Source organism: Cyprinus carpio, unplaced genomic scaffold (assembly GCF_018340385.1).
Source record: "Cyprinus carpio isolate SPL01 unplaced genomic scaffold, ASM1834038v1 S000006552, whole genome shotgun sequence".
Classification (NCBI taxonomy): domain Eukaryota; kingdom Metazoa; phylum Chordata; class Actinopteri; order Cypriniformes; family Cyprinidae; genus Cyprinus; species Cyprinus carpio.
In genome coordinates, this window is record NW_024879215.1 from 591,159 (window position 1) to 824,942 (window position 233,784).

Below are 233,784 nucleotides of genomic sequence, written 5' to 3' on the forward strand. Positions count from 1 at the left end.
TCAAAGCTTCTTTAAAGAAGCATCTCTTTCTTACCTTTCACCACAAAGAAGCTTTTGTCAAACAGAAAGGTTCTTCAGATGTTAAAGGTTCCTTATGGAACTTCTATGGCATCATGAAGCACCTTTATTTTTAAGAGTGTGTGTTTCAGAGTTAAGCACAGTACTGTGTTCTTTAACAAATGAACAGCTCACGATGATGTGATTATACTGACATACTGTATGATCTCAACAGCTTTGGCCAAATTGTGCAGAGAGAAAATAAATAAATAGAAAAAAACAATAAAATCACTGAAGCAAGCAGATTTCTTGACATAAATGGTGACTGGTGAGCCAACTGACATGTATTTGAGAGCATTGTGACACTTTCAGGACCAAAAAAGAAACTAAAAGTGACATGAAATGAGCTCACAAAGAGACAGTGCTGAAGAATATGTTCCCCAAACACAGGGCATAAAGCTGGCAAAAAAAAATAAAAAAGACTTGTGAGGGACTCAACAATTTAGAAGATCACAGATCAGACCAATCTTGAACTTCTGAGCACTGAAGCTCAGTGATATTTCTGGCAAACCGACCAAGCCATCACCCTGAGAACACTGTCACTACGTCTGAAGGGAATAAGCGTGTAAAGAGAGCGTAAAGATAAAAAAATAAATAAATAAAAAAAAAACAGACAGCACTAACAACAGAAAAACTCAGGAGTTAATTAAGCTGCAATCAGCAGGAGCACTGGGACAATTAATATTCCATCAAGACAAAGACACGAAACACACTGCACAGACAAACACTGGAGTGAGCATCCAGAGCACCGTGAGAACAAACATCTACATCATAAAGAGCTGAGAAACTCACGTCTTATACGTGTCCAGTCGCAGGCGAATACTTGTGGTTTGGGGTGAAAGCTTTAATGGTTAAATTAAAAATATTAATCAAAATGCATGCCTAATTAACTGAAATCAAGAAACGTACACAATTTACCAGCAATTTAATAAAATTTTAACAGAAATGACATTTTAAGGACATACTCTATATAATACTTATTTTTTTTTTACCAAACTCTGTGTTTTCCAATAATTTTCTGGATTCCATTTTAATGGATTCATTAAATTTTAATAATCAAAAGCATTTTTTTTTCTTTCTTTATTTTATTTTATTTTATTTTTTTATTTTTTTATAAAAAAGTACTGTGTTGTGTATTTACATTTTTCTAGTAAATATTACTGAAATAATTGTTTTAATAATAATGATATTATTAGTAGTAGTACTATCGCTACATTAAGTAATATACTTCTGCCACAGTTTCTTCAAGTTAAACCAAACTTTTATTTTGACGGGTTGCTGTGAAGTGCTGTTTGTATATGATATTACGATAGACTGAAACAGTCAAATGCTCATGAAGTGACTCTCCGAGCAGGACTCATATTGAAATAGTATTTTTGTGGCTTAATATTCACAGACACTAGTCCGTATTGCGCTTCGATTTAAATGTTCTGATCTACTTTTGATTTATTTATCCAAAAATCTTGTCAAATTCCATGTCATTCCAGCTGATACTGTAAATGCTGTTTTTATGACTGGTTTCCGTCTGTGTTTCAGGCATCGCGGGAATCTTAGGGCCCTATTTATGGTCACGTTGAAGTCATGCGACCGTGGCGTAGATAGTTTATAACCCGCGTTTGGCTTGATGAACCTAAATTTAGAGTTTAATTTCTGCAATAATCTAAAGTCAACAGAAAGTCCTACTGAGTGTTTGTTGAGGGAAACACCTCATCACTGCGTCACGCTCTCTTCTGTTCCTTGTGTTCTAGAATCTCGCGTGTTTAAACTTATGCGCGAATGATTCATGTGTTGGGGCCGTACCTTTTAAAAACATACATCTTTGTGCCTAAAGGGTCCAGAATGGTACTTTAACGGTGTATATTGTAATACTTATGGTATAATACTTCAAATTGTACCTTTTGAAAATTCTGCTCCAGTGACAGCTTTGCGCCTTTCTTCTTTTGTTTTCTGAGAGTGTACGGCATGTTCACCGGTGGATGTGTTTCACAGCCATGAAAGAGGCATCACAGCATTACCAATTCAACTCCTAGCAAACTAATATGACAAGTGAAAGCGAATCTCAGTGTCCAGCAAACACAAGAGCCGACGCTTTCTTTCGGCCCTGATGAAAACAGATGTTACATAACCCTTCCCTTTCTCTGCAGAGAGACAACTGTAAGAAAGCGTGTAAAGTTGAGCCGTGTTTCTGACACATTTGCGGCAGCGAGTTTGAAGGCTGTGATGACTGGTAATTACACAAGCAGGCCTTGGCACCTGTGTTTTCTCTGAGAGCAAGATAATGAAAAACAACAGCGCTGTCATCACCTTCGGGTTCCTGATTGCATTATCAAAACTACAGCCGGGCTTGGCGTCTGGGCGTGACCTTGTTAACTGCCAGGGTAATTAAGTTTAACCAATTGGGAGAGGGGATGATAAATTATTAGCAGGTAGATTTTGTTCACATTTTATTAAATTGGCCTGCCAAAAGGGTCGGCCAAATTATCTGGGGCCTCATTTGTTGGAGGCCGGCCACATTGGCGCATCTGTTACAATTAATTTATAATTTCAAGCAGTCGAAAACCAACAGAGTTCGGCATCAGCCGCATAAAGCAATTTACAAATGATCTGATGAGGGAGTGTTTGAGTGTTTTCCAGCAGGGAAGATGAGGGGTGAAGAAGGAGAATAAAAGGGTGCGAAAAAGAGCGAAAGAGTGTGAGAGAGAAAGAGAGAGAGAGGGGGAAACAGCGTGCTGTAATTACAGAACACGATTAGGATGTTCTGGGAGTTTGGCTGGCGCTGGTGTCTCCATGTAGAAGCAGAGGGAACATATGGAGCGGCTCGTGATCGCTCTCCCCGAGGCCCGTGACCCGTCTGCTGGCAGAGCTGTGTCTGAATTACACTGCTCTACACATGTACCCTTCCTGCCACAAAACAAATCTGATCACTGTTAATTACCAAACAGCTATAATCAGGCCCCTGACTGTATGAAGCTTCGCTCGGGGCCGGAGCTGCTGGAGTCTGAGTGTTGTTAGTGCGAACACAGATGCGAGCGGCTCTCGGGTCAGGGCCGTGTTTTTAGCTGCTGATCAGAGGCCCCGCAGATGGACGGGGACCGTAAGCAAGCGAGCAAGTGACCGGTCGGGCCTTTAACACATGGCTGGGGTTTATTAATGAGTCTCAGTACACACGCTGCTCATCTGATGAAAGCACTTGAGCACAAGAGGTCATATCATTACAGGAGAAAACACTCCAAACAAACTCTCCCGCATCCAGCCGAGTGATTCAGGACAGCCAGTGGCTGGATTCTTTCAGCGGCGTTCTGTTCAAACACATTACAGCGTTTCAGGAATGACCGTGATTCGCTTCTCTACACCGAGTCAAGCAGCTGAAAGGTCATCGTGTCTTTCTTATTCAAATCAGACATCTAAGACTGGCTTAGAGTTCCAGACGACTGACCGCCGCCGAACATAAGGGCAGGACTTTACAGAGCTCTGTTCCCTGACAGTGCTTTCTGTGGGCATCTGCAAGAAAATACTGGTCTTTTTTTTCGTGTTTGAGACTTGAGTTTCACCGGAAAAAATTATTTAGTCTACAAATTTGTTTTAGACAGCAGCTTTTCCAAAAAGTATGTTTCATATCTCACAATACAAACACTTCTGGCATACCTGCAAACTCAAGAAAAATATTTAAAATAATAATAATAATAATAACAATAATAATAATAATAATAATAATAATAAAACATTAGATTGTAATATTTTTGAAACAAATATTTTATGTTAATGAATATTTATAAATATTAATATTTATATTTAAACAGTTATGGAAGTGGAAGAGTAAGTAAGTAATTTTGAATTTGTAGCTTTATATTTCACAATGTAACTTAATGTTTACTTTGCCCTGCTTAATCTTTAACTTTACCTAAACTTTCCTTTATTTTTTTTAGCATAAAAACGCATCCTAACCAGTCACACTGTGATAAGTGACGGATGTAATACACCTGTTTGTTTACACAGTTGTTTGTGATCTGAGGTCTATTATATAGTAGAAGGCCTGTACGTAAACACGATCCATGAAACCTACTCCCGGATTTTCCTCTTTATTTCATATCATCCGACTGACATTTCTAGGTTTGATCCTAGTTCCATGATCTGTTTTTGTATCCCCACCCACAGATATTTGGCATCAAGCCCAGTGCATTATGGGAGTTGAAGTTTTCGACCCTTCCAGAAATAGAGAACACTGCAGGCCTTTTACCCTGTTATGTTCTCTAGTTATTTCAATCCAAAAATCTTTAATTTTACTGCACAGACAGTCATGTTTCATTACGAGGACATCTTGCCAGCGGTGAATTACCCTGCAAAATATATTCAAAATCAAAACAAAACATTTTAACATCATACAAAACACAATCAGTACCTGAACTATCACCTGTGAGCTGGACATGACAAAGAGTCGGATTAATGTGGAAAAAACACCATTTATCACATCGCAGAGTCACGTCAGGTAAAAGATGGAAAGAGACTCCAACACACAATACTCACAAAAACAGATCATTGTTTTAGATGATTTCAGAGTAATATTGTATATATATATATATATATATATATATATATATATATATATATATATATATATATATATATATACTGTATATAAGCTTTCAACCATCAAACTAAGCAGCACCAATAATGGGTTAGAATGCAACTTGTTTGGTGTGAACCGGTGTTAACCACACAAAGTTTAGTTTAGCCCTGCTGTGGAAGCACAATAGTCCTGATGAGACGAATGCTATCTAAACATGTTGAGTGAAACAAACGGGCGCTGCCTCCTGAAGACTCTCAGTATGCTGGAAGCTCAGGGTTTGAGCGTCAGATAGTGATCAAAAGAAACACATCTCCTCATCTAAACATGACCCCACATAACCAGCCGTGTGTGCAGGGAGCGGACACTTCAATTATACATCTGACAGCTCGGCTTGCACTAACACTAATAACACGCAGAGGCAGATGCTGAGAGGAGCGTCTGCACTCTGGAAAAGGGAGAAACGGGGAGAGAGACATTGAAATTTCATCACTTGGGAGGTTTCTCGCAATCTCAAATTTTAATTAAATTCATAACATTCCACCTATTAAATATATACTTCTATAGGTGATGGAGCTGATTAAGTGGCACCTAAATGTCCCGGGCTGTCTATAAAGATCTGGCTAAACACAGAAAAAAGAAAAAAGCATGAATTAACTCTGGGATTAATCAATAAATTCACTCGAAACAGGTTAATAAAAATCTGCATGTCCAATCAATCCACACCACAAGATCAGTTTGCCAGAGAGGAGCAACAAACACAAAAAATCCACAGTCTGTAAGATCACTGGGATTTATTTCCAATGAACAATGACTGAAACATCCAGAAAAGCCACTCAGTGACACACAGTCGAAGCTCAGATCATAAAATGACATGATTAAGTATGGCCCTTGTTCTATCTAGTTTTTTTTAAAAAACAATTTTGTCAAGGAAAAAAAAAGAAAGAAAGAAAAAAAATCTAAATTGATTATTAAAGTCAACAACAACCATGTCCTCTGTTGCTTTGGCGTGAATTCTACAGATGGTGCCTTACATCACTTCCTGGAAACTTGATTCTGATTGGTCCGCTGCATCATTCCAGTCATACATTTCTTTTGCTAAAATTGTAATGGACTGTTGTCCCAGTAAAAGTGCCTATATATGTGAGCAAGCTTCATGTCTCTCGTATCACTTAATGCTCTCTTCTCACAATAGTATATTATTTTAAACAGTCAGCCCATAATTATCTTAAAAAATGCCCTTTTTGGGCGATAAAACACCCTGATCCCTCTGTCAGAGTTTATTATGCCAACGAAAAAAATAAAATAAAAAAATAATAATATAATAATAATATTGGATAATTTACATATTTGGAAACACTTTATTTTGAACGTCCACTGTCTACTAACTAAAGTAACTTTGCGACTAGCAGTCATTACAGTATTCGTGACTGTCTTCTTAATATCTGCTCACACTTTATTTTGATGGACATTCTACTGATAATAAATCTTTGCAAGTGCATGTCAAAATATTCTACCAATCTGAATCTAACAGTACTACTGCTCTAATGAGAGTTGACATGTACAGTAGTTGCAAATTAATGAAAGGTTCGTTAACATGTAGTTGTAAAGTTAGTTAGTAGAATGTCTGGACTATCAAAAAAAAAAAAAAGTAACCAAAACAAAAATAAATCAAAAACTGTCTTTGAATTAAAAGTAAAAAAAATAAAATGTACAAAACCAAATTTATTTAGCTTGATCCCACTGAAGCAAGGTTCTTATTGGATCTTTGATATTTGGATTATTTACAGTGGGTATAGAAAAGAATCACATTAAGAATCACACACAGTTTTGCTGATTTGCAGCCTGAAATGAAGACGGACACAGTTTTTGTTTTATCCAGCTGTATTTACTCAGTGCCATCCAATCTTCATTTCAGACTGCAAAGCAACAAAATGTGATTATTTTAAAGGGGGCTGATTCTTTTCTAGACCCACTGTGTGTTGGACAGGCCACATCCATCTTTCTGACCACAGAAGAAGATGATTCCGGCTGCACTGGCCTTTCGGCTCTTCTTCAGTCCCAAACAGACACACAAGCTCTGTCTCTGCTCCTCTTGGACTTTCCTTGCTCCATCACTCCTCTCTTATTCAAATGAGAGTCTGGTCTCGCTCAGATCCCTCTGCTGATCAGCACTTTGATCATCCCTAACATTTAAAATTAAAATAAAGCTCTAACAACCAGTGCATTAGAATTTAACAGGTGTTCAGGAAGAAGCTGATACAGAATTTCAGATTTCACTAGAATACACATCCCAGTCAGTGCAATTACAGCGGAACGGAAAGCCCCCTTGACTGTGTTACACCTTGGGATAACTGATCAGATCACTTTGATGTCTGCAGGTAAAACTGTTAAGAAACAAAACAGCAAGGCAGCCGCTACATGTGTTCGGTAAACACAATTTCATATTCAAAGCAATATATTGGAAGTCTGCATAAAGCATGCATGGATGATTGGCGCATACCCAAAATCACGTGATTCACACGCACACACACACACACACACACACACACACACACACACACACACACACACACACACAGCACCACAGATCTGAGAACTACCTACTGCTGAGATGATGACCACCATTATTTTTATAACATTCAATTAATATTTTAATCATTCTGATCAATACTGATAAGAAGATGATTATTTTCATGTTATGGTTGATGATAGTCAAATGACTGCAAATAAAATGGTAATATTTTGTCTAAATAAATTACAAACATATTTAATATTACTTGTTGTAAAATTACTCATACAATATGCAGATGTATATATATATGGGCTGTCAGTTGATTAAAATTTTTTGACCCATTATGTTAATTAATCTAATTAACTACAGTAGCTGTGAGAAGTTTTAGGAACTTGTGTAAAAATGCCGTAAAGTGAGGATTATTTAAAAAATAAGGACAAATAGATTTTATTTATCAATTAACTTCTATTAACTAAATCAAATCAATATTTGGTGTGAGCACTCTTTGCGTTTAAAGCAGCTTGTGTCCTTGACACACACAGTTCTTCTGGACGGAGTCTGTCTCAGTTTCTTCTGTTTCTTCATGTCATTCCAGACGGATTCTCACTGGTTTATTACAATGAATGGCAAAATGAATGTTTGGAAATGTAAACTGATATTTCCTACTGACACACTACAGCAAAGATAGAAATAACTGATTTAAAACCATTTTTGTTGTTGGTGGTGAAAATACTAGTGGCCTAAGACTTCTGCACTGTAGTGAATAAATATATGTAATGAAATCAATTAATTAGATTAATGACCTGCCCAACTCAATCTGAGCATCTTCAAGAATCAGCTAAAAACACATCTCTTCCATCTTCATCTGACCCTCTAACGCTAACTCTAGCTCTCTCTATTCTAATTCTATTCTTACAACTTGTCTTCTTGCTACATGTGCTGCGTTAGACTAACCGAGACTCATCTCAGCACTTACATATCATTGCCCTGTTGTTGGTTTGATTGCTTCTATTGTCCTCATTTGTGAGTTGCTTTGGATAAAAGCGTCTGCTAAATGACTAAATGTAAAATGTATGAAGAGCACCATTCTTTTGAACTTTATATTGATCAAAGAATCCTAAAAAAAAGGCTCACAGTTTCCACAAATATATTGAGTAGCACAACTGTGTTCAACATTGATAATAATCAGAAATGTTTCTTGAGCAGCAAATCATCATATTAGAATGATTTCTGAAGATCATGTGACACTGAAGACTGGAGTAATGATGCTGAAAATACAGCATACAGAAAACATTTATTTAAACTGTAATGAAAATTTCACAATATTACTACTTTGACAGTATTTATGATAAAACTAATGCAGCTCCATATATATGCATTACTTCCCTATGCAGATCTGCTGAGAGGAGCTCTGGCAGTGTTAGGGTTAATGCCAACGCTTTGGAGTTGTAAGACAGCATGAAGTCTTGCAAAAAGGAATAAAAACTCCTGGTCATCTCTTACCGAAAGGCATTTCATTTATTATGGATGCGGTTATACTAAGAGGAGAAAAGCAAGGGAACGGTGTGTGGTTTTGCTGAAGTGCTCATTCAGCTTGCTCTGCATACAAAGGGCATTGAGCGTGATGTAAATCTGTCACGGTGCTCCCCACACGGACTCACCTCGCGTGCCCCACGGCTGCTGTGAAGCTCCGCAGCTGTGCCTGGAGCTCTCGGATCTGCTGATCTCTCTGGCAGAGCTCTTCCTGGGCCTGGTATGACACGCTCAGCTCGCTGTGGAGCTGTCACAGCAGAAACAGACAGTGAAGGACAAGCTCGGTTAATGCAGTTTAGTCCTTGCTAGAGCACGAGTTCACCCCCCCTAGGGGCGCCGTGTTCGCTTGTGAGGACAGCCGCTGAGTTCACACAACAGATGCGCTCCTGTACCTTCTGGAAGGAGACGGTGTGTGCCGTGTGGGCCTCCTCTCGGCTGTGCAGGACTCTCTGCGTGTCCAGGTTAAGGCCCTCCTGCTGCTGAAGGAGCCGGGCCTGTACAGACGCTGCAGGTCCTGGAGCTCACGCCTGGACACGGACACACTGCTCACGGTCAGCTCGTACGCTCGGGGTTAAACAAACACAGTCAGGTCTGTGCGAACACTGCTTACTTGATTTGACAGACTTCTTCCCATTCTTCGGTAGAAAGCTGAAGGGACAAAGCAGTCTCCAGCTCGTCCTGTCTGCTTCTGAACAGCTCCTTTTCCAAATCCTGTAAGAGACACTGAAGGTTAATTGGCAGCTGGGTCAGTAACATGACATTCATTTTCTGCTCGTTCCAGTCCATTAATTTATTCAGAAATCCATTAAAAATGCAATTCATTACCTACTGTAAGGTGAGGAACATTTTTACTTTCTGAATTAAAATTCAGTTTAAAGTTCTTGAGAAGAAAATCATTTATTGTGTCTTAAAAAATAAATAAATCAAAACCATGTGGCATGACCAACAGTGTAAGAAATATGCTGGAATCATGAGTGAGATATGCATTGTCTTTGATAATATTGTAGCTGTTATTTTAACAATGTGGAAGCTGAAAATTAGTAATTTTGTAAAAAAAAAAAAGCCTTGTGAATGCATGATGTAGCCTACTAGAATGCAGTTAGAATGTCCCCAAAATTCAATACACTGTGGCAATAACGGCCATGTACGAGTTTTTGTCTTGTATTTCTATAAGATATAGTTAAGCATAGTTCCTGAACTGTACGATTGCAAATGTGATTTGATTTTATACAACAGTTTTGAGTTACGTTTTAGACACAGTAATGTAAATTTGGTCTGTATTTACACTGTTTCAGCAAAGAAAACAGTTCCAAACCAAGCCACAATGGAACTACTGTGCGTCTCTGACCAACACACAATGGTGTTTCGCTCCCAAACGAATCTTCCACGATGCATTCATAAAACGAGTCAATGATTCATTCACTTGCTTTGATTCATGAGTGAATCAACCATTTGAACAAATTCGTTGAATAAATGACATGCCCATTAAGTTTTAGTTTCACATTTCAAGGTATAATTTCATTTTTAAAACAAAATAATTTCATATTTCAATATTTTTAAATATTAATAAAAATCTCATAGCATTATTCATGGCATTGTAATTGCAGTGTAAATACATCTAAATGCTGCTTTAGATGCAGCTTCTGCAGGCCAAATATTGATTTTCTTGATACTGATTTAATTAGACTGGTAACAGCCTATAGTGTCTTATTATTCTGATTCCATTTATTGATTAAGTGTAAGTTTGACAAAGATGATGCATACAACTAGTACGGTTTGGTGGGAAATGCTATTATAAAGGTAATAATGTGCTAGAAATCAATTAAAGGTGGCAAATATTGTTAATTTTGGTCACCGCTATGAACTGACCACCACACAGAATACGATGATTATGAAAAATGTTAGGGTTAGGGCTAACCCTAAATAATGCCTAATTATCATAATCAGCCAAATCCCAGAAAACAATTGAGATATCCTTTTTTTGTTTGTTTGTTTTTTTGTCAATACAACACCCCCTAGCAGAAACAAATAAATAAATAAATGAATAAATGTCAAGTGGTGTGACTCCCCAACAACTTTAGCATTGTTATCAATAAATAATTCAAGATTTATAAAAAAAAAAAAAAAATAGATAAAATGTGAAAATGTGATTTAATCTTTTCACTCAATGGTTACACCACATGACACTGCTGAATCATAAATATAAACTTTTTATTTTCAAAAATGGTATAAAAAGATTATGTTTTTTAAAATATAAATACAACATGAATCCAAAGACTACATTACTAAGACATCAGTTCTGAGCTACCATTTTTAAAAGACTTGTTTTTTCTTTATTGTGGACACAACCCTCCTCACAGGGAGCTGACCACACACAGCAAAAAGGAACAAAAGACAGACAGCAGAAGGAAAGGAAAGCACGAGCAGCTAAAGCGGGAAGCCTATCAGCAGAGTATCACAGTAGCTGATGGAGATAATGAGAAGCAAACAGATGCCGAGCATCAAACGCTCGGGCCAGTGAGAGCACAGGCCAGCCCTCATTAAAACTAGCCAGTGCTGAGAGAGACGGAGAGCGCAGGAGGACAGGGGACACCGTCCGAGCACCACTACAGTCTCCTTTAATTGGACTAGTTAGAGTTTTAGGTCCACACAGACCTGCCCCGGCCCTTCACCTCAGAGAGCAACGAACACAAATCTGTATGTAAAGCAGGTAATCACACAGGTGCTTGAGTGACACTCGGCCCAAGAGGACACAAGCCCTATTAAACACACACAAATGCTGAACGAGGCCCTATGGAACATGCGAACAACAGCTCGGGTCATTACAGCACCGTGACAGCAGGCCACATGTAAAACAGCTCTGGTCACGTTGCACGGGGTCCCCCCCCCCAAACATATCTATCAATATTTAACATTTGCACATTGTGAGACAAGCTCATTTACATGAAGAAAGAGGAACGGAGTGCAAAGTGGGGGACCTTACCTTGACTCTGGAACTGCTGAGGGCCTCTTGGTCCCACAATCTCTCCAGCTCCGCCTGAGAGGCCGAGTGCTGAGCATCTAATTGTTGTCTGGCTTCCTGTAGGGCACGCCTGGCCTCCTCCACACTTCCTGCCGGGGGAGAGAGAGCGAGAGACGGTCGCAGTGCTGGGATGCGCAGGCAGGGCCGGAGAGAGGCGTCTGGAGCTTACCTGCGCTGACAGGGCAAGCCAAACCCACGCAGGAAGGCCATCTTTAGCTCTAATGAGAAGAGCTCCTCCACAGGCCCATTAGTCCTGCCAGCCTGCCTTTGATGCTGAGCTCTCGCTCTCACTATCCTTCCCTCCCTCTGCTAAGAGAGACCCTGCATCCTCCCCAGATCTTCACTTTATCAATTAATCATGCCAGTCCCATCAGAAGGTAATTAAGGAGAAGTCACATCACATACGCACTTTTTCCCCTGCTTGGCCATCATTAAGTATTTATTCGAGAAAGTTAGCTGCTTTTCGGAGCTCTGCTGTCGCTGGCGCCCCGATCCGGGGTTCTGAGGCCGTAGGCGATTGCCTCCAGGGGCTTGTCAGTTTTTCCCCTCCCTCTCTTCCCGGAGTCACAGGCACAGAGGCAGAGCTTTAAAAGTGGTGCCAGTGGAAATTTGTCCAGACCTTAAGTTGTCTACTCTTATTCCCCAGTCTGTGCTGCAGAGCTGCCAGTTCTTTCTTCACCAGACCGCACTCCTCCTCACTGCCACGCCACCGCTGGACTCGGCTGTTTACCTCCTGCTCCTGTGCCGTCACTTTCTGTTTAAAGAGCCATACGGGTGATCGTGAGAGACAGCCGTTAGTCACAAGCAATCTGGGTATGAGCGTTTACAGGACTGAGAGCTAGGTTTCATTAATGGGGTCAGCTGCTGCGTGATATGGAGAAGGGAAAGTGTCCTGTACTGCTAAACGCTCGCCAGCGGGATGCAGGGACTATGGTGTTGTAACGTGACACTATAAAGCACGATAACAAGAATGATTCAGTTGTTCACTTGCTGCCACGTGTCGGAATTGCAACAGGTAATATTTGGCCAAAACTGTAATCGGTTTCCGAAGAAATCATTGTGGAAAATGTCCGGAACTGATGATAGAGTATGAATATGTCACATTCATTCGGCCAAAATACTGAGAGCTGGCTTGTTGCTTACTACGACTGAGAACACGAGACCCTGTTTAATTACCCGGAAAAGGTAACGCTTTCTATGAAGCCTGTATTTATAACACATTATAATGGTATTCCTAAGGCATTATAATGAATGCATAATGCATTATAAAAAAATATATATTATAGGTTGTTTCATCTCATGAACAATCATAACAACAGTTTTAATGCATTGTAATGTTTACTTAATTGTGAGCTTTTAGAGTGTGATGATTTATAACACAATCAACACAATGCATCCACTAGTTACCTTTATATATATATATATATATATATAAACATATTGAATTGTTTCTGCATTACATTGTTTCTGATCTTAAACTATAGCTCACGTCAAAATTAGTTTAAGCCTCACAGGAAACACACAGATAACACTCACAAGATACTGTGCAGATTGTAAATAAACAATGTCAAGATATGAGACTTACAGTCTAGGTATTATAATGCATTATTATATGTTTTTTTTGTTGTTGTTTTTTTTTACAATACATTATGCATTTATTATAATGCCTTAAGAATACCCTTATAACGTGTTATAAAATGGGAGCTTCTTTGAAAGTGTTACTCTCAAACTTTATTTTCAGTTACAGTGTTTTCAACTAAATTTAAATGTTCAATTTCATCGTTTTGGCAATAAATTCATTTTGGTGCTTCAGTAGTATCACAAAACAGTCGTAGTGCCCATGTGTTGAACACGTCCGTACGAGTTCATTAAAAATACCTGAAAGACTAAAAACCTCAATGCAACTGCAGATTGTAAAACGAAACATATTAAAGGGACAGTTCACTCAAAATTAAAATTCTGTCATTTGTCAATACGAACAAAGATATTTTGAGAGATGAAATGACATTTCACTAAATTTTTGAGGTTTTAAAAAGTTCACAAAGAAGCTAAAACTGTTTGTAAAGCAAGCATGGTTTAGCTTCCTTTTACCATCTTTGATGATCTCTGTGTATGTGCGTTGACCAGTGTTTATATCAGAATAAAAGCCTAAATTAAATCTGTTCATCATATGAAGTGAATGTGTCTAATAGATTAAATATGGAGTACTTCTTCAATGACTTCACAGGGAATGTTTTGAAGCATCGAGGTTTTGCTGGAATGCACTTTCAATGTAGGGATGGAAATCGCTCAGGTTTCATTGAAAATATCTTCATTTTTGTTCTGAAGATGAATCTTATGGGATGAGGGTATATAATTGATGACAGAACTTTCATTTTTGTGTGACCTACCCCTTTAAGAAGTGTTGAGTGCAAATACTCACTATGGGTCTACGATCTCCGATACTGCGATAACTTTAACCGGTTGTGTTGATATCTCAAAAATAACCCTGAGCTGCGGGAGGCAATTAACTGCCATGTTGGGGGAAATCGCTTGAATCTTTCTAGATAGAGAACGTATGTTCAGTCTGCACACCATGCAAATGCAGGTTTTAATAGAGATTTATAGCACAAGTGAAGCTCAATTCAAAATGTTGATAATGAGGTAGGCAAGCACTGTTTTAACCCCAGTCTTTCTCATTTGGTAGGAAAAGAGGTTTAAAGAAGTTAAGAGGTCTAGGACAGAGAGATTAGCATTAGAAATCCCCAGTGCAGTTCAAATGAAAGCTAATTATGTTACAGAAATGGAAGAAGAGGGGTAATGGAAGGGAGTGGGTGAGAGGAAAAGCTGGTCAAAGTTAGTGTGGAAACGCAGAGATGAGACGAGGATTCAGCAGACCATCACACGGCCAAGGAAGGAAAAAGCAATTAATCACATTTGGGTTCGTTTGGCGCAAAATTTGGACCGAGACGAATGCCAGTGGGTTTGAGTGGTACCCAGGATTCTGACTATTAATGAGTTTCTCAAACAGGACTAAATGGCCAGTGAGACTAAAAGCTGACAGAAGAAAAGATTTTGAATCTCTTCATAATACAGCATACTGAAATATCATCAACTTCAAAATTTGCACAGCTGGTTTCTGAATCTGAAATGAATGCCATACGTGTGCAGAAACCACTGAACTGAGGAATTAGACATCAACACATAGCTCTGGATGTGTTATCTTATATATAATGTTAACATACTGCAGGTCATTTAACCCAGTGTGTTTACAATCCACAGTCTATCATAAATAGCTCATGCTATTTTCATACAGATATAAATACTATCAGATCAATCATTTAGGTCTGTACGCATGATGAATGTGAGCCCTACCATGATTAAATGTGATCAACGCTTACTGTAGTTCTGTTCATCTAATCATGTTCAATATTTAGTGTATATCTGGAGCACAGCGGCACTGGAATGTTTCAATATTTGCATCACATTTTTGTAGCATTCCCGACGAGAGAATGTGAGCAGTGTAAGTAGAGTTATATCTTTAAGTTTTGTTGTTGTTTTTTGGCCTGAAGATCATTCAGAGCGGGGACTTTCTTTGTTACTCCTGTCCACACACACACACACACACACACACACACACACACACACACACACACACACACACACACACACACACTCTGCTGCAGTCCGTCTGCTGCCGGCCAGCATTTAAAGAATGATGCTATGGCAGAAACATGCGATAATATTAACAACCGTTTCTATAGACATCACAATTGCAATTAAGCTGTTGTGCTAAAGCATGCTGATCAACACTCTTGCTATTATATGAAGAGTAAATCACAATCCGTCATCTAAATAAAGCACCATAATGTGACAGGTTAAGTTAACACGACTGAATTTGTCATGTTACAAACAATCATTGTTCCTCAAGAAACCCTTCATCTGTGCAGCCATCCTGAACTAAATGTTTGTTTGTTTTTAATAATAACCTAAAAGGTTGTGTTTTGATCCATTGCTTTATTAAGATTTTTCTATTTAAATTGTTTGGTTTATCCCTAGAGGTCCAGCTGTTTACTGTATAAAATAGATAATGTTTGACTGTTTTTCAATCTTCAGGTTAATTTATGGTCTACAACCTTATTTTATTCAAATGTTCAAGAATCAGACGGTTGCTCCAGATCATTGATTTTACCGATACGCTTCCATTTTGCACAGAATATCGTCAACAATACACAGAACTATCTGACATTTATGACAAACCAAATCCTGTGAAAATCGGTAAGAAGGGACTGCTACAGCCTGCTGTCATCTGTCTGACATTCACTTCCTCGCAATTACAAGCAGATCTTGACCTTTCCAACATGGCAGACATGCAGACGCATCACTGTAATTAGCAATCGCTGCTAATGTGCCACCTAGGTGTTCATATCTACGGTGCTGCTGACGCTAAACGTAAAAAAACAAACACACCATCCCTCCATTAATAACACCACCTTGGTGTTTAGCAAGCTCCGGTTTGCTCCGCTATGGGTTATCAAGCCGTGGCTAATCTTATTTACTCAAATGAAGAGTGTGTGTGATCACGGACACGTCTGACGGACTCGCTGCTGCTGAAGAGACAGAGCTCCTAATGAAGCCGACTGACAGATGTTTCATTAAGAAGCATGATTAAAGGTGAATTAACAACACGGCTTCATCATTAGCTGTCATCCAAGCAGATCTATCAAGCAGTCAGAGGCGCTCATTAAAAAAGGAGAGCCGAAGGTTTCTCGGTTTGAGTCGAGTAAAGCTCTCACAGTACCTGCTCCAGCTCTCGGATTCTGTCGTCTTTTGCTTGAAGGATCTCCAGAACTTTCCTGTCCTTGTTCTCAGCTTTCTGCTTTTCTCTAGTACAACAAAAGAGCGAAATTAAAGGCGCAGGCCGTCATAGTAACAGAACACAGAAGCGATCGGCCGGCCTCAGCCGTTCACACTGGAAGATCTATTTGGGATGATGCAACGGCGATGCTCGGTTAGGAGATAAAACACTGCAGGATAGACTGGATGCTGTGGGAGAAGAAACAGGCAAAACTGCCTTTCAAGCACTCTCTGAGCTTACACCGCAGAGGGTCAACAGGGAATGCTGGGATATAACTCCAGTCTCCAGGTATCAGTAATTATCAGGATATCAAAACAGGAACACTGCTCACTGGGGAACACAAACACTCCTTTCCTTTCAGCATCTAACCCTCTTTAGTGGGCGTTTGGGGGGGAAAGACAAAAGAATCACAATTGGGGCAAGTTTGTTTGAGCAGCCGCCACTCACCTGGGATCCTCCTTTCCCTGGTTCACTTTTCAATCTCCTCCACCCTTCTCTCCCCGAGGACATCTGACATGATACGGCTGTCCTCAGAGAGCGCCGCTGCCTTGAAGCTCGCTGATGTTAACCGTATCCCAAGCCAAGCGTTCGCTCGCTACCAGGCCGGCCAGAATTCCCAGAAGCCTGTGTGCTTCTCAGAGCCAGCGCAATTATCATGTCAATCTCCCGGGTGGCGCGGAGCTGATATATGCACAGGCCCTCAGGTGCGCTCTGCCAGTTCTTTGAGGAGCGGCTCGGTGTGAGCTCTGCCTGAGGAAGAGGCTCGTGAGGGATACGGGAGAGAGCGTATCAGCATTTATCAGCGCTTCTAGAGTCGAGGAACACTTTTGCTCAAGCTTTCGGTCTCAAAAACTTTCTGACCTTTCATCAGGTGGTGGAAAGAACTATTTCATATTCGCCCCAAATAAATACACAACCGTTACACCAAGCCATGCCAGTGGCCTCAGTTTCCCCCATGTGCTGAATACTGCTTTATCTGCACCTCTTATCGTCATCATAATAACTTCTGAAAGACGATGATTTGAACTCTTTTCTCGCGTTCCCATGCCACTTTTGCAGCTCCCCACTCCCTCTTCGAGGGTCATAAGTCATGTTAAATCTAGTGTATATCCCTCAAAGAGGCGTTTTTTTCAGCGTTTAGATGAGAAGAGAGGGAGGATAAGAGGGTTTAGATCATCATCTGCTCTGGGGTTCTCTCATAACTGCGTTCGACACACACCTCTGCAGAACCGCTGCCAAATCAGGGATTTCACATGTCAGAAGCAGCATTTATTTCAAGTCTGACACGTAAAAGCATAATGATTCAATAGAAGAAAGGGACTGAGAAAACAGGTGACTCACTTTTGCGCTACGAGACTCAGTGTCTGTGTGAGATCACAAACTCCTCGTCGGCCTGTAGCATCCGAATGAGCAATTTCCAGTCATTAGTTTCCATTTATATTCTCATTTTCTCGCTACATACAGTATATGAGCAGCACATACGTATGGAAGCCTGTTTCCGACAATGAATTTAAAAAAAGTAATTGCAACATTTTAACTCACAAATCTGACATTTTTTCTCGCAATCATGAGATAAAATGTTGCAATTATATTTTAACTTTTTTTTCCAGCAGCTGAAATGGGCTTCCATACAGTATGTGTAATGAATTGTTGTTTTTTTGGGTTTTTTTTTTTCCAATCTATTAAGTCAGAAATTAAGAAAATCGGGGGCGGGGCTTGACCGATACAGAAATCAAACAAAACGCATGAAACATTTCTGCTCTAACAAATCAACCAAAAAGAATTGAAAGAGTAATCCTGTTCACAGAGGAACGACTATAGAAACTCACTAATGGCTGAAGAAGAAAGTGGCAGCAGAGAGACGCGAGACACACCTTACAATTCAGTGTCTCTGAAAAAAAAAAAAAAACAGCTTTCAAAGATTTTTAAGCTACATTACATTTAATGAGAGACATCTAAAACACTACATTTTCTGACATTAAAAAAAGAAAAGAAAAAAAAAACAGAATTATACCAGATCAACTTAATATAAAATTATCTGTTAAATTATGTCCACATCATTATAAGATTAAAGTCATAAATCCCTGCAGAATCTGCTGGTGTCCAATTAGTACATGAATTTTAAACCCTATTCAAAAGTGTCTAATTAATTATTTACTAAATGGTGCAGGCAGACCTTGATAGACCATAGGCTAAACATACAAAGTAGTGTGTGAAAGAGAGAGAGAGAGAGAGAGAGAGAGAGAGAGAGAGAGAGAGACTGTGCAAATGAAAAGAAATAGAGATCTCACAATTTCTAGTCTTCATTGTGTTTAATGACAAATTAAGAAGAGTCCTCCATCAAATAGGTGGTGCTTAAGCTCACGACATCAGAAGATTGAGCAACTCCCGCACATTACAGGGATTTTCTTGTGGAATGGAAGGTGTTTGATATGTTGAAAGGCAGTCGTATTGATGATTTATTTATCTCGTACAGCAGACCGTGAATGCCCACTAGATGAGCGCACTCACTGAATGTTGCTATCTATACAAATATTATTAAAGTAAAACTGCCCACCTCATGATTCTCAGGTCCACTAAACATTTAGCAGTTAATGCAGTCGATGGACGGGCACTGTGCCTTTTGCATTAATGATGCGTGGTGCTTCATAAACACATGCTTGTCATTAGAAGTGAAATGGAGAAAAATCAATTGTGAACCGCAGGCGAGTGGAAAACAGCTGGACAGAGTCAGTCGACGTCCACCGATGATGATGCAGGTCAGAAACTGAGGGCTCTTCTCAGTTATCACTGATCAGATGTCTGTAAGGAAGCTATGAGCTCAGAAATGATGATATATTACTAATATGAGTTGCTTTGTCTATAACGATTACAAGTTTGAGATCCTGTTGACAATGCAGATGTTTGTTTTTAGGCACCACCTGCTGGGGCTTTAACAATGTGCAGGAGCATTAAGACACGTGTTAACACTGCAACTGTGAATATATAAAGAGTATTTATATATATATATATATATATATATGAATTATAGAAAAAAAAAAAAAAAAAAAAAAAAACAATTATATATATATACATATATTCAAATATATGATATGATCTTAGAATATTAAAATATTTTAAACATAGTTTAAAAACCATCATCACTATAGCCAGACACAGAGAAAAACAGACAAAAGATGAATAAATATTGTACTATACTGTACCTGGCACTGAGCCAGCTCTTCAGACAAACTCCTCAGCTCCTCCTTGAGGAGTAAAGCAGCTTCACTGTCTTCCCAATCCACTGAGATCCTGACAGAAAAAGATTTCATTTATATCATTGTATAGATAGATAGATAGATAGATAGATAGATAGATAGATAGATAGATCAAATTTAAATCATAACAACTACAACAATAAAGATAAAAAAGTGCTTAATACACTAACAAAACAGCTCTGATAAGTGTTTATTAAACCGAAAACAGCTGATCTGTATCTGTCTATCTCTATCTATCTCTTTATCGTGTTGTTAGTTGAGTCTGTCTGAGCCGCAGCGCATCCTTAGAAACCACTCAACTTACAGTTTATTCGAAGTAAAGACCTGCGGTAGCATATATATATAATATTAATATTTTCCATGCTATCAGTATAACACACGGAACAAATTATTTAACTATTGTATTATTTGATGCTGCTCAAATTCACAGACAAGACCACTAGTTATGATAATAATATACGATTTACAAATGTGGCAAAAACCTAAAACCTTCCTTAAAAAGTATATGCCTTAGAAATAGTTCTACAATAGTTACTACAGCACGTGTTACTACTGTATATCACAATAAATTAATATGACTTATACAGCTGTTTTCTTTCTTTCTTTCATTCTTTCTTTCCTTCCTGTATTTATACAAGAATTATTATAATAGGCCTAACCATATTTTTTTTCAAAACCCATGATTCATATAGTAACTGTCTTTGAGGCAAGACACCCCCAGTGAATATATGGTAAACAAATAAGTAATACAGATCACCCTATTTGATTGATAATATTTCAAACATTTTTTGTAATTGCAAGTTTTCTGAAATGTTTACATATGGCAAATGGATGCTTTTCTATGTAAATGTGCACTAATTTGCATACACTTCCAGAACAGGAATATGAACATTGCATAAAGCCAGGTTCATGATTCTGGTTTCATTTTGTTGACATATTAGGGTCAAAGTTTATTTATTTATTTATAATACATCTTTTTTTCACTGCATGAATCAGAAAGCCAGATTTTCAGATTTCCACTGTTCCCACTGTTTTTAGGAATAAAATGTTGTATAAACATGGGACAAATGACATGAACAAACCTCTCTGTAAAAATCTTGAGAATATAGATATGTAGATATATAATAAAACTGTAAAGTGTGCTGTAAAGTGGAGATTTATGGCTCAGTGCAGGAGAAACAACTCATTTTGAGAAATTGTGTCTGTAATTGAACTCTACAGATGCAAACAGATAAAGTGCAATAAAAGCCTATTTTGGATGTTTTCTTTCCACTAGTTTGAAACAACATGTTATGAAAAGCCAAATAGCCCAATATTTCCACATTTAATAGTGCATGGAAAAAACGGTCTTGCCTTAAGGTGACATCCACACAAACAAAATGTTGAATTTGTTAAAATGATTATTTCACCTATAACTCTTGGATTTCACTCACAGTCCTCAGTCAGTGCAGGATGCTTTCAAGTCAAATGCTTACTTATTTAAATAAACGCTCCTAAAGAATCTACCAGGGTTTTTTTTTTTTTTTATCTTATTCAACACAATATCAATTATCATATAGATTGTACCCTCGTGACGTTCTGATTTTATTAAGGCATGTGACATTGTTTTTTTTGGTTGCATAATGCTTGTATAATGGAGCATAAACAACTGTGCCTGTCCTCGCCGGCTAAAGTCATATCACAGTCAAAAGGCTAGCTGATTAAAACCACAGAAACAAGATTAGACAGATATAAAGGAGGTTGCAGGAGCGCAGCAGACAGCAGGTCATCTGCTTTGGAGCTCGCATGCTCTCTTGCTCCAGAAGAAGTCAATTGACTTAGCGTGATTAGGCTTTTCTTTGACCCGCAAACAGTGCCTCTCATTAGGATGCTCATTTGAGCTGCGATTTCAGAGGCAGTGGACTGGCTGGTAATTTGCAACATCTGCCCCTCTTCGAAGCGCAGACACATGGCACTTTTGAATCAACTTTTTCTTTCTTGCTCAACAAAGCCCTTTGTTTACTCAGGATAGTTACCAGTCATCCGCTCCGAATGTGATTTTACATGCACTCTCTGGCACTAATATCAGTTTCCGTTCAACAGCGGCCAGACGTCACAAACGAAACATGCTCCATTTACAGTTCCGATCGACAGACAACCACGCAAATGCTGCTCGAGTGAGTAGAATTTTTTTTCCCCAGTTATCTATTTCATTTAAATCTGCAGCAAGGAAAACAGTATACTACAGTATAAATGATAAAAATGGAAGGTCCTTGAGTGATGCTAATTTAGACTGAACAACAAATTTAAATCATTTTGTATCTTAAAGTCACCAGCTTTGTCAGGCAGTTTGCATATCTTCAGCGGTTTGTGGCTTTTGTTCAGTTAATTTGTCTGATTTGATCAGACACTGCAAATAAAACATTTTTAAAATCCTGTTGTTAATATAACATTTTCATTTTCAATGGCATATTATAGACTTTTAACATTATTGTATAGGTAGCAATATATTATTAAATTGCTTATTATTTCAGGATAATTGGGACATTTTTTGCAGTCGTCTCAATGGCAAAAGTGTCCCCATCCCTGCAGGATTTGAGTATTTCAGTTCTAGACCTTCTTTCTTTTGTTGTTCACTGGGTGTTTTTAGTAAGAAGCTCAGAAGACTTTATAATGTTATGAAATCTCAGTATTTTTTATTTTTACTTGTTGTAATGCCCTAATAGCAGGAATTGTATTGTATGCTAGAACACTATCATCATAGTGCTGATATGGTCTGTTATCTTTGCTGTTAGCCCAGTATTTCTGATGTGATGTAACATAAAATGATTCCATTTAACTCATCTGTTCCTCCTTCTCCATGTCACTGAGAAACAGAGATGTGTTCACACCGTGCAGCACATGAAATCAGGAAGCATCAACAATCCCTCGGTGGGCTGAGTAGGCAGAGCACGGGAAGTATTTCGCCACAGAGGATTGGGAAAGCCCCGCTTCTCCGCCTGCAATCCGAGGTAGGAGGACTGTCATCTGCTGAGCGTTCACCTTTGATAAAGAGGGAAAGAAAAAGGCGTCGCACTTTATAACGTTCTAAAAACGTACAAGTCGCTCGCTTTGTAGACATGCTGGCTGCAAATCTGGCAGTGTCACTTTGGAATGGAAATGAGAGACACTTTAAAGAGGAGCACAACACATCATTTCCCAGCGGATGAAGATGTGGGTGTGCAAATCCAGTTGAGATAATGGAGATGCGTTAAACTTGATTCTGACAGTTTATGTGCCCCAGGATATTGGTTTTAAAAAGGGAAACAGAATTTTATCCTATCCTACTTCCCACGTCTATTGTTTTATCCTGAAATGTAACCGAGTTACAGTAAGTATGTTCTGTAAAAGTTTGGAGTAATTAGGTACGAGAATAATTTGGATGTGCATAAACCAAGTGTTAGCACCAAAACAGGCAATTATGATCAAGAACAGGAATAGGACAATAATAACAATAATAAAAAAAATTCCCACTTTATACAGTTATACAGTTGTGCTTTTGACTGAATTGCTTAGCAACTTTTATAATGGCTATTGTGGTTTATTATTACTATCCAAAAACAATATTTTATATTAATAATAGTAGTATTTAATTATAGTATTTAGGAAACAGTGTGTTCTTATATGTGTGTGCTCGTGATGGTCATTTTAGTTAGTTAAGACTTTAGTGATTTTAGTTAGTAAATACTTTTATATTGAAAGAGATTGAAAACAGGGTTGTAAACAAGCAAGTTCTTTTTACAGCTCGTAAGACACAGCCAACAAACACACTTAGCAGCGCTGTCATCAGAAATCACCCTGAACAGATGAAAGATGTTGCTTTCCTCACCGGACATTCAGACTGATGTTTTATTGTGAATATGAGATTGAGCTGAAGAATGAACGCTGTATCAGTAAGCAGTAAGGTACGAGAGGCCGTGCTTTATTGTGAAAAAGGCAGCAAAACACCAGCAGGGGGTCACTCATACTTCCTTACATAATAAACAGCTAATGAAACACATATTATATATTGATTGTTTATGTTGCTAAGGGTGTTGCGCTGTGATTCACAGAACCGTTGGGTGAAGGCATCGTAGCCGTGCTTTATCGTGAATAAAACACAGCTGTTGACCAATCAGAATTGGGGACTGGAACGAACCGTTTTATAATACAGTGATACAATAAGCTTTCACTGGAACTAAACATTCCTTCGTCACTCGTTCTAAAGTAACATTCTTGAATCCGTGGCGGAAGGAAGTAGTTCTGCATACAAAATGTTTTTAAAGACACTCTGTGGTTGTTTCTTATTATTTACACACTTGTGCCGTCGAACTGTTCTATAAACTAAATATCACGAGTAGGCCTACCCATGTGATATTACTCTGTATTGCATAGAGAGAGAGAGAGAGAGAGCATTGTATCTATTTATTAATTTAAATGTTAATATATACTAGTTGAAGGCACTGTAAAAAGTGACAACTGCAATTGTTAACTTAAAAAAATCTATTTTTATCTGATCAAACATAAAAATTAGTTGGTGCAAATTCACGCATATAGGTTCGTTCATTAATGTTAAACTTTTATAAAGCCAGATGAATTAGATGTTACTGTTTTTAGGTTAGCACTTTTTGCAGTGCACTCAATATAAAGTGAGCTCTAAGCTCTTTACAAACATATAATTCTCTGCGAGGCACAATGCAGCTCCTTCATAGCAGTGACAGTCAGTCATGTATTCTGTGCAATGGCTTGCAACCTACAGATCTGCATCTCTCCACTCGCCCATCGGCAAACCTGTCATCACGCGCCCATCCGCTTGCGTGCAAACACACCCGGAGCGCCGCATCCCAGGACGGGCTCCACTGTTGAGCATTTGTCCCCCGTGCATGAGTCTCTGGCTCCATCTGATGACCTTCTAACTGTCTTCAGCAGGCAGGGGTTTGGATAATGAGGGGGATTGATACGAGGGCTCTCTTCCTGTGGGCGATGTGAGGAGAAAGGGGAGCCAGCTGGGTGGAGGGAGCAATGCTTGCCCCATGTGCCTCTGTTGAATTGTGGGAAAAAAGCAGAGAAGTGATTCCCCTACAGGCTGTATCAGATTTCCCCTGAGAGGATCATGCAGCTCAAATAATGTAAGCCCCTGGCAAACACAGAGAACCTTTTCACTCCTTTGTTTTTGTTTATGCTTATGCATGTGTGCAAAGAGGTGTCCACGGCCATTATCATCTGAAAGTATAAGCATATAAGCATCAAGCGTATAGCTAACAAATACGTACTTTGTTTCCTTCCACCACGAATCGATGTTCCTTCTAGGGTGTGGAAAGTTTACACAAGAGAAGAGATCAATGGTAAAAAATGACTTCCGTATTGAGGGTGGATGGCGAAGGTAGAGCGAAGCACGCCTGGCCTCCTCTCTTAAGTCGAGCGACTCCATTAGCTTGACATTCTCCTCAGTGCCCATAAACAGGAAATACGTGTGGCATTTATCGAACAGACAGACAGTCTATGACAGCTGATGGCCGTCCCAACGGACCAAAACCGGTAGAAGGTTCAATAGCTCATCATCAACTGCCCTTTGAGTAATTAGACAACTGGAAGGGGTCTGACATCAACCAATACTTACACTGGGGTCCCACAAGTGGCTTTTTGCAGCTGATTTCAGAAAGGAAGCTGCTTTAATGTCATGTTTTTCTCGAGCAAATAAAAGAGTCAAGCTGCTGAGTTCATAACTCTTGTACGCAGTTGCTTAGAAGATGGCAACGATGTTTAATCGACTGCATTGAGCTTATTTCATGTAGTATAATCAAAAGAATTCAAAAATTGTGTCATAAGATTATGCAAGAAAATCGATTTCACAGCAATTTAACGCTACATCTACAAGCTAGAAGTTGCATCAAACATCAAACGCTGAATTACCGAACCCACGTGACCATGCTAACATATCCATTACTCATAATTCTTTAAAGGTCTATTTTCTCTCTTTCTGTTGTTTAATATCAGGGTGAGCGATGTACAGTAATATCTCATTTAATTAGGGATTTATGCTCTCTAACTACCGGGCATATGGTATTTACTCTGCCATGGCCTTGCACATCAGATGAATATGCATATCCTGGGAGTGGTGCAGCTTGTTACCCTGGAACAAAAATTCTACACAAGTTTAATCCCTGATCTATTATTTACCTCTTGACCAAACATGTGAGTGGGGCTTGTAGGCACTCGGCTTGATCAAAATGACTGCCTTGGGATTTTAGGGGCTTCTATTGGTCCAAAGGAGAAGAAGTCTGTCATTTGACTTTCCTCAGCCTTCACTCTTGAGAATCGAGCTCTGTGCGCACTGTGCGGAAAAAAGAAACAAGTCCATAATTAAACATTTTATGAGTGCTCTGTTCAGACAGTCTGGGGACACAAGTTTGGGAGATATATAGGAAATCAGTGTCCTCAAACATCTCTAAAGCAAAGTATTTTAGTGATCTTTGTGTGTGTGTGTGTGTGTGTGTGTGTGTTTGTGTGTGTGTGTGTGTGTGTGTGTGTGTGTGTGTGGTGTGTTTTGTGTGTGTTTTGTAGGGGGACTCTCCCTTCAAGTGAAATCTAAAAGAGGTCCTGATGAATGTTAGGCAAATATTAAAAACAAGGACAAATACTGATTCTAACACATTCAAAATCATTGATTTCACACAGCGTTACAAATTTTAGCTCTGTCCATTGGTCCCATAAAGTCATTGCTCAAGCCAGTTTAGGACATGATTATACTGTTCAAGAAAACTGCTATGAAGAGCCCCATTATTATTATTATTATTATTATTATTATATTATTTATTATTTATTAGTCAGGTTTTCAGTATTTTTTTTAATTCAGAGTCTGAAATGTAGAAAATGTCGCGGGTTGGAAAAAAAAAATGTTGTGAGTAAAAAAAAAAAAAAAAAAAAAAAAAAAAAAAAAAAAAACAAAAAAAAAAAAAAAAAAAAAAAAAAAAAAAAAAAAAAAAAAAAAAAAAAAAAAAAAAAAACAAAAAAAAAAAAAAAAAAAAAAAAAAAAAAAAAAAAAAAAAAAAAAAAAAAAAACAAAAAAAAAAAAAAAAAAAAAAAAAAAAAAAAAACAAAAAAAAAAAAAAAAAAAAAAAAAAAAAAAAAAAAAAAAAAAAAAAAAAAAAAAAAAAAAAAAAAAATGTAAAAATATGTTTTAAAAAAAAGGAAAGAAAGGGAAAAAAGTGGATTGTTTTTTGTGTCTGCAGGATTTTTAGACGTTTGTTTAACATAGTTCTGTTCATACCATTTATTGTTAAAGCTACAGTGTACACAGGGTTTACACCAACAATGCTAGAAAAAATTCCCCCTCCTTATTATAGAGCTAATATTCCAGTAACTATATTAGCTTATAATACTCTACTCTTAAAGACCAATTTAAACATACTATAAGAAGATAAAACACTACCAAATGTACTAGAAACTAGAAGACAATTACCCCAAATTACAAAATGATAATATACTAAAATCATCTCTGCTAGAAGATAATGCACTACCAAGTAGCCTACACTAGACTACAATATATTACCATGTTCCTTTGGACGTAATGCAGCAGTCAGAGAGAGCTGACTATGCAGAAGAAATAGCCGGGAGTGAGTAAGACAGTCAGTTTTCTCTTCCCGGACAGCCAGAGATTTACCCCGCTGCTTCAAACTACCCACCCACTTCTGTCCCGCTCCAGTCCCGGCGGAGAGTCCGACACGAGCGGATCTGGAGCAGCGGAACCCGCGCTGGGCTTCTGGATCCACCGAAACAGCTTCTGTTTCAGCAGCGGGCTTCTTTCGCTTTACACGCGAGTGACGAGAGCTAGAACTGCTGCTCTGCGCTTTCTTTTTGCTTTTCAAAATCAGTTGTGTGTCTCTTCTTAACGATAAATGACTGCCGTTGATCTTCTCCCTAATATCATTCTCGGTTCGAAAGTGAGGGGACAAAAATAAAGTTTTGAGTGAGTTTAGAGAGATTTGCGTAAAGAAGAGCAGAGGAAGAGGAGCGCGTCCCCCACATGAGGGCGAGATCCGACTGAACTTCATTCTGCCATTCACACAATATGAAGAAATGGTGAGTCTGAGCGATCGACACATGCACTCTTTACCATAAGCCTCATTAATGACATGAACAAACATTATCCGATGTATAGCGCGCGCTGCGATCAGAACGTCACGCGAACTTTAATAACCACAAGAAACCTATCAGTGAGCAATAGACGAACTTAAAACGCTGTTAAGCGCTATTCTCTCTCCTAATGACTCAGTTTACTGAAGTTTTATCCAAAGTGTTAGTCGGGCATTTTAATTAGAAAATCTACCGCCCTCAGCATATTCACAAACTAAAGTTAAAGAGAAACTGCTTTACCTGGGGATTGCGCTCATCTCGCTCGTGCTTTATTACTCTTAAATAAACACTCTGTAGGAGTGCACGTCACTTTTGTATAAAAGCAAATCAAATCATAAATATAGAAATAAATCAAAATGTTAAGGGTCACGTGAAAATCGTTGACACCATAGACACATTTAAAATCCATCCATATCATCTGTTCTTTTAGCTCGACTATAACAGAAATATATAACGTGCAATAATATAATTTATGAATATTCCTAATGTTGAAAGAATATCCTAAGTATCCTTTATTATAAGCAACTTATGAGTCAAATAAAATCAAATAACTTCACCCAAATGTTTATGAATTATAAGACAAAATGATTCAGCCCTCATTTTTTTCTTTTTTTTTTTTTAAAAAAAAAATACTTTTTTTTAATGATTTTTAAATGGCAGCAGTCATCATGATTTATTTTGAATGTATTTTTGTACATTATTCTGCTGAGTAGTACAGTAAATGCAACCATTTAAAAAGATAATTTACAGATTCCTCTGCAACCTGTTTGTGACAATTCCAATATTTTAAACTGCTTTTTTTCTTTTTTCTTTTTTTGTATGTGTGAGTTATTGTTTATTGCTTGTTATCATTTTGCTGAGTTTAGAGAGAAAGTGATTTATAAGGGCAGGTGAACACGGAGGCATTTCAGTTTCAGAGAACGCAGAGACAAGAGGAGATATCGCTGAATATATACAATCGGGGGAAAAAAATCTCCCTGTTCCTCTACTTCATGTTTTATGAGGTTTTTATAAGGTTTTTTTTTTTTTTGGTCCTAATCTCAGCAGCTGTCTGTGACGGGGCACAGTTGTTTAAAAGTGCTGCAGTCAAGAATGACAATTTGCATTCCAAGAGTGTCATTTGATGACTTTTATCTGCACGGCTCCCTTGACTTGTCTGGACACTTAACATTTCATCTGGTCCGTGTCAAGAGTCAAACGCAGTTATGTCCCCTTTCTCAGTCTCTATCCTCCTCTCTTTCTTTCTCTTTGTCTTTCTCCGTCTCATCTCCTCTTTTCTTAGAAAAAGAAAAGAAAAGAAAAGAGCGTAGGTTCAGGGCAGGAGTATGGGAGTAATGAGAGGGTGTGCGAGAGAGAAGGAAGGAGGAGGTGAAATGAAGAGTTGCTTTCATGTTGCGGCGCAGTGGAAGGCTGAACTTGTCAGCTGTGTTGTTGTGATTCTCCAGGGGCCCTGGCAGAGTAAGAGGGTAGATGATGGTTAGACGGTTCAATAAGCGCACGGACAGGTAGCCCTAGTGACGTCCCCCGGAGACATTGTCTTAATGAAGAGCAGGTCCACTTAGCCCTGTGTTCTCTGACCCTCCACCTACTCTCTCTCTCTCACACACACACACACACACACACACACACACACACACACACACACACACAGCTCTCTTGAACCTCTCAGTGAGTTGTGTTGGTGACGCATGTAAAATTGTCAGTTTCTGGGTAGAAATCTAGGACTTAATAATAATAATAATTAACATTAATAAACAGACAGACTGTTATGTAAAGGGTGGGTCACAACACCTGAGAAACAGTGAGAGCACCCAGCACAGAATGTTAATTAAATTGCTTGTGATGTTAAGTACATTTGTACTGTTAGAAAAGGCCAGCTTTTGAGGCATTTTCTTCTCCTTTGTCCAGCTGTGGACTCTTATAAAGTACCCTGTAAACAGTGGTAACTTGCAATTGCTACCTTAAAGAGCTATTACTGCCTGATTGAACTCTGTAAAATAATGTTAAAATACATTTTATACCTTAAACATATTTTGTTTGATAGAAAAACTATTAAAGAACAACTACAATTGCACATGCAGATGCAGAGATCATTTCAAAGCTGCTTTATATGGCATTTCATTTTATGTGGCTTCATGGTTTATTTTGAATTGTACTCTGTATTTTCTAATGCAATGTCACAATGCATAGTCATCAAGAAACAACATATTTAAAAAAAATAATAATAATAAAGTACGGGTTTTTCCTGAAACATCAATTGAATGCAACAAAAATGTATTAAGTACCAGAGACATCTCAGAAATTATGCTTTTTTTTAGGTTTTGTGTTTTTCTGCTGTATGCACACAATAAGCACAACAACATCGGCAAAGTGTCCAACAAACATACTTTTTAAATTAAAATAGCATATTAGAATTTTTCCACAACAAGAGTCATATTGCTGTGATTCACTGCCAAGGGTATTTTTGTTGCAGAATATCTGTAAATGTTGAGGTAAAACAGAAATGCTGCTAGAACTGGATTGATGACCTGAGGAAATGATAGTTTAAGGGTAACCTCTGCTCTCTTAAAGAACTAAGACAATAATTCACTTCTGTTCGTGGAGTGAAGCGCGCTGGGCCGGGGATGTTGTGGATCTACAAGCTCGCACAAACCAGAAGCCTTGCAGTAACTAAAGTACTCAGTGGGGAGGTGTATGATTATTGTGGGTGATTTATTTTTTATACGGAGGTACTACAGAATAAGATGTTTCACATTGTGTTGTACAGAGTGTGCTGGAAAAAGAGGAAACAATGGGATTTCCAGAAGTGCATTTGTCTCTTAATAAAAAAGAACAGGGATAAACCCGTTTAGCGACCTCGTGAGGTCCGAGGAAAGGTTTGATTAAAACGTGTCACTTCTGACTGAGCTCGGACCGGAGTGCTGAAAGAAATAAGATATGACTAGATAAGTGCTAGGTCTTAAATAAATCCACCAGAACTGCTCAGAGTCGATGTATGATATACAGTGTACATTATAAATGCATGTTTTCAGACTCAATATGGGACCTCTCTTCAACTAAGCTAAATAAACAATCATTTTATTATTACATTTTTATTGTTTATTTTTTCTTCATTTTTTGTACCTCACTATATAAGTGAAGCTCTTTGGAGTAAATCGAGCGAGTTAGTAAAGTTAAAGGTCTTAAAATTTTATATTTATAATTTTACATTATGAAAATACTTTTTCCTAGTGTTTTTTAATTATTTTCTGTTTACAGAAAGGGATAGGAAACATTTATTTTTTATGTTACAAACTAATTACTATAAAAGTACAGCTTTGAGTTTGTATATACTTTTAAGGTGTGTTGATAAGTAATGGTATTGAAGTGTGTGTGTGTGTGTGTTTAGGTGTGTGTGGAGCGAGGGACAGTGCAGCTTTTGAGCCGTGTCTCTGAGAGCTCTTTCATGTGACTGTAACATTCCACTAATGCAGTCACAGCAGCGATGCACAAGACGAGACATGCGTCCCCTCCGTCTCATCAGTCGCTCTCTGTCTCGCTCTCTTTCTTTCTGTGACCTTAACATTTATCAGAGAACCCTGTGCAAAATTCCTCTCAGCATCTGTGGAATGGGGGGAGCGAACATGTTCACACACACACACACACACACACACACACACACACACACACACACGAGCACGTTGTGTTTCCATGTTTGATGGGTTCATTCCAGAGGTGTAATGGTTTTTCTACTGTACAAACTGTATTTTTTATCTCCTAAACCTGCCCCTCACACAAAACTACAGGCACTTTTAAGATTCTCAAAAAAACTTAATTGCTTTGTACCTAAAATCCGATCCATATTATTTTATTATTATGTTTTTCTTCCATGTTGTTTCTTTCTGTCAGTTTTATTAACATCAGCTAGGCCTCTCTGTCTGAGATTGAGGGAACAATAACAAAACAGCCCCACTGTCACCGTTATTAGATTCCTGCTTCTTTACCAGGCAACCTCATATTAAAAGAGAGAGAGGGAGCGAGAGGGAAATGAGCCGTGGATAGAGTTTGCTGAGTGTGTCAAGGACATGTGCCACATGTTGATAGCACTGAAGAGCAGGGGTGAGGAGGACACAGCGAGGAGGACAGCGTCTGCTGGAGAAGTTTACTGCTAACACAAACAGTTAGCGCGGGAATCCAGTGTTTAACCGGTGTCATGTACACAAGTGTTTCTCTTTTTCTTTATGGTTTTAAAAAAAGTAGCAACAAACAGCAATGTACCTCAGCATTGCCAAAAGGTTACTGCTGACTAGAACTGCTTCAACATCACTCAGATCTGTGCTCACTGACTAATTGGGGCACGTATTAGTCTTCTCACCTCAAAGCTTTAACTGCATTTTTTTGCGAAGAGCTCAGACGTTTTTTTTTTTAACTATTTTCATCACTATAAGTCAAAGAAAGATTTTTTATTCTTTTTAATAGGACAGTGTAGATTGTACTGTAGCTCCTATCATAGAACACAAGACTTAATGACATTTAAAGGAAAATTCGGAAGGGCAAAACAACTGATGTATTTATGTAGTGGTCAACATTATGCCACAAACGCTGTGGACTGAGCTTACATTGGAATTTGCATTGGAATAGACCTTGGACTAAGTGAAATAAAAAACAACGTTTTAAGCTTTTAACATGACATTACTTTTGGGCCAATATAAAGTTCTTAAATCGGTCAGTCAGTCGACCAGTGTGAGGCTGTGTTTGGCATTAATGTTAAAAGACTACCGAAGCTACTCCAGTAGAATAATATGCTTTTCTTTAGCACAAGAAAGCCCTCTTGCAGATGTTTCGAGGTACGGTCAGTGCTCATGGACTCCCATGTGATTGCTATTATTTCTCAGAGCCATTCTGGAGGATGTGTAGATTTATGACATGGGTTGCATCATTATAACTTATGCCACTTACACAAGCTATTCATCCAGTGATTAAGAACAATCACGTATATCCATAAACATTAATGATTTGTTAAGCAACTGTTGGTTTCCAATAAATTTCTTGAATTTCCAAACTACAGTAAAGATTAATATCTTACCTGGAAAGCCTTGGGGAGAAATGCAATAAAGCCGTTTTTCTTTATTAGGACTTTTCTCCTGGCCCTCTCTTTCTTTCTCCTTTGCTAGATGCCAGTAACCCAACAGCACCCGAAAGAAAGCAACAGCTCTGGCTCTAGTGAGTATCCTCCCTCCCAATGTTTCCCGCTATGAGACACTTTTTTAATTTCTTTATAGATATATATCTGTGCGCTATAGTGAAGTGAAGGCTGCTAATCGATATTCTCTTATTGGGTTTGTGGTTTTGGTCAAATATCTCTCTTGGTTGTGCCTCAGGTTAGGGGCAGCAGACTAATAAAGCATGTTGTGTCTCAGGGGCAGAAGCAGGGATGAGTATGGATTAGTCAGTGTACCCTTCCTGTGAACATACAGTACAGCTCGAATCTGGAGCTCTGTCTCTGTATGGAAGGCTTTATTCATGTCCTAATGGAGCAGAGAGTCAGCACATGTCAAACAGAGATGAAGGAGGTCTGCAGAAATGCTCTCCTGCCTGTATGTTTGTCCTTGGTTAAGTCGGATTGCCTGTGGCCAGTCCTGTGTGGCTGGTGTCTGAGGAAACTTATGAAAGGAGCCATTCTATTCAGTAGCTCTGAGCTTAGAGATTAGGACACTGAACTATGCTGTAGAAACCTTTATGTGTGTTTAAAGAGCGCTCATTGTAAAGGGTCCACCGATGTGTATTATTAAACGTTTAGGTAATAAAACACCAAAATGATCTAAGGGGTGTCTTAATAATCTACTGTGATACCTGGATTTTCCTCTGTTCTTTTGAATTCACTCGAATAACAGCTCAGAGAGGGGAAGTGAGACGCAATGAGTGCCACTCGCAAGCCAAGCTGTTATTACAGACTGGAGCACCCTGTCATAAATACTCATAATTAGACGCTTCCAGAGACCTAATAATTTTACCATGTAACACAAAGTATCTTGAGTGGCAAGTCACTTTCCTCTCTCCTCGGGTTTATTTACTGCTGAAGTGAGCCTGTAGTCTCAGTTTCTGCTTATACCTGGCTAATGGAAGGGTTGGTTAGTACAGTAGCTTGGCTGGTGACACCCTGTATGATTTCCCCTTTCAGCGGTGTCGTCTGAGCAAGCCCTGCGTTCATGTTTTCACATGTAAACGCCACTCTGTTTCACTCCAGCGCTTCAGGCCTCTTTTATGAGCCTATGAAAATTTCAGCTGCTTTTTTGACTCGAAGAAAAAAAAAGTGTTGCAAAAATGCTTGCTTTTTTAGGCCAAAGGACCTTCATCAAATATCATTCAACTTATAGACGGGTCTTTCATACCAATTTATGCCTATTTGCAAGATCCTCATTTCTCAGATCTTGCTGGTCAGGAAGCCCACATTAAATGTTAAGAGCATGTTGGTATGTTAGCATAGTGCCTTTGTAGCTTTCATCCAGCATGTCTTTGTGAATCTTTAGCTAAGGCAGTCCAGGAGTTCCCCCGGCTCCCACATCAAAGCTTCTCGCATCTTCTTTCCGGCCACAGTCCAGCTAGCCTGTAGAGTGCATTAGCTCAGAGCAAATGTAGCATGTTTAGAGTGCCACCCAATAATGCTAGCAGAATATGTGGCAATGTTCACATTTTGTTACTACACAAAAAAAAAATGCAAAATTCCAATAAAAACAAAAGAAGATGAAGGAGGAAACAACAAAAAGCATATGGCAGATCAGAACTTTGTACTCATGTTTGTACAACTTAGCCCAAATTTTCTGCACTTGTGTGTATTTGTGTGCCTGAACTAAACATCGACATGTGCACGTACACCAGCAATTTTCTCCACTGTTTGGTGAGTCCACTGGATGGTCATACTCAAGATCTGTGCCGCTGCTTTTTTACTACGCAAAGAAAAATGGCGATAAAACAGCAGAAGGGTAAAGGTGGGAAATAACAAAAACAGATAAATGAATTCAGAAGTTTAAAGAAGAAGGAGGTTGTAGTGTGTATGTCTCACGGGTTCATTGTCAGCAGAGTATACTCAGAAAACTTTGAACCCAATGCGGGACGCAATGATGGGCAAAAAACAAAGCATGCCCCAAGAGATGTTTCCTTTGTCAAGGAATATCTAAATTCATATGTAACAGTTTAGCCTTTGAGTTGTTCAGATTGTCCATTTTCTTTCCTCCTGTGGTAACCTGACTAGGCCAGAGTTCTTCACAAAGTGCTAGAATCTTTTCTGGTCCTCTTTCATATCACTGTGGATGCAACACTGTAGCTCAGAGGCCACTGAGCTCTGAGAGAACTTTAAACCTGTGCTGGTCATCTTGCTCTTCAGCAAGCAGGTCTTTGTGCCCTTAAGCAGGGTTGCAACTGAACGACTTGCTACAAAAATACAAATTCTACAGCACACATAATGGGATACTAAAAACAAACAGCACTTGATGTCTACCTGAATCCTCAGAAACTGAAATGGCACAATAATCCAGTATTCACTGAGGCTCAGAACATTGATAGGTTTTTCAGGCAGGGCTTTTACAAAGAGATTCTGTACAAGTTGTTTTCTGACATTGCATGTGCATTCATTCATTCACACTGCCAGAGCAAGAGGTATCCTCTTGTAAACCATTGTATTGCATATGGCAGTGGTTCTCAAACTTTTAAGCCAGCGACCCTTAACGTAAGATTGACAAGACCACAGCATACACAAACAATAATCAAAACAACTTGATTTAAGCTGTTTGCAATATTTTAACTATATTTACTATAGATCAAATTCATTGTTGCTTACCTTTCAATGGGTTGGGTGTACTTTTTGGGAGCCCAAAAGCTTCATCCGTGGCCTGATGGTGGATACAGCTACTTCATTTTCAACATCAAGACGTGATCTGTATTTATTTTCTATGTATGTAACAGTGGAAAAATTCTGCTCGCACAGATATGTAGATCCAAAAGGAAGCAGTACATCAGTTGCCACACTGGATAACTCTCTGTATTCATTTGCTAGAATAAAGTTTTTTATGTTCGATCACTGGACAGCTCCAGCAAAGCACCTTCCAGATTTGTGGGGAGACGAGTCCTAGATTCAGAAAATGGTTACCGTATCCAGTCACACAATTCTGGTTGTGTCTCTTTTGGGAAATACTCATTGAATTGTTCCAAAAGTGATGTGTTCTTTCAGGCTGCTGAGACTCAGTCCACTCTCCTCCAGATTGTCCTCAAGCTCAGGAAACATCTCCACATTACCTTGTTCAACTCGCTCAGCTCATCTTTCCAGTTTTTTCATAAATGTTCAACTTTGTAATTCATTGTCAGGACATTTGTGTTTGGCCCTTGTAATGACAGATTAAGCATGTTAAGCCTTTCGAATACTCTTGCCAAATAAGCAAGTTTTGACAACCAATCTGGATCTGTCAGGTGGTGGGCGATTTCCAATTTTGAGTCTTTCAACAATGAGTGCACTTCTTCATAAAGTCGTCCCTTGTGATAACCATTGGACTTTGGTGTGAAACAGCAATGCTTCGTGCTGTGAGCCCATCTTGGCTAGTAGTCTGCTGTTTAATGGACTATGTGATTTACAATTTTGATTGCACATTTCAGGACACTATAGAGTTCAGAATCAAGTGTTCTGCTGTGTAGCAAGAGACTCGCGGTGAATGATGCAGTGTGGACTTTAGGTGAGGAGCCACTTCTAAAACCTTTGCCTTGAGTCCCTTGTTTTTACCTACGATTGCACCTGCACCGTCAGGACATACACCAACGCAATCATCCCATAAAAGTCCCATCTCTTTTATTTTGGTGTCCAGCTTGCTGAAAATGTCACTGCCTGTACAAGTCCCCTCCAGTGCTGAGCAGAAAAGCACATCCTCGTGCGGTTTTCTGTCAAATGTGTATTTGATGAACGCCAGCAACTGAGCAGAATTAGACACATCAGCAGATTCGTCGACCTGTAGTGCATATTTTTTTCCCATTTATCCTATAAATCAATTGACTCTTTATGTCTTTTGCAATATCATGTCCACGGCGAGCGAAAACAGGACAGTCATAAGCTCATTGGTCCCAGTAATATTACTAAGGTCTTGATATGGTCTTGGATTGAATTTTTCGATATTCCGCAAGCTCTCTGACAGTTTGATGGCAATTTTTTGGAATCCGGTACAAATCTAGTTTACCATATGTAAAGGGCTGAAGTCATAGTTGGAATTTATATACGAAAATGTTGTTATCTGGAACCCAACATTAGAAAATGTTTGCGTAACATTAGAAAAGCTTATTGATACATTGAACAACATTCGGCTACTTCCACAGAAGGTTGACTGGCTTCAGCCTTTTAAAGTGGTAAACAGAAGACAGCATTCAACAACAATTCAGACTCAGTGTTCCACAGAATTCAAGGCAGCATTTGTCTCTGTGTTCCAGCTAATGATCTCCTTCGTGAATTCATACATGACAAGAAGAGTGCAGACCCAACCAATAAAACATGATACAGTACACAAACGACTTCCTTACAGTCTAGAGGGACGTGATTGCAAACCAAGTGTACATCTGAGAGATAAAATTTCTTTGGAAACCTACAGTAAACGGTTCAGAAATGTTCAGCTTTAAATGAGGGTTTCATTTTATTTAGCTGTGCAAAGACCGTAATGGAAATGTATTTATGATTCCCTGTGACCGACTCTGAATCTGCCAGTATGTTGCATCGGATGAGTCTTTTTAATCTTGCTGTCACCTACGAGTTTCCTGTGCAGCCTCTGGCAGCTTTGCAGTCATGTGATTTAATGTGGACTCTGTCTCATGGGCAGGCCAGAGAATTGTACAGTTATGATTTCTGAACACACTCACATTATAATCAGTGTAAGGCTTACTTTAGCCCCTAATCCTTAAGTGGATAAGCTAAGCTTAATTAGGCTAATCAGCAGTATAATTAGCTCCAATTACATTTTATTGGCCAGATAACAACATATCTTTAAGTGGGCTTAAACAGCATTGCAAAAAAGAATGCGGTGGCATCTTCACAATCTTTTCACAACCTCTCTCTCTCTCTATATCTGCTAAAGTGCATTTTTTGTTGTTTAAAAGCTATGCCTTTTTGTCAGTTTGCTGTGATGCTGTCAAGCTTGCGGACCAGGTTTGTGCTTGAGTTTACTGTGGATCACCTTGACAATCAGGAGGTTCACTCATGTGCCATGGCTTGACAGCGTGTCAGCAGTTTGGTCACTTAGTTCATTAAACCTAGCGAGATGTGCATTGGTGCATTGAGGGTGAACCCAATCCTGGCCTGACAGCAAGATGGTAGCCCTCCAACTTTTAAGTGATTCTGGAGTATTCCGGAGACACAAACTGCTTTTGCTTTTGTTGCTTGCACATTGTGACTTCTGGGAATTATAGCGTCTCTGTCTCAAAACCCACTGATTGAATGTGTGTTTAACCTTTTGGGGCTTACTGTGGGAAGCATACGTCTATGCACAGCTTCACTGAGAACAATAATTAAATTCATAAAACACAGTCTATTCTGTCTCCGTGTTTGGTTACACATTTATCATATATAAAAATCAGCGTGTGCAGTGTTTGTCCTTGTAGAAAACTGGGATGAGCAGCAGGACAGGATCTTGTCAGTTCTTTATTGGTCACTGCCAAGACAATGAGAGCTGACACCACTGACTTCCTCTGATAATTTCAAACATGTCGTAAGTTGACTTTGGGTCGGTAGAGCTATTAGCTCGGCAAGGAGTTGAGTCGCTGCGGGTGTTAACACCCACCTGCTGAAAGACTTGGGCTCTGTTCCAATTAAATTTTTTTATGCCCTTCTCTGGCTAACTTCCCTCCGTTTTGCAGACTCAAATGTACGTCACCACTTACGTTGCTGCAATGCCCACTACTGGCGGAACATGTTCAGTGGGTTTACAGGGAACGCCCTAATGATGCCCTAATAAACGCTCGATCACTTTAAATATGCAGATTTATTATTTTCATTCTGTTGTCTTTGTTGTTGATTTTGTTTTATGGCCTGTATGCATGCTTGGCCCGTTGAATAAAAAATATTATTATAAAATATATTATATTATATCTCAAACTAATTAATATATCATACACTAGATTTGTGTAGTGTGGAGTCAATTTAACTGTGTTCTGATGTGGTGTCATGGTCGTGTTGCATTGTGGTATATGGAGCTGCCTGAAGTGTACATAGGAATAGACTCCGTCGATCAAAGTCGAGGGGTCAAGGTTCTGCCCATAAAAACAAAGTGGAACACACTTTAAAATGCCAGCGGGATCCCCTCGATGGGAAGTTCTTGGGGTAGTTCGCAAGTGTACTTCTGAAAATTGAAGTGGATTATAGTGTCTATATAAAGAAGCTGTCATACTAGATGATTTTTCTGTCGATTTCAAGGATTTTTTATATAGTCGCTGGAGAATCAGGGAGAGTCAATGCCACTGACTCTTGAAATCTACAGAAAAATTGTCTTGTGTGACACGTGCTTTATACAGACACTTTATGAAAGCTGGTCAATATTCTATAAAAGCAAGAAAAAAATAGCACACAGGAATACTGAGGAGTACACACACACACACACACACACACACACACACACACACACACACACACAATCTAAATTAACTGGTTTCATACAACAAGAACAAATAACTATTTACATTTATTTGTGCCAGCAAAACTAATTTGTATGGGTTATATATGGTAGAAATATCTCTTTAAGGTAACGATTGCAGGTTAACACTTTTTACAGTATACATATGCTTACACGTAAAGCTACTACATATAATCTGCACTTCATCAATTTAAATATTAGTTTCATACCAAAATCAGGGCTTTCCATTCCAGGTTTGCTTTACTCAAAGAGCATTATCATTGTAAAGATGCATCTGGAGTGTGTTGTCAAACATATACAACCAGTTTGGCATCTGGGGGTACAATGGTAACATCTGGAAACTATATCTGATATCTCGTCCCTTTCACCAGGGGCACAACAACCTGATGTACAGGGGGTGTGCAACACAAAATTTGTAAAACCAGCCAAATAAATCTGTGTTTACATACTGGGCAGGGATTAGGTTCTTCACATTTTAAGTAGCTGTCGTATGCTTTAACATAAGGCAGATCTACCGCAGAGCCTGAGCTCAAGTAGTCTGCTTGAGCTTAAAGTTCCCCCTCCCTTATTCTGTGTGTGTGTGGTTCCGTTTGAAACAACTTCAGCATGCTCCAACACTGGTTTTAATAACGTTACAGGGAAGTATCACATAGCAAGTAGCACGGACCAATCATTTGCCCTAGGCTTTTGCAGAAGTTCCAACACTTTTTCCACTAAACCAACAGACAAGGAGTTAGAACTCATCCCCAAGAGTCGAACAGATGTCCGCTAGTGTGCACGCATTCGAGTGCACACAATCATGCTATTTCGACTTGGCTGATGCTTTTTTACAGTTGCCACCACCATCTGGACGGCCCCGAACACATCCCAGACCCCTCTTTTCTCTCTTTCCCTCATCCTGCCTTCCTGCAGTTCATATTTCAGTTTGCTCCCAGGAGCTCGCAGGTCTGTGCCAGACGGAAATTCGCTGAGGCTGCAGGAGCCCCTCGGAGGCCACACAGAGGAGGGACAGGCCGGGAACAATCAAGCCCAGTGCTCCTGCCTCTTCGGCAGCCTGTAAGGCTGCTCGGGTCCTCAGGGTGCCTGGTGCCTTTCTCTCACCCTCGCTCCCCTCGTGCCCCATCTCACTCTCTCTCTTCCTCTTTCACGCTCGTGCTGTTTCTCCAGCATAACGGCCCTCCTCTGTCTACTCCCCAGGGTGGACCGAGAGGCCATTCAGTCATTCGTTGTCCATCAGATGTGTTTACTCTTTCCGTGACAGCCAACACATCTGGAGCGCATATTCAGGTTATTCCAGTGCCACTAGACACATTCCATGAGATCATTTCAGATGTTGTTATGGCGATCTTCTCCCCTCGGTGTACGGCAGGGTAGGGAGGTGAGGGTACGGGGTACGAATGCGAACACTGGAGCTACTATTGCTGGGGGGGTTGGGGTAAGTAATTACAGATCCCATCGCCCTCCCGGAACACCAGCCTTGAGCTATAACGGAGTGCTGCAAAGTGACATTCTTCCTCGTTCCTTCGCTCTCTTTATCTCTTTTTCTCGTTCTGTCTTTTTTTTTTCTTATCCATCGGCGCATTTCAGGTCCTGGCCTCTCCCCCTGAACATTCCTGTGCCTGTGTGTGACTGTGACGGCTGTCATCAGGCAGGAATGTCCAGCTCTCCCACCTCGTCCACCATGCTCTTGGGTGAAGCCCCCCTCCCGACCCTCCTCCTCCGAAACACTCGCCTTCTGAAAATGTGTTCCTGCAGATGTTGTCCATTCAGTGCATACCTTTGATTGGCTGGCTTCCACAACAAGCAGAGTAATTTGCAGATATTCAGTGGCTTGTTTTTGAGCTCGAGAGTGTGCGAGCTATTTTATCTTCTATTGCTTTTACCAGTAAAAGGGAACATTTACTTTGCCATTTGTCGGACACATAACTCCACACAAATGTGTTGACGAAAATGTTTTCTTCTGTTGTTCAGAGAAGAAAAAGACCTTTTTTGTCAAAAAATATCCTGCCCATTAATAACGTATTTGTTCTGCCCTGATAGAAATGGTATGTGCTTAGTTTGAAGTCTAATATTCTTGTGACTCCAAGGGCAAAATATGATTTCTTCATGCGAGTCACGACATCTGCAGTTTCTAATGGTCTTAATTACCATTGCCCAATCAAGCCATATTTGTCCAACATGAAATGATCCAGGTTTTTTTTTTTTCTTTTTCTTTCTTTCTTGACTACATTCAGCCAGACTTACTGGACTTTATGCATTCATATTTTGCAAACACCAAGGGTACCCATGCGATTTAACCACTCTCTTCCCAAGTCAGACCTCTTCCAGATCTCTCTAAGTCTTCTTTGGTACCACTGTCCCATGATACTCTTCTGCATAGCTGAGCTGCAAGCTACACAAAGCCTGTGACCCCCCACCTCCGCACTTTTCCAGCAATCCATCACTCCCCCTGTTTTCCTTCTGTACCAGTACAGTTTTCGTGGTTGGGGAGAGCTGTGTGTGATATATTCAGGGCAATGGTGTTCATTTCAACAACACCCATAAAGCCAAGACATAATATTGTACATGGCTTTGTTCCCCAGTCTCTCTTTTCAACCTTAATAAATTATGTAGATTAGAAAAGTAGAAACACATTGTGCTGATAAGAGGTCTGATGCATCTGGATGGGGGGAGTGGTGGTAGTGAGAGCCTGGCCGATTGGGGGGGGGGTCAAAGAGAGACATGAGCCTGTTTAGTCACACTTTCTCTTCAGTCCTGGCCCCATATGTTAAGAAGTGAGGAATAACAGCGGTGTCCCAGTTGGAAGAGACTTTGTAGGCCACTGCCAAAAGAAAGATGATTGTCTGTGGTGGGAGAGTAAAACAGGGTCCTCGAATGGTAAGGAAAAAGCCAAAAATGTTACACTGTGGACAGTTAGTGTTAAACTATTAGGGGCCGGAAAGCCTTTGTCTGCAGAAGCTGTTGTGTTGCAACACAAATGAGAGACTGTAGTGGAATGTGTGTGTTGGAGCATGTGTGATGTACAGTGTGTGATATTTATTCAAGAGGGACTCTTGGAGTTTCAAGTGCTGGACATGAGATACTGTTCCCTCTCGCCGAGAGCACTCTTTTCTTTCTTTGGAAGTGTTTCAAGACCACCTGAATCACCATTATACACGCAAAGGGGCCAAGCATCGAAACCGTTATGTTCTTTTCTCATAACGAATGACATCGAAAACCCTCGGCTCTCTTTTGGGGAATTTTTTATTTCTGCATTGTCAGTGCTGACTGTGAGAGCTCTCTTTAAACTGACACTCATAGTGAGAGAGAAAACACAGGGCTCTTACAATCAGGGTGTGACAAGGTTTTACTCAGAGTCTCACATGTGTTGTTCTCCCTCCCGACCTCCTCTGAGACACAACTCGGCAGGACGATGGGATAGTTTTCTGTCTTAAGAGACTTTCAAAGGCCAATGGTGAGAGGGAAGCATTTGGAAGAAAAGTGAAAGCACTTTTCTTCCTCAAGTAGGATGTTGTGTGATCTAAGAAATCGGTCAATGCCTGCAGTAAAACTCAACATACAGTACTGTCAATTAAAAGGCGCTAATGGTACAGCACTATTCCCAGCAGTTCCGGCACCGAGAGCTCTTCGTTTCCTCTGGGGAGTTAGTTAGGTGACAGAACTGCAACATGTTTACCAATCAGCAGCAGCACTCATGGTTCCTAATGAGAGCGAGAATGGAAGGAAAAAAGGAAGAGAATGAGAGCGAGTCACTGTGAGTCATCTCATTCGTGCATCATCTCATCCACATGTGTGTGGGGGCGACATACCTGTCTACACAGATGGATATCTCTGACTCGCTGTGGAGGCGCGACTTTGGAAACTCTTGGCAGGTCTAGCAGGGGAAGTCCCCTGGACGACGGATGAGGCAGCGTCTTTGGGGCCTTTTCAAAGGCCGGAGTTTAGAAAGGGAGAGGACATGATGAAGAGATCAGGAAATGCTCCATTTGCATTCCTTAGAAGTCTGATGTGATTTCTCATGTGGAAGTTTAACAAATTAACAGAGAGAATGAGAGATGGGCCTACTACAGGAGGTTTATATTTGTTCCTTAAAACTGGTGTTCGTAGAAAATTTTTAAAGTGCTAAAAAAAAAAAAAAAAAAAAAAAAAAACCTTCTGATGCCCTGAGCCAAGGTGATCATGTGTTTGAGCCAAAAACTCAGAGAATTTCCCTGCACGGCAAACAGTATTCTTTGGAGCTGATATGTGCCAAAGACAAAAGGAGTATTTTTGGGATTGTGTAGTGTTCCCTCGGTTGAAGGGCTCTCTGTGTGAGGTTTGTTTTGGATAGTGTCCTCACTGCCCTTCCACATACCAGCTGCTGCGATACACCTCTGAGCCCGGTGCAGGGAACACAGAGGGCTCCTACCACGGGTCACTTTATTAATGTGCTCTCTCTCTTGTCTGACATTATTAACCACATCTTGTCTGTACAGGAGACATTCCTGAGAAGAGCCCCCTAACCTGACATTGTCACCATTTGAATTATTGCCTCATCTTCCCGATCTGATGTCTTGAGCAGGAATGCGTGCTGGGGGGTTGGGGGTTAGTGTGCCAGCCGAGCAGTCCACTTCTGTCCACCGTCTTTTCTCTCTTGTTCTCTGAATGGGGGGGGGGGGGGGTCATTGTCGGACAAAGCTTGTAGTTGTAAATAAAATAATTACTCATTTACAACACTGTGTGATGTTGTACTTAAAATTAAATGTTTATTTAATGGTTTATTTTATAATGTTCTAATGGTAATAAATAAATAAATAAATAAATAAACCTTCAAAATCCCAAGAAAAAAAAAGGAAAACAGATGGAAACTTTGTACCACTATGAAATGGCCCAAATAAAATTTCTTAGAAATAACTGATGCATTTATACACTTGGGGGTTGATAATAGAGTAAATCATTATCAGTGGTTCTTCAATAGTATTCCTAAAATAAAAAAAATTAAACACTGAACTGAACTTTTCACTAATTTGTTCATTTGGAACAGCTTAACTGGGCACTTATTACCCTTCCTAGAAAACATTCCTGTGTCTGGAAAAGAAAAAGAAATACAATTCACACTTGTGCTATTTTTTTTTTTTTTTTCATAAATGCAATTATATCATGGTGAACACTTACAAATAAATATAAATAATATGACTGATGTCACTATCCTTATGTAAAAATACAAAAATAAAAAAAAGTTAATTGAAAAATCCCAATTAGAAATTTACAAGTACAACTACCATTGTAGTTCAACACTGCCACGTAGCAACATTCATATTTTTCTATAAAAAATATATTAAAAAAAATGTTGATCAGTTGTGAGCATCTAAATAATGTAATAACCCAGCTAAACTAGTTAAACACTAGACTAGTCAAGGCCATCAAACAAGCTTAAGCCGTTTTTTTTTTTTTCTTCTTTTTTTCCAGTAGGAAAGAGTGCATAGTCTGGTAATAGGAGAGATGAAACTCTTACAGCTCTTCAGTCTTTCATGGATAGAGTGGAAGGAGGGGGCATTAGAGGAAGCAGGGACTGGTTTACATGTATCACTAGTTTGTAGGGCAGTGAGAAATCTATTCCACAGGGCTGTGCTGCTTCAGAGACACACAGCTGCAGGGGATTAGTGACCCTGAGCGAGTCCAGAAAGCAGGAATGCACCAGCCCGCTCTTAAAGACGCCACCGGAGAAAGAGCTTTTGCACTCGTTTCAAACACACACACACACACTCGCGTATAATGAACACCCGAATACCATCACTGTCACATTATTTTGTTTTGCAGTTCTTCAGAATTAACCCAACAACCTGGGAGGAATGTCCATCCATTTCTCAGCAGTTGTAGAGTTAATGATCCATTCCTGGGTTACCACAACCGAATCTCACTCACCTCAGCTCATTTTGAATATATACTACCATTTAAGCTCATTAACTGTATATGGGGTCAAAGGCATGGCATACTTTTTTAGCTTGATATTATTATTTATTTATTTTAAAATAATGATTAAGATGAAATAAATTAAGATTACATATTATGGATATTTTTTTTTTCTAGATCTTGGACACATTTATATGTAATTTGGGCTCATACTGATTTTGTAAATGTGCAGCTTGAAAATCATCCGATCCTTCCTTTGATAGCTTGATATGTGGTCACCAGTAGCATCTCAGCCGTGTGTTTTGGTGAGGACTGTTTATCTGTTTAAGCAAAAGCCTGATTTATTCACACCAATTTGTCAAAGCATTGTTTGTTTCTCAGCCTCAATGCATTTTGGCTTAAATTTCAGGCAGCACAGCTAGGAACGGCTTCGATATGTTTGATCCGTCTCCCTGTCTCTGTCCATCTTCTCACGCGTCACTCGTCCTGATTGCTGGAAGTACAGAGCGTTCGACAACTGAAGGTGAACACGATGTTGTCACAAATCCGGGCCCTTATCCATATCTTCCACCAACTGTGTCTTCTACAACGTCCTATTGTGTTGTTCCCGTCTGACAGAGCGTGAGAGGAAGAGGGGGAGAGCAACTCATTTCGATCCTAACGTGTTTCAGTGGGGCCTTTCTGATGCTATGAAAAGGCCAGAGTTTTTGGCGTCACTGTAGCATTAGCGTGTCACTAGCTGTCACTCAAACGCGCGTGTAGGTTAGGATTGCAAAAATCAATACCTTTACGCTCACTGCTCCATGCTCTTAAAACTCACTTCCACCCACTTGAGATCCGCAATGCGCTAAAAAGGATGCGTTAACCATGCAAGCCCCTGAGCCGTCATTAGAGCCTCATGTGCCACACAGCCCTTCACTTAGCATCCACCGGACAGCTCTGATGCCCATCAATCTGGAAGCATTGAATGTCAGAGTAAAAATATGCTAATTTGCAGCCCATTTTCCCGCATAGCCATTTTGCTCGCTTTCGCGGGAAACACCTCCCTGTCTCTCTGTTGCTCTTTTGATTGCTGTTTGCGGGTAGGACACGATGCCTTTGATTGGTTTCGGGAGTGAGGGACTCACCCTCTTCAGTTTCCCTCCTAACTTTAGTCACAACGGTCTTACAAGCTCAGACACCTTGTTGAGGGAGGGATATAGAGGAGGGTGGAGCCAGGACAGACGAGGTTTTGACACCCCACCGCCTTTCATGTCCCCGTCCTGGGCCCCAGATACCGGCTGTCGTTTATTCCAGCCACAGGTGATATCAAAGGCCGTTTGGAATGGAGCTGATTGGCCGTTCTCCTGCAGATTTTATGAAAAAGAGCTTTAATTGCAGACCGGACATCTTGCTTTTAATTCAAGGTCAGCTTTATTGGCTTGAGTCAATTTACTCCAACTGCCGCACTTTGTTGCTCATTAAAAAAAGCGAAAAATAAAAAAAAAACAAGCACCCTCGAACCCATACTCGAGCCATACACATGTAAATAAATACGAGGGCTGTAACCGTGTGCATTCATGCGCACTTTACACAATGAAAGATCATTCAAAAAGTCCTGAACGCGGAATAATGCAGACGATAAACAACGAGCCATAAAAAGTGGGTGCGCAGTGATATTTATAGTGGTAATAACGATGGAGAAAATGTAATTTGAGGGTCTAGTGGGGGCTCCATTTGACCGTGGACAGGGTCTTCGTGGCCTCCTCGGCAGGAGCACACCGTGAGCATATTGTTCCAGTCCAACATCTGCATTGTTTAATTCGCTGTTTGAGCTACCAAATGATTTGGTGCGAAACCAGGGGAGATGCAAACGCAAGCAACCACCTCTAAAGGTGGTTGAACAGGAGATTAAACGTTGCAAATCTTTTTCTGAAACTGTAATTGGAAGCGCTGAGTTCACGGAGCGCTCCTGACCGAACACACTTAATTATCATCTCCCAGTGTAGCTTCATAATGGAGGTCGACGTCCCATCATCCTCTAGCGAGCCGCATACCGGTATTGAATAAATGTGACGTGTGACAAAATGCCAATTCTGTCGAATTCAAAGTCCACAACAAAATGTTTGCTTATGAAAAAGAACAAAAAGATATCGTAAAAGAAATCCGTACGAATCAGGCAGTATAGCCCCGGTCTTCTGAAGAGATACGATTGCTTTAAATGATGAACAGATTTGATTTAGGCTTTTATTCCTATATAAACACTGATCGACGCACACAGAGCTCATAAAGTACAGTAAACAGAAACCCTCAGCCATTTGTGCTTGATGCGCTAAACAAACCTCTATCTTCTGTGTGTTTCATACATGTTCAGTGTGAATAAATTAAACCTGTTCACCATATTTGGATTAAAAACTGCTTGATTCATTATGTTTACAATGAGGCACAACAACACTGGTTCCGTGGACTTTGATTGGAGGGACAGAAATTTCTCGAATGTCATTAAATGAAGAAACCAAAGTCTTATGGGCTGAATAACTGATGGAAGATTTTTTTAGGTGCACTAACCCTTTCAGAGGACCCCGATGCAGAGAGAAAAGGTGAGAGTGAAGTTGTGTGTCTAAACTAGGGGTGTGACTGCACTCGAGATCAGGAAGCTACGCCCATGTACTGAGATGACAGGACACAGATTTTTCCTAGTGTTTTTTCTGGGATTCTTTTTTATTTTGAACTTTTAGAAATTTAAGAAAGGTCATGTCAACAAAGATCAACGTGTGTGTTTCTCAAGTTACAAAATGTACTCGGGGCAGTTCTTGTACTAACGATTTGGGAAAAAGGGATGTTATACTACAGGAAGCACCTCTTTTACTGCTGTAGAAGATCTAGCAGAAGTCCTCAACTGCTGAGCCATGAGCCAAAATTTGCTTGTTTTTTCTTGCTTTTTCACATTCATACACATGCCTTCACAAAGTTCAGGGTGTCCACTGTGAGCCAGTTAAGTGTAGGCGCTCAGACAGAATACAAATCAGAGTGAAATTAAAATATTAGATAGAAGAATTAAGGAAATGAAGGAAACGCCTCGAGTGGCTAGAGATCGAAGGTTATAGAGAGAGTGGAAAAGGTAAAAAACATACCCGAAACAAAAATGTGACTTGAGAGAAAGAGAGAAAAAGTGAGATGTTAATGGTTTGGGCGGCACCCCTGGCGTGCACAGCGCTGGTGTGTTTCTGCCCAACACCTCCACACGTCTGATCCTCATTCCAGTCCTCCCAAAAACACAGCAGTTCAGCCACTCCTGCAAACCACGGGAAAATCTGTGCAGAGAGAGAAATCTGGGAGGAGTGACTGCGAATGTGTGTGTGCTTTTGTGAGTTTAAGGGCATGTTTTACTTGCCTCTCCCAGACAACTTGGGGCAAGAAGGAGGGGAGGGCAAAAGGGGCAAAACTTGGCCTTTCTCTCTCTCTGTGTCTCTGTCTATGTCCCTCTCCCCCTCTCTCTCTCTCCTTTACTGATTGTCACCAGGAGAACAGAAAACAATTCTCAGGGATTTCCTGCCATTCAAAACAAAAAGCAGGACCCCCCCTTTCCCTAGCGCTCCCCGGTCAGCATGTTTAACTCAGCTGAGCGCGAGTGCTGATGGGCTCTTTCCAGGTCAGGGGCGGAAAAAGGCTCCTGACACCCTCCTGATTGCTTGTGCTGCTGCGTGTTGTTCCATAGCATGCCGCTTACTCCACCTCCAGTCACACACAGAGAAAGAGTAACGAATAGCAAAACAATAACCTGCGTGAGGCTTTAGAGGGTCGCACTTCCCTTCGTGCTTGGAGACTGTGTCTTCAGTGGTTCTGCTGCCTGGATCTGTGTGTACTGACAGGTCTGAGAACGTGTACAGAAGTGCAAACACATTCTGTGCAGTTGAGTGTGCGAATGCGTGCCTTAACTCATTACACTGTATAGAGTGTACTGGTACTAATTTGACACATGCCTCTACAACACGAGCTAAGTACACTTACGCTATTGGCAGATCATTTAATTAAGAGCTAAAAGCTCACTTGAGTTTGGTTTCACATTTAGGTCAACACTCTTTGTCCTGTTAGCTTTGTATTTTATATTAATTTATAAAAAAAAAAAAAGTTTAAATACAGAGACTTAAATGCATCTCTTGGGGGACAAAATGAAAAATTGTTAGGCGATACAAATGTTTTCAAATGATTTTTTTTTTCTTTTTTTTTTTTAAATTAAAAGAACAAAACTCTTGAAAAAGAAGTCATTTAACCCAAATGTTTTATTATCATTTCCTGGAAAAACAAATGTAAAAACTTCAACGCTCATTAAAAAATAAATAAATAAATAAAATGTGGTGGGGGGGGGTGACTTTTGAATAGTCAGATAATTTGCTCTTTTATGCTAAGGCGAGGTAAGTTCAAACTGTAAAATGTCATGTGGTGTGACTCAAATCTTAACGATATTTCTGAATGAAGAGAAGTGTAAATATGTCACTACATCATACTTTTAAAATCCTAAAACTAATATATATATTTTTTTTTTCAAAAGCATGCACTGTAAAAAAGTTCTTCCCCAGTATTTTTGTCTTGTTTTCTAGTATAAAATATCTAAACATTCTGAATCAGGATTCATTTTACCTGAGAAGCAAACTGACTTAATATATTAAGTTTTAATTCTAAAAAAAATCGACATTTTGTTAGTTTTTGCTTACAACAAGGAAAAATATCTGCCAGTGGGGCATGACAAATAATCTTGTTTTCCTTTTGAATCATGGAAATTGAAACAAAAAAAAAAATACTCAATAAAAAAATATTTTAAAACAGTGCATGAAACCAACATTTATAAGAACTTGGCACATGTTTTCTGTCTTTTGTTTAAAGTGGAAACTGTAATTATACTATCATTAACCAGTTTGTCAAATCATTACCAGTAAGTTGTTTTAAGTCAACGATGCAATAATAACAATAATAAAACAGCTAAAGGTTGTTGTTTTTGACCCTGGAGATGCCCAGTTTTGACGACAGCAGGTGGCATTGGTCTGGTTTCTGGTCAGGCCTGGTCTTGTGACAGCGATCACAGACTGTGTAACTTCAAGTGAAGGCCGGCCCAATTATCCCCAATCAGACTCTTAACTGCTGCGGTCTGGGGGTGGGGTGCAAAGCTCCCTGAAGGGCTTAGCCTTCATTACAGGGCAGCACATCCTGCACATTAACTTTCTATCCCCCTCCTTCTGCTCATGCCCCTTGCCTTCCTTGCGTGGTGTGCAATGATACGGCCAACAATCAGACAGACAAACCTAAAGCACATGGCGAAGGCCACTGAGCTACGTCCTGGTAATAACACACACAGAAAACCGGGCGGATTCTTGACTGCAGAACGATGTCACATGGGCCAAAGGTAGGAGGACAAGAAGCGTGTGCGCCTGCACTTACAGAGATGATGGGATGTGTCCCTCTACCTCCCCTCTCGAGAGACAGCGGAGACAGATTGGAGCAGAAATTCAGCTCAGGTAATTTTCCAGTAGAGAGACAGTGATTACTGCGTTGCCTCTCCTGCGGCCACAGGAAGTTTCCTCTTCACTGGCTTAAATGTGTTTGTGTGTGTGTGTGTGTATGTGTGTATGTTTAGAGGAGGGCATGAAATGCTCGCCGCGGTCTTCAGTCACCAGCTGATTGGCTGTGGGCCTCTGTGGGCTAGTAGCAGATCTGAGCAGAAACCTTCCCTTGCACACAATGCACAAAACACACTTATCAGCAGTGGCATGGAGAGAACAGAGAGGATCTCGGTATGACTAAGGCTAGATTAGTGGAGCTGAGTGTGTCTCTGGAGTGGGGGATGATGGGAAGGTGTGGTGCTTGTAGGTGTGCTTGTTCTTGTCAGGACAGGAGCGGCATCAGGGGCCGTGTGGTGGCAAAGAACTGTGACAGGCTGCGCCTAATCTGCTCTGAGAACATTCTGTCTGAAACACGAGGACCAGCGGCGCTTCAGACTGCATTTGCAGTATTTATTATATCAGCAACAAATGTAAGCCAATTTTAGGAAACCTTTCTGCAAGTAGAACAGTTTTAATGCATTAAACTGTCTGGGCCTCTTTGGTCACGTTTGACAAAAACTGAGAAAAATTATCCCTTAATCAGAATGACATGACCATTAGCTATGTGAATGAACACACAGAATATCATGGGACTTGATTTGGATGTGTTAAAGGGTGGAAAAATAAAAAACTAATACTTGGGTATCCTTGCAGTCAAAAAAAAAAAAAAAAAACTAAAAAAAACTCTGTTCTGCATCCGTCCCAGTTGTGAAGGTCTATAAAAGGGATTTATGATATAAGTTGAATATCAGCAGACTTTAATGTTGAACGGCTCATCTCCACTAAAGCGCTCCGCTGATCTTCCCTCTACTCAACTCACTGCCGAAGGCACCCAAATAATGTCTCCACACGTTGCAAACCGAGTCAAAACACATCAATCAGGACACTCATTCCTGCTCCACCTCTTTTTTTTACTTACACCTTGTCTGCTCTTTTCTTCTGTGTGCATTTTTTCTTCATCGCAGTCACTGATTTTTCTTCTTGTCACTGGGAAAGAAGTCCTGTAGATGGCAAAGGCAACAAAACTCCACAACTGATTCATACACGTATATACAGTACACTGCCTGCTCGAAAGTTTGAAGATCAGTAAGATCTTTAATGTTTCTGAAAGAAGTCTCTTCTGCTCATCAAGGCTGCATTTATTTTATTCAAGAAACAGTGAAATAATATTATAACGTAAAACAGCTGTTTTCTGTGTGAATCTCTGTTAAACTGTAATGTATTCCTGTGATGCGCAGCTGTATTTTCAGCATCATTACTCCAGTCTTCAGTGTCACATGATCTTCAGAAATCATTCTAATATGATGATTTGCTGCTCAAGAAACATTTCTGATTATTATCAGTGTTGAAAACAGTTGTGATGCACAATATATTTGAGGAAACTGTGATACATTTTATTTCTCAGGATTCACAGATGAATAGAAAGTTCAAAACAGCAGCATTTATTTGAAACAGAAATCTTTTGTAACATAATGTCTTTACTGTCACTTTTTATCAGTTTAACACATTCACAAAATATTGAGCAGCACAACTGTTTTCAAACATTGATAATAATCAGAAATGTTTCTTGAGCAGCAAATCATCATATTAGAATGATTTCTGAAGATCATGGTGACACTGAAGACTGGAGGAATGATGCTGATTCAGCTGCGCATCACAGGAATACATTACAGTTTAACAGAGATTCACATAGAAAAACTGTAATAATATTTCACAGTTTTTACTGTTTTTTGGACCAAATAAATGCAGCCTTGATGAGCAGAAGAGACTTCTTTCGGAAACATTAAAAATCTTATTGAGCCCAAACTTTTAAACGGCTGTGTACTTGAGTGTTTTCTTGAGACACACTTAAATGGTTCGAAACTCATTCTCAGTAAGATGTGTCTTCGTGTCTCATCTCTTTAGCCACAAACCCCACCTCAGTCTCAGGTGCTTATCAGTCATGTATAGATCACAGAAGGGCACACCACACACATGCACACACTCCGTCCTATCGTAATGCATTATTATTATTATTATTATCTGCTGAGTCTCGGCTCTGTAAAATGAGTTTTCCTGAACTCCATTAAAAGCAGTGCTTGTCGTTCCCCCGGGTCAGATTTGCATGCGCCGCTGCAATGCACCTCAAATGGAAGATGTCCTTCCTCTGCAATCCTCCCCCAGCCTCATCTGGGACAATAAGTGGACATATGACATTTCACAGAGACCCTCGTCTTCTCTGCTGTCCCGCTGCCTCCTGCTCCTCCTCCCCAGCGCTCCTGGACCGGTCATCAGTGGAGGGGAAGAAGATTGCCAATGACACCAGCAAATCAGCAGTAAATAGCGGGTAATTTGATTGACATCTGGAAGGCTGTCACGGGCCCGAGTGGACTGGCAAGCAGTTAGTTGAGTACAGAAAATGTGGCTTTCCAAGTAAATCACTTTTTGTCCAGTGGGGCCTGTAGCAGATTATAATTGCTTGTCCTTCCCATCAGTGCAGTTTCTCCATTACTGTGTGCAGCGGCGTCTTCTCGAAAAGCAGCTTGTCCCTTAAAAATTCACATGCTGTCACAGGTCAGATGATAAATGCCTAAACATGAGACACATTTCAGAATTCATTATAGCGCACGTGCTGTTTTCCATTACAGTCCTTTCACAATTTGAAATGAACAGAAAAGGTTAAAGAGTAAATCCCCTGATTAAAATCTGAGTGGAGAAGAGTTTGAGCTGTTGAGACAGTCATAGCCAAAGTTTTGCTTGTTTGAAAACAGAAAGAAACTAGCACTTCCTGCACAACATCTTTTTATTTACTTGCCATTTCCTCAAGTAATGTTTAATACCATATGACACATTTGCCATTAAGAGACTGATATCAATGTCATACATAAACGAGTTTCTAATTCACATTCTTTAAAGAGCGCGTTATGCCAAAGTGGCACGGTGTTCCTCAGGGTGGATTCAGAAAAGACCTGTTTAAACGTGTTTCATTCATGGCTTAAAGTGAAAGTGAATTTTTTTCTGTGTTAAAATATTTTCTCCTGTCCAAGCTTAATGTCCAGAGTTAATTTCCTTGCGAAGTGTAAACACTGTGTCTCTGTTTGTTTAAGCATCGTGAGTGGAGACCCGAACGACAGAGTTTAGTTAGGCAGGATTCGATCTTGATTTTTTGATTTAGCTCAGAGCACAGGGACACGTATCTCTGGTGCAAAAAAATCAAAGCTCACATCACAGGAAAATAATTTAATGTCTTAACAAATTTGAATTTTTTTTTTTTTTTACAGTGCATATAATTTTGGAAGATACTTTTTTCTTTATTGTTGCTTTGCATTATTTTGCAAGTGGTGCATAGGCTGCCTTTATGTGGCTTTATTAAAAAACCCAACAACACTAATGTGGTTATCATAATTGTTTTTTGCTTAAAGACACTTTCATTGTGTTCCTTGGTAAATCAGTGACTACAAACTACAATAAATCTAATGTAAATACAATGATAATAATAAATACAAATGTGAAAATATGACAAGCTTAATTAGTCCACAATATACTGTAGCTTCTATCTGTCACAATGTGGCTGCAGCAGAGTCGATGAAGCAGGATCTATAAGCAGCAGGCCATTTTATTAACAATCAGCCAGAGTAACAAATAAGCAAGAGCACAAGAAAATCACAACCAACTAAACATAAATGAGACAGACCGAGAACAACCCCTAAAAATAAGGCCTACAGTATTCTTATCAACGGGCTGGCCAGTTCACATGTCGGTCAGAAGCTCGAGCCTCAGTGGCAGTTCTTTGTCAGAAGTGAACAACAACGTAAATTGCCACCGTTAGATGTGCAGAGAGCAAATCTGCCGTTCTAATGGAAATTATTTTAATGCACATGGAAACTCAGTGATGATGCAAACAGAGAATAGTAATTAAAACATTTGGGGCTTTACTGAAAACATTCAGGGCTTAGCACACCTCTAGCGCAGGTGAACATAATCAATTAAACCAATGAGTAACCTAGGAAACAAACTAGTGGCGGGAAAAAAAAAACCTGGAAACCCGGTCAAATCAAACACAGGAGCAATGAAACACATCATACATGTGACAGTGTCAGAAAGGGCCGAGTGAATGGCAGCAGAGCACCACAACACACCTCCAGTCCCCTCGTCTCACGAGCCTCCAGCTGGCAGAGATATCAGCAACAATTACAGACCATTCTGAATGACACGGTTATACTTCTTTACCAGCTGCCATTTAATAACATCTAATAATAATCTATGTCACTCTAGAAACTGTTATTATAGCAATCATCAATAGCAATTATATGTTAACGATTAGATTTAAGATGGATATTTACAATATAAATTTACAAATAATATAAAATGTCAATTTATAAATGTTAGAAAATCAAAATGAAAAAAATCTATATTCTGTATGGCATCAGTGGCAAATGTTTTGCCATATAAATGTGTTTTACTTTGTATTTATAATGGTTCAGTTTAAGAATGATCTTAGTGGAGGGTTAGAGGCCCAGAAACTGCACACAGCTTAAACTGTTTTTCTCCCCACACACCTTTATACTGTATGTTCCTGCATGGCTCTAAAATAATGCAAATATATATATATATATTTTTTCTAATATTTACCTATACTGTATGTTCATTTGCCTGTGGTGTTTATCAAACATCCCTCATGTAGAACGATTCATGTGAAAGTCACAGAGAGCTTTTAGTGTTTAATATTCACACTGTTGTTTCTTCTCTCTTCTCCTGCCATGTGCTCCTGATCCCGGCTCTTCCCTCTGCTGTCACACTCTTTAAGGTAAGTGTCTGTTCTTTCTCCCTGTAGGCAGGTAAGTGACAGAGTCTTCCAGAGCAGGTTAACACAGAAGTGTTGAGGAAGTGTGTGATGTGAGATTGTGCCAGCAGCAGTGCCCTAGGCAAGCAGGTGCAACACTCTGGGCAATTAAACGCTTGTGTAACATAAGTCAATTCAGCTGCACATGCAATGTCATGTCTAAGCGGTGTATGCGCTGTGTGTGTCTGTGGAAGAAAGAGACTGTATGGGCATGACGGAATATGATCGTTGTTTGTTGTAATTGACAGGTACTGAGCTGAGTGGCTGAGTTTAATAAGGGTCAAGTGTGAATGTCATGTTTAAATGAGTCCCAGAGGAGAAGTGTGCACTTTTGTCTCCCTTTTCTTGCCTCGTCTCCCTCGCAGTTTCATTCAGACTTTTGGAATGACCAATAAAGGCTAGATTTATGTTATTACTAATTGCTGACCCGAGAGCAAAAAAGTCAAAGTAAAGTGAACACATTTACATGCACTACAGTTTGCAAAAAGGTCCACATCCTAGTTAAGCCTCTAGAATCTGAGCAGAATTTTCCAATTTTTTTTTCTTCTGGAAATAATGGAGATGCGCCTTGTGATTTAGGATGGGCATGCAATTTTTCAAGCTACATTTTAGCAATTTTGTACAGTAACTTATTCTGCTTATTAATTTGCATTCATGTCCTTAACAATAACACAGAGGAGCGTGATGATTTATATCAAACTTTATACATTGAGTCATGGAATACAGCCTTGTTTTGAGATAATGTTGCATATATGACGCTCTTAAGGTCATCTCAATTGTGTGTTAGCTGTGTTAGTAAAAGTATTGACTCACCGTAAATATGACATGACAGGAGATGTGAGGTTCAGGGTTGTTTTTAGTGAGGCTGATGCTTAAAAATAGTGTGTCAGTAGAGTGACGATGATGCAAACGTGGAAGTGAAAATGTCATCGTTTCAAGGCACTGAAAATTAGTAAACATTTGAATTTAATACTAATATTTTTTTCACTAAAAATGGGATGTGATTTGGATCATTTTGCAATTATTGTAATTAATATTTAGCCTACAGCCTTCTTTTCTTTGATTGGAAATGTGCACTATGTAGTGAACTACACTGTTGAGGTCGAAACACTGTGCTCTCTTGTTGAGCGTGTGAAGTGCTCACTCATAACGCTTACACTATCTGTCACATAAATCTCAGCCACTCTGTTTTATTTTTCACAGATATAGTGTACAATGACTATTACTTTAACATCATTTATTAAACGTCTTGATAAATTGTCAAAGCAATGGGAAGAATCTGTTTAAGTTGCATTTAATGAATTTCTGAGCATTTTTACATGCTACTTAGATAAGGTTGCTTTTGGCTTTTGTTTCACTCTGTGTTTCAGGAAAACTAGTTTTTTGTCTTATTTGTTTTACTGCTTTATATTAGCTTGTATTATCCAGTCATGTGTTTTTTGGCCATTCTGAACAGCCATATGACATCGGAGACCTGTCTTTGAAAGATTTTAGTATGAGATTTCTTTTTGTCCTGGACGTGAGTATATATGTCTTCTGTTATTTACATGTGGCACTCTTCCTCATCCCTGGAAGGTTGTAAGTCTGCAAACCTGAATGCAGAACATGCATTTCTGTCAGCATAAATAACGGCAGAAGGTACAGACACACGGCATCTGTAAGCACTGAGGTGAGAAGAGACGGGAATAAGACAAAGTTCTGAGGACAGCAGATAGAAGAATGAGGAAAGAGAAGGAACAGAGAAGGGCAGCTAGAGACAATGGTCATTTACCACTGACCACCCCCCCCCCCCCACATCACCCCCACATGTACAACTAATGAGAGGAAGGACTATTAGTCATTGTAGTCCAGATAATCGTCCAGCACTGTGATTTTGTCAACAACTCTGAAAGGCTAGTCAGAGCTACAGATGCGCACTCACTCACACACACACACACACACACACACACACACACACACACACACACTCACTCACTCACTCACACACACACACACACACACACACACACCCAGGGACTGAGTGGGAAAGTATGAGACGGCGCAGCAGTGGCTGCTCTTGTTAGTCCATTAGTTAGTTATGGCAGCACAGCCAGCTAAAGAAGTGGCCCTAATGGCTCCTCAGCAATAATTACTATCTTTTTGTCCTCATTTGATTCAGAGGGAAACATATATTTGCACTCCAATAACCTGTAAACATCAGGCTTCCTTGGATGGTCTGAGTTCAGACACACAGCTAGATGCTGATCTGTTTGTTGTACTTTTTTTCAACTTATCTTTCTGTCTGTCTGTTTCTCTTATTCTGTTTTTCTTTCAATCTCTTGCTCTTCTTCCATTTACTCTGATCCATCTACCTTGGGATAATGGATGAAATTAAAGGTTACACGTTTGTGGCTCTGGCCTATAACGCGTGAGTCGTACAGGAGCACTGTACATGTTTGTGTGTGGCCTGCATATTAGTGGCCTCCATCAGAGGCACTGAAGCAGCAGGAAACATCCAACATGATTGTGTTTAAGTGTACTTACAATTCTCAGAGAGAGAGTGTGTGTGTGTGTACTGGTATTCCTTACATTATGAAGACCAAATGTCCCCCCAAGCATAGTAATAGCCATAAATTTTGAACTATAGTTGCCTGTAAATGCCTGTAGTTTTGTGTGAGGTGTAAGGGGATAGAAAATACAGTTTGTACAGTAGAAGAACAATTACACCTATGGAATGAACCCATCAAACATGGAAACGAGTGTGTGTGTGTGCTCTAGCATGTTTGAGTGAAGATCAGAGGACGATAAATAAAGATAGATAAATGCATAGACAGACAGACAGACAAATAGCTTTGTACAGAATATAAAAATAAAGAAAATAATGTAAAGGATTTCTGAACAATCTATGCCATGAATTAACAACAAGGACACATGAAAAATCAGCACAAATAGATAAACGTATGTCTTCGTATGCAAACACATCTGTGCTGGGTGTGTCTCTTTCGCGCTCCTCGCAGCGAGTGCTCTGCTCGGGTAATTGTTTTAGTGGAGCTGTCAGCCTAATTCACAGTATTATAGAGCACGAAGGGTCATTTTGGAACCATAAATCATTAGAGTTGGTCTGGCTCCATCTTTTACCAGTGCTATTACATCTACTTCTTGGAAGACTGGCTTAAAGAAGTCAGATAAATTGCCTCTGTGCAGGAGCTGTAGGGTTAAGTACAGCGACAGCTATTCTAATGGGGGTTTCCAACATCAAACATTTTAACAACACAGCTCAGGTTCAGTGCAATGCTTTGTTACAGATGCGTGCACTAAAAAGGGCGTCTCTGTGTTTTAAGTTGTTTTCTTTGTAATGTAGTGCTGAGGCGCAAACACTCTTATCATACAAACATACCTTCACCAAAATAAACCAAGATCAGTACATTAGTAAGCAATAAGATGAACGTTCAGCATCAGCCATGAGAACTGCTTGTGTTAATCATGTTGGGTTTCAAAAATGGAAATATTTCTTTTCTATTTTTGGCTCTTCATCATCTTGTGTGTTGATGAAAGGAGGCCAGTGTTGCCAACTTAGCGACTTTGTCCCTAGATTTAGTGATTTTTCAGACCACCTAGCGACTTTTTTCCAAAAAAGCGACTAGCGAGAAATCTAGCGACTTTCTTGGACGAACCTTATTTAGTCTCTGAGGCTCTCTGGTACTGCTTTCCCAGTGCACACACCTCTCTCTCTGCATCTGCTCTGTTTAGCGAGCGCAGAGAGGAGCAGCACTTTCAGTTAAAAAATTATATTTTGTAAAATTCTATTTTACATGCAAGTATAGCCAAAATCACAACACAGCCAGTGTCTTAATTATATGTGTATTTGATTTCATTAGACAATGTCGTGAATAGGATTTAAGTGCAGATTAATATCTTCCAGAGCTGGTTATGTATTCTTAATGGACCACGTTTCAGTCATTATAATATTAATTTCATGTCTGACAACAGAAACATTATTAAAATATATTAATAAAAACTGTTTTGTTGAGAATTTGGCTGCATTTAAATGCAGTACGTGAGCACAGGGAGGAAAGACAATACGACGCACTTACGTCATGAATATGCTAATTAGCGTATGACGTCATCCAGTGACTTTTCATGCGGGGTTTAGCTACTTTCCGTTGAAAGAAGTTGGCAACACTGAAGGAGGCACTGGTACAGAAAGTAATGGGTCGATGGTATGATGCAGTTTTTTTTTTTTTGTCCTATTATTATATTAGTTTATTCAAAAATACATTAAGAAAATTCAATTTATACATACAAAGACTTGAATAGACCACTTCTATATATTATGTCTGGAAATAACAGAAAATGTGAGCTATGATAAAGTAAAGTTAGTCACATGCTTATTTTGATATAGTTTTCACAATATATATATCGTTTTAATTCAGGTTTGCAGAAAATGCATTTTTTTTGCCTATTAAACTAAATCTTTAAAGATTTTTTTTTTTTTTTTCTTTATCATGATGACTTTTATATGTCATAGAGTATATTTGCAGGAATTCATTTTGGAGAGTTACAGGGTATGGCTTTAGTATTTACACTAGGTTTCCTGTGAGGAATCTCCTGTGCCGCGTATGATTATGTTTACACATTTATTTGTGTGTGTGTGTGTGTGTGTGTGTGTGTGTGTGTGTGTATCGTAGACTCCCTCACACTCTCACATGAGCCAGACAGAGAGAGAGAGAGACCCCTGGAAATCTGAAACTCCCATCTCTCTCCAAACCGCAGTTTGTTTGGTTTAGTCATCTCCTCTTTCTTTCTTTCTTTCTTTCTGTCTCTCTCCTTTTCTGCGATTGGTCTCCTTCATTTGATCACAGTATGGCAGTTCAGCTCAAGACCTTTCCCTGGACTTTGTTTAGAACAGCACATTCAGTAGTGTATATGTATTTTCACAAAAACAGTATCTTGAATAGAAAGTCATCTGGAATGGCTTTCCCGTGTCTTTAAGTTTTACCTCTTTCCGTTCTCCCTTCCCCACGGCCACAGTGAAATAAAGTTTTAATAACTGGATCCTGTGTGAGATTTTAACACTTTAAAATGCTGTTAGAAGTGTGACTTTGTCTAAGGCCCTCAGTCTAACTGAATAATTAGCGGGATTCCCCTCTGATTTCAGCATTTGATGAAGTACATATTTTTGAGGATTAAACCAGGAAGTACGGTTTGACAGAATAAGATGTGCTTAATTACTGGCTTTGATTTCTGGTTAGGAAAACATATGAAGACCAAACTGGAGCGATGGCAGCCGGTGGCTCATGCAGATGTGAGAGTCACTGCAAGAAGCCTGTAACTACAGCGCCCTTGATCAAGACCCAAGCTCTCAGTAGGGAGACTGCATTTAGTGGACTGTCAGTCGCTTTGGGTGAATTAAATGCGCTGGAACTCATTTACCTTTTCCGTGTCTGCCAAATAAAATAGTATAAAAAAGGCAAAAGCCAAATCTTTTTGAAACACATCAAAGGAAAGCTATTGTTCATAAAATCTGTGTGGTCTTGATGTTTCATCACAGTCGGGGGTTTCACCAGCTTGTTTTCTTCCATTATTAAAGAAAGAACAGCACAATGGTCAGACGCTGGGAGTCAATGCCCTCTTCAGCGGCCAGAGATGAGGCTCGTTCTGCTGCTGGACACCACACGTTACTGTTGATTATATAATCTCTTTGACATGGCGACTAGGAAGCGTTTAGTAAACTTTTGCCAACATACTCTCATGGCAGTTTTACATTTTTGCAAATTGGTTACTAATTTGTATGATCTGTATGATTTCTATTTTTTAGATTTTTTTTTTTTTACATTCCTGTACAAATCACATTGTGCAAATTCATACATTTGACCAGACCCAAATCAGACCAAAATCCCATTTCACGATACCTAATTGAATTTCACTGTAGCAGTATATCTAGCCATGTAGCTGTGATTTTTTTTTAATAAAATATAAGAACAAAGAATCAAATAAAAAAACAGTCAGATAAATACAGTATATGAACTGTGATTTTCTTCTTTTTTCTTTTGTTGTTTAATTAACATTAATGACTAGGGTAGGGAATCATTAGAAATTTTCCGGTTCCGATTCCATTAAAATCATTAAACAACTATTAAAAAAATAGTAGTAAGGAAAAATGCACAATACTCAATGCTCAATACTGTTTTTTACTTACTGTCAACTTAATTTAAAGGTTGGCAATGTAAAAATTCAACATATATTACAGTATACAAATTTTCCGGTTCTGATTCCGGGTTCCATTTAAATGAACTATTAATATGTTTTTACTATTTTACCTTCACTGAATGTAGTGTTGCTGGAAGGTAGTAAGTAATGTTGAGTAATGCTACTCCATCAATCAGCATGTGCTTCAAAGTTGATGTTTTTTACACTATCAATAACATTTAGCTTTTCAAGCAGGAAAAAGCTGGTTGTCCAAATAGTTCCTTGAGGGCTAAAGGCTGATTTATACTTCTGCGTCTGACCTACAGTACGCCGTAGCCCTACACATAGACGCACACTCTACGCCGTAGCCTGACCTGCACCTCCCCAAAAATATAACAGCGTGTCAATTCTACGCGGACCGCAAGCGCTGTGACTGGTCTGCTAGAACCCCTTCCTCATGTAAAACAATGTGCTCAGTAATTAAAGAGGCAGGGCAGCGTTTCTGTTATTTGGTTTGTGACATCCTTTACCGGAAAACGTTGAATCATCAGAACACTGGCACGAGGCTGCTCACAGCACTTGGTCATGTGTCGCACCAGAACCGTTTTCGGAACCGAAACTTAGAAATTGCTCACGGTTCCGGTTCTTTTCAAAAAACAGATCCGGATTTAAATAAGGATGACAGACAGCAGCAGGTATTTTAGGCTTAAGAATGCACAATTCTAATATACTGACATGTCCAATTTTCTGTTTATATTCACTTACCTGCATACTTGTCAAGATAGGCATTTTCACAATTTTATGTGTGTTAGACTGTTGAAGCAGCTGTCTGCATCGGTCAGTGTGCAATTTTATTTAAAAAAAAATTTTCTCGACTTTTTGCTCTTTACAATATGAAGCACTTCCGGCACTCTATTTTCTCATTCATGCACATATTTAATTCAAATAATTTAATCCAAATAATTCCAAAATAAAAAATAAAATAAATGAAAATAAGTACGACTTTTGATTTGTGACAAGGGTTGGCAGTGAAGCACACTCATTTGAGTGGAACTGATGAATGGTTTTTGAAGAGCTTTTGCACCTGTTCAGCTCACTCTGTCTGTCCTGCTGCTGGACAGAGCTGCATTATTAATCCGGCAGCCAGTCCAAGACTGCATTATAAAAACAGACATGCCTTATCCTGCTGCCAGTATGAATTCAATTGCTCATACTGTATATTCTGAGCATTTATACATGCATCATATGATTATTTCATCTCAAAATCTGAGGCCACCATGCCATCATCTTATTTCATCATTAAAAATATATATACAGTATTTGTTGCCCTTGTTACATTGTAATTTCATAAGCATGAGTAAAATAATTGAGTTAAAGAATTAACAACATGCTTGTAATTATGCATAATTTACTGTTATTACTATAGTACATACATGCAATGTGTAAAAATGACACATTAAAATAAATATATATATATTAATTTTTCAATGACATTCATTCATTAAGCTTTATTAGTGCTTTGTTCAACGCATATTGTTTCAAAGCATCTTCACATTAATAAAACAGGAAGATAATAGCATTAATGTTGTAAAATTCATCAGTTATTAAACAAATTGGATTTAAGCTGTAAAGCAGCTCATCAGTAGATAAGAGAGTCATTATTCAGCTCAGTTTAGTTCAGTGTGGTTTCATTTCATTTCAGTGACTTTGTCAATGTTGCGAAGTCCATCAATTATCAAACATGTTCAAGTAAACTGTAAGCAGAAGGCAAGTCTCATTGTTCAGCTCAAGTCAGTTCAGTTAAGTTCAATAACAGTGTCATTGCTGCAAAGACATTATTTCGCTCAGTTCACTTCTGAAAGTTTGTTCTCATCGTGTAGTAGTAGTAGTGCAGTTAAATCAATAATATTCCTGAATGAATTGTCTTTTAAACCGCTTTAATGGAGAAATACTGCAAGCCGGACTCAAACGTGCATCTTCCGCAGGAGAAGCAGAGCTTAATGCTGCAGTCCTGCTGTGCTTCACCATGTTCTTCTGTTATCAAAGGTGTGATGATGGCTCCCCCTCTTCTCAAATCATTTTTGCCCTCCTGTCACTGTCCCAGAGACTCACAGTGCTGGTGTTGAAGAGGAGGGGTGCGTTTGCTGAGTGCTGTTGACAGCGTGTGATGAGGTGCACATGAAGATAATCGCACCTTGTCACCTCGCAATAAAAGCAGCAGCATGCCTGTCTTCTAAACAGAGAGCGATGTGCGAGGTGTCCTCAAACGGTCACAGACGTCCAGATCCAAACCCTCTGCATGAGCCGAGCCTCACGTCCCCATCAGGAGCAGGTCACTGCTGTTTCACATTCCCCCCACGATATTCTGATACCCGTCTGAATTCAATAAAAGCCTCTCTGAAGCATCACTGCATGCTATACAAGGGTCTCTACACTTAAGCTGCTGACATCAGTGCTGTGTTTGAGGTACTGAAAATATATGGCAAGAGAAATGTATTTACCTTTCTAAATAATTCACCTTTTATAAATTACATTAGCTAATGTATCACTAGTATATTTATAAATTGATATTAAGCTGTTTCTAATAAATGCTGTTAAAGTTATTCTTTTATTAGTGAACCTTACTATAGTGTTATCAATCATCACAATTTTCCACGAAACTATTAAGTTGTTTTCACAGTGTATCATTTGGAGCAGGACTGTCTGTTTGTCCAGACAATGTACTGTAGTTTTGGGAAAACACTTTTTTTAACCCCCCCCCCCCCCCCCCACACACACACACCTTTCCACAGAATGATATACATTGCTTTTTGCACATTTCACGATAGATTCAAAGTAAGTGGTGATAAAAGTGTGTTTGGTTTTATCAGAAACAGATGAACATGAAACTGACAACATTTTTATTAGTTTTATTGTTGTCTGTTTCACAGCAGTTCAGAAATGAAATGCCCAGCGCAGCAAGTGGCACTAGAAAGTTCATGCTTTATCGCATTTACAAAATGACGAACAGCAAGGGTGGACCTTTTTATTATGAATTTATTCATTTATTTATGTATTTTTATATAGGCTACTGCATAAAGCAATAGAATGGTGATGGATTCTAGGTCTAATTCTAGTTTGGAAGTGATAATTTTGAACTATTTGCACATTTATTGTACAATTATTTGTATGTCTAAAATGTTGAGAACACAAAACGTTTCTCGTCTCGTCACAATCAGTTAGGAATTACATGAATCACATAAATGATCCCATATTTTTCCATTCAGATCAGCCATAAAAAAGTCAAGTAGTATGCATCACTGGATATAACTGTCAGTAGTTTAACATTTCTTATCAAATATTAAATATTTTGCTACTTCCAATCTGGCTTCCTGCTGGAAATGGAATTCGCACCCTGCTTCTGTGGACCGTAAACCCCGCCTACTTTGATTTGATTGGCCATAATTCCATTGTAGGCTTAATTTGTGTGTAAAATAATAAAAGCTGTTTGTTTTTTTGCTGCCACTAGGGTTTATTTCAGCTAGGTAGAGGCACGATTTTTCCATTGAGCATTGGTTATTTTTTGTGATTCCATGTTCACATTTCACATATAAAGGTCATTTGGGAACACACACATTGGCGTATAAACGCTGGCCTGCTGTGTGTGTGCTGTGATCAGTGCTGGCTCCCAGTGTCTTCACTAAAGGGACTGCGTGCTGTCCTGCATCTGCTCTTCCCATTCAGACTAGCAGTCAATGGTAGAGTGTACTCTCTCTCTCTCTCTCTTTCCTGTAATCTGTTCTTGTCTGCATAGCATCCCTCCATTGTTCTAGCTCCGGCAGGCCACACCTCTGCCACAAACACATGCAGCGTGTAACCAGTGTCTCTTTATTTCAGCCGACTGTGTGTGTAGTTCACTTTATGTGTGCTTGCGCTTTGTTACATGCCACCTATGTCAATCAGTTAGCGTGGCAAAAACCACGCCAAATCGCTGCAATAGTTCTCATGAAGTTTCTCAAAGATTCATATTCTTACATCAGCACCACTGAGCCGTGCTGATTTAACACACTTTACAAGAGCTGCTTTACTGCAACCGAGGCTCATAAAAAGGCATATTGTAAACATCATTTTAATAAAAGCTGTCTTTGAGGTAGCAGTTAGCTCTGACATTATAGCCCCAGACCACCTTCCAACCGTCGGGCGTTTCGGCTGCACATGCTCAGAGCTCTGGGCTTTGTGTTTTGCAATATGTCAGATCGAGAACAACTTCCTGCTTATATGACTTCAGGGCATGTTGAATAGTGTCTAGTGTCTTGTGGAGAGTGGCGATTGGGAAGCTTGTGCTGGAAGGATCAAAAGGGGTGTAAGTGTAGTGAAATTGAGTCGGAGAGCTGTAGTGGAAGGTGGAGTAGTGCTGTGTGTGTGTGTGTGTGTGTGTGTGTGTGTGTGTGTGTGTGTGTGTGTGTGTGTGTGTGTGCGTCGGTGGGAGTCTGAGGAGGGATGTGATGAAAGTATCCCACGTGTTGGAGCACAGGGTAGGGCCACAGCGCACAGCTCTCTCCGGAGGTATGGAAGCAATTACTGGCACTGAGGGCCCACAGACACCCACCGAGAGAAGTGGTCCCAGAAAAGAATGCACACAGTTCTCTGGAAGGCTAAATTACTTTCGTATGAGGACTAAGAGGGTAAGGTTAGTGTTTCTGTTCCTCTGTGTGTTTTTTCGTTTTTCTTTTTTATTAGGAACAAATACTGAGGCAAATTTAATTCAGATCACACATTTCAAATTTAAGAAAACAAGCCACAAAAATACCGCTGCTAATTAGACTAATGCTACTCCCCGTGTGCGTGCTGAGGCCAGGGAGAGAGCGATGGCCAGCCGCCCTCCAGGCAAAGCAGACTCCCAACTCTTCTTGCATGAGAAGCGAGGCAATTAAAATACTGATGCCTGGATCCCAAACCCCACACCACTGGGCCGAAGTGAGTAAGCGTGAGAGAAGGCACTGAACCCCCTGGATCGACCGTGCACACTGACGCACGTGAACGCCGCTTTGACTATTAAACAGAAAACGGTCGCAATGGTGCGGCCGACTCGGAAATCATTCGCTGCTTAGCATTTGTGCTGTAAACAACATAACCTCGGCCGCTGCGGCTTGTTTAGGCATCCAATATATGCTGGCAATGCAAAGACCATCTCTCAAAATTATGACAACTCAAAATTTCATTTTAAGCTATGTAGAGTATTACTGAACAAACACATGAATCAGAGACCAAATACTGAGATTTGTGAAAGAAATAAAAGTTGGCTGTTGATCTTTGTCCAGTAGGAAAAAAAAGGGAAAAGTAGTGTTACAATCCTCTCCTTTGAAAATGGAAATTAAAAAATCAATGTAAAATCTGCTGATTAAGATAATAATAGTAATAATAATAATAATAATAATAGAACCTGCCTGATGCGCAAACTGAATCTGACAGCATTACAGTTCTGTGTCAGAACCATTGCTCCAGCAGTTTTTTTTTTTTTTGTTACATTTTATTTATTTTTTGCTAAAGAAAAAAAAGGAAGCAAAAATAATAAACCATTACAATGTCATTGTCAGTTGTAAACATTTGTCTGTTATAACCAAGATCATTAAAATAAATAAGAAACTATTAACAGCATTACTCTGTTTGTGATTTTCTTTTATGTTTAAATTCACATGTGGAGAAAAACGTGAGCGGGACTGGCTTGAATTCTCTTGAGAAGAAATGAAATGCAAAACGGCATCACACTCTCATTCATGTCATATCTGAATCTCAGTTTAGTAGGTTTTTTGTTCTTCTGCCATTCACAGTAAGCATAATTTGTTATGTTACATAGAAATGCTTTTATTTTTGTGGAGAATATTTGAGTATAGCAACAACAAGCCGACTGAGTACCTTGTTGATGGAAGCAGCTTTAGTGCAGTGGATGCAGGAATATGAGCCGAAAACTTTCATGCATCTTTAATGCACACTTGTTATGTCTTTGTGGGAGAAAAGGGTCAGTCAATAAAATATTCGTAAATATTTGTAATATTTTTCTATCTATCTATTGTACATGTACCCACATTTACTGTACATTTGAACCAAAGAATTCATGACTAAATTTAAAACCATTGTGGTCTTACACATAATACATTAATGCTGCTGCAAACCGTTTCTGATTTATCAAGACAGGTGACGCTGTTGATCAAACCTATAGCCGGAGTGGAATGTGAACAAATCTAATGCAGCTGCAGACTTTTACAGCATAGTGACGCAGCAAGCTTCAGGACGAAACACGTCTAGACTAGAATGGAGTAAAACACGTCCTAAAGGCTGTGGGTGAGCTGTGAGCTGTCGAGGTCTGCAGTGTGTGTTAGGTCACTGTGTCTGTGTGCTGCGTACAGCATGGCTTCAATGCGGACTATCTGCCCTCAGTCGGGAAAACTTCCATGACTCCACACTAATAGAAATATAGTTAAGCAACAGGCATTGTGTGTTTTTTTAAAGCCCGTTAATATTCTGTGTTACAGGCTGTGTGCAAGAATATTTCATTTAATTTATATTTGCAAATGTAAAAGGACTATACCAACTGATTGCTTCTTTGAGCGACAAAATAATTATTTTTTGCTTTTTCTACCTATATTTCATACACGAGAACTCAGAAGTGCTTGTTTTACATTTTGCCTCATTTGAATATTTGTAGAACCATTGGTACAACCTCCAATCATGTAACTGATATCTTTCCAGTGTTTCAAAGCAGCGAGGTTCAAATATGCAATGATTTATTGATTGATTTTAAATAAATACATTTGTTTAATTTATCTGAGCGCTCTTGAATTTAATTGCAAGCTTTGTTTGTCATAAGCTGCAATTAGTTTTATACATTTAAATCGATTATTTTTTTGACAAGTTATTCTCTTGTAAACCAAGGATGTGGAATAAGTACAACCTTTGTTAATTCTGCAATAAAATTACTCTAATATGAGAGTTGACTTGAGGGCTGAAAGAACATAGACTGGGGGAAATTGTCACACTATACATTTCTATTCTATTCCAAATAAGCTAGAGTGATCACAACACTAACTCACATATGCACAATAGGGAAAACATTCAGTTTGTTAAATAATAATATAAAATACATTTTGCTTTACTTTCTGTTTTCATAAATTTTTCAAATGAATGTCTATTTAGTCTCTCATACATTACTTCTAACTAAAGTTCAAATTAAGCATTTAGCTGTCAGTTTTTTACATAAGACATAAAGTAAGCAATTATGTGTTTATTTATAGTGTGATCTACCGCAGAAGCCAGTGAAATTATATGCCGGCAATATGAAAAAATAAAGACAAGGATGTGTCAGAAGAGAGCAGAGTTTTGAAACTTTTATGATACGAGGCTCATGAGTCACTGTAATACTTATGAGTTCTGATATGTCACTGTACTTCCACTGACTACCTTTCACAATTGTCTTAATTAACTTTGGGTGCGTAAAATCTTTGAAATGACTCCCATGAGCACAGAATCATGACAAATGTTGATCTAGAGTGATGTAAAATTCCAAAATGACTGTTCAGACTGCGGTCGCATTGCAAAACATCTGACCTGTACGGGATTTAGTAACACATATGGAAGTGGCACAAATTGGAATTGAACTGATCAGATTCCATGTGGTTTGTGCTGTTCACACTGTCATAAGAAAAACAGATCTGAGTTACATGAGCAAAAAAATTCGGATTTGGGCCACATTTGCCTGCATTGTGAACGTGGCCTAGTTACCACCACCACACATGAAAACACGCAGCACACTGTAAGCACACGTGTGTGCAGAAGAGCGGCTCTCTCTCACACTGTAAGATGTGACGGACCACTAGTCATCCAGTCCTGTTCTGTTCACACAGCACGGGTTTTCTGAGAATGCGGTTGTGAGTCCTGAACATTTACAGGTGTGAGTTCGGTTACAGAATGCGGTTGTCACGCCCGTAAATAACCATACTGCATGTGGACGTAACCGTATTAAGGACGCAAATACAGGACTGACAACCGTATTCTGCTGCTGTGTGAACGTAAGATACGGTTTCCTGGGAGTAAAAAAAAAAAAAAAAAAAAAAAATGAAATGCATTGTGAAATGGAACTGAACTGAGAATGAAGATCTCATGATGTTGCCTGGATGGTACCAGTAAAGATGCTTCATTTTTGGGGAATACATTTTATGCATTTCGCAGATGCTTTTAACTAAAGTGACATTCAGTGCATTTCAAGTAACTATGAATATGATATACTATTATCAACAAACACCATAGACTTCCATTTAGAGAGATTAGAAGGGATGTCTTGGATAGAAGTGTCATAGAAGCTAGAGGGTGGGCTTGTATAACTCAGGGCAACAAACAACCAATCACTAATCACCTTCACCATTTCCTAGCCATGCTATAGCAACCACTGTCGAGCACCCTAGCAACCCAAAGCCGAAGAGTTATATCTTCAAATCCAAATGTCATAGAAACATGGGGGTTGGTTTATATCATTCAAACTGGCAAGCAGCCTTTGGACTATAATCATTGGCAGCTGCCAAAACACTCCATAGCAACCAAACAGAGTACCCTAGCAACCATTCAGCAAGACCTATATATCTGCATTAGAACACTGTAGAGACATGGGGGTTGGCTCTTTTGACTCATGCTAGCAATCATGACTTCTAATATGTTAGACATGCTAGCTGTAAATAGCTGCAAGCTAATAACATCAGCTAAGTGTTAAAACATGTAAAGGTTAAATAAAACACTAGCAACATTCTAATCATGCTATCACCATGCTAACATGTTAATTGTGTTAGCATCATACTAGCAACATGGTAATCATGTTAGCATCATGTTAACAACATGCTAATCATATTAGCATCTTTCTAAAAACGTGCTAGCAACATTCAAGTCATGTTAGCATCTTGTTAAAAACATGCTAGCAACATGTTTATCATGTTAACATCTTGTTAAAAACACGTTAGCAACATGCTAATTGTGTTAGCATCATGCTAACAATATGCTAATCATGTTAGAAAAATTTTAATCTTGTTAACAAATTTGAAAAAAAAAATATGTCAGTCATGTTAGCATTTTGCTAGGAAAATAGTAATTGTGATAGCATTTTCATAAAACCACACCCATGTCCCTCTCAGAGTATAGTAGAAAAATGGTGGTGAGCTTTGTTTTTGGACTGGATACAGTGTAGTTGTGCAAGGCAAGCACCACTCACATTTTCTTCAGGAAATGGTAAATATCTAGTTGTTATCATCATCATTATTATTATTACCTTGCATTCCCTGGGAATCGAACTTATAACCTTGGCATTATTAGCACCATCAAACACATAACTAATTCATTAAAAGTCTGAAAATGTATCATGAACTGTTGTAAATTTGATCATTTATCAGTAAATTGCATTTCTGTTTGTTTTTCTAATATTTATTACTAAAATAATAATTAATGGAATGAAACAGATGAGTGAATATCGAAAATACTAAGGGGGTAAAGCAGGATAAAGGGCATTTCTATATAGTTACTGGTGCAGTTAGGGTCTACAGACATGCTCCTCCCAGAATGTTAAAGATTACATGAGTTCCCAGAGCTGGACCAATGATACAGATGCATGAAAGGTGGCATATTCTGTGAAGCGGCTCAGCTGAGATTTTGTTTTGAGAGCTCGTAGATCTGCAGACATTCTCCCTCACCTTCTGAAGTGATTTAATGTGCTGCGCCCAGCTCCACCATCTTAAGAACGCTGTAGCGTGAGGAGTCTCTCTGCTCCCACTACTCTGACTTTAGGTGCACATCAGTCAGCTGCCAGCAGATAAGACAGCCATCCGCTCCTGGATCCTCCTTATTTCCACAGCAACCCACTCCAATGTGCTGCTCACTCGTCTAAAGATTTCTCTGCCTCTTCTTTCTTCAGCGTAGAGTACTTGACTCTTTTCTTCCCTCCATTCCTTTCTCTTTTACCATGCTGTCCAGACACAATGCTGCACACTTCCTTTGGAGTGTTTGACAGTGCAGTCAGGAGGCAAAAAGGCTTTGGCTGCATTGCCACACATTCTAGTGGGCAGAAAATGTGTTGGCTGAAGCACAAATAACAGCACTTGGGGTTAATGATGACTTGTGCAGGTTTGCTGTCCGAATGAGGTGGAAACCTGCAGAGAGAGAAGTTAATAGCTGGAAGAAGGCACTGTCCTCTCTCCTGCTCTTTTTACATGTCCAAATTCAGAGACAGAGAGAGAGAGAGAGAGAGAGAAAAAAAACACGAGTGAGAGAGGGAAAGCATGCAAAAAAGGGTTTAGAAACTTTTTTGAAAAATACATCTTGATACTATCCTCAAAGTTAATGGCAGTCTGGACTAAAAACAGTGGTGGCAACATTTTGGTTCTGGCAACGCACAACAGTAATTATTCATAGTGAGAGTGATGGCTTCCAGGGGTTGAAGATTGATTATGTTTGATATGCTATTTTGTGTAATCTATCTCTGGCTGGGGACCCATCCAAATTGGCCAGAACTGGAAAAAAGAGAAGTGTCTCCCCAAAGGGGAGAGAGAGAGAAAGAAGGAAGAGCGGAAGTGTAGCTGGTGTTTCTGGAGTACGTCTATCTTTAATCAATTGCAGTCAATGAGTTTTAGAATGGAGGACCTTGGACACAATCATTACACTTTTAATAAATTGAAACATGCAGCGAAGATATGAATAAGACATTTCTTAATAAGACTTGAATTTGCTTTCACACAGTACTTGCGCTGGTGTGGGCAGGAGGTCCTGAACTAGAGAAGCTGTGCTGATGCCATGGGGTACCACTGTAATACCACCAGTTCTTAATACTGGATCTGAGGTGAAGGCAGTTCTAGAAGTAATGTCACAATTTAAATTTTAATGTAAGAAAATAGAATAAAAAAAAAAATCAAATCAATTCATATGACTCTCATTAAAAAAAAAAAAAAAAAAAAGATTGTCAAGAGGAATTTTGATTGTTGGCTTCCCAGCTTTTTACCAGCTTTTTATTAAAATGTCCTTTCAGTACCTCTGGACAAGCAGATAGTGTATAGTGGTGATCATCTACACAAGAGATACCATTTTGCTCAATACTTTCCAAAGAGGTATCATATCTGCTGGAAACAGCCGTGACCCTAAGACAGAACCTTGATGGACACCATGAAGTATGATTATGATTGTGGGTAGGGCAGTTTGTGTAATTGGCAGATTTTGCGGTTTGAATTTGGATGTAAGGAAGTAGAATTAAAATAAATCGATATTCAATTCGTCATTTTAAAAATTTTTGTCAAGATGAATCTTGAATGTCGATTAACCTTGTTCTGAGTTTAAAGAATTTAAAAAGCCTTGAAATCTGAAGGGTTATATGCTTACAAACAGAAAGAACAACAAACAACTCCTATGGAAATTGGTGTTTTGTTTTTAAATGTCATCATATTTCAATATTGCTAAAACAGTGGGTACATCCATGGCAGTCTCATAGTAGCTACTTGCTTTTATGTTAAAGCACATGCTCTACACTTCACTGAAAACACCAACATGACAGAAATGCTTCTAACACACACCAAATAGATACCATAATAAAACATTAAATATGAACAAGTCTCCCCCTTTTCTCATTTTGCTAAAAAAAAAAATATAAAAAAAAAGTAACATTTGCTCTCATTGTCCAGTCACGTCCAAAACATGATGGGAAGCTGCAATGGTACTTTAACATCTCGAACAGATTAAAATTGTTTTAAAGTTGTGTTAAACAACACAAGAACTGCGTTAGATTAACTTTGGTTTTAAGTGCTACAAAAGAAGCAACATTTATTTTATTGAGTTTGTATATATATATATATATATATGTACGTAAAAATTATGATTTAAAGAAACAACAGGCATTACATTGTGTGAAAAGTGAAATTTTGTGTATGTGTGAATCTTTTACAGTGTTCATACTTGCATAAACAAAGAGGCGGATTTAATAAATGCAAAGTGACTAAAACATTAACTAAAGCAAAAAGAAAGATGACCTCGATCAATGGAGGAAAAACAGAAAACAAGAAAATAAAGAGCAAGAGTGCACAGGGTTTTCTCAAGAGGCAGAAACACTGTCAGAAAGTGCTGGTAAAATAGCTCATCACCCTTTCTGGGGCGCCCTCTGAATTAACACCAGAACGCCGTGGTGTTGACCAGCCCTGGACTGAGCCTAATCAAAATCTCCAGGTTCTGTAAGTGAGAGTGAGTCTGGTCACGGCACGCCTGAGAAAGAGAGCGAGAAAGAGAGGAGTGAAAGACATGGAGTGGACAGGACCCCAGAGATACACTTCTCTCTCGTCTTGTCATGATGCAGCATGGTGGCTCTCTCTCAGTTGTCAGCTCTGTGGCCGGCCCTATTTACACATTTATACACACCTGCTTATTTATTTATTTACTGCCATGACAGAGAGCCACTCAAGCGGCTACTTTACACACATACACACTCATCACGGTGTTTTAAAAAGCCAAAGCAAAGCGAGAAGGTCTTATGGCACTGCGGGATGAAAAAACAGGGTGGCGGGTGCATTCAAGAGGCTAACAGTTTTAATGGGTGGCAGGCAGGAGAAGAGTAAAGAGTGGCTGAATTATTCAGTCATGTCTCTGGGTGAAAGGGACTGTGGTATCTGCTGCGGCTCTACAGTCCCGTCTCTGGACGAAGAGGGAATAAGAACACAGAGAGGGAGGGAAGGTACAGACAAGCCAAAAAAGTGTGTGTGTGTGTGTGTGTGTGTGCACGCAAAAAAAATACAAGGTAGTAAACTACAAAAGCCATAAAGAGGTACTTTGGTACATCAGTAATTGTGTATTTTAAAGATTAAGTTTACCTTATTGGTATTATGGAAATATTAAATACTCAAATTGTGCTTTCTTTCTTTCTTTCTTTCTTTCTTTCTTTCTTTCTTTCTTTCTTTCTCAGGAAAGCATAGCACCTCTTGCTTTCAGATGTGATTCATTGCAGACTTGCGCTCATCAGTACTGTACTGCATGCAGACCCTTGTTTCCTGATTGTTAACATTCATGTTCTACGACAGCTTGCGCCATCAATAAATGTCCCCTGGCTAATAGGACACACATGTTTTTGCTTCCTCTCGGAGCTTGGGCAGTGGAATCAGATGGCAGACAGCTTTCTGGATCTTCCCTCATGAGGTCATTACATTGCAACATTATCAAAAACATGTAGGGAGAATGAGTTTGGATGTGCTATAGACAGGATGGCACGATAGTCACAGCATATCATTTAATTTGAGTTGGGCTGCGATTTTTTTTCTTTTTTTTTTCAATGTCTGTGAGGACTACACCATTCTCAGTGCAGGAACCCCCCTGTGTGCAGCGTGAAGTGGACTAGTCCATGTGTCAAAGAGGAGTAATTGATGACAGGCGTGTGAGTGAGTAAACCTCATCAGGAGCTCCGGGGACACGCACCGCTGATTCTTATATGCAGAATAGGAAAGCTTCACAATTTGTGTCACTATCTCTCTCTCTCTCTCACTCTCTCTCTCTCGTCAGCCCTCCGGCTGCCTCCTTTTCAAAGTTTTCTGCACTATGCTGTTAATATACAGTACAGGTAATGAATGGAAATTCTGGTGTATTTGTGAGCCGCTGTGGACGTTTCTTTACCAATGTATATTAAATAGTCATAGTAAATATCTATCCATCTATCTATCTATCTATATAAAGAACTATATTTCTCAACAAATCATTAATAAGTCATTAATATACTCTATACATATAGACATGATACAAGAATGCAGACACATGATGACACAGATATTTAAACCTGAGAATTCTGTTCATTTCAGCTTCAGGTTTGGTTGGACTGCAGGTATGTGGCTCACTGCGGTATGTTCCTCAAGAGGAAACGAGGAGAAGTCCTGGGGCAGAATAATTAGCAATTAATAAGAAAGCAAAATAGATAATGGATAATAAAGGCTCCAGTAGTGCAAGAGTGGAGGCTCCTAGTTGGATGTCTTGTCATGGTATTTTGGGTAAGAAATAAACAATTATATTTTTGATAGTGATACAAGGCCTGTCAATGTACTAGAACTAAGGCTTTATTTAGGATAATTAAAATTAACAAACATAAAATATAATAAACATGAAAAACGTTTCATGTAATCTTTTACGTTTCCCATAGTGGTAGCATGTCTGTGCATAACAGCAGTGGCCCCAAGACAGAACCTTGAGGGACACCCTGTCTGACATCTAATGCATGATTATGGTTGTGGGTGGGGCACTTTATGCAGTTTAAATTCAAATACATGGCATTTAGCACTTTTTTTATACACATGCTGTTTTGTATATTCGTTTGTGTCTGACGCTGTGTTAAATGTTTCACTCTGATTTCTCCTTTTTACACATATCAAAGCTAATTGTTCCCCAGTACTAACATTGTTTTGAGTTAGCCTGATTGTATTTATTTATTTATTTATTAGTTTATTAGTATTTATTATTTCTTGTTGTTGTTGTTTTGAGAACTGATTATTGTTTGTTAATAATCGTTTGTTGCAGTCATAGTAGGCTATCCCGGTTCTCCCGTATCTTTGTTCCTGGTCTTGATATTCTGCCTGTTTTCAGGATTACTCTGTTTGCCTCAGCCCCTTTCTCTGTCGTTGTTGTTGTGTATGACCTTAGCCTGCCTTTGAATTACGTTTGTGGATTACCCCTTCAGTAAACTACTGCACTTGGATCCTCTACCTTCGTGTCACCGTGCAGTTCATGGCAGAACTATTTCCAAATTCAGCCTGTATATTATTATTATTATTGCCTTTGAGGAAAAAAAAAAAGTTGGATCACACAGTTACCCAATAATAAGATACTGGACTTATAAAGTTGCAATTTACTGGCAGTGCAGTGAACTAAACAAATAACTGAAGCAGTTTATCAACACAATCAGCTGATTTGGAACATTTGTGCATGTTGTCAAGAAGACACACGTGGTGTTATGAAGACTACCAACAGAGCAATGCAAAAATCACACACCTCCTTGGTTTGTAACTCATCAAAAATTGAGGAAAAATTTATTATAAATTACAATATGCTTTTTAGCCCCTCTATACATACAAAATCCAAAGGAATGATAAATTAGATAAAAACTAATTACCATAATAATGAAAGTCAAAAGGCCACTTATTAATTAAGGCAGTTCTTTTTTTATGAAGGCTGGAATTTTTGTATAAAAACAAATTTATTCTGGTCTATGCTGTGACATTGAGGATCAGCAGTAATTTCTTGAACATATTCATAAATTCTGTCATGTAGAAAGCTATAGACAGGTTTCCAAACTAAATGATGGGCTTTATGTTGGTTGAGTCTGGAGAAGCTGTGCTAGAGGAGGTCATGGGGCAGAAAACTGAGAAAAAAATAAAGTGACAAAAAGAAAAAAAAAACATTGTTTTTCACCTCAGTCCCAGAGGAGATGTGAGACAAAGAGAGCACCAGTAATGCTGCTAATTGTGTGATGGGTGGGAATGAATCTGAATCCACAGGCTCCATCAACCAAGTGAGGCAGGTTAAAGGTTTTTTTTTTTTTTTTTTTATGTGTTTACTCATAGGACATATGGATATAACATTTAATGTTATATCCACATTTCCTATGAGTGAACCGAAACAGAAAAGGTGTGGTGCTAAATAGCACTTTTAAGTTGGCCAAGATGAGAATGTCTTTGTTCTCTTTTTTTTTTTTTTTTTCAGTCCTTTGCTCTGGCCGGTCACAATGGAATACTGAACGACTACACTATCAGTGGCATTTAGATCATGTGTGGCTCTTGAGTTCAGGGGACCACCACTTTCTCTCTCATTCTCTAGACAAGTGAAAGGTTGTTTATGCATGGTGTCATATGATGTCTTGTGGCCCTTTGCATCTTCCAGCAGAACAGAACAGTGACAGTTCTATCTGGCTGCCATCTGATCGACACGCTGTCTTCAAGTCACATGAAGAGCACACTAAAATCCCACTCATTAGTTCGCTTGTGTCGATAGTATGTTTGTGTAAGACAGGAAAGACACTACAGAAGCACTTTTCTCTCTGCAGACATTATTTAACAGGTTTAGCACAACACCTTAAATGAGTCGTAAGTTGTAATAGAGTTAACATTTGAAAATTAAAAACGAGAGGAGAATTTTTTTTTTATTTTTTTTTTAAGGAGAACCCTTATTTTAAGAGAAACTTAAGGATGCTAAGACTTTCCAGAGCAGAGAGAAAAGCTTATCTCAGCGTTAGGTGAGGGAGAGATTAGAACCATTCACTCGCTTCCTGTGAACACACTATTGTCATCTTCATCTACCTACCTTTCATTTATTTTTTTTATGCTTGTTTTTTTTTTTTTTTATCTTTACCAAAACAGGTCTCTAAACTGAAACACAATAGAGAGAGATATACTGTATTTTGTCAGAAAAATAAAAGAAAAAAACTGGAATCTGTCCTATACATCAAATAGATGTTTAATAGGGCCATATAAATTTGAATTAAATTATATTTTTTGACATTGCACACCTAAAAACAGAATTTCAGAAATAAAATCTGTTTCATTAAATCTTACATTTTAAATAATAAAAAAGACAGTAAATAAAATATAGTATAATAAAAATCAGTACATTTACGTTTACATTATTTGACAATGCTTGCATTCCCAGGGTATCAAACCCATGACCTTGATGTTGCCAGCACCATCCTCTACAGGAACAAAAATCATCATGTCACCTCATGAATAATTAATTAGCCTTCGCTTTGCCATTCACTTGTCACATAACGATTTTCTTCCCTCTCTCGGTTGTTTACCAGCTTTCCCTCAGCGCAGCCAAAGTTTATCATCAGTGTCAAGTCATTTGCAAACAGACATTACATCCGCTTTCCACCACTTCTTCGTTTTTAAAAGCCATACAGAGGTACCTTGAGAGAGAGAGAGAGAGAGAGAGAAAAGACAGCTTTTAAGACGTCTGCAAAAATGTCACTGACCCCAGCACTAAAACAGACACGGGTCACTAAGAGAAAGTCAATGGCCTGTGTGCTGCCGCAGTGCCACAGCCCCAGGACTCCCAGCATGCTCTCTTCTCTTTTACTCTAATGAGTTGCAACACAGATAATGTGGCTGATGATCTTTCATTGATTTGGCTATCACTTGCTTGTCTGGTAATTGATCCGTAGCTGAGCCTCTAGTTAATTATATCAGCTTCGACATGGCCCTAGTCTGGGGGGAATTTGAAGTCTTGCAGAATAATAGTTTTAATAAAGGAGTCCATTACTGTGGCTCTCTGCTTTCCCTGACTGCTGCTGCTGCCACTGACAGGATCTGAGCTCATGCTCAACACCCGAGAGAGAGAACGAAGAACGGACAAACCGAGAGAAAGGGATGGAGACGGCAAGCAAAAAGGCAAAGGGATAGTGGCAGAGTCCTCTCAGACCTCTCACAAATAACCACTATTAATGGGGAGGTCAGAAGCTGAGCTGCCAGCTTGATTTGAAACACTCAGTAACACTTGAAAAATCAAGAGACCGGCACGTTCCAGAGAGAAAGGGAACTGAAGAGGAGAAGAGAAATTGACATGGGAGATGAGACTAAATAAAGAACCAATTTCATTGGAACTGGAGTTATTGATGATCTAACTGGAAGAATTTAAGATATATACAAGATATATATAACAATAACAAAGTGTTTTATTTTTTTTTATGTGTTATTTTTTTAAAGTCACGATTACTACACAGTGTTGGTTTTGTTGTTTCCAGAAACAACGATTCATTGCAATTTAGAACTGAACAAGAAATATTCTGTGAGGACAGATGAAATGGAGGGGACAAATGTGTGACAATGGGCTCAAAGCGTCTCTCCCATTAGTGTCCATTTGCTTGTAAAGATGTGCGGTCTTCACATCTTTGGTTACTGCAGAGGGCACTCGAGAGAGAGAGAGAGAGAGAGAGAGAGAGGAGGTGAGGGAAAGAAACAAAACAGCATATTAAGTTCTCATCATGGCTGCCACGGCTTCTCCTGCCTTTTTTCATTCAATCTAAAAAGAAGACGACGACACTAGATTTGATCAGACAAAATGCTGTGCAGATTACTCAGGTAAAGGTTAGCCAGAGCTGTCATTAGTGCAGTACAGAGGCTTTTAACAGACAGTAACAGCTGTCTCCTTCAAATTGCCACAAAATTTCAAGTGGCTTTCTACATACGAGAATACGACATTTAATGTAGCGAAAGAGAGAAAAGTTAATTCCCTTTCTTTCTGTCTCATAGAAGGGAGATCACGGTGACATCTTCAGACACACTCGCATTGTCAAAGACTATAATTTTAACAGCTGACGTGAGGGGAAGTGCTGGAGGGAAAAAGTATGAGAGGAAAAACATGTTATAATAACAAAAAAAAAATAGCTTCATTACACAACATATTTCTCATGTAAAATGTTTTGGCATGTACAATGAGGCAGAGATGCTGCCACTTACTGTAAGTGCATATGTTAGGGCTTTCTTTCTCTTCCCCACCTTTGTGAGACTGTCTGCTGCGGGGACCAATTTGGCAAAAATGGAGCCTCTTCCTCATTTTTTTCTTAATTAAAATCTGAAAGCATCCACTCGAGGTTTCCCCGTGTGTGTGTGTGTGTGTGTGTGTGTGTGTGTGTGTGAGAGTGTTTGTGAGTGGGAGAGAGTCTGTATGATTATGTGCTCTGCTGCACTACTCCACAAGACGGTGTGTGTGTGTGTGTGTGTGTGTGTGTGTGTGTGTGTGTGTGTGTGCACATTCGCAGGGGGCGTTGGTGGTGGGGGGGGGGGCGTGGACTGATTACATAGAACCATTAGCTAGAGCTGTTTAATACAAGGGGAGAGAAAAGAAAACAGACAAAGGAATCAGAGTTTGTAATAAAATCAAATGGTTGTGTGCCCACCTTAAAATACCTGGCTTAATGACACATTCGGCTTTAATTCAACACGCTGTGAAAGTTGACACGCAATGCATAAACAATGCACTAGAATTATTTCATTTATTTATTGCAGGTTCTTCTTAAACATTGTATGTATGTTTACTGCCTGTCAATAGTAAAAACGAAATAAAGAAAAATAATACAAAGCGTAATTGGAACGCTCAGAAACATTTTTTCGTTTAGCATTGAGGTTATTATAGAAGTTGGAGCTTGTCCAATTGTATTGATGAATGCATTATTTGCTTGGAATAGTTGTGTGGATGGGCCGGTTCTCTCTCTCTCTCTGTGAGTGCATGTATTAGAGAGTGGCTCAATCCCACTGAGGTCTGGAGTGGAGAAGCATCAGGCATGGAGAGCTGGTAATAAGACAGGGACAACCCTTTCCCCTCCTGCTCTCTCTCTCTCCCTCTCTCTCCCTCTCAGTGGGAAAGCAGATCAGTGGAGGAGAGAGAGAGCCGTGTCATTGAGTGCCAGCAAGAAGAGAGGAGCAGTTAACTCAGACGCGCTGCGGCCCGACACACACGCACACACACACACGCACGCTCTACCTCACAACAACACACATGTACTCACGGCTACACACACACTGACACAGCGCTAGCTGGAGTTAGTCTGAAGACAGAGGACAGGCATCTCTAAAGGTTAGAAGGGGCCCGAAGAAAGAGAAAGAGAGGGAGAGAGAGAGAGAGAGAGAGGAGGGGCTGCTTTGGAACTGACACACTCCAACACCTGATCTCCACACAGCTGGGAGGAAAACCACGCTGGACACGCTGGTGAGAGAGGGCACCTTTTTGGGAGAAGGGATGGTCCATTTGTCAAAAATTGTTTAAAAGTCATTTTCTTTTTAATTAAACTTTTTGAAAGAATTGTTACAATGCTAGATAGTCGCTTTTGATTAGAAGATATGGCGCATAGTTATACGGGGATTGAAAGTGTGTTTTTCGTGTAAAATTTAAGTGCAGTGTTTTTTTTGTTTGTTTGTTTTTTTTGCATGTTGAGGTGTGCAAAGGGTTCAAAGGGCAGGTTGAGTTTGTCTGACGATTGATTTTTGTTTGGAATGTATGCTTGTGTATATGTCCGTGTGTGTTTGGAGGACAGCTCATACACAGCCTGACTGACATTTGAAAAAAAAAAAAGTGTGTGTTTTCGGGGGGTTTGGTGCGGACAAAAAAAAAGCTACTCTCTCCTTCACCATCTCCTCCTCCATTTTTCTGCCATCCCCTTTTTTCTCTCCCTCCTTCACTTCACTTCAGTTCACACCCCCATCCCTCTCTTCCTCCCTCCTTACCTCCGACACTCGGCTCATCCTGCCCTCTACCACCACATGCCCCAGAGGAAATATGCATTGTGCAGCCCTGCTCCTGAATTAACTCAACACACTCCTCCTGCTACTGGCAGGCAAGACCCTCCACTTTGCCCCCTCCCTCAAGAGAAGATAGGAAAGAGAGAGAGTGAGAGAGGGAGAGAAAGAAAACGAAAAGAAAGAAAGAAAAAAGAGAGCAAGAATAGGACAGAAGAGAAAAAAGAACAGAGTAGTCACCCTTTGCCTCTTTGAACCTCCACCTTCACGTACTTTTCTCTCCGGCTCCCCGTCCACCCCCTTCCCCCTGTTCTCTGCCGGCAGTCTGAGGAGACGGAGCTGGATGTGAGAGGCGGTGTGGTGTGGAGAGAGCGAGATCGAGAGAGGGCACGCGAGTCCACGGCCAGAGCCAGCAGCAGCAGGAGCAGCAGCAGCGGTGCAGGGGGAGGAGGAGGAGAAGGAGAAAGCTCCATGCAGTTCAGCACCAGACCGGCCAGCGCCGAGCCGGGCTTCATGGGGACATGGACACAGCAGAGCACTGACAGCAACCTCCTCTTCAGAATGTCCCAGCAGGTAAGCGGGATGCTCTCCGTCTCCCTCACTGTGTGTGTGTGCAGCTGTTATCGCTGTTAAACTGTGTGTTTGTGCTTATTATTTAGCGAATGTGTAAAACCATTGTTATGTTTTGTTTTTTTCTTGGTGTAATGTGTGCTACTTTTGCTGTGGCTGATGCCCTTTGTGACAAAATTCAGCCTTCTTTGTAAAGTTTCTGAGTGCTGAGGTAAAATGAGCTTTTATAAATTGCATTAGTGAATATGCATCGGGTCAGTGTGGGAGGTTTTCATTTTGTTTCGGTGACCCTTGGTAGTTCAGGCTGTGGCACACATCTAATTGACTTCATCTGCTTGTTGCTGGAGTCTTTACCTTCATCAGCCTCTAAAAGCACAGCAGATTCTGTAGCTGTGCAAAACAAATCAGCAGCTCTATAACACTGTGTGTCCTTATTGTAAAGTTCCTGCGCTGAATGCTTTTATCAGGACAGAATGTTTATGGGAGGGGGATCGGGGTCTGTGGAGGGAGAGATGGTGAGCAGAACATTAATCATCAGGGCTGGTTTCTCTGTGCCATGCACACACTGATACGAGCACAGGCCCCTGGACTCCCTTTGGCCAACAATGGGGGTCCAGCCACATATCTTTCCAGATTCCTCACAAACTTTTTTTTCTTCACTCGATCAGCTCTCTTCATTTTCAACACCAAGATGCGTATCGGTTTAAACTAAATAAACATACAACAAACATGAATAATCATTTAATATTTATTTTTTACACGAAAATGAAAAAGTCACAAAAATAACAACACTTTTTTTCTTTCGTTAAGTGTAAACTATATTTTTCACTAAATAACTATGTGTTGTTTATTACTGAAAAGTTTGACCCTGCGCGGTTCTAGTAGACTGCGGATGAAGACGGGATGGTCTCCGCGCATCGGGGCTCCGGCGCAGGTGGATTCGGTCCTTCAGCAAAACACTCCGAGCACGAAAGGCTTCTCACGCTTATGACACGTAACGGACATTCTGCAGAGACCCTAGCGTTCAGTTTAATGACCGAGTCTATTTCTCTAAATAAATTCTTCTGCATTCTTGCATCACAACGCGGCTTTGAACATTTGGTAAAGATGTTTAAATGTTTATACTGTTTATCCTTGACACAAAATATGAGTGGCATACGTCAAATCCAGTTTATTTGAATTCGACTGTAAATCACTCAATAATAATCGGATACAATCATTTTATTAAGAGAGTCTCGTGCGTATTGAACATCGTTGACAGTATAATCTGGCTGCTATCAGATATTTTGTCAGAACAACATGGTCTGAGCTTTTCAAATGCAGTTGTGCTGCTTAAACAAATATAATACTGTAAATGATGCGCATGCAAACCTTTTTGAGTTATGAATCTCAAAGAAGATTTATAGAGTAATGTAAAAAAAAATGTTCTTGCTCATAATCAATAATGAAATATGATTCGGCTCTCACATATGGCGAGAAATAATAGTTAGACACTAATTTTTGCTTCTTTTTTATGTTACTCCCTTACTTTAAAATGCAATGCAACGTTTGCAGTTTGTTTCCCCTAAACAAGTATTTTTTACAAATGTGTATTTTTCTGTGTTTTTAAAAGAGCGGCTGCAAGCCTTTTTGAGCGTGTACTCTTACCGAAATATGTGCGTCTTAAATTAATTTCAGCGTTATCTGTATGCTACTGTTAACAAGAAGATCAAGACACCTTCATCATCCATTCATTTCCGATCCGACTTTGTTTTTTCTTTTTCTTTTTTTTCTTTCTTTTTTTTTTTTTTTTTTTTTTTTTTTTGTTAAGGTACCTGTGCATTTCCACAAATGATACTGACACTACTGACCACGTGCAGCGGTCGAAATTAATATCAAACCCACATGAGCAAATATTCTGAATGCCTGTGCTGGGGTTTATTTTATGCAGTAGCCTAGTTTTGTTAATGTGGGTTTGGTTATTAATGGCTTCTAATTGCTCAATCTGGACTAATCGGCTGCAGTATGAACGAGCACTTAAAGGTTCTTCATCTGATGTGATTCATTTGACACGCGGTGCTGAAAGAAAGCTGTGATCAGTTCCGACTGTAAACGCTTTCTGGTGCTGAATCTGATCAGATCTGCCGTCAAAGCTCTGAGATGCTGCTGCAGTCGAGCTCCATCACTCTCAGCATCCTCTCCTGTTTGCAACACTTGTTATTTCCCCCTGTTGCCCATTTCATGAACGGCAAATTCTAATAAATAAAAACGGAAATTTATTTCATATTATAGATGTGTAGATTTTGGATTACAACTTTCGAGAATTTTCAAATAAAAAAAATGTATAATACAACGGCTGCGGCAAATACATTGTTGTTATTAATGCTATATTGTTTAATAATAATCAAAATACAAATACTACTGCTACTACTCCTAATAATAATGATGATAATAATTTTAAAACGAATGAAACTGAAAATTAAAGATTTCCTGCAAAATGATTTGCTGAAATCTTATTCTAGTCTTATTTAGGGGCGAATTAATTTAATCGCAACATCAACATGTAAAATAATGTAATTTGTATAATATCTTTACTCTTAAATAGTGTATTTTGAATTTTGATATTTTTAGATCTTGATTGATCAAATGAAAGACGCAAAACTAAAAATCCTCCGAGTGCAGGTGCGACGCGTAATAGAGACGAATAACGTTTATGGAAGAAACAGCCATAAAAATGAGTTCGATTCGTCTGAGTATACAGCTTCTTTAATTTAACTGACTGATTATTCTAAATGTATGAGAACATTTATTATGTGTGTTCATATATTTTAAGGAAAAAAATAATAATTTCACGCCTAAAATAACTATCAGTTCTATGCGGTTTATGAGTGCTGTTCTTTTTCAAATATCTTCCCTAATGTAACATATAAACAAACTAAAAAGGCCCATGTTAGACTTTGACAAAGGACCACACTTATTGCATTTTTTTCTGTTATTATTATTATTATTATTATTATTATTATTATTATTATTATTATTATTATTTTGTCTTCTTTTATTTTTAGACTTTTATTTATCTATTTACTGATCATGTAGGTTTGTGGCATATCTGTGCGTATATTTTTTCTTTTCTTTCTCCTTCTCTCTCTTTCAGGTGTATGTTGAGTGTGTGTACAGGAGTGTGTGTACATGTGATTATAGTGAAGTGTCTGTTTTTCTCCCCCCCCCCCATCTCTGTGCTGCATGTGTGTGTGGGTGCGAGATGAAACGACTCTTGGCTGGCCTTGGTTGAGAGAAAGAGAAGGGTGGAGTGGAGTGGAGGAGAGAAGAGTGAAAGAGGATATGTGGTTCGGGAGACACCCACCACCTTTTCTCGCAGTTAGAGCGGAGCCCAGGGCAGTGCCAACACCGGCCCCGCAGCTAGTGCTGACTAAGACGGAGCAGCCACAGGAAGCGTGACTCTCTCAGCCTTTGGTGACAGGAAGGTGCCTGTCACAGGGTCATTGTCAAAACGAAGCTGCAGCTAAAACCTGTTTAGTCACTGGTTTGAGAATGTGTTGGAAAAGAATTAAATAGATTGTAAAACAGCAACTTAAGGGCGAGTTAAATCTGAGTTTTCGTTTGTGGAGTCAGCTCTCCGAGTGCTAGTTTGGGATCCGGCTCCTGCCGTTAACTACTGACCCTGTTAAGTGATGGACTCAGTTGAGGGGATAATCTCACCTGGCTCAGGGATGCTTTCTTTCCTAATTCCTCTCACTTTCCCCGACAGGACAGCCTCTTAATGTTTTCAAGGAGAAACTGGACTGGAATGTGGAGGAAGCAGAGAGGGCGGGGAGAGGATCAGAGAGAGAGTGCGAAACTTTTTCACTGTTTTTGTTGTAAAGCGAGAGTGTTTGCTGGCGTGTTTTATTGTGGAAGTCAAGAGTTACAAAAAGGTGCATGTAGAAGGTGATGAGAAGATGAGAGAGGAACGGCCGAGAGATGTTTGGTGACTTTCTGTGCTTTTCGAGTGTGTGAGCGTGTGTATGTTATGCCCGTACATCATGCCAACTATTGTGCTGCCTACACCTCTGCCTACATCCCTACAGTCGAGGCGATCTGCTGCAGCTATTATTGTTCCTGCACAGCAAACAAACTATTCAGTATTTCTCATTCCTTTTAAGTGATTACATAATTACTGTATTAATCAATATGCTACATTTATGGCTTTTAATAAACACGTTGTTTATAGCAGTTTCTGTGTTAAATTAGTTTTAATATTCATGATTTAATTCCTTCAATTTCACTGTTTACAAAGCAATGTTAGAATATTAAGCTAAAATGCTCTTGAGAAATATCAGTGTACTCTGTTATTGTGTTTTGAACATTCTTCACATTTTTTTCTTTCTTAAAATTAGATGTCTGATATTTTATAATCTCAAAACCCAATTTTTTAGTTCTCTTTTAATTTGTCCTCAATTTGCTTGCTTTATATATATTTATATATATATATATTTACATTTTGTTAATCTTTAATATTTCAAAGTGAAGAGAGAGGGAGCGAGTGAACGTGAGGGACATGAGCGGGCTGTTTTTGGGGAAGAGGAAGTGGTCTCTGGTGGGTAGAGAAAGAAAAATCCACTCTTCTGTGAGACTGGCTTGCAGCCAGTTTGGAGGCAGATTCATCAGCACTTCACAACGGGGACAACCTTCCCCCCTCAACCCCCCAGTCCCACACTGAAAAGCACACAAATCGATCCAGTTAAGATTTTCATTCAGCTTCACCAAAGATTTGGTTGCTATCTTTCCTTTATTCTCTGGAGCGGTGAGTGGATATGAGTAGGTGTTTGAGATCTGTGTGTTCCTTGGGCTATGATCAATAGCTGACACTGGGCACATCACTCACATGCTTCTCTGCTCTCTGTCTGTCCTCGGGGGCGACACGGCCACTCACATGTTCATTCTGGAATATATTTCTGGAGTGTCAGAAAAACAGAGCAAGTCTGTCTCTGGCGTTGCACGGGAGAGAAGAGGTGATGTTGCGCTCTCCGTGGGTCACTGCCACAGACATAGACACGATAAAAACGAAACGTGCTCTTATCAGGACCGTGAGTGGTGAAAGGTAGCCGTGTTTCCTGTGGGTGAATGCAGATTAAACTTGACACAATACAAGCATTCATAATTATTTTAAATAGTTTGCACTGATATCCTCCATTAAAATGAGCCGAATATTTGTGAAATAATGAATTTAAAACAATACCTTGCCCTCTCAGTTGAGGGATTGCAGTGAAGCAGATGTCTGTATTTGCTTCATTTATAAAGAAGTAGTTTCAGCTGCTTTTTAATGCACTAGTGCACTGTACTCTTAACATGTGATTGCAACCTTAAAGCGCTATTTATTCCTGATTTAACCCATTAAAACTAGTTTTGTTGTTGTAAATTAATGTAGGTTGATACCTTCATTTAGGTTGATTCAGTGATATTAAATAATATTTTGACTTTAATAAAACCAGTTAGTTTAGATGCTACCATTTAAGGTTGCCATTTCGTGTGTGTGTGTGTATGTGTGTGTGTATTTTTGGTCCTGGTCAAGCTAGCCAAAGCTTTGAAAAGTTTTTCATTCTTTTTTAGACCTGGAATTTTTCTTTTTTTTTCCCCCCATTTTTTTTTTTTTTTTTTCTGAACAGAAGGGAAGTGCTGGTTAAAAGGGAAACTGCTGTTTCAATAGTCTTCGAGTCAGGATGTCACCACCCCCGGCGTGGCGGTAATGAGGGGACATTACCATCATTCTGCGTCTTGTTAGTTCCCCGAGCGCCTGACACAATCAGAATGCAGCAGCTGCCCTTCAGACCTCAGAGATCTGAGAGAGAGAGAGCGAGAGCGAGCTAGAGACAGAGATCTGATAGGCCAGACCTGAGGGAGCGTGTTTCCCAGAGATGAGGACACCCCATGTACTACATCCATGTAAATATAAAACTGAGCCACACAAAAAATTTGCATAAACATTTTATTTATTATGTTTTTTAAATACCCCCCAAAAAAAGAGAAAAAATGCATATCTTACACAAAACTTGCAGTAACATTTGTTGTGAATATATTTAAACATATATTTAATGCACTGAATGCATATTTAAATCTATTCAACCTGCGGTGGTATTTACAGAGCTGCTTAAAATCAAATTTTAGTGGCAAAATTCTAAGAAAGATGCTATTTGGATTTTCTTGCTACACTGAAGGATATGCATAAATGTTCATGAATGTTAAGGTCTCAGTTCCTAAATTAATTAAGAGAGAGGAGAGGTTTCATAACCTAGTTAGGAGTTGAAAGATGGCTGCGTTGTGAACAAAGAGGCGGAGAGCAAACACTTTCAAATAAAGAAAGAATGTGCTGGAATTATATGATGACAGTCAAGCTGTTTTATTTTCTTCTTTTACTTTCTTTCTTTCTCCCTTTTTTTTTAATGATTTTATTTATGTTGTATTGGAATAATTGTTCTTCCATCAATAAAATACACAACAGCATTTTTATTTTTGTTTTTTTTATTGAATACATTGAAAAAAAAATTCAGATTTTTAGTCGCATCACATTAAATGATATAAAGACCTGTGTATGCTATTCATCCTGATCCGGAGATTGAACTTGATCTTGATTTTGCTGTGCATACTCTATTTCTCAGTACTGAATACGAAGCATCAGATAAACAGGTGATTTTCAGGTTTGCCGCTGCTGTCTGCGCCTGAGAGCTTTAGTCGTGGAATGCCGGTAAGAGGTTCATCACGATTTACAGTTGCTCTAACAAGAGTCAGTCAGAGTCACTGGAGTCAGTTATCAAGTCCTCCGAGACCTTGGCTGATATGGAGCAATGCCACGTCCAATCCAGAAAACACCTGTCTTTCTGTAAAGGTCATTCAAATCAGACAGTCAGACCCCAAAGCCTGCTGAGTGTTTTCACTTCACCGCTGGGTTTCATCTTTAACTCCGGGACGCCGCAGTCATTCTCACATTTCAACTTTACACCACCTGAGATCCTGAAGAATTATGCTCTTCAAGCTCTCACATGATTTTATTATCACTTTTAACATATTTAACAGGTGTGAGAGCCTTGTGGTGGTGGAAAGCCAATCAAATGTCAGCACCCCGGTGATTGATGATGTCGCAGACGTTCACTTCCTGTCTGTACAAAATTAACACAGTGTGTTCAAGGATGTGAAAATCATTTTGGCAAATTTATGCAGATATTCAGGTAAATCCAAAGGGTTCTAATAATTTTTTTTGCAACTAAATCTCAGATATCGTTCAGGCAAAATGTTAGGAAACTTCACTGAATTTATCTGGTATGTGTAAGATTAGAAAGGCCATTGGAAATCAAAAACAGAGGTTTTAGTAATTACATTTAAATTACGAATAACAATACAAATTTCACCTTCTTTTCAGCTGCTATAGTTATAAATCACAAAAATCAAAAGCAGTATGCAGTATGCCGTCATTCAGTAATTCCACACATAAAAAAAATAATGATTAAATCACAACTAAATGAAAACTACCTGTTGGTTTTAGGACAATGAACAAGAAGTAAGACTATAATATTTGGGGAAACTGTATCTCGATGACAATGTAATGGGAACATGGGCCGTGAAATGAGGGCATGACATCTCTTTCTTTGCTTCCTGTTTTCTTTTTTCTTTTTTTCTTGTTCTTTGCTGGATTGTTGCCAACGCCACTGGCACATTCAGAGGCCGCTATTTTTAAGCTGTTAGTCTACCTCATCTTAAACAGCTAAGAGGGCAATTTCTCCCATCAACAAAACACAGACAAGAAAATCACATTCCCTTCTTGCAGGAAAGAGTCTCTCATTTTCCATTTTGCTGTGTGGTTTGACTGTGTCACCATAATTTCATCTAATGTTGTGGCTAATTTACTGTTATTATTATTATTATTATTACTACTACCTTCCACCATTATTACTGTTGTAGTTACATATGTCTGCAGATAATGACAGTAATTTCAGCTGCTCGCAGTGCTTTTCCTCATTAGTGACACTACACTGGTGTTGTTGAACATGGGAAGTAAAGCACTCAGTCCAAGTCATAAAAACAGCAATAGTGATGCAAAGAAAAAGACGCTTTATCGGCTGTTGGACGGACAGTTGTGCATTCTCTGATTTGAGTTCCTAAAGACTAATGTCTTTCCGATTGTCACTCCTCTGGAATGTATTTCAGTGATCGCATGTTTTTGAAAAAATAAAACTTAGAAATATTTGCAGTTAGTCCATTTATGCAAGAAATTATTTTCATGTAATAATTATTTTTCATTTTACCTTCAAGAAAAGTTTGGTCTTGTGCATCTATTTGTAGTATAAAAATCCATACGAATTTCAAGACGTACAATATTTTTATTTGCAACGCAAAATTGTCTGAGGTCTATGATTTAAAGAAAAGAGACAAAAAACACTATCCCACGACCATCACCAAGTTCTGTATCAAAAGAGATTTACGGAGCATGCAAGCATTCGTTTGATCTTTTGCTGCATGCATAAAACATTTGAAAAGCTCTGAAATAGCTCTGTTTTATGTGTTTTTCTGTTTCTCCCGATGAATTATGACCAGCATTTGACCAGAAAATGTTGATATGTGAGTGTGTGTGAGTGTGTGTGTGTGTGTGTGTGTGTGTGTGTGTGTGTGTGTGTGTGTGTGTGTGTGTGTGTGTGTGTGTGTGTGTGTGTGTGTGTGTGTGTGTGTGTGTGTGTGTGTGTGTGTGTGTGTGTGTGTGTGTGTGTGTGTGTGTGTGTGTGAGTGTGTGTGTGTGTGTGTGTGTTCGTGCGTGTGCGTGTGAGTTGTGTGTGTGTGTGTGTGTGTGTGTTTTTATGTGATGTGTGTGCGTGTGTGTGTGTGTGAGGTGTGTATATGTGTGCGTGAGTGTGTGTGTGAGGGAGTGTGTGGTGAGTGTGTGTGTGTGTGTGTGTGTGTGTGTGTGTGTGTGTGTGTGTGTGTGTGTGTGTGTGTGTGTGTGTGTGTGTGTGTGTGTGAGGGTGTGTGTGTGTGTGTGTGTGTGTGTGTGTGTGTGCGTGTGTGTGTGTATGTTTTTGTGTCATATCGCTTGTGCTGTCGTCTACCACATCGGCAATCAACCGGAGGTGTATTTTATATCCAGATCTTTTGTGCTGGTGCTTGAGGGAAACAGCTTTTCTTGCTTTGCTTGGACCTGATTCAGTTCAGATTGTGGAAACACACAGGATGGACATTCATGAGGCGTACAGTATCTCAGGATCACTCCACTCCGCATGTACCACAACCCTAATTGTTATCTTACTTTGAAGAGGTATTTCTACCTGCTGTTTCTAAAATATAAGAGTTTTGTTGGTGTAGATTGATGTGTAGGTTGGTTCAGTGATGTTAAATACTGTTCTGACTTGAAGAACACTAGTTTATTTAAATGTTACCATTATTAGGTTACCATTTTTTTTTTTGCAATCTTCAAATGGATGAAATCCATTACTTCACTCATGTCTGCCAAATTAGTTTGCTCTGTTTATTTTGTGATTTTGTAGGAGAACACATGTGCAGTGATTGCATGATTTTTATGAGCATTTTTAAAATCATCAAAGCCAGGAATGAAAAACATGATAGAAATAGTCAATTTTATAATGAATTTACTGGCAGCAAAAATGATTCCCTCCTAGAGCATATAAAAGTGTGCATGTTAAATAATCAAATACCATAAAATGCATGAAATGTCACAGCACAGGTTCCCAGATGCAAGGCAGACGTGATTTAGGGAGGCTTTATTGTCATATATTGAGCGGCACTGCTCTTCCTTCTCTCCAATCCATGGTGTCAATTAAAGCTCAAACAAACTCATTTGCTCTTGTGATAGACTCCAAATGAAGTGGCCAGTGTATCTAGGCAACCGAAGGGGTCAGAGTTCGCTGTCTTTCTCAGGAGCTGCTGACTGTAGCAGAGTGGAGACGCGCTCTAATAAAGCCTTACATAATTTTTTAGCCTTCACCTTATCATCGCCTACCCATTTTTTATCTCGAACAAGATGCAGTTGAGTACGTTTACATAATTGTTTCTTGGAACACTTTTTATTATTATTATTTATTTCAAGAGTGACCAGTGAAATCCATAAGAATATTTAAAAAACATTTGAGACATATTAAGACTAGTCTAACATGTGAATCCCAATTTTCTTAGGGGAGTGGGTTGCGCATTGCATCGACCCGTGCGGATAAATCCGTCTCACGTTGCGTGAGATGTACATGAGCAGTTAACAGTAGGCAAGCCTTCTGTTATTTCAGCGCTATTGATTTGCACCCATTCGACAACTATTACACGATTCAAGGAGGGAGGATTATAATCATGTGAAGTGAAACTCTATTTCCAGGAGCATATATGTGGGAGAAGTACATTATCTGGTCTTAAAGTCAATTGATAATACCCACGGCATAGAGAGAGATTACAGATAGAGGATGCGTTTTCAAAAGTTTAAAATGCTGTCTGATCAGCTAAAGAAGTGTAATTCCTTTCAGGTTGAAAGCGTTAATAGCATCACAGGTAACGGTATCCTCTGTGAAGTGAGGGCTGAGAAGCCGCGATGCGCATCTGTCTGTGTCCGTGCGGGTGTGTGCGTGTGTGTGTTGTTTAGAGAAGAGTGAGCACATGAAATAAAGCGCCCAGAGGTTGCTTCTGGCATTTTGTGGTCACCAGACACTTGTCGTGTCTCACAAAGAATAAAAAAGCAAGGAGAGGAACTGTGTTTGTGTGTGTGTGTGTGTGCTCGCTCCCGTCCCGGTTCAACTCATATCGTGTACCAATATTTGATCTTCTCTCATTAGAGTGAGCAAGGCGCCATCAGGCCACATGCACGCGCACACAGACGCGTATACACTCCCTCCAGCTCATTTCATGCACGACACTCCTGAGGTAGTTTGGGGAATAGAAAATTGCTTTCTAAGGAAGGCTCTGGCCAATTAAGACCCTGACCGTATTGAATGTCAAGTGTTAATTTGGGTTGTCTCTCCTGTGACCCCCCCCCACCCTTTACTAGCAGTTGAGCTGGCAGGGGTCTTCAGATGAGCAAATACATGTGAGGTAAAAGTTGATTGCCTGAAGGACCTCGGGTATTATGTGTCATAGACAAGTGGCAAATGTGTTCTTCTTCCAGCGTTTCCCCTCCCCACCTCTCTGACACCCCTGAGGGACGCAGAGGCAGGATTAACTGTACTGCAGCGATAAGAATGGGCGGTTTTCTTTGGGGAAAAGACGAGTGTAATCACCTCACGGCCAGTAGGGAGGGTGAGGATTGACTCTCTCTCTCTCTGTCTGGGATACGACTTTGCTGACTTGTCCCTCCGTCTAGACAAATGACTTGAGGAGTAAAGGAATTCTGTGACACAAAGACTGCGTGTTTTCATTTGTTTCATTTCATTTGATTTATCAAAAAACGTGCACATACACATGTGTGCATACATACATTATTTAGTCTTCGTACTGTAGCTAAGGAGACATAATTGAAAATACTAAAAACAGATGCAAACTGCACAACTTTTGGTATATAGTAGGAGTATAAGGCTATGAAATAATATTAAGATTAAACTCTAGAGGAGACACATGTGAGAACCTATTTCTTATTAAGCTATTGTTCCATTATCTCGACTTACTCCTCTAGGCCAGTGTACATGTAGAGACGGTGAATGGATGCGTTTTTGCATATTCTTCCATGACAGACACTTGGTCTTAATGGCTTTATTATCATCAGAGGCCTGCTTTCTTTAAAGCTGCAGTCTACGGTCTTCTCTGAATAAATGTTAATGCATTTTTGAGATTCAGCGCACAGCTAATTCACACAGCCTTAGACCTGAAAAGGGCCTCTGGTACATTTGTTACTAGAAGGAACCAGCGTGAGCTACGTTCTCTGATCCACATCACACAGACAAGAGGGAAACATGTTCTTGTTTTGAAACTGAACACATAAGAGTATTGATAAAGGTCTTGTGTGTGTTATAGTGCCTACAGCTGCTGACGGCAGTGAAGGTGCACACACACAACAAACAAAAACAAACCAAAAAAAAACATTAGATTATACTTTTAAATAGTAAAGTAACATAGAACACACACTTGAGAGTGTACAATTAGATGGGCCACACAAATGATGCAAACACAATCAAACTCAATAAATTACAACAAACTAAAAAGGGAATACAAAGAACAGCTATGTAGTCCATAGAAAATATAGCTGCCTCAAAAGGAGTCAGTTCAGCTGAAGTCTGAATGAGGGAATAAGGGACAAAGCCGTGTGTGTGACAGACGGATGATCACGACCTCATGTCCCCTTCATTGTGACCCCACCGCGCTTCTTTTGTCCCCGATTTCAGTCAAAGGAGCTGTAGTCTAGATAGAATAAGGCTAACTTCTCCATCTTCTTGTCTCTCTGTCAGGATTTCCTAAAGCAGTCTGACATAAATGGACATTCTGGGGCCGCGGACAAAATCATTATGTCATTATTTACTCACTCTCACGTTGTGGAAAAAACAGAAGGGGAAATTTTGAAAAATGTCATGCAGCTCTTTTCCATACTGGAACTGGAACAAACAACCACAGCTGTCAAGCTCCAGAAAGGAACACAAGAAAAACACTTGTAGTCCGAACAGCTCATGCATTGTATTTACTAAGCCATGCACATGTAGTAAAAACAAATATCTCAAAACACTCTCATTTGCATACATGTTCAGATTTTTTAAATGTTGCATTGATGTGGAGCACCAAATTTTTATTTTCATTGATTATAAAGTAATTATAAAGAAATGAGAGAAAAACACTTCTCTCAAACCTCTTGCCACAGTTTTCCAGTTCTTCAGAAATGGATAAATGGATTAAATGCAGGTGAAACCCTCAGAAACCAACCACTTCTTTGATCAGCATCACCAAAACCTATCCATGTACATAGATTACGTTTTTTTTTTTTTTTTTTTTTTGGTCCATAATGTCAACTGTGTATTGCATATTATACCATTTATTAGCACATGATTTAATGCTATTTATGTATGTGTTATTTTAATATTTATTTTTTGCTTATTACATCTTTTTTATTATTATATGGCTTTGGCAATATTGTATGTAAACACAATCAAGGCAGTAAAGTACTGTACATTAAGAATAATTGTTCCTGAATGGAAGACTTAAAATATAGCTCCCAGCTCATATAGGACTACATTTATGATACTTTCATGATTTTTTTTTTTTTCTCATGCCATAGTAAAGAAAACATTCTTTAAAATTTATCCTCGTACATTTCACAGAAAAATTACAGCACACAGGTTTGGAAAGACATGAGGGTGAGTAAATAATGACAGAATTATCACCCACTAAAACTCTATAACTCTTATAAGCTAGGAAGATTTGTGAGTGTACATCCAAACATGCACACAGAGAGGCTTTCTGAATGTGATGTGTTGGGAAAGTACTTGTCAAGTGGCATTGATTTGTTAAAAGTGCTGAATTAGCACAGAATGCCAGCTGCCACCGCCGCTCACTGCTGTGCTGCCGTGGGCTCATTTTCTCCTTAACAACTCTTTCCCATTTCCCCTTAGCCCCTCTTCTGCTCTCTCTCTCTCTCTGGCCACACACGCTCTCTCTTTAACTCTCATTAATTCTCTCTTACACATACACATATTGCAGACACACCTCAGCTGTGACCCATAGCAAACCCAGCTTCTCCCTGTCTTCAGGACACACAGCTACACCCACACAAACCCTTACGCAATCTCTTGGGGAGAAAAAAAAAATCACTTCTGTGCTGTAGTACATCACCATGTTGAGTCCATCAAATTTAGATGGAGTTCTTCCATTTAACCCCCCCACAGTTGTAGGATGAAACTGTGGGAATAATTAAGGCTAACTCAGCGTTACCCCGGCCAGTATCTCTTATGCCAGGATCTAGTGGAATCTGTGTCTCCCAGCTGTGTGTCTGACATTGACTGGGAGCCGTAGTCGGTCAGAATAGGAGTTTGGCTGCTCTGAGAGTCCACATTTTTATTAGGTAGCCAAAGTGTTCCACAAGCAGTTCCCAAGGTTCCTTGGAGCGAGTGGCTGAGTCATATCCAGACTGTGTCAGGCCACACACAGTGCACAGTGGCAATAGATTTACCATGAGCTCAGTTCAGCTTGGTTCACAACTGCATTCAAATATTATTAGTGTATACATAGGCCACAGCATAGATATTTTCTGATGAGATACTGGCAGGGCATGCAAGCAGTCTTAAAGTTTGGGATGGGATTGGGGGGGGGGGGTTACTTCCTGTCAGTGCCTTAGCTCAGAAACAGTGCCAACAGTACATCATCATTTTCCTAAAAGCTGCTATATTCAGAGTATAGAGTCATTTAAAAGGCATTTTAGTGGAGCAGACTGCACTTAAAACTGTAATTTAACTTAATTAACCAGTTTTATTCAAGTCAAAAATGTTATTTAATATCGCTGAATTCATCGAAACATGGGTTAAATCAGGATTTGCAGGTTGCCATTTTTTACAGTATACAGCAGATGTCTGCGCTCTAATAACGTGTAATTTGAAGTATCAAATGTAGTTCTGTTTCTGTCACTGTCTTGTCTGATCTGAGCCATATTCAAACCTTTTCCAAGAGGTGCAGATGTTCTGGTGACCCAGCACTTGCTGTAGATGTTGGAATGAGTAGGAGACTGTTTGTTTTTGGGTGTGAACTTAGCCTAAATACCCTCCATCTGCTGACCAGTGTGTGACCTCTGGACACATACACATACATACTGTACAGTACATGCGTCCGCAGTAAACGGCTGACATTAGTAGTCCTGTCTGCTTCCTCTTTATTTTCCTCTTTCTTCACTGGGGAGAGTGAGCATCATTTCCCCGGTGTGTCGTGTGATTAGTCGCTGAAAGGTTGATGCCCGCTCGCTCCGTCCACAGCTCCCATAAAACACTCAATAAAGCACCAATCTAGAGCCTGATAGCACTAATAGAGAAACTCCATTCAGCTCCTCTCCAGAAGCAGTCAGAAAAATGTGTAACTTCCTTTTTTGGAAGTAACAATAATTATTATTATTCTTAAAAAGTATCCTTGAGAGAGACCACAGGCAATAGAATGGGAAAAACGTATGTTTTATATGAAAATGTTTGTATTTGAGTGTGTTTGCAGTGTCTGTGCTAAATAGATGTGGTGGTGACGACTGAAAAGATCCATGCATCACAGGATTGTGAGGTGTTGAGGTCAGCCAAAGAGTCACTTGGACTAAGCGATCCCTAGATCAGTGTACGTGAGCATCTCTCTGTACACTAAATGTAGTGCGTGTGTGTGTGTGTGTGTGTGAATGTGTTACGTGTGTGACAGTAGGTGGAGACAGTCACCGGAGGAAGTCAGAAATGGCCCCTGTGCAAACTCAGCATGTATGGGGCTTTGTGTCTCTCTTTCTCTGCTTCAGGTTTTTTTTTTTTTTCTTTTTTTTTTCCTCTCTCTGTGCTTTTCCCGTCAAAGGCAGCCAAGCAGAGCCAGAAAAGCAGTTCCTTGGCAGGGCCTAATGGCAGTATGATGTAGTCTGTTGTGACTAGTGCATTCCTTTCAGGTTAAACCAGGGAAATTGCATTGTGTTCAGATTCCAAGTCGCATGAATGTTTTATCGCCACAAGAGTGTCAAAGGTCCTTGTCTGGGCCTCAGGAGAGTGGCCGAGGAAGCCTTTGACTGAGCGCTTCAAATGGGAGAGAGAGAGACATGAAAACACTTGGTTGAACAAATGGTGGTTGAACAAAAAGTAGGAGGTGAGTCTAATAGACTGTGGCAGTCACTAAGAGGGATTTTACTCTCTTTAAACTGTGACTTTTAAGAAAAAACACTGTGACAATACGAGCTGAAGAAAATTTGACAAGACACATGTGAGAGGAGGAGAGAAGCAGAGGAACAGAGGATTTTGTTCTGCCTCTTCTGTGTGTGTGTGTGTGTGTGTGCTTTGCGTGAGAGTTCTCGAGTGTGTTTGAGGCAGTGAAGTAGGTGTTTGCTTTTGGCAGGCTCTCGAGGAGGGCTGGAGCGTTCTGAAAGCGGGTGTGTGGTGGGGGTACGGACCTGTTATCTGCACCGCTCTGACAGGAGGGCCATCGCTCATAATGGTACCTTGTGTTACCGCTCGTACTCCCTCATTCCTGCTGTTGTAACCTAACCTGAGAGGACCGAGGGAGGGTGAGGACGGAGAGAAAACCAGGCCCAGATTACAGAGTTCAGATGGGGAGGCATTAGTGTTTTAAGAGATTTCCCTGTCCAATGTGTCACCAGTTTGAAGAACTTTCAGTTTTACTTTTTCTCATGGTACAGAGTAACTATGAAACCAATACAGTGTTTTCCTAAAGGATTTTTTTTTTGTTAATTTTATATATATATATAATTATGATTTGATTATTTCATGGCAAGCAGATCTTTGTGGTCAGAATGAATTTTTGAAATCTGCTTTTATTCCAAGATAAACAGACATTAATGTGTGTGTTGACAAGACAACGCCAGCTATTAGTGTGTTGGCCTGTTTGTTGGACTATGTGTGGTGAGGAGAAAATTGCATGTAAAATGGCCAAGAGACTCAGTGAAATTCACTAGATTAAGCAGACATGAAGTATTAGCAGACAAACGGGTCGCTACTATCACCTCCTGCTGAAAACAACACTGCTTTCACAATCTTTTCCTGATGAAAACCACTGCATTGGCGCGTTGACATTTTTATATTAAGGCATTTCATGGTTTTTCAGTCGAACAGGATCAGAATTCTTTTTGTTGTCCCTGATAAAGAAAAAAAATCTATTTTAAAACAACCACCATTTTTTTTTTGAACATTCTCTTGATTAAGTTTTTTACATTGGCACAAAAACAACAGAACATTCCAATACAAATTTTGAGAAAAAAAAAAAAAAACATGTAAATGTCATCATTCTAAGTATATCATATCAGCACAGATGTCACCTCATCATTTTTAACTTTGTCTCAAAACAAAACAAAATATAAATAAAATAACATTACTTTAACATAACATAACATAACATACATTACTTTAATACAGAAATGAAAAACATACACATCATAGAAGAGGTGAATTCAGATTTTGTATGTGAACTGCATTTTTAACATACTTTAGGATTCAAATAATAGATGAGATGAAACCAAATTAACCCATATGATAACTTTACTCAATGAAAAAGATTTTGTTCAGACGTCATACTGCACTCCCAAAAAATCTCACTGTATCTTTCTTTTTCTCTGTCTTTCGATTGCTTTTCATCTTCTTTTCTTCTTCTGTCCAGTAGAATAATAAGCAGGTATTTTAAGCTTGATCGACAGTGTTTGGTCTTGTTTGACTGAATAACCTCTTCATGAGTGATGAAGGTTTTATTTGAGTCTGTATGACGAGGAGGAAGGAGTTTTCCGCTCATGTTTGTTCCCTGGTGCTGCAGAGAGTCTGTGTGGACAGCAGAAGAAACAGACTCTAAAGACTGCATATCACCATCCACTTCTTTACTGAAGCCGTAAATATGGCAGAGGTTAAAAAGAGTCATGAGCTGAGCACTTGATTTCACATAAACTCAGTCTGCTCACAAACGCTGTCATAGTCATGAAAAATGACCAGGGAGGGGGCAGTCGGTGTCGACACATTATCTGATGACATTTCAAAGAATAAAGATGTTTGAAAGGCTTTTACTTAGTTTAGTTTGAGTGACTAAACTGGTGTGTTTTGAATTATTTCTTCATGCTGTTCATCTCTTCTGCTCTGACCATGCTGTTGGTTTGCTTTGATGAAATAAATCTTGTTTGCGTCTGCTAAGAAGATGAGTTGGATTATCCCACCTAAACCATCGCTCGCTGTACACACACACACACACACACACACACACACACCAAAGCTTTCCCGTGCCCAAATGCCCATATGGTTAATCCGGCCCTGCCTACACACTGACCCGTCTCAACATCATTCTCTCTGTTTGCAGTATGCATTTCCTCATGCTGCTGCACGTAGCAGTGCATGGCTAATTAAATTACTTCACATGCCTTTAATGACTTATTGCCATCTATTTTTAATGGGTGGAACATATCAAAGAGCATTAAGTATATCGCATCTCAGAGAGCTTTTGGGCTCATGCAATCTCATCGCAGAGCTGAGTGTTAACACATGTCCACAGCAATATCATTATTATAATTATGTTACACTATTGTACTGACAGACTCTGCGTTGGTAATTGTGCTTATTGAGCTATTTATATTAAATGGGATTTTGTGTCTAGCCTAGAAAATGATGGAAAACGAGACAAAGAAAGTGGCAAAAATTGATTGGCTGTAATTGTTGTTTTTTTTGGTGATGATTACGGTGAAGTGTGAGGCTAATGGGTTCGTGGGAAGAGGCGCATCAGTTGATGATGAAACGTCTCGTCTCCTCGGGCCTGCTTGGTTTAGCATTTTCCTTCTCACTGGGTCCACCAAACCCGGGCATTTGAAACCATTTTATGCATCTGAAACATCCCTCATATTTAATACATATTTAAGAGTCTGTCTTAACCCTTTCCTTCTGAACATGGACAGCACAGCGGTTAATTAGAAAAGAGAAATTGTGCCCTCTTTCTGGTAATTGTCTTCTGGGCCTCTGTCATGGATCGAGGACTTTAGAAATGTTCATGACAAGATTTCAACACTTTTTGTTTATGTGCACAGATCCACAGCGGGTCTCGGTGCAACAAAGTAAAGCTGAATCACACAAACCTGATGGATGTGATCATCATAAAAAAAAAACTTTCCCTGCACAGGATGGAGCTTGTCTCCTCTTCTCAATGTCAGACTCGTTGGGGTTCCGTGCTCAAGTCCATTTCTATAAAATATTAAAGACCGGGTTTCTTGTAATTAAAGGAGTGGGTGCATCTGTTCAGACGCGGCGGTGCTGTAATTAGCCCTGATCAGAGTTGTTTTGTGATGACAGCGCAGTGCAAACACACTGGCACCACGCAGCAAGGGGCAACAGGCCATGGAGCTACACACACACACACACACACACACACACACACGTACGTGCATGCATACACACAGCCACACGCTCTTAAGAGAAGAACGGGGGGCTTCTCTTTGTCTTTCCCGGTTGTAGAATTATCTTCATTGCTATCCATTTATTGATCCGTCTCTTACTCATATGTAATTCTCTCCATCTGTCTTCTCCTCTCATCCCAGCTCTTAATCTGCGCAGCTCTTAATGGCTGCTATTCCCCCCGCCATGAACAAGATAGTAATGTGCCCCGGTAGCTGTTATGATGTGAAATGACCCTATTGATTGCTTACCCTGCTGACAATGAAGGTGGCAGATACCACTTATTACTGTTAATGAGGTGCAGAAAGCCTTAAGTGAGTCCTCAGTCTGAAGACTGACAATAGCACTGCAGCAGCTCGTTAGTGATGGCGACAGTAATCAGCTCTGCGTGGAAAAGAGAAGGCGTTGTAGATGGTACACATGACTCAGAGGTGCGTTGCTTTGTTTCTGCTCTCCAGGTTGATGTGCCCGCTCCAAACGTCGCACCAAAATTAACGGAATAGTCTCAGTTTCTGCTGATACACTAAATCGAGCTTGTCTCAAAGTGACGAGGCTTGATCTCTTTGTACCTCACAAGGGACATCTTTGTACCTTACCTATCTCTAAAAGTTATTATTATTATTATTATTATTATGAAGTAATCCATTTGAACTATTTGCAAATAATATTATAATTATAATTATAATTTTTAAAAATGCACCCATACCCTTTTAATCGAATGCCTTACATGCAGAAAATTACTCTAATTAAATCATGTCTAATTACGATTTACATGAATCCTATATTTTCTTTTTAAAACGATAAAAATTTTTACACAATTTTGAGTATTCCCTCCAAATGTCTATGGTGTTAATGGCCCTGCTCAAAGGTTCACCATAAGGTGAAATAAATCTACAGAAAGCTTCAGTGATGATTTTTTTTTTTTTGGTTTGTTTGTTTTTTCTGACAGTGCACTTACTTTTTTCTTTCTCCTTTTTTTTTTTTTTTTTAGTAAGCTTTTGGACAAAACAGAACAGATCTGAGTTGTGTAGAGCTGCTCATTCTCTCTCTCTCCCGTCTTTTGCCTGTGACTTCTTTTTTCTGGTGCTGTTGATGAACCCAAATGGAGAATCCTGTTACACAGAATAGTCCCTGACCGCACCGCAATGACAGCACTTCTCTGCCAAATGACTTGCTCAACCATTAATGGAATGCAGAATGTCATTGTTCATATTTCATAATTAATCATATCCAGCCCTGCAGCTTATTTTTTTTCTTCTGTGCAAGGGGCCTTTCTTGTCGTGGAAGTGTTTCTATCCGGAGGAGCAGCTGCGCACACGTGTCGTTTATCTCAGACTTTTAATACAAGCCAGCTCAAAGCACTTGTAAATACTAGATCATGTCCCTGTCACTCTCACCACAAACATGCTGATCAATATCATCCGCTTGCAATAACATAATGGTTTAATATATTGCTTGTTTATCTGTTTTGCAAATGAATAAATCCAATGCTGCGAGGCTCCTGATATATTTCAGCCGGGCCGGGTTAGAGAGGCTGTGGGAAGAGTCGATACTTTCATATGTTAGGTGGTGAAATGAATGACCCAATCATCTCCATAAGAAAGCTCGTTTTAAAGAGTTCCCTATCCACTGATCAATGCCTTTCTCATAATCTTTATCCCTGTCTTTTAAAACGACGACCTAAACAACCCCTTTCTTGTTAACATGGAAATGTACCCCTGTACTTCACAAATGCATATACTGATGATTACTGCATAAAGACAAGTTTGTACTGTATTGTATATATATATAAAAAAAATGTATTCTCCTTCTGTTGGACGTGATCCAGCCCAGTGTACACAATGCAATGGTAAGACAGAAAGTTGGATTCAATTTAAGTGATTCCTTCTGCATCGATGCAAATTAAAATGTCCTTATTAACCTGGCGCTGCACTTCTCTGAAGTGTTTCATTAGGAAAATGAAAGGAAGTAGAAAAAATCAATAGCATTTGAAAATTAAATTAGCCATTTTGGGCGCATCAGATACACACAGGTTTGCACATTCAGTGGTTTATATTCTGCTTGGAGAGATGTTTAAGAGTTTACAAGCCCTGGCATCATACTAGCGATTACTGCATTTTTGCCTTAACAAGCTCAGGTCAAATATATGTTACAAACAGGTAGAGGAAAATAAACCACAAACCTAACTTAATTTATACCATGTGTGGTTCACTTAAACTGATATTTGATACTCTTCAATGCTTAGCACTTTGAGAAGAGACTATCAATGGCTCATAACATTCTGTACATTATAGTCAGATTTATTTATAATATTTCCCTTATAATGTCAACGAGTTTCACTGTGCAAAAAAAATAAAATAATATATATATATATATATATATATATATATATATATATATATATATATATATATATATATATATATTTACTATAGAATAGGGCAATAAGTTATTTGTTGAAATTTGATTCCTCATTTAATATGTGACATGTGCACACTATGAGCAGATGCCACCATAATAGACCAATTTTCATGTCTAATTCTACATTCAAGTGTTATTAATTTAAAGTCTGACAACACAAATTAGCCCTTTGTCACAAGAGTAAGTGACTCTTCATCTGAAGTGAGAGATTAGAGTGTCTGTGTGTGTGTGTGTGTGTGTGAGAGAGAGAGAGAGAGAGAGAGAGCAGTCCCTGAACATCTGGCAGCATGTCATAGGGATGTTCAGTGGCTGTCATTGTTTGTGATGAAATAATTTCAAAGCATGGTTAAATAGGCCTGTTAAGAGACAATCACACCTTACATTTGTTGGGTGACAAGAGGATTGGTTTCAATAATGTGTGTATATATATATATATGAGCATGACACATTATTCAAATGTGAGGAATCAAATATTCTGCAGCGTGGATAATACACTAGTGTGTTTCTTAAAAAAATAAATAAATACAGCCCAACATATCTGGTGTTCAGTTTTTATTGTAAAATGATCTAAGTATTCAGCTGAGAACTGTCAGAAAATAGGGTCAAGAAAGCGGAAATGTAAATTGAATTGGCAAATTGTAAAGGTTTAGCTCGGCAATAGTTTTTCTCTTTCCTCTCAGTCCTGTCAGATGACGCATGAGGCATTAGGAAATGTCATATTAAACATTGATTCTGTCTGTTTCCTCCATCACTGTCTTTTTAATCATATCACTGCTTGTATGAAGCTTGAGAAACGACATTGGAAGTAAAGAGAATTACAGGTAAAAACTATTTATAAATTAAAACAAAAATAAATAAATAAATAAATAAATAAAATCAATTTAGAAACCAGGTGTCAAAAAGTGTCAAATTAAATATACAATGTGGGATCCTTAGTAAAAGCTCTCATTCTTGTTTTCTGTTTATTTCCTAGGGTGACTTATGATTCCCTTCTTGCTAAAACAGACTTCATTAAATTACATCTCACAAAAATAAACAAGTCTTTTAAACTATTGTTAAATGAAATGTAAAAGTCAAGCAGGTTTCAGCTTGTTCTGTCACTGACTAAACTCATCTTTCTCACTTGATATTAACAGCACTTCTAGTGACCCGAACTGTGTGGCCCGTACAGTGCAGGAAATAAGGAGGTGTTTCTCTGAAAAGGGCAAAAATGCAAGCAAGGCCACCTCAGAGTGCTGAGTGTATGTTTAGTTGTGTGTGTGTGTGTGTGTGTGTGTGTGTGTGTGTTGGGAGGGAGGGGGTAAAAGTCCCTTTGAGCTGAAGATTATTGGTACGCCACAATTTACAAGAGATATGCCGTCATTAGAGCTATAGTTGGTGAAGGACCAAACCACTGGGTAAATCTGCCATGAAATACTAAACTGAGGCAATAAAACCTGAGCATTTGCAAGAAAATGGAAACAGATGAGGGGCCATAAAGGATACTTGATGAACATATATGTGTGTGTATGAGAAAAAGAGAATGGAATGTGAACCGTTAGAAAGAGAATATGAATTTGAATATATTTGTGTGTGTGTGTGTGTGTGTGTGTGTGTGTGTGTGTGTGTGTGTGTGTGTAAACACTACGGTACAACAGTCTTTGCGAGTTCCACAAAGCCACATGGGAACGCTTGCCAAAAACAGCACAATCTTTGGCAGAGACACTAGTACAGGCTGGGCATGGCATTGTGGAGGACAGCCGCTAGACCACCAGCACATCGTATATGGCAGATAAACACAAAACTAAACCCTTATTCACCTATGCATTAAGATTAATTAATACTTTTACTCTAATATTACTTTTACACTAATAGAGTAAACGAGAGAGAGAGAGAGAGAGAGAGCAAAAACAGTCTGAAATGAGAACATTATGTTGTCAGTTCTCAGCCGTACACAAGTGTGCTGTAGCGTATTTATTGCAGCGTTTTCTTGAGGTTCTGGTGTCTTGTTTCCACTCCTATGAAATGGACAAGTGTTTTTTCTTTCTTTCTCAGTGAGACCACTTATTTCCAGTTGGTGGTTCTTGTGTAACATGTCATTTAATCATTTCTGAGTGGGTTTAGTTCCTGTATAGTGTCCTTGCTTCGAGCACACTCACACTGCTTCAAGCTTCTGCAGAAGAATGTAAATGTAAATCTAACATACTGTATGCAATTTAATATTTACACCTGTATTAAATTGGCATTAATAGATGCAAAAAAAAAAAAAAGGCACATACTCATCATCTTTTGTTTTCAGGTCCCTTTAAGTACATGAATTACAGTACTTAAAAAATAAATAAACAACGTGACACCAAATAAATTTCAAAACCATCTTTCATTGTCAGCACATTGTTAAAATAAATAGCCACTGCAAGGCTTTTACAGTATGAACAGTCCATTAAGAACAGGTATTGGCCTGTGTGTGTGTGTTTATATATATTTATTTCTCCACCTCTTGGATGTGTTTCAGAGACACAATCTCTTTAATAAACAGATCTCTGTCATTAAGCATGGTTGATCTGTTTAAACCCTTACTCTGTTTATGTTCGTTTGAGAGGCTGATAGTGAGGGGAAGGTGGATTATAAAGTACGAGTCCAATTAGAGCTGGTCTCCACCAGTGTCAGAGTCCTTGACAAACTTCTGTTTCCGAAGTGAACACTTCTGTCTTCATTATTGAAACTGTACAGGAGGAAATGTTTTGCTGCTTAGTATAGTAAAGACTAACCGTGGTTAATATACAGGCAGTTTAAGGGTTAACCTCACAGAGTGATTTTTAATGTCCCTGTTGGATTTAAGATCCTAGGTTACAAAAGCCCAGGTTACGGTCTCATTGTGTCCTGTGCTGACCTAAGTGAATTTGAATTTTTTAATGAATGGTTCAATATCCAATTCATTAAAGTGGCTGTTTTATTTGATGCATTTTCTGTAGGCAACTGGAGAGAAATGAATTGCAAGCTTAATGTTTATTGGAAGGGATGAGAGTCTGACCCTTTCTTGATAGGATCGTAGTCACAGAAGCGCTACTCAGCGTGTCCCTAAGCAATAGACGTTTGGTCGATTCTTGGCTTACCCCTTTGCAGGGGAAAGAAAACGCTAGAAAAAGACAGCGCCATTGCAGTATTTCATCTTTAGAGGAAGGTGACAAGTTGGCTTGACTCTTGCTTTGGGACAGGAGTCCTCGTCTTTTTCTTCCTGTGTTTTCTCAGGTCTCCGTCTTGTTCTCTTGCAGGCCGAAATGTGACTGTACCGTGGCTTTGTCTGCTTGTACTTCTTTTATTTTTTTTTGTTTGCATGACATATAAATAAGATTTACTCTTTCCCCTCCAACATTTTTTAAGTCACCAGCCACCACCCACATTTTTTATCTTTTTTTTTTAAGGCCCCCAATTATTTTTTTGAATGAATATCTGAACATGCAATATGTCAAAATAAAGAACAAAACCTTCGCTTTTAAAGAAAAACACCCGTTTTATTCTAACTTCATGCATTCTTTTTTTATTATTATTATTTTATCAACACTCGAATGTGGGCAAGTTTCATAAAGAAAGCACCATTTTGAACAAAAAGCTGAAAAATTACAAATTTTCATCTAAATGAATCCAATCTGATTTCTAATTCTGACAGTTCTTTTATATGAACCCTACATTTTGCAATCTGATTCACATTTGTTTACATGTGCATTACATGTATTTTGAACAAAACTTCAGAGAAACTAGAGAAAGCCAATGCAATAATGTCACAGAAGCTGCCGTGGATATAATCTTTGATTTCTTTAATAACATGACTAAAAAGACTGCTGGCATATATGCCAGAAGAGATTTTTTTAAAGCAGATATTTAGTAAATATTCAGTTTCAAAAATTGAGGTGTGAAGGCTTTTCAAGCTGACTGAGCCATCAGTCCGATTACTAATGGATTATTTGGTTGCATGTAAACATAGTGTAACACATATCCCAACATGTGAAACACAAATGTAACAAAAACTGAGGGATATGAGTCACAGAGATAATAATTGAAAGAGGAAGGCAGAGAGAGAGAGTTGCTCCTGAATGTGTGTCAGATAGAGTTTTGAGGGCCTGACATTGGCTGGAGACACGCCAGATGTCAAGGAATGGTGTTGTTGTACACTGAGGGCACAGCCACAGTCCGAAAGTATTGATTTCCCTGCTTGTAGGAGGCCAGTAACTGTCATGTGGAGAGGCCTGACCTTGGAACAGCCAAGACAACTATTCCCCAATTCCCAGCAGCCTGACTGAAGCTCAGAGCAATGTAGTCAAGACAACAACACAGCTCTGCTTTATGGCAAAGAGTGTGGGCTCATCTCACAGCAGAGAGAGAAGGAAGAAAAGGAGAAAGAGAGAGAGAGGAAGAAACAGTCCACGCTACCCAGCTCCCCTGAGCTCTCCATGGGCAGCCTTGAGTCTAGTTATCACAGTGTTTGAAATGACAATAGCTTGACTTAGATTTCCCTCTAGAGACTTGAATCTGGTCTATAACTCTGAGATAGACAAGACGAGAGAGTGCGATGGAGGAGGGAGGTGTGTGTGTGCGTGTGTGTATGTGAGAGCTAGGCTAGGAGGTAGAGGATGTACTACAGAAATGATTCATGTGGGAGTGTGACGCTGAATAAGACACAGCCCTGTCACCTGCAAACTCTTCCTTCAGAACGATGGACAGCAGCTGGTAAGTGTACTCCTCCTTGCATTTTCCCAGAAGTGAATGAATTAGACCTTGTTCCGCAGTGATGGCTCCATCTTTTCAACATTACATAGCCTGATTCTTCATCTTCTCCTCCTCCTCCTTGTCTTTCCTTGGCCACCAAAAGGAATCGTTTTTCCTTGCACTTTGAAGGAGTTTCTGAGGGCTCCCCATGCCCATCTTGCTAATGAATAGTAATTAAACCTCACTGTTAATTGATTACAAAAGCCAAAGCATATTTTAAATTAGATTTGTAAAAGTGTAAAGGTACTTTATTGCAGATTAGAAGATATCAGAAATAGGTTTCCTTACATAACTGGTTCTGTTTGGAATTTGTTGAAGCATCAGAATATTTCAGGAGCTCCACAGATTAAAGATGAGACATTAAAAATTGATTCCAAACACAGTGAATGTGTGAAAGCGCTGCTGTCATCCCTTCCTTGTCATTGACCTTGTTTACCAACACTGACATAGATCTGCTATCTCAATTTGCTCTCAGCGCTAGAGCGCGGTCCCGGTCTGAATTATGCATGATGTGCTACAGCAAATTCGTGTCACCAGCTGCCTAAACTATTTCACACGTTGATAAATTTGTTAAGCAGCACAAGTAGTGCTGTCTGTGACACTGCTGCTTCCCCTGGGGACTGGAAGGAAGGCAAGCCGTCGCATGTTGGCAAAGTACACTCCGGCGGGCTGGCAGACACGGGTTAGCTGCCAAACAGAAATCGGTCATTTGCATGGTTCCTGCCCCACCATTTGTCTTTAAATGAGTGCACTTCACACACTAATGATTCCACAACAGAGCTACCCATGTCTCTGTAGACCAGAACCCTTAAGTTCCACTTAGAACAGATTATTATGCTGTGGCACAGGCTTAAAAGGCTTGCGGGGGGGGGGGGGGGGGGGGGGGGGGGGGGGGGTAACCTGAAGGAAAACTGTAGTCAGTGGAGCAAAGCTCTGCACACAAACACTTTTCATCTCGGCTGAATCTCCCCTTTCCCTGACTCCAGCAGTGTCTTGGGTTTTTTTTTTTTCTAGGCAGATAAAAGTGTGACTCTGGACTGTACTATATTGATTTAGTTTCTCTAGTGCTACACAAGATTATTTTTGTCTTCTGTCAAAAAAGAGAAAAGAAAAGAAAAGAAAAGAAAAGAAAAGAAAAGAAAAGAAAAGAAAAAAAAAAAAAAAAAAGAAAAAGAAAAGAAAAGAAAAGAAAAGAAAAGAAAAGAAAAGAAAAGAAAAGAAAAAAGAAAAACACGTAGCAATAAATAGGGGAAGCTGGATGACTTTATGAGAAACAGGCTGTAGAAGTCACTGTATCTCGCATGGAATAACATGCTTCTGTGACAGCTGGTGATTTCACTATCAGGAAATTGCTTTGTTAGTCTCTTCAAAGTGCTGGAGATGTATTGTCTGCACATATACATTCATTTCAAGAAGTTTGCAGCTTAAATCTATGTCTGAGTGCCTTGCTTTCATCCCCTAACCTCCCGAACACAATAGGTTATTTAAGAGGAGGTCTGATGTATTTCAGCCCAGTATTACAATCAGAATCAAATATTTTCACTCTTAAGATGCCTTATAATTTTTGCCACTTGATTTTAAATGTTATGGCTTTCCTTCAATTTTGCATGGTCAATGAAGTGTTCATTAATCAAAAAATAAAGAAAGAAATAAAGAAAAGAAAATAAAGAAAGAAATAACTGGTCATGTCTTGCTTGCTCATGCTGGATGTAGCCACTGAGCAGTATTAGACTCAGTGATGGAGGTAAATGATAAAAGGGTTTCAGTTTTATTTTATTATTATTTTATCTTTTTTTTTTTTAGTGCATATTTGTAATCATGATTATAATACAGAATATCTAGAATCACCAATACAACATATATTACAAAACCAAAATAAAACACCATTCATAAAGATTATTGTAAAATAGATACACACTGTCAGTTACTTTACAGGCAAATCAGTAAGGTATAGAAATGCTGAAACAACCTCATCTGAATTTCACATCTGCTAGCTGGTTGTGAAGATTTCTGCAGGAAGTTAAAGCGTATGTACTCGCTTACATAATTACACAATAGTGGTAAAATTGTGCAACCATGAAAACTCATCTTTTCAATTATGCAATGTTTTCTGAGTCACCACAAGACAAAATATGTCTAAACATTATAATTTGTGTAACCAGTGGCTTCCTACAAACACTTCTTTGGGAATCAAAATAAAGTGCATCACCAATATCAATGCCAGGCGCTCTGAGGGTTAAATTGAACACTAATCAGGTAAACTAATCAGCCTCTCTTACCACCTTACGTCTTATATATAATTGATTTCTATACAGAGTGATTCTCCACATAATTCTGATTTCGGGGAGAGATTATAATTTTAATTTATTGTTTAATTAAAAACCCTATGGTTTCGAGCACTGGGTGGACAAAAACATCCTAAATACAGTGTGTAGAAGCATGACATCTCTTCGTATTTCAGCCGACAAACATTCCTCTGCCAGCTGGCTTAATCTAAAAATGTAGAAATGCAGAAATGCATGCACAAAATGTTTGCCAGTTTATACTAGTAATAGTTTGCACCTAAATCCGTAATAATGTTAACACAAGGTTTGACGTACAATAAACTTTTTTTCCGCCTTATAATAGTCATATTAAATGTTATTATGCTGACTTGTAATAATTTGCAGTTCCTCTCAAACTGGAGTTTGGGTTTAGAATAAAAATGCCTCAGAGCCTAAAGAGAAAGGGTGTTCAGTTGGGACATAATTTAATATCTGAAATGCAGGCTGTTTTCAGTGGAAATCAAAATGCACAGGATTTCTGTCAGGTTTATTACAAGCAATTATTATCATTTTTTCTCTCTTTTTTTAAATACAGTTTCTTGATTAAAAATTTCAGCTTCACCGCCTGTCTAATTAATTAGTGGGGCCATTCTGAGCAGAGCTGCTGGTCTAATTAGTCTGAATGGGCGCTGATGCTGATCATTCTGCGTGTTACAGCTGTCACGGTGCGTCTCCCTCAGGTGCCCCGCACACGCACATACAGCTCCGGCCCGGCCCGGCGCGAGACCGGGAGGCACACATGACCCAGATGTATAGTGACCTCTTGCTGAATTGCTAATCAGGCGCGTAGCACCAATGTGTGACATGAAACAATTTTGTTACCAAATAGAAGCAATCAAAAAAAAAAAAAATCCTAAACAAAAGCAGTGGTCATTCAGACACAGGATAACACTCTCTGTTAGCCTTCCATGCACCTCATCTACAGATCCGACGCTTGTGAAAAAGAAGTTCAAAAAGTAAAAGGTTTAATTTGAAATTTTTTACAAAGTGCATTTTTAAATTTGTACTAAAGTGTGTTAAGAAACATCGTATTCCATGAATATTGTTATCTGTTCTTTTTACATTTATGCATTTAGCAGATGCTTTTATCCAAAGCAAAAAGCAATTTGCAAAGGATATTCATAATATATGTCAGGTTCATTTGACAACTAGATTAGGAAGCAAGCTAGAGAAGAGACGAAATACTTTTGAAGTCATTAATTAATTCAATAGGTAATTTAACATAGTTTTTTTTTTTCCTTTTTTTTTTTTTTTTTTTCATAAGGCGGCTTTTACGTCCCAACAAAATACTTCACTGACATTGAAATTTTCAGGTATTTTATTTAACTATTAGACAACAGCTTTAAACTGCCTTTTTTTTTTTTTATACTGATGTCTACTCACAAGCTGTTTTCAATGGCTTCCTCACCAGCACTCTCTGTAAGGCTAATAATTATCTCTTATAATAAATAAATAAAAATAACCCTGAAACATTGAGATAGATGGGTGAACACAGTCTTGGTGCTTGGAAGGGCCATCCACCTGAGTCAGTTTAACATCACAGTCTGTCTGTATAGCTGCACTGACGGCGATTGTGTTCGTTTCTGTCTGTGTGTGGGCATGAAGCTTTGCTGACTTGGTAAGAAAAGGCTCGTTACGAGGCAAAACCTCATTTCCACTTCAAGGGAATATCTGAAACCTGATATCAGCAGTCCCTTCCCGTCTCTCTCTGTCATGTCAACGCTACAAAGAAAAGGTCCGTGTCTACATATAGCTGGGGGAAATGGCAAAGTGTACAGCCCTTTTCTCACTGATGCTGAAAAATGCCCAGCAGTACCAGGAGTTAAAAGTAATAACAAATGAGAAACCCCATAAGAGAGCCGGTAATATTTACCTGAAAGATCTAAGACAAAGCTTGTTAAAAGTGCATATAGGCTCTGTTTCAACATCTAGAACTTTGTACTACAGTGACAGCACTGTCCCGGAGACACTGTTAACAGCATTCAGCCTGTCCTCTGAATACCACAAGAGACTTGACTGAGGTCACAGGTCACAGCTACATATATAATAACTAAATGGAATTTTTTACGCTCCAATCAGTGTGTGTGTGTACATGATGTGTGCTACACACTAATGGGTTTAAATATCATCTACGAAATGTATAACAGTAATGAATTTCTTTCATTTGTTGATTTCAAGCATCTCAAAGTGCTTTGTTCAATCAACGTTGTTAAAGTCCACTCACATGTAAGGCTTTCAAAATTAGAAACGTTAAAAATGCAAACGAGACCTTGGGTTATTATTTTCCACTCTGTGTTTCTGACATTTTGTCGACATGAGTAATTAATTTAGGCCCTTTTTTGGGTAAGTCCAAAGAGCCCAATTAACATGCCTAATGTTGCTGCATCGTGTAAAAAACATTGGTTTTTAATATCTGGAGAATAGTTAAATGACTTCCCTTCATTATTCAAATGTCTATGCAAAGTCGCCACATGGGGACGGCACAAACACGATAATCATGCAAAAAACATGAATGAAGAAAACTGAGAGAGAGAGAGAGAGAGAGAGAGAGAGAGAGAGGAAAAAAATTATACACCAAAAATCTAGACACCACAGATATTTACACTTCCAAGTCATTTCTTTTCTCTCGTCCCCTATACACTGAAAACCCTGTGATCCTATAATCATTAGCCAACAGGCCACACATTTTTTCTCTCTTCCTTTGCAATTGTATCTGTCAGTTTGACTGGATGTTTTAAATCGTGTTATAGTACACCTAGACCTGACACAGTCATGTTGCAGATAAATGTATTTGCAAGTTTGAATATTTGCTTGCAGCTTATAAACTACACATGTGCTTAGAGTAAGATTATGATAAAATCGATAATTAAATAAAGCAATTAGCAGGAAAGTGTGCGGGTGCGTTAGAAGCGAATGTTACAAGCAAGCGATCTAGAGAAGGAACTCAGTGCCGGAAGCCAAGAGATGGTGTGGAGGGACAATTTACAGTTTATTTGAATGTGATTTGATGAAACGGTTGTGTGTGCTGTTTTTAAGTTTCACAGTTAATACTTGTTTTTAACAAGGGCAAGAGGCCCCCATTAAAAGCAGTGAAAGCAGCATTTGGCTGTGCTATCCACTTCATACCCCACAAAAAAAAAAATACAAAAAAGAGGTAACACATGTTGAGGTATGCTCAAAATTCAGCACATGCTGAGGTCTTGGATTTGAGGCAGACCCACAGCGTCAAAAGAATGTGTCCTTCCTCAAATCACTGCGGCTAAGTCAAACCTTTTCACCAAGGGAAATTTCCTCTTCCAAGATTTTTAAGAGCTATAAGTAAACACATAAATAAGGAGAGAGTGGAGTCTAATGACCGCTTGTGTTAATTCTCTCGCGTGCGTGCGTACGCGAGAACGAGGGACTGTGAGCGCGCGCACAAGAAAAAAAAAACACGTTTGTTTTGTTTTTCCCTTACCTCAGCACATCTGAGAGAGATTTTTGGAACTGCAGAGCCCTGTCAAAACAAAGATGGCCAAGAGAGGCTGGAGAGGGACAGGGGCCCGAGAAAGAAGGAGCCACTGAGAAGGCAGCTGGAAACATCGAGCGTGTGGTTTCCCCCCGAGTACAGCTGCATTCACATGTGTCTGACTTTCTCTCTCGCTCTCACTCTTTCTTGCTCTCTTTTTTTGCTGTTCTCTCCTTCGCTCTCGGTGGAGACTGTCACAGCTGGTTGTACTTACAGCCTTCTGTGGTAACGCGTGTGTTTCATTATCCTTGGACGTGTGTTTTGCACCAGTTCTAGTCGTGTTATTGTTAGGATGTGGTAAAATCATAAATATGGGATGCAGATTGGGTGGGGGGGGGTGTATGTGACTCGTTAACTCCGGGCCACTGCTTGTTCGCATGACTGTGTGGCAATAAAAGGTCTGCCGCAATTTGTAGTGCTAATGACTTAATACTGCACAGACTAGAAGACGTACAAACATCCGTCAATAGCTGTATAATTGCATTGGGCCATCTTAGTCAAATGAAGTGGACCATTGTAGGATCCAGGGAGTAGGGTGGTAATTTTGCTGGGTCGATTGCAGGATGGCAATCAAATCCTTGGCAAACATTCCCTGTTGCATATGTGCAAAAAAAAAAAAAAAAAAAAAAACTCTGTATAGCTTTAACTCCTGAGGAACAGTTCCACTTGGTTGTGTTTTAAGTTTAATCCTTTAAAAAGAAAAAAAAAAACTTAAAGTAGGCAAAATGCATTTGTCTACTGCAATTTTACGTCCTGGTTGAAAAAGCACAGTCCCCTCAGAGAGTGACCTGTGACGCGCTGATGCCCTCATCTCCTCTTCATCCCCTCTCTATCTCTGAACTTTGTTTGGCCTGATAAAGACAGTGTGATGGACTTTCTTTGAGTCTCAGCACACATTCCAGCATATATCCAGAGCGCCGGAGCGCGGTGGAGAGGGAGGGACGCTCTGCAGTTGTCACTGTGGTCATGTAGGAGTGCAAGTGAGACCACGATGAGTCTCTATCCATATTTTCTTGCTCTCTCTACTCTACTCTTCTCATGCCTATTCCTGTTCCTAATGCACTTTAAGCTAATGAAGAAACACAGTCTTAAAGGAGCAATACCTTTTTCAGAGGGGCAGCTGTCTGAAGTCGGCATTACATCATGCAGACCCAGGTAATGCTCATATACACACATGCAGAATAAGGCAAATATTACAGCTTGCTTTTTGAAATGAAAGACAGGCAGACAAATAAATAATAATAATAATAATAATAATAATATCATATGCCAATGCAGTAAGAAAAATAAACTTGTTTTTACTTTGTATTAAATACATTTTTCACTTCTTTTTTCTTTTCTTTTTTCCTTCAATTGAGTAATATTAACATTGTTGGGCAGATAAATTACTATTTACTAATAATAATAACAACCCTAATTCATTAAGAGATGATTTTAAAGAGATTAAATAATAGTATTTTTTTTTTAGATGTTTATAGAGAGTGTATAGAAGAAAGGTCAGAATATTTCCCAAAAGCCCCAGAGGTCTTGTCTGTATGTCTACACATCCTTGCTGGTCCTGTGTAGTCAGTATGTAACTGTCCCCTCCTTCTGGGGTCAACCTGGGAGCAAAATGTTTGTGCTCTGACTAATGCTGCTACTGTGGCAGTGTGAGGAGATCCACATTTACACAGAAAAACATTACAATGCTGCACTGCTCTTTGTCAGTTGAGTGGGGAGTTTGTTTCATATAGAATTATTGAGTGTCTGTGTTTGCAATACTGACTGTGTGTGTGTGTGTGTGTGTGTGTGTGTGTGTGTGTGTGTGTGTGTGTGTGTGTGTGTGTGTGTGGTGTGTGTGTGTGTGTGTGTGTGTGTGTGTGTGTGTGTGTGTGTGTGTGTGTTTTATTAGTCTTCTGTTCTTTGTCCAGTTTACTCTACCCTTGGTTGCTAACCCACACAATCTTTGTGGGGTAATCAGAGCAGGTGGCAAAGCCTGCTGGGAATAAGACTTTATCAGCAGAAGACTGATAAGAAAAAACTTGAAACATGCAGAGTGTGCTGCATACAATACCTCTTTTAGCCTGTTTATTAAGTTATATGGGGGAAAAAGATACAGTGAAATTACAAAGAGAAAAAATTATAATAAAAATACATCATATTCATATAACTTAAAAAAAAAAAAAAAAAATCATTTTCAAATCCAAGCTGATAGATAGATTATTAAGAGCTATTTCAACCTGATTTAACACACAAAAAATGTTTGTGGGGATAAATTAATGCATATAGTTTGGTTCAGTGATGTTAAATATTTTTTTCTTAAAACCTCTTAATTTTTTTTTTTACCATTTTCACAATGTACTGTATGTCTACTGAAGAGTCATAACAGCAACAGACTATGATTTCACACTAAATGGTCCTGTACATGATTTTGATGACGGAGTTTTAAGTATAAACAAAATAAAAACAACTAAAAAAATAAAAAATAAAATAAAAAAAAATAAATGTAAGTGCACAAAATAAAAAACACACAAGATACATTATCTGCAAAAAAGTTGTAATATTTTATTCAGTCAATGTTTATCTGCAATATTTAACTAAATATTTAAACTGGATATTAGTATTTTGTGTATTGTACAGAACAGTCAATTATAGTGTTACACAGTAACTATTTTGCTCCCTACTTTGCTCTGTTCTTTTACATAAATTCATCTGTGGGTCGAAGTTCATCCAGGGGTCAATAGAGAATAGAGTGCTATGTGGCAAAAAGACTCAACGCTCAAAAAGACTGTGTGTGTGTGTGTGTGTGTGTGTGTGTGTGTGTGTGTGTGTTAACTGTGAGGGCCACTATGTGAGGTATATGTTTTAACGTGTGAGGACCAAATGTCCTCACTTCTATTGTGAAATGCTTTGACCACCCACTAGTGATTCATCTGACGGGTCCGTCACTAGTTACAAAGGCTTATAAATCAGCTGAAAGACGTTGTTGATGTAAATCTAGTGTTTTGCACATGTTTCTGTGATTGGTAAGTTTAGGGTTAGGGGCTGGTTACCTGATAGAAAATCAATGGAAGTCTATGCACTGTCCTCCCTAAGATACAAACAAACGTCTATGTGTGTGTGTGTGTGACTGATGAAGAGTATTATTTAGTATTTATAGTTGATATCATTGTTATACGATTATTGTTATTGTTAATATTACAGTTCTCAAACTGCTTTCACATGTTTACTGGGGTTTTCAAAACTTTTTCCCCCTTTTATTTCAAAGTTTTTAAAGAGCATAACAGGGCACTTTTTATCTATAGCATTTTGAATGCGTGTTAACATTGACCGTCTGAGCCGAGAGGAAGCACACACACGCGCAGCAGCTCTCCTGAGTGCTGGGGAGAGTATGTGGATTGGCGTTGTCCAAAGAAGGCCTGTCCACCATCTGGCTCAGGAATGTGCAGCCCCAATCAAAAGGATTGACAAAAGACTCCTCTCTTTCTCAAAACTCTTCTCCTCCACAAAACAACAAAAAAACACCTGGATCAATCAGCGGGTGACAGCACAGAGACAACGAGAGAGAGAAAGAAGATCAGTCGCTGGCAGAAGCGGCTCACCTCCCTCCCCTGTCCTCCCGAGGCGTCCACGTGCCCCCCTCCCTGAGCCCCTCTCTCCAGCACTTTGAACACAGTTATGTCTCTGGATACTGCAGCAGGCTGTCACTGGTTTGATCTCTGTCAGCTGAGTCTTTGAGAGGAGTTCACAGGGTCCTCAGTGGTCCAAGCAACAATCTGCCTGGACTTCTCTTTGTCTCTCTCTTCCGTTCAGTGTCCACTCTGACTGATGCTCAGTGTGCTCCGTGTTTAGCTGGACCTGTCTGCACTGATGTGAATAGCAAAGCAGAGTGATAAGAGTTGATAGAACAAACTCGCTGACTAGAACAGGCTGGGTCAAACCTAGAGCCAAAAAGGATGCACACCACACCCAACATCTCAATAAGTATTATACAAAATACTTGTGGTTACAAAAAAATTGTGGCCCAGAATAAACATTATATATAGGGTTATTATAGAAAACAAAGAAGCAAGAAGACCCAGTTAATAAAGTTAAGTTCTAGACAATTTCAGATCAGTTTTATATTTAAAGTTATTTATATATTACTAGTCCTCGAACCTGTTGGCTAAGAGGTCTTTTCGGCTATGTGCTAGTATCGCTACGGGAACGCAGACATCCAAATCCAATATAATTTTACAAATGCTAGTTTTTGTGTCACGGAATGTAGTTTTAAGAGTAGTTTAGTCAAGAATGTAGTTGTTTGTTTGTTAATAAAGATAACATCTATTTGAAAATTCGCTTTGATGTTTTGGAAGAAATCGGCCGTTTAACATGTCGAGTTATATTTTATACAACTTTAATGCTGGTGAGACCGGGGGCAATTGAAAAACTCAATTCACCCAATCAGAAACAAGCATACAGTGATGACATGACGATCATTTCACCTCAGCAGAAGTTTTCAACAAAATACTGATTTTGAGGGATACAAGTTACTTTTTGGATCTACAGTATTTTTCGTCTGCTGTTTACATTTTAGATGACTGTGAATTTAATCTTACATACGTTTATCTCTAGGTTACTGATTAAAAGTTTTTATAATAGCTGCAAAATCGGGGACAATTGTAACAATGTGTTACAATTGCTGCTGAGCCACATGGCTCAGTGTAAACACCTTTTGTCTGTATTGACATTTTTTTCTGTTGGATTTAGATAAAACGACATTTAAAAAAATATTAGTGTTACACATTAAACTATGTGTTGCTTTAAAAAAAATACAATGAATATTATCCCCACATGATCTTATTTTGTTAATGTCTATCATGTAGCATTTCATTAAAGTTTGGTTAAAGACTGTTCTTGACTCATCAGGTGATTAATGTATATGAGTAAAATATATATTTAAAGAATTAAAATCTAGTTACCACTAGAATAGTTGCCTGGTCTAAAAAGAATTTCAACCAAGGATTAAAAAAAATTAAATAAATAAAATACTACAGCAGTAAAGTGATTACATTGAGGAAGGCTTTTATTCGAGATACAGTGGGTTAATATGACTTATTTTTCAGTGTTACAAATGCCCCCAAACACTGTTACAATCACCTCGACCAAGGGGGCAATTGTAACATTCTGACTTCTTGCATTTAACTTAACTTAACCTTAATTCTTGCTCTTATTAGTGAAAATATATCAATTGTATTATTAATTAGTGCTCCTATATTTGTTTCTAGTATAAAAAGATGACTGAAGTATTTCAAGTAATCTGTGAGATATGAAGGAAAATGTAAAAAAATTTACAATTGCCCCTGGTCTCCCCTATATCAGAGCTTTCAACTTTTAAAATTTCTTAAACATTATTGTTCAATAAGTAATATTTAATATAAATAATAGTAGTATTTAGGAAACGGTGTGTGTGTCCGTGATGATTTTAGTTACATTATTCCGACAAGAGACTGTTTTTCTGAGTGAGTCCGCAGTAAGACTTTTATATTGAAAGAGACTGAAACAGAGTTGTAAACAAGCAAGTTATTTTCACTTTCAACAACAACAAACACACTGAGCAGCGCTGTCATGTGAAATCACTCTTAACAGATGAAAGATAGTACGACAAAGATATTGCTTTCCTCTGCAGACATTCAGACTGATGTATTATTGTGAAGATGAGATTGAGCTGAAGAATGAATTCTGTATCAGATGCAGGTAATGATTACCTACGGCACTCGGCCAGCTTTTTTCCTATTTTTTATAAATTAACATTAACAAAAATTAATAAATACATTAATAAATATGTACATTAATTAACAGAGCCCATATTTTAAAGTGTTACCAAAAATTAAATAAATGTATCAGATCAGTAGGATATTAATGAGAAATCTCTCAGCGATTCAGCTGAAATATTACAGTAACTATTACAGCTGTAACTAAGGCTTGTTCAACATAGCCTGTGTGATATTAGTATTCAGGCCTCAGGTCAGTAGCACACTGTTTCCCTGTAATATCACAGATGCAGTCCCATTGAGTAAAGCATAGAAGGGCCAAAGCCTGGAGAAAATTCAGACATTTTTATTATTTATTTAACCCTCTTTATGTTGTGTAAAATGACTCAACAATGATGATCATCAACTCAATGATCTGTTTTCATTTTTTAAGCAAAACATAATTAGGCATTGTTAAAAATATAAAACAGTTAATGGGAAAGAGAGCAAGTCAAAGAGTTGCATGAAAACAAATCAGTAAAGGGAATGAGGGAGAAAGAGTGTCAGTCCTGCCCAACGTGATCTCGGTAGTTTCTTGATTCATACAGTATCATACTGTAAACACTTGTACACATGTAAACCATTCAAAATGTTTACAAATCCTTTTATGCTAATAGAATATTTAATAAATAAAGTGTTATTTTTAGTAAATTACATCAACTAAATATGTTTTATAATGCCATCACATTGATTAAACACATTTGATATTAAACAATGTCATTCTGCAGCTCAGGGTATTAAAATATTTGTACATCTCTAAATGCATAAAAGCGTTTACATTTTGCATGCTGTCAGTATGTTGATATTGTATGTTACAATGTCAATCCAAATGCACAAAATTCACGTTTACACTTTACAAATGAATATGCACTTTATGCATGGATGCGCATACAAAACAGAAAAATCACAGTAAAATCAGAGAAAGTTTATATAAAATCAGAGAAAGTTTATATATATATATTGCAGTCTAATAATGCCTATCATAGTGCACTGCCTGTCTTTCTTTGTCACATGTTTTCCAGTATACCCTGCCTGTACATTTATGGCAGGATATTGACAGCATTTTGAAAGCTAAGCCTTAAATAAGATCAAATCTTGTGGGTGGTAAAGAGGACAAGATGCTTTTAGTGTTTACCGGTGACCTGATGTCAGCAAAGTTGGTCTGTGAGCAGTGTGTGTGTGTGTGTGTGTGTGTGTGTGTGTGTGTGTGTGTGTGTGTGTGTGTGTGTGTGTGTGTAAATGTAACAAACACAGGAATCAATAGAGATGGCTGAAATGATGCTTTAGGATCTCAGCTACAGGTTCAGTCTGTAATCATTCGGTAGTTTGGCATCTTCTCCTCGTGGAGTGATGAAGTGAGGAAACCTTTAGCTGCCGTTTCATACTGTTGTGCATTAGTACCCTTAAAGGACATGCCATGTGGTCTGTAGCTGTGCTCTTACTGTTTTAAGTGTATGTCATTAATGTAAATATACAGTATAAAAAGTGCAGCATTGACACTGCTGATCTGTTAATTGAGCTCCTAATTGAGCTCTTAATTATTTAATTAAACAACATTAAGTATTACATAAGTTGTCAGACCACATGTTTGATGTTTCCATTTTCCTTAGTGTTCCTGCATTGTTGCGCTCTCTCTCTCTCTCTCTCTCTCTCTCTCTCTCTCTCTCTCTCTCTCTCTCTCTCTCTCTCTCTCTCTCTCTCATTTATCATGGCTTATGTGATAAATGACTGCGATACAAAAGGCCTCATTCTTCAATGAATCATACATGTTTAGACCAAACGCCCATAAGTCAGCCTGGCTTGTAAACTGATGTCATAGCAGCAACGATTTTGTTTAAATGATTGATTCAGAGTAATTTTTCAGCTTTATCAGGTTTTTTATTCAATAATAATAATAATAATAAAATAATTGTTAATAAACCATTTTAAAAGCCCAGCTGAATAATACTTGACAGTAAATAAACAAACCAGGCAGCTACTGACCTGAATTGAGTCTCTGTGCTGGGCTGTCAAGCAGTTATGATGTGGCTATTAATTAATCTACTAAATCACAAATTAATCGTGCATCAAATTTGTCATAGAAATTACCCCCAAAAAGATCATTTAAATGTTATTATAAAAAATAAATTAAAAAAATTGTTAAAAAATCAAATAGACATTACAAAAAGTAGGTTTAGAAAAATATTCTGTATAGAATTTATTGCACATAAACTTTAAGGCTACAACGCATCTAAACTGCTATTTAGATATATTTACAGACCATTCATTGAGGAGGCACGAATGCATTTACACTAAATTACAGTTGAATAAATAATGCCATGAGATTAATGGGTATTAAAAGGAGTCTGTTTGCCCATTTATGTATTTATTTATTATTGTTATCATTATATTGGCTGCCAGCATCCTTCAAAATATCTCTTTTTTTATGTTCTGGAAAAGAAAGAAAGTCATACAGGTTTAAAACGTCATGAGCATGAATAAATGATGACAGCTTTTTATTTTTTTTATTATCACTTGTTCCAATTATTTTTATTTATTTTTCATTCATTTTTTTCATTCATTCGATTCACTGAAACTGCTGATTCAGGAATTACATAAATGTCTCTCTTTATAAATGGCATCATTAAATCATGGTTAAATGATCGTGATTAATGCAAATCACAATATAATTAAAGCAAATTCAACATTTAAAAAATAGATAAATAAAGAATATTTTGAATATTTTCATTTTTGCCAAAAGAATATTTTTTGTCATTGTCAAAAATCATTTTGCTTCAGAAAACTAATCAAAATGTTATTTTTAAGGATTTTTATTCCATTTGTTTTCCTCATACATGACAAGTCTTGCCTGTGTGTGTGTGTGTGTGGAAGTTTCATATTTGTCATCTCTGATCATAGATCAGATAGCATACCCTGTTAAAGAAGTCACTGCTCGCCACTGAAAATACATATTATTATTATAATTTTTTATTTCCTGTATCACAGATAACACAGCAGAAAAGCCTTAATAGAATCAGTAGGATTTGTCACTATAAATAGTCAGTACACTAACCTGTAACATGAGCTACACTTACTCAGGGCATGAAAAAACACATAAAATGTAGTTATGCAATGTTGGAAAAGATAACAATCAGAAAGACAATTTTATTTTTATTTTTTCACTTTTAAATTAATCTTCCGTGGGACCTTGACAGCCGAGGTGTGAGGGAACACGAGCACCGCTCTTCCTGCTGGAGTCTTTCAGTGGCGCAGTGATTAAGGAGACGTCTTATCACAAAATGCCATTGTATTGTCCTGCCAGGCTGACTGTCTCGTTGGGACACTTAACCCCTCATCGCTAAAAGCTTTTGGGGTCAGCTCCGGTTCAGTCTCCACGTCAAGTAATGGCGGCTTTTGTCAAAACAAAGGAAATTCAAATGGGGCAAAAGCAGGCCAGGTTTCAGGTGAGAGGAAGGAAGAGCTCATCTAAATGCCCCTACATGAATATGGCACAAGACAGAGAGCGGATGCCTCATTATCACCACGTCAGTCAGCTTGACAGTCAGACACGAGCATGACTGCATTCGTTTGAGACAACTCACATTAATAAATGACCACATCTTTGAGTGAAAACCTTTTGCGGGGATATTTATTGCAAAGAATGTTGTCTTAAGCTAAAAGATTGCATGATTTAACAAATGAAATGGTTCATTTTTTTATACATATTTAATAAATCAGAAAGGGCAAAGACTACATAGGCTAATAATCACAGCTCTTGTTATAATTGTTCAGTGATGATTATTTGCTTGTGCTTTTTCAGGCCATCCGCTGTACTCTGGTAAACTGCACATGTGAGTGTTTCCAGCCTGGAAAAATCCACCTGCGGACATGTGACCAGTGCAAGCATGGATGGGTCGCTCATGGTGAGTATCAGTCAGTGTGTGTGTGTGTGTGTGTGTGTGTGTGTGTGTGTGTAAGCAGCCTGGTCTCATTGCTCCTTCGCTCAATACATAGGTATTTAAATAAATATTGCATGATAACAGTGAAGTTATTGCATAATGTTTTATGTGTTTTAAGATTTTAAATTGTAGCTTTGATTTAATACTCTGAAATGTATCTGCACTAGAAGTGACACAAAATAGAATTAAATGTTGTCATTTCAAATGAAGTAAATAAGTCAACTGCATTCAAAGTGATTGGAAACTTATTGATCATAAATACAATAGAACCTGACGATTAATTGTATTAATTTAGTATTCATAGATTAAATTAGATTCATAGAGATTTTTTTTTTTTTAAAGTGGATACTAATTGTAATTCATAAATTTCTTAAATTTTTTTCAATACACACACATTTCTTATTTCAATACACACATCTATGATATTCATTCAAAGCTTTAGGCTAATTAAGTAAAATAATTCCAGTTGAATTCACAGTGTTGGTAATATGGCATATAAATATATACTTATTTAATGATATTTTATATTAAGATATACTGTAAGTCAGCCTTTCAGATTATTCTAAATGTGCGAAACACAAGTTTAAAAGTAAAAGTTGATTTAGTAGTGGATTTAGTATTTTACATTATAAACGCTTAAATAGCAAATGTTTCTATTTTAATTGTTAACTGCTGTACCCAAAGAGCGCAAAAATCACAAAGTGACAATAGAGAGTATGGTCAGGCTTTCCATCATTTAGTTACAAAAAAATACCATTTAAACAAAAGCAAGAAAAGGGTTTTTCTTTGGCATGAATTGGGAACTTACTGTGTTTACAGCACGATACTGTGGTTACAGTGCAGCAGTTAAAGTCACGTATGTATGGTAGAACTTCATCTGTCTGATCGGTTGAATGAATGAAGTGACAGCTATGTGAGCAAGTAAACTCTTGATTCAGTATTTGAAGTGCAGGAGGGATGGGTTTCACCCGATCCGTCTTTATCTGTCCTTTTATCTGGTCCCCTTACTCTCCTCTGAGCCCAGTGAAGTTATGGCTCCTCATAAAACTGCCTCTTTAGCCAGTCGATGTGCTCTGACTCGCAGATCCATCCCCATGCCCTCACTCCTCCCTGCGCGCCTCTGTGTCTACATCCACACAGCTTTTAATTCTCTGATAACCGTCTTTTCACTTATTTCAGTATACTGAAAAATAAAAAGTATAGAAAGGTCAAAAAGTAGCTGAGGTGCTGGTGAAAACATCAAATGAAAGAGATGACAGTCAGACAGGACAGAGTTAAGTAAGGAAAGACAGAGGGAGAAACGGACAGTTGGTTTCATAGAGAGACAAAAGAAAACACCTGTTGGGTTGGGATGAAAGGAAAAGAGACAGGCCTAAAGGGACCATCACAGGGGCCCTTCGCCTAGTTTTAATTTCACTGTGAACTGTCAGCCGCTATCCATCCTCTCCTCCTCTTCTTCTCACTCCTCTCTGCCATAGAGTTCTCATTTTGTCTGTAGTGTTGGCAGCCATTCTGACAAGTAGTTCTTCATTTTTTATTATGTTCGTATCAAGCACTGTCTTCAGGCAAAGACCTAGACACAGCACAAAAATCTGTCCTGGACTGAGGGGAAAAAACAGGTGTCACACAGACAGAGTCAGAGAGAGAGAGAGTTAGGAGAAGAAAGTGACAAGTGACAAGTGACAAGTGACGTGACATTCAGCCAAGTATGGTGACCCATACTCAGAATTCGTGCTCTGCATTTAACCCATCCGTAGTGCACACACACAGAGCAGTGAACACACACACACACTGTGAACACACAACACCCGGAGCAGTGGGCAGCCATTTTATGCTGCGGCGCCCGGGGAGCAGTTGGGGGTTCGATGCCTTGCTCAAGGGCACCTAAGTCATGGTATTGAAGGTGGAGAGAGAACTGTACATGCACTCCCCCCACCCACAATTCCTGCCGGCCCGAGACTCGAACTCACAACCCTTCGATTGGGAGTCCGACTCTCTAACCATTAGGCCACGACTTCCTTTCTCACGAGAAAGAGAAAGGGATTACATTGATGTCACTGTCATTTCTTCACATAAGCATCATTAACTAAGTGCATTACGTTCACGTGGAAAATCAGCAAAATAAAGAATGTGTGTGTGGACACAGTTCAATAATATGCTTCATATTGAAGACAATACAGCACATTTATCTTATATTATGGGTGCCTTGCTACGACCAGCTTTGTGTTGGAGATTTAAAGCCTGAGTTATTTCACTGCCCTTTGATCATGATCTCATGCACTTAAGATTTCTCTCAGATGTCTTAGCATTTTCACAGAAGATAGTTAACATTTTATATGTGCGTATCAATATGTGTCCATGCTACACTTTACATGTTAATATAATACAAACAAATAATTGAAGTGGAGAGCCGTTAAAGCACACTTCCTATGTAATGCATAGTGTGATCACGTATTTAAATATAAGCCTTCTGATGAAAGGTTACTGAAGAGCTTGTTTAGAAAATCTGATATAGTATGAGTTTAGCATTTTATCAATGATAATAATGGTGTGTGTTTTTCTGATTGTAGCTCTAGACAAGCTGAGCACACAGCATCTCTACCACCCGACGCAGGTGGAGATCGTACAGTCCAACGTGGTGTTTGACATCAGCAGTCTGATGCTGTACGGGACGCAGGCGGTTCCTGTGAGGCTGAAGATCCTGCTGGACCGTCTGTTCAGTGTTCTCAAACAGGAGGAGGTTCTGCACATCCTCCACGGCCTGGGGTGGACCCTGAGAGACTATGTCAGAGGCTATATACTACAGGTAAATTACAAACGAAAAGTTCAACGTAAAAAACAAACATATGTAGCACTGGCTAGATGGCATAGCTGACACCGTTTCAAAAATGAACTTCCATATATTCGTATATGATCTTTAATACATAATAAGATTTGCATATCTAGACAAGAATGTGAAAACCCATGCATAAAATAAACCCGTGAACCATGGATTTTCAGTTCTGTGCATTTGTCTCTGTTTATCTGCTCGCAATAACGTTCCCTCCTTTTCTGCCAGAGAAAAGAGATAATAAATAAATAGAGGGAAGAAAAAGAGTGCGATAAGAAAACTGTCATGATTGCAGCCAATAGCAGACTATAGAACCACCATGATGCCTTCCCTCCCTCTCACTCCTTTAATTGGAATCAGACACATTTCTTAATCAAAGGTACAGGGCTTTTGGGTTCGCAACAAAACCAAAGTGTTCCTGTATGAATTAGTTAAGAGCAACTGAACATGTGCTTGTGGTTAGCCTTGTGTGTCCAACGCCAATAGCAGAGCGAGGTGGATGGCTTTGGTTTGGAGACCATGCCTAAGTGGAACAGCATGCTGAGCTTGAAGGCGGTTTTGAGGCCTTGTACGAGGAAATGGCTTCTGTGAGTAAATCTCTCCCTCTCGCACAATTTTTCTCTCATCGTTGGACTGGAAGGAATTGTGGAAGGCTGCAGTTTTTTACAGTTCTACAGTCATTTGTTGTGTGCGCAAAGTCTGTTTGTGTTTCTCCTCGCTCTGCCCCTGATGGCTTATCGGAAAATCCCCCAGACATTAAATATGACATGGCAAAATACTGATGTAGTCTGAAATTTGAGAATTAAATCACGTCTCTCAGCAGAGTCCAGAATTTTTGTGGGTTTGCAGTCAAGTAAGGACACTGGGTTGTCGTCTTTAGTTCGTAATATTGTTCCAGATGTCGGGGAGTACAGTAGGAGTAAAACTTCAGGCATTCAGGCTCGTAGCATTGATACTAGTATACCTTTTGAAAATAATTCCTTTTGTACGCGATACTACTAATATAATTGTAGTTCAGCCTTTAGACTGAAAAAGAACACTGAATTGATAGCTTTCGAATCTTGGCGTCCACCCCATATACCTTAATGAATTGCTGAATATGCTAACTAAAGTAAATAATGCAAAATATTCAACTTCTGCCATTGGCCAGATAAAGTTTGCACTTTTCCTTATTCGGTTCTTTACAAAATGCAGGTAAGAGGTCTGATTCAGGACTGACAAAGAACCCCAGCACTTCAACACTTGCAGCTGCACTAATGAATGTTCTCTCTCTCTCTCTCTCTCTCTCTCTCTCTCTCTCTCTCTGCATTGCTCATTCCCATACTGTCTGTTTTATGCCTGTTCTTTTTGGAGTTGTTTTCTTGTTATTTACCTGCTCGCTCTCCTCTCGACCTCATCTGTCTGTCAGTCTGGAGGCAGAGTGTTGAGCACTGTTAATCAGAGCCTTGACACATGATGTCACAACCCACGGAAGGTGCCAGCAGGAGCATGTGCGCAAGAATCTTAATTCTACACTCATAAATATTTCATGCAAAAAAGACAAGAAAGAGGTGTGGAAGAGAGAAAGAATGAGAACGAGGAAAGACACAAAGTGATTGTTTATGTATGCATGTGCACACTAGTGCATTTGTGTTTGTGTGTGTGTGTTTGTGTATATATATATATATATATATATATATATATATATATATATATATACACATATATATATACATCCCCACCAGGGATTTGTTAAAAGCAGAAATTGAAATATAATAATACATTTCTAATTTCAGTGACTTCTCTGGCACATTCCAATCATATGGAGCAGCAAATCTGAAAGCAAAACAACCATAAACAGTTTTCTTTTTATGGATAATTAAAAGAATATGATTAGATAATCTGGTTGTCTACGTTCTAACATGATGCTGCAACAAATCTTGGAGGTATTTAAGTAAGAAGCCTAACAGTACCTCTATAGATACAAATAAACTAACACAGTTCATGTCTAATTTAAGAGAGAACATAATTCATGAGGATGTGTTCTGTAAGGAGCATTAGTAATCAGTCTAATAGCTCCGTGATATAACATATCTAATTGCTCTGGAACACCTTGGCATGCATTTCTGTTCACCATATCACCATAGTCAAATAACAGTTATATAATGGTTTCAACAAGGTATTTCTTGGCTGACGTGGTAAACATAGATCTATTTTGATACAAGAAACTAGATTTAACTTTCTTTTGAAGATTAATCATATTATCAGTGAAAGTTAAAAAGCTGTCAAGTCAAATTCCACAATATTTAGTTTTGACCCATTCAAAGATTGGATGGTTCTTTCCAAACCACATTACCTTTGTTTTCATGCTATTCAAGACAAGGTTTAAATTATTAAAACTGTAAATATATTAAAACCTTATCATATGATGGTCCTATACAGTAAAGAATGGTTTCATCCTTGTTTAGGTGAATATAGGTTTTCTTACTACAGATAGCCTGGGGAATACTATTAATAAAAACTGAAAACAGAGCTTTGAGGAACACCATTGTTAAGTTAGTGACTCAGACAGTTGTTGTTCAAGACAAAGTTAAATTGGATGCACCAATACTATGTAATCTGAATAACAGAATAATGATCAACTGTATCAAAAGCTTAAGCAAGATCAATAAATATTGCTGCACGAAATTGTTGTGTATCTAAGGCATTATGAATATAGTTCATAACCTTTACAGCTGCTTTGATGCAACTAAATGATGAACTGTAGATATAACTTCTGTAGCTATAGATAGATTAAAAATATATGTTAGAGGCTCAAGCTATAACAGATGCACCAACTTTAAAAAAAGAAAGGATCTAAGGCATCTAGACCCGCATGTTTTTTGGGTTCAATTTATGTAATTCAAACCAAACCTGTGACTTAGTAACTGGTCGTAGGGAAAAACCACAGGGTAATGTAGTCTGAATTATTTTTGTATGTCTTCATTTTTTCATCCACAGCCTAGAAACATGATTCTCAAATAAATTGCTTGCTCTAATAAAATGCTTGTTTAAAAATCTGCTAATTTAGCTTTAACTGTAAAAACAATATCATTGTTTTTAAGTGAAGCAGGCCCTTCTGTTAGTAAAAAATATTCTCTAGTTCTTTTACAGTATTTCAAAATGTTCTTGAGCTAGAAGAACAATTAGAGAGTTGCTTTTTGTAATATTCTGATTTTGCTTTTCTTATAGTACTCTTATTCTGATGTTGTCCAATCTAATTTTCCCATGTGTGGGTGACAGATTAGCAGTCAGTTTGGAGTGTTTTGTGTCTGGCAGTCACATGGTGCCACAGTGTTAAAGCAGTGTGATGTGTTCTGTTCTTTATTGAGTCAGAGTGTTCACAGGTCATTGTTAAACTCTGAGCTTTATGAATAATCCCCTTCTGCTCTCTCTTGACTCGCTCTGTTTCCTTCCGTCTGCTGTCGAGCTGTCTCCCAGATAGCATACCTGTCACCACTAATAAGTCAACAACGCTTTCTCTCAGAAGTCAAACCCGTTGCTTGTCATAGTTACACACAGTGCAGTTATCATCTGCTAGATCACACACACACACACACACACACACACACACACACACACACACACACACACACACACACAGAATGGTGATTTCCTCTTGGTGAGATTTCGCTGTGGAATCTTGACGCGCTACACATCAGATATGCCTGCATCTTTCTCTCTCTCCTTCTTATTCTCTCAGACCAAAATGTTTCCACTCTTAACATTTTTTTGAACATATTTAGATATCTGTTAGTGGGAAAAGCACTCCAAAATGCACAAGTACATAATCTGTCTTATAAATATATGGCATTCGTCTGTTCCCATTCCCATTAATACAGTGTCAGTCAATTATTTATTGCTATATCAATCAAATAATGCTATATCAATAATATATATATATATATACAAATTGTATTATATAAAATTAACACTGTTTAATGTGAGCATAATTTCATAGTAATTATTTTTAATCATGACATATGCTTTGCGTACCCTACAACTTTAAACATACTACAAACAAACAAATACATGCATAGTAATTATATTTAAGTCAATAAGTTTTTATTGTGTAATATTGTGTTGATAAGTGCTAATTGTAAGTCAAATTGATAACTACAATAAACACACATACAGTATTTTAAATGTATTGAAATAGGTTGTAGCAAAAGCACTCTTTGTATTTTTTCACTTTAATTTGTAACATATAATTATGTAAATATGATGTCAAAGCTTGAGACATAGATGCTGAATGGAGTGCATGTTAGAAAATTCCAACATTTCTAATAATTTCTAATGATAATAAAAATAATAAATAAATATACCTTTTTAGAATCAGTTTTTGTGAAGTTGAATGAGCCAGGAGTTGCAATAGATTGCAACATTGTCACATTTTTTCAGTTTTGCAAAAAGGAAAAAAATAATAATAATAATCACGTGTGTGTGTGTGTGTGTGTGTGTGTACTGTACATATTATTGCAATAATTGACATTACTTATATAATATTTTAAATACATGCATAAATAATAAAAACCATGCACTGCAGAGTAACTTAATGCAAGATTAATGCAAGAATTGCGGTCTGAATGATCCATCGAGTGAATATAATGATCAGCAGAGAATACTTCGGAGTATACTCTCAAATGGGAGTAGAAGAGCATGCACATGTGCATGTTTGAGCGTGCGCTGGCTGCCAAAGTCTTGCCTGCTGGCTTCACGTGCTCCTTTGTTCTTTTGCTTTTGTTCTGATCTGTTGTCCGAATCTTGACTGCTGATAACTGTGTGCTCTTCTTGGGCCCTTCAGAAGAGAGAGAGAGAGAGAGAGAGAGAGAGAGAGAGCATCTTTCTAGACATCTCCTGTAAGGATGTGGGGTGATGTGTGAAAAATGGAGGAGAAGCCTGAGAGTGCCAGCACACTCCCTCTTTCTAGTCCCTTGCCAGCACCCTCTCCTCTCCCTCATCCTCTCCCAGCTGTAAGATGTAAGCTGGAACACCAGCCTGACAGAAATGGAGACCAGATGCCTGTATTTCTCCTCTGTCACTTGGCCGCTTCCCAACAGATGGAATTCCGATCAGTCTGGGCTGTCTCTTGTTCTTTTGGAAAGAGTGAGTGAGGAGGAGGAGTACGGGAAAGTGGAGGAAGGGGCCATGGCAGCCAACTTGTGGATTCGCCCCAGGCTAAGCGACATTCCCAGTAATGTTCTTGTCCTTGTAGAACATTCAGCTTCCGCTGGCTTCCTTTAGCTCTTTTATGAGAAGCAGTTTCTCTGACTCTGACATAGATTCTAGGAGAGCCAGATGGAACTGCTAAGCGAAGCGAACTCCTTCCTCGCCCTGTCCTTTTCTCTCCACTTTCCTTCAGCTCCGAAACCCCCCACAGCATTCATTTACCCAGCAACCCCCCCCCCCCTTCTCCCTCAGGGACGGAGCAGGGTGTCCACACAATGAGCCTATTTTATTCAAATAAACCTGACATCTGGGTGCAGTATGCTTGGCCCATCTTGCATAGCGCAAAGGAATTTGTAGGGGCACAACCCATCGTGCTTCGGTGAGGCACAATATGCTCCCTTCCTGATACATTTAATGAAGGATGTCCTCTAGCCAAAAGACATGATTTGATTAAGAGAGGAGGTAACAGACCCCAGAAAACAGCAACCACAAGCTGCCTGACAGTCATTACACAGACAAAAACACATCGCACAGTAGCCCTTCAGTGCCATGAGCACGTTTCACTCGAGCATATGTGCTCAAAAGAGCACGCTAAAAATACCTAGACTTTATTCATTTTTTAAAAGCATTCAATTCTTAGACGTATTACTGAATAAACATGCAATTATGTTCACATTAAATGCTTGAAATTTTCCCCTGAAAGCATACAGTTTTGAAATGTTTTAATGACGGTAAAAATTTAATCAGAGCACATTGTTTTAAATTGTTTTTTAAATATAGTGGCATAGCATCGTTTAAACAAACAGTCAGACATACATATTATCAGTAATTTAACTTAGAAGAAGAAAAAAGAATTAATAAAAGAGGGTTACTTTACAGAGTCATTTCTTTATATAATCCAGTATGTTGGAAGAGATATATTGTCAGGCATCAGTGGTTCCAGGTTTTGACTTATTAATTTGTGCTGTTGTTCACTCACAAGTCACTATTTTAAGGAGGCTATGAATCCAATATATTGTATTTTTTTTTGCACACACGTGCAGAAGCCCGTATTTTCAAATCTCCCCACATACAGAAACCTCACTAATCTACCATTGTGATCTGTTCGAGTCGGCACTAAAATGTAGTTAAATTTAGTTTAGAAAGAGCATTTAGTGAACTGTTCTAGTGGTGCATAGAATTTGCATTGCATTAGACGAACGTGAGATGAACCCCAATGGTCTGTGTGCTCCAAAACATAGAGTCAGTGCAAGTATTTTCAGTCAGTTTAATTCAAACCTCTCAGTCTCACTCATTTTTTTCTTGCTCTACATTTCGCCTCGCTCTACTTCTAATCACTCCTGAGAAACTTCCATTTTAGGTAGTCTAGCACTGTTCAAAAATTTTGGAATTGATCCTTAACCGAACCTTTTATGCACCACATGCCTCCTGACGCCCCCTCCCCGTTTCGTGCTCCGTCCCATCCCTTTACCTCCATCTCCTCCTCAGACTCCCACCGTCATCTAACCTGCTCTTTGTTATCGCTGGCTAACGCTTCGTCCATGGGCTCTGTGGAGCCACAGTGTTTCTGAAGGTGGAATTCTTGCATATGGTTATGATTTCAGTACGTCAAGCTGGATTTGAGTTTTTAAGGCATATGCTTTGCTCAGGGCTAGCCAAGTCAGCTTCAGGCACATCAAAGGTTCACTGCACTGAATCAAGGTGATTTCACCAAAGCCGATCTCCCCTTCAGCCCCCTGCCTGAAGCATCTTCCCACCCACCCGAACATGTGGCCAGCTGCGGCAGAACTCGCACATCACTTATCACGACCGTCTTCACTTTTCTTTTGTCTACTCACACCTTTTATAAACACGAGGCTTTTCTTTCTTTCATTTTTGCGGCCATTATACATCCGTATGTCTTTTGAGAACTTACTTCATATGCTAGTGTTTAGAAAGCTAATTTAAAACTAGCTTTCAGGCTAAAAGTAGTTAAGTTATAGTTAAGCTACACTTTCAAGTTTCACAAGAAAATTCTACAAAAAAAAAAAAAAAAAAATATATATATATATATAAATATATATATATATATATTAAAGGCATTGAAGGTAAAAAAGGTGCAGTATCTTTTTAAAATATATTAATCAATTATTTATTTATTTTGCACAGTATTTTTTTGTGACAGTATTTATCAGCCACAGAGCAATAAGACAACAAAAATATTAATAAAACCCTAATGATGACCCTGGTGAAGATACTAATATGCTGTGCTAAAAAAAAAAAATGAGTCTGTAAATCTGCATGCAAATCACTCTCCTGAAAAGAGGAAAGATGCATGGCCAAACTTTGCGTTTCATCGTCCTCTGAAGCTATTTGATGAAAAAAAAAAAAATGTTTGTTGTAAGAAAAGCTACGCTGTTCTGAAAGCAGCTGATCTACTGTAAGCTACTAAGAAAAGTTAGTAGCATTGCCGCTTTTAGTTAGCCACTCCACAACATTGTGGACTAAAAGAATACATTCTCATCACAGTTAAAAATGATTTCAGCTTTTTGCCATTTCAGCCGCCTTTAATTGCTATGCACTATGTGTTCCAGGTTGTTTATGTAATTGTGAACACATTTCTCTTAGTGCCAAAAACAGATGAGCGGATGTTTTTGAAGTTGGAGGGTTACATGCAGGTTACAACGTACAAGGGAATTTAGAAGTAATGCTTCTTATATTGGAAATGCACACAGCTCTAGTCTGCCTTATCCATGATAGTTTGCATAAGTCCATGGTGATTCGGGGAGACTATTGGAAACAGGAAGCAGAAAGAAGCATTAGAAGATCAGAGGAGAATCGGGCCTTACGTTTGCTCCATTGTGGGAAAAAGAGAACTTTAGGGATCAGAGTTCTAAATGTGTTCGCAGTGTGATCATTCAGTCCAATTGAATTGGAGCAAAATCTCATAGATATGTTCTTATTAATTTTATCATTTCATCTCAGAGGTTGTAGAATTTAATCAGTTGAAACAGTTAATTGATCTTGTAAAACATATATTCTGTAAAAGTTCTTACCCGGTACTTGTGTGCAAATACATCTACAAAAAGCTAGTGTTTGTTTGTAGTTTGTATCTTTAAGGAGGTTGATGTGCAGGTCTGTGTGTGGTGAAGTGCAGGCTTATCGCTGCAGAGAGTGTGTGCACTGGTCCCTGGCAGCGTCACACAGTCGAGCTGTGGATCTGGCCTTCATTAGCAAGCCCTGAGTCTGAGCAGTGCCTGCCGGACTGCTGTCATCGATCCTCAATGGCAGCAAGAGCAGTGAGCTCATTCAGGTCACGTCAGCGTCCTCTCTGCTCTGAGCATCACGCCACTGACAGCTGCATCTCTCTCCCTTCACCTGAGCTTCACAGGGCTTTTCAAACTATTTCATCAGCTGACAATTATTTACTAGAAGTACCTCCTGAGACTTTAAGGAAATATTTCTATAATTTAACGGCAGTTTTGCATGTTTACTTAAAAACTTTAAATTTAAAGTTTGTGTCAGAATTATGTTATTTTAGAGTCACAATTATCGATATTATCACGCCATTGTTAAACTGTGCTGGAAATATTTAAACACATACTCAAACACACTGAAATAATTTCACCAAATATTATATTGAAAACTAACGGCTTTTAAACTAATTAAAAATATTGGTTGGGTGACTTGCAACATAACATAATAAAGTTTATGATTTCATTATAGTTTAATTCATTAATAGATTTTCTGCGACTGGCGAACCCTGTTTGGGAAAGCCTGAGCTACACGTCTCTTTTTTACTTCAGAGCATGTTTTCCTCTCTTTTTGTTTTTATACGTCACCGCTCTGTTTGTTCACTAGTTATTTGTTAGCCTCGCAGGATCAGACATGAAAGCACGCCTGTCGTATGTGAGGGCAATGGCTGTCCGTCTCTGTATCTCCATTTGCTCTAATGAAGTTCTTCGGCGTTTTGTTGTGTTCTAGGTCTCCACGATGCACAGAGTGCCCTTTTATGTATCATGATAACACAATATTTACAAGTCAAAGTGCATAGGGTCTTTGGTCATCAATTCTGACTGATAAAGAGAAATGATTTTCAGAGTCTGTTGACAGTAAATCCACTCAGTGAAAGTAATGGCACAACTCCATAGTTTCTGCATCTTCAACCTTGGGGGACCCTCTCTGCAACCATCAATACAGAGCTCAAGCTATCACAATAGAGTGTTTTTCTCTATAGCTCGACCACTCTCACTGAAAGGCTTTGTATTTGAAATGAGACACTCTGAACTAGGCTGAACAAGTGCATTAATGTGTTTGTGGCCTACTTCTGGTTACAGTAAAGTACGGTTGACTTCCCTGCAGGGAAGCATTTTATGATGCCACTTGCTGTTATATGCTACAATCTGAAGTCAATATGAATGCCAGAGAATGAACTCATAGGTTTGGTGGCAGCAGTCTGGGTAAAATGGCTGTGGTTATAATCTATTTAGGGTCCAAGGAAACCAGCAATAGGACCTTTCAATGTCTTTTCGCTTAACAGCTAAAAAGAAAAAAAGCTTTGAAGCTAATATAACGGGTTTATCACAATGACTGGTTTGTTACACAAGCTGCACAGAGTGGCCTCTTTCTTCAATTCTTTCTCTTTACCTCTTCAAAGTTAAATGGAAATTGTGCCACCTACCTGTAATATATGAACATTTGTTCTGTTCAGTAATTCTGCCGTCATGTACTCACCCTCATGTTGTTCCAAAGCTAAATGGCATTCTTTCTTCCGTGGATTGCAAAAGAAGATATTTAGAAGAATGTTGGGAACTGAACAGTTTTGGTTAATGTTGACTTTCGTTTTATGAAACAACAACAATATGCTCCACAGGTGAAAAATGAGGGTGGGTAAATGGTGATAGAATTATCTTTTTTGGGTGAACTTTCCCTTTGGCGCGTTCACAGAATTTAACCATTTTATTTAAACCAATAAAAGACTGGTCACAACTTGCAAAAACCATAAAGCAGCTGCTGGTGTGCTTCCTTTTATCTGTAAATGACAAAAAACTACTGGGGATAAATTATTTAGTACATGAAACCAGGTTGGGACTTTTAACAAAAGGAAAGTCTTCATCATCATCTCCTCCAGGTCTTTCAGGGCTCCTGTCTCTGGTGATGCTGCTCAGGCTGAGACATGTTTCAATTAGCATTTTGTATTTTCTTTAATCCTCATATATCCATTTGCTGGTTTTTTTCCTCCGTTTGTGGATGCACTTTTGTGCTTGTATTCAGCAAGGAAGGAAATGGCTGGCGGAGCAGAAATGACTGTCACTGTTGATGGGAAGGAAAATTGAATTTTCTTCAGGATCAGCAACATTAAGGATAGTGGGAATTCAGAGATCTTTCCTTAAAGTTGCTGGGTAGGACTAGTTATTGATTGGTCAGCAGCATGGCGGGGGTCTGTCACAGACTCATCAGCCCAAGGGAGACAAAGGACCTCTTAAATGTGTTGTATGTAATGTAGCCCTGTGTAGTAAATGTAAATAGGTAACATTATTATCACTATATAATATTATAGTTATTTCATTGTGTAACTATAGTTTATAAATTATAATGTTGAGGTTATTTCAAATAAATAACCAATAAATAAATAATAAAAAAACATTAATAAATATCATGATAAGTATCTGTTTTATTGGTTGACCATCTGATGTATCATGACTGTAAAAACATGGAAAACTCTCCTTCAAGAAGGTAAAATGATTGGAGAATAAGGACATTGCTATTGCTGTCGTTTGTTTTTGTTTTTTTTTTCTTTTCCAAAGTAATAGCATAAAATGTTTACTAATGCACAATCGTATTAATTTTTGTGAACAATATTCACAGCATAAATGATCAGCAGCACTCCTCTCACACCCACATATTATTTTATTTGAAAGCTGTAAACATCCGGTCCCTGAGCTGATTGGGTAGGAAATAATATTCTGTTTTCTGCAGAATGAGATACATGGTGTTTATTGCCTCAAAAGTTTTCAAATCACATACTTTGAGCATGAATAGGAATGCGCAGAGCTTTCTCCAGGTATTATAGACATCTCTGGTGTTCACAAATCAGTGGTGTGTGCACTTAGATATTTTTTAACTTTTGTAAATAGTATAGGGATCCTCTCTCTTTCAACTATAATACTGTTATACTGGATCTTCATGTGCGGAAATTCAAAGTAAGTTCTGTCCTAATAAAGGTTTCCTGTTGTTGTATAGTATAGTGTGAAAATATTAGGAACACGGTCATTTTACTGACCTCTGTGAAGACGAGACATGGTCTGTGTAGCCGCACTTTCAGAGGCATGACTTTAACGTGCCTTGTATGTTAATTAACTATGTATTTCTGCTTATTTCACTGGCCATTTAAACAATACAATCTCTATAAAGAAATCTCTGGGGTGTGAAAGCTGACCGTTAAGGTTCATTTATATAATATTACAGATGTAGAAAATCTATTGAGCTCAGTCCCTGGTGATAAAAGAGTAAGAGTTAACTTAAGCAGCTTAGTAACGCCAACAGTTAATCAGTTACTATTAAGTGAGGAGGCAAATTGGAATCAATTCATTCAGATTTGCAGAATGAATGTGCAAAATGAGCCATGAAGCACAATACTCAACGATTATCTCTCTCTCTCTCTCTCTCTCTCTCTCTCTCTCTCTCTCTCTCTCTCTCCCCCCAGTTGTTTTTCTTCTGTTTCTCTGCCTCTCTGTTTGGAGTAGGTAATTGAGGCTCTATTATGGGCACCTCAGCGTGGTGCTTTCCTGATTGTTAGAGTATCGTTTAGAAGCTACAGGCGGCGTAATGCTCTGCTAGGCCTGTGCAAACAGCGGACCAATGTGAAAAACAGCACAGTGCCTCACTGCTCATGAATGAAGGGTCACTGTGGTATTAAGCACTGACCACACTGACCAAGAAAGGGGATCCGTGTGATACTTGTAGTTTTACACAAAGGTTTTGGGAGGGGATTTTTAAAAAATCACAAATAGTGGTTGAGTATTGAAAATGTCCTAAACTTTCTAACCATACACAGTTTCTCAAGATTAAATAAAGTCTCATGGTAATAACATTCGTTTTTATTTTGCTGTTCTATTCAACAAAGAATCCTAAAAAAAAAAAAAAAGTATCAGTTTCCACACAAAAATGAAGTATTTTTCCACTGCCGAGCTGTTCTCAATGCTGATAATAAAATGAAATACGTAGAAATAATTCATATAAAATATACTCTGCAGGGATATGAGAAGCAGCCTTCTAAGTTATTTAAAATGTAAAATAGCTGACTGAACACAGTAACTATTGCATTCAGTGTTAATGCAAACACACACACACTCACAGACACACACTCACTCACATACACACACACACACACACACACACACACAATCCAGTACAATAATTAGCTGAACAATCGGATATCGTTGCTCAAATTAAATGTGCAGATTGCAGTGCAAGAGCAGAATGAAAAGAAAAAGTCACTAAAAATGTTAGCACATTTGATTAGTTCTTTCAGAACTTGCATGCTGCTCTTATCAAACACATCTTCAAGACATTATGCCAGGCTGCGCTCCATCTCCTCTGAGGAACGCACTTCCCCTCACGTGATTTACAGATTAAAGCAGAAATGTCCACTGCCTGGCCCCTAGTGGCACTCCACTCATTAGCGGTAAACCATGGTCGCGTGTCAGGACAGGGCCGCGGGTCAGGCAACGCACGCAGGGACACGACGTGCGCCTGTCATTAACAGTGTTAATGTGTGACCGTGCTAATGAGAGCATCAACAAGAGGACCTAAATGTCAAAATGATATCAATGATTTTAACTTACTGCCAGCATTTCAAGAAAACCCAGTCAGGTCAAGTCACCTTTATTTCTACAGTGCTTTATACAGAACAGATTGTGTCAAAACAGCTTTACAGTGTCAAAAAGGAAAATAGGTTGTCAGTAATGCAAGAGGACAATAACATTTTCAAGCTAAAGTCAGTTCATTGATGCTTCAGTGATGTCTCATCTCCGCTGACGCAGGCTTAGTGTAAATAGACAGAGACTAAATAAATACACAACTACAGTAAGGAGGAGAAAAAATATATAGTAGCCATAATAACAATAAGAGTGTAATCCCGTTCACACCAAAGATGAGAACTATAAAGATAACTATAATGATAACAATAGTAGCGTCTACAGTAAAATGCACTATAACTTCCGTTTATTCTAATTACTGCAGTTTTGTCTTCTGCTGCTTTAAACACTGGAGCTCTTTAAAGCAGGATGGATTCTGACTGGTTGTCAATGTTTTATCAACTGGAAAAAAACAATATTCTTCCTCTGTGCTGTTATCATTATAGCTGTGGTGCAGACTTTACGATTCTTTTAAGTTTAGAATGATTGTTAATAGTGTGAACGGGCCATTTTGTGCAATTTTTGTGAAATCAGTAGAGTGAGATTGACCCCCCCGGTCAAGCGTGATATTTTAGGGGAACTTTTTGAGAAGAAATTACAAAGCAAATTAAACAAGGTAATCCACTGATTCAGATGATACACAAACTGCATTTCCCCTGTAAACCCCGACTATTTCCCATCAGAGATTTAGGACTTTTATTTACACCTCAAGCGGCTCATGTGTGACAGTGATTTACCCCTGTAGCTAATTAATAATTGTTTAAACCAACCAAACCAACAAACAAATAAAAATGTAAAGCCCTTTTACAAAGCCACTAATTGTGGCTGTAAATGTATCACATAGGCTAAGTCGAGAAAAACACAGCCTGTTAAAATAAAACAAGTTTAATTTTTAATATAAATGTAAATAAGGGACTTATTTATAATTATTGTGCCTTTGCATTGTTAATACATTATTAAGAATATAAAAAACAATACATGATTCAGGGTTTTTATTGTAAACTAAAACTAAAAACATTTAAAAAGATACTTGAAATAAAATACATTTTGAAATAAAAAAATTAAAACACAAGAACTTACTATAATATTAAGAATAATATTAAAAATACTAAAACTTCAACTTAAATTAACATGAAAACAGAAAATGTAAAAATAGTGATACTAAAATAACACTGTTCTGATTTTTAACAAAATCATGTTTTTATTTCTATATATTTTTGGTATAATTTGGTGATCTTCTGTCACCTTCAGAGAGAACAAAAACATATACTATAAACAATATAGGATTTATTTATATATTTATTTTTTCTTCCTTATTTCTCTTAGTGAAAGAGGACAAATTACAGTGGTATTTAAGCACAGACACAAACAACAACAACAAAAGCAATCACATAAAACCCTTGAGCTGTTTTCTGCGTTTCTGCAGGGGAGAACATGCTATCACATTCACATATTGCACACATGTGACAGGATGAGAGCAGTCTCCTATCTTTCACTGCAGTGACTGTTTCTCTCTGATCTTTTATTATGAGAGATAAGGGAAGGGCTTCGGTGCGTGTGCAGTGCTCAGGGGAGATCCCTTTGGGTGACAATCTATGATGAGAGACAGCTCTACGCCGCTTCTCGCCAGGGTGTTTCCGGCTGGCTCCAATTAACCTTGCACTGATTGCCCCAAGGAGCTTTGCACACTAATTAGAGGCTAGAAATATGTCTCTGATTCAAAATGCCACAGAGACATAGAGGCGCTGTTATCCTGACAGACAGGCCAAGGTGTGAGAGAGACCTCCTCTATTCAGTCTTCAGCCCAGCTGGTGACAGTTAGCAGCCCTGACATCCTGATGATCACACTGTCTTTCTCACTTGCAGCCATATGGATGACATCCTTATCAAATGGAGTGCGAGGCTAACTGTACTTTACATTTTGTCAAGTTCAGAGATACGGCAAGGTTTTTATTTTTATTTTTTTGTTGTTTTGTTTTTTCACTTTATTCCTCTCTGAAATGTCATGTGAATACATTCTTAAAAAAAAATAAAAAAAGATGAGCCTGTGTGTGTATGAAAGAAAAAGACATGAAGAATGTGTGTGTTTAGGTGGTTTCAGAGAGTATACAATTAGAACAAAATACTCTTTCCTGAATTGACACAGCAGAAACTAAAGATCTTTTACAAAACAAGAATAACTCAAAATACCTTTTTTCAATATACTGTCTATATGTCTTTATTTATTAAAATATGAACACATGAGGGACCATCCTTTAGTTTATATCACTCCATCTCTGTCCATCTCAAACAATCTTTATATATCCAGACATTCGGGAGGAATACATCATTATCGTTCCATACACTTTCCACCTTCATGAGGAAAATAATTTCTCTTTAGCTTTATTCACTTTTCTAGTTTTCAGGAATGACTGTACTACTGAAGCACATTAGATCTAATTTAGTTTACTGTGATGCTTTTGGACATAAATGTAATTCTTGAAAATAGAATGCAAAAGATGCAAAAGTACACCAAGTTTTGTTAATGGTTAAATTAGAATTTTGCAGAATATGATGATTTAATGCATTATCGAGCACAGCAATGGAAATAATTTACTCCACAGACTCTGTTGTGTCTGAAAAGTTTTGAAAAATGTATAGGCCTGCAAGGTACTGAGAAAAGCACATGACTAATTGTGAAAGTGTAAAAGTGTGAGGGTGGCATATGTAGTGGGTTCTAATGGCACTCCCATGTCTTTACTTTGTAAACTTCCATCTCCGCTGGAACCATTTATGATCTCTTTTTGTTCTACATGCTGTTAGTGAGGCAGCAGCTGATACAAACACGTTGAGGGAGTTGTACAGCAAACAGCCATTTGTACCTGCCTTCGGCCGGAGGGACTCTTGAAAGGGAAACGAGGGAGGGCCGGAGAGAGAAGGACTCGGGCTTAATGGCTCTTGAGTACAGTGGCTGCAGCTCAGTGATGTAGTGTGTCGACTCCCTCCGGATACGGGCACTCCCCTTTCTGCACCTTGGCATGACTTTTCACTTTGATTGTCAGGCAAGTCTGCGTGCTTCAGTGACTCCATCTCCCAGAAACCCCTGGGACAGCAGAAACTGGATATGTGCTGGCTGAGTGCTGTGCAAATGATTATAGAGGGTGATCCAGTAGCTTAGGCCAATAAATAACATCGTGACTGTGTCAAAAAAAGGTAAAATTGGTCACATGCTATATTTTTATATTCACCTATATTTATTGCATCAGTCTTCAATTACTTTTTTTCTCACTTGAAGTTGTTTTTTTAATAGTTAAGGAACTGTCTTTTGATCAAATAATCAAATAAAATGTCATTTTTCTTCTTTTTCTACTTTTGTCCCAGAAAGTATGAAAACCATACACTTGTAATCAGAAAATAGGCATGAGAAGAAGTCCATGTTGTTACATATATTTATAAGAGTAAAATGCTTGAATAGGGTTTTTTTTTCTTTTACTTTTAAACAAAGTTGAAGTCATCCGTAACATAGATTGAAACAGGTGTTTATTAGTCAGTTATGCTAAAATGCATAGTTCAGAGTTATCTGAAAATGTTTTCTAATCTTTGAAGAAGTGAAGTTAAACAAATTTGGCCCACTGTCCGTAATGGACAGCTCCACAGACTTATTTAAATTGAGTAAGCAGCGTTTAAGCATTGGTTGACACAAAATGTCCACCTCACTCTTATAATTTATATATTTATTCATTTATTTTGATGATGAAGCATAGTGGTCCATACCTGTTAACAGTGTCAAGTCTGGTCTGTGTCTGGTTTGCTGGTTCTCGTAGTGGATAGGGGTTTCTGTGCTGTCAGACAGATGCAGCAATACATGATGGTAATTACGTTCATTTTCACAGGCAGTAATTACAGCATATTCATGTCTGGAAGCAGAAGTAGATTGGCCTGTTTCTAGACCTACGTCTTCCCAAAACCCTAATACAGCTTCTTGTTATTCTTTTGATCCCTACCCACACAGCACTGGTGGTAATATCCGTCCTTCCAGAGATCTGCTTTGGTAAATTACTGACATCTACCAAGACCCCTGTTTAATGGGTCTGTTTAGCTGCACCTCCGGCCCCTCCACGTTATTTCCGTTCACTTTCAGAAGCGTTTGTATGTGTGCGTCAGCAGTAAATAGTGCTGCTGGTGACTGTCACAATAGCTGTGCTTGCTATGGGTCTGTGAGCTCTATCTCTAGAGGCCTGCGGACAGGAATAACTCAAGAGATGCTGCTGAAGCAGACAGGGGAAGGGAAAAGCCACCTCTGAGCTAATGGTCTTGCATCTTCCTGGCAGCATGTCAATAATGGCTCTTATCACATTAGGCAAAGAGTCCATTAGCTTATTCTCTTCGCCTGCATGCGCCGTGGCAGCGCCAGTTTGTGCATAACCTCTCTAATGGTTTGTGTGTTTGAAAGAGAGAGAGAGTGCTATAGATTCTTAAGCCACCAAATGTAAAACACTTGGCTTACCTCACAGTCAAATTAGGATCAGAGAGGGGATATAAAATTGTTTTGTTTGACTTGCAACCAAAGAGGCATAGATTTTGTCTAAAGCAAGAAGTAAGAAGAACACATACATATCTTCTCCATGTTTTCGTCTGTTCTCCTTCCAGCTGAGCTAAGCTTTTGAAGGTTGCTCTTTGACTTATTTTTAATAGCAATGATATAATAGCTTTGCCTACTAATAAGAGTAATAATCACTCCAAAAAATAACAACAATAAAAAAAAATACCCTACTATCACAACAATAATACAAAACACAACAAACAAGAAAAAAATAATAAAAAGAAGCAAATTGTAAGCATATGTTACACCTTTTTCAGGCATTAGCAGGGAGTCACTGGAGTGGAAGGAAGAAAGAAAGAAAGAAAGAAAGAAAGAAAGAAAGAAAGAAAGAAAGAAAGAAAGAAAGAAAGAAAGAAAGAAAGAAAGATGTGATGTGATGTGAAAAAGAATATAAAAAAGACACCAAAGACCCTCAGATGGGACATTTCTCATGCACTCCCACTGTTCTCCCTAAAGAACTCCATGTCCACCTAACATCTGCTTCCCAGATCAGCAAATCCATTCCATTCCCTCACAGAGGGAGATCACAGAAATCCTCTTTAATTAAATGTAACCAATTCTTTTCTCTCTGTCCCTCTGCACCTGAATGTAGCCCCACATCAGCAATGACAATCATGCAGACTAAACCACAATTACCATTTTGTACTTTCTTTTTCTCTAACAGTAATAATAACGTTGACAAGAGTTTAAGCTCACATTCCACAGTTAGATGTTACACGGGGAATCTCATAGCAACGAAAATAATAATCCACAGTTTGTGTCGCACTTGGATGCCTTTGTACATAAGGTGGACGTCTGACTTCTTATGCACTCATCTCATTTTATTACTGTTGCTGGTCTACTGATTAGGGTTTATACTGTTTATACAATAAAGACAATAAAGATTTATTCATTCATTCATTCATTTATCTTTTCTCTCTCTCTTTTTTTCTTTTCAAATAAATTTAGCAGATATGTCTGAAAATTCAAAATCATCAGCATTATGGTGTATGTGGGATATTTTTAGCCTGTGTTCTGCATAGAGAAAATGCAAAGTAATGCAATTATACTAGACCTGTTCCAAATTATAGAAAATATGAATATGCACAGTGGGCCATGTGTGCGCGAGTATAATATGCCATGCTTTATTTGGACACTGAGGTTTTCTTCAGCTTGGTCAGTGTATACTAATTTTCCCAGAGATCATGAGCAGTCATTCATGATTATGGTTTAGCCAGGAGGTCTGGATGTTTTCTTCTTTCACAATTACTTCATATGTGCCAGATAAATGATATGTATCACTGGGTGGCTGAGCCACACACCTCACTAATGCCATGTACATTTGCACATTTTAGTACAATTGAACACTATGATTGCATGTCCACATTTGCCCATCCAAGAACAGAGGGCTGTATGATAATCATTAGGCACTATTTGACCAATGAGAGTTACACAGGACTCTGGTGAGCTCTCCCTCTGATGTCATGGCTCCAGGCACTGGGCTTTGACTGAGCCTTTCCCCCTTTTTTGCCACTTCCCTACTCAATTATTCAGTGCTTAAAATAAAAAAGGTCAGAAAGTAGAATACTGAGCAATTCATGGGTTCAAGACCTTCTAAGATCACAGGGAAACCTCTGCTTAACCTCCCTTGAAGTAGTGAACACAGGGGATGGAAGGGATTTTTGGTTCTGGGTTATGATAGCTAGCCCTTGATCAATAGTGAATTTCTGTTGTGTCCACTGGGAGTCACTGGATCAATGTGGTTCCCAGACCAATTGTCCATGGCGAATTAGATGCGTTTCGAAATGTTAGTTCTGTATGAGTTATAGGCAGAAGCAAATGTATTTTGATATAACAAATAATAATAAAAAAAAATATATATATATACATATTTTTTTAGAGAAATACAAAAGAAAATATGAATATTACACTAGTATCAGAGAAAAGGTGGTATGGCGTGATCTGTTCGTTTGCCTGTTCTTACTCTGTACCCACTGTAGTATATTTCTTCAAGCCTAACGATCCCACGGCTATGATGAGTGATTATTGTCATAAGGACTTAATCTTCAGCCTTTAACGCAAGACTAAGGGATGTTACTATAATAACTGTGTAACTGACTGCTTTTTTATGCCGATGGCATTGGCATGGTGAATATTTGGCCATCTTTTGCTTGTCCTCAGAGACAGTTTACAAAGCTCAAGCCTCTAGCATCATTACTGGGTTGCAGTAAGTGACACCAGCAGTAGTGAGATAAATACAGCCATCACCGCTGACACATTTGCAGCATTTGCTGACTGCCCCATGGATAGATGAGACCTGTGACTTAATGCTATAATTATTAACTAATTGTCTTTAACCTCACAAACAGTGTTCAGCCACATTATGTAAAGGAGTCAGGGATGTGTAATGACAGCGTAATCCATCACAGCGCCGGGGGGGCGTGGGGGACGCTTCTAATGAGATTTCATTTGAGTATGGCAAATCTGCAGAATGCATAGATAGAAGCAACATTAAGCTAATTGGGAGATGAGTGCCTTGGTGTAAAAGTGCTTCTAATGGCAGGTTTGTTGCCTGACTAATGCAAGGGAGTTGGCTAAAGACCTGAGGCTGATTTGTGGGCAGACATACTAATATTTTATCGTACCAGTCAATCTAAATGCAGCACCCCTTTAGTTTTGGTTTCCATCCAGTATAATATTTCTTGAATCGAGAACTGAATGCTTGATAAAATATAGCTATGGGAAAGAGCTATCGCAACAATGAAAGGTTCTTAAATGTAACCAAAAGCACATGATGTTGGTCTCCAAACAGAACCTTTTCACACAGTCTGGAGTTTTTCTGTAGCTTTGGCTTTCTCAGGTCCAGACGTCTCTGGAACCGTGGATGGGTGTGTTTGCATAGCCTCTCTTACAAAGAGCGCAGTCTGTGACCTGTGTCATGACAGCTGGCTGGCCCAAGCATTTCTAAACCAGCTCCATTTGCTAAACATTACAGAGTAATGTCTTCTCTTGCTTTATACTCTGATTGAAAATTGTGAAAAAAATGAGATAAACTCATAAGTGATACTTGGCCGTGTCACATTTGTTTAAAAAGCACAGTGCTGAATAGTGGAAGCGGTCCAAACGGTCGAAGGTCTTTCTTGCTGAACTCACGAATGCAAATGACACTGTTTGAAAATAACTGTACTCTGGCTGCTCTCAGGCTGCTCCAAGCATTTACATTAACACATTAACAAACAATAAAAAAACAACACCACAACAACTACTTTAGTAATATATCATACAACCTTAACCAACTCAACAAAACTAAACAATTCAATAAATTAACAAAATATCATTATGAACTGGGACAGTATTTCAAAGATGTAACAATATTGTGGGGCATTCAGTCTCCTCGCTGCAAGCCTAATAGCACACACTGCACTAAAAATGGGCTCCCTGTGTGAGAAGAGATAGAGAATGGTGTTAGAAACGAGGCTGTGATTAGTGATTAAGATCAGGCTGTTTTGAGCTACACTCCAGCCAGGGAGCACACATATACACAAACATCTCGATTTTATGCAATAATACACACACACACACACACACAATGTGTGTCAATTTAACAGATTAATTAGTTATGGTGAAAATATTGTGTTAAAATGATTGATATGTTTCACGCACCTGCCCCAAACCAAACTCTCCATCTTACATTTCATACAGTTGATGGGTGACAAACATGCAGGGAAACAACTCAGAATGCAGTCATGTGCCCCTTTATAAGTTTTTGTCTCATATTTATATCATATGATATAGTTATGCAATATCACACAAACAACGAGTGCAGTATCACACAAGTGATGTTTTTGTCCCAAATAGCATGAGTGCAAATGTGATTTTGATTATATACAACAGTTCAATAAATAACAATTTATTATTGTCTTATATGTTAGACACAATATTGTCTGTTTTTGCTCGGTTTTGCCAATAAACGTATTAGCTGTAAAGCCACAGAAGAACTGTTGTGTCTCAAAGCAACACACAGCAGTGATTCAGAGTGATTTACTTCATTCCTGAAAAAATCGTTGTTTGAATGAATCGAATAAATGAATGACTTACTCATTAAGAGTCATTACTCATTTACTAGCAGGTTTTCTTGTTGTTGTTGTTGTTGTTTGTTGGTTTTTATGAGTATCATTAATTTTTTAAATCACATTCCATATTAATAATAAAAAAGGAAATATTAAAGGAATAATTCTCAAAAAAAAAAAAATTAAATTAAATCCTGTCTTCATTTCATCACCCTCTTGTCATTACAAACCTGTATTTCTTTTGCAGAACATAAAACAAGATATTTTGAAGAATGCTGGTAACAAAACTGTTTATTTTACTACTGACTTCCATTTTATGAAAAAAAATAAAAAAAAAAATAAAAAAAATAGAAAAAGACATATCCCAAGTTACAGTAGAAAGAAAGTCAATCCGGTTTGAAACTACATACATGAAGGTGCATAAATGATGACAGAAATTTTTAAAAATTAAGAAAAATGGATGGTATACATTCTGCTTATGGGTAATATTTCATACTTGTATCAGTAATTTCATGCATAATTATTTTTATGATTTTTATGATTTAGAGAGTAAGTCTATGTAAATGTAAATCTATGTAAAGAAAAAAAAAATTTTTATGATTTAGAGAGTAAGTCTATGTAAATGTAAATCTATGTAAAGAAAAAAAAAACACTTCATCAGATGTACACAAAAGGTACTTTCCTGATGTTTTTTAGCACACTTTTAGCAGACCATTTGTGTGAATATGCATGACGTGCATTTAAGAAATGTAAAGACTGAAGGAAGGTAATGAACAGAAGTAAGAAAATAGACAGAAATAACAGAACTAAGAAGAGAATTGCTTAAATATTCCACACAGTATTTATTTTTTAAAAGCATTTTCTAGTACCATTTAAAAATTCACTTTGTAATTTGCTTTTTTTTCCCTTTTACTTACATCAAATTGAAATACAGGAGTTCAAACCACAGTGCCATAAAAAATAATATTGTTGAGGCTGAAATTTAAAGTCTTACCTCCAGGCTAAACTCATACTCAAACAAGGAATGAAAGTGTAAAATGTTTTTAATGTATATTTAACAACAAATACCCCAGTGACTATTGATGTGCTGTCTCTGAAGAATTTATCTTGCTTAAATTTCTGAGGCCATGCTGTTTTGAAACCATTCTGTATTCCCACCTCTCGTTCTCTCTTACTATCTGCTCTTTTCTTTACTTTCTCTCATTCTCTCTATCCACTCTCTTTAAACATTTATTCTCTGTCTGCGCCTTAAAGGCCCTTTGTGCTTTGTGCTGTTGATTTTTACAGCTCTTAAAATCCAGAGTAACCATTTATCATTCATAGAGCCTAGCAGGCTAGGGCAGACAAAGCCTTGCCTTGTGTCATCTCTAATTGTCATCAGAACAACCATTGCTCCCTTGATGTTGCCTTGTTCTGTGTCAAGGGTAAACTGGATCACGTATGAGAAAAGCAAACTAATCTTCTATCCCTTTAAACTGGAAGTGCCATTCATAAACTCTCATGGTAGGATGAGCAGAGCGGCACACTTTTGGCATCACATCCAAATAACAATGAACATTTACAGACGGTTTATAAAGAGTACAGGAAATGCCTGTTACTCTGCATGGCTTTAAAAGCCTACTTGGTCACTTGAAGATGATTTTGGTGGTAAGGCAATATATTACAGTTGATTCTTTTCAAATGTATTATTCTCATTTTCACATTTCAGTAGCGTTTAGGAAGCACAGTAACGCAATTTCAGGAAACATACTTCAGAGTCAATTAACACAGGTACCAGAGAGGGGACAGAAGACAAATTTTATGTATCAAAGTTACAAGCCTGACCACAACACTGAAAAAATGCTGCCAAGATTCCATTCCCAGAATCCCTTGCCATGTCTCAGCGTCTGGCAGTGGGCAAGTGTGTAAAGCTCAATCTGTTTTATTTTTCAGTGGTTAATAATACTTTTAGTTAGAATGCTGGCCGAAGAACAAGCTCCTTGGAAGGGCTGCTTATTTTTCCTCCTGGAGCAATGCTGCTCTCTCAAGATGGAAACTTCCCACATCCCATGGATTTGTTTCTGCAAAATGAATGAATGAATGCATGAATGCATGAATGCATGAATATCTAATAAATAAACAAACCAACCAACCAAGGCCAGTTAATGATAGGTTGAGATGTACATCATTTCAGACTTCTGTGCCTGAAGGCAAACAGTATATAAGTTGACACCATCTTCTTGATAAAGAATGCCTTCATTAATATTTCATCTAGTTTGAGACATGCGTCCTCTAAACTCCAATTAACATAAAGCTCAGGTAATACTGATCTACATCCTGCCTAATAAATGCAATGCAAGATTGCTGTCACCTCCAAGGCTTCTTTTAAAGACATAGTTAAATAAACATGAGCGGCTTATTTTTTTATGTCCAACACTGCCGCCACCAAAATGAAAATTGTTTTAAAATTGACTTAATTGAAGTTGTGAAACTACCCTTTGATAAACAAATATATTTCAAAACTATATTTGACACAAAATTCAAGGCCAATATTATTACTCCCTTTACAGTCTGTCAGAAATCAGTGGATAATTGTGAAAGAGGCAGCTGTCCTTTCATCTTCCATCTTCTGAGAAGTTTTGTTCGTTGCCATACACCAAATAGATTGATATCTTGTCTGCAGCTAATAAATGAACACTTTTAGCTTCTATTAGTTGCTAAAGTCATTTGCATGGTTAAAAAAAAGACAAGGTTGAGGAAGCCTAGATATTGTCTGTTGAAAACGCTGTTATCAGTCTTTATATAAATATTGCTTTACGTGTGCTCTTGTTGATGATATTCCCTTAATCTTATTCTACCCACCACCTATATCTTCTCAGATATTATGCAGAAAAAAAAGTATTTATTCTTTTGTTTTTATCTTTTCTCTGATATGGCCTCTAGGATGCTGCAGGCAAGGTTCTGGACAGATGGACTATAATGTCCCGGGAAGAGGAGATCATCACTCTTCAACAGTTTCTGCGCTTTGGTGAAACCAAGTCTATTGTGGAACTGATGGCCATCCAGGAAAAGGAGGGTCAGGCCGTCACAGTGCCCTCATCAAAGACTGACTCTGGAATCAGAACTTTCATTGAAAGCAACAATCGCACACGTAGTCCTGGCCTTCTGTCGCACCTAGAGAACAACAGCCCCTCTAGCATTCACCATTTTGAGAACATCCCAAACAGTCTGGCCTTCTTGCTGCCCTTCCAGTACATCAACCCAGTGTCAGCCCCCATGTTAGGACTGCCACCAAACGGTCTGACCATGGACCAGTCAGGTCTCAGAATGCGAGAGCCAAATCTGCCCAATCAGAGTGAGCCAGTGGAGACCAGTGAATCTGAAGTGTCCCTTTCACCATTTCGTAGTGGTCAGAGTCCCAGTCGAGGAGCAATGGGGACCTTACCCAACGCCATTGAACCTAAGACAGAACCCAACAGAGCTTCCCCCATCTCTCCAACACCATCTACACAGCAGTCCCAGCAACCGCAGACACCAACGCAGCAAGCGCAGGGGCAGCAACAGCAGCAGTCGAGCACTCTGAACCACCACCAGATCCATCACCATTTCGAAAAGAACGAACAATCGAAAACCATTACACACTCTTCTTTCTCTTCCAAAATGCATCGCATGCGTCGTATGGGTGCAACCTCACGTAAGGGTCGTGTCTGCTGCAACTCCTGTGGCAAGACTTTCTATGATAAGGGTACTCTAAAGATCCACTACAATGCTGTGCATCTGAAGATTAAGCACCGTTGTACTATTGAAGGCTGCAATATGGTCTTCAGCTCATTGCGAAGTCGCAATCGCCATAGTGCTAATCCCAATCCTCGGCTACATATGCCCATGCTGAGGAACAACCGGGACAAGGACCTCATTCGCTCCAGTTCTGGGACAGCGACACCTGTCATATCAAGCTGCAAAAGTGGCTTCAATCTGACCAGCCCTGGGCGGCCACCGCTAAGCTTTGCCACACCTCCTCTTGACCCCATGATACAGTCCCCTCTGCAGAGCCCTCTTGTTTTCCCATCCCTGAAGTCTGTGCAGCCAGTGCAACCTGTGCCACCCTTCTATCGCACACTGCTCTCTCCCGCTGACCTTGTTAGTCCCCCAGTCTCTCTGCCCACCAGTCCAATTTTGCCTACCACAACCAACAGCACATCTCTGACAGACCAGCAACAGATGTTAACTGCTAGCTCCCACAATATGCATGCATATGAAACGTCAATGTTTTCTCATCGCCTGCCCACAACTCCCAGTACCCAAGATTCAGTGACTCTCGACCCTATGCCTAAAAAGAAGCCTCGCAAGTCCAGCATGCCAGTAAAGATAGAGAAAGAAGTGATAGATGTGGCAGATGATTATGAGGACAAAGATGATGATGATGATGACGATAGCTGTCACCATCACCACCATCAGCCATCCAACATCCATAACAATGTCAATGGCAACTGCAACAACAACAATAACAGCAGCAGCAGCAGCAGCAGTCATCACTGTGGGGGTAGTGGACATCAGTCTCCATTGCACGATGAAATGAGTCCCAGTCTAGCCCTTAGAGGCATGCTCCATCCCGACCAAGAAGAGTGCAGTGGGAGTCACGGTAGTAGAGGCCATGGCGACATGCGCTGTATTGACAGCTTTACCTCGGAGGACCAAGATCATGAGCGTGACTTTGAAAATGAGTCGGAGACATCTGAATCCAAGATGCTCTACCGCGATGAGCTGATGGACCCGGACGTACATCAGCCTCCCCTAGACAGAAAAATGAGAAAGGAACACCAGGGGGCAGAAGATGAGGGACACCTACAGAAAGATTTGGAGGATCAAAGCCATTCCCCACCCTCCCAACACCAGCCTGTTATCAAAATCAAGGAAGAGATCAATGATCCTACTTATGACATGTTCTGCATGGGTCAATATAGCCTTTACAATGGGGAAATGGCAGCTGCCGCCGCCGCCGCTGCCAGCATGGCCGCCTTACATGAAAGTTTCATCTCCTCTATGAGCTATGGATCAAGCCCACCAAAATTCCCTTCTCAGTCCCCTGATGGCGATCTCTGCCCCAGTCCTGATCCCAAGATCTGCTACGTCTGCAAAAAGAGCTTTAAAAGTTCATATAGTGTCAAACTGCATTACAAGAATGTGCACCTAAAAGAGATGCATGTGTGTACTGTGGCTGGATGCAATGCTGCTTTCCCCTCCCGACGAAGCAGAGATAGGTGAGACAAATAACTCTCATTTTCCATCGAAATCTGATGTACACTGATATGATGATAACTGGTAAACTTATAAACCTGCAGATTAAATGTGAATATATTGTTTTAAACAATAATGAAACAAAATATGCATAATTCACTACACTATACTATACTATGCTATATTATTTTTAAGTGCATTATTTCAAATGATGTCAATTTAAAGGTAGTTCCATCATGACCTTTATTTTTTATGTTACATAAAATAGAGATATAACCTGTTTGGAGAACCAGTTTAATCTTAATTCTTTATTGCATGTTGGGTGGGGGGGCTAATTATGCTTTAACAGGAAGAACGTGTTGATTGTACATTTCTGCAGACGCTTATTTAATGCATTAATGTGCTGTTTACCTGTACTTGCTCACCTGTCACACACAGGTAGACATGCATACATTAGCAGAGGTTGAAGCTTGTCAAACCACTGCATTCATTATCGCATCAGGAGGTGCAGCTTTCACTCACTGCTAGTTAACACATTTACCATAAACAGTCCCAGAATACATTTATGCTAGAGGGCAAGCCACAAACCTGTCTTCACTCAAATGTAGACTCTCCAAAGGTTATTGTTTTGGCTCTGCAATTAAAATGGGTAACACTTTATTTTGATAGTCCACTTTCTGCTAACTACATGAAACTTTGCAACTCCATGTCAGCTTGCAGTTATTACAGTATTAGTCGATTTACTTAATATCTGTTCACACTTTATTTTGATGGCCATTCTACTGATAATAAGTAACTTTGCAAGTGGATGTCAAAATATTCTACCAACCCTAACCATAACAGTTTACTGATACTAGCTGACTTGTTGTCACAAAGTTACTTACAGTTAGTAGTAATATCATTTAGCTGAAAGTTACACTAATTAGTTTCACTTAGTGGCCCTCTTACACACTTACATTCTGTAGATCAATGCATGCAGTCTTTAAAAATTACTCCACCTCAAGGAAGTCCATGAATAGTAGGAATCAAGTGGCAAAATACAGAAATATAAAAAGGCTTGATAGACGTGCACATTCAAACATTAATCCATCTCAAGTCAACATTCACTGATGTGGAGTGAGACAAAAGCAGTGTCAGAGCATTCCCTGTCAGAGAGAGCCTTCTAGATATAGTTAAGTACTATATCTCTATAGTACTTGAGAGGGAGAAAGAAACCCAAGAGGAATGAGCGATAGAATAGAAAAAAAAAAAAAAACACGGGACGTGATGTTAAACTGTCCATTGTGCCAATGGATGGTATGCACATGAGGTTTGCCTTGATGTTAAGAGTGGCGTGGGAGCTGTACCTCAGATATGGGAAAGATGTAAATTTGGGACACATCATCAGTAGTATGCCTTTGAATCATGGGGTGTTTCGGCCTTTCAATACTAAACACCCTCATCAAAGGTGGCCAGCAACAGGGTGATCAAACCTGAGCTTGTGTCCCATGCCCAATCATGAAAATTGCCTAGTTGTTTAACTGGCGCAGCCCACGGGACTATGCAAGGCAGGAGGCGTCCTCTTCCCCTGAGTCAAGCCTAGAGCTGACCGCATACCTTGTTCACCCTCTTCATGGAGGGTTGTGACCTGGGTTCTAAAGTGGGCTATAGAGTGGGGGGGATTAGTGAGTGGGTCATGTTGATGCTCTTTGAGCCCAACAAGGGTCCTTCCTTTTAATCCATATCCACTGGCTGCTTCTTTCGGCCGCTTCAGAGACTGATTTAATTGTCTGTCGCAGAGCCTGTCCATGGATGCCAAGGTCTTTCAGCAGTCTGATGGTAGAAGAAGCCACAAAACCTCTGCATCCCACTTCAACCGGATAGACTTTCGCTTTCCACCCTCGTTGTTGAGCGTCTGCTGCCAGTTCTATATAGCGCAGTTTCTTGCGCTCATAGGCCTCATTCGTTGAATTCTCCCATGGGACTGTAAGCTCTATGATATAAACAGTCTTCAATGAAGGGGACCAGAGAACCAAGTCTGGTCTGAGGGTGGTGACTGCAATCTCAGGTGAAAAGATTAGTTGCTGGCCAATATCAACTAGCATCTTCCAGTCCCGGGCCATGGCTAGCTGTCCAGCTTCTGTTTTGGTAGGGGGATGTTTGGGCTTTTTTCTGCCCCTCTCGGATGAAGGTTGGGGCCGTGATGGAATCGATCGCTCTCAGGGGCAGGGAGTTAGTGGTATTCCTCTGGCTCTCAAGAGCTGCTGCCAGACTCTTGAGGACCTGGTTGTGTCTCCAGGTGTAACGACCTTGTGTGAGGCAGGTCTCAAGAGGAATGAGCGATAAGAGCCTGTCACTTCTCACCCTCCCTGGTCACAAGTGATAGTTTTATTTAGAAAACAAATGATAGAAGGCATGTTCATTTACATTTGTGTGTGCGTACGTGTGTGTGCACGCACATTTATTCCAATTTACTTGAAATTACAACTGAAAAGCTAAGGTGTAGCCACCCCTGATATCTTCCCTGCTTTTGTTGAGTTCCTGTGAGGAGTGGCACCTGTTCCCAGCCCTGTTTGTTTATTAGTGTTACAGTGTGAACATCATTGGTGAGTAGAGTAGAGAATTGAGTAGCGAGATGTTTGTGAGCCACTGTTGTGCTTTCGTACTGAAGTGCTGCAGTAACTTCCTTCCGCCTGTGGTGGAAGAATGATTTGTTTTTAATGTGAGGCATCCCTGCCGGCAAAAGTGGAGAACAAAGGTTTGGAGATGTTCCTCTAGAAAGCTTGAGAAACAGAGTGCCCAAAGCAGAGCAGCCTGCAGATGGGGTACATGGAATATCAACTCAAAGAACTGAAATTAATAAAGGGTTTAGGTAACACTTTTATTTACCATGTCATTGTTACAGTGTAATTATACGTTTAAGTACTGAATTAACTACATGTACTTACTATATGGTCAGGGTTAGGATCAGGGTTTGGTTTAGAGTTAGTTGCATTTAATTATGCATACTTTTTGTTATTACTTTTGTAAATATATCATGTAAGATTATGCAGTAGGGTTAAAAAGAACATCACTTGCGCGTTATGAAAATGAATTTAATAATACACAGTTATTATCATTTAATGTATATTTTCAAACAAAATACTGTCACTGTAAACTCTCTAATATGTAAACCATATGCATTCCTATGTAAATATATAAATCATCAGTATCATTGTTTTCCATTACCAAAATGTGCTCGTTAAAATTCATTCAATAATTTAAAGTTTTACAATAATTTAAGTTCATAAAATAATTTAATTATTTGAATACTACTTCAGGAATACATAATATTTATTTCTATAGCACCTTTCAAGAGCAAGTGTCACAAAGTGCTTTACAACAAAATTGCAAAATTAAGAATAAAAATAGACATGACAATTAAAAAAACAAATTAGACAAAAGCAAGTTTAAACAAGTAAGTTTTCAACTGCATTTTAAAAATTCCACATTCAAGCATACCACAACTTGGGAGCAACTACTTCAAAGGCACAGTCTCCTTTTGTCCTCAATCTAGAACGTGGAACAACTAGCAGAATGTGATTTGAGGATCTCAGATTCCTACTGGAGTTACAGGGTTGCAGCATCTCTTTTATATACACAGGGGCTTGACCATGCAATGCTCGAAACACCATCACAAGAATTTTAAAATTAATTCTAAATTTGACAGAGAGATCTTTTTGATGACTTAGTTAAAAGGCTTAGCAGCTGCATTTTGAACCTCTTGTAAATGTTTCAGGCATGACTTACTAAGTAAAAAGAGAGTTACAATAATCGAGGCGGGATGAGATAACACATTACACATTTTACAATTTTACACATTAACCAATTTGATTGTATACCAAAATTTGAAATGGATCCATCACAAACAGATAGATAGATAGATAGATAGATAGATAGATAGATAGATAGATAGATAGATAGATAGATAGATAGATAGATAGATAGATAGAATATCAGTCTGAACATAGACGGTTTTAAAATCCAAATAACATGCTGATGTGGCATCTAAATTCAGTGTTAACAGCCTTCGCCACACTGACTTTTAAATGAGCTCTTGACATTCCAGAATAAGTCGATTTCATAAATTGCATCCTGTTCAGGTTTCTCAAAAAACATTCATTTCCTCTTTAAAATGAATAAACATTGGCTAGAGGATATAATTATTATTATAAAAAAAAAAAAAAAGAATAAAAAAAAAAGTGTAATGAAATATCAGGGATGAGAAATGGGAATTTTTATTTTCATGTTACCCTCACTGTTGCAAATGACCCTGAGTGCAAATGAGTGTGTGCCTGGCTCCAGATTCCCATGGTGTGCTAATATTCAGTCTACGGTCCCACACAAGCCAACTTGTGGTTAGGGAGAGTGAAGGTTAATTATATCTTCCCATTCCTCTCCTCTTTTCCTGTGGTGTTTGAAACATGTGATGTCAAGCGTAGAGAATTCAGCATTCCAGACTATGACTAAACTTTGTCATTTGTGTTTGTTGAATATTCTCAGCTATTGATGGCCTTGGACATAGAGAAAAGTGATCTGATCTTCAGCTACCCACTACACATTAGAGGAAAAGATAAAGACAAAACAAAGCACCTCATCATCTAATGTGGCTCTCTTTCCCTTTGCAATTGAGTATTACAACTCATTCGCAAATGTGCACACTTGGCAGGAACCGAAAGGGCCATCAAATCCTAAAGATGATTAACATTCTCGAGACAAGACACATTAAGAGCCATACCTCTCGCCGCCTCTGCAGAGTAAAAAAAATGGATTCTCAGGAGAAGCTGCCTCAAGCTTTGGGCAAATTAGTTTGGCTGCCACATTAGAGGTCGAAAGGGAGGGAGGCAGAGCAAGAGGAGGGGGTGTTGGGGGATGGAGCAGGGGACTGAGGGGCAGAACCTAGCTGTGGCCTGAAATGGGGTTGCAGGGGAGAAGGAAATGAGGCAGAAAGGCTTAACCTGATAAATGAAAGGGTAGACTCTCCACCATGCAGTATTAGGGCTTGGCTTTTGGATTTTTCCCTTTTTAGTCAAAATAAAATGAAATGGATTAATGGTTCCATTTTAAAGCTTTGTGTCTCTCTGTGTGTGTTTATTAACATTAATTTGACCTTTTTTTAGACCCTTTAAAGACCTAATGAAGACCTTTAATATCTTATGCATTGGCTTCGAGATAACATATAAACTACTGTATTTCTAAACATTGTAAAGAAAAAACAAATTCCTTAGACATCATAATATTTGATTTAAAATTTACATTCTCTCTCTTCTGAGGAAAGGGACCCCAAGAATGTGTCCAACTGAAAGCTTTCTAGAACAAGAAGCCCGTTATAAGTACCGATTATTTCAGACTAATAGCAGTTAGCAAGTAGTGAATCATGAGTTGTCTGTGTGTTTCTGGCTGCTCAGATGTGCATCCCTTATTTAGTTTTCCAGCTGAAAGTTGTTTGTGAAGGAAGTGGCTGGAGGTTATTTCATTTTAAAAAGCAAGCAAAAGGCATTGCAACTGTAACAGTGCTGGTGTGCTCGCTATAACAATTATTTTTATGTAAAATCGAAAGGTTGCCTATAGATAAACATACAGTAGTTTACAGATGCAGATAATTTTAAAGCATACCACTGAGACATATCAGCACTGTTCTTCATTAGATCTGTCACCTTCAGATCTCAGCTCAAATTGAGTTGTAGGTAAAAGTGGTGGCAAGAAGTCCTCCAGAATTAAATTAAGTGTATTCTGTCATGTGCATCTTTTGCCAGACCGTGATGTAAACTAGACACTATTGGCTATTTATGATTATATTTTTTGGCAAAATTCTATGTAGCACTCCCAAATCCTTTTAATAGGAAACATGTCAACACATCACTGTGCTCATCAAGCCACTTCACTGGGACTTAGTGTAGCATAAATGTATCTTATAGTTAAGACAACATACTGTAATAACTTATACTGCAGCATGCCAGTGTGTTTAGATTTGATGCCAATTAGTTAGGCCAGCCTAGAGCTTATGAGCAGTGTGAGGGTGCAATTTCCAGGGATGGTCACATGCTGCAAAAGGAGCCACCGACTTTAAGCATCATCAACTGCATAAAAAAAAAAAAAAAAAAAAAAAAAAAAAAACTGTCACAATGAACTATTTAAAAACTAAAAGTTACCCCAAATACAGCTACCCACTTAGACATTTTAAAGATATCATTGATAATAGTTAATTGTTTCCCTGTCAGAACTTTCTTAAAAAACATTGAACTGGTCTGATATTGTGTAAATAAGCAAAATACGATAACAGTCAGCTATGTGTACACATGCGTATTCTTCCATGCCTATCAGATGATCACCACATGCTGCGCTCTCTTGAATGTTGATGATGCTTTGGTGGTCCACTCCTCTATACCTTTATCACCAGAAAGGGTCCCTCTATTGAATTTTTTTTTAACTTCTTGCAGGAGAATGTCGGATAGGGGAACTAAATAATTAAAGAAAAGGGACCCTTTTTGACTGCATCAAACATGGCACTGCTGGTAAGCTCTACAATACATTGTACAATCTATTTCTCAGTCACATTTAGGTGATTATTTTTAGTTACTTTTAGCCCTTTTGCATGGCATGGGATCCCTGAGGTCTTTTTCTTTTGTTTTCTGTGTGTCTACCTTACGTTTAATTTTTAGATTGGAAATGTGGTAGGCAGCGGTTGTATGGCACTCACAGAGGATCAGTCACACAGATATCTTGGTTGCTTTATTTTGGTTTTGTTACTCCCATTTTTTAGCCAATTCTACATCCATATTTATGCCATTGTTAGCTGAACATCACGAGGACTGACTATTTGCATGGTCTCATATTTGAGGAAGTTTATTTGAGGCAGTTGTCTAGAGGCAGAGCAGTTGTAAGAAAATAAGTCAAGCTTTTAGATGAACTGAGGGTAAAGTCACTTCCCTCTTGCTATGTGTTATGTGATCCTGGACTGGGGTGAGAGAAAAGCCAATCTTTATTAAAGTGAAGCCTAAATGAAACAATATGCTTACGGGTCTCGATTAAGCTATCTTCAGGAGTGAGTCAATGTGCTAATGCTGTCCAAGTCTGAGTTAATATGCTATTGAGTTTCCCTCGATTATTGCATTACCACGGCTCAAATCAATTGATAAACTCCCATTCAATGTGGTGGAGTATTTAATTGAGTCAGAGTCAATTGCAGTTTGTGCATGCCTGCAGACATGCTGACAGGAGTAAGTAAACACTTTAGCAGGATACTGTTTAAGCTGTGTTAGACTTATTGAACTCTCTGCTGCGTCAGACAGTAGTGTGCTCTAACACGCATTCATGCAGTCCCACTCAAATAAAAGCATGAAAATATAGAAAGTGTGATTTTATTTGATTTTTTTTCTGTATGTATGTATGTTTTGCAGATCTTTATATGTTTTCAGTTCAAATAAAATTGCTACAGGAACCCTATCCTCTCTTCCCTTCACTGCAGACATAGCTCCAACATCAACCTGCACCGCAAACTACTGACCAAAGAGCTGGATGAAATTGTCCTGGACCCCCAGCTTACGACTTTGCATAAAGAGCTGCGTGCTGAGTTCCTGTCAACGATCTATGCTGACCACCATCTGGGACTGGAGGGGGTAGGGAATGCTGAACCACCACGAGGCAGAGGACACGAGGGAATGAGATCCCCCAGTCGCTAGAGAATATTCACAGCAGCAACGGCTACTGCCATGGCCCCAGTGAGGGTACCTACATGGTGCTGGACCTGAGCACCACCTCTAGCGTGCAGTCAAGCGGCAGCGTGCAATCCTCACAGGAGTCTGATGAGGGCAGCGATGAGGGCATCCTGCTGGATGACCTGGAGGGTGCTAGTGACAATGAGGACTGCACGCCTAGTACTGTGGCTAAGACACTACACGTGGAGGGAAAAGATAGTGAGGATGCCAGGAAGGACGGAAGAGAAGGAGCCACAGAGGAGGGATTTCTGCGCTGTGATCCTTCGTTCTCACCATCCTTCTTGGCATCCAGTAGAGGTAATGGAACAGGAGGCATCCTTTGCACATCTGCCACAAACTGTACAGTAACAAGGGACCCCTTCGGGTGCACTACAAGACTGTCCATCTCCGTGAAATGCACAAATGCAAAATTCCTGGCTGTAACATGATGTTTTCCTCTGTGAGAAGCAGAAACAGACATAGCCAGAACCCAAACCTACACAAAAATGCCCTTTATACCACAATGATTGACTAGTCCAGACATCCCTGCCCACCACATTGCCTCAAGTTCCATATGCTCCATGCAACAACCCCCCTCTCCGTTTCCCCGGCAAACAATCCCATAATGCTATAAAAACAGCATTGTTTCTTTCCAAAACATCTTTTTCGAGTATGAAAAGTTAGAGCAGAATTGTGCCCTTTTGACATTTCCGTTTTTTTGGAAGCAGAAGACTGAACACCATGGATCTGTCCATCCCTGATACAAACTTCTTTTCAGTCTTTAATTTGTGACTTTTGCCTGCAGAAATGATAATGAGGAAAAAAAAAAAAAAGGAAAAAAAAAAAAAAACTTGTATTTGTGTAATGATAAGCTTTTTAAAGAAATCCATACAAGAGCATGACTGGCTTAAACATGTAAATAATAAGGTTGTGAGGGGCTTTGGTGTGTGAAACCGTTGTATTGATGGTTGATATTTTCTCTTTTTTTGTTCATTTGTTTTTATTTTTTTTTATTTTAAGTTCTTATACTTTCATTTTAAAATTTAAAGCAAGACAAAGTAGCATATGCCTAGCTTGATTCATTATATATTGGCTTTAAAAAATGTTTTTACCTTAGAAAAGAAAAAGTAAAAAACATGTGACTTGTGACTTGTTTTTATCTACCTGTTAGATATACAGTACAGACGGAGCTGGCATGCTTTTAGCTCTGACAAAGTACCTTTTTTTTTGCTTTTATTTTCTCATGTTTATAGCTTTAGTACAAAAATGGAGGGTAAAAAAAATGAAAAGGAGAAAAAAAAATTAAATATTGCACTTTGCAACTACACTAGTGGGACTTGTAATATTTATTACAAGGATAACACTTTACAATGATGGTTGTTCAACGTGAAAGTGACATTTTTAAGGATACAGTGCCAAGTGATAGTTACTGTACCTTTAACAGAAAATGTGCCAGATCTTTATATGAGAGTAATCTCATTTGACATGATTAAACCCAATATTCATCCCATTTAGTAAGTGTTTCAGGTATATTCATTTGAATGCAGTAAATAAGTATTACTGACCCTGATCATATCATTTGAAGAGTATAAGTGTATGGTTAAAGGCTGAATTAGCCCAGAGGCTAGGTAGAGAATCTTTTCTACTGCATGTAGTATTACTTTAAAAGAGTTAGTTAAGTGTTCTGTAATTTATTTTGTCTCTATAAATTTGATCAGTTGTATCGTATTAAAAATGCCAATGACATTTCAGAGTGCCACACAAGAGAGGCTCTAAACTGTGACCAAAATCAAAGGACAGTGTTACAAAACCCCATGAACAGAAGCGACACACTGAGAAGAAGTTTAGGCAGTTTACTATCTCCTCCGATGCTTCAGTTCAGACATTTCATTTATAGCAGAACCTCTGAAAAAAAAGCGTGGAAATTTTTCATCTTTATCTTGTTCCTGGCAGGTTTTTTTCCATTGGCCACACAATATCAAGACAAAGAAAGAAAGCACTATTCAATTTGATCCAGTTAGTGGGTATGTAGATATGAGTATTTATTTCTAGTTATCCGTTTTATAATAATTAGCTGAATGCAAATTAGCCCTTTGATGTCTGTTTCTGTTCAATTGGAATAAATGAAAATGAAAGATAATTATGAATGAATGAAATGTAATTTACATTACTGAAACTCCATGCCGTTCAAAGGTTATTAATGTTGGACAAAGACTAGATGAGTTTGCTCCCCTCCTTTATGTGCAGTGACAGTAGCAGGCCTTACGGTATTATGGAGGGTATGAAGATTAAGAGATATAATTCTGCAGCAGTGTCACTAAAAAACGTGCTACTGCACAGAACCTGGAGATATTCCACCACTGATCTGTCTAGTAATTTCAATTTGTCAATTCATTAAATTCAGTGATTCAGTAAATGTTGCTGACAATACTGCATCGTGGAGAGAGCCAAGCTCTCCTTCTGGTTTTCTCTTTTCTTTTCTTCCCTCTGTTTTCTCTTGCTCTTCCACCCATCAATCCCGGCTGCCTCTTACCCCCATCACAACTGCTGCCAGTGTGGGGGTCCTATAGGGGACGCTGGCTAATAGTGTAACGCTTAACTTCACGTGGATGGCACACAACACACAGTAAAGGGCGTTGTAATTGTCTGTTTATTCCATATACAGGGAAAAACCACTGACCACAAACAGCCAAGTTTCCCCCTAGAGTCACAGCAGTGTTTTACTTTCCTGCTCTCGCTCCCTAAAAGACCTATGAAAGAGTACCACTTCAGAGCCATTTTATTGTTGGAAAAACACTGGCCAAACTAGTTCATGCACCAATAACTAATCAAATAGATGACAGCAACATAAGGTTAACCTGTTAACCTCAAAACAGAATGCACTTTTTAGACTGACAAAGGCTGGTGCCTTATTAAATCCCTAATAATAATAATAATAATAATAATAATAATTAGACAGATGTATATAGATGATATCACAAAGTGAAGGTTATCAACCTCATGGCCTCCATATTTTCCGTGACTGTCAAACTAAAGACTTGTAGACTGAGACACACAGCATGGAACACAAAGAAAAGCCTTGTATTTCAATCTATTGAGGCTTTCCAAATCTTAATCCAGCTGATTACATGCACATTGTGGTCTCTATTAGCCATTAAATTTGTCTGAAAAAACAGTACAGTACATTGAATAGCCCGATAATATATGAGGGGAAAAAATTAGGTAGTCTTAGTGTCAGTAGTTTAACAATAGAGACGTACGTATGACAGGAGGAGGAAGGAGGAAGAAGCAAATGAAAAAAAACTAAAGACAGAATTTCTTCAGGACATTCTGCTGTAATGTGCTGATCTTCTTTTGGAGAGTAAAGTCCCCCAGGATCTCTTGTGGCCAGAGTTGGGCAGTCATTAACTGTCCTGCATTGTCCCCATAGAGTTAGGCTTTTTGCCATGGAGCCACTGGCTAAAAGAGTCTGTCAGCCTTAAATATTTCATCATTGCAGCTCCGAGGACAGGACCATCGCAGACTGTAGTATCACAGGATGTAGTATCTTGTGAAGGTGATCTGTAAGTTTGCTGTGTTAACGCTGCTCCTTCGAGGGCATGGAGTGATACAGGGACAAAAATAAGATCAAATGGAATTGAAACAGAACAGAAGTCTTGTGTCAAAAAAATAAATATATAAATAATAGACATTGTACAATCAAACACAGAGGAACATTCTGATCAGTTATATGAAGATCAGTGATACAAAGGAAAGAAAAGGAAAGAAAAAACCATATTCCATTATTCAGTACAAGTATAATATACTCTGTGTTGTTCAACACAAACAATAATAAGCCTGAATATTTGTTAACCTTTTCTTTTGTTCTAGTGTGATGTTTGATGTAGTTGTCTTGTTTGATCGTCCTTAATTGCCCACTGAAGAAAAGTACAGAGAAAGTTCACATTTTTTTGTGTATGTGAAAAAATACTTACTAAGGGTGATATTGATAGCCTAACAATGCTACTTAGGGTCTAAATTGTTTTACTTTTTGTCCCATGAGACAGTATGATGTCATCCTTTAAATTGATTTTACTTTTTCTTGGAATATTTTTGTATCATAACCTCTTTTTTTTTTCTTCCTTTTTTTGGCATAAAATGCATATGGTTTTGGGCGTGTAAATGGAATTTTTTGTACAAATCAGAATTCTTGTACAATTTTATATTAAAGATTTATGAGTCACTGGCACGTTGAAGTACTTTATTCTTTTGGATCAGACAATTACATTTATTTAGTTTTATTTGCATACTTCATGACACTTCATGAAAATCAACACAGAAATGTCCTATTTATGTCATAGAGAATTATTGAAATAATATAGCAGACATCATATTTATGCACAATAATTATTATTATTATTATTATTATTATTATTATTTTTGAGCATTTTAGAAAACAACAGAATTTTATGCACAATACGACAATAATTTCTGCGGTGTTTTTTGATGTTGTGGTACTGCACATGATGTGCATTCAACATCTGCTTTGATGCATTTGTGTCACTGTGCAGGTGGACAGAGACAGCTAGTCAGCAAAAACTAACTTGAAAACTTTAAATGAGTGACAGATGTAAGCTCAGGTACTGTCAGCATTGTGTTTGGTTAGGTTGAGTTAAGTTTTGTTTGGTGTCAGTATAATAAGCTTCTACTAAAAAATTATTATTAGATTTTAATAATAGTGTAACCCAATATTATATTTTCTTGTAATTTCAGTTACTTTGGTTAAATATATTACTAAAATAATATTGTCTGTGAAATTCTTTTGAAACATGAATTATAAATAATAAATCTAATTATTCAGTTATATTTAATAATTCAAGGATATTTATTAATTAATAATGTACATCTGCTTGCTTTAGTGCAACATCAGAATGAGTCATTATAATTAAGGAGCATCTTGTAGTACTGAATGTGTAGCTTATGACAATGGTCTAGAACAGAGTTATCTAGTTAGCCAGGGAAGAACACTACTTTAACACGTTAAAAATAAGTTGAACATATATTGCAAAATAAACACAAAATTGCATTATTTAGTCACACTATTCGACTGATAGTCATGATAACACCAATCAAAAATCAAAAAATCAAAACTCTTTTTTTTTTAATGCATATGATTTGAGGCTAAGCTCTAATTAGCTTGTTTCAGACTGCACTGCGCCACAGACCCTCTCACATTTGATTTTAGTGAATCAGTATTGGGGTTTTTTTTATCTATTTTAGCCTCATGTGATTGAATATCTCTACCGAGAATAGAAAAATAGAATTTTAAAACATTACAAAAAAAAATCCTTTCACAAGACAATAAATAAATAATTAAATACATACGTACAGATCATGGAGCTTGGATGGAGTTGGCTAGCTGGATGTGATGTAAGTCATGCCTTTTATTGTTTTCCCTGTTTGTTATTTCAAAGTCCTGTCCACGAAGCATTGTGGACAACACAATGCAGTTTAACTCGAGGCGATCATCGTGGTCCAAGCACAATGGCTTGTGTAGATGATATAGTTTTTCAATGGACATGTCTCTTTTCAAGTAAATGAGTTTTTATGGAAGTATTATTATATGTACAATATTAAAATATCTTCAATTGGATGAACATTTAATCATGTCTGACAATTTGATAAATATGTTTTCAATACCATTAAAATTTTAGATTTAAAAAAAAATAATGGTCTGTAAGTATTTAGGTGATTACAATTTTTGCATACTTATATTGGGCTTTATTAAACTTTACGAAAATATAATGAATTTATATGCATTTTTATTTTTTGGACTATAAGTCAATTTATTGAACAATTTTCTTTAAACTGAGATCTTAAAGGATTTTATATCCTGTGGCTCCCTCATCTGGACAACATCAGTATTATGGCTTTCATCTCACATTAATATAAAATGGCTAATTATATATGGCCATGGTGCCTTTCATTCCCCCAAAGTGTTTCTCTCCTTTTCACAGTCTGGAAGAAATGATGGGTGGTTACAAAATACATGGTCAAATAAAAGTTAAATGTACAGCTGCCAAGATGCGAGGAGTGGGTAAACTTACCCACTGGCTCAACTTACCCCCCCCCCACCCCACTTCCATTGAATATGAGACAGAGGCAGGCTCAGAGAGTGAGGGAGAGACCACTCTTATCAAAACGTCCACAATAAAGTCAATTATTACAGAGTGTTCTATCTTCTCTTTTAATTGTATATTTGTAACAACTGGATCACTTGTATTAACAAACACCAACCCTCCTTGTGCCCCCCTTTTTTTGGTTTGGGCCATTGCCACTTAAAATGTCTGTGCATGGCCTGCATATACACCTAGGATGGCTTGAGTAAATCACGGGGTAATTTTCATTTTTGGGTGAACTATTCCTTTCATATTATTTAACATATCCTATTTTTCAAAGAAAATATTCATATGTAACCCCACTTTGTAATCATTAACATTTTCATTAGTAACCGTAATTTAATTTAAAAAAAATTTCTCAGTAAAACAGATTACGGTTACATTTATTTTGTAATTAAATTATGTAATAGCATTACCTGTAACTTGTCACTCTCCAGCACTGAGTATAATGCATAATGTTGTGATGGACATGAAGAGAGTGCGCTGACCTTGAGTCCCAGCCAATTTGCTCTTTGTCCACTCGTTGCATTCTCATTCAGACTCTGTCAATACATGGTTGAATAATAGACCCTAGGCTATTGATTATCCAAGGGTTGTTAAAGATTTTTTCTCCACTGTTTCCACCCACTGCCACAAGGATGACAGGTCCACACAAGGGACACAGAGCTGCTGGCATCCAGCAAACCGGGCAACATAACTTACCGTGTTCCCAATGAGGGCAGAATCGATTGAGCACAAGCAATACATCAAGCCCAAGCCCGACTCTTTCACTATAGAACAGAGTGTGTTGTGAACAGTCAGCAAGGAGGTCAAGGTTTGTCTAACAAGTGATTCGATGGCACCTCAGTAATTATGTCTGTATGTCAGACTGCTGTGCAGCATTACAATTTAGTAGTGAAAATCAGCTGTGTATGAATAGAGGTTCTGATTAATAGATGGCTTTTGTTTTATTAGACAGATATATTGAAATGTTTACATGAAATTATTGGAGAGAGAGAAAGGTGAAATAAAAACACAGTATAGGCCAGACTTGAAACTCCATCATCTGCAAGAGCACTTCTGTTTAACTTTTGTTTACAGTTTGCTACGGTATTGTTTATTGCTAAAATGTCTTTTAAAAAGGACTGATGAAATGTTATAGTGTTATAATTTTTCACAGTGAATAGGCCAAGATAGGGAAGCTGAGAACTGAGCAATAAATGCAATAGAGAGAGAGAGAGAGGGTGATAGAGAGAGATACTCTGAAAGCTTGATAGAAGCTGTCTATTCAGCAAGACATAATTAGCAACCCTCTCCAAAGAATTACTCTATAAAGCACTTCATCAAGACTGACAGCCACTGGAGGACCCATCTGCCATATTATGCCACCGCCATTGCCTAGTGATAAAGTCAGGCACTGTGAACATCCATACTGAACTATTATCTGTAACTGGTTTCTAGAATAGAAATTAAATAATTGATATAGCATTTAATAGATAATTAGCTAGAATATTGTGAGTTCATCTTTGTTGCAAAGGAAGGTAGTTCTTTCTCCTTGAGATATTTGTTATGGTTTTTTTTTTTCATGTTGAATTTCAACAAATTAGATATTACTGGAAATGTGGGTATAAAAAATAAAATGTACTTAAAAAAAAAAAAAAAAAAAAAACAAAGATCATTATTTTAATGGTTAAAGTTTGGCTCCCCTCCTCCCCTGTTGTGACCAGGGTTTATCAGTAAGTTTATTAGCCAAAGTTTTAATTATGTTATTATTATTATTAATTATTTATAGGCCCTAAAAATTTGTGTATCAAATATGATACAGTAGGTTAATATATTTGTAAATAGATATTCTATTTATTCTTTAACAGAATGTTACAATAAATTGTTTACTGTGAGTTATGAGTGAATAAAATGCTTTAAAAATATGGCTAAAAAATGTAAAAAGCATCACCAAACAAGCATTCAGTTAATTTATACCCCAAAGGAGCAAACATTAAAATCAAAAATAAAAACCATGTTAAAAAAAATAAAAATGAAAAATAAATGAATTGTATTATTTGTGCCCGAATAAAATGGAAAAAGCAATAACTTAATGTTCTGATGTCTCTTTATAGATGATGTCGTTTAATGAAATATGTCGTTTTTAAATGCAAATTGAGTTTCTGTATCAAATTAAATCTGTAAAACCTAAAATGTTTCTACTGTATTTTTATATATATATATTTTTTTTTTACTGTGTAAAAAATCAAATTGAGAAAGGTTCATAACAGATCTAGACCAAGACTTAAACTCTTCAGAAGCATACTAAGGGAGCCTCATTCTTTGTACAAACTAATTTTTGGTAACACAAGCTTAGCCAACGATGGGCATGTCAACATATTAGACTTTTAAGTGAATGGTATTGATTCTGTTCATCACACCAGTGAGGCCGGGAATGCTGGATAATGCTATTGACGAGCCATCAGTCTTGTATAAAACTGTGGAGGCTGCAGCTTCTTCTAGCAAACACAGAGAAGAGACAAGAGGGAAGAGAGTAGGAAAAAAACGCATCAATGGACAGTGATGGAGAGCAGAGACCAGGGCCAAGATGCAAGCACAGCAGACACACTAAGGACTGTGTCTATGGTTTGGGAACCCTAAATTAGAGGGAAGACAAAAGCAAGGAGAGAGACAGACTGTAAACAGCTGTATTGATCCTACTTCAGCCAATCAAACCATTGTGCATGACCACAGGGTAGCAGGTTTGAGGTGCTTGCTTGACGTGCAGGTGCACATATTTTACTTAATCTAAAGCATTAACCAGGAATTCAGTTGAAAATGGCTATTTTTTTTCTTCCCTAATACAATAACATGTACCTTTAGCAGAGAGAATCATAGGTGGTGAAAAGGATAGTGTAGCAGAGGTGAGAATGAAAGGAGAGAGCCGGGTGGGGGGTCGCCACCTAGAGACAGAAAAAAAAGCAGAAATCATAACAAACCCTTCTCCCAGATCCACTGCCTGCACTGTAATGACCTCGACCAGACGGGAATTCCTTTTAATTAAAGTGGAGGGAGATCAGTTAAGCAGATGGTTGTCGACAAATATTAGGCGAAATAGACGGTTTAATGGTTTTAAATGGTCTATGCACTTATCACTCCTATTTTCTGTACTAACCTGATAAACAGGAAAGGGTGTTGTTAATCAACCTTGGAACCTTTAAAGCCAGAGATAAGGAGAAATTTGGTATCTTTGTAAATTAACTTGAGATTTGACCAAGACTCTGGTCTGCTTATGTTCACTTATAGATATTTTCATTTTGATGGCCTCTGAGTGCTGGTGTGGAAGTTTGAAGCTGTTAGTTTCCTTTCATGTTCTCCCTTCATCTGCGTGGGTTTCCTCCAGGTCGCTGCAGTTTCCCCCCCCCCATCCACAAAAGACATGCAGCATAGGTGCCCTGTGATAGACTGCAGGGTGTGCATCTGCTGCCTGTGGTCTGGGATGCTGCTATAGGCTCCAGCCCTCCTGCAACCCTACAGAGGATAAGAGCTTTGAAGAATGGATGGATGGATGGATGTTAATTTCCCACTGATCTGGGCTCCCTCACAGTGGCACCAATTACATTGTTATCAGCAATACCAAAGTATTATACCAAAAATATGAATAGCATGTGAAAGACATTCAGATGAGCAATAGCACATACCAGTGGTGGACTTTTTTAAAAAAAAAAAATCTTTCTTGACAAAATGTGCATATCATTATCAATATTTACTAGTTCAATTAAAAAGTAGAAATTATTTTTCCAGACAACAACATTTTTCCATGTTTTTTTTTTTTTTTTCCTGCAACAAGCCGCTAATACAGAACATTGCCGGATTCACTAGATACTGGTATGTTGAGGCAAATACAGTCTAGCCAAATATTCCAATAATGGCGACGTCAACTGCCCTCCATATGTGTATGTATAAAGATGAATTATTAGAGGAAAAAAAGCTGTTAGCCACTATAATAGGTCACACCTGATAATGCCTATTCACCACCTTCTTTTTTTTCTCTATTTTTCTTTTCCCCTTCTTTTCCCTTTCTACCCCTCATCCCCACGCAGAGAGCATCTGGAATCAATTGCCTCAGAAAGTCACCCAAAGTCATAAAGCTTTCAAAAGCACCGCAAAACACAGGGGGTGTAGCATCAAAAAGAGAGAGAGAGAGAGAGATGAGAGAGAGAGAGAGAGAAAAAGAAAAAGACAAAATGCTTGCAAAAGTCAGCTGCCCAAAGATACATACATATTCTTGACCAATATGTGAAAATATTTTTCTTCTTTTTTACTGTGGTGCCACCTGGAACCTGCATACAGGGACAGGACCGTGTCCACAAATTATGCTGATGTTTTCATATTAAAACGTTTAAAAAAATACTACAGTTAAATGTGTTACATTTGTAACTCATTTCTACAATAATTGACAATGACAATTTCTGGTCATCAGTCAATTTTTTCTAGTCATTTAAATAAATTAAAATGCAATCACTGTCTTTATTATATCATAGATTTCTGTCTCTGTATCATAACGACCTGTATTTTTTTTTTTTTTTAGTTATTTTTTTAGCAAAGTCCATCTTGAATCCACACTGATAGTTATGACAGTTAATCGACGAAACGACTACAGCATGCATAATATAATACGTGACTAACCTTTTAAACATTGTATTTGTGTAAAGTGATGTTTATGTGCAATGTTTGATAGAACTGAAACTAAAACCAAGAAAACATTTTAATAAATCATGTGATATTGTTTGCTTATAAATGTTCAGAAATTTGTCAACTTTTTTTGTCAGGTGTGTTTTTTTTAATTATATGTCATTACGTTGCTGTCTTGCCCGCCAGCCAATCGCTGCATTGCTGATTGTGGTTTCGAATACCGATACATCTTCACTTAACAGGGAACAAGAGATCGCTCGCGCAGTAATCTTAGACAACTTAATCCAGATATTGTAAACAAATCTGCAAATTCGTTTGAAGAACCTCATTATCCAGAGATCAAGATTAGAAGATTTGGCATCTTTAAAATCATCTCAGATATATTAATCGAGGTACGAAGGAACGGACCCCCGCTGTCAACCTTATGTCAGTAGCACTGCCCCTTTTCGGCGCTGCGACTTCTGTCTTTCCGGATTGTATTTCCACAGCGAGAAGGTAAGGTCGGATTTTTTGAATGAAAACCGCTCATTTTAAAGTAAACATCTGCTTCAAACATTACAGTGCACATGACAACTTCCGTTAAAATTACAAAATGTAAATCCACTTCACCAGTTAACTCCTCTTCAACAGTGCTGTTGAAATAAAGAGCTACTGCAAAAACGGAAGCGCAAACACAACATTCTTAAGATGGCTGCGCATTTGTTTCTCTGAAGCAGAAGGTCTACAGCAGAATGTGGTGTCTGGATTATTACTTACATGCTTGCTGTTTAAAACACAAGTGTTTGTTTTACTATTCCATACCACAAGTATAAATAGGTGGTTTATAGAGATGATATACTGTTATCTTGAAAGAGACAAATAAAGTTGTCTTCATTTTAAATGGACAGCAATCAATTTTAATCATGTCTGAAAACTTGACAAATGTTTTATTGGGGTATATAAAAGTTAAATGAACATTTAATCATGTATAAGCATTTCACAGATACACAAATAATATGAAAAGGTAATGTCAGTATACAGTAGTTATACAAACGAACAAGATATATGCATTTATTTCCATTCAAAGTGATGGAAACTAAGGTTTCTTATCCTATGACTCCATCTAGAGGACAACATTGATAATAGCCTCAAAATAGACAACAAATTAATACAATAGTTAGTAAAAGGTTTTTATCATCTTTGTCGGTAAGCCAAAGTCAAACCTTTCCTAACCAGGAAAGGTTTTGAAATCGCTATTCACGCTTTTATTTCTACACAACTATTGTAACTCTTTGTATGTTGGGTAACCTCTCTCTTCCATCTCTCGTCTTCAAATGGTCCAAAATGCTGCTGCCCGCCTACTCACGGGTAGTCACAAACGAGACCATATTACACCAATTTTATGTCTATTGCACTGGCTTCCAGTTCGATATTGAATTGATTTCAAAATTCTGCTATTTGTCAACAAATCTCTTAACAACTTAGCCTTCTCCAATTACTATCGCTCCGATTTACTCACCATTTACAATCCAGCTGGGTCACTCAGATCCCAAGATCGCCATCTTCTGTGAATACCACGGTCCCTCCTGCGACACAGAGGAGACAGACCCTTCGCAGTAGCTGGTCCTAAGCTATGGAATAGCCGGCCACTACTTGTCAGAACTGCCTCCACATTAGCCGAATTCAAATCCAGGTTAAAAACGCATCTTTTTTTTCTAATGCTTTTAATTCTCCATAATGTGTATGTGTTTACTTACTTTTACCCTATTGTATTTATTTATTTATTTTTTACAACAGAGTTTGAATTTAAATGTGCTTTAGAAATAAAATTGAATAGAATTTAATTGAACATTAGTATCACAGCCTTCATCTTTCATTTGAAATGGCTGATAGTTTATAACTTGCAAAAATTAATTGACTTGGACTTGTTCTCCATATGTATAATGTTTTCAGAAGTTTTAACTTTTCTGTACACATCATCCAATCGTAAGTTATAATAAATAGTTATAATATAGTTATCTTTTTGCCAAAAGAGAAGGAGAAGTTAGGAAAAGGTAAAATTTAGAGTGGTAGTTAAGCCAAGCTTTATCATTTGTTTATCTGTATTATATCTGATTTTTACTTCCTGAACATCAATTAAATTGTTACCTTTAAATTGGTTTGAACATTTTTTGTATTTGTTCTTTTTGGGAACAGCCATCATCTCTATAGTATGATATCTAGGTGAAAGAGTCTCTATGTGTTTAGAATTAAGACTTATTTTAGTTATTTTAATTTAGACTTCTGTGACGGAAGTTTTCAGTCCACTGAACTAGTAAGTGAATGCATTCAAATAATCAGTCCCCAACAGCGATAATGTAATGAAGACCAGGCTGATTACATCAGAGATGGCAGGGAGAATAGAGACTCATGTTGCGTTTTCAGTGTATTATCCATTCCAGTGTGGTTTCGCTTTAAAACAAGAGCTGTCATCTTCTGTGTTTTCCTCATATGTCCCCGCTGTGGGGAAATACAGACTGAAAACATCCCACTGCTGTATGACCTGATGATACACAAACCCACATTTTCTCGGCTGGATAAACAAACCAGCATCTCGCTAGTAAAGTTTTGATGGATGAGGATTGCAAGCAATGTAAAGATGATTTTGGTGATGTACAGGAGTCGTACAGTAAGCACGCATGATGCGCAATCAAATCGTGTATGAGCACGGTCGATGCACTGAACGTACATTGTATTTATGCAAACACATATCCATACATTTGCGTTGTCTGTTCGGTATTACAACTTGACTTGTCTAAATGTAAACAAGCTCTTTGCCACTGCACTGTACAGACTGTGAATATACACTGTGAAGTTTTTATTCCTCAGTTTTTTTTTTTTTGTTTTTTTTTTGTTTGTTTGTTTGTTTTTTTGGTGGATTTAAATGAATTAATTATATGGAGTCTCCAAGTGTCCTTTTTGGAAAGACACATAAATGACCTTGAAAAAAGCTTACAGAAAATACAGTTTTGTGAGAATCACCCTTTAATCTGAATGGTTTACTTTGCTAGATGTAGCTAGCAAATGATGGAAAAATGAACATGCTAAACAAGATAAATCGTGTATGCTTCATTTCACAATAAGTGTCCGAATAATCACACAAATAATTGTCATTAATCACAATTAAAATTTCTTGTCTTTTGACAGCCCTATCATGAAGTTGGATTTGGTGTTAAAAGAAGAAACCTTTTTTATTTATTTATTAATTATAAATACTAATGTTCAACAGACTTATCAAAACATACTATAAATAAAAAAAAAAAAAGAAAAAAAAAAATACCAGTCATTGAAATTGCAGTTATATATACACCAAACATGCTACTGATGTTGATCTTTGTTAACTGTAGTATACAATTCAAAAAGATTTTAAATAAATATATAGGCAAAAAAGTATGAAAAGACACTCATGAGATGGGAAAAATTGGATACATGTTTACACATTTCTCGAGTAGTTACATATATAATATATAGGATTAAAAGTGTTTGTTTCAAAGCCAATTAAGTAAGATTCAAAACTGTCTCTAAATTCCTTTGGTTTGTAAAAACAGTCTTATCTTGCTAAAGTGTTTTTGCTGCCATGGTAACCAGAGGCCTGGTTCTGCCTGGTGTTATGGCACTTTTCCACTGCATGGTACGACATGGTATGGTTCACTAACCCTAACCGTACCGTTACCAAACAAGACATGTAAACTCTGCTGATCACGGATTGGACGGAGAGAATCATCACTACCTGCATCACTGAACTTACACAAACACAAAAGAACCGCTAGATTTAAATCAGCACAGCCAGCGAAGGATGACATGTAAATAATCCTGCCCACTCTAAAGCGATACTAAACTGCAGTGGAAAAGCAAACCGTGCCGAGCCGAGCCGAGCCGAGTCATACCACGGAGTGGAAAAGCACCATTAGTTGCAGTTCAGGGTCGTTCATAGAACTCTAACTCTAGTTTGCTTGTGGGGTGAGGGCTATTGTGGATTATTTTTTAAATATAACAAATGATTACATGTCTGATCCATCTCACTTCTTTCAAAGATTCACAATCTGACACTATTTGTTGGCTTCTTGGGTTAGTTCAGTTCAAACTAAATATATGTGTTCACCTTGATAAGATGCATCAATTAAACACATGCATACACATGAAACCAAAGCTGTTTTATGTTTTGTGGAAAAAAAGGCCTTCTCTGTCACAAGTGTATTCCTTCGCATGTTACCAAAAGATTTCTATAATATTTCCCATGTTGCCACATATGTTTAAAACACAGAGTGCAGCCAGTTACCGCAGAGTGGGGAGAGATCAGAGAAGGTGTGCTGAAAAAGAGGGAAGGAATCACAGTAATCCCTGAGGGCTGGCTCTGGCGGAGGAACTGAGAGGTGTTTGGCTTGTGTTGCATTCTGGGGGAGTGCAGTGTCTCCCAGAACGAGGCTATAAAAAAGACAAAAGAGGCAGCAGGCCATGTGGAGTGACTTTTGAAAGTGAGTGAACACCCACTCCAAATCCCCTGCTACCAGAGACACACACTCATATACAACACACACAATATACAGCGGACACACACAGAGAGCTGGAACAGTAGAGTCATTAGCGCCCTCTTACTTACATAAGGGATGTAAATAGAGATCAGTGCTCAGCTTTCAGAACATCAGTGGGGAATATGAGACTCAATCATAAGGTCTCGCTGCACTTAGCACTCTCTCTCTCTCTCTCTCTCTCTCTCTCAAACACACACACACACACACACACACCAACTCTCTTTTGTACATTCAAGTACAAATTTACAGTTAAAGCACATGTTGCTTCAATAGAGGTGTTAAATCCTGGAGATTTTCCATGCTTAAAGCTTTGAAAATGAGCAAAGGTTTTTGGTTTGACATAGTCAACAGCGATAAAAAGAGTGCCAGTGCCAAAAAGAAAAAAACCTTCATCTCACAACCCTGGTTTATTTAAATGGTCAGAGTCATATATGTATGACATAAAAATAATTATATTTCCTGCATTCTCATTTTCTGCAGTGTTTTAGCGAAAGTATCAATCTGTTTAGCTGCTCTGTGTCTCTACTACTGTTGTTAAATTGTGTCATCTTGAGCTCTTGTAGTACTTTGTTTTTAGCAGGGGAGAGAAGCGATGCACACGGAAAGGAAAGGGCTTGAACGAAGCACATTTGGCTCTAGATATAAATATTAGAGCATATAGCGCCAAACAGTGGTATAAAGTATTCAAGTAAATGCTATTTAGTTACTGTACTTAAGTATCTTTTTTGGCTACTTTGAAGTTTTATTGAGTATCAAAGATATTAGCGAATTTTGCTTTCTACCCAACTAAATGTTAGATATAGTATATGTACTCTTCACTCCAATACATGTGTGTTTGAATAATGCAAGTACTCATTACATTTTTGCACGTCACCTAACTTATCATTTTTTTTCAGCTATAAGAGAAGTGATATCACCATCTACAGGTTATTGAAGGTACCATATCTTGTGCGTTTTGCCCTTACTCACCCAAACTTGTCAACAAGCCTATTTTTATGAATGGGAGTGCATTATCAGTGAGTTGCTGAATCGCAGGTGTTTCATATACAAGTCAAAATCTGCTAAGTGGTAAATAAATGTAACAAATGTAAAAATGTAGATCTTTTATCATAAATTATTATTTAACATTTTATCAAACTTTTGTAATTGCCTTATTTTTTTACACATCTGAGATTACATAGTGATCTAGATTTTATAAAAAACTAACAAATTTTTATCACAAATTTACACTCATGTGCATTAGGTGTTAGGTATGTTACAGTCTCTGAAAGCATCCTGAAGCCACTGAGCTCGCCATTTTCTCCTGCTCAGAGAGTGTGGGTTTTCCAGGAAATGTGTGCACTCCCTGGACTTCTGTAGGCTTCTCATAAATATTACCATCTATTGTACACATTTTTTGACAAACAAAATGTTACATTTAGCTGTCGCAAATTTTTTTTTTTTTTTTTTTTTTTTTTAGGAAAGGAGTGGTTTTGATGCACAAAGTTGTTTTTTATTGTCTCTTTTAACAAAAATCTTTTATTTAAGCCCATGAAAATGCAGATCATGTTGTAAATAAAGTAAAAAAAATTGTCGATCACTTGCTTGTTGTTGTTGTTCGATTATTATTATTTTAATTTTAGAAAATAAACGTAATTGCTCACCTCACAAATCACCTGTTTCTTGTTTTTCACTAGTGCATCTGACAGCTAACATTTAGTATGATTAGTATGATTATTTTAGTAAAATAAAAAGTATTGTTAACATCAAATACATTTTACTCAAGTCATTTTGGAATAGGTGACTTGTAAATTGTAATGAAATCATTTTCATTATAAGTTATCTGTCTTTTACTCAAGTATGGATTTTAGGTACTCTTTACACCTCTGGGCCCAAAACATGATTACCATAAACAACCTGAGTGTTTTGATGCACTTCTAACTTTGAACTGTAGAAACAGTAAAATGGTGCTACCATTGTCATTGTCTTACTGTCCGCTTGGAGCCAAGCTGGGGTCCAGAATAAACAGGACTTTATTCTAGCCACAGAAACACAGATGTTTTGCTAAACAATGCACAGTACACAATCTTCCAGTCTAGGGTGAAGTCCTTATGTACATGAACAATTATTTGGGACAAATATGACTTAAAAGTGACCCGTATGACCCGTAGCTGGATGCTGCGGACAGTCGCCAATTGGTGCCACTGGTATGCGTACACTCATAGAAAACAATGTGTTTGAATTCGAAAGATGTGCACTTCTTGTCCAGTGTGCGGCCCCCTTATGGGTGATTGATCGATATATACTCACTTGATAATAAAATATTTATTTTGAAATCATTTAGAATGCAAAACAAAGTTAAATCAAAGTTTCCATCATTCTTTTTTAACAAATAAGTTTTTGATTATTTATAATGTTTTTTTTTTTAAAGAATATTTTCATAGAAAGATTTGGCAAAATTTTAGTTTATAATAATCCAAGTGCTAATTGCAATAACTACAACTGAAAGAGTGTCCTATTTCTTTATGACCAATTTCAGCAGGAAAAAGCTATCTCTAAGCTAATCATATAAAAAATAAAAAAATGATAAAAAAGATTCAGCAGGACATTGGTTAAATAAATAAATAACATTTAAATGAAAACTAGCCCCATTCCAACAACATCAGCATTTTCTAGCAATTAGTCTTAAGGGCCAGTGTAAATTAGGTCTCCTGACAAATGAGGCGCAGAGAGATAGGACACAGGGTTTCAATAAAATCTGAGGCAGTGCTATGCTCAGGGCTTCTCTCAAGTCTCTGGGGTTGACCTATCTCTCACTAAGGCTATGCAAATGCTCAGGGACAAGCAGCAACTGCGTAAACAAGATTTCAACACAGAAATCGCAAAGCAGTTCCACAGACCCCTGGTAGAGGCTTCTAAATATTGGTAAAAAGAACAGCAAAGACTAATGTATCCAATCCAGAGAGCTTGTACTTGTTTAAGAGTGTCATGTTGCCATGCATCAGCATTAGTTGTGTTAGGGTGTGATTGAACTGTAGCTGATTTGATCTGCTTGCAATGAAGCCACTGCAATTGGTCTGACCCTCCTTTTCAGACAACAAGGGTTCTTTAGTGCTGATATTGACAACGCATCATCTTACTAATTTAGCCTGACAAGTAGGCCGATGTACACTGGTATGACAGGTAATGGAGTCTCCTGGAAATGCTTCACTAAAGATCAGGTTCAAATGGATTTCTGGTTAGTGTCCATTTAATGCGATTTCAAAAAGGAACACGCCACAATAAAGTGCTGCTTAAGGTAGGAAAATGTGTTTAAAGAACAGCAAACTGAGAACAACCTTGAAGCAATGGAATGTAGAATGGGACTCTGAAACACATTAATGGCCCATTTGTCTGTATTACCTCGAACTAAGCGGAAACTTCCAAATGCAAGATGATGAGAGGCAAAAATAATGTGGTGGCAGCTTACTTCATAAGATACATCAAGGTATCATTGAATTATATAAAATAGCTTATCAAGAACATTACTTCATCTCTTTAAGACCATTCCATTACTCCTTTATTACGTTTAATACATTAATGATATAAGAATATTTTTATATGAATATCCCACATTTCTGCCACAATACCACGGTTACTGTTAGTGCTACTACAGTAAATCCATGGTAAACTTTGGTGATTTGTTGATTAAAAAGCCTTCTAACTGGATCATTGTGGCAGAATAATTCTGCTGCATTCTGCATTAGTGTTGTTAAGACTGGCTTTAAATAAGTTTAAATCACCAAGGCATGTATGGTTTGTATCGGAGAACTCTGCGCCAAAATCTTAACGCTCCACTGTTTAGTGATCACATGATCAAGGTCGGTGAGCGAGTAAATGCATTCGCCCTGAGCTCACTCTTTTGAGCTGAGCTAATAAATGTGATATCTGAATGGCCATTTCGGATATCATTAGTGCCGAATTGAATAACAATCTTACCGAATTTACATTTAGATTTAGCCAGCACTTTTAAATTTGCCAAGATGTCAGGCACTCTAGATCCAGGTAAAAATTGGACTATGGTGTCTGGTCTGGTGTCTCTATATATGTTCTGTACAATAGAATTGCCAGTAACTAGGACACTTTTATCAGGTTTCTCAGTGGGTGCGTCACTGAGCGGGGAGAACCTGTTTAATGTTTTGATCGGAACGGAAGTAGACATGTAAATATCTCACTGCTGACAGAGAAGCCTACACTAAATATGTGGCAAGCAGTGCAAGTGACAATAACAGTAGAAGCCAGGACTCACTGTGTTTGTTGAATGATTCCAACTTACCACAGTTGTTTGATGAACTCATAAAAGAGAGAAAAAACTGCACTAGCAGTTTAAAATAAAGAAGTGAACAATATCAAATCAGTTTGATTGATAATATCAGAGGTTTCCAACAGAAAAACAAAGCTGCATAGAGCTACAAACCTCACAAACCACTCAGCAGCACGACAGACAGGAACAGAAATATATATAATGTATATTCCTGATCGTGTCTGTCGTTCAAGACGCTCAAGACCTTTCTGGGCCTTGACTGTGGTAGTCCTGTTGCTGTCTATTCAGGGTCAGAAAGTTCTTGGATTTCATCAAAAACATCTTAATTTGTGTTCCGAAGATGAACGAAGGTCTTACAGGTTTGGAACGACATGAGTGTGAGTTATTAATGACAGAATTTTCTTTTTTGAGTGAACTGTCCCTTTAACAGGAGCAAGGGAGATGTGTGGAAGTTGAAATGTGTTGTCTTTGTTTGATATTTGTTGTGAGAATCAGATGGTTTTCCTCACCCAAATTCCTCCACAGCTTATAATGTTCTAAATCAAATCCAAACACAATATATTCTACATCAAGATAACAAATTGTAAGATAGCATTTTATTTGTGTGTATTTACAACCTGCATCAACATTTGAGTGCTATCCTCAGGCTGAATTACACAATATCACTTTACACAAATCCTGGAAAACAAGAAAGATGTGCAAGAAAGCTACTTAGCCTAGCATCTCAAGGTTTTAAACTTCAAATAGGACAATTTCTTTCCTCCCTGAGAGGAAAAGTTAGGCTGGCAAAATTCAGAAGGATTTAGAAGTAATAAATCTTTGAGATGCCATTTTCCTCTTCCTCTTGCTGAGCATCGTGCCTGCAAATGCCACTTCTGATTAGCCCTGCCATCCCCTCACCCAGAAACTGAAGACAGGAACAAACTGATTACTGCAGATCTTTAGGGGATTTAAAAGACTTTTTTAATGTATTAACATCGAACCTCTCACTAGCTTTCTTCTCACCATTTTTTGCATGCATTTATGTATTTTTCTTTTTACACGGGGAAGAGTGCTGTGTTTTTTATTTTCAAATGGAGAGCAAATGAATAAATAAACTCAGCTATTCCCTCACTTCCCAAGGTGCAGTAACTGTCATTGATTATAGGTGAAGACGAGACAGGATCTTTGAAGTTTTTTGACATAAAAGTGCAAATAACAGAAATAGATCCTTTCGGCTTCTCATGAAATTAGGACCAACCCTTTAAGGAAGAGACGGAGTTGGCCTCCACAGCCACATCTAATCAGTCTGACTGCGGTGTGTGCTCCACTGGGAATGTCAGAATTAACAGGAAAGACTTTAATCTGCCTAAACTAGTTTACTAATTTCAAGCAATATTTACAACTGAGAAGAAAAAAAAGATACAGTTTGCTATATTGAAATTGGTGCAAAAATAATAAAAAAATGTGTTTGGGATTGAATGGTTTTGTGAACCACACACACACACACACACACACACACACACACACTAAATAAATCACAAAAGGAGTTAGTTGCAGTGCAAGTTTATTATAAATAATGTATCACTAAAATAATAAAAACTAATAATATTATAAATTAATTTCACTTACCATGAATCAGATATGGTGACAAATGAAGATTAAAAAAGGTCTGTTTTAGTTAATGTTTAAATTCTGCTTCTCAAAACAAAACTGTACAAATTCTCAAAACAAAAAAATAATAATATCATAATGAAGATAACTAAATTATTATATTATATAGCAATAATATGTAGTAAAAATAGTGTAATATACATAGTAAAAATGTTTACATGAATATTAATTACCGACACAAGCTGTCAGATTGCTCAAAATATTAACACTAAAAGAGCACTTTTAATTTAGTAAAACAAAAGCTAGAAAAGAAAACAATGTATATGCTGAACAAGTAGCCTCTTCTCAAAATGGATCAATACTGTAAAGTGAGGGCTTGATGTTTCAGAGGGCTCTGCTGTCTCACTGGTTTAGGCACAGCCAGGCTTTTGTTAAGGTTAGGGATTGTAACTGTCAGTTTATGTCAATCACTTCACTCAAAGGTCACAATGAGTCTGTGTTTTATAATAATTAGCCACCCAAATGTCTGTTGTATTTTCTCATTGTACCTCTCTCCATCTCAGGGATGATCTCAGCTGAAGAGCAGAGAGGTAATAAAATGGCCTCTTTATCACAGTTCAGACAAATGTGCTGAGAAAGAGGTTATATATTTGTTTGATCACCTGCACACTATGATAAGCCTTTGTTTGGAATTGTAGAAATATAAACTTACTTTTGCCAGTACAGTTGGAAATGTCATACAGTTTACTAATTCCTAAATAAACATTTTGAGTACAGAAGACGAATCAGTCCAATCTAGTGTTTGAGTGCCCTCCAATACCCCTTTTCCACCAAGGCAGTTTGAGTGCTGGTTCGGAGCCAGAGCCCTAGTTTCAAATCGGTTCTTTGTCTTTATACACCCAAAGCACCAGCTCCAAAACAGGAAAAGTGGTTCGTAAGTAGCACCAAAACATTGCTGGTCTAGAAGTAAGAACTGCTTGCGTCAGGGGCTGGGGGCGGGATTACCGTGACCAACAAGATGAACAAAAACGTTTGACCGCCATTTTTGAAATAGCAGCTAAACACGAACACATTGAATTCGCCGTGTTTGGATGCCAATGTTGATTCGCAAGGCCCTGAACATCAAAAGTAAAGCAACGTCCACCATTGCTGATAGTGTGTTTAGGCTTGTTCGGGCTGCATCGGCGCTGCGCACGATGACTCTCTTCATGCTTTTTGATCGCTTTCGTGGTGCTTTTTCTGCACCGAACGGTCTGCATGGCCCCGGTGCATCTCGAACAAGCCTGTTGTGTTTGGCGCTGCCGCGCTAGCATTACTGGAGAAGATGAAATGTATTCAGTGACGTAAGACGGGGTTCTGTGGTGGCTCTTTAGCCCGTGCGAAGGCAAACCGATTCTTAGAAGGCTTGCCACTTGAACCAACTCCAAACTGGCAATAGCACTGGCACTGAACTAGCACCTAGTTCATGCTGGTAGAAAAGGGGTACAAGTAATACTCATCAAGCATTTTTAGCTCAGCTGTCCCCCAACTGTTTTACAGCGCAGCTCTGCTACTGACCCAGTGCTTCACTCACGCATACTCATCTGTTTTTTGTGTTGTTTTGTGTTACTTATTTTATTTTATACATCTTGTTAAGTTGCTACATTCATTACAAAAATGAGATGCTTGAATTATTGGGTGATTGATTATTAACTCATTAATTATACATAATTATTAATATATATATATATATATATATATATATATATATATATATATATATATATATTAATAATTATGTATAATTAATGAGTTTAAAATTAAAAATAAGGTTCTTAGTCTTTTTAAATTTGCCGATGATATGGCTCTCATGGGTCTTCTGAGAGCTGGAGACATTGGCAGGACTTCGACATATTATGAGCATATAAAAACCCTTTTTGAGTGGTGTCATTTGAGTGCACTTGTGATAAATACAGACAAAACGATGGAGTTGGTAATTACTGGAGACAAATGGAACACCTTGGAGTTGGAACCTATAGTGCTCGATGGGAATCCAATAGAATTTGTCTGTAATTTTAAGTATTTGGGGATATTCATTGATGCCCAACTTATTTTTTAAGAGAATACTGACAGCATTTGTAAGGAAGGTTGTATTTAATTAGGAGGCTGAATCACTTTATTGTGAGCAAGAACAAACTTGAAATGGTCTGTAAAAATTTTGTGGAAAGTATTTTGATTTTTAACATAACGTAAACTGAGTCTTGTAAATAGAGTCAATCTGTCCAAGATTGTGAATGAGGCCAGCAAGATAATTGGTAAGATGCAAATACATTTGAATGATCTCTATCTAAGATGGCTGAGGATGTGTCTCACCCCCATTATAGCTAGTTTGAACTCTTATGGTCAGGGAGACTCTATAGGCAACCACATGCGACACAGAAAGTTTACCAAATATATTTTGTGCCCAGTGCTGTCAAAATGTTTTCATAATGATTGTATATTGCATGTATTTCTTATGTGTATTTATATGTTGGTGTACTGTGAAGCCAGAGACGATTTTCCACAATGTGGATAATAAAGTTAAGTAAAGAAAGGATGCCCTTCTTATGTGGGACTGTCAAAACTCATGGTGCATCATTTGACACAGTCTCTGGTGTTTTCATGTTTTAGAATGAAAAGCATTGTTCTTGTTTTGTTTAGTTTTCACAATATTCTGTACCTAAAATTAGTTTTCAAATGTTCCTGTTGAAAACTGCCTTGTTGTTTATCTTCAACATGCTCTTCTGTGTGCCTGTAGAAAGCTCTGTAGCTCAGGTAATCTTCCCTACTCTAAATACTTTAACCATGTTTTATCTCAATGTAGTGTAATTGGTCCACTTTGACTGAGAGTCCCTTACCAAAAAGTAGTATACTTCAAGTTTATTTTATTAAGTATACTTAAGTATAGTTCAAGTATATTTAGACTTTTTGTAAGTATAAGTCAAGTATACTTAAAATGTCATTTTAAGTATATTTCTGAGAAGTACATAAAGCCCATTTCTGAGAAGTACATAAAAAGTAAACTAAAAGCATACTTTCCTATTTTTAGTTTAAAAAAAAGTATACTAATAGCACACTTGAATAAACTTCTTTTTTGTAAGGGGTGGTGGGCAATGGTTTCTGTCACTCAGATGTCACAGTTTTTACATGGGCACCTTGGTCATAAAAAGACACATTCCAGGACCACAGAGCATTTGCCATACATGGCTAGAGAGCTCCCTTACAGACAATCATCCTTTATATTACTGAGCTTTTTGTGAAAACCTAGTGTCAGAGTCTGTCACTTTGGTCAGGTTTATTCTTGGTTTTGAAACACTTATATGTTGTGTAGTCCATACACTTATGCATCATATCATCTTTGTGTGAGTGTGCTCGGGCTCTCTCTTGTCTGCGTGCTTTGTTTTTATGTGTGGAGCGTGGTGTTTGGATCCGGTCACTCCTGTCTAGATGTCTCAGTTCAGTGTTGGAGTGCGGGCATGCATGCTCCATGTTTTGTCTTTCATTGTGAGGGCATGAGTTGAGTGTTCATTCCCTCAGAGTGCACTCATGCAGCTGGTGAGGCTTTTCATTGGCCACTGACTAATCATAGTTTAACGATCAAAGCCTGAGTTGACAGAGAAAGTTGATGAGCAGAGTCATGGTACCAATAAAGAAAATAGTGGTGCGGGAGGAGTGCAAGGATATAGGGGGCTTTTACATTGGGCTCGTTTGCTGCGGTCCGAGCCCCAGCGATTGTTCCCGGCGCCGCCCGCAGCGTTGGTCTGCTTTCACACTCAATAGTTGTCATTGCAAACGCACACGGAAAACGCATGGGGAACACAACGCGACTGAGCATAGTTGTGATTTTTTTTTTTTGATGCTATTATGCACAGCATAGTGAACGACCACTGCGTTTATGTTCATTGCATGGTGTAATTCAGCACATATCCAGGGGATATATCTTTTCACTTGGCACTCAGCAATGCAAAAACATCTGCATTCTTGTGAGTTTTATCTAACTGCTCCTGTGTGTTCTCTTCTCTCCAAATTTGAATGAGGCACCTCACCTCTTCAGTGTCCCACAACGTTCCCCTGCCACTCATGGTTCTCATGTGTTGAGGAAACAATGATATTGACAGTGTTACACATGCGCAGGATACTTTACTTCCTGAACAAGTGGGCACCTGAGTCCGTGTTGCTTGCACATTCACGCGAACCGCGCCACAGTTCGGGAGCAACTGAACTCAGACCACCTTCTCCAGGAAGTCTCGGGTTCAGTACCCCAGTGCGCACCAGGGTCCGATGACATCATTCACATTAGCGATTTTTCATGTGAACCGTGCCCCGTTCCACACTAAACTGCCAGTGTGAAAGCCCCCATATTGCTCTTGATGAGAGGTGACAGGTAGCGGTGATTAGAAATCCGGGGATTGGGATCAGGCGTCGTTAACGGTGACTGTGACTCCCTGAAACATACTGCATACATTTTTTTTTTTTTTAAATTGAATAAAATTCATTTTACATTCATTCAGCCCCATAACCAAACATAAAATTCCAATTTGATCTGAATCAAATTATCCATTCAGAACAGATTTTATTTTAGAACTGATAGGGATTATTTGCATGTCATTGTGAATGATAATGATGATATGCAGAACTGTTATTTATTTATTGTTTTACTTCTGATTTTTATATAATGTTAACAACAGTACTGAACTGAATTATAACACTTTCAGTACTGTAATTTCACTCCCTCCTTGCAAATGAAACAAAACAACTTTATTTCTGATTCAGTAAATAGAGGGGTTTAAAACTGAAAGAAAAACAAAATAAAGAGCACTATATTTGCAGTGTCTTTGTTAAATAAAACAAGATCAGTTAATCAGTCAGGTAACAAATAAAGAACATAAATAAAGAAAACAAAACATTCTAAACCATCTAAATAAATAAGGTGTTGCAGTTGAGCAGACCTGGGTTCTAGTATGTAGTCTTTCAGCATTCTACCAACACTAACATTAACAATACACAAAATAGATTTACAAAGTCAAATGTTTTAAAAAGAGAACATAAACATTGTTAAGAAATTAACAAACAAAACAGTGAATACATCATTGCAAATACAGAAACGAGTGGTGTGTTATTAGAATTATCAGCTTTACAGGAGTATAATTAGATTGCTTAAACCAAGCTTAAAGTACATATCAACCAGTGATTGATTACATATCAATCATTTATGTGCATCTCATTTGTGCATTATTGGCTGATATGTTAAATAAAGCAACAACAATTGCATCAACTGTCCTGAGCATATTTCACCAAGCCCTGGACTCACTTGCACTTGGGAACCTTTTTCGAGTCCCAAAGGCTTTAAATTTTGCAAAAAACAGATTAGTTCTGTTGTAAAAGCCAGTTTCTTCCAGCTGAGACTGTTGGATGAAATCACGCCCTACCTGCCGTGTAAGGAGTTTGAAAGAGTAATTCATACTTTTATAACATCTAGACTACTGTAACTCTTTAAATGTTGGATTGGATCAGTCTTCTCTTCAATGCTTACAGTTAGTTCAGAATGCAGTAGCTCGGTTCTTAACTGGGACTAAAAAGTGTGAGCACATTACCCCAGTTTTAGCTTCACTCCACTGACTTCCTGTCCACTTCAGGATTGATTTCAAGATATATTGTTTGTTTTTAAGATTTTAAATGGGTTGGCACCTTTTTATGTATTAGAGCTTTTGCATGTCCACACTCCTGTCAAAGCACTGAGGTCGTCCAATCAGATGCTCCGCGATGTTTCGAGATCCAGGTTATAAAATAAATGTAATCAAGCTTTTTCAGTGTTTTCTCCTTATCTATGGAATAGTTTACCTGTTCACATAAGAACTGCTCGGACTTTTGTAACTTTAAAGGGGTCATTTAATGTTTTTTTTTTTTAAAGATCATTATTTTGTGTAATTGGTGTAACAGAATATGTTGACATGCTGTAATGTTCAAAAAAACAATGTGTCGTTTTCTACAAAGTCCCACCTTCCGACAAGCGCAGTCTGCTCTGATTGGCCAACTGACCCAGTGCATTGTGATTGGCAGAACACCACAAGTACTTGACGGAAATGTAACACCCCTTTCCATAATTGCGAGCTTCATCTTTCAAAATAAATGTGAAGACAGTTAATAATGTCCTTAATTTTACATCAGTTCAAGCTCGAAAGGAGAACAGAGTTGTGTGACAGACACAGTGATGAAGCTCGTATGTGTTTGTAGTACACAAGCCACGGACGTTTAAGACAGCTGACTCCACTGTTATGTGACCCTGTGTGTCTCTCTCTCTCTCTCTCTCTCTCTCTCTCTCTCTCTCTCTCACACACACACACACAACATGCAAAACTCCGCATTTGAACAGTCAATAGCAAATACTTTAACTAAAAACAAAACATACTTACAGTATACTGATTCAGAAACACCAGACTGTCGTAGCAAGTCAGAATTACCACCTCTCCTAGGTTCAGGAAACGCTTGTCCATAAAATGCATTGCTGTTCTGGTTTAAAAAATCTTAAAGATTCCTAAATGCATCTACTTTCGGAAGGCCAAATAAAGTGCTTCTGCTTTTGCCTAGATACCCACAGCATCTCCCTGACATGGCTGCTTCAACACTAACTGCGGTTACTGAAATCACGCGGCATTACGCAAATATTTCCACATCGTCACATAGAGATGTGGGGGTATGTCTGAATGAGCCGTTTTAGGGGGGCATGGCAGAGTCCTAACTTTGATAAAGAATATCTCTTTGGTTTTGAGACTTTAGTCTTTGCAACTTCAGGGATCTTATCTATGCACAATCAACTTGTAACACTTCAAAGAGAAAGGAAAACTTGAAATCGCATCATACGACCCCTTTAAGTTGTTGCTAAAGACACACCTGTATTCCTTAGCTTTCATTTCGAGATGAGTTTGGACAGTATGACCCTTTCTACTGTGTTTGTTTTTGTTTGTATGTGTATCCTGATATTGTTAAGCACTTTGGTCAACCATGGTTGTTTCTAAATGTGCTATATAATTATTTATTTATTTAATTTTTTAATTAAAGTCCAAGAAAGCCTGAGAAAAAATGCATCCAAGTCCATGACAAGTCCAGGTTCGCTAAAGTCAAGAGGGTGTGGCAGCAGACGTACACTTGCATTCTCAGACTTGCACTCTCCGGCTGTGTTCCACTTCACTTTTAGACACACTTGCAAACTTCCCTAAGCACTTCGGGGGAATCCCCACTGCCATTTTGAAGTGCATTCCACTGCATAAAGTGGAAAAAGATTACAGGTCCCCAACCCCTCGATTCTGACACAGGGAACGATTCTACTTCATATGTACACTTCAGGCAGCTCCATATACCACAATGCAAAACGATAGTGACATCACCAGAGATTGTGTTTAATTTACCCCATCCCCAAACAACTCGATGATATATTAATTATTTTTAAAATATTTAAAACAGCCCAAATACATAGAATGCTAGTGTAACGGAGACCAGCGAGTGGCTGCAGTCATTTAGCCTTCTCGTTAGCGCGTCCGCCTCCCATGCCGGAGACCCGGGTTCGAGGCCCACTCGGAGCAAGGATGAGGTGGCGGTGAGGACCCGGGAGAGAGGGGTTACACTGCATCAAAAAAATGTAAGTACTAAATCAACTTCATAGTGTATTCCAAGTGATCAAGGGCTTACACTGTAGGGCTTTTCAGTTCAACCCATTGCAATTGTTTCGCCAGTAGTGAGCACTAGTGCAACATAATTGATGTGCATATGAGCCAACAAGATGGGGGAAGTGGAACGCAGCCTCAGCTACTTGAGCTTCCTCTGCCAGTGATGCCACTTGCAATCACCAACGGATTTACTTCCAATGGAGTTCAAGAATCATTTCCATATGAATAATATTTTTTGTCTGTATATAATTATACACTGTTTCTAGACTTTTAATCGCTCATATGCAATAATTAAATTGTTAGATTGATTTCTAAACTGTATGGTTGTAACTAGCCAAATATGACACCACGCCATTACTATCTTGAAAACATAATCTATTGGACAGAAGTTTTTTTTTTTTTTTTTTAAGGTTTATTAGCTTATTAGGGTATAGTTTATCTGTTAAAAATTTACATTAACAGTACATGAGTAATTGTACTAATTCCTAAATATTAATTTAATATGAGCTAATGATGAATTAAGGCATGTCCTAATCAAGAACTTACCGTAACTATGGCATGATTCATGAATTCATGTGTGAAACAAACATGTAGTCAAGGTGGTCATTTTTCAAACATGAAATCATATGACTCATGTTGTAGTTAGGGTTAGTTCTTGATTAGTTCATCATTAGTTTATATTAAAGTAATATTTAATGTGGGTATTAGTGCATGATTATTCATGGGCTGTTATTGTGAAGTGTTACTGCTTATGGTCCCTGTTTTGCTTTACTTTGTGGCAGCAGAGGTGATACATGTGTTGTTGATTTAACTTGTTACATCCATAGTAGGGATTTATTTTATTTATTTTGAATGAATTGTATATGACATGGGGCTTGTTTCTCTGTATGCTCTGTGTTTCTTTTGTGATGCTCTTGCTCCTCCTACTGTCTGCTTGACAGGCTGATGGGTGCCACCTGATTCCTGTCCCGGCTCACTAGGTGGAGTACAAAGGAACCAAAAGAATTCCAGACCAGAGACAGAGACTGAAGCTTTCTTCTTTGAGAGACGCTACCATCTTCTGGTCCCAGAAAGTAAGACTCCAGTAAGAATGTTATTTTGTTTATTGTGTTTATATAAACAGACACTTGACCCCTCGATTTTGACAGAGGGAGCAAGTCTGCTTCATATATACTCTTCAGGCAGCTCCATATACCACAATGCAAAATGACTATGATGTCATCACAAATCACAATTAATTTATCCCCACCTCAAACAACTATTATATATAAATGTTTATTATATAACAAACAACCCAAGCATACATTTTATACATGAATGCTGCATCAAACATATTCTTAAGAAAAAAATGTAAATAATAAATGAACTCCATCATGATCACTTGAACTCACTTTTGAAGGCCTTGGGGCAATCCAATTCAGCCCATTGCAATGGTTCCTCCAGTAGTGGGCACTCAAGCAACGTAATCAATGACTTACATCTGAATCAACAAGATGGAGGGAAGTTAGTGAGGGAAGGGCATATAAACGAACTGGAACGCAGTCTAGAAACATCCTGGCAGGTGTGTTAAAGTGAGTTGGAGTTCAAAACTCCTGTTTTTTGTATGTTAAGTATACAAAAATGACATAAATAGACAAAACATGAATAATTAATTGTAGTCTTACATCGTTAATTGTAAATAGTTTGTCAAGATTAAATACGAATTTTCAAGGTAATGTGCACAACTGCTATCATGGGGCTGTCTGCGATCCATTCAATTAAACAGTGTTATTCTTCAGATTTCATTCAAGCTAACTTGACAAAAGACTGCATGAAAAGGTTGAAATCTGGTAATATCTGGACATGGTAAACTAACATGTATTTTCAGGTTTGCTGGATGTATGTGGAAAATAACTGAGCCAAGTTACACAGAACAGTTCATTTCTAGAAATACCCAGATACTTGGCATACTTAAACTTACAGGAATCCATGAAGTTTCATGGACATGCACAGCTGAAACACTGCTGGTTGTGAGGACATTATCAAAAGAGAAAAGATGCTTTATATGGTGATTTTTGTGATGCCACAGTGCTATAGCTAACTGCATACCTGCCCTAAAGGGTCATTTTAATGAAAGCATACAAAAAATGGGTTTCACTATTCAGAAACAAGGTGTGGGGGAAAGGTAAACATTAAGTGCAGGAAAACAAAAAAAAAGACATCCCCAAAAAAGCACTGCCCACTCAGCATCTCTCTGATGTACTGCTATAGGCATCGGTCCATCTAGGGCAAAATAGGCATACTTATAATTTGTAGAGTTGGGTTCAGATGAGTGACAAATAAGCAGCTTTCACATATTAATAATTAATTGGCACTTTACCACTTCTCAGAAATACAAGACACATATGGGCGGATTCCCAGAAAGGGTTTATATGAAGCCAGGAGTAGGCCTTATGCCGGGTTCACTCTGCATGATTTTAGACGGTTTTCACTCACTGACAGCTGACAAATGTCCAAAATTGAGGCAAATCAGTGCTCGTTTATGTGAGTGACAATTGCGTAGTGTGTGTTATCAAAGACGGTCCCTCCTAAAATATGCTTGGCCCCCCTTTTGCTGTTTGAAGTAGTAGAACACACCTACTCGTTGTCTTGCTCACTGCCAATTATTTCCCATATATTTATGACACCATTGGATTAGAGTGCTGTCAATTACACAGCTCAAACAGGAGAAGCGTTTGATACTGTTGATCACTGTATATTAGTTGAGAGGCTTATTGTCTTTGAGTCTTATTTGTCAAATAGGACATTTGTTGTGTCAGATGCAGATTAAGTATCCCAACACTCTGAAGTTGTATGTGGAGTTCTGCAGGGATCCCTGTTAGGACCATTTTTTTTTTCTTTTTTCAACTTACATGCTTCCATTAGGTGCTGTAATCCAAAATATACATTTTCACTGTTATGCAGATGACTTACAGTTAGAGGTCCAAGAATCTGAATGGTCTTGATGTCCTTCAAGCATATTTAAAAGAGTATAATAATAATAATAATAATTGGGTGGCTTTAAACTTTCTGCATTTAAATACTGAAAAAAATGAAGTTGTGATAATTGGTCAGAGCTCAAGTTAAAATCAGATCAAGCTTGCTCTAAATAGGTTTTTTTTTTCTGAATATTAAGCAGGTAGTAAGAAATTTGGTTGTTTATTTTGATACTAATTTAAACTTTGAATTTCATGTCAAGAAGTTGGTTCAGTCTTGTTTTTATCAGTTAAGAAATATTTCTACGGTGAGATGGTTTTTGAATTCTTATGTTACAGAGAAGCTTATTCATGCTTTTATTTCTTCCCGTCTTAACTATTGTAATGCCTTTCTTCTTTGAATCATCGTAATTTATCATGCTTACAATTAGTGCAGTATGCTGCAGCCAGATTATTGACACAAACAAAATTATTTCATCATATTACACCGGTTTTAGATTCTTTACATTGGCTACCTGTTTATATTAGGATCGATTTTAAGATTTTTTATTGACATAAAGTTTTAAATAGATTGGCACCTTTGTATTTAGCTGAGCTTCTGAGACCATACGAAACAGGGAGTTGTCTTAGATCTTTGTTTAATGACTTGCTGGTAGTTCCAAGAACTAGATACACAACAAAAGGAGATAGGACATTTGCAGTGAGGGCTCCAAAACTATGGAATAGTTTGCCAGTGGATATTGGTCATCTGAATGTGTGTCTGTTTCGAAATGTCACTTGAAAAATACCTGTATAGATGTGCTTATAATATTTTGTGATGTTTTTATATTATTTTAAAACTACATCATAAATAACATTATCATATATTACTCTTTTTGTATTTTGATTTTAACTTTTATAATCGCTTTTTTATATTGTGTAAAGCACTTTGTGCGTTGTAGCTTTAAAAGTGCTATATAAATAAAAGTTTACTTACTTTCTCATTTAGATAGTGTGTTGATGAAAAACATATCTGTCCTGTGGTGTTCCCCAGGGTTCAGTTTTGTCTCCATTGCTTTTTGCCTCATTTAAGCCTCATGAAATCACTAAACTGTCTATTCTTCTAAACTGCATAAACTCTATAAAAGATTGGATGGCAGATTATTACTTGCTGTTAAATGCTTAAATAAATTAAAATGAATAAATTGTAATTTAGGTGTTTATATAAAAAACAGAACTTTATTCTATATCAGCATGTTAATTCTCTGTTCGTACTTTTTTTTTTTTTTATCAGTTGAGAAGTATTGCTAAATTGAATCCGATTGCATCCAAAGTAGAGATGGAGATGATTTTACATGGTTTTTATTTCCCTCACACCTTGATTATTGCAATTCAATTTTTTCTTGTCTTAATAATTGGTCCTTGAAATGAATACAAGTAGTTCAAAATGCTTTTAAGCTTTTAACTAAGTCCTTCTTCAATGACTACTGTCCAGTTGCACTTACTCCTATTCTCATGAAGTGCTTTGAACGGCCATTCATGCAGCATATCAAGTCTGCCGTCCCCCTCTCCGTGGACCCCTTCCAGTTTGCATATTGGTCCAACCGCTCGACCGATGACGCCATCACAACTGCCCTCCACTCAGCACTCACACATATAGACAAAAAGGACTCATACGTCAGAATGCTGTTCATAGACTTCAGTTCAGCATTCAACACAATCTTATCTCAACAGCTCATTTGCAAACTGGTCCAGCTGGGACTCAACACTTCACTGTGCAACTGGCTGTTGGACTTTCTGACTGGAAGACCTTCGGCAGTACGGGTGGCCAGTAACACACCCAGCACCATTACACTGAACACTGGGGCCCCCCAAGGATGTGTGCTGAGCCCCCCTCTTCACTCTGCTGACCCATGACTGCACACCGTCACACAGCTCTTTATTAAGTTTGCGGATGACACGACTGTGGTGGGTCTCATTAGCAACAGAGACGAGACAAACTACAGGAGCGAGGTGAGCCACCTGGGCCGGGTGGTGCAGTGACAACAATCTCTCTCTGAACGTGGAGAAGATGAAGGAGATTATTGTTGACTTCAGGAGAGTGCACACTCAGCATGACCATCAACGGTGCGACTGTGGAGAGAGTGAACAGCACCAAGTTCCTGGGTGTGCACATCACAGAGGAACTCTCCTGGACTGAAAACACAGCAGCACTGGCCAAGAAAGCACAGCAACTTCCTCCACAAACTGAGAAGAGCTAGAACCCCAGCCCCCATCATGTGCACCTTCTACAGAGGCACCATTCTAACGAGCTGCATCACTGTCAAGTCAAGTCACCTTTATTTATATAGCGCTTTAAATGAAAAAGATTGCGTCAAAGCAACTGAACAACATTAATTAGAAAAACAGTGTGTTAATAATGCAAAATGACAGTTAAAGGCAGTTCATCATTGAATTCAGTGATGTCATCATGCAGCTCAGTTCAGTTTAAATAGTATCTGTGCAATTATTTGCAATCAAGTCAACGATATCGCTGTAAATGAAGTGTCCCCCATTGGTGTCTCTCTCCCCTCCCTCCAGGACATTTATGGAACCCGTCTCACCTGTAAAGCCCTCTGCATCGCAGGTGACCCCACCTACCCGTCACACAGCTTCTTCAGTCTGCTGCCATCAGGGAGGAGACTGTGGAGTCTCCAGGCCAGGACCAGCAGACTGAAGGACAGCTTCATTCATCAAGCTGTCAGGAAGCTGAACTCGCTCCCGAACTTAGAGCATTGCATGGTCAAGTTTCTGCTTATATAAAACAGTTGTTGCAACCTTACAATTCCAGCAGGAGTCTAAGATCCTCTGAACAGGTCCTATTAGCCATCCCTTTCTCTAGACTAAGGGTGTGTTCACACTTGTCATGTTTGTCATCACTATGCCTGATGCGATTGCTCTGTTAGTGCGGTTCATTTGAGCATGTGTGAATGGTGCCATTCAAACCCTAGTGCACACTAAACAAGCAGAGCGAGACCGCTGAAAAGATGGGTCTCTGTCCACTTCCAAATGAACTCTGCTGTGGTTCAAAAGATATATGAATGCAACATTAGCCAAATACTTCTAAACTAACCAAAAACAGGAAGTAATGAAAAGATGCAACGCTGTGCTACATGATTTGACGGTGCGGTGTAACCAAAACAAAATAAGCAGAGGGCAAACGGGGTGCAACGATTAGGTAAAATGGCTTTTATGAGCTCCTTGTGAGTTTGCAGGTGTTGAAAATAAAATGATATGTACACTACACGCAAGAATCAGTGCACTTAGTCCAGCAGACAGCATTAGGGGTGTTCGATTTAAAGCGGCGCTGTGCTTTAAGTCTGACCTGACGCTGTTTGGGGTATTCGATGAGTCCTGTCACGATATATAAGTCATTCAAGCCGACTAATTAGGTTGTAAATGTATCACTATGCCTTTAGGTTTGGTGTCAAAAATGGCAATGTGAACGCTAAGTGGACCAGGACCAAATGTATAATTTTCCTTTTTGGTCCGGACCAAATGAACCATACGAACTGAACTACAAGTGTGAACACACCCTAAAGACTAAAGGTCACTGCGCCTTTCAGGTTGTTGCTCCTAAATTGTGGAATGTTCTCACTTTGTAATTAAGATCTGTAGACACTTTTAAAAAGCAGCTAAAAACCCACTTGTTTAAACTAGCAATTTCTTCTGTATTAGTCTGTTTTTGTGATTTGATTGTCTGTTTTAGTGTCTGTCACTTTTGTTTTGATTAGTTTTTCTTTTTCTTTTCATATTACATTTAAAGTTCCCTGTGACATTTGACCTAGAAGGTGCTATAAAAATAAAAAATTGCTTTCCTACTAGTGTACTTATTTTACAACGAGAGCCACTTGAATACAACTGATAAACTAATGATAAAAATAATAAACTATGTAAAAAAAAAAAAAAAAAAGTAAATTCCTTGCAGTGGGAGTCAGGTGGTCACAAGATGAATTCATTAGGGCAAAGTATTACACACAAGACTGGGATTATCACATCCCAAAAGCCCTAAGGCACTGCAGAGTTGGCTGATTAAGGAGACAATGGGCTTCCCACTGGCAGGAAAAGAGAGGAAGAGAAGTGCTCATTCACTCAGAGGACTGCAGAGGCTGCAGCCCTATGGTTCACATTGCCACAGGCATCCTCCGATCAGAGCAGGACACTCACACAGGCCTGAGGGCCATGCACACACACTCAAAACAAAACACATTGTTCACTAAAACTTCTCAAAACATGTGCTTTGTCATGGGGTCCAGCTTGAGTCAGGCAGGATTAACAACACTGAAGACAAAACAACTTTGCCACCATAACCTCACATTGTTGAATATTTCTGACAGCGTTGTGTAGATTGCTGGTGTGAGAAGTTCAAAGATGTGTAGGTCTGAGCAAAGACAACACTCCCTGAACAATAGCAACCTTCCAAGTCACCTTTTAACCCAGCTGTGTACTGTACAATTTCGCCCTAACCCACGTATCACTTGTCATAGTAATTAATTTACTCTTACAGGTGTTTATCATTATTTTCCAAATTTTCTTTTATTTAATTCAATTTCTGTCTTTTCAGTGTTCATTTGTCCATTCTCATTAATGCACTTTTTGAGCTATCATGACTGTATTTGTTAGATTTATCCTTTTAGTGTGTTATTAAAGACTTGTTACATAATCTTCTTCATCATCGTCTGTTTCTACAACTATGTGTGACAGAAGATTGGACCATAAACGGAAGATGAAAATCGCTTCCATTAATGTCTCCCCATTTAGTAGTGATGGGAAACCAAGGCTTTCTAAAGCATTTGAGGCTTTTGTGATGTTGTGCCGAAAAATGGTTCATTACTCGAAGCTACACACAGTGTGCATTAGCGACATCTGGTGGTTGGACTTTGTTTTCTCCACCATTTCTGACAAATCATCGCTGAGCAGAGGATGGTTTGAAAAAGCATGTGACCAAACAAAGCTTCGGAAGTCTGTGAGATTCAAGAGTGGAATAAATCTGGGATCAATACAATATCTAATCTGATATAATCTCATTGAAATTACTTTGTGCCAATGAGACCACAACTCGTGTCATGTATAGCTTGGTCAACGGATTTACAAATCGATCAATAATATAAAATACATAAACATGTGATCATAATAAATAATTGACATAGTTAGCTGTAAAAATAATATTTTGGGTTACCCCTATGTTGTGTTCGGGGTCTCTGAGACCCCAGTTATAAACATAATTAAATATCCTTCTGAAAGCCCTCAAAGTGACTGAATAATCCTTTTATGCATAAAGTGGGATTGGGAAGCACCAGTGTTTTCAAACCAGCTGTCCCAACCTTCCGATACTGCATGATGTTCGAAGACTCTAATGTCATCAACCACGTGGTGTTGTCATTTCGATACAAGCATCGGCAGAGTGTGTGATACAATAGTGCTTTGAAAACTGCATCAGAGCTGTGGTATTAATTGTCCCATCACTAGGAGAAATTTAGGAGAAATAAACTTTTTAGAGAAGCGACAGTATGCCTGTTCCAGTATGGCAGAGACCTGGAGGTATACGTGGAGGAGTTCCTCGACCTCTGCCATCATGCAACCTGTGACGACATCAGTTTGGCGGAGGGATTTCAGGGTGTGGACTGGACAAAGATCTCTGCTTCGTCATGACCTGCATGATCACTGCTGGACCCTGGAGGCATTAATTTCATACTGTCAGACAAACAGACTTGCGTTCTACAGTGGGTGAAGTGTCCCTGACCAAGCAAGCCAAAGGCGACAGTGGTAAGAAAACAAAACTCCATCGACGACAGAAATGGAGAAAAAAATGGGAAAGGGAGAAACCTGGCTTAGTCCGGGGGCCAGTTCTCCTCTGGCCAGACGAAACCAGCATGATGTGTTTTAATTCCAGGCTACAACACAGGTTCAATTGAATGAGTTCATTTACAACACACCAGTATAAATCTAAAATACATATCCATGTTACAAAAAAAGTGAAAATTTACTGTTTTTTTTTTTGTTTTTTTTAAGTTTATAACATTTTGTGCATAGATGAACAATTACGTCTTCTGCTAGTTAGTTAAACATTTAAAAAAAATCATCTTAATCTGCATTTGGACCCAGCTCTCTTTCATTTTCAGTTCAGCGTGTTACAGGCAAGACACACTATGACTATGGTAAAATAAATGTTTAGTCATGTGTTCCAAATAATTTTAAATTTTGCCACATTTTTTTTCATTTATTCATGCCAGTGTGAAAACTTTTAAACCATGTGTGTAATTTGGTCCATGTTAGGTTGTGCCAAGTCTCAGGCTCAGCTATCGTGTCCACAGTCTGTTGGCTGAACATCTGATGTATAAGGCACACTGTAATAATCCTATGACAGCCTATGTTTCCTTTGGCTTGTGTTTTGGACTATTATATTGAAATGTATTCTCCTATTGTTTCTGTGATCTCTCCCTGTGTTCAGTGACTCTTGCTGCATCCCAATTCACATACTATCGATCCTAAATAGTATTCGAAAATAGAATTAGTATGTCCTAAATCATAGTACGTTGAAATTAGTATGCCAAAGATTCCCAGATTGTCCGCTATTTCCGGTTAGAATTCAAAGTGCAGATCCGTGCACACAATAATGGCTAATATTGCCCACAACACATTGCACGTTGGACGAGGATACGATTAGAACTACAAACATGCATTTTAAGTGTAAAAAAAAATGACAAACATGGTGGGTTTGTGAGACCGACGGACGGGTAGAGAAAGGGGTTTGAGTAATAAAAAATATCTAATCTGATTATTATTATTTTTTTTTTATTTAATGTTATCCACATTATATTTCATCTTCTGCAACAGTGTGAACTTTTATAAACATACGTTTGGTCATTAACTTTTAAATGCCTCATTATGCAAACACATGAGGAGAGTTCTCAGCATGAAAGAACCGCGATCTTACTTAAATAGCAGAAAAATTGTATAGGAATTCAAGGTTCTGCATTGGATTGGTTCAAATCCTATCTCTGCGACAGAATATTTTTGGTGGAGGTTGGAAATTTTTCTTCCTCTTCTGCTCTTTTAATTTGTGGTGTGCCTCAGGGATCAAATTTGGGCCCGTTTCTGTTTTCACTTTATCTGCTCCCTCTAGGTCTTATTTTTCAAAAATATAACATCCCTTACCATTTTTATGCTGATGATACTCAGGTCTTTCTCCCTTCGAAATATAATGATAATTATGAAAAATACCCCCTTTTCAACCAGTTAGATCTTGGCTGGCTGCCAATATTTTTTTTTTTTTTTTTGAATGACAATTTACATTGAATGAGTCTAAATTTGAAATTGCAGTTTTTGGTCCACCAGCCTCTATTACCCAGATTAATAATCAGTTGGGCTCTTTATCTGTGAATTCTCATGCACATGTAAAAAATCTAGGAGTGGTTTTCGACAATGGCCTTAAATTTGATAAACAAATTAACATGTTGTGAAGAACAGTTTTTATCATCTCAGATCCATTGCAAAGTTCCAAGTGCTTTTAACAGTAAAGGACTTGGAGACTGATCCATGCTTTTATTACCTCCAGGCTCGACTATTGTAACTCGCTGTACCTCTGTGTATGTAAGTCTTCATTATCCCTTCTGCAATTGGTACAAAATGCTGCTGCCAGGTTCCTTACTGGGACTAGAAAGAGGAAACATATTTCACCTGCTCTGGCTTTACTGCATTGGTTGCCAGTTGAATGTCGCATTAAATTTAAGGTTTTATTGTTTGTCTACAATGTATTAAACAGTCAGGCTCATGGATACATTACAGATCTTCTCCATTAGAATTGCCCTAGATCCTTAAGGTCTTCTAAATCCCCTTTCACACTGCACGTTGGTCCCGGAAAATTGCCGGAACATTGCCGGATCGCCTTCTGTGTGAACGCAAACACGTCCCGGGATTGATTCCGAGATCTATCCCGGGTTGGGGACCTAGTAACATTGTCGGGTTCAGTCCCAGAACAAGTTCTGTGTGAACAAAAGCCAGAACTAATGCCGTAAAGGGTGTGTCATAGTGATGACGCACGTTCTCGCGCAACTCTTTTACCGGGTGTTTTGAAGGCAGATCAGCGTTCGCAACAAAAAAAAAAAATGTGCGAACTGTAATGAAGCAGAGATCAGTTAGTTCCTCACTTTCCACGCTGACGCTGAGATCGTTCACCAGCTTAAGTGAAAGTTAACGTGCCTAGCGTTTTCGACTCATACATTACACGTAACATCCTGATGTCAAGTCAAGTCAAGTCACCTTTATTTATATAGTGCTTTAAACAAAAAAGATTGCGTCAAAGCAACTGAACAACATTAATTGATGTCACGTGTCATTACGGGACCTTTACGGGTTGTGTGTGAACGCACGCGTATATTCCGGGTAATCACTGACAGTGTGAAAGGGGCAAAATCTAGCGACCTGGGAACAATTGCCGGGACACATTACCTGTGTATTTTCCGGAATCGCAGTGTGAAAGGGGCTTAATAGTTTGTTATTGCTGCTTCGGCCTCATCTGAGTTTAAAAGGAAATTGTGCCTTTTCAATTGCTGCCCCTCGATTGTGAAATGGGTTACAGGCACAGATTAGGTTGTCTTCTGATGTTGGAAGTTTTAAATCTTCATTGAAGACATAGCTCTTCTCTCTGGCTTTTCAGTCTTTGTAATTCTTGTAATATGTATGTTTATGTAACTGTGCTTAATTGTTTTGCATAACAATAACTTAAAATTTGTAAAAACTGTAAAACAAATTTTTTGATTGAACAGCACTTTGGTCAGCAGCTGCTGTTTTAAATGTGCTCTAGAAATAAAATTGCCTTGCCTTGTGACTCATTAGCACTCATTGTTTGTACCTGTGTCTTGTTAACCCTGTCTGCTCCCACTATTTATAGCCTATAGCCTGGTTCACACCATGTTGGTTTATGAACATATGATTATGTACGTGTGTGTGTGTGTGTGTGTATATATATATATATATATATATATATATATATATATTAAGGCTGGTAAGCGATTATTATACCTATTATATAAATAAAGTATATATATATATATATATATATATATATATATATATATATATATAATATATATATATATATATATATATTATTTATTTATTTATTTATTGAATTATTTTTTTTTATTCAACAATCAATCCTGGAAACATATAAATAGATTAGAGAAAAATAAATAACAATATTGTGAGAAATATCACAATATTTTTTTCCATTTCATAGAATATTGATATTTATCATGATATTCATCTACCATTAATGAGGAAGAAAATGTATTCCACATGTTTTTTAGACCTTGAGAACGAAGGTAAACAGGACAAGATAATGCTGAACAGCTAAAAAATATAAGTTACTTGATATGTATTGCATTTAACCAATCTTGTATTCTCAGCCTATTGCATTAACTGATCTTATCATAATTATCAGTAGTGAAATTAGTTTAAATATCTTTAGTGGCTGATCATGGACACTAGCCAGGATTCAAGAATCATTGTTTGATTACTGTGAGAATGACAAGTGATGAGACGATGATCTGATGAGACAAAAAATGAGACTATTTCATTGGCCATGAATTACTGCCGTTGTCCTACTCCTTGGGGAGAAGCTGGCCTCCTGTTTCCGTGTTCAAGGGGTTAAGGAGATTAATCAATGTCAACGTCTGCTTTTTTGAAGGCAATAAACTACAGACTTTTGACAATGCCCTACAGAGCACCACTTTGTTCAGTCACACGTTCAGCCAAACCCCCCCATGCCTGTCAAGCTGGTTGCTAGAGCCTGCCTTTCTAAGGGCTCCCACTCTGCTCTTCCCTGCTTGACCTATTATTTGATATTTGACCACTCAGTTGCAAGACACTTGCTCTTTGGAGCTCAAATGTCACTGGGGCATCTTGTCAGTTTGCAGACAACTCTGGCTGACAAGTGATTTTACTTTACTGTGTTACAAGGCAGGAAATACTAGGGGGCAGTGTCACCACAGCTGTAGAAACTGCCAGGCAGGCCATGATAAAATTTGAGAAGCACTAACAGAAATACAACAACATAAAAAATATATAGACCTTGAGTTAATTAATTTGATTTGATAAGATGTAAAAAAAAATTAAAAAAAAAAAAAAAAATTAAATTAACACCCACCTTTAGTCTCTGTGATTTTAGCAAGATCATAAAAAAGTGTGTGTGTTTGTGTGTGTGTGTGTGTGGGGGGGGTGCAGATGAAATATAAAACATCAGTGTATAGACAATTTATGTAATTTCCTAAAGATCAATCTTCAGACTACTGTTTTAGAAGATGAACTGAAGTGTTATGTACAGCCACATTTCCCTACTACCAGCCATGATAGCTTGAATTATATCTGCATGCAAGATTGGGGCAACGACTCTAAATCTGTTTGTCTTGTGCTATTAGTGACAATGTAGTACATTGGAGGAAGATTTCAAATAGAGATGATACAGGATAGCAGTCTGGTGAGATGATACTGGTGATACAGGATAGCAGTCACATTATTTCTGGTCTCTGCAACCTCTTAAAAGACTGCAACTAAATGCTTGTCTTCTGTGGAGCTGACATGGAGAAGTGGGTGCTCAGTGAACCATGGCTTGGCTGCCATGAAATGACAGGAATCATTGGCATACATTTCAAACAGCTTGCATGATCCCATTAAAGTGCCACACACTCCACTTTAAAACAGACAAGACAGAATGCATTTTGATAGATTGAGACTAGAATAGATTGATTTTTTTTCCTCCTTCCATTGTTAAGAACTTTGGAAAATAACAGCAAAATCTAAGGTGAATTATAATAGCGAAATAATATGGAAATCTAAAAATGTATCCAAGGCACACTTCCAAAAAAGAAGAAGAAGGAGAAGAAGCCTTTATCCTTTATTCTTTTTTAAAAAAAAAATATTTTTCTACTCTATTTCACAATAGATTTTTCTAAAAAAAGAAAGAAAGAATACAAATAATGGGCTGCAAACATGTGCGTTTTGGCCACAAATGGGCTACTTAGGGTGCAAGAAACAAATGTTACGTGAAAAAGATTGTCACATAAAGCATAAAGCAAATAAAGATTTGTATGCATGCTTTGTGTAAGAACCTTTTCTTGAGACATTGTTGTGTTTGTAGGTTGCATTTGTGGCTGAAAATTGTGGGTTTGTTGGCCATTATATGTACTCTCTTTTTAAAGTAAAGGTTAAATTAAGAAATAAAGGTTTTATAAAAAAAAAAAAGTGCTCACACTAAACTTTTTAATATGTAAATCTATTTCAAGAAAAGATAAATGGTTTATTTATAAACGATGATGATCAGGGCCAGTTCTAGACATTAGGAGGCCCTAGGCAAAATTCATGTTGGAGTCCCACCACCCCCAATCAAAAGAACTTGAAACAAATATGATCCATTTAATTTTCATTTTTATATATTTTTACTTATACATTACAAAAGTTTGGACACATTATTATTTTTAATGTTTTTGAATGAAGTCTGGGGGGATTGAGGGGGGACGCGGGGGATGGCATCTCCCTGGTGGAAAAAAAAGACAAAAAGCATCCCCACTGTGAAACCACCATCTCCCCTAACCATCCCCTTTATATTAATAATGTTGTGTATTATGTAAAATTCATCATGCAAATGAAATGTTAAAATTCTCTACTTATGATAATCGCGAACTACAAACCCGATTCCAAAAAAGTTGGGACACTGTACAACTTGTTAATAAAAACAGAATGCAATGATGTGGAAAAGTTACATTTCAATATTTTATTCAGAATACAACAGATGACATATCAAATGTTTAAAATGAGAAAATGTTTTAAGGGAAAAATAAGTTGATTTAAAATTTCATGGCATCAACACATCTCAAAAAAGTTGGGACAAGGCCATGTTTACCACTGCGTGGCATCCCCTCTTCTTTTTATAACAGTCTGTAAACGTCTGGGGACTGAGGAGACAAGTTGCTCAAGTTTAGAAATAGGAATGTTGTCCCATTCTTGTCTAATACAGGCTTCTAGTTGCTCAACTGTCTTAGGTCTTCTGTGTCGCATCTTCCTCTTTATGATGCGCCAAATGTTTTCTATGGTGAAAGATCTGGACTGCAGGCTGGCCATTTCAGTACCCGGATCCTTCTTCTACAGCCATGATGTTGTAATTGATGCAGTATGTGGTCTGGCATTGTCATGTTGGAAAATGCAAGGTCTTCCCTGAAAGAGACGGCGTCTGGATGGGAGCATATGTTGTTCTAGAACTTGGATACACCTTTCAGCATTGATGGTTCCTTTCCAGATGTGTAAGCTGCCCATGCCACACGCACTCATGCAACCCCATACCATCAGAGATGCAGGCTTCTGAACTGAGCGCTGATAACAACTTGGGTTGTCCTTGTCCTCTTTAGTCCGGATGATATGGCGTCCCAGTGTTCCAAAAAGAACTTCAGAGTTTGATGCGTCTGACCACAGAACAGTTTTCCACTTTGCCACAGTCCATTTTAAATGAGCCTTGGCCCAGAGAAAACACCTGCGCTTCTGGATCATGTTTAGATATGGCTTCCTTTTTTGTCCTATACAGTTTTAGCCAGCAACGGCGAATGGCACGGTGGATTGTGTTTCACCGGCAATGTTTTCTGGAAGTATTCCTGAGCCCATGTTGGGATTTCCATTACAGTAGCATTCCTGTATGTGATGCAGTGCCGTCTAAGGGCCCGAAGATCACGGGCATCCAGTATGGTTTTTTTTCTGGCCTTGACCCTTACACACAGAGATTGTTCCAGATTCTCTGAATGTTTGGATGATATTATGCACTGTAGATGATGATAACTTCAAACTCTTTGCAATTTTTCTCTGAGAAACTCCTTTCTGATAATGCTCCACTGTTTTCGCCGCAGCATTGGGGGAATTGGTGATCCTCTGCCCGTCTTGACTTCTGAGAGACACTGCCACTCTGAGAGGCTCTTTTTATACCCAATCATGTTGCCAACTGACCTAATAAGTTGCAAATTGGCCCTCCAGCTGTTCCTTATATGTACATTTAACTTTTCCGGCCTCTTATTGCTACCTGTCCCAACTTTTTTGGAATGTGTAGCTCTCATGAAATCCAAAAAAAGCCAATATTTGGCATGACATTTCAAAATGTCTCACTTTCAACATTTGATATGTTATCTATATTCTATTGTGAATAAAATATAAGTTTATGAGTTTTGTAAATTATTCCATTCCTTTTTTACTCACAATTTGTACAGTGTCCCAACTTTTTTGGAATCGGGTTTGTAAATGGTGATTGGTTAATCAAAACTCGCTACTGTAACAAGCTGCGTACAGCTGATGCAAGTTTCTGTCATTCTTTGTGCAAAATGGTTCAAGCGCAACTTTTGAAGTTCTTTAAAAGAAGACAACAGAAGGTATGATTTTTTTCCTTCATTAGAATTAAAAGACATTCCCCTGACATAATATCATTGTGCTGTGTGTGTGGTGTGAGTGTGAGGGACTGAGAGATAAAAAGTAGACCTGACATTACTGAATCACCGACTTTGCAAAAAAAGAAAAAAAAAAAAAAACTAAGAAAAACACGACTTGAGAGCCCAATTGCATTCACTGCATGATGAAGCCTTAGAATACAATTAGAATACCCTTATAATTAAATCAATGAAAGAAAAAATACCCATGTATGAGTTTTTATGTTTTTATATTCTTTGCACAAGCAATGTATTTTTCTGAATATCAGCAATAATTATGCTAATAATTTTATACAACAGTGTAGAGCAACACGTTGTTTCATTCCTTGAATTAATCTGTTTTTGAACGAATCACGTGAGCCATTTATTCAACGGTCAATTCACTTGTTTAGTTTCTAATTGAATCAGCCATTTTGAACGAATTTGGTTTATTTGAATGATTCAGTAAATCATTTATTAAAACAGGGATTTGCTGACACCTACTTTTATTGTCATAATAAAGGAATTGACCACACCATCCCCCCTGAAATTTTTATATATGATTATATATGTTTTATAGAAATGTATGTGTATGTGTATATATATATATATATATATATAAGAAACACACACACACACACACACACACACACACAAATCAAGTGGAAGAGAAAGAATACTAAGCAGTAAAGAAAGTTATTTTCTAGTGTGTTACGTTAGAGCAGTAATGTAGTATCATCAGCAGAATTTAGAAGATACACATCTGAGATCCTTTATTAGAAACATTAAAAAACAAAAAAATAAATAAATGGGTGATTCAGTGGCGCTCATGCTCTTTTAAACTAATAAAGTGTGAATAAAGCGGTGAATGATCTGTCCAGAAATGATGCTCATCGACAGAACAAGTTTATAGTTAGAATACACTGCAATCACTCTAAAATAGATGACGACAACTCACACACCTGCATTAGGAGCTGCACTTCTTTGCGGGCCTATTTAGCCGTTTGCATCGCACACTTCTCAGCACCTGATGGATGTGTTCATTATGCAGACATTTAGAAGGCGGGACCTGCTTTGAAATGGCAACATTATTTGGTTTAATTGCAGGTGAGTGACAATTCAATTATATCCAATGAACAATGAGGCTAGAATTTGCTGCCCGTCTTGACTCTTGGACTAGCATATAGTAGATGCTACGGTTATGGAGGCCCCTCCTCAAAGCCCGAGGCCCGAGGCCCGAGGCAATCGCCTGCTCTGCCTAGAGACCAAGAGGTGAGTAACAGACACCATGCCATCCATCTGAGGTTCTTGAGTGGGCCTTAACTTTAATAAGACTGATGCTCACTACAATAAAACTGACCACAAATCTGTTCTTTAACCATGCTGTTGTGTTTAAAAACTGGGTACAACAGTCTTGGGGGTCAAAGTGACCCACATTAGTTTCCATGCAATTTGACAAAAATTGGCACTTGACGGACAAAGAACTAAGGAAGCTAAGGGCATATAAATTCAAAGGTAAACAATAAACTCAGCAAGAAACAGGTGATAGTCTTTTAAATGATGGTCTTTTAATGAGATCTCATGATTCTGGTTCTAAATATGCCTGACAAGATATGCGCTATTCTCACACTGAATGACATTTTTAGTGGGTGTCTTCTGTAAATCATGGTAAAAATGTATGATAGCCATAATTTTTTGCTCAGAAAAAAAGAAAATAAAACAGGACACATTCTAATGTATGGAGGGGAAAAAAAAGAAGAAAAAAATATATTTTTACCGTTGATTTCTTTAAGGCAGCATTTGCACAACATCCCCAGCAGATGGCAGTGTGTGCAGGGATGTGACAGGTTAGATTTAAATGGGTCTGGATGCACAAAGGAGTGAAGGGAAATGAGAAGTGGATGACGTGGTGTTAAAGAAGAAAAAAATGCTAATAGGGATCAGTAAGCACAGAGGTGAAATGCATAATCTGGGAAAAAAGTAGTGAAAACAGGAGAGAGCAAATTGTATTTAATTGTATAAAGATCAAGGCTAGGGCATTGTGCACTAAATAAAACATTAAAATGGTAGGTAAACACCATACTGGTTTGTGTGAGGATTGTTAGGAAACGGAATCAGTGGAGCATGTAATTCTAAATTGTCGAAAATACATGGCACAGAGAGATAATAATCTGAAGGCATTCGTATGCAGGAGCTCACTTTAAAATCAGCACTGAATATGACTGAAGGAAGTCAGAGAACTGTTCGTTTTCAAAGGGACACTTGGCTTTATTATATGCTATGATGGTTAAGTAGGCATCATTTTTTTCTCTTTCCCCTACTCATCGTATAGCAGGGTTATTCAAATCACACTTGAGCATGCTAATCAGTGTCTTCAGAATCATTAGAAAATCAGAGGTAGGTGAGTTTGATCAGGGTACTGGCCCTTAACTCTGCAGTGCACTGGCCCTCGAGGGTAAGATTTGAATAACCCTGTCGTATAGAACAGATTGCGAACCTGCTGTTTGAGCCACACTCCGGAACAGAAGGTGGCGCTAATGCTCCAAACAGCTGAGAACCACCCATCACAACGCAAGAAGAAGAGCGAAAGCATGCTGGGCACTCTGCGCTTAATCAGTCACTTCATATCATTAGAACACATGAATCTGGATGTTGTGTCAAATGTGAGCAGCTTGAAACAGTCGAGCATGTTTTTAATAAAATGCAAAGGATATGAGACTGAAAGACAACAACTAATAGAGGATCTTAGAAATGTAAGATCAAAGATTTAATTGAAAATATGTTAAATAAAGATACAGGGGCGTTCAATACACTGTTAAACTGTCTAAAAGCAAAATAAACAATAAACAGGATTTAAGTTTTTTTTTTTTTAATTTAACGTTCTCCATAATATCAACGCTCCACACTCCCAGAAGGTGGCGGTATATGCACCAAAAATGGGTTTGCCAACCGTCATAAAACATCAAAGAAGAAGAAGAAGAAGAATAGATGCAGGAGCTGGAAGCTTTTTTCTTTTGGGTTATTGCGTATTGCGTTATTGTATCATAATAGTAGATAGAACACAATACAAAATAACGTAGCTCTGTTAGTAAACTACGGGGATTTCAATTAAAGCCAGCTTAAAACAGAACCCGTGTTGTATTGGTGATAGTTAAGGCTGCAGCGCGATGGCGAACCGTAACCTACAGCAGGTGAATCCTCCGAGCAGCGCTGCGTCTCCCGCGCCGCAGGACTCTCCCGCGGACCCCAGCGAGGCCACGGACGCTCCTCCGCCGCGGGACCCGAGTCCTGACCGCACCGAGCCCCACGAGATGACCGTCAACCTGAAGAACTTTCGGAGACCCGGGGAGAAAACATTCACCCAGCGATGCAGACTCTTTGTGGGTAATCTCCCGTCGGATATGACGGAGGACGATTTCAAGAAGATGTTTTCCAAATATGGCGAAGCGAAGGAGGTTTTCATCAACCGAGAGCGAGGATTCGGCTTCATTCGGCTGGTAACGTTACTGTCTGCAGCACAGCACAGGCTTGTTTAGTTACATAAACACTTGCATGCACGGATTCTCTTGGCTCGGGGTTTTCTAGGCCAGTAGTGTAATTATTTTGTAATTATTAAGCTGATAAATGAAAACACCAGTTCGAGTCAGGAGCAGGAAAAGTTTTTTTCCTTCTATAATCCCGCGTTGGCCGTTTTTACCAGGCGTCCGTGATCGTTCAGTACATAATTATTTTCAGACACAACGATTTTTTTTTTTTTATAACCAAATTATTCCAAATTCACCACGATTTTCAAACAATAAATCCAGTTTTGGCGCTCTTTAATGCGCGATTGCTTTAGCGCCAGATGAATTTATTTAATCTTTGTCTGTAAAGTTACTTCTGTAGTACACAATGAACATGAATTAACATCAAAAGGTGGGTTATTTTATAAGAGAACCTACAGGACAAATTACTGAAATGTCTCATGTAAAAGCTCATTCAGTGTTTCAAACGGCAGAAAACGTGTAAAGCTTGTAAATATTGTAATATACATTTATCTCAGAATAACCCTTCGGTGTCCATAAGCTCCTCAGTCAGCTAGACAATAACTATAAGAGGAGCATTTTCTATATTTATGCTCTATTGCATTTTAATATTTTTATTTAATATGTTGTCTACATGATTCAACTCCTATAAAATCGCATTTTACAAATTAAGAAACAAGGCTGAAAGTGTGAAAGACATACACTTAAAAATAAAGGTTCTTCACCGAAGCGTGTTTGGTTCCACACAGGCCCGGTTCTACGGAATCACCAGCACCCTCAGTTAGAGCGCTATCAGTGGTGTTTTATTGCAGATATGGCAAACTATCAGTGCGTTATGGTTTGCGCTGGGGAGATCGAGCTCTGTTTCACCGTGTTTTTGCAGCGTTGAGCTATCTGCTGATTTCTTGAATCAGAGCCGTTTAAGTTAGAATAGAATTTATTACAGTATAGAAACTATTCTGCCTTATTTTGTGATTTAAAAAAGTGTTTGTAGTATATAACCAAAACATTATTATTGGTTATTGTCCAGCAGTTATAGATTTCTAAGCCAATTAAAAGCTAGAAATTAGAGAAAAATTAAAGTTGCCTGTACACTACCAGTCAGAAGTTTTTGAACAGTAAGCTTGTTAATGTTGTTTAAAGAAGTCTCTTCTGTTCACCAAGCCTGCATTTATTTGATCCAAAGTACAGCAAAACAGTAAAATTATGAAATATTTTTACTAGCCTATTTAAAATAACTGTTTTCTATTTGGATATATTTTAAGTTATTATGATTTCAAAGCTATATTTTTAACATCATTACTCCAGTCACACGATCCTTCAGAAATCATTCTGATATTCTGATTTGCTGCTAAAAATCATTTATTATTGTGTTGAAAACAGCGGAGTAGAATTTTTTCAGGTTTCTTTGATGAATAGAAAGTTCAGAAGAAATAATTTATCAGAAATAAAAATCTTTTGTAACCTTATTAATATCTTTATCATCACTTTTGATCAGTTTAAAGAATCCTTGCTAAATAAAAGTAATAATTTCTATAATTTCTTTACCAAAAAATAAAAATTATACTGACTCTAAGCTTTTGAATGGTAGAGTGTATAATGTTGCAAAAGCTTTTTATTTCACATAAATGCTGATCTTTGGATGTTTCTATTTATCAAAGAATCCTGAAAAAGATTTAGTCAGCTGTTTTAAATATTGATAATAATAATAATAATAATTGAAAAAAAATTCTTGAGCAGCAAATCATCACATTAGAATGATTTCTGAAGATCATGTGACTCTGAAGACTGAAGTAATGATGTAACATACCCTTTAGCTGGTATGTTTTATTTAATTTCATGTTCAACAGGTTTCTTTTTGTAAAATATAACTTTATAATTGTCATTTTCATCAATCATATAATTATTATAGCGCCTAAAATGCGTTGTGTGTAGAAAGTGTTTGTTTCATGTGTGCACATGATCAGGAGGGGACCACCTCCGCCTCCTTCTGAGCCAGGAAAACCCTGCAAGATGTAACTGACTGTGTTTATTTGAATACTTGCCAAATGGGTGTTTTGACATAATTTTGTGTGAATTTGACCTGTTATGTTCAATAAGACACAATTCTGTGTTTGCGTGTGCTGTTGGAGAGGCAGATTCGTGTGGGCGCTTTGGGTGGGATCCATATTTGTGCAAATGTGAAACATTTTTGATTGAAAAAAAATGTATTTTATTCATTGGACTCTTGCCATGATGACCATAAAAGACGTTTGCATGACTCTACTCACCTGTGTAGGTGAATGGGTTGATTGCAGTATTTAAGCATCCATATTTTAAATTGTCACGATTTTCATTATTCAGGAAACAAGGACGCTTGCTGAGATTGCTAAGGCTGAGTTGGACGGCACGATGCTGGGGAACAGGCCCATCCGTATTCGTTTTGCCACACATGGGGCCGCGCTAACAGTCCGAAACCTCTCTCCAGTGGTGTCCAATGAGCTGCTGGAACAGGCCTTCTCCCAGTTCGGCCCAGTTGAGCGGGCAGTTGTGGTGGTTGATGACCGAGGCCGACCCACAGGAAAGGGGATCGTGGAGTTTGCCAATAAGCCTGCTGCCCGGAAAGCCTTGGACCGCTGTGCGGATGGAGCCCTTCTGCTTACAATGTAATAACTTTTCACTTTCACGCATGATCAATGTAGATTAGCGACTGACCTTTATATATCTTTATTTATTACACAGCTCTGTGGAATACTTGATTCTGATTGGTCAGTCATGACATTCCGAGGTCTGTTATTCCTCGATTACAGCCGGTAAAAGCTGATAAACCAGGCTCATCCGGGCAACTGCAGTCAGAGCTATACTCTTGCTAGGAACAGTTTTTTCTTGTTGGAAGCTTTGCATTTGTTTAGCTAATAAAATATTAAATCTGGATTCTATCTTATGTGTAAAGTTATTTAATTGTGATCCTGGTATTGCAGACTCGCTCTCTCATTTCATACAAACGCGTCTGCTGCCATTTTGCTACGATTGTTTTGTATACTGTAGTTGATTATAAGATAACTGGTAAGATTTTAAAACATTTTCATCTTAAATCAGTATCTTTTATCATCATAATTATTTATGTGGTGAGATGTTGTGTAATAAGTGTGTGACTGCACCGTATCCCTTAAATGTCCGTCTAGTTTGAGCTTGCTGCTTGCTCGCAGCTGCTGTGTTCACGGAAGCTTTGCATTCAAATATATTTATTTACCTATGTGGCAAGTAGCTGTGTAATATGTGGGATAATATACATCCAGCTGGTTGTTATCACAGATTAACCCCCTTCAGAGTGATACAAGACCCCCGATCACCCTGTCGGCGGTTATTCTGCGATAATAACCCGCTGGATATACATTATCCCTTACATATCAGACATGTCAAGCCCAATAAGAGAATATTTGAAGTTGACGTGGCTGGTCTTTATGCCTTGTCAAATGGATTTTTTCACATGGATCCATATTTTTTATTTATTTAATTTTTTTTTTTTTCCCCTCAGGTCTCCTCGTCCAGTTATTATTGAGCCAACAGAACAGTTTGATGATGAAGATGGGCTACCAGAAAAGCTGTTGCAAAAATCAGCACAGTATCATAAGTATGTCATGAGACATTTAGATTAATTGTATTCCAAATGTTTGCAGTATATCTAAGTAGAAAAAAGAATGCCTCAGTGAGTTTTAAATTAACCATAAATTAATCACAACAATCTGCAATCCAGAGAAAGGGAGCAGCAGCCACGCTTCGCTCAGCCAGGAACCTTTGAGTTTGAGTACTCCTCGCGCTGGAAGGCTTTGGATGAGATGGAGAAACAGCAGAGGGAACAAGTGGAACGCAACATACAAGAGGCAAAGGAGAAATTGGAGGCAGAAATGGAGGCGGCCAAACATGAGCATCAACTCATGATGATGAGACAAAGGTAAGCTTTCTGAAAGAAAATAAAAAGTTGTTGTGCTTGAGAAAACAGCTGTGAATTATCTCTATTATACTGATATTGAGATGAAAACAACAGACAGGAGTACACACAGGGCTGGGTGATGCAGTTAAAACATGTATCACGATATAATGTTTCATAGCGTTCGGTATCAATAATTATTGAAATGTTTTATAACCTTTCTTAAACAGAGCAGTAGAAAAAAAGTTTAAATTTAATCAGTGTATTTTTAATTTACCTAATTTATTAAGACAAACAACAACTTTAGTCTTAACAGACAAAGTAACATTTTATATGCAGTAGGGTTGGGCTGATAGACGATGACATCATCCATCGCCGATGACTGACAGACGTCACGGTGTTAAGCTGACATCATGACCCCCCCCCCACCCACTCTCCCGCATCCCAGTTCTGTGTTCGGAAAGGAAATTAAGTGTACTACGGAAACCCTAAAGGGAATAAATAGCCTACGAGATGGGAGGATGAAAAAATATTCTGACGAACGACGAAAGTGACATACAGTGACCCATACTCAGAATTGGTGCTCTGCTTTTAACCCATCCAAAGTGCACACACACACACACACATACACACACACACCGTGAACACACACCCGGAGCAGTGAACACACACACACCGTGAACACACACCCGGAGCAGTGAACACACACACACCGTGAACACACACCCGGAGCAGTGGGCAGCCATTTATGCTATATACATTTATATATCATATATACATTTATATTGAAATATATACATTTCAATACTTTTTCTCGCAGTTATATCGTTGGGTAAATATAGGCGACTGTTTTCGGTTGTTAAGTGGTGACGTAAGAAGCAGTGTTTCCGGGTCCAAGCCTCATCTCGCTTCACTTGAGAATACTACCTCAGCAGCCTTTTATGAGCACTGTTTATTCATATTAAACATTTAATCTAAACGTTATTAAACTTACGGTGTACACCACAGTCTCCATGCTCACAGCGTCCCAAACACAAATAATTTATTCATTTATTTATATTTATATTTTCATCGTCTGGTTATCTGGGATTTCGGTATGGAGTTAAAGGTTAGGATCATATATATTTTGGGTAGTATTATATCACATTGTGATGTATATTAGCACCTTTAGTTGTTTTCTCGTGGTATCTGATAGAGCGTTTGGACACGGAAGCGGTGACACGTGACGTCAGACTTAAGACGATATAAATTGCGGGCATCAGGGAGCCGCTATTGAAACCGCTTTGACTGCGCACTCTCATTATGGAGCAGCAGTACTTACCACACATTTATCAAGATTAGATGTTTGTCATTGGTGCTCAGGATCTGCAAATCATTCGCCATGATCATATCAGACGTTTCTCCTTACTCTGTGTATGTGATAAGTGAACTTTCATGTACTGTAATGCAACAGGCTCTGTAGAACATGTTATTTGTTTCACGCTTTGGCCACACCCCTATCCCTGCCTCCTGCCCCGCCCCCAGATGTCATTGTCCATCACAATGATTCACTGTAGACATCGTCCGATGCCAATTTGGAAGACATTGCCCAACCCTAATATGCAGATTAAATAAGTGTTAATGAAACGTTTGGCCTGTCTCCTGAGGCCACAGGAGGGAGCAATGAGCAAAATTAGGCACCTCATTAAATTGTTTAGTCAATGCAATGAAATAAAGGCAGTCTGTAAAAAAAGTGTATTAGGGTTAGGCCTAAGTAGACATGACATGAGTGTCATATACCACAGGGCTGCAAATCATTTCCCTGCTCCAGGGAACAGTACTGATGTTCTTCACATATATACCAACAGATCTCATGAGACGTCAAGAGGAGCTGCGGCGCTTAGAGGAGCTCAGGAATCAGGAGCTGCAGAAACGCAAGCAGATTGAGATGAGGTGTGCTTTTGTCTGAAAGAGAAGATGTTTATTTGTGTAGGCTTACTTAACATTACGTGTAGAATGTTTTAAATTATAAATGTTATTTTATGAAACGCTCATGCACTGTCTGCTAGGTGGTTTTCTGTGCGTGTGCAGAAGATGCAGCTCATCCGCTGCCTGAGTGAAAGTGCAGCAGCTAGTTGGAGCTGGAATCAGAATCTACTGCGTTTTATGCTCCATTTACACTTTCTACAACGTCGGACACATAGTGACAATTAATATCATTAGCCTTTGGCTTGATTGTGTTATCATATAGCTAATAATGTGGTGTTAATGTTACACAAACCATGTTCCCAGTTGCAATCTTAGCAGCATTCTAAAAATCAGCATCCTTGGCTTAAAACGCTTTGCTAATGATATGAAAAGCTCCACTGCGCAAGTCAGGGTTCCCACATGTCCTGAAAAACACATGGAAGATAAGAGAAAATGTAAAATGACCTGGAAAATCTTGTAGTTGATCTGGAAAATTATTTTAAAAATGTAATTGTGTTTTCCTTTAGCCAAAAAACTCACTACTGGCCCGAAACAGTTAATATTAGATTATTAAAATATTATGGCTGGACTGGCCATAAATCGGAACGAAAACGGACCTGTTTTTTGCTCCAAAACGCACGATCGGCAACCTGCTCTTTTGTTTTATTTCAGCCAATCTCTGTTCCGGACTTGTTCCTAACTGTATTGCGTGCATTTTCCAAAATGCCATTTCTGTGGAAATATTACGAAGTCTGTAAATGGGACGTTAACAAAGCCCAGAGATGCTGAAGACAAACGCAAAGAGGGGAAAAATACCGCAAGGGGCAGAGCGGAGGCGTCTCACTGTTCTCACGGTGAGCAAAATATTGGAAGAAAATCTAAATATTGAATCAGGGGTTTATGCCAATGTATCTCTGAGGAGAACTGTCTTCAGAGAAGTTTAGATTATTTTTTTTTTTATCTCATCTCGCCACCAGTAAACGGTCCACACATGATCTCTGAACTGTAATTTACTGATAATTTACCAGTGAAGTCTGGATGTGTGAAAGGGTGTCTCATTCGGCCCGTCTGCTGTTTCTGTTTCGTGCAGATGGTTTTTTGTGTTGCATAATTTCACAAAGATAAAGTCAGACTATTGTTTTGATTTTTAAATTACATGTAATTTAATATAATTTAAATCAGAAACTGCTAATTTATGCAGAATCTTTCTTGGATCACGATTAAAACACAGTGTTTGCTTCTAATTTTGAATGGCTACAGAGAGTTTGGCCTGTAATAGAACAAAAAAAAAACTTGTTCATGTAGTCCTATTTGCATTCTATCTTATCTCTTGCTTTAAAAAACAAAATAAATGTTAACAAAATTGGTATCAGAATTGGCCCATTTGCTTGGAAAAATAACGGAATTGGCCATATAAAATCAAGGTTTGGTGCATCACTACAGTGTGAACAGTGATTTGTTAGTCAGAATCCACTCATTTTCACTTGACCCTTTTAAAGCAGTACTTAATTGGAGTACATGTAGGAATACATGTAAATATTTTAAAATTATTTTTTGTTTATATTATTATTAGCATAAATAATGAACTGATTTAATTTTTATTATTATTCAAATGGTTAAATAAAATAAATACTTTCAATATTTTTATTATTATTTTAGGGTACTGAAATTGGTTCTGAAAATCCTTCGTTTTAATGTATAATCAAGAACTCATATTAGCGAGCTGATTTTAAGTCATGGCCATAAACTGAATGTTTTTAAAGACTTCTGGAGAGAGGAATATATTACTTTAGAGCGTAATCCTTGTCTTTTATTCCAGCCATAATTAAATAAAATTCTCATTTTGAAAATAGTTTGTCTTAAAGGGATAGTACACACGAAAAAGAAAATGACCCCATGATTTACTCACCCTCAGGCCATCCTTTCAGACGAATCCAATCGGAGTTATATTTAAAAATGTTCTGGCTTTTCCAAGCTTTATAATGGCAGTGAATGGTGGCCCAGATTTCAAGGCAAAATAAAGCACGTCTCTCCATCATAAAAAGTGCTGCACACGGCTCCGGGGGTGAATAAAAGCCTTCTGAAGCGAAGAGACCCATTTGTATAAGAACTTTATATCCCGTAATCTTTAGCTTCCACTGACTGACGTATGCGTGTTCACGAGAGAGTGGCGTCCAGCTACTATACTTTATTTATTGTACTTTATAATGATTTTATGCGGATTAACAGTAACATAAAATAGTATGCATTTAACATAAAATAATGAGCTTTTTATTCATTTACTGAGGAAAAGCTCCTGTACTCTTCTCATCAGAGTCCTTTACTAAACATCATCCCTCAGGACTTTTAGTCCAAAATGTCTCCTCTTTAGAAAAAAAAAACATAATAACATTTACACCAAAAATCTCTAAAAAGAACATTTAAAATTTTTCATTTTCTGTTTTTACCCAAAATTGGGGTGATGTGAGCATTATGGAGCATTAATCCAGTGGTTCTTAATCTTGGTCCTGGAAAAAAAGTTTTATAAAAACAATTAGAATAAAAAAAGCTAGTTACCGCTGCTGTGATGGTGTTTCTAATATGGAGGCTGGGGGAGTGATGTTCAATTTGACTTCAGTAAAAAAAATTAAAATGGACTTTTCTGTAAAAATTATAATTGAAAAGATACGCTTAAATTTGATCACCTAATCGTCCAAATGGACTATTTGTATTTGGACTCCAATGATTGCCATTATTATTAGTTTTGATTAGGTTTTCCAACCCGAAATGAAAGCCTGATAGTTAGTTGGAGTTGGAGTACAAGTCAAGTCAGATAAATTCTTTCTTTTGGAAATGTAATTATAACCATGACTGTATTCTGAGCATGTGCAGTTTAACTAAATTTGAGTTATATTTGCTTAGGCATGAGGAAGAGAGACGTAGACGTGAGGAGGATATGATGCGTCATAGAGAGCAGCTTGATGTGAGACGCCAACCAGATGGATTCAAGCCCACGTTCATGGAGAGTGTGAGTACAGGGAACAGGCTTCACGTTCTTTCTGATCTTTTAAAGATTTCCTTTAGCAGGGTTCCAGACTGTGACTGTGGGTTTATGAAGTGAGATCACATTTGCCCTGGTCTTTTTCACATATAAGCGATCATTGTACTCTTAAAAAAAAAAAAAAAAAAAAAAAAAAAAAACTCACACAATGTAATAATATTCAGACCTATTCAGAAAAATCGTTTGTTATTGCAAAAACACCTTTTATTGAAACCAAGCCTGCTGACTCAATTTGCTTCCTATTTTTGGATATTTATGACATAATATACTGTATTAATACAAGACAGATTAAGGCCAACGTCTTCATCATCGTCTCGTTGGCCCACATATTTCTCATATCTCAGGTACAGCCAGACGTTCTTTGTTGCAGAACCATTTATTGTAGTATACTTCACATTAGTAGCATTAAAATGATTTGGTATTTAAGTTGATTAACTTGTTTCTATGTTTATAATCACTGTAGCTGTCCATCACAAATCAGTTTCTCTGACTGCACTGTCACCAAAACTGCCATTGCAATCAATGATGCTCGTGTAGAAAATGTGTGAATGTGTAACATGGTGATGTAGCTGAGTCACAGAAATAATGGCAGGACTACAAATGAGAAGTTTCAGGCAATTAGGCCTAACTCCCTTTGGAAAACAGGTTTATTACACACTAAAGGAAGGTTAAAATAAATTGTATTTGGTGCCTGTCAAAAATGTGTGGTTCTTTTTAATGTGTCAGGCAAAAAGCTTTATAAACAGAAGGAAAGAAGAGGGTGTGGGCTTAACTTAAGCCTCTTTCACACTATGTGTAATGTGTCCCGGCAATTGTTCCCGGGTCGCTAGATTTTGCCCCTTTCACACTGCCAGTGATTAACCGGAATATGTGCGTGCGTTCACACACAACCCGTAAAGGTCCAGTAATGACACGTGACATCAGGATGTTACGTGTAATGTACGAGTCGAAAACGCTAGGCACGTTAACTTTCACTGAAACTGGTGAACGATCTCAGCGTCAGCGTGGATAGTGAGGAACTAACTGATCTCTGCTTCGTTACAGTTTGCACATATTTTTTCGCTGCAAGCGTTGATCTGCCTTCAAAACACCCGCTAAAAGAGTCGCACGATGACGAGCATCATCACTTTGACACACCCTTTACGGCTTTGGTTCTGGCTTTTGTTCACACAGCGCTCGTTCCGGGACTGAACCCGGCAATGTTACTAGGTCCCCAACCCGGGATCAATCCCAGAATCAATGTTTGCGTTCACACAGAAGCAATCTGGCTATGTTCTGGCAATTTTCCAATGTGCAGTGTGAAAGGTGCTTTATTTTCTCTAGAGGATGTAATATGAATTTCTATAGATATTTTTCATGTAATTAGATTTTTTTGAGAAAGTATAAAAGTTTTCTTTGGAGTACTTATTTCACAGCACTGTGAATGGCACATTGATTAACAAGAAAAGCTTGAAAATTATTATGTTCTGAATTTTTATATTGCCTCTGCTTTTTCTTTTATTTTTCTTTATCTTTATGTTGACTTATTTTTTCAGGCTCTATTGTGTGAAGATAATCCCAAACTTTAATTTAGTTTTGATGTGATAAGGCCTTGATATACTTGACGAATGAATGGGTGTGATGTCCTTACACACAAAAACAAAATCAAAACAATGTTCATTTGGAGTTCATGTTGGTGGTTCGAAACAGCTGTTAAAAACCTTTGAACTGCCTTTGGTCCATAACAATTACCTAATTAAAAGATGCTTAGATGCTCCACCATCTATGACATGGAAATCTTTTCAGCCTTATTTTTTGGGCATATATATTATATATATATATTTATATATATATTTTTTTTTAAATTAGTCATCTCATCTAAAGTTTTCCTTTAATAACTCTAGCTCTACCTGTAGATGGTGCTATGCAATAATTTTTTTTTGCCAAATAGCTTACAGCGCAAGGAAGCTTTGATTTCAAAATCAAATTGCTTATAACTAAAAACACAATAAAGCAGTCAATAATAAAAAAAGAACAAATAAATTTCAAGCAGTAGCACAAATAAAATAGAATATAGATACAAATTAAATAAACAGTCCTGTAAGTTTTTCAGGTAGGGTTAGCAGTGGAATAAAGCTATCAAATGAAAAATAACACTGGATAGTTTTTACTGTGTAAATAAGAATTTGAACAATTAATGTTAAAACGGTTATGCAGTCAAGAGCAGGGAGAGATTTTCTCTTTTGTTGTCTTGTTTTGGTTTGCTTAATTACACAGACAGCAGCGGGTTTATTTAGGCTACTGTCTCTTTAAGACCTCATGCACTGATCTACAGAGATGTAAACTTATCACTGTTTTGAATTAAAAAAAGGGGTCATTTGTGTGATTTGTGTAGATCCGTTGAGTCGGACAAACAAACGGAGTTGCTAACTTTATTACAATGACAGCTGTCAGTGTGAAAACCTTGTCCCAAGATATTTTTGATCAATTTTGGACACAGAAGGACCACCATTCAAGTGGGACTTAAATATGCCATAGAGGGATATATATAAGATTTTAAAATAAATATGGTGGGTAACAAGATTTGGAAGAAGAGGGTTTACAGATCACAATGCAAGCAGGAGAAGCCTCATTATGGTTGTCACAATCACTGATAACAACATCTAGGTTTCATGTACTGCATGTAAAATAATTAACATTTACCCGGTTTAATATGGAGAGGCACTGAAATATAGACCTTCATTTGTGTTTTTGACCTACACTGTACATGACACAAGAACAGTTAGCTATTTAGGTTTGTACGTTAGCTTGAACTCACTAACTTTAACGTTAGCTAGTTTTAACCAGAGATATCTTGCTGACGCACAAGATGACATTAATGTTCTGCTTGAGCAGATGAAAACTGTTAACTTAATGAGAGTATGACATCCAGAAAATGAACGTTTTCGTCATCCTTGGGATCGGGGTTGAATGCCTAGGGACATTTTGCTCAGTTTTGTTTGGGTTTAGGTGCACATCCTCTCAGGATACCTGCAATCTATGTTACAAGTTCCCCAGGCACTTCGTTTTCCCATTTTTGTAGCCTAAACACCATCAAACTGATGAAAGATTTGTATCTTCCAATGTTTCTCTATGGTCTGAAACCTAAAAATGTCTGAGTTCCGCTCATTTTATGAACAAATGTAGAGAACATAACTAGTGTTTTTATATATTTATATATATATATATATATATATATATATATATATATATATATATATATATATATATAAATTTTTTGTGATTAGTAATGTCTAGATCATATAGTTATTAAGGTATTGTTGAATGCTTAATTTTGAGCTTATCTCATGTCAGTGTTTAAATTTTACAACACTGGTTGAAAGGGGTTTGTAAAAGTATATAAGTGCTATTAGCATAATATGATCAGAAAAGGGAACAATAAGTTATCAGACAGTATTGTGTGAATTCTGTGGATAGGTGAATTCTTTAAAATATCGATGTATGATTGGGATTAATTTGCATTGATATAATTTAGGCTGGAAAATAGTCAGGTTTTTTTTTTTTTTTTTTTCATTTCACAATGTTACTATCCAAGAAAGACCTGCCTCATCATACGAGTATGATATCACTGATGCTGTCCAAAATATGAACAATGACTTTGAGATGGACTCTGATACAACAGAAGAATGTTTTAAAGTTTTCATTCAGTTCATCAGGTTTTGTAAATATAATATGAACATATTCTATAATAAATATATTTTATATTTTTAAAAAATGACTTTTATCATAATTGTGTGATGATTAGTGTGTATACATATATAAACTATTGTTATGGGGTTACAGAAGCATTACACCCTGCAAATGAGCCTTTAGATGTTCTCTACATTTGTTCATACAGTGAGTAAAGTCACTGAATTTCTGCTACCCAAGAGCCCAACACTGCAATACTACAACATTTCTCTAAATGTCAAAAATGTAAAAAAAACAAATAACCTTTTATTTATGCATTAGAGGACTCCTACAACAACATTTAAGTGAAAGTGACATGATATACTGCCAAGTATGGTGACCCATACTCAGAAATCGTGCTCTGCTTTTAACCCATCCAAAGTGCACACACACACACCGTGAACACACACCCGGAGCAGTGAACACACAAACACACACACACACCGTGAACACACACCCGGAGCAGTGAACACACACACACACACACCGTGAACACACACACACACACACACAGTGAACACACACCCGAAGCAACACACACACACACACACACACACCGTGAACACACACCCGGAGCAGTGAACACACACACACACACACACAGCAGTGAACACACACCCGGAGCAGTGAACACACACACACAGCAGTGAACACACACCCGGAGCAGTGAACACACACACACACACACACACAGTGAACACACACCCGGAGCAGTGAACACACACACACACACACACACACAGTGAACACACACCCGAAGCAGTGAACACACACACACACACCGTGAACACACACCTGGAGCAGTGAACACACACACACACACAGTGAACACACACACACACCGTGAACACACACCCGGAGCAGTGAACACACACACACACACACAGTGAACACACACCCGGAGCAGTGGGCAGCCCAGGGAGCAGTTGGGGGTTCAGTGCCTTGCTCAAGGGCACCTCAGTCGTGGTTTTGAGGATGGAGAGAGCACTGTACATACAGGTGCATCTCAATAAATTAGAATGTCGTGGAAAAGTACATTTATTTCAGTAATTCAACTCAAACTGTGAAACTCGTCAATAATAGGACCCATTTAAAAGGTGGGGGGGAAAATCTTTTTTTTTAATATATATATATTTGGGCCTTTGAGAGGTAAAACACTCAAGTCTGTCTAGCAGAGCACTTAAAGGGATACTCCACCTAAAAATGAGAAGTCTTAAAAAAAAAAACAAAAAAAAAACAAACAAAAACAATCATTCACATGCCCTCAGACTATCCCATGCATGTAGGACTTCCTTTTTTCTTTTTTCTTTTTTTTTCTCTTTTCTCTCTCTCTCTCTCTCTCGCTCGCTCGCTCGCTCGCTCGCTCTCTGTTGAACAAAATTTAAGATTTTTTTTTAATTATATATAATTACGTACAATGTTTTGCATGTATAGTCTTTTGTGTGTCTACTAAGACTTCAGTTTTTAGTTTTAAATCTAGCTGTTGTTTTATACTGCTATCTTGCTCTAAATCCGTGCTTGTTTGTACATGATTGCCTTGTACTTTGTGTACACAATTGGGAATATTTTTAAAGTTTCTAGTTCTGTGTGGACTGAGACTCACAATTAAAATGTCTCCTTCACTTTCAGAGAGAACAGGATATGAGAATGAATGAAATGGGAACCCGTGGAGCCATTAATATGGGAGGTATGATCATACTGAGACTCCACATGCAATTGGAAACAGCTGTGTGAGGTGTCTTTTATATTTGATGTCATTTTTGTGCCAGTGCATCACTTACATGTGCATTTAAAAGTGTAGCTGTGCATCTTAAGATGAGTCTTTTGTCTGTTTAGTTAATCTGAAAAAATCTTATTCACTTTAAACTTAATTGAATAATTAAAATATATGTTAAATGAATGGTCCCCAGGGTGTTTTTCCTGTAAATCTTATATTATTTATCTTTTTTCCTGTTATGGTTATTGAGTTTAGGATGCATTCATGTAATATTTTGATGCATGGCTACAAACATCATCACACTTGGTGCCTGTTTAACATAGATTTCCATGATGAGTTGGATGAAAACAACACACATTTACACATTACATTATATTGCAATGCACTATAGTTTCTTTAAATCTCTCAGTGAATTAGCCCTCTCAGTGTATGTCGGATGTACTTTGTCTTACATAGATTCATTTAACCCTGTAGCTGTGGTTAGCGGTAACCCTCCACAAATGGGCTTAGCAGGCCGAGTCGGAGCCATGGGGCCTGATGGATCATCAAATATGGGGACTCCCCTAATTCCAGATAATGGAGTGATGGTAATGTATTGATGTTTGGCATCTTCTTGTTGTACAGAATGTTTGTTTCTTTTTGTATCGGACTTAAGATCTTTAAGCAGACGATGGAAATTACGAAAATTCTGTTAGATGTTATATTTCTTTCATTTTCTTTAAAGTGGGAGTGAAGCAGTCAGTCAAGTTTACATTATTTAGTAAATTGATTTCCACTTTAAATAAAAATAAAAATATATATAACAAACACGTTTAATGTAACTGTTTTAAAGAATCTTTGAATCTGACTTTAACACGTTTGATCAACTTAGCCTTCTCTAATCAACACTCGACTTGCCCACTATAAAATCCATAGATATACACTTCAAGCATAATACAATGTTAGTATAAAAAATGTTTAGCCTAGATAATTGTGCACTGTTAGGTGCATATCCAAGTGTTTGTGTGGTGTGTTGAAGTTGAAGCGCGCTTTAATGCAGACTGTAAAGTCTACTTGTATTTGTGTACACTCACATTAGCAACAAAATCTTGTGCTTTTAGTAAAATAAAGAAAGCAAACAGGAATGCACTTTCTGCCATCTCGGTGTCCGTTAACTGTAGAGCACATCACAAAAATGAACTGAAACTCAACATATATGCTACTCATAGACATTGGAAAAATATCTATAGCTTTATCTATAGAAAGTCATTAACATGTTTGCTGGTGCTTTGCAGCAAGCTTTATGCTTGTGCTTGAGGCTGGAATAGGCTAACTAGCCAATATATTAAAATCCTCATTATGGTTTAGTATATATTTAAGTAATTAAATTAATATAAACATGCGAGCAGTTGAGTAATGGCTTAAATGAACGACTAAAAAAATCTTTAGTGGGGACAGCCCTAGTTTTAATCCAGTCCTCCTTTCTTCTAGAGCTCTTCCATCTGCGCTGAAGGTGCGCTGGCTGCTGCTGCTGGCGGGGACAATAAACACAGAGCATCTTTTCCAGCACCTTAACTGATGAATGTCTAAAATATAAAGAGGAGGAGAAGCTTAAAAAAGGCCCGATGCCCAGCCAGTGTGAACTATGATGTGAAAATTGGCCCAAAGCCTGGACCTAAGGGTGTAAAATAAAACAAAAAAACGGGGAAAACTAAATAAAAAAAAACAATGCAATTATCGTATATAGGAAAAGTTCAATAATAATATGTATTCAGTGTAATATTATTTGATTGCAACAGTATTACATAAACTGCAGTAAAACTGTTAAGCATCTGCAGGAGAAGCTTTTGTGCGTAGCGGCACTGTACTCTCTTAGGTTCTGAAATCTGTCCACTGTAAAATGTACAACACACAAAGAAACACTGAGGTTATAATGTTTAGCAGCATTGGACGGAGATTATTTAAATGAGTGACACTCTGATTTCACAATATCCAGAAGAAGTGTGCTGTAGTCCTTGAAAAGTGTTTTCTGTTAAAGGGAACATCTGCCTTTGGAGTGGAGTTTATGCTTTGTAACCTTGCAGATCGCTTTTATTCTCAAATAGTAACATAACACACTAACGAAAGCTGAAATAGTGAAAAAGCATAATAAGACCCCTTTAAACTGACTTTCACTAATAAAGCTTAATGACTATCATAGGAACATGCTTATAACCTACTAATCATGCTAGCCACATGCTAAAATATGTTAGCAGAATGAGATAGCAACATGTTAACAACAAGTTAAACTGTGCTAGAAACATCTTAAAACATGTTAACAACGTTAAAACACACTGTCAGTGTGCTAAAAGATACTAGGAACCGGTTAAATCATCCTACCAATGTGATAAATCAGTAACAACATGCATAATAAAACCATAGCGGTGTGTTAAAATGTTGTCAACATGCTAAATCATGTTATCAACTTGCTTAAACATTTTAGTAATGTGATCGAACATGTTAAAAACATTCTGTTGACTTAAATCAAGCCAACATCAAAATGTATGAACTTTACCCATCTCGTTTTATTTTTGTAACTGTATATTTAAGAAAAATAATTGTACAGTTTTTCTTTTCAATTTGACTTTTATTAAATGAATGAATGTAGGCATTTCATACCATCTCACCCTATATTTAATATAGTAGCAGGTTGAACAACATTGAATTATGTTCTTGTTATCAGTGCTAAGCTAACATTTAGAAAGATGGACATTGTGCATTTGAGCGAGAGTGCACAGGGATGCAATTATATACTGTGCTCATATACTGGTATTCATATTATTAAAAATGGTCCAATAATATGCAATGTCATGTGACGCGTGCATGACACTACCTAAATGTTACAGCATAAAGAACCCCCAAAGCAGCAGAATACAAACAGCAAAAGTCTGAAGTAAGTGCAAGTTAGGTGGTAATTTAAAGCCCTAATTAATGATCAGAGCTGTTGTTGAGCAAAACCACAGTTGACCAGTGGTACAAAGATTTACCACACAGCAGGAGTTTTTAGCACACTCACTTAAGCCATCTTTACACTAAAATGTACAATCTAACATAAAGCTATGTTTTTTTTGTTGTTGTTGTTGTTGTTTGGTTTTATTATAATTATTATTATTATTATTATTATTGTTTTTTTTATATATAAATAAGGTATTGCTTTGTGTATACTTTGTGCATATTTTCATATTCTTGTTGTCATTAAGATGTTGCATGCTTTCTGTACTAACTAAATAATTCCTTCTTTTTGCTTTTTCCTCTTTTGGGTGTTCCTGGACTCTACTTCTTATTCTATTCATCCACTGAACTTCGTGGGAAAAAAACTGACTTTTTTGGGCTGTTTCTGCAACAACTAAAATATTATATGATCAATATAAAATGGCAACATATTCCAAACAAATGCTTGCAACAAATATTCCATACCTATTTTCACATTTAAATTCAGCATAATGATCGATTTTCTGAAGGATCGCCTCTTCAGATGGGTTCCTCTGTGGCTGGGCGATCTGGTGTTGACTCTCCTCAGCAGCAGCACTCACCCATGGTGGCTGGCGCAGGTCCTGTTCCTGGTGTGGTTGGCCAGAGTGGCTTTGCGAGAGGAAGTCCAGTAGGGGGAAACTTTGATGGGCCTAATAACAAACGGCGTAGATACTAATATTTCTTTTCTCTGGTAATTGTGCTTACACATGTTCAGATTGAAGCAGCTTGACTCATGATTACTGATATATTCTCTTTCTCATTGCTTTTTTCTTAAGCAGCATTTATGTCTAACATGGACAGAAATTGCATGAGTCTGGCCCTGTGTTAATGTGAAACACTGTCATAAATTATTAAATGTCATAGAATCAGCTTGTACGTAACAAAATATCCTAAGCCATTTATAGATCACTTACTACTACTGTAGTTATGTTACCTTTTTTAGTTCAGTACTTGAAATTAAGCCATGTTTTTTTTAAAGAATGTTCAGAAGTTTTCTGCTTTCTGTTTTAGAATGTCAGTCCTTTGAATAAAAATGTTTTAAGAAAACTGCATTGGTGTTTGAGTCAAAGATTTGAAGTAGATTTCCCAGTTGTCACTAGAGTAACAACATTCCACTTGATCAAGTCATGGGCAGTGTTGCACTGGGAAGAAGTAGTTGGATTCAGTTTAAATGGCCTTAAACACAAAGAACTGGTCTTTTTAGTGTGGAACATGCAGATAAAGGTGAATATTCTGAAGTTGGTGCAGAGGGCCCTGACAATATGAAACATGCAGATGTTCCTTGAAGAGAAGGTTTGTTTGTCGCAGTGGCAAATGCTTGTTGTTGCGGTCATTGTTTCCAAACTCCCAGAAGTTTCACCTTTCCTGAGCAGAAGAGATTTGCAAATTGGCAAACATGGTCTTTGAACATCTAGAGCACAACAACTCTTTCCAGAACGTTGAAGCGTTCTTGGAGGCTCTCATCCGGACCTCACAGGTATGTGCTCATGAATAAGATGACAAGCATTCTTTTGTTTGAAAAAAAAAAAAATCAAAGGGCATTTTTAATACATTTTAAATCATTTAAATCGTTTTGATATTTTTTATTTGGTGGTGTTGTGATTATAATTTTTATGTAAAGCACTTTGAATTGAATTGAAGCACAAGGAGTTTGGGAATGCTCCGGCTGGAAATAATAGACTACTGTCTAACAATATGCAAAGTTATGTAAAGAACCTTGGAGTATTTTTCAATTCTGACTTACGCTTTGATCGTCAAGTTAACAGCGTTGTGAAATCATCTTTCTTTCAGTTAAGAAAATTGTGTAAACTGAAACCAGTTCTTTCGTACAAGGACTTGGAGATTATTGTGCATGCCTTTGTTTCAACCCGGCTGGACTATTCTAATGCTCTTTATCTGGGCATAAGTGAATCACTGTTTACTCGTCTTCAGTGTGTCCAGAATGCTGCAGCGAGATTTTTAACAAATACCAGAAAACGGGATCACATAACACCTTTATTGATATCCCTTCACTGGCTGCTTGTTAGATACAGAATACAATATAAGGTGTTGATGTTTGTTTTTAAAGCACTACATGACAGTGTTGCCTACTTAGCGACTTTGTCGCTAGATTTAGCGAATTTTCAGACCCCCTTAGCGACATTTTTTGGAAAAAGCGACTAGCGACAAATCTAGCGACTTTCTTGGACAAACCTTATTTAGTCTCTGAGACTCTCTGGTACTGCCGCACGAGCGCGAGGTCTCTTTTTCCCAGCGCGCGCCTCTCTCTCTGCATCTGCTCTGTTCAGTGAGCACAGAGAGGAGCAGCACTTTCAGTTAAAAAAAGATATTCTGTAGCTTCTAACTCTATTTTACATGCGAGTATAGCCGAAATCACAGCACAGCCAGTGTCTTAATCGTATGTGTATTTCATTTCATTAGACAATGTCGTGAATAGGATTTTAGTGTAGATTAATATCTTTGAGAGCTGGATATGTATTCTTAATGGAGCGCGTTTCAGTCATTATAATATTCATTCCGTTGTTTGTCAACAGAAACATTAAAATATAATAATAAAAACAGTTTTATTGGCGAATTTGGCTGCATTAAAATGCAGTATGTAAACACAGGGAGGCAAGAAAATACGACGCACTTACGTCATGAATATGCTAATTAACGTATGACGACTTTTCAGGCGGGGTTTAGCTACATTTCATTGAAAGAAGTTGGCAACACTGCTACATGATCAAGCTCCTGAGTACATAAAAGATATGTTAATTCCTTATCAGTCTCAACGTCACCTTCGCTCCTCTCGGAATATGCTCCTAACCGTCCCACGGTCTCGCTTGAGGCGTAGTGGAGACCGCACTTTTTCTGTTGCGGCTCCTGCATTTTGGAATGTGTTGCCACTATCCCTAAAAACCTCATCAGGCATGGATATTTTTAAAAAGGAATTGAAGACTTATTTATTTAATCAAGCTTTTGGCGTTTGATTAGGTCTGAGAAAAGTGAGTGATTTATTGTTTGATTCTCTTGTGTCTTGTTTTAATGTAATTAATGTTTGTATGTATTTTAGAGTTATTGATCAGCCTACCTATGGACAGCACTTTGGTCCATTCTAATGGTTTTGAAAGTGCTTTATAAATAAAAGTTGAGTTGAGTTGAGTTGAATTACCATTGTGTATGAATATGCTATATAAATACACTTGCCTTGAAAAAAAAACTAAGTTTTTATTTTTTACATTAGGGTTAGGGTTAGGGTGTATAGGGTAAAATGCGAAATTGCAACCCCCTATATAAGGTGTTGCACTTCGTTTCTATAGGTCCTAGGAGGCTGAAATTCGGTATATATACTATCGTTATATCGTACTATCGCCCGATCGTTTAGTTAGGGTAAGGGTTAGGGTTATATAGATAAATGCGAAGAGTGCCTCCCCCCGAAGTGCCTCCCCCCCCCTTATCTCGGGTACCATAAGTCCTAGAGTGCTGAAACTTGGTGGGTATACTAATTAGGGAGTGGGCTTTCGAATGCACCCAGTGCCGTCTCTCTAGCGCCACCAGGCGCCGAGATACGGTACTGCCAACTATTGCGCCTTCGCATGTACTTGTGATTACTTGAGTTTTGGTGTGCTAGGGTTATGGTTGAGTTTCGCAGTTCCAGCCCTAGAGTCGAGTTTCTCTATGTGGCTGGTTGTAACTTAGTCAAACGGGTTGGACTTAGTGTTTTTTGAGTGGTTTGGTGTTGGTTTTTAGTGTTCTTGAGTGGTTTTGAGTGGTTTTTTTGAGTGTTTCTGAGTGTTCTTTGAGTGGTTTGGTTAGGTTTTGGGTGTTTTTTTGGTCGGGTTGGGTTGGTCTTGGTTTTGAGTGTTTCTGGCTGTTTCTTTGAGTGGTTTGGTTAGGTTTTGGGTGGTTTTTGGTCGGGTTGGTCTTGGTTTTTAGTGTTCTTGAGTGGTTTTTGAGTGTTTCTGAGATTTTTTTGAGTGGTTTGGTTAGGTTTTGGGTGGTTTTGGTAGGGTCTGTCTTGGTTTTGAGTGGTTTCGAGTGTTCTTGAGTGGTTTTGAGTGGATTTTGAGGGTTTCTGACTGTAGGTTATATAGATAAATGCGAAGAGTGCCTCCCCCCGAAGTGCCTCCCCCCCCCTTATCTCGGGTACCATAAGTCGTAGAGTGCTGAAACTTGGTGGGTATACCTAATTAGGGAGTGGGCTTTCGAATGCACCCAGTGCGACTTATCCAAAGCCACCAGGCGCCGAGATACGGTACTGCTCCATTACTTGAGTTTTGGTGTGCTAGGGTTATGGTTGAGTTTCGCAGTTCCAGCCCTAGAGTCGAGTTTCTCTATGTGGCTGGTTGTAACTTAGTCAAAATGGGTTGGACTTAGTGTTTTTTGAGTGGTTTGGTGTTGGGGTTTTAGTGTTCTTGAGTGAGATTTGAGTGGTTTTTGAGTGTTTCTGAGTGTTGCTTTGAGTGGTTTGGTTTCACCGTTTTGGGTGTTTTTGGTCGGGTTGGTCTTGGTTTTGAGTGTTTCTGGCTGTTCTTTTGTGTACAATAGGTTGTTTTGGTTAGGTTTTGGGTGGTTTTGGTGGGGTTTGAATCTTGGTTTTGAGTGTTCTTGAGTGGTTTTTTGAGTGTTTCTGAGATTTTTTTTGTTAGGTTTGTTAGGTTAGTGTTTTGGGTGGTTTTGGTAGGGTCTGTCTTGGTTTGAGTGGTTTCGAGTGTTCTTGAGTGGTTTTGGTGTGGGTTAGGGAGGGTTTCTGACTGTAGGTTATATAGATAAATGCGAAGAGTGCCTCCCCCCGAAGTGCCTCCCCCCCCTTATCTCGGGTACCATAAGTCCTAGAGTGCTGAAACTTGGTGGGTATACTAATTAGGGAGTGGGCTTTCGAATGCACCCAGTGCCGTCTCTCTAGCGCCACCAGGCGCCGAGATACGGTACTGCTCCATTACTTGAGTTTTTGGTGTGCTAGGGCTATGGTTGAGTTTCTTAGTTCCAGCCCTAGAGTCGAGTTTCTCTATGTGGCTGGTTGTGACTTAGTCAAATGGGTTGGACTTAGTGTTTTTTGGAGTGGTTCGGTGTTGGTTTTTCGTAGATTCTTGAGTGGTTTTTGAGTGGAACGTGGTTTTTGAGTGTTTCTGAGTGTTCTTTGAGTGGTTTGGTTAGGTTTTGGGTGTTTTTGGTCGGGTTGGTCTTGGTTTTGAGTGTTTCTGGCTGTTTTTTTTGAGTGGTTGTTTGGTTAGGGTTTTGGGTGGTTTTGGTGGGGTTGGTCTTGGTTTATGAGTGTTCTTGAGTGGTTTTTGAGTGTGGTTAACTGAGATTTTTTTGAGTGGTTTGGTTAGCTTTGTTAGGTTTTGGGTGGTTTTGGTAGGGTCTAGGTGTCTTGGTTTTGAGTGGTTTCGAGTGTTTCTTGCCAAGGTTCAAATCCTAAGGTCCCCCCCCTTATCTCGGGTACCATAAATAGAAAAATGCTAAGAGTGCCTCCCCACAAAAATCATCCCCCCCCTTATCTCGGGTACCATAAGTCCTAGAGTGCTGAAACTTGGTGGGTATACTAATTAGGGGAGTGGGCTTTCGAATGCACCCAGTGCCGTGCGCCGATGTGC

General features: G+C 38.3%; 2 protein-coding genes across 2 annotated transcripts; both read left to right on the plus strand.

Annotated features, from left to right (window-relative positions):
• The first annotated feature begins 21,878 nt into the window (after window positions 1–21,878).
• Window positions 21,879–162,624, plus strand: LOC122143992 (zinc finger protein basonuclin-2-like). The gene is given in 9 exon segments (XM_042754595.1): window positions 21,879–21,941; window positions 22,642–22,775; window positions 82,580–82,828; window positions 124,420–124,522; window positions 127,129–127,364; window positions 152,027–154,344; window positions 161,808–161,986; window positions 161,989–162,378; window positions 162,381–162,624. Coding segments are annotated over 8 exon segments (3,798 nt in total). The 5' UTR covers window positions 21,879–21,941; window positions 22,642–22,643; the 3' UTR covers window positions 162,572–162,624.
• A 47,697-nt stretch (window positions 162,625–210,321) lies between these two features.
• Window positions 210,322–229,255, plus strand: pspc1 (paraspeckle component 1). Its single transcript, XM_042754582.1, has 9 exons — window positions 210,322–210,865; window positions 213,236–213,537; window positions 214,410–214,505; window positions 214,629–214,823; window positions 216,648–216,734; window positions 219,651–219,756; window positions 225,127–225,184; window positions 225,671–225,801; window positions 228,672–229,255. The coding sequence occupies exons 1-9, from the start codon at window positions 210,536–210,538 to the stop codon at window positions 228,879–228,881; spliced, it is 1,515 nt and encodes a 504-aa protein (XP_042610516.1). The 5' UTR covers window positions 210,322–210,535; the 3' UTR covers window positions 228,882–229,255.
• The last annotated feature ends 4,529 nt before the right edge of the window (window positions 229,256–233,784 follow it).

Coding starts and splice junctions, on each gene's coding strand:
- pspc1 (XM_042754582.1), top strand. CDS start 210,536: ATGGCGAACCGTAACCTACAGCAGGTGAATCCTCCGAGCAGCGCTGCG. Junction 210,866..213,235: donor GATTCGGCTTCATTCGGCTG/GTAACGTTACTG, acceptor TTCATTATTCAG/GAAACAAGGACGCTTGCTGA. Junction 219,757..225,126: donor AGCCCACGTTCATGGAGAGT/GTGAGTACAGGG, acceptor CTTCACTTTCAG/AGAGAACAGGATATGAGAAT.